Below are 231,141 nucleotides of genomic sequence, written 5' to 3' on the forward strand. Positions count from 1 at the left end.
GCTCTGGTTTTCCCAGTTGCAATGATGGCTGTGAAAGTGGACCATAAGGAAGGCTGAGCGCCAAAGAATGGAGGCCTTTGAACTCTGGTGCTGGAGAAGACTCCTGTGAGTCCCTTGGACTGCACGGCCATCCAACCAGTCAGTCTGAGAGGAGATCAACCCTGGCTGCTCTTTAGAAGGCCAGATCCTGCAGATGAAACTCAAATGCTTTGGCCACCTAATGAGAAGGAAGGACTCCCTGGAGAAGAGCCGAATGCTGGGAAAGATTGAGGGCAAAAGAAGAAGGGGACGACAGAGAATGAGGTGCCTGGATGGAGTCACCAAAGCAGCAGGCATGAGCTTAAATGGTCTCCAGAGGATGGTAGAGGACAGGAAGGCCTGGAGGAACTTTGTCCATGGGGTTGCGATGGGTCGGACACGACTTCGCAACTAACAACACAATTGATTTTGCTGATCAAAAGTTTGCGAAAGGGGATCACATGACCTTGGGACCCAGCAGTGGTCATAAATATGAACCAGTTGCCAAGCATCTGAATGTTGATCACGCAGTCATTGGGCTGCTACAAAGGTCATCGGTGTGAAAAATGGTCATGTGTCACTTTTTTCAGTGTCATAACTTTGAACAGTCACTAAATGAATTGTTGTAACTTGAGGACTACGTCCATAACTTGGGCGACTGACAGAGAATTGCTGGTTCACCTGACATGCTTTGCCTATACAGTAAATCAGCCCTGAAGCTTAGTGAGACTCAGCAACTCTGGAGCAGAATTCATACAATACGCTAATCTCCCAACCTGTTTTAGCAAAGGAGAACTGCAATATTCACATTACCTGCTTTGCCTAGAATAGAATAGAATAGAATAGAATAGAATAGAATAGAATAGAATAGAATAGAATAGAATAGAATAGAATAGAATAGAATAGAATTCTTTATTGGCCAAGTGCGATTGGACACACAAGGAATTTGTCTTTGGTGCAGATGCTCTCAAATACATTCATCAAGAATAAAAAGACACAACACTTAGTGATAGTCACAGTTACTAATAAGCTATCAAATCGTACTAGGAAACAAATAAAAACAAATATAAATGGAAAGAAACAGGCAACATGGTTATAGTCATAAGTGGAAAGAGATAGATACTAGGAAGGAAGAGAAGAATAATAGTAACACAGTCTTACACCCAAAAAGTGCCAAAATAAATCACATATCTAGCATATGTAGTGGGGAAATAAAAATAAAGTATGATTGAAAAAGGAATTACACCTTAAGATTTATCCATGTGGGCTAGGAATTCAAAGTGATTATTGATTATTATGATGAATAAAATGAGATTACAAAAGCCCAGTCTAGCACAATACCAATGCAGAAGAAAAATAACAGCTCCCAAAAGAAACCAGCATGGCTGCATAAAGAACTATCTGACAAACTGAAAGACAAAAAAGTTAAGTATAAAAAGTGTATAAAAAGTGGAAGGAGGGGGACATAACTAAGGCAGAATATCAGCAAATAGCCCAAGCCTGTAAAGATGAAGTGAGGAAAGCTAAGGCTCACAATGAAGAAAGGCTTGCCACAAAAGTAAAAATTAACAAAAAAAGCTTCTTCCAACATGTTAAAAACAAGAAAAAAGTTAAGGAAACAATTGGTCCATTGCTAGGAGAAAGTGGCAAGAAGGTGACAAGCAACAGGGAGAAAGCAGAACTATTTAACTCATGTTTTGCATCTGTCTTTACACAAAGGGATAAAACAGTCCAACCTATCAAAAGCAGCACCACAAAAATCAGATTAGGAACACAAATTGAAATAGGGAAGAAAATAGTAAGTGAGCACCTGTCTACCCTAGACGAGTTCAAATCACCAGGACCGGACGGATTACACCCCAGGGTTCTGAAGGAACTAGCAGACGAGATCTCAGAACCACTGAATTATATCTTTCAGAGATCCTGGAACACCGGGGAACTACCAGAGGACTGGAAAAGAGCTGATGTGGTTCCCATCTTCAAAAAAGGGAAAAAATTAGATCCAGGAAACTACAGACCTATCAGCCTAACCTCAATACCAGGAAAGATTCTGGAAAAAATAATCAAGCAACGAATTTGCGAACACCTAGAAGCAAACAAAGTAATAGCCAAAAGACAACATGGATTTGTCAAAAACAGATCATGCCAGACTAATCTTATTGCATTCTTTGATAATGTGACAAAATTAGTGGACCAGAGGAATGCCGTTGATATAGTTTACTTGGACTTCAGTAAGGCTTTTGATAAGGTAGACCATAACCTACTACTAGATAAAGTAGAAGAATGTGGGTTAGACAGCATCATCACCAGATGGATTCGTAACTGGCTGACCAACCGCACTCAACTTGTAGTTCTCAATGGAACTGCATCTACATGGAGGGAAGTATGCAGTGGAGTACCCCAAGGCTCTGTTTTAGGCCCAGTACTCTTCAACATCTTCATCAATGATTTGGATGAGGGAATAAATGGGGAACTCATCAAATTTGCAGATGATACCAAGCTGGCAGGAATAGCCAACACTCCAGAAGATAGGCTTAAGATACAGAAGGATCTTGACAAACTTGAACATTGGGCACTATCTAATAAAATGAAATTCAATGGTGAAAAGAGTAAGGTTCTACATTTAGGCAACAAAAACGGAATGCACAGGTACAGTATAGGTGATACCTTGCTCAGTAGTAGTAACTGTGAAAGGGATCTTGGAGTCCTAGTGGACAACCATTTAAATATGAGCCAGCAATGTGCAGCAGCTGCCAAAAAAGCCAACACAGTTCTGGGCTGCATCAACAGAGGGATAGAATCAAGATCACGTGAAGGGTTAATACCACTTTATAAGGCCTTGGTAAGGCCACACTTGGAATACTGCATTCAGTTTTGGTCGCCACGATGTAGAAAAGATATGAAGACTCTAGAAAGAGTGCAAAGAAGAGCAACAAAGATGATTAGGGGACTGGAGACTAAAACATATGAAGAACGGTTGCAGGAACTGGGTATGTCTAGTTTAATGACAAAAAGGACTAAGGGAGACATGATAGCAGCGTTCCAATATCTCAGGGGTTGCCACAAAGAAGAGGGAGTCAAACTATTTTCCAAGGCACCTGAGGGTAGAACAAGAAGCAATGGGTGGAAACTAATCAAGGAGAGAAGCAACTTAGAACTGAGGAGAAATTTCCTGACAGTTAGAACAATTAATCGGTGGAACAGAAGTTGCCTCCAGAAGTTGTGAATGCCCCAACACTGGAAGTCTTTAAGAAGATGTTGGATAGCCATTTGTCTGAAACGGTATAGGGTTTCCTGCCTAGGCAGGGGGTTGGACTAGAAGACCTCCAAGGTCCCTTCCAACTCTGCTATTGTATTGTATTGTATTGTATTGTATTGTATTGTATTGTATTGTATTGTATTGTATTGTATTGTATTGTATTGTATTGTATTGTATTGTATTACCTATCTACAGGCATTCAAAAAATGAAGAAAGTCATCCAGAGATACTCAAGGCTGTTTAGCCCTTACAACCCTACAGGTTTTCTATCCATCACAGACCTGGCAAACAAAATATACTTGCAGGTTTCCTATATAGACAAAGCTCAGGCTGCTGGAAAATATCTCACAACCAAAAATGAAGTCAAGACAACAGATTGAACAGATACAGGTAATCCTCGACTTACAACCGTTTAAAGTTACAGCAGCAGTTGGCAGTGGTGCGAAAATTACGGTAGTTGTTTAGCAGAGTGATGGCATTTGGGAAAAAGCTGCCCTCTTGTCTAGTTATTCTGGTGCGCCGTGCCCTATAACGTCGTTTTGAGGGGAGGAGTTGAAACAATTTATGCCGTGAACACAAATGATTACACCTTATTTTACAGATAATCCTCAATTTTTGACCACAATTGAGCCCCGAATTCATGTAGTTAAGGGAAAAATTTGTTAAGTGAGTTTTGCCCCATTTTACGATTTTTCTTGCCACATTTGCTAAGTGAATCATTGCAGTTGTTAAATTACTAACATGGTTGTTAAGTGAATCTGACTTTCTCCATAGACCTTGCTTGTCTGAAGGTCGCAACAGGGGATCATGTGACTCTGGGACGCTGCAACCGTCATAAATGTGAGTCAGTTGCCAAGCATCCAAATGTAAATCACATGACCATGGGGATGCAGCAATGGTCATACGTGTGAACAGTGGTCCTCCTAAGTCACCTTTTTCAGGGCCGTTGTTACTTTGAACGGTCACTAAACGACTATTGTAAGTCGAGGACTGCCTGTAGTCAATCAACTGTGGGAACGCAGCATTTCTATAATTCATCTCCCAGGAGGGGTGGCGAAGATGGTTAAAAGGGAGCTGCCCAGTTATGCCCCTTTTCCTTGCAGGAAGGTCCAGCTGCATTTATTACAGAGCACATATGATCCTAGCAGAAGTAGAAAAAGCTTAAGAGGAAACAAAACAGATCAGAGTAGAGTGGAGTGGAGTGGAGTGGAGTGGAGTGGAGGAGTAGAGTAGAGTAGAGTAGAGTAGAGTAGAGTAGAGTAGAGTAGAGTAGAATAAAATTAGAGCAGAACAGAACCGAAAAGAACAGAATAGAACAGAATAGAATGTAGAATAGAGTAGAGTAGAGTAAATAGAATAGAATAGAATAGAATAGAATAGAATAGAATAGAATAGAATAGAATAGAATAGAATAGAATAGAATAGAATAGAATAGAAAGAAATAGAAATAGAAATAGAAATAGAAATAGAAATAGAAATAGAAATAGAAATAGAAATAGAAATAGAAATAGAAATAGAAATAGAAATAGAAATAGAAATAGAAATAGAAATAGAAATAGAAATAGAAATAGAAATAGAATTCTTTATTGGCCAAGTGTGATTGGGCACACAAGGAATTGGTCTTTGGTGCAGATGCTCTCGGTGTACATAAAAGAAAAGATACGTTCATCACGAATCATAAGGTACAACACTTAATGATAGTCATAGGGTACAAACAAGCAATCAAATACTAAGGAACAATCAATATAAATCCTAAGAACACAAGCAACAAAGTTACAGTCATACAGTCATAAGTGGGAGGAAATGGGTGGTAGGAACGATGAGAAGATTAATAGTAATGCAGACTTAGTGAATAGTTTGACAGTGGTGAGGGATTTATTTGTTTAGCAGAGGGATGGCATTCGGGAAGAAACTGTTCTTGTGTCTAGTTGTTCTAGTGTGCCGTACTCTACAGCGTCGTTTTGAGGGTGGGAGTTGAAACAATTTATGTGCAGGATGTGAGGGGTCTGTAGATATTTTCACGGCCCTCTTTTTAGACTGGTGCAGTATACAGGTCCTCAATGGAAGGCAGGTTGGTAGCCATTGTTTTTTCTGCAGTTCTAATTGTCCCTCGAAGTCTGTGTCTGACTTGTTGGGTTGCAGAACCAAACCAGAGAGTTATAGAGGAGCAGATGACAGACTCAATAATTCCTCTGTAGAACTGAATCAGCAGCTCCTTGGGTAGTTTGCGCTTTCTGAGTTGGTGCAGCAAGAGCATTCTTTGTTGTGCTTTTTTGATGACACCTCCTCACCAATAATCAACACCCAGATAACCAGAGATTAACACCAAGATTAACACTAGCCACAAAATCAATCAGTAAACAATAACCCAATCAAGATGCTTACCAACTCAGACAATCAAATAGTAAACAGCAGCCTAATCAAGGAACCAAGAAGAATATTCCAGCTAACACAGACAGGGCAAGCCATTTGCGTACTAACAGAGAGCAAACCCCACTCCCTTCTAGCACTGATGATGTTACCTAGTTTGGTAATGAAATGTCTGCAGGAAAAACAACCAAGCCCAGAGAGCACCAAGGACACCGCCACGTCCCAGTAGAAGTCTTTTAAAGTTTTTTTTTCCTAAAATGAACATTTTGCTATTTTCACGTCGCCAAGAACTGAAGGATGCTAGCACACTACAAACTGGAAACTTAGTAGAAACTCAGGTGCAATCATGGGCAATTTCAGGAATGAAAGGAGGAGAAAACTGGGTATGTCTAACTTAATGAAAAGATGGACTAGGAGTTATAAGATAGCAGTGTTCCAATATCTCAGGGTTGGCAAAGAAGAGATGGAGAACCTATTCTCCAAAGCACTGAAGGCAAGACAGAAAACAACAGGTGGAAACTAATCAAGAAGAGAAGCAACTTTGAACTGAGGAGAAATTTCCTAACAATTAGAACAATTAATCAGTGGAACAGAAGTTGCCTCCAGAAGTTGTGAATGCCCCAACACTGGAAGTCTTTAAGAAGATGTTGGATAGCCATTTGTCTGAAACAATATAGGGTTTCCTGCCTAGGCAGGGGGTTGGACTAGAAGACCTCTAAGGTCCCTTCTAACTCTGTTATTCTATTATTCTTGGAGGGGGTGTCTCATGTCAGAGAGCAGATGCTGTGACATTACTTTTACTTCCCAGGAAAAACCTCAAACCCCAGCACTGATGATGTTGCCTAGTTGGGCAATGAAAGGCCTGCAAGAAAACAAACAAGCTCAGATCACTCTCCCTCTCCCTCCCTCCCTCCCTCCCTCCTCTCTCTCTCTCCATCTGTCTATTTTTGTCTGTCTGTCTGTCCGTCCGTCCATCCATCCATTCATCTATCACCTATCATGCATCTATCCATCCATACATTCATCTATCCATCTATCCATCTCTCTCTCTATCATATCTTGGAGTGGAGTTCTAGTGGACATCTTGGATCTTGGAGTCCTAGTGGACAACCATTTAAATATGAGCCAGCCGTGTGCAGCAGCTGCCAAAAAAGCCAACACAGTTCTAGGCTGCATCAACAGAGGGAGAGAATCAAGATCACGTGAAGTGTTAATGCCACTTTATAATGCCTTGGTAAGGCCACACTTGGAATACTGCATCCAGTTTTGGTCGCCACGATGTAAAAAAGATGTGGAGACTCTAGAAAGAGTGCAGAGAAGAGCAACAAAGAAGACTAGGGGGCTGGAGACTAAAACATATGAAGAACGGTTGCAGGAACTAGGTATGTCTAGCTTAAGAGAAAGAAGGACTAGGGGAGACATGATAGCAGTCTTCCAATATCTCAGGGGTTGCCACAAAGAAGAGGGAGTCAAGCTATTCTCCAAGGCACCTGAGGACAGAACAAGAAGCAATGGGTGGAAACTAATCAAGGAGAGAAGCAACTTAGAACTGAGGAGAAACTTCCTGACAGTTAGAACAATTAATCAGTGGAACAGCTTGCCTCCAGAAGTTGTGAATGTCCCAACACTGGAAGTCTTTAAGAAGATGTTGGATAGCCATTTGTCTGGAACGGTATAGGGTTTCCTGCCTAGGCAGGGGGTTGGACTAGAAGACCTCCAAGGTCCCTTCCAACTCTGCTATTGTATTGTATATCTATCTATCTATCTATCTATCTATCTATCTATCTATCTATCTATCTATCTATCTATCTATCCATTCATCCATCTATACATATCTATATCTATCTATCTATCTATCTATCTATCTATCTATCTATCTATCTATCTATCTATCTATCTATCTATCTATCCAGCTCTCTCTCTCTCTCTCTCTCTCTCTCTCTCTCTCTCTCTTTCTCTCTCTCTCTCTTTCTCTATCTATCTATCTATCTATCTATCTATCTATCTATCTATCATCTATCCATCCATCTAATATATCCATCTATCCATCTCTATCTATCATCTCTCTCTCTTTATCTTTCTCTCTTTCTCTCTCTCTCTCTCCCTCTCATCTCTCATCTAATATCATCTCTCACACATCTACCATCATGCTTTTATTTTTTTATAAATAACTCAACATATCAAATACCTCTTATTTCCCCCATGCATGCATGCATACATACATACATACATACATACATACATACATACATACATACATACATACATATATAGTGGTTTTTTGGGGGGGAGGGGAAGGGCCGTGGCAATAAATAATTCAACAGAAAGCAGGAGGGTTGTGTTTGTCCCAGAAAGCTGAGTTGTTTCCTTTGGGTCTTAAAAATCTCCTTACGCTACTGAAACAAAGCAAAGAGTCTCCTGTAAAGAAAAATCCGGGTTGGGGGGGGGGGATTCAAAGGAACTCCAGAGGTGCGCTGAGGCTTTAGGGGAAACAGGGGGACAAAGGATTTGCATAGTCATGTAAAAGGAAAAACAGAGAGAGACAGCCTTGCTTCCACGCCACTTTTCTCAGCCCGAAAGAAAACTGTTGAGTAAGTGCTGAGCTGGCAAGTAAGACAGACAAGGCTCTTTTTTCACAAGAAGCCCGGCTTCAAACCAAAGAGATCGGCATCGTCTGTTTCCAGCGGTTCTCAGCCTACAAAACACAAAGAAGAATCAGAAAGCAACCTCCCCCCCCCCCAAATCCCCTTTGAAGAGACCTGAAGCTTCCCAAAGTTTAGATATTATTCCTTGCCTTCCTTAACTCTAAGATTCCCAGCACTGGGATTGCAAATGAGATAAGAATATGTTATCTTCTCCTTCTCCTTCTCCTTCTCCTTCTCCTTCTCCTTCTCCTTCTCCTCCTCCTTCTCCTTCTCCTTCTCCATCTCCATCTCCTTCTCCTTCTCCTTCTCCTTTTCCTTCTCCCGCTCCCGCTCCTTCTCCTTCTCCTCTTTCTGCTTCTCCTTCTTCTACTATAAAGCCCATGTTGTGTGGAGGAAGGAAGGAAGGAAGAATGGAAGAAGGAAGGAAGGAGTTGACCATAAATCATGGCTAGTGTGCCCCTGCAAGTACAATAACGCTACAAGGTCCATGTAGTGTGGGGGAAGGAAGGAAGGAAAGAAGGAAACAAGGAAGGACAGATGGAGGGAGGAGAGAGGGAGGAAAGAGAGGAAGGAAGGAAGGAATAATACTACAAAGTTCATGTTGTGTGGCGAAAGGAAAGAAGGAAGGACAGAAAGAAAGGGAAGACAGAGGGAGGGAGGAAGGAGAGGGAATGGGAGGGAGGAAGGACATGGAAGAGGAAAGGAAGGAAGGAAAGAAGGAAGCACAGAAAGAAAGGGAAGACAGAGGGAGGGAGGGAGGGAGGGAGGGAGGAGAGAGGGAATGGGAGGGAGGAAGGACATGGAAGAGGAAAGGAAGGAAGGAAAGAAGGAAGGAAGGAAGGAAGGAAGGAAGGAAGGAAAAGCTGGACTGTTATGAGCAAAGGATGCTTTGAAAAGGGAATTGACGCTGATGAAAAGAAGAGCAGTGGAACAGTCTTCCTCCTCCCTGACCCCCCCCCCCCCATCCCAGCGAAGCCGATCCTGGAGCTCCTCCTGGAGAGGACAGGAGGTCAAGAAGCAGCAAGGTGTTGTTAGCTGCAAGACGGGAAACAGCCGGGCAAGACAAAAGCTGTGGAGTGGAGGGAGGGGGCATTGAATGCGGGCAGCATGTTTCTTTGCCAAGAAGAGAATGGAAGGGACATCAATACACATTGCAGGCCAAGGACCAGGGGCCGGTAAAGAGATGGGGGACACAGTAGGGGTCAGAGGTCAGCGGGGCAATAATGGAGATGAATTAACAGACTGGTAACAATTGACGGGCGGGGGGGGGGGGAGGAGAGTGAGGGGGGGGGGTTGACCAAAAGCAAGGATGGAGAGAAAGACTGGAGCAATTTTAGTGCCATCCGAAGGAAGAATAATAACAATGCAGAAGGTAAATCTCGTCCTAAGTACATGAACTTTTTTTAAAAAAATAAAATAAGTGAGGACATAATCCAGGAGAAGTAAAACAATATTTGGGGCCCATTGAATGCACTAGACAGGTAATGCTCGACTTACAACCACAATTGATCCCAACATTTCTCTTGCTAAGTGAGACATTGGTGAAGTGCGTTTTGCCCCATTTTGTAACCTTTCTTGCCCCTGTTGCAAAGTGAACCCCTGCAGTTGTTAAGTTAGTCACACAGTTGTTAAGTGAATCTGGCTTCCGCATTGATTTTGCTTGTCAGTAGACCGCAGAAGGAGATCACATGTATAAGTCAAGGACTACCTGTAAATAGAATGGAATGGAATGGAATGGAATAGAATAGAATAGAGTAGAGTAGAGTAGAGTAGAGTAGAGTAGAGTAGAGTAGAGTAGAGTAGAGTAGAGTAGAATAGAATAGAATAGAATAGAATAGAATAGAATGTAGAGTAGAGTAGAGTAGAGTAGAGTAGAGTAGAATAAAATTAGAGAAGAGCAGAACAGAACAGAATAGAACAGAATGTAAAGTAGAGTAGAGTAGAGTAGAGTAGAATAGGAGTAGAATAAAATTAGAGCAGAACAGAACAGAACAGAATAGAATGTAGAGCAGAGTAGAGTAGAGTAGGAGTAGAATAAAATTAGAGCAGAGCAGAACAGAACAGAAGAGAACAGAACAGAATAGAATAAAATACAATGTAGAGTAGAGCAGAATAAAATTAGAGCAGAGCAGAACAGAACAGAACAGAACAGAATAGAATGTAGAGTAGAGTAGAGTAGAATAAAATTAGAGCAGAACAGAGCAGAACAGAATAGAATAGAATGTAGAGTAGAGTAGAGTAGAGTAGAGTAGAGTAGAGTAGAGTAGAGTAGGAGTAGAATAAAATTAGAACAGAACAGAGCAGAGCAGAACAGAAGAGAACAGAAGAGAACAGAGAACAGAACAGAATAGAATAAAATACAATGTAGAGTAGGAGTAGAATAAAATTAGAGCAGAACAGAACAGAACTGAACAGAACAGAATAGAATAAAATACAATGTAGAGTAGAGTAGAATAAAATTAGAGCAGAACAGAACCAAACAGAACATAACAGAACACAATAGAATGTAGAGTAGAGTAGAATAGAGTAGAGCAGAGTAGAGTAGAGTAGGAGTAGAATAAAATTAGAGCAGAGCAGAACAGTATAGAATGTAGAGTAGAGTAGAGTAAGAGTAGAATAAAATTAGAACAGAACAGAACAGATCTGTTTACAAAGAAAACAGTTGGCAACCGATTCATATTTATGACACTTGCAATAGCCGGCAGTCACGTGATCCCCTTCTGCAACCTTCTGACGAGCAAAGTCGATGGGGAAGCCAGATTCACTTAACAACCGTGTTACTAATTTAACAACTGCAGTGATTCACTTCACAACCGTGGCAGGAAAATGGGAGCAAAACTCCCTCAAATAAATAAATAATTGAATAAGTAAGTAAGTTAGCAAACAAACAAACAAACAAACAAACAGAGCCCATTCAATATTGGTCATGACCCTCTGCGTGTGTTTTGCGTTGCAAAAAAAAAAAGGTCCAGAGGAGTAGGAAGCATCCTACATTAGCCCAGAGTTTCTAACAAGAATCTAGCCTAACGGGTTTAGCCAGAAAATAAAACAAAAATTCAAAAAACCAACAGCTTTAAAATGTGTGGAGTTCAACACTCCTCAACACTTTCTCTCCCTCCTCTCTCTCCCTCCCTCCCCCTCCCTCTGTCTGTCTTTCCCTCTCTCCCTCCCCCCCTCTCTCTTTTCCCTCACCCCCCCCCCCACTTCCATTGCCTTCATTCTCATTGTCTCCCCCTGAGAGACTCAGCCACTTTAATGGTTGCACCGGATCATAAAACTGTCCGGAGCGTTTTTATAGTCCAAAATGAGCATTTGTAGCCTTTGTATAATTCCACTGGTGAGTTCATCCCCACCAACTGCCCGGCCTCCTTTTTGTGATTCAGACCGAAGCAAAAGGATGGACAAGCCCACCTTTGCCCCAACAGGGTTTTCAGAGGTGGTAGCACAGCCTGTGCTTACATGACCTGACACGGATGTACTATTCAGAATCCCATCTGTCACGACTGAGTTGAAGAACGGCTCCCTCTACGACTCTGGCTTTTCCATTTTGGCTTTCTCCAGCCAATTTGTGTCCCGTTATTCAAGCAGAGAAGACGTGATACGGGATGAAACACTGAGAAGGAAGACTAAGTTTGGAAACGGATAGTCCTCGATTTACAAGCATTTGTTTAGTGACTGTTTGAAGTTGCAACGGCACTGAAAAAAGCGAAGTATGGCCGTTTTTCATACTGACAACCGTTTGCAGCATCCCCATGGTCACTGTGACGAAAATTCAGAAGCTTGGCAACTGACTCATATTTATGACGGTTGCAGTGTCCTGGGGTCATAGGATCCCCTTCGGAGACCTTCTGACAAGCAAAGTCAATGGGGAAGCCAGCCCAAAATTTCTGCTATCATAAGTAAGTTTTGACCCATTTGACAACATTTTTTTGTGTTAAGAGTTTGTTGCAGAAAAATCAGATCTAGAAAGCACACACAGATAACTGATTCAGATGGATTCATTAACTTCTTGATGTACATAAGTACAGACGAATAAATGTACAATGCCAATAGTTAGATTCTTTCAACGTGGTAGAAGTTACAAGCAGAACACAAGCAGGAGAGAACAGTTTCATTTATCGTTCAGAGCAGACAGAGATCAGTCTTGTTTCAGTTTCAATTCTCAGCACAGACTCAGATCTGTTTAGAGCTCCCATTGGCTGACTTAGTTGCTAGGGCTGACCTTGTCCCCATGTCTTTCCCTGCCATGAATATTCCACCATTTTTGTCAGAGTTGTTAAGCGAATCACAGCAGTTGTTAAGTGAATCTGGCTTGCCCATTGATTTTGTTCGTCGGAAAATCACAAAAGATTATCACATGTCTGCAACATAGTAAAACCATCATAAATATGTAGGTTTCTAAAAATCTGTATTTTGATCACGTGCAATGGTCATAAATGTGAAAAACAGTCATAACTCACTTTTTTTAGAGCTGTTGTAACTTTGAATGGTCACTAAATGAATTGTGGTAAGTCGAGGATTCCTTGTTAGAATAGAATTGTAACTGAGTCCATCCACACTTGCTACTGATCATTTTGTTCTTTTTTCCTTCCACCTTTCCAAGTATTAGAGCAGTGATGGCTAATCTTTTTGTCGTTGCGTGACGAAAGTGTGACAGAGTGCACGTGCTCCCGCACCCATAATGCAATGCATGCATTGCGCCTTGTTTTGGGACTAGTAGGTCTCCCTGCAGCCTCCTGGGAGCAAAAACAGCCAGGGGGGGGCACCACGCTCCCCTGCACTCCCCCACCCACTGCGCATGCTCTGAAGAAGCTGAAGGAGCTTCTTGGATGAGAAGCAAAACATCTTCAAAGAAAAATCCAGAAAGTCCAGTTGCCTCTTGAAAAAAAGCATCTTTGGGACAGCCATGACTTGGATGACTTGAGAGTCTCCATAGACATCTGGGTTGAGTTGTTGATGAAAGTTCTTAGTCAACCAGGAAGAGTGGTCTGGAAGTTGAGTAATGGCAACCAGAGTTCTTTTCCTTTTGGGTTTGAAATGTTTCGCTGCTTATCCGAGTAGCTTGCCCAGTCTGGGTTAAGTTGTTCAATGACCCATTGGTTAGTTTTCTTGTCTGTCCAAGGTATTCTTGGGAATCATGAAAGCAGTCTTCTACTATTTGAGGGCCTGTCACAAAGAAGAGGGGAGGGGGTGAAAAGAGTAAGGTTCTACATTTAGGCAAGAACAACGAAATGCACAGGTACAGTATAGGACCTATTAATGGCGAACCCATGGCACTATAGGTGGTACCTTGCTCAATAGTAGTAATTGTGAGAGAGATCTTGGAGTCCTAGTGGACAACCATTTAAATATGAGCCAGCCGTGTGCAACAGCTTCCAAAAAAGCCAACGCAGTTCTAGGCTGCATCAACAGAGGGATAGAATCAAGATCACGTGAAGTGTTAATACCACTTTATAATGCCTTGGTAAGGCCACACTTGGAATACTGCATTCAGTTTTGGTCGCCACGATGTAAAAAAGATGTGGAGACTCTAGAAAGAGTGCAGAGAAGAGCAACAAAGAGGATTAGGGGACTGGAGACTAAAACATATGAAGAACGGTTGCAGGAACTGGGTATGTTTAGCTTAATAGAAAGAAGGACTAGGGGAGACGTGATAGCAGTGTTCCAATATCTCAGGGGTTGCCACAAAGAAGAGGGAGTCAAACTATTCTCCAAAGCACCTGAGGGTAGAACAAGAAGCAATGGGTGGAAACTAATCAAGGAGAGAAGCAGCTTAGAACTGAGGAGAAACTTCCTGACAGTTAAAACAATCAATCAGTGGAACAGAAGTTGGCTCCAGAAGTTGTGAATGCCCCAACACTGGAAGTCTTTAAGAAGATGTTGGATAGCCATTTGTCTGAAATGGTATCAGGCAGTGATTGCTAACCTTTTTTGGATCGTGTGCCAAAAACGGGGGGAGTGCAAGGGGGTTGCGCGCAGGCATGCCCACATCCAATGCTATGTGTGCAACCCCCCGCTTTTGGTGCACTTTTTTTTCGCCCTCTCCAGGCTCCAGAGGCTTTCTAGGAGCCTGGGGAGAGTGAAAACAGCCTCACCCCCCACACACACCCTGGAGGCCCTCTGGAGGCTTCAGGAACTTCTCTGAAGCCTCCGGAGGGTGAAAAACAATCCTATGGGCAAACCAGAAGTTTGACAGGGCCATTTTTCACCCTCCGGAGCCTTCAGAGAAGCCTGGGCCATTTTTTGTCCTCAGGAGGCTTCTCTGAAGGCTCCGGAGGGTGAAAAATGGCCCAATGTGTAAACCGGAAGTCCATTCCCGACCTTCCGGTTTGCACGTTGCATTGTTTTTCAGGGAAGCCTCCGGAGGGCAAAAAACGGCCTTAAAAGAAGGCCAAAGTCAGCTGACAGGCCAATGCCTCGCGTGCCCTAACAAATGGCTCTGTGTGCCACCTGTGGTACACGTGCCATAGGTTTGCCATCACGGGTATAGGTCTCCTGCTCGAGCAACGGGCTGAATTAAAAGACCTCAAAGCTCTATTCTGATTGATTGATTGATTGATTGATTGATTGACCTATTCTGGGTCTTCGAAGTCCAGTTTTCACTTCCATAGAGTTTCACAGAGAATATGATGGCTTGCACAGTTCTGAACACAGTGGAACTCCTTGCTTCCAGAAGTTGTGAGTACTTCATTACTAGAGGTTTTTAAGGAGAGATTGGGCAACTATTTGCCTGAAATGGTACAGGGTTTCCTGCTTGAGCAGAGGGTTGGCCTAAATGACCTCCAAGATCCCTTCCAACTATTCTTTTATTCGGGGTCCTGGGTGCTCTCTGATCTTGAATGTTTTCTTGCAATTGTTTCAAGAAACATCACAGCACAGAGAGCACCAAAGACTCCTCATTTCAACCCCGATCTTCAAATATTCTCCTGTATTGTTATTCTGCTGTTATTCTGTTATTCTGATCTTTGTCCTGTTATCTGAACATTTTTTCCAAAGTCTTCCTTTGGAACTCTACCAATTCTACCAAGTGCTAGTCTTCCTTGACTTTACTACTGGAAAAGGTTATCCAGTTTACTTTTTAAGCTTTGTGTCTTACCATACACCGGCAGTCCTTGACTTATAACCATTTCTCTAGGGACCAGTCAGAGTTCCAAACAGCACTGGGGAAAAAAGGGAATTACGACCAGTCCTCGCAGTTACTGTATGATCGCTGCAGCATTCCACGTGATCAAAATTCAGGAGCTTTGCAACTGGCATGTATGACACCTGCAGTCTTGAGACCATGTAATTGCCACTGTGACCTTCCCAGATGGATTTTGACAAGCAAAGTCAAGAGGGTAAGCAAATTCTGTTGACTGTTATGGGCTGTGCTTACTTGCAGATTCAAAGGTCTGCAAGTACATGACAAAAAAGCATGTTTATTCCATCTACAATACAATAGTAGAGTTGGAAGGGACCTTGGAGGCCTTCTAGTCCAACCCCCTGCCTAGGCAGGAAACCCTATACCGTTTCAGACAAATGGCTATCCAACATCTTCTTAAAGACTTCCAGTGTTGGGGCATTCACAACTTCTGGAGGCAATCTAACTCTGTTAAAAAAATAATAAAGGGGTCAATTTTAGTTTCTCCAAACTTCTAATTATCCCAATAACCTTTGCCTCATTTGGGGGGGGGGAACCATATTTCTACACAGTACATACACGTCTTCTAAAACAGCAATAGCCCTTAGACTTATATGCCACTTCACAATGCTATACAGCCCTCTCTAAACAGTTTACAAAGTCAGCATATTGCCCCTCAACAATCTGGATTCCCATTTTACCCATCTCAGAAGGATGGAAGGCTGAGTCAGCCTTGAGCACATGGGAATCAAACTGCTGGCAGTGGGCAGAGTGATGCACATTTTTACAAGAGATTTTTCCCAATGTTAGGCTGTGTTTTAAAATCAACTTTCTCATGGTTGATTTTTATTCTTTCCATTGCTTTGTAGGATGGTAGATAGTTTATTAAACTGTTTTCATGAAGATGTTTTAACCAGATTTTGGGCATGTGCTCTGGATTTCTTTGGTTTGGTGTATAAGTTACGATTCCAGGCTGAAAACTAGGAGACGGTGAGTTCTAGTCCCTTCTTAGGCATGAAAATCAGCAGAGTAATTTTGCACCAATCACTAGGAGATGGTGAGTTCTAGTCCCTTCTTAGGTGTGGGTAACTTTGGGCCAATCACTAGGAGATGATGAATTCTAGTCCTGATTTAGGCATAAAAGTCAGCTGGGTGACTTTGGGCCAATCACCAGGAGACTGTGAGTTCTAGTCCCACCTTAGGCATGAAAGCTGGCTGGGTGACTTGGGCCAATCACCAGGAGACTGAGTTCTAGTCCCACCTTAGGCATGAAAGCTGGTTGGGTGATTTTGGGCCAATCATCAGGAGACTGTGAGTTCTACTCCCACCTTAGGCATGAAAGCTATCTGGGTGACTTTGGGTCAATCATTCTCTCTCAGACTAACTGACCTCAGAAGGTTGTTTTTTTGGGGGGGAGGAAGTGAAGTATTGGATATGTTCACTACATTATTTACAAATATAATATAGGAGGAATATATAAATAAATAGGTAAATAAATTTGTGACTAAGATATTATTATAATTTGGCATGCTCATATGTAACTGCAGAACTACAGAAAAAACAATTACTACCAACCTGCTTTCCACTGAGGACCTGTACACTGCACGAGTCAAAAAGAGGGCTGTGAAAATATTTACAGACCCCTCGCATCCTGGACATAAATAGTTTCGACTCCTACCTTCAAAACGAGGCTATAGGGCACTGCACATCAGAACTATTAGAAACAAGGACAGTTTTCCCCCCGAACATCATCACTCTGTTAAACAAATAATACCCTCAACGCTGTCAAACTATTTACTAAGTCTGCATTACTATTACTATTAGTCTTCTCATCGTTCCTATCACCCATCTCCTCCCACTTATGACTGCATGACTGTAACTCTGTTGCTTGTATCTTTACCATTGATATTGATATTGATTGTTTCCTGATTGCTTATTTGTACCCTATGACTATCATTAAGTGTTGTGCCTTATGATTCTTGACGAATGTGTCTTGTCATTTTATGTACACTGAGAGCATCTGCACCAAAGACAAATTCCTTGTGTGTCCAATCACACTTGGCCAATAAAGAATTCTATTCTATTCCATTCCATTCCATTCCTATTCCTATTTCTATTTCTATGTCTAATCTATTCTAAAACATAGTATTTTTATGCCCTATTTTTCCCTCATCTAGGATGTCCACAGAAAAGAGGTTAAACCCCAGGATGATGACATTTATATTAAAAAGGGCCCAGGCTTTTTTGATTGCATGGTTGGGTCACCATCCTGACTTTTTAAAACTCCTGTGGACTCTTCTGGCTCTCATCTGTATATTGTTGTTATTCAGCTGCCATGAGCTGCGTCACAAAACAATGATTAAAATTCAGCTAGCCAAGTCCATTCATGGTTACATAGAAATGCAAACTCCATGCATTCTTTCCCCACCCCTAATCTGTTTAATCGTGGCTTAGTATGTTAGCTGCTTTCTGACCACTGTACCTTTTCAGGAAATGTAATTAAATAGGTGTTGATTGCTTGGATGGGAAGATTTATCACTGCTATCTTTCCTCCTTACCGTGACTCCTTTTAATAACAAGCCACTGGGTGAAAAAATCACATTGCTGCTTCCCTCCCTTTCTGTCTGTGTTTCCCCCCCCCTCCCGAATGAATGGCTGCCTTTTGCTGCCAACCTTTTGACTCTGGGAAAGGAGAAAAAGCGACGTTTTGGGGCTTGGGTGGGTGGGCTTGGGCCAAGGCACCCCAAATCACTTTCGTTTTGGCTCTCTTTCTCTGAAATGGCAACAATTCTTCTCTTCTTCTTTTTATTTTCTTTATGCAGAAAACAAAGAACAGCCTCAACACAAGAGAGAAGTTTTCAAAAACTTCCCATCAGGCTTATTAACTAGGATCCCTTCTTCATTTAGACGGATGATGACTAATGGCCGTGGCAAGGTATGAGAAAGAAGGGGGGGAAGGGTGAAATTTGTGTAACAAAGATCCATAAATCAACTTGGAAACCCAGGGAGAATCCATCACTGGCCGGGAAAATACAGTCAGAGGGCTAAAGGAAGCACGGAGGACTCTTGAATTGTCTCTCAGCATCAGCTGGTTTTGGGGTTGGCCTTCTATTCACCCTTCAGGTTGATCAATTCCCATCTGTAAGAAAGGGAATCTGCATTTAACAGAACAGAATTGGAAGGGATCTTGGAGGTCTTCTAGTCCAACCCCTTGCTCAAGCAGGAAACCCTGTGCCATTTCATATACACCATTACAGCCCTTTATGGTTGTCCAATCTCTTCTTGAAAACCTCTAGTGTTGGAGCACCAACAACTTCTGGTGGCAAGTTGTTCCACTGGTTAATTGTTCTCACTGTTAGGAAATTTCTCTATAATTGTGGGTTGGATGGATCACTCCTTGGTAAGTTTCTATCCGTTACTTCTTGTCTTGCCCTCTGGTGCTTTGAAGAATAGGTCGGCCCCCTCTTCTTTGTGGCAGCCCTTCAAATATTGGAACACCCCTGGCATTGATGGAGTTGCCCCAGTGTGCATTTTAGGTGTGATTCAAGGAGCTGGTCATCCTTTCTAAAATCCTACATGGTGTAGGGCAGGTTATTTGAGGCACTTTTTTTTTTAAGAATGTTTACTTTTTAAAGACAAACTTGCACATACAAAACATAAAACATAAAAACAACGGAGTCAGGTAGAGCATTCCAGGCGTTGATCACTCTGTTGCTGAAGTCATATTTTTTGCAATCGAGTTTGGAGCGGTTTACCTTGAGTTTGTATCGATGTTTTCCTCGCCCGTGTATTATTGTGGTTGAAGCTGAAGAAGTCATTGACAGGCAAGACGTTGTAGCAGACAATTTTGTGTACTATGCTTAGTTCGGACCGTAGGCAGCGCAGTTCCAGATTGCCCAAGCCCAAAATTTCAAGCCTGGTGGCATAAGGGATTCTATTGTGAGTGGTATTTAACCACTGTCTTGCTTAGCAACATAAATTTTGGCCTCGGTTGTGGTCATAAGAGGAGAACTACCAGTAATAGAGTGAAGGTGGTTCCATAGGTAACTTAATCACATGCCAGAGATCTGGTAACTCTGACTGGTGGAGAGAGTCCTATATCCAAGGGGTTGAAGCATGAACAACAGTAGCCCAAGGCATACAGGCGATCTGGGGCTCATAACGCTGTACCATTCCCTGCCATGTCTAAGGCATCTCACGCCTGGGCTGAAAAGACATGAAGTCAGTATCACAGGGACCCTGCAGAAAAATGCACAATTGAAGCCTGGTTTCTTTTCACAGAGTCTGGAGAATAGTACATTTATATATAGTATACTTTATATGTAATATAAACAATGTTTTATAATGAATGTTATATATTTTCAATTACATTTGGAATAATGTTTTACGCAAATCCTGTTTATAACACGGAATGCATAGCTGCTAAATTACAACCCTCTGGTTTCTGATGCTTATTTATCAAACCATAATTCAATGTTTGCTCAGAAAATTGAAAGAGCATTTTGGTCATTAATACGTGCTGATGCATGTTATTAAAAGGGGCTGGAGAAAATCCTGCTTTTTTCAGCAGAGATAAGTTTGTTGTGTGCCTCAAGTGCCCCCTCCTGGTGCTCAGAGGACTAGTATCAATAAATGCCTGGCACTAGTACCAATAAAGGCCCTTGAAAGTAAGAGAAAACAATCCCCCAACTGTAAACCTGATTGTTCTGGATCCCATTTTAAAGTAGCAGATTTGGAAAAGCCAAATAAAAAAAACAGTCTATTGGAGTTGAGTGGGTAATGAATTCGAATAAAATATAAAATGTATATTAAAAAGGGGCAGTGCAACCTAGATGGAGTGGGATAGAAGGGCTTGTTTATTCTTTGTATTGTAGGAAGTTCTCACCCAGCCCTCTCCCAGAAAAATGAAATATCCTAGGAAATATTGAAAAGGCAGAATATTTCTCTGGATGTGAAAAGGAAGAAACGTGTTTTATAAAGAGAGAATAGCTCCCTGTAGCTTCCTGCCCCCACCCACTTTGTCAATGGGCCATTAAGGTGGCCAAGCCAGTCCCTTTACATAAGAAAGAGTTCTCCCCTTCAGCTCCAGGGGGATGGGATTAAGGCATGATAATATTGGCCCTTTACCCAACTCCCCACATGACATCTGAGAACCAAACCTGGATTCAAAACGCAGCCTAGAGAGTTGCCCCTGCATGGCCCCATGGGAGTCTGACAACCCATCAAAATACAAACTCAAGATCAAAGGCCAGAGAGGGCATAAAACCAGGGACTCAGCATCTCAATCCTTCCTTCTCTTCTTCTCCACCAACATTGAAACATGTGATCACCTTTTCTGTTCTGGAGCTCAAGCCATGTGATCCTGTCCACCATTAAAGCCATCTTTCCAAGCAGCCTCCATGTCTCCAGTGTCTTTTTCCCTACTTGGAGCCGAACCCAGAAGGACATTTCTTCCAACAGTATATCTGCTTTCAAGGAGTTAGAAGTTTAAAAAAAAACATTTTCTTAAGATGTTAGGAACATAGGAGTAAGCTCCACTAAATTCAACTGAGACTTTATCTAATGCGGCCTGACTCTCTATCCCTATATTGCATACCAGTGTTTCTCACAACAATAACACAGCAATTGTGTTGTTCAAAATAACACAGCAATTTTAAAATATATGGACTTTTAACTCCTAGAATTCCCTAGCCAGCTTATGGCTGGCTAGGGAATTCTGGTAGTTGAAGTCCACACATTTTAAGGATGCTGAGCTTGAGAAACACTGCTTTATTATACTTTCTTATTGGAAATAAACCCCATTAAATTCCATTCGTAAGTGCGTGTCTGCATAGGATTACAGGGCAAAATATTCCTTTAAGGCCTTAGAATGACAACCGGAAGTCTTTAACCGCTCTTGATTATCTCTACGGCCTAAGAAGGACGGAAGGGTGACTCTCTCCCCCATCGTCTCTATGGCTCTTTTCGCGTCGCATCCTCTTCCCATTGGTCCTGCCAGTTGCCGGTTGCCGGGCAACACGAGTGCGGCCGCGCGGTGCAGGCCGGGAGAGAGAGGCGAGCGGCATGGATGCCCACGAGCTCTTCCGGAAACTGGGCGCTGGAGCCAAATTCGACGTGAGGCGCTTCAGGCGGGACGCGGAGCGTTTCGGGGTGAGGAGCGGAGGCCGCGTCCTCGTCGCTGGGCGGACGTCCACGGCTGGGCGAGGGACGCTGTGGGGGATGGCAAAACCGTGGGAAATTCTCCCTCCATTGATTGGAGTTGAGTCCGAAATGAATGGACGGCAGCCGCTCAGAAAGCGTTTTGTCGCTATGATCATTATTTGAAAACTCTCTTATTCTAAGAGAAAGTTTTTGTATCTCTAACTCTGTGTGTGTGTGTGTGTAGTAGTAGTAGTAGTAGTAGTAGTAGTAGTAGTAGTAATAGTGCACTGTGCAGCCTTTATTGTGCAGCCTTTATTGTCATTGTGCAGCCTTTATTGTCATTGTGCAAAATACATGCAACGAAATTGGTTTTAGCCTCACTGGTGCAATCACATGACAACAAATACATAAATAGTATAAAGAATAATCCCAATGCAAGTAATTAGGGGAAAAGAAAAAAGAAGAAAAACTAGTCACACGTTTCCGTGTGTACGTGGTGATTGTGGCAGTGTTTTAAGAGTCTGACAGCCCAAGGATAGAAATTATTTCTAAACCTATTTGTTCGGCTGGCTATGCTTCCATGTCTTCTGCCTGATGGTAGAAGTGCGAAGAGACACTGACCATGTATATATGTGTATATGTAGGTATGTATGTGTGTGTGTGTGTGTATTTGTATGTGTGTGTATGTATGTATTTGTATGTATGTGTGTGTGTGTACACACACACATTACATATACATATATACATACATGCTGGTTTTGTTGTATTTGGGTCTTTTCCCGTGTAATCTTACACGGGAAAAGACCCGAATACAAGAAAACCAGCATACCTACACCCATGAAAATCTACGAAAACAAATATACATACATATATCTATATAATAATAATAATTCTTTATTGTCCGTGCACATGTACAATGAGATTGGTTGAGCTCCCTCATTGCACCTCCTCCCTGACATAATACAACTCACAGTGAAGACAAAAAAGAAAAAAATTCCCTAACCCAATAAATCATATTAACAAACACCCAATCCCATTACACCAGTGTGAACATCCATTTATCTATCTATCTTTCTTTCTTTCTTTCTTTCTTTCTTTCTTTCTTTCTTTCTTTCTATCTTTCTTTTTTTTTTCTAAAATATTTCCAACACCCCAATTGAGGGAAGTCCCCATCCTAGAAGAATGAAATATTTTCAGAAATATTAAAAAGACAGAATGTTATATTTCCCTAAATGAGAAATAGAGAAACATGCTCTTAAAAGACAGAAAGCAGACTCAACCTCCCTCCTTCCCCTCAAAGAAACTGAGGAGGCCACCTTTTAAAAATGCAGATTTGTTAATCTGTTCAAGACAGGATTAACAACTCCAAGGAAGCCAGCAATTTAGGATTAATTATATTTGTTAAACAAGATTAAAAATCCAAGGAAGACAGCACTTTAGATCTATTGCCAGCCTTCATGAGACAAACTAATTAAAATCAAATAACAAAATACACAAAACAAGCCTCTAAATTACAAAATGTTGTAGAACAAACTATAAAAATGCGAGTGCAAGTTTAAATATGGTGAAAGAAGCCAGCTAGAGCAAGCAGACACATGCAAATGCAAAATATCTCTGTAGAGGGGATAAAGTAGGACAGTGCTAATTGATCAAAAATTGCTACTAATTTTTGTTTTGCTTTGCCTATAGTTGTTATTGGCTCTTAGTTCTCTCTGGGAATATAGCAGCCAAATAGAAACTACAATTAAGTGTTTCTGTTAGCTTTACATTGAAGAAAGTGTGTGGCTCTATTTAATTTCAGGTACTAAGAACTAAAGAAGAAACAACCAAAACATCAGAGATTCTTGGATCTCTTGATTTTTTGGGAAAGAAAAGAAAAGAAAATGAACTTCACGAAGCTCAAACCAAAACATTGGAACTGTCTAATTTGCCCCTTGAAGAGGTAGCACCACCACAGAAAACACAGGCTGCAAAGAAGAGAAAAGGAGATGGACAAAGTACTAAAGAGAGGGGGGAAAAGAAAAAAGGCCAAGGTAATGAAAGGCTGGCTACCCATTAGCTTCAAAAAATACGGAATTATTTTTGGTTTTCGTTCAGTTGCACGAAAGTTGTAGTTGCCCATGGAGATTCTCAGTCATCCAGGTCATGGTTGTCCCAAATGGGCTTTTTCAAGAGGCATCTGGACTTCCTTTGTTTTTCTTTGAAGACGTTTTGCTTCTTCAGCTCTGAAGATTCACTTACTAAAGAAGCATCTTAGATGAGAAGCTAAACGTCTTCAAAGAAAAACAAGGAAGTCCAGTTGCTTCTTGAAAAAACACTTTTGGGAATGTTGTAGTTGTTTCTTGGTATCTTGATACTTTCCACTTTGTTTATTACAGTTTTGACGTATGTGGCTTAGAATTTAGCGATTAGAGTTCTGTTTTATATAAATGTATATGTAAAACTTAACCAGAATATATAGATTACACTTATTCATAGAACCATCACCTAGACCCGGGATGGTAAACTTATGGCATGCAAGGCGTTGCCCTGTCAGCTGGCCAACACACATGCACGCTCTGGCCAGCTGAGTTCTTTTTAAAGCCATTTTTTGCCCTCCCCAGGCTCCAGAGGCTTTATAGGACCCTGGGGAGGGCAAATAGAGCCCCCCCAGCCTCCCCAGAGGCCTTCCGGAGGCTTCAGGAGCTTACCTGAAGCCTCCAGAGCGCAAAGAAACAGCCCTATGGGCAAACCGGAAGTTTGGGAACGGACTTCCGGGTTACTCGTAGGGTCGGTTTAAGCCCTCCAGAGGCTTCAGGGACCTTTTAATCCTCTGGAGGCTTCAGGGAAGCCTGAAGGTCCCTGAAGCCTCTGGAGGGCTTAAACTAATCCTACGAGCAAACCGTAAGTGACTTCCGGTTTGCTCGTAGGGTCATTTTTTGCTCTCAGGAGGCTACCTGGAAGGTCCCTGAAGCTTCCGGAGGGCCTCCGGGGAGGGCAGGGGAGGCTGTTTTCACCCTTCCGAGGCGCCTATAAAGCCTCTGGAGTCTGGGGAGGGCGAAAAAAGCATGCAAAAAATGGGCAGTGCCTCTCATGCGCGCATGCACTCTGGGGGTGACCCCCCCCTGCGCTTCCCCCCCTTATGGCATGCGAGCCAAAAAAGATTTGCCATCTCTGACCTAGACCATCCCAACACTGGCCTTACACATGCATACCCATATCCATTTGATATATGGCATGCCAAATACTTAGGAGGCGAGGACTTGGCATCAAAAGGAAACAACAGCCAACAACTTAATAGCCAGCCATCAACACCTCAATCAACATCTAAAAAGCCACACACAACAGATTAAGAACACACAAAGAATAGCCCAGAACACACACACTGCTAGAGAGAAGTTCTCTGAGGATGGGCTCCAGCACGAGAGCAAAAAGTACAGTAAACCTCTGGTCCTGGTGATCGACTCAGATTGGATCCTATAAAATGTACAACGTGTATAAAATGAAATTCAATTCCCATTACATTTGAAGCAACGTGTGTTGTGGTGCAATGTACCGTATTTTTCGGACTGTAAGATACATATTAACTTCAGAGGAGGGGGGGAAAAAACTGCCACCGCGGCCCGTTCACCGCCACCACCCATTGGCCACAGCCCATTCACTTTTACCCCGCCTCTTCAATGCCGCCGCCAATTCGCCAAGGCCCGTTTACCGTGGCCCGTTCACCGCTGCTGCAGCCCATTTCCTGCAGCCCACTCTCTGCCAGAACAGCTAATTGGCAGCCATCAACCCCATTCTCCCCCGTTGAAATATTCACTCTATAAGATACACAGACATTTCCACCCACTTTCAGGGCCGGGGGACGAAGTGCGCCTTATAGTCCGAAAAATTCTGTGCTTAAAGAAGACCAGGTTGCAAAGTCTGATATAAAATATCTCAAATCATGGCCATTGCAACAGATTACTTTTATTCTTATTAGAGGTTTAGCTCAGTGGGTCTCAACCTTTTTTTTTCATCCCCGACCCCCCTTTAAATTCCTTTTGTGGCTATGGCCCCTCCAAGACTTAAGATTTAAATCAACATTTCTGCAAGCCTTCACGGAGCCCCCGTGACAACATCGTGCCCCCCCCCCAGTAGTCCGCAGACCATAGGTTGAAAAGCACTCGTTTGATGATGTTCTTGTAACTTTCAGAAGCAGTTGCTGTAATTCCTGGTACTGAAAACGATGGTATATTATGGATGTCCACTCTGGAGGCAAAACTGGACATTCCAAGAAGCAAGGGTAAAAAGGGACCGAAATCACAGAAATTAAAACAAGTTAGACAAGAAAAGGTGAGTTGCTTCTCTTTTGGCATGTTCTCTAAAAGTAAATGATCAGTGAACGAGGATAAGACGAATGCTATTTTTTCAAAAATAATATATTTTTTCAAGATAATAATAAGGCGCTCGGTTGAAACGGAGATGGTGTTTTCATCTAAGTTATTGATATTTAATATGAAAGTTACATTTAAATAAAATTTAATCTTTCTCTTGCCTTTTCCCAGATAAATCATTTTAGAAATATGCATAAAATCTACATTCAAGGCACGGATCTCCCAGACCCAGTCACTTCCTTTGAAGAACTTGGGAGAGAATATAAAATCCACTCTAAGATTATGCAGAATGTTGACGCTGCTGGATTCCAGATTCCCACACCAATTCAGATGCAAGCTATTCCCGTCATGCTTCACGTGTGTTCCCCCTCAAATTCCCTCTGAGAGAAAATGGGGATACTGTGGCCATGATATCTTTTAGGCCCACGATGGCAAACCTATGGCACACGTACCACAGGTGGCATGTAGCGCTCAATCTATGGGCACGCGAGCCGTGGCCCCAGTTCAGCGCCTCCCGCTAGACTGCTGGTTGTAGGGTCTCTGTCATGCGTGTGTGTGTTCAGGGTGCATGCAGGGGGGCGGGCACTTGCACGGGGCGCAGGGCCTGGGAGGGTGGGGGAACCGGGGCCTATGAGGAGAGGCTGTGCACACATGCAGGGGGAGCACGGGGGGGGGGGCAAGGGGACGCGCATGCATGTGAGGGAAGCATGTGCAGGGGGATTTCAGCAACAGAGTGGTCAAAGCCTGGAATGCACTACCTGACTCTGTTGTTACATCCTCAAACTCCAGTAACTTTAACCCTAAACTGTCTAATGTGGACCTCACCCCTTTCCTAAGAGGCCTGTAGGGGGCATGCGTAAGTGCGCTAGCGTGCCTAACATCCCTGTCCTACTGTCCCCATTTATTCGTGCCCATTTCCTGCGTTTATACTTATAACTGTTATCTTGTACATATTTGACAAACTAAGTAAAGAAAATAAAGTCAGGAGTGCAGTAGCTGCCTATGAGCAAACGTAACTAATAATAAAGATCTCACTGTTGCCTTTCTAGTGGGAGGATTGATGGGGGGGGGGCTATCACACAGGACTGATGTCAGATTGATTGGCTTAATTATGCCCTCGAGATATTAGAAATGCCAGCCCGTAGCTGGCATTCACCCGCCTGCTATGGCCCCTCCTTTGCCCCTTTTTGAGCACCGTTTATATACTCTGCGTTCAGCTGAGCCTTGTTGCTTTCCTTTTGCATCCCAGGGTCGTGAGCTCCTGGCTTGTGCCCCCACTGGCTCAGGGAAGACGTTAGCGTTCAGCGTTCCCATTTTAACCCACCTGAAGCAGCCCATGAATAAAGGTTTCAGAGCTCTTGTGCTCTCGCCCACGCGGGAACTTGCCAGTCAGGTAAGGTGACTTTTCATCTTCTAAATTTGGCTTAAAGATACATTCAAATGGGATGGGGGGGGAAAATGAAACTGATTTTGGGTTTTATTAGATTGATTTCTTGTTTTAGGAATGGCTAGTTTAAACTATTATGTAAAAGTAAAAAGAGGTTTGATGCAGTGGTGAAATTCAAAATTTTTCCCTACCGGTTCTGTGGGCGTGCCTTGAAGTGTGTGTGTCTTGGGACTGAGTGGGGGTGGCCAACTTAACATTGCCCACACCCACTCAGTCACATGAACCCCCCCAAGCCACGCCCACAGAACCTGGTAGGGGGGAAAATTGAATTTCTATTCTATTTTCTGCCCAGGCCTGCCCTAATCTATCAAAGGCCTCCCGCTCTCCCTTCGCCACATGATGCATCCTTACCTTCTTCCCGCAGTTGGCTCCCCACCAGCCCGCATCTCACCCCCTCTTGTCCCAAGATGCTTGCAGCTGCCTCCTCTTTTTTTCAGTGCACCTGGAGGTGCTTCTTGCGCCAAAAAATGCAGCGGCTGCAAGCTTCTTGCAGCAAAAATTACCGGAGCCGCTCTGCTTCTTGAACCCGCCATCGCCCTGTTCCATGCGCTGGCCACGCACATGCACACCGTTGTCTGCTGCTGCTGCTCTGGAGGGACTTGCCCGGGCATTAAGTTAATCACGTGGTTGCTAAGCAAATCCAGCATATCCAATGTTTTTTTAGGTTTTCTGCCAGAAAGCAGCAGGAAAATAAAATAAAATAAAATAAATAAATCGCAAATTACAGTCATGTAACTGCATCCCACTGCAACTAGTTGTAAATGTGAGCCGGTTGCCAAGTGCCTGAAATGTGAACATGTGACCTTAGGGGGGAGGCAGCAGTCATAACCTTTAGTACAGGTTGTAAGTAGCTTTTTAAAAATTCCATTGTTACTTAAAACAACCAATCATTAAGCAAGGACTACGAGTACCTCCTTAGTGACTATTCTCCAGATAATAGCAATAAATTTATATACTGCTTCACAGTGCTGTTGCAGCCTTCTCTAAGCAGCTTACAGAGTCAGCCTATTGCCCTCAACAATCAGGATCCTCATTTCACCCACCTTGGAAGGATGGAAGGCTGAGTCAACCTTGAGGCAGGTGAGATTCGAACTGCCAAATTGCAGTCAGCCGGCAAGCAGCAGAAGTAGCCTGCAGTACTGCACTCTAACCACTGCGCCACCGGGGGTCAGTGGTTAGACTGCAGCAAATAAACGTAGCAAATCAAGTTGAAAATTATTTAAATAATCTTTAGTCAATATCCCAGTGAACAGCAAAAGGCTTTCACTTCCCGCTATTCCACGCTGATGGTACCCCTTGTGTATTTATTTTCTGTGCTTTGTTTTTCTACTTCTGAATTTAATGGTGACTCTTCGGATATTTAAATATGTATTTCAGCTGTATAAATACGGGCCTGTTTCGTCCCCCTTTTAGACTCACAGAGAGCTACTTAAGTTGTCCGAGGGTATCGGCTTCAGGATACATTTGATTCACAAAGCTGCTGAAACAGCGAAGAAGTTTGGGCCGAAGTCCTCTCAGAAATTTGGTAAGGCAGAAATAAACAGGGATCCATATTCAACTCCCATCTATTTGCTTCTCCTAGCTCTTCTTAACTGTTGCTTTTTCTACAGATATTTTGGTGACTACTCCAAACCGACTTATCTATCTGTTGAAACAAGACCCCCCAGCCATAGATCTGACCAGGTAAAAAGGAATAGGAAACCCCCCTCCTTTTAAAAAAAAAAAAATGTACTCCTGTCTTTGCTAACCCCGTGTTTCCCCAAAAATAAGACCAGGTCTCACTTTCTTTGGGGACACAAAAGGGCTTATTTTTGAGAGGGGGTTCTTGTTTTTCCCCCTGTACGGGAAGGCCCACTTCTGCTTGCTTGTGGCGGGGCAGGAGGCCGCGCAGCACACCAGTGCCAACACTGCAAGCAGAAGAAGTGGGCCTGTGGCATGTGGGCTCCTGCTGCCGATGGCTGCTGGTGCTACTGCTGCGAGGCAGGTATCGGGCCGTGGATGGCCTGGCTGCGGGGGGGGAGGGGCTGAAATAAGCCGATGCGAGGTGCATGGGGCAGCTCAACCACCACACTGCCTCGCCTCATGGGCCCCAGCACCATGAGCAACCAGATGGAATGGGAGGTTGCCCAGGATCTTAAATAGGGCTTATTTTTGGGGTAGGGCTTATAGGTGCATGTGTTAAAAAAACCCATGCTAGGGCTTATTTCTGGAGAGATCTTATTTTCAGGGAAACAGGGTCGTATCTGCTAAAAGGTGGACCTGCAGGTACTGTTTGTAGATTTAATTTTGCCTAAAGATGTTGATCCAAATAAATCCTATGCCAGTTAAAGTTTATAATGTACGCATAACATAAAAGTCCATAAAGGTTGCATGATTTTGCTAGCCGGTGGCAGGGAAGCTCAACAAGTTATGATCTTTCAGGGTGGTTATGAAGAAACATGTAGGAGAAAGAGTGTTTATCACAGAGGAACGTATAAGAAGAGTCGACTATATATAAGCAAATAATTAAACATCTATACCCTTTCTGATATTTGCTCACCAGCCTCAATAAGGCCATCTGGAATGTGGCAGTGAGCAGTGATCTGATGTTACTATGCAAAACATGTATCACCACCTAATTGCAGCCTTATCTTCTGCCCTAGAGTTGAATGGCTGGTAGTCGATGAGTCAGACAAATTGTTTGAAGATGGGAAGACAGGATTCCGAGACCAGCTGGCAACCATCTTCTTGGCGTGTTCCTCCCACGTTGTCAAGAGAGCCATGTTCAGTGCAACATTTGCACATGATGTAGAACAGTGGTGTAAACTCAACCTTGACAATATCATATCTGTATCCATCGGAGCAAGGTGAGTGTTGGGATTAAAGGTTGCCTCCCCCTGATTCATTCTCCTTGCCTGGTCTCTCCCAGAAGGGAAGTCACTTGCCCATTCACTTCCTGTTCTAGAATCAAATTCTTCCCATGGAGTTCCATTGCTCCCCTTCCTTTTCTGGGCACTTTCCATTGCCGTTCCTTGTCCTGCTGAAGAGACGAGCAGTTTTTGAGTTAAGCTGAAGAGGCTGCTTGGCTTTTTGATGTACAAAGTTCTTTGGACTCAAATTTCATTTATTAAGAGTGTTGTCTAGACTGCCATTCTTCCTCCTGTCTCCCAAGGTAATTCCCACATACAGAAGGGGAGCAAGATTGTTCTAAGTGGTGGCTGCTGCTGAGCTGCGTCATCTTCTCTGAACTCTGCTCACTAAACTCTTTTTATTTTGTGAAGTCTTTGGTGTTCTCCTTAATCTCACAACACTTGGACAGACTCAACCATACTTTCAACTAGGAAACCAGGCATCCTAGACCAGGCTAAATCCAAAAATGCTAGAGAATTGCTGGAAGCCTGGCATTCAGACAAATTAACCATCAATAGACACATTGAGATAAAGTGTGTTTTCATGCCATTCAAAAAAGACAATAAACTAGGAAGAAAATAAAAGACCAAATTAGTCATTTTCATTTTGATAGTTGCTCAGCATGAAATCGACCACAATTGAGCCCAAAATATTTTGCACATCCTTTCTAGCAACCAGCACCCAGATAAGCGGGGGTTGACACCAGACAAATTATCAAGCAGAAAATATTATGAATGTATTACAATGGAAAAAATAGAGCTCCCCTAACACTGGTAGGCCAAGCTCGTGTATATAAACGGTGCAAATCCCGCATTCACTGACATTGATGATGCGTGTTATCTAATTGGTAAGGAAACACCTGCAGCCAAGCTCGGAGACCACCAGGAGCTCCATATTTCAATCCTGAGCTACGTATATTCACTTCTCTTTATTTTGTGGATTGTAATTTCCAGGTAGAACAAAGCAGCAGGTTGCAATATACAGTGTTCCTTTCCCAATGTAAAATAGGCTGTGCTTTCAAGGATTTGGCATCTGTAAAATGTAACTAACAGCCATTCTGTTGAGAACAGGGGAAGGTAAGACCCCACCACCACCACCCAAAAAATATGATTCCGTATGCGTTGTTTCTATGTCACTGGTGTCAAACTCGATCATGTCATGTGACATATCACCATGTGGTTTTTTTTCTTTATGGAGCCGGGGTGGGGGTGGCCTGTGTGTGATGCATCTGGCCCCCGGGCTGCCAGTTTGACACCCCTGTTCTATGTTATCAGCTGAAAGAAAAACATTACCCAACTATGATCATTTTTTAGTTGGGGAAGAGGAGGAATAGGAAAACATTTTGATGAAAATCTATGGAGATTCTCAATCATCCAAGTCACGGTTGTCCCAAAGGTGCTTTTCCAAAAGGGAACTGGACTTTCTTGGGGTTTTTTCCTTGAAAAGGTTTTGCTTCTCATCCAAGAAGCTGCTTCAGTTCAGAACGGAAGGATCTTTTTGAATGAGAAGCGAAACATTTTCAAGGAAAAAGCCAAGAAAAGCCCAGTTGCCTTTTGGAAAAGCGCCTTTGGGATATTTTGATGAAAGATGTTTTCTAAACCCCTTGTAATATTTCTTGAATGGCACAAGGCAAATACAGAAGGAGGTTCACCTTAAAAAAATGTCTATTACGCCTGAGCTGTCTTCAGAACTGACACAGGTCTTTGACTTTTTTGCTTCAGAAATGCTGCAGTCGAGACAGTGGATCAAGAGCTCTTATTTGTTGGATCAGAGACAGGAAAGCTGTTAGCTATGAGAGATCTTGTGAAAAAGGTAATTTGTTTTTCATGCTGAGTTTTCTGCGCTGAATCAACCTGATCTATATACTGTATATAAAAACAGCTGTGAGTGTGTATGTTCCAGCATAACTCTGGAACTCCCCAAGCAATTTCAACCAAACTTGGTACACAGATGACTCTCTGGAAACAAATACTATGGGGGTAAGACACCCCTAAAACTCTTTGGGGTGTATGTTCTGTTAAGATACAGTCTGTTGTGCCTTAAAATGGCTTCTATTGTACTGCCGTAAAATGCCTTCTACTATGCAGCACAGTGGAGTTGCCACAGTAATGGCTTCACAATACTCCACAAGGGGGCTCCCCCTGGTAAGGGGGGAATATCCAACATTAGAAATTACGTTTGGTCCGGACATTTCCCCCCTGTAAATAAATACCCAGGCCATGCCGGGTTCTCAGCTAGTGTGTTAATAAAGCAGAATAAATGAATAGAACACCTTGAGAGATGCAGATGTTTTAGAAGAGGAAGAAAGAAACTATTAGAGATATAGAACTCACTCGAAATGCCAAGTGAGAATATGCTTTCTTTAAGATGGAAGAAAGGAAGGAGAGAGAAAAGTGGAGGAAAAACCTAGATAGGCCTCAGATACATAACCAACATTTTCATATCAACAAGTCAAAGATTATTTGTCTCGTGATATAGCAGCCTATGAGCAAATATGAGCTTCATTGTTCTTTGTATCTAATCTTTCTTCTGCTGCTATGTGGTATCAGAATTAGAACATCCAGTTGAGTCTCTGAGATACTTCTCAAATCTGTGCTGGTTCTTGGAGATCACTGGGTAATGTTGGGCCACCCTCTTAAAGCTGAAAGACAAGAGGGAACACTGGAATTTATATTGTTTATTTATTAAACAAATTTATACGGTCACCCAACTTGCAGATGATTTTAAGTGGCTTACAATAAAAAATCCACAGACGTCCGGTTGTACTTCCGGCACTATTGGAGGCGAGGACAGCAAGTTCCGTGACCCCATTACGAGCTCTCCTTCTCAGAGGGCTCCGAAAGGAGCCATAGCCAGCATGTAGGGGTAGTGAAGTAAGGGGTGGCGCCTTGCAGGTCGAGGAGAGCTGCATCTCTCCTCCCTGACGTCCCTGAATCTCCCTCATCCGAACAGCAGCAGTCAACATGGCTGCCATGAAGTTGGGGACAGCCTAAATACCTAAGAGATTGCAGGAGCAAAGAGACGGTGAATGGTGTGTGAAGTGGGTGAGAGAATATTTTGTGTTGAAATTTGATCCCAAGGAAATCTAGGGGGAATATATATTTTGAACTGTGCGTTAAAGTGGTGAAGAAGCATTTTGAAAAATTACTAAACCGGAAGGAGGAGAATTCAAGAGAGAGGAATTTTTTTCTTTAAATATAATACTGCTTTCTTATTGGAATTACAATTCAAAATAATTAAAAATAGACTTGCCAACAATAAAAAATCCACAACATCAAAGCCCATAACCTCCTCTCCCCTCCCCTCTATGACAAAAGAAACTCAATCAAATCAACCATTTGATTGGTTCCATCTCTACTCCGGGTTCCCCAGGTCTGCTGACAAAACCATGTCTTTAGAGCCTTTTGGATAAGCAATAAAGTGTGGGCCAATCATATCTCTGGGGAATGTTTCATATAGAGAGGGCCTCTACAAAGAAGGCCCTTTTGAGGTCCCACCAGATGTACCGTATTTTTCAGAGTATAAGACACACCAAGGTTTTGAAGAGGCAAATTAAAATAAAAGTAGGTAGGTAGATAGTGGGATAAAGAGAGAACTAGAGTAGGTAGGTAGGGAGAGAGAGAGAGAGAGTAGTTAGGTAGGTAGGTAGATAAAGGAATAGAGAGAGAGAGAGAAATAGGGAGAGAGAAATACAGTAGGTAGGTAGGGAGAGAGAGAAAGAGAGAAATGCAGTAGATAGGAAGAGAGAATAGGTAGTTTGGTAGGTGGAGGGATAGAGAGAAATATATATAGAGAGAAATACAGTAGATAGGTAGGGAGAGAGAGTAGGTAGGTAGGTAGGTAGGGGGGGGAGAAATACAGTAGGTAGTTGGGAGAGAGAGAGAGTAGGTAGGTAGGTACGTAGGTAGATAGAGGGGGGAGAGAGATATACAGTAGGTAGTTAGGGAGAGAGAGAGTAGGTAGGTAGATAGAGGGAGAGAGAGAGAAATACAGTAGGGAGGGAGGGAGGGAGAGGGTAGGTAGGTAGATGTTTCCAGGTGTTTTTATCCATGTGCTGGAGAAGAAAATTGCTGACAATCTGCAGCACCTAAGACTTTGTTTCTGCTGACACAGCACTTGATCAATCTAATTCTCATCAATCACTCTAACTAAAGAGCTTTCCAAAAGAAGGGGAAAAAAGTTTTTGCACTCTGCAAACCTCCCCAAAACGGCCTGTTTTTTGCAAAAACGGGTCCTCCCCCCACCTCCGCCAAAGGCATGAATAGCCTTTGGGGGACTTGCAGAGTGCTCCTTGGGGGTGAGGGTGGGGCAAAAACGAGCAAAAAACAGCCCGTTTTTCACAAAAACGAGCCCGTTTTTGGTCAAGGAAACTGCATGCATAGCCTTATGGAGGCTTATAGAGTGCTCCTGGGGGCGGGGGGGCACAATTGAGCAACAAAATGGCCCTCTCCAGCCCCCAGGAGCTCTCTGAAAGCTTCCATAAGGCTATGCACGGCCATTTTGGTGAAGAGGCGGAGCTTCGGGAGGCAAAAAAAATGCTGTATTTGATGTACAAGACGCACCCTGCTTTTCAGCCTCTTTTTTGAGGGAAAAAGGTGCGTCTTATACTCCGAAAAATATGGTACTTCCCTAACAGATGGAACCCTCAACTTTCCCTGCCTTCCCATTCTGATCAGCTGGGCTAATGGAGAGTTGGTCCTTCAAACAGCCTTGGCCTCAAGTCAAGGAAAGCTGGTCTGGTCATCCTGAGAATGAAATAAATGTTCTTAGTAACTCAGTCTGTTGATACGGGTAGCCCTTGACTTGGTTGATACAGGTAGTCCTCCACCACAGCTGAGCCCACAATTTCTGTTGCTAAGTGAAACATTTGTTCCTTTGAGTTTTGCCCCACTTTATGACTTTTCCTTCCCCTAGCTGTTGAGCGAACCACTGCAGTGGTTACGTTAGTAACACGCTTGTTCAATGAATCTGGTTTCCTCATTTGAGTTTGCTTGCAAGAGGACTATAAAAGCTGATCACATGACCCTGGGGCACTGCAACCGTCATAAATATGAGTCATTTGCCAAACATCTGAACTTTGATTACATGAGCATGGGGATGCTGCAACGGACTTAAGTGTGAAAAACGGTCACAAGTCACTTTTTCAGTGCTGTTGTAACTTTGAATGGTCACTAAATGAACTGTTGTAAGTCAAGTACTACCTGTATACGTATACAGTATATTTTCTCTTCCTTTTCCTTCTTTAATTTTTCTCTCTCTTCTTCCCTCCTTCCTTCTCTACCTTCCCTCCCTCCCTTTGCCAGCCCACCCTCTCTCTTTTCTTCCCCTTCCTTTCTGCACCGGATTGGGGAAAGCTTTTGTCTGTTTTGACTGCCAATGTCTCTAACCAGGTTTAGGAACATTCATTTTTCTCAGGCAGATCCCAATCCCATGGGCCCAACTATTTTAAAACTCAGTTGGACTTATTTCAGAATACCCTGAATATGATAGGATTTGTTGTGGCCCTCCAGCAGCGAGCAGAGCTGGCAGCAGATTCGGACAGTGAGGAGGTTGGGGAGAAACATGGGCCTGTCCTGGTGTCTGGGGAAGGCTCTGATGAGGGCTCTGTGTCGGAGGCAGAGATGGAGCCAGGGCCCTCTGACAGTTATCAGCTGCCTTTGGAGTCGGACATCAGTGAGGCAGAAGAACAGCTGGATCCTGTTCCCAGTGTGCGCATGCACAGAGTTGCCAGACAAAGGGAACAGCTAAAGAACAGGCGTCGACTTGGGAGTAAGGCCACAGGTGGACAATGAATGGCCCCTCCCAAAGGAAATAAAAGAGGAGCGAAAGGGGAGGGGAGTTTGCAGAAGACAATTAGTTCACTTAATTAGTTCACTTAATTAGTTCGTGATTCTCAGAGACTCCTTGCCAAGTTTTGCAGATATCGATCTGTCAGCTCTCTAAGCCAGATAAGGTCTGTGACTGTAAATGTTCAAGGGACTTTGTTGGCTGTGAATGAGAAGAATTCACAGGAAATTAATAAAAGGGTTTTTTGTCGGGACAAGGAGTTTGCTTCATGCTCTTGAAAGCCTAGGTCAGAACAGGATTGTGTGGATGTAGAGTTAAGAGTACTTTCTGAATCTGAAGAGGGAATTGACTAGGCTAGCTGGCAGTCACAGCATTACAGCACTTCCTGTCTGGATGGTCACCTCACCCTGTCTCTCTTCTTTTCTTTCCCTTCCATTACAGGGCTTCACACCTCCAGTCTTGGTTTTTGTCCAATCTATTGAACGGGCTAAAGAGCTCTTTCATGAGCTTGTTTACGAAGGCATCAATGTGGACGTCATTCATGCAGACAGGACTCAACAACAGGTGGGGAGCAGGCTTTTTGGGATATGGAAGAACATTTTATAAGCTAGTTAACAGAGTTAGAAGGGACCTTGGAGGTCTTCTAGTCCAACCCCCTGTTCAAGAAGGAGGGCCTATACGAGGGGTGTCAAACTCAATTTCATTGAGGGCCACATCGGGGTTGTGTTTAGCCTCGAAGGCTGGGGTTGGCGTAGCCAGCTCGACGTCACTCATGTTGGGAGCAATTGTGGCGGCCCAAACACCCTGTCAGAGAAAATGGGCTCCTGAGCTCCTGTAATCCTCTGCCAGCGATAACGGAGCTTGAGAGGGCCGCGTGTGGCCTCCCCCGCTCCATTTTTGCTGGCAGAGGCACCGCGGGCCAGTCCTTCGCTACCTCCCAGTCACACCACTCCAGGTGCAGGGCAAGATGTCCTTGACTCTCTGAGAAAGGAGTGTTATTATGACTATATTGTCAGTTTGTTGCATACATTCAAATCCAGAAAGCACACACAGATAACTGATTCAGCTGGATTCATTAACTTCTTTATATACATAAGAATAGATGAATAAATGTACAATACCAACAGGTGATTCTTCCAAGTAAACACAAGGCAGGAGAGTTACAAGCAAACACAAGCAGTTAGTTTCATTTCAGCAGACAAGTGCAGACAGACTGCTAGTTTACTTCTCAGAGCAGCTTAAGTTTCTGTTTCAATTCTCTGCACAGACTCAGATTTGTTTAAGCTCCCATTGGCTGATTTAGGTGCTATGCCTATTCATTGGCTGACCTTGTTCCCATGTCTCTCCCAGTCATGAATATGAAATATATATATATATATGTGTGTGTGTGTGTGTTTGTGTGTTGTATTTGTGCTGATAAATAAATAAAGGGAGAATGGTATAGATCTATTTCAAGCTATTTATCTCTCATCAGCTAGCCATAGTAAGGGTATGGCTAGCTGAGCTAAATAGCTTGAAATAGATCTATACTAGTCTCCCTTTATTTATTTATCAGCACAAATACAACACAAAGAGAAAAAGGCAACATTAAAAATATGGTTTTCTGCCTGGATGGTGTCCTGCAGTGAGCCAATAGACAGAAAGGGGGAGTAGTGAGTTCCCTCCCATATTTGGGCATACCAGGGGTTGTAACACAAATACACACACACACACACACACGTGTGTGTGTGTGTGTGTGTTGTATTTGTGCTGATTAATAAATAAAGGGAGACTTTATGAGCACAAATACAACACAAATATAAAAAGGCAACATTAAAAATAAAAATATGGTTTTCTGCCTGGATGGTCCTCTGTAATGAGCCGAAGGACAGAAAGGGGGAGTAGTGAGCTCCCTCCCATATTTGGGCATACCAGGGCTTGTAACACAAATACATATATACATATACATATACATATACATATACATATACATATACATATACATATACATATACATATATATATATATATATATATATATATATATCCCATGCTCCATATAATCCCCCCTCCCATTTTCCCACAGCATTAAATGTGGCAGGCCTAAAGGCCCAATGCAAAAGATGACTTCCAGGCCTGACACGGGAATTTAATCACGACTTACATGATGATTTTCTCCCCCCTCTCCCTAGAGAGATAATGTAGTGCGCAGTTTCAGAGCTGGGAAGATCTGGGTCCTTATTTGCACTGCTTTGCTGGCTCGGGGGATCGACTTCAAAGGAGTGAACATGGTGATCAATTTTGACTTCCCCAGCAGTGCCGTGGAATATATCCACCGGATAGGTGAGTTAAGGTTCTGCGTTTTAAAGAAGAGCATTTCATCATTCCAGCATTTGACTTGGGGTGCAGGAGAATGCAAGCCAGGCCTTTCACAGCTGAGACTCACCTGGAGGTTTTTAGTCAAGATAGAGAGAATACCAATCAGTGCTTGGAAACTTCTGCCATTGTATCTGATTCTTTCCTTTTTTTAAAAAAATAAACTTTATTGAAGTTTATTTTAACACTAGCTGAAAACCCGGCATGGCCTGGGTATTTATTTATAGGGGGAAAATGTCCGGACCAAATGTAATTTCTAATGTTGGATTTTCCCCCTTACCAAAGGGATCCTCCTTGTGGAGTACTGTGAACCACGGAAACTCCACTGTGTTGTACAGTAGAAGCCATTTTAAGGCACAATGCAGCTATTAAATTAATAATGCAGTTGTTATGCGAATCTGGCTTCCCCATTGACTCTGCTTGTCAGAAGGTCACATGACCCCGGGACACTGCAACCATCATAAATGTGAGTCAGTTGTCAAGCATCCGAATGTAAATTACGTGACCGTGTGGCTGCTGCAACTGTCATAAGTGTGAAAAATGGTCATAACACACTTTTTACAGTGCCATTGTAACATGGAATAGTCACTAAATGAACTGTTGGTAAGGCAAGGACTACCTGTAATAAAACCTTGAGCTGATTGTAGTCGTAAGTTGAGGACTACCTGTAATCAATAACTACCAGCCCTTTCTAGAACAACAAAGTAAACTACTGTAATTTTCGGAGTATAAAACGCAACTGTCAAGTTTCCTAACGATGCCGTAATTGTCAGCAACTTTTTCCCTCAAAAAAAAAGGGTGAAAATCAGGGTGCGTCTTATACAGTGAATACAGCATTTTTGGCCTACCGAAACCCACCCCCTTTGCAAAAATGGACGTCAGAGGGTTTGGGAGGCTTGCAAAGTGCTCCTGAGGGCTGGGGAGGGCAAAAAAAGAGCAAACCCCCCCCCCCAGCCTCCAGGAGCAGTCTACAAGCCTCCCAAAGCTCTGCATGCCCCCCCCCTTTTTTTTTCTTTGCAAAAAATGAGGCGAGCAGAGGGTTTGGGAGGCCTACAGAGTGCAAAAACTTTTAAATTTACCTCTTCAAAATCATAATGTTTTATACTCTGGTGCGTCTTATAGTCCGAAAAATACGGTAATAATCAAAACTCAAAATAGAATTTCATTTTTTTTTCTGTTCCGAGCACAAAGCCTAGCAACGGTCTCCAGGTAGAAACACAACTGGAAATCTTCTTTCCTTTGTTAAGGACAGTTAGCTTTGCCATCTCTGCCAGTTCCATTACTTTATCCATCCATTCGATTTCCCCCAAGGATTGTCATAATGTTTATCAAACTATGATAAGCCTTAAAAAGTTTGGAATTGCTGTGAGAACATCCTAAATCTCTTTGTGATATTTGTATGCCAGAAATGTAGTGCCTGACTTTCTGATATATTGGTCAGAGAAGGAGCTATTGTATCCTAGACATAATAATTACAAGGGAAATTTTGCCTTGGCATTGCAGCCCTTCCAAACTTAGTAGTCAACCTTTTTTCACTGCAACTTGTAATATTGGACTTGACTTCCTTTTAGATGTCAGCCTGTCCCTTGGAGCTTTTCCATTCGTTCCCTCTTTCTCTTTTCCTTTTCTTTTAAGGAACATAAAAGCATGACCTTGACAACTAAGGCTGCAACTGAAGTATGATCTGTTGCTCTTCAAATGTGTAATCCAGTAACTGGGAAGTGCAAAGTGGAGATGACTCATATATTATTATGGGCCATATATTATTATATCATATATTATTATGACTCATATAACCCAGTGTATGTGTGTCTGTGTGTGTGTGTGTGTATGCATGTATATGTGCATGTAAGGCGGTTGTGAGGCCCTTACTCAGGAAGCCTTCTCTGGACCCAACTGAGCTAGCTAATTATTGTCCCGTCTCCAACCTTCCCTTTTTAGCGAAGGTTGTAGAGAGTGTGGTGGCCCAACAGTTCCCACGTCACCTGGAGGAAACTGATTATCTAGACCCGCGCCAGTCCGGCTTCCGACCCGGGCACAGCACAGAGACGGCCTTGGTCGCGTTGGTAGATGATCTCTGGAGGGCCAGGGATAGGGGTTGTTCCTCTATCCTGGTCCTATTAGATCTCTCAGCGGCTTTTGATACCATCGACCATGGTATCCTATTGCACCGGCTGGAGGGGCTGGGGGTAAGGGGCATCGTTTTGCGGTGGTTCTGCTCCTACCTCTCCGACCAGACGCAATGCGTGTTGGCAGGGGAGCAGAGGTCGACCCTGAGGCCGCTCACTTGTGGGGTGCCGCAGGGGTCGGTCCTCTCGCCTCTCCTGTTCAACACATATATGAAGCCGCTGGGTGAGATCATTCGTGGTTTTGGGGTGGGATACCATCTGTACGCTGACGATACGCAGCTGTACGTCTCCACCCCAAACCACCCCAACGAGGCCGTCGAAATGATGTCCCGGTGCTTGGAAGCCGTACGGGTCTGGATGGGAGGCAACAGACTTAAGCTCAACCCCTCCAAGACGGAGTGGCTGTGGCTACCGGCCCCCCGGTTCAACCAGTGTATTCCATCGCTGGCCATTGGGGGCGAGCAACTGGCCCCCGTGGAGCGGGCGCGCAATTTGGGCGTCCTCCTAGATGCCCGGCTGTCTATGGACGACCATGTGGCAGCCGTGGCGAGGGGGGCGTTCCACCAGGTTCGCCTGGTGCGCCAATTGCGCCCCCTATTGGACCGGGACGCCCTTCGCACAGTTACTCATGCGCTGGTGACGTCCCGTCTGGACTACTGCAACGCTCTCTACATGGGGCTCCCCTTGAGATGCACCCGAAGACTACAGCTGGTCCAGAATGCGGCCGCGCGGGCAATTATGGGGAGTACGAGATACTCCCATATAACACCTCTCCTGCGCGAGCTGCACTGGCTCCCTGTGGTCTACCAGGTGCGTTTCAAGGTGTTGATCACCATCTTTAAAGCGCTCCATGGCACAGGACCTAGTTACTTGCGGGATCGCATCCTGCCCCATACATCCCTACGACCAATTCGCTCTCACAGAGAGGGACTCCTCCGGGTGCCGTCCACTAAGCAGTGCCAGAGGGCGGCGCCCAGGAGCAGGGCCTTCTCTGTGACGGGCCCAGCCCTCTGGAATGACCTCCCCCCCCCGACATTAATAATAATAATAATAAATTTGAATTTATTAGCCGCTCCCTTTCCAGGCAGGACTCGGGGCGGCGTACACTAGGACATATAAAACATAACATGTGTGTACAAACACATAAACATACATATATACAAAGACATACATGCACGGAGGAGGTAACAAATTACAACATTTAGACAATTAAAAAACCGTTAACATACCCCAATAGTAAAAACCCAATATACAATAAAAATTTAAAATTTAAAAAAGACAGTCAGGAGGAATACGAAAAATTACGGTTGAGCCAGGCCAGATAATTGAAAGAGGTGGGTCTTCAACTGTACACGGAAGGAGCGGAGATCGGAAATAATCCTGATGTCACGGGGGAGGTCATTCCACAGGGCTGGGCCCATCACAGAGAAGGCTCTGCTCCTGGGTGTCGCCCCCCGACACTGTTTGGCAGACGGCACCCGGAGAAGTCCCTCTCTGTGTGAGCGAATTGGTCGTAGGGATGTGTGGGGCAGGATGCGATCCTGCATGTAACTAGGTCCTGTGCCATGAAGCGCTTTAAAGATCATAATCAAAACCTTGAAACGCACTCGGTAGACCACAGGAAGCCAGTGCAGCTCGCGCAGGAGAGGTGTCACAGGGGAGTATCTAGTCCTCCCCATAATCACCCGCGCGGCCGCGTTCTGGACCAACTGTAGTCTCCGAGTGCATCTCAAGGGAAGCCCCATGTAGAGAGCATTGCAGTAGTCCAGGCGAGACGTCACTAGCGCATGGGTGACTGTGCGTAGGGCATCCCGGTCCAATAAGGGGCGCAATTGGCGCATCAGGCGGACCTGATGGAACGCCCCCCTTGCCACGGCTGTTACATGGTCATCCATGGACAGCCGGGCATCTAGGAGGACGCCCAAATTGCGCACCTGTTCCATGGGGGCTAGTTGCACGCCCCCAATGGCCAGAGATGGAAGCACCTGGTTGAACCAGGGGGCCGGAAGCCACAGCCACTCCGTCTTGGAAGGGTTGAGTTTTAGTCGGTTGCCATCCATCCAGACCCGTACGGCCTCCAAACACCGGGACATCATTTCGACGGCCTCATTGGGGTGGTTCGGGGTGGAAATGTATAGCTGAGTATCATCAGCATGCAGATGAAATCCCACCCCAAAACCATGGATGATCTCGCCCAGCGGTTTCATGTATGTGTTGAACAGGAGAGGCGAGAGCACCGATCCCTGTGGCACTCCACATGTGAGTGGCCTCCGGGTCGAACTCTGCTCCCCTGCCAACACACGTTGCGTCCGGTCAGAGAGGTAGGAGCCAAACCACCGTAAAACGGTGCCCCTGACTCCCAGCCCCTCTAGCCGGTGCAACAAGATACCATGGTCGATGGTATCGAACGCCGCCGAGAGATCTAATAGGACCAGGATAGAGGAACAACCCCTATCTCTGGCCCTCCAGAGATCATCAACCAATGCGACCAAGGCCGTCTCCGTGCTGTGCCCGGGTCGGAAGCCGGACTGGCGCGGGTCTAGACAATCATTAGGACTACTACTGATCTCCGCTCCTTCCGCAAGAAACTCAAGACCCACCTGTTCCAACTAGCCGGCCTGGCTCAACTATAGCTCTATCCTCTAATCCCCCTGGCAATTTTAAATTTTACGGTATTTTAATGTTTTTTAACTTTATTATTATTGTGTTGTTTTATGAATTGTAATAATTGATGTTGTGAGTTTTTTATACCTCCTCCGTGCAACATGTAATATGTATTTTTATTGTACGGCGCCCCGAGTCCCTTCGAGGAGAGGGAGCGGCTTATAAGTCTAATAAAATAAATAAATAAATAAAATATATATGTATATATATATATATATGTATGTGTGTGTGTGTGTGTGTGTGTGTGTGTATGTATATGTATGTATATATGTATATTTGTTTTCGTAGATTTTCACGGGTGTAGGTGTGCTGGTTTTGGAGAGTCGTTGGAGATCCTCCCGTTCCGAATCTGACCGAGCACAGGCACGAGCCTATTTGAGGACGTACCTTGTGGCATTAAGAGCGGCCAAACGTCAACATTGTGCCGCTCTTATTGCGTCCGCAGATAACCGCCCTGCCGCCCTGTTTCGGGTGACTCGCTCCCTCTTGTTTGAGAGACCGCGGGAAGCCCCTTTACAGGGCAGAGCAGAGGAGTTTGGGAAATATCTACAGGACAAAGTCGCTCAAATCCGGATGGGATGGGCCCCTTTCAGTGGTCCAGTAGAGACGCCCGTGGCGAGTCTTGAGGGACCGCTTTGGGAGGAGTTTGACTCGGTTGCCATCGAGGATTTGGACAGGTTGCGTGGACGTCTGCGACCCACCACATGTTTATTGGACCCGTGTCCCTCCTGGCTTGTACTGGCATCCTGGGAGGTTACGCGCGACTGGCTCCTGGGCCTAGTGAACGCCTCGTTGGGTGAGGGGTCTCTACCGGCCGCCTTGAAAGAGGCGGTGGTGAGGCCCCTGCTCAAGAAGCCTTCCCTGGACCCAACGGACCTAGTCAATTATCGTCCTGTCTCCAACCTTCCTTTTTTAGCGAAGGTTGTAGAGAGTGTGGTGGCACAGCAGTTCCCACGTCACCTGGAGGAAAATGATTATCTAGACCCGCGCCAGTCCGGCTTCCGACCCGGGCACAGCACGGAGACGGCCTTGGTCGCATTGGTCGATGATCTCTGGAGGGCCAGAGATAGGGGTTGTTCCTCTATCCTGGTCCTATTAGACCTCTCGGCGGCGTTCGATACCATCGACCATGGTATCCTGTTACACCGGCTAGAGGGGCTGGGAGCCAGGGGCACCGTTTTACGGTGGTTTGGCTCCTACCTCTCTGACCGGACGCAACGTGTGTTGGCAGGGGAGCAGAGTTCGACCCGGAGGTCACTCACATGTGGAGTGCCACAGGGGTCGGTGCTCTCGCCTCTCCTGTTCAACACATACATGAAACCGCTGGGCGAGATCATCCGTGGTTTTGGGGTGGGATATCATCTGTATGCTGATGATACTCAGCTATACATTTCCACCCCGAACCACCCCAATGAGGCGAAATGATGTCCCGGTGTTTGGAGGCCGTACGGGTCTGGATGGATGGCAACCGACTAAAACTCAACCCTTCCAAGACGGAGTAGCTGTGGCTTCCGGCCCCCCGGTTCAACCAGGTGCTTCCATCTCTGGCCATTGGGGGCGTGCAACTAGCCCCCATGGAACGGGTGCGCAATTTGGGCGTCCTCCTAGATGCCCGGCTGTCCATGGATGACCATGTAACAGCCGTGGCAAGGGGGGCGTTCCATCAGGTCCGCCTGATGCGCCAATTGTGCCCCTTATTGGACCGGGATGCCCTATGCACAGTCACCCATGCGCTAGTGACGTCTCGCCTGGACTACTGCAATGCTCTCTACATGGGGCTTCCCTTGAGATGCACTCGGAGACTACAGTTGGTCCAGAACGCGGCCGCGCGGGTGATTATGGGGAGGACTAGATACCTCTAGTCCTGCACTGGCTTCCTGTGGTCTACCGAGTGCGTTTCAAGGTTTTGATTATGATCTTTAAAGCGCTTCATGGCACAGGACCTAGTTACATGCAGGATCGCATCCTGCCCCACACATCCCTACGACCAATTCGCTCACACAGAGAGGGACTTCTCCGGGTGCCGTCCGCCAAACAGTGTCGGGGGGCGACACCCAGGAGCAGAGCCTTCTCTGTGATGGGCCCAGCCCTGTGGAATGACCTCCCCCGTGACATCAGGATTATTTCCGATCTCCGCTCCTTCCGTGTTCAGCTGAAGACCCACCTCTTTCAATTATCTGGCCTGGCTCAACCGTAATTTTTCATATTCCTCCTGACTGTCTTTTTAAATTTTAAATTTTTATTGTATATTGGGTTTTTATTATTGGGGTATGTTACTGGTTTTAATTGTCTAAATGTTGTAATCTATTACCTCCTCCATGCATGTATGCATGTATGTCTTTGTATATATGTATGTTTATATATGTCCTAGTGTACGCCGCCCCGAGTCCTGCTTGGAAAGGGAGCGGCTAATAAATCCAAATTTATTATTATTATTATTATTATTATTATTATTATTATTATTATTATTATTATTATTATTTGTATTCAGGTCTTTTCCCACTTAAGATTGAGAGTAACACTCTCAATCTTACACGGGAAAAGACCCGAATACAATAAAACCTCTGTGTGTGTGTGTATTCGTAGATTTTCACGGGTGTAGGTATGCTGGTCTTGTTGTATTCGGGTCTTTTCCCGTGTAAGATTGAGAATGTCTTGGCAACGTTTCGGCGAGGTCTCACTCGCCATATTCAGGCTGGTGTTTTCGGCTTCGTGTTTGTGTGAGTAAAGCGTGGTCGGAGCTGCCGTCTTTCTATAAATCTTGGTGGGATGTGTTGAGTGCTGGCTTTGTTTCAGTAAGTGGATTGATTGGCTGTGTGATTGTATCATGATTGGTAGATCGGTGCTGGCTGTGTGTCCCTTGTTGTTTTGTGTTGTAACAGCCTGGGTGGTAGGTGGGGCTCGTTTGTTGACTAGGGCTGGTTTCCAGATGTCTGGTAGGCGGGAGGTATCATCACATTTATTCATGTTCTGGGGGAGTTTCTCTATTTCAATAGCTTCCATAATTATTCTCTTGTTGAAGTGTTCAGTTTTTCACTCATTTTTGCCCTCCCCAGTCCCCGGGAGCACTTTGGAAACCTCTTAAAGGCTATGCACAGCCATTTTTGCAAAGGTTTCAAGAGGCCAAAAATGCTGTATTCAGTGTATAAGACACACCCAGATTTTCACCCTTTTTTTTTGAGGGAAATAGGTGCATCTTATAGTCCGAAAAATACGGTAACTTGAATATATGTAACATGTCTTTGCAACCTCCCTGCTTCTCTCTTCAGGAGCTCCCTCTTTATCGTTACCGAGGCTAAATACTGTTCTCTCTTGCAACAGGTCGCACAGGGCGGGCAGGGCATACAGGAAAGGCAATTACCTTCTTTACTGAAGATGACAAGCCATTACTGCGAAGGTACCTCTTCCACTCAGAGCTTTGTTTATCTTGTTCGTGGGCTTGACCATTGTTGAGCAAGTCAAGGCTTCAAGAATGAGTCATGGGCTGGCTTGGCGACATTTCCTCCTCCACCCTCCTGGTCTGCTGGCAAAATGGCACTAGGCCGGGGTGTCCAAACTTGGCAACTTTAAGACTTGTGGACTTCAACTCCCAGAATTCCCCAGCCAGGCTGGGGAATTCTGGGAGTTGAAGTCCACAAGTCTTAAAGTTGCCAAGTTTGGACACCCCTGCACTAGGCCCTTGACCCTCTGGCTGTGAGTTGCAGTTGCAGTTGCAAAATGTCTTGGCTTATGTGTAGAAAGAATCCGGGGGTTATTTTCCCCTTTTTTATTTATTTGTTCCCTGCCCTTTGTTATTTTTTTATAAATAACTCAAGGCAGTAAACACACACAATGCTCCTTCCTTCCCCTATTTTCCCCATAACAAGAACAACCCTTTAAAGTGGGATGTATTGTGGCCTGGCAGCAGATTCGGACAGGGAGGAGGTTGGGGAGGAAGATGGGCCAGTCCTGGAGTCTCTGGGGAAGGCTCTGATGAGGGCTCTGCGTCGGAGGCAGAGATAATAAATAATAATAAATATTTATTTCTTAGCCGCACCCTCTCCCGAAGGACTCGGGGCGGCGTACAACAAAACATATAAAATACATATCTAGACAAGACATACATATAACAAAGACGTATACTAAGACGTGTACAAGGAGGAGGTGGGCTGGTGAATAAAAACAATTAAAATCACAATGTTTAAAAAACCCCTAAATAAATAAATACAATTAAATTACACAAATAAAAAACCCGTCAGGAGCGATATAGTTAGATCATAGTTGAGCCAGGCCAGCTGCTTAGAATAGGTGGGTCTTGAGCTTTACACGGAAGGAGCGGAGGTCAGAGGTATTCCTAATATCCGGAGGGAGGTCATTCCACAGGGCTGGGCCCGCCACAGAGAAGGCTCTACTCCTAGGCGCCGCCCCTCGGCACTGTCTGGTGGACGCCACCTGGAGGAGACCCTCTCTGTGCGAGCGGATTGGTCGCAGGGATGTATGGGGCAGAATGTATGGGGCCAGGGCCATTTGACAGTTATCAGCTGCTTTCAGAGTCAGACATCAGTGAGGCAGACAAACAGCTGGAGCCTGTTCCCAGTGTGCGAATGCGCAGAGTTGCCAGACGAAGGGAACAGCTAAGGAACAAGGGTTGACTTGGGAGTAAGGCCACAGGTGGATGGTGAATGGCCCCTCCCAGAGGAAATAAAAGAGGAGCGAAATGGGAGTGGAGTTTGCAGGAGACGATTAGTTCATTCCTGCATTCATGCCAAGTATTGCGGCGTCTGAAAGCTATCGGCCTGGCCACTCTCCAAGCCTGATAAAGGTTGGTAATTGCGAACTAACTTGAAAGACGGTGGGAGAGGAAAGACTTTGCTGGAGAGGAATTCACTGTCAATGAAATAAAAGGGTTTATTGGGACAGGGGTCTCAGCTTTGTGCTGCTGGGGAAGCCTAGGTCAGAACAGGCTGGCCCAAAGTCACTTAGCCAGTTTTCATGCCTAAAGCCAAACTAGAACTCACAGTCTCCTGATCATTGGTCGAAAGTCATGCATTTGACCTTCATGCCTAAGGCCGGACTAGAATTCACAATCTCCTGGGTTTTAGCATGTCAATGGAGGAATGATTTTTCGAATGGGATGCAGTACTTGAGAAGCTATTGAGATACGTTTGGGCCCAGATTGTCTATCCCTAACCTCTGCATTGGCAAGGGCGCAGATGAGCGTTTGATCCTCAAATTTTAGGCAGTTAGGAATCATCAGCCGTAGGTTTGTTCTCACTATTTTCCTCCTGCCTTTCATCCCCCGTTTTGTTCTCTTTTAGCATAGCCTCCATTATCCAGAGAGCTGGCTGTCCTGTCCCGGATTACATAAGACACTTTCGCAAACTGCAAAGGTATGTTCTTTGAGGTCAAGGTGAATGAAGAAGCTAAGGCGGGAAGGACACTGTGTTCTGGGTGTCCCCAATTGCCTGAAATCATATTAGCGCTCTCTCACTGCTGAAGTTAAGATCAAACAGGTGCCCCGGGCATGCCCATTTTGGCTTTTGAGAGCCAGCAGAGAGAGAGAGAGAGACCTGTCAGCATTAAGAAAAAACATGATATGGCAGCAGGGCTGGGCGTGGCCTAGTCGACCTCCTGCACCAGGGTGTGGGGGGAATCGTTTTATCCTCCTGGGCTCTGGAGGCGAAAACGGCCTCCCCTGGCTTTGGAGGCCCCTCAAACTTCCCGAACTTCCGCTCGTCCCATTTTTCGCTCTCCCTGAGCCTCTGCACGCATCCTGCACTTACCTGCATCCAAAACGGGCCACATGGGGACTCCTGGGAGGGGAGGGGCGGGCGCCAGCCAGAAGTGGGATTTGGGGGCTCTCCGAACTGCCCAGAATCTTAGCTAGAGGTTCTCCTGAACCCCTGCGAAGCCCCAACAGCCCACCCGTGCATAGCAGCCTGATTGCTGCTTTACATATTTATTTGCTGCGTTAGCCCCCTATGGGAGATTCCCAGGGGCATAGTCCAAAAGAATAATGGGGAGAAAAGCCTACCGCTGCATCCTAAGCGCATAGTAGTACCACATCTAAGGCACCGATCAGAGTCCTTACAAACTTTGCTTAATGTCTCCCAGGTTCCTCATTCCTTATGATCCTTTTAATGATTTAGACTAGAATAGAATAACAGAGTTGGAAGGGACCTTGGAGGTCTTCTAGTCCAATCCCCTGCTTAGGCAGGAAAACCTACACCACTTCAGACAAACAGTCATGTTGATTCTTGAAATAAAACAAACTAAATAGGAAGCGGTGCGGTACAAAACCAAGCTCCAGGAGCATCACCATTTTCAGGTAGTCCTCGACTTATGACCACAGTTGAGCCCAGAATTTATGCTGCTAAGTGAGACATTTCTTGCCATGTTTGTTAAGTGAATAACTGCAGTTGCTAAGCGAATCACACAGTCGTTCATTGAATCTGGCTACCCCATTGACTTTGCTTGTCGGAAGGTCGCAAAAGGGGATCACATGACCCCAGAACGCTGCAACGGTCATAAATAAGAATGAGTTCCCAAGCATCCAAATTTTGATCCTGTGACCATGGGGATGCTGCAACGATCGTGTTAAAAAACAGTTATGTCATTTTTTTCAGTGCCATTGTAACTTAGAATGGTCACTAAATGAATGGTTGTAAATCAAGGACTACCTATAGTCAGGAATGAGTCCTACACTAGATCTTTGGGTATGGTAGAGTAATTCTGGTAAATGGGCTCTTTGTGACTAACCAGTCTGATCTTTAGGTTACTTTCTTGCTAATTTATTCTCTTATGTGCCATATGCTTTTTAAACCTTTTAATAAGGATTGTTTTTCATATGTTTTATGATTTTATATTGCCCAGAATAACTTCTTATGAGATGGGCAGCTATATAAATCAATCAACCAATCTTTCCTTCCTTCCATCCATCCATCCATCCATCACATCATATTAAGCAAGTCTTCTAAGGCAGCCTCTTTTTTTTAGCGTGCTCAAGCTGCCTTTTATTTAGTTGTTTTGAGTTCTCCCCAATTTCCTTTCCTTATTAAATAAATATTCTTTTTCTCTTTTTAGTTTCCAGGCTTCTGGAAAATCTGCCACCTTTTAGAAATTGAATGAAGGCTGCTCACAAGTCATACATTTGACTGAATATGTCAAATGTAACTTCGTTAGGAAGCTTATTCTATACACTTATATAAACATTTTCCGTTCTTGCAACTGAATTTTCACACTTAGGTCTACTTCAAGATGACTGAAACATGTCATATGCTTTCACACTTCCTTCTTGACTCCCTTTTTTTTTTTTGGTTCAGGAGTTCCTATAACCACATTATGGTTTCCACTGACTGCCCAGATCAGAAGGAGGAGTTCTGTTCAGATTAGCTCTCTGGTGGATTTGATAGTTTGCTAGCTCAGGTTCACAACAAGGAACGGGAAAAAGAAAGGGAGCAAGGAAGGAAACTGGACTGTAAAACTTTCTAATGAACTGTTTCTATTTTCATTTCTCCTTTCTTTTTCCTCTGCCCTGAATGTCACATTCAGCAAGCAAAAGAAGAAGTTTACAAAGAAGCCCTTGGAAAGGGCACACATCCTTACCTCGCCTAAGTTCTTACAAAAGAAAGCCAAGAAAAACAAGTAAGTAGACACTCCTGGATCCAAATGATTTTTTGAAAAGTGCTGCATATAGATGCAAATGTAGGTGAATACAGAAGCCAATGAAAAAACACCGTACACCAGAGGTGGTATTCAGCCAGTTCTGACTGTTTCTGGTGAACTGGTAGCAGAAATTTTGAGTAGTTCGGAGAACCGGCAAATACCACCTCTGGCTGGCTCCACCCCCATCTATTCGCTGCCTCCCGAGTCCCCAGCTGATCGGAGTCCCAGCTGATCGGCTGGGTCTTCTTCTGTTGCCCTGCACAGGAGAATGGAGCTGGAAAGCAGGTTAGTGGGGTGGGGCAGGAATGGGGATTTTACAGTATCCTTGCCCTGGAGTGGGGTGGAAATGGAGATTTTACAGTATCCTTCCCCCTAGATTGGGGAGGGAATGGAGATTTTGCAGTATCCTTCCTCTGCCACGCCCACCAAGCCACGTCACGCCCACAGAACCGGTAGTAAAAAAAAAACAATCCTACCCCTGCCAAGCACATTTAAGAATATTCCTAGAAAAACCTAATAGTAGGGTGCTTTCAATTTGCTGTTTTGCAAGTTTCCTATTAAGGAATGTAACATTTCCCACTGGATCCTTAACAGAATAATGTAGTTGGAAGGGACCTTGGAGGTCTTCTAGTCCAACTCCCTTTGGTCAATATCATTGTCGGAAACCTTATTATTAACATAGCAATAGATGTAACTTTTTTTTTTTGGTATAAATCTGTCACTGTTTAGGTTGACTTTTTAAAAAGTAGCTCTTAATAGGCTTTTCATGCCATTCCCTTCTTTATTGGCATATAAACACAGGATCTCTGTTCTATTTGTTCTACTTTGTATTAATATTTCACCGGCAAGTTGTGTTACAAGTATATACGTTTAATACGATTAAATTGTGCTATGTTAAATACAGAAAATAGCCCTTGTTTGTTTTTTCTGACTGTGAATTATCATAGTTTTGAATCAAGGTAATCTTTATTTAGTGACTGCCTCGTTTAGTGACTGTTCAGAGTTACAAAGTGGATGAAAAAGTAACTCTGCAGCTGGTCCTTGCATTTACAACCTTTGGAAGCCTGTAAGGTGAAGGAAAATGGAAGTAAGATCATAAGCACAGTCATGCTTAATGACCGAATTGTGTGCCCCAGTTGTGGTCACTAAACAAGCACATTATCTATTTCCAAGGATCCTTTATTCTTTTTGAGAATCAATTTCAAGCCACCTGAACACAAAGTAGTTTGCTACCACTGATTTTGGGTTTTCAGCTCTAAACAAGCCACTCAGAGTCTCTGGAAGTCAGATGGCATACAGGTTTAATTTATTCTTATTCTTATTGAAATGAGTATATATCCTTCTACAAAAAAGTTAAGGGGTAATTAACTTTTGGTTTGGTTTTTAAAGTTTCAGAAAGTTGGCTGTGTTTCTTATAACTTATTTGTTCCTTTTACTTTTTAATAGGACACTTGTCCAGAAAATGAAAAAGAACTCCAAGGAAGTCCAAAGTAACAATTCTCAGAAACGGGCAACTCCAGAAAATTAATTCTGTTGCTTTGTCAAAATAAACAAGGATTTTTTTTTATCTTTGCAAGAAGAATAAACCCGGGGAGGACAAATACTTTGATTTTGCATCTTTGATACAGTATATATGGGTTAATGCTTTTCTACTTTACCTTTAGCTACAGGGTAGCTCATCCCCCAGCCCCTGATTAAGGGGGGACTTGAATCAGATCATCCTTCTTGGTGACATCCCCCAGCCCCTGATTAAGGGAGGACTTGAATCAGATCATCCTTCTTGGTGACAGTGTGATGGTGCCAAAGCAAGTGTCACTCCACAAGAAGATATCCGGATGCAGTCATCACGGGCACAGAAAGGACTCCAGATGCAAAGGATTCCTCTAATGATAAATGACTCAGCTCATAATAAAAGGGAGAACTTCTGCTACTAAACTTTGTCATTGATTATGGAAAACAAATATTGGAATATAGTAACTGGTTCTGTGGTGGCAATATAAGATAACCTTTATTGTCATTTTTTACTGTGAGCACCCTGGCACACATTAGGGATGAAATTGTATTGCCTGCTCTCAAAAGGGTACACATAACACCCATATAGACATGCTAAATACCAGGGATGTCAAACTCGATTTCATTGAGGGCCTCATCAGGGGTTGCATTTGACCTCAGAGGGCCGGAGTGGTGTGGCTGGAATAGGCAAGGCCAGCTTGACGTCAATCGTGTCGGAGGCACCTGTGGTGACCAAGTGCTAAGGCAGGACTTCCCTCAGTCACTCTCATTATATTCTTTCTTTCTTTCCTTCCTTCCCTTCTTTTTCCTTCTCTCTTCATTCTTTCTTCTTCCTTCCCTTTTCCTTATTTTTCCTTCCTGGCTCTCTTCCCACTGTTCCTTTTCTTTCTCCTTTTCCTCTTTCTTTTTCTCCCTTCCTGCCCCTTCTTGCATGCCCAAATGGGGCGCGCATGTGGCCATCCCGGGCCTTGTTTTCAGCCGCGACAGCCTCCTGCAGCCCTCTGCCAACAAAAATGGGCTCTGTTTTCACTGGCAGAGGGCTGCAGGAGGCTGTCTTGGCCAGAAACAGGACCCAGGAGGGCTACATGTGTCGTCCGCCCCCCAAACTCCGTTTTCATTGACAGAGGCACCACAGGCCAGTCTTTTGTTGTTTCCGGGGCAGCCCCACGGGTCAGATCTAAGCATCCCGCAGGCCAGGTCTTGAGTTTGACAACCCTGCTATATACATACATACGTATATACCTACACCTATACATATAAATTCACACAAATGTTAATCATTGTCCATCTTGAATACATAATGGAAAGAGGAAGCTTGAGAGTTCACAAGGTTGATACTGTATGGAACAAAACTGATTGAATCTGGATGTTCTGCATCGGATATCCTGAAGCCCACTTCCAGCAGGTAACAAGGAAAACAGGTTGTGAAGAGGATGTGTAGCATCCCAAATAATCCTGTGGATCCTGCTCAAGCATCCCTTTTATTCTATGTCATGGATAGAAGAGAGTGAACTGCCAATAATTTTTTTCTGCCATCCTCACCAGTCTCTGCATCATATACAGTCAGGTCCAGAAATATTGGGACATCGACACAATTCTAACATCTTTGGCTCTATACACCACCACAATGGAGTTGGAATAAAACAAACACAATGTGCTTTAACTGCAGACTGTCAGCTTTAATTTGAGGGCATGTACATCCAACTCAGGTGAACGGTGTAGGGCTTACAGCAGTTTGCATATGTGCCTCCCACTTGTTAAGGGACCAAAGGTAATGGGACAGAATAATAATCATAAATCAAACTTTCCCTTCTTAATACTTGGTTGCAAATCCTTTGCAGTCAATCACAGCCTGAAGTCTGGAACGCATAGACATCACCAGACACGGTTTCATCCCTGGAGATGCTCTGCCAGGCCTCTACTGCAACTGTCTTCAGTTCCTGCTTGTTCTTGGGGCATTTTCCCTTCAGTTTTGTCTTGAAAATGCATGCTCAGTGGGATTCAGGTCAGGTGATTGACTTGGCCATTGCATAACATTCCACTTCTGTCCCTTCAAAAAACTCTGGTTGCTTTTGCAGTATGCTTTGGGTCAATGTCCATCTGCACTGTGAAGCGCCGTCCAATGAGTTCTGCAGCATTTGGCTGAATGTGAGCAGATAATATTGCCCCAAACACTTCAGAATTCATCCTGCTGCTTTTGTCAGCAGTCACATCATCGATAAATACAAGAGAACCAGTTCCATTGGCAGCCATACATGCCCACGCCATGACACTACCACCACCATGCTTCACTGATGAGGTGGTATGCTTAGGATCATGAGCAGTTCCTTTCCTTCTCCATACTCTTCTCTTCCCATCATTCTGGTACAAGTTGATCTTGGTCTCATCTGTCCATAGGATCTTGTTCCAGAATTGTGAAGGCTTTGTTAGATGTTGTTTGGCAAACTCTAATCTGGCCTTCCTGTTTTTGAGGCTCACCAATGGTTTACATCTTGTGGTGAACCCTCTGTATTCACTCTGGTGAAGTCTTCTCTTGATTGTTGACTTTGACACACATACACCTACATCCTGGAGAGTGTTCTTGATCTGGCCAACTGTTGTGAAGGGTGTTTGCTTCACCAGGGAAAGAATTCTTCGGTCATCCACCACAGTTGTTTTCCGTAGTCTCCCGGGTCTTTTGGTGTTGCTGAGCTCACCGGTGCGTTCCTTCTTTTTGAGAATGTTCCAAACAGTTGTTTTGGCCATGCCTAATGTGCTTGCTATCTCTCTGATGGGTTTGTTTTGGTTCTTCAGCCTAATGATGACTTGCTTCACTGATAGTGACAGCTCTTTGGATCTCATCTTGAGAGTTGACAGCAACAGCTTCCAAATGCAAATAGCACACTTGAAATGAACTCTGGGCCTTTTATCTGCACATTGTAATTGGGGTAATGAGGGAATATCAGACACCTGGCCATGGAACAGCTGAGAAGCCAATTGTCCCATTACTTTTGGTCCCTTAACAAGTGGGAGGCACATATGCAAACTGCTGTAAGTCCTACACTGTTCACCTGAGTTGGATGTACATACCCTCAAAGCTGACAGTCTGCAGTTAAAGCACATTGTGTTTGTTTCATTCCAACTCCATTGTGGTGGTGCATAGAGCCAAAGATGTTAGAATTGTGTCGATGTCCCAATATTTCTGGACCTGACTGTATATACCAGGGGTGTCCAAACTTGGGAACTTTAAGACTTGTGGACTTCAACTCCCAGAATTCCCCAGCCAGCCATGCTGGCTGGGGAATTCTGGGAGTTGAAGTCCACAAGTCTTAAAGTTCCCAAGTTTGGACACCCCTGGTATATAACGATAAGGCATGATTGTAGCAGTCATTTTTTGCATCCTTATTACCTGAGGAGTGGATTAAAATCAATGGAAAGAAGATGGAAAAGACCTCCTTTAAGAATTCAGATAGTTAGCAAAAGTTAGAGGAGTCTGGTAGCATCTTTTCAGATTCATTTTATTAAAGAGCAGAAATTTTCATCCTTTTTGAAAAATTTCTTAGCCTGAAAAGGTACCATCAAACTTGGTTTTTGAATACCACAGTTTAATAGGTAATCCCACTGGTTTGCAAAAAATAAAATAAAAAAATAAAATAAATTCCACAATAATTCACTGACAACTGTTGGATCTTTGAGATTATAAAGCCTAAAACCATATTCTTGTCAATAACCTCGGTCCAAGTGGTTGTGTTGTTAAAATATTAGTTTGCATTTTGGTCTGTGTTTATGTGCAACATTGAGATTAAGTTGTGTAAAACATTGGGATGTTTTATAGTTTCGTCATGGGTTCCCACCATCCTAATTTTCAGCTGGAATTGCCATACATTCTAGTTTTAAGCATAAGATTTGTTACAAGATTAACCTTTCATATCTCTGTCCTTGCTAGATTTCTCTTGTTTTTAAATTTGGGTACTTAAGGAGGGAAGCAGAGATGGGAAATACTGTTCCAAGGTAGATGAATGTCAAAACTACGGGGTCTATTTATATTTTCCCACTTGGATGGAGTCTCCTAAAACGAACTTAACTTGCAGTCAATTCAATCCTATTGATATGTACTTTTATGGTGGTACTCCCTGCAAAAAAGTGGTGTTATTAGTCATCAAACCTCAAAAATACTGTACACTTTTCTGAAAAGATTTCCACAATTTTGGCCACTACTGTAATATGGTGTACGGAAAGCAGCAAATGAGAGGTATTGTGGGTAGTGAGAAGAATGGATATAATAATGGATAACACACAATAGTGTTTATTAAGATGCAATGGTATACTTGTGGATACTTATATGAAAATTAAAAAAAACTTTTCAAAAAAGAGGGAGTCCCTTTCTGTGCCGGGGACGATGGCATGGGGAGTCCTTTTCCATCTGCAATCCTTTTAGCGGCAGGGATGGTTGCCTCAGTCAGCGGTCCTTCCTGCGGCCCGGACCAGAGGTGTGGGCTAGATGACCACGAGGGCTCCTGGAGGCTCTACCCCACCAGCCTCCAGAGATGCAATGCTAGGGATTTGAACTGATGACCTTTCTGATTGACAAGCTCAGCGTCTTAGCCACCGAGCCACCTTACATCTTCGACTTAGGACCCACAATGGAACCCAACATTTATGTTGCTGTGAGGCGTTTGTGAAGTCTTGAGTTCTGCCCCGCTTTACAACCTTCCTTGCCACACTTTATCGCTGCAGTTGATCCATTAATAATCTGGTTGTTACTGATATGAAAATAAAAATAAATAAACAAGCCTTTTTTTTTAAAGTCCCTTTCTGAGCCAGGGACGATGGCATGGGGAGTCCCTTTCCACCTGCAATCCTTTTAGCGCCAGGGATGCTTGCCTGAGTCACAACGGAGCCCCAAACCTACGTCGCTCAGTGAGGCGTTTGTGAAGTCTTGAGTTCTACCCCGTTTTACGACCTTCCTTGCCACACTTGTTAAGTGAATCGCTACAGTTGATCCGTTAATAATCTGGTGTTTACTGATATGAAAATAAATTTTAAAAAGCTTTTTTTTAAAAAAAAGAGTCCCTTTCATGTGACAGGGACGATGGCATGAGGAGTCCTTTTCCACCTGCAACCGTTCTTTTAACGCCAGGGATGGTTGCCTCAGTCAGCGGTCCTTCCTGCCGCCCTGACCAGAGGGGTGGCCTAGATGGCCTCAAGGGCTCCCAGAGGCTCCACCCCGCCGGCCTCCAGAGACCGAAGAGCGGAGTCAAACCCTCCAGCAAACACCCAACTCCAAGCCTGCTCGCCCTTACGACAGAGACAGCCAGCCAGCGCCGGCTCGGCCCCGGAAGTGGCGGAGGCGGCGGCCCAGCTGACAGGAGGCGGAGGCGGCGGCGGCAAGATGGCGCTGCGGCCGGCGGGGCTGGGAGCCGGAGCCGCCCCCGCCGGTGTGTCCAGCGTCGCGGCCGGACCGCCGGGGATGCCCAACGCAGCGTCGGGCGGCGCCGGAGCAGCCACCGCAGCAGCCGCGAGAAGCCCCGGACCCGCCAGGTAGCCATCCCTTCTGGACGGGCAAAGAGAGGGAGGGAGGGGAGGGTCCCTCAAGAGGGTCGTGAGGGGCTCCATGGTGTCCCGTGTGTGCGGCGTGTCTCGTCCGCTTTTGGGATGGGGAGAATGGCAAGCAGGCTGAGAATGCGGGGGTCGGCGGTGACACGCGCGTGGGTGGGTGGGTGGGTGGGGGTCTACACCTGGCGAGGCCCAGGTCCGCCCCTCCCTGTTATTCGAAGTGGGATCCGTTGGGTGGGTGGGTGTCGATCCACTCGTGGCCTTGCTCGCCCGATGGGTTGCAGTGGCTCTCCAGGACACGTCAAGAAATCCGCCTGGTTCCTACAAGGGTTGGAGTTTCTCTTGCAGGTAAAATTCATATATACAATACAATACAATACAATACAATACAATACAATACAATACAATACAATACAATACAATACAATACAATACAATACAATACAATAGTTGGAAGGGATCTTGGAGGTCTTCTAGTCCAACCCCCTGCCTAGGCAGGAAACCCTATACTGTTTCAGACAAATAGCTATCCAACATCTTCTTAAAGACTTCCAGTGTTGGGGCATTCACAACTTCTGGAGGCAAGCTGTTCCACTGATTAATTGTTCTCACTGTCAGGAAATTTCTCCTCAGTTCTAAGTTGCTTCTCTCCTTGATTAGTTTCCACCCATTGCTTCTTGTTCTACCCTCAGGTGCTTTGGAGAATAGTTTGACTCCCTCTTCTTTGTGGCAACCTCTGAGATATTGGAAGACTGCTATCATGTCTCCCCTAGTCCTTCTTTCTCTTAAGCTAAACATACCCAGTTCCTGCAACCGTTCTTCATATGTTTTAGTCTCCAGTCCCCTAATCATCTTTGTTGCTCTTCTCTGCACTCTTTCTAGAGTCTCCACATCTTTTCTACATCGTGGTGACCAGAACTGAATGCAGTATTCCAAGTGTGGCCTTACCAAGGCATTATAAAGTAGTATTAACACTTCACGTGATCTTGATTCTATCCCTCTGTTGATGCAGCCTAGAACTGTGTTGGCTTTTTTGGCAGCTGCTGCACACTGCTGGCTCATATTTAAATGGTTGTCCACTAGGACTCCAAGATCCCTTTCACAGTTACTACTACTGAGCAAGGTATCACCTATACTGTACCTGTCCATATATAGATCTGATTTTGGATCATAAGTCCAGCCAAGTGTGCCAGGGGTCCACATCCACACTGCCCACTTCACTACAGTTCAGTGTTCGACTTAAAGGTAAAGGCTCTCCTGGCACATATGCGCTAGTAGTTCCTGACTCTAGGGGGGCGGTGCTCATCTCTGTCTCAAAGCCGAAGAGCCAGCGCTGTCCGAAGATGTCTCCGTGGTCATGTGGCCAGCATGACTCAATGCCGAAGCCACATGGAACGCTGTTCCCTTCCCACCAAAGGTGGTCCCTATTTTTCTACTTGCATATTTTACGTGCTTTCGAACTACTAGGTTAGCAGAAGCCGGGACAGGTAACAGGATCTCACTCCGTTACGCGGCGCTAGGGATTCGAACTGCCAAACTGCGGACCTTTCTGATCGACAAGCTCAGCGTCTTAGCCACTGAGCCACTGTGTCCGTTACGTCTTCAACTTAGGATCCACAATTGAGGCCAAAATTTAAGTTGCTCAGTGAAGCGTTTGTGAAGTCTTGAGTTCTGCCCCGTTTTACAACCTTCCTTGCTGCACTTGTTAAGTGAATCGCTGCAGCTGACCCGGTAATAATCTGGTTTTTAAATGAATCATGCTGTCCCATTTGACTTTGCTTGTCGGAAGGCTGCAAAAGGGGATCCGGTGACTCTTGGGGTACTGCAATCCGTCATAAATGTGAGTCAGTTGTCAAGCATCCGAATGTAAATCATGTGACTGTAGGGAATGCTGCAGTGGTCGTACATGTGAAAAAAAGTCATAAGTCCTTTTTTTCTGGTGCCCTTGCAACTTTGAAATGAAAAAATGAACTTTTGTAAGTGGAGGATTACCTGTACTGAGTCTGCATACATACATATACAGTATGATGCCATTAAAGTAGAATATTTGTACCTCAGGGTTGAAATGAGGGGTCAATCAATCAGAATAGAACTGGAAGGGACCCTGGAGGTCTTCTAGTCTAACCCACTGCTCACGTACAATTCCCAAACTAGGCCAGATCTCTCAAAAGAGGGGGAAAACATGTAGAGGAAAGGACAATTTTTAGAAAATAAGTTGGACTCCTTTTCTTTGTGGCAGTCCCTTAAATACCGGAATATTGCCAATCCATTTCATAAAAGCTATGAGGGTCCTGGAGTTTGGTTGTTTTCTTGCAGACGTTTCATTACCAAACTAGGTAACATCATCAGTGCTAGCTGATGATGACTAGTTGACCAGCACTGATGACATCACCTAGTTTGGTTAATGAAACATCTGCAAGAAAATAGCCAAGCTCAGAGAGCTGCAAGCACCCCTTATTTCAACCCTGATCTACAAATATTCTCCTTTATTGGTATCCTGTATGTCTGTATCCAGTTGCACTACTATACAGTAGTGGGTGTGTGAACACCTGCACGCTGGGTGGACTTATAAAAATGCAGCAGGGGTTTCATTGTCATATACTGGCTGAGCATTTTTCTGAATGCATTCATGCACAAAATCCATCCCCTCTCCCCCCCAACCACCACAGAGGAATGTGTAGGAGTGTTTATACTGCCAACCATTTCAGGTTCTTGTCTAACTAACAAGAGCAAAAAAAAAACACCTTTAAAACATGTAACCATAAACACAGACAATTTGCACACACACATGGGTAGGTGGGTATTTATGTGATGTATAAATGCATACATGCAGGCACACTAATTGAGCATTTTTTGAACGCACTGAAAACTGGTATATATAAAATCCCATTCCTATGAATGTTTATTGGAGGTGGTTATTTAATTTATAGGTGGTCCTTGGTTTACAACCATTTGTTTAGTGACCTTTGGAAATTACAGCACTGGAAAAAGTGCCTTATAACCATTTTTCACACTTAGGACCCTTGCAGTATGCCAAAATTTGAGGACTACCTGTATATGGCTGCCTGTTCCAAATTCATCCCTCTTGCTGGCTAACATCAATTAAAAATGTCATAAAAATATATAGTATAACCTCCCTCCCTCTCCCACTCACTTTTTCGTAATCTATTGAATCTCCCTCCTTCTCTCTCTACATACATACATACATACAGTATAGGTTTAGATAAATGCATTCAGAATAGGTAGATATTTGCACTTTCAGTTATGGATTGGTATATATTAATAAACACACACATAGAAAGTAGATAACAACCAATAAAATAACTGAAAAATGTAAATAGTTTTCCTTGATCAAATATATATATATATATATATATATACACACACACACACAGAAGTAATAATTGATATTAAATTATGTAAGCAATTTCTTTACACCAATTATATATAAAATTAGAAGTTTGACCAGGTGCCAGTTTTTTATTGTTTTTAATTTTAATTTTTAATCTGTTTAGGTTTTTTTTAGTTTAGATGTCATTTGTATGTTGTTTTAACTTTTGATTGAGAACCACTCAGAGTTTGTTAGAAGATGGGCAATTATAAATGTTTTAAATAAATTAATATAGTGTATATGTGTGTATATAAGATGTACACAGAGAGACTAAATTAAAATACTTCTCTTCATATTTTATACTGTTAGGGAATAGATTAGATTCTTTCCCTCACTTCTAGTATCATTTTTTAATTGGAAGAGTATATTGTAAATGATGGGAAGCTCTCTATTTTACAGTCTCCACTAAATAGTATCAGGACTGAGCCAAGAGTTTGAAATGGTTATGAAACTTCCAATTTGTTGTTGTTAGTTGCGAAGTCGTGTCCGACTCATCGCAACCCCATAGACAATGTTCCTCCAGGCCTTCCTGTCCTCTACCATCCCCGGAGTCCATTTAAACTCACGCCTTCTGCTTCGGTGACTCCATCCAGCCACCTCATTCTCTGTCGTCCCCTTCTTCTTCTTTTGCCCTCCATCTTTCCCAGCATGAGGCTCTTCTCCAGGGAGTCCCTCCTTCTCATTAGGTGGCCAAAGCATTTGAGTTTCCTCTTCAGGATCTGGCCTTCTAAAGAGCAGTCAGGGTGGATCTCCTCTAGGACTGACCGGTTGGATCGTCTTGTTAGTCCAAGGGACTTCTCCAGCACCAGAGTTCAACGGCCTCCATTCTTTGGCGCTCAGCCTTTTTTATGGTCCAACTTTCACAGCTATACATTGCAATACATTAATTTCCAGTTACTGATGCTTAATTAAATATCTGGTTCAAACAGTCGTTTCTCAGTTAATTTCATATGTGTCTTATTAGGGGGGAAATCATTTGTTTACTCCTGTATTTCCTACACCGGGCTGATGTTTCCTGATTTCCTAATAAATTGATATCAGAACTAGAGTTTAAACTCTCAGCCCAGACATAATGCTAAATACATTTTAATGTCCTTTAGCCTCATAGATCGCTTTTCAATAATAGAGATTGTTTTATGATGAAAATGGTATATGTTTCTTCCTTCTTTCTCCAACGTATTTTACAAAGGAAACGAGTATTTCAAATCTTTATAATAATACAGGTAAAGTGACACAGACACAGACACACACACACATACACACCTTGAATTGAGTTCAATTTGTGGTGAGTACAGGAACACATACATACATTGTGTTTTTTGTCAACACAAAGGAAGTGGTTTGCCATTACCTGCCTCCAGGATTGTGTGTGTATGTGTGTTTGTTTATTTCTAGGTCTAGCCCAGTGTTTTTCATATTCTGGCAACTTTAAGAAGTTCGGACTTCAACTCCCAAAATTCCCTAGCCAGCACATTGCCTGAGGAATTCTGAGAACTGGTGAAATCCACATATCTTGAAGTTGCCGAGTTTGAAAAAACAATGATTTCAGCCTTTAACTCTGAGGCTAGTTTGATTGAGTGGTGAAGGCACCAGGCTACAAGCCAGGAGCCTGTGAGTTCTAGTTCCACCTTAGGGATGAAAGCCAGCTGGGTGACTTTAAGCCAGTCACTCACTCTCAACCAGGGGTGAAATTCAATTTTTTTTTACTACCAATTCTGTGGGTGTGACTTGGTGGGCGTGGCAGGGCAAGGATACTGCAAAATCTCCATTCCCACCCCATTCTGGGGCCAGCCTGTGCTGGTATTTGCCGATTCTCTGAATTACTCAAAATTTCTGCTACCAGTTCTCTAGAACCTGTCAGAACCTGCTGAATTTCACCCCTGCTCTCAACCCAATTCATCACACAGGGTTGTTGGGGAAAATAGAAGGAGGAGGGAGTAATATTGTGTGTGTTTGTCACCTTGAGTTACATATGAAAACAATAAAGGCAGGACATAAATAAATAAAAATTTCCTGGTGATTTCCCATTCAAGTACTAATCACGCCCAATGGTCACACACACTCTACCCCCCTCAATAATGTACTATTAAGAGATTGAATGATAAAGAACTGTACAGGTAGTGCTCAAATTATGACTGCACTTGGGACCAAAATTACTGTTACTAAGTCATTGTTAAGTGAGCTGTGCCTGATTTCGCAACCTTTCCCCCCCCCCCAATTGTTAAAGAAATCGTTGCAGCTGTTATTGCAGCGAATCTTGTGGTTGTGAAGTGAATCCAGCTTACCCCCATTGCCTTCCAACAAGTTGGAAGAAAAGCTGGTGATCACGTGACCCTCCGGGACAGTGCAACTGTCATAAGTGCATGCCAGTTTCCAAGCAAATGAATTTTGATCATGTGACCACGAGGAGGCTCCAACAGTCACAAGTGTAAAAAAAAACGGTCATAAGTCACTTTTTTCAACGCTGTTATCACTTTGAACAGTCACTAAACAAATGTTTGTAAGTCAAGGACTACTTGTATAGGGTTGAGACAGTAGTGAAATTCAAAACAAAATTCCCTACCGGTTCTGTGGGGCTTGGTAGTCATGTGACCGGCTGGGTGTGGCTTGGTGGTCATGTGACCGGGTGGGTGTGGATGCACAACTGACTCACAAATAATGTAAAAGCAGCTGGACCACATAAAACGTCCCCTGCAACAAGTAGGAGCCTCACAGAGTCACGGAGAACTCAAAAACCAACTATCACACTTTACACAAAAATAACACAAAAGCTGCACAACTGACTCACACACAATGTAAAAGCAGCTGGACTTCACACAAAATGGCCCCTGCAACAAGCAGGAACTTCACAGTCAATCAGGCACAGCTGATCGTTGCACAGCTGATTGTCGGAACTTTTAAAAAACTTTTTAAAGCATTTTTTTACTATCCGTTCGGGTGAATAGGTAGTAAAAAATGCTTTTAAAAAGTAAAAAAAATAAAAAGTTCCAACAATTGCGCGGCATAGCTTATCGTCAGAACTTTCACCGTTGTTGGTATAAGGAGCTCAAGATTTTTAGCTGGGGAACTGCCTGTATTGGCGAAAGTAACAGTGAACAGTATTTCAAATTGCTAGGATTACTGATCCATTTTCTCCTTAAAAAACAATACTGTAGTCCTGTCCATCGTTAAAATCTTCTGAATTAATTTTTTACTTCTCATCAAAATCCTTTTGAAATTTCAGCCTACTCTACTGATGTGCTAGGATATGAATAAGCTAATAAAAGGTTTTGTGGGCAGATAAGCTTTGGAGCGTTTGATTAATGAATATTCATTTCCTTTTACTACAGTGAAATAGATGACAGGCAGATCCAGGGCTTTTTAAAAGTACCCATTCTTCCTAAAATGACATTGCAGGCGGTTATATCTGTAAAGAGTTATCGGTTTTAATTAAGCATAATACTTGCAGATTGGTGTCTAATTTTTGTAGGACCTTTAGCATCAGAAAAATAATAGTTTGGCATTACAATCAGACCTGCAAGCCATCTTTTCTTTTTAGGTTTCAGGCCTGCCACACTTTCTACTGTCTACTTAATATTGTGGGAAAATGAGAGGGGGGATTATGTGGAGTTGGGTGACGTGTAGCCATAATAACATTCTTCTTAGAAAGTCAAGGTCATCTTTGTCTCTGCACCTGGCCGTAACTGGATGGGTGGAATCTGTCTTCGTGGTAGTGAAAGATGGGAGCATATGATGAACTTGGGGGTGTTTGGGGCAGAATCTTGAACTTTCAACTGGGTGGGAAAACCTGGAAGCTTTCAGATTCGGGTTTTCCCAGATGTGCCAACATGGCTCGCTTAATAAATTGGAACTTTGAGGAATCTCTTGCCTCGGATCCTTATTTTATTTTGGATGCTATTTGGAACCCTGACAATTATCTTTTTTTCTTGAACGTTGCACGTAATTAATAAATGTTCTTCCTTTTTCTCCATAAGCTCTTATAAATAAGTCACCCCTTCTTTAGAAAGACATCTATGTTTAATGATTTTTCCTTTCTTTCCTTCCCTCATTAAATGGCAATGAGTAAGGCCAGGCTGGGTTGTGTGACGCTACCTTTTGTGGATTACTTCTCTCCTTTTCCTTGCTGTGGTCACCATCAGCATCGTAGTCTTATTCAGATATCAATAGGGGGAATTTAACTCTAATATGCAGATATGAACTCTAAAATCAGATGGGTTGGCCTCTGTTGTAGGCTTGGTATGATTAATCAAGCCACCCACCTGCCCAGGTAGCTATTAACTTCTGCTCTTTTGTATTCTGAATTAGATCTGTTGTACGGATAGATCAAATTTACCCAACCTGATGCGCTCCAGAGATATTTGAGCCTTTGCTCCTAGAATGAACAGCTATTAATTGGAGCACTGTAGGTGTATATGTGGGGCGAGATCCATGTTTTTCAGCTCAGCAACATGAAGATGTGAAGACTTCAACTCCCGGAATTCCCCAGCCAGCAGTTGAAGTCTCTACATCTTTAAGCGGCCAAACCACAAGTTTAGTGACTATTTGGAGTTACAACGGCACTGAAAAAAAATGGCTTATGACCAGTTTTCACATTTATAATTGTTTCAGCATCTACTTGGTCACACACCGCATTTTTCGGAGTATAAGACGCACCGGAGTATAAGACGCACCAGAGTATAAGACGCACCAGAGTATAAAACACACCAAGATTTTGAAGATTTTGAAATGAAAAAAAAAGTTTTTGCACTCTGCATACCTCCCCAAAATGTCCCGTTTTTTTGTCCAAAAAAGGTCATGCATAGCCTTTAGGAAGCTTATAGAGTGCTTCTGCGGGCTGGGGGGGGGGCAAAAACGGCCTCTTTTTCGCTCATTTTTGCCCTCCCCAGCCTCCAGGAGTACTCTGTAAGCCTCCTAAAGGCTATGCACATCCATTTTTGCAAAGGGGGTGGGGTTTCAGGAGGCAAAAAATGCTGTATTCAGTATATAAGACGCACCCAGATTTTCAGCCTCGTTTTTGAGGGGGAAATGTGCGTCTTATACTCCGAAAAATACGGTAATCAAAATTTGGCAACTGGCATGTATTTATGACAGTTGAAGTGTCTTGGGGTCATACGATCACAATCTGTAAGCTTCCCAGCTGGCTTCTGACAAGCAAAATCAAATGGGGGAAGCCAGATTTGCTTAATGACTGCATGATTCACTTAACAGTAGCAGTGATTCGCTTAACAACTGTGGCAGCAAAGATTGTAAAATGAGTGTCACTCATTTAATAAGTCTTGCTTAGCAATTAAGTCAGTTCCTAAATGAATCTGGTTTCTCCATTGAGTTTGCTTATCGCAAAGTTGCAAAAGGTGATCGCTGCAACCGTCATAAATACAGGCCAGTTGTCAATCTTCTGAATTTTGGTTACGTGACCACAGGGATGCTGCAATAGTCATAGGTATGAAAAGCAGTCATAAGTCACTTTTTTTCAGTGCTGTTGTAACCTCAGACGATCACTAAACAAATGGTTGTAAGTCAAAGACTACGTTTAAGACTCCACGGTTGAAGACTTTGTAATCCTTTCTGTGGAAAAGAACCAATGGCCACTAAGAAGTGACCACTTGGGGAGCTTCTGTAACGTAAGAAATGTTCTTAGAGTTGTCCAATCCCGCCTTCCCTCAAAGCTCGTAATAAATCACTTACAGCAGTCGTAAATTTTTGTGATGCTGATTATTATGCAGTGTATGGTTGGAATATTATTCAAGATTACTAGCCAGTTGAACAAAGAACGTCCATCTAATCTGGGTTGATCTCCGGGACCAGACGTTCCTTGAAGATGAGCTCTAGCATGAGTCCGAAAGCTGGGAAGACAAAACACCCGGTCCCAGTGACCAACCCAGATTGGATCCTGCAACCTTATCCTGGGACACGCATATTCGCCTTCATTCGTGAAAGAACATCCATGAATATAATTCTGCAATTTGTCCTTGTGAAACTTAAATGGGAAAAGTGACTGGTCGGTTCAAAAAAGACAGGCAGTGACATTTCGCACAATCCAAGAAGGATGTTCCAAAACCCGGAGATGCCATGAAATCTTGGTTTAGGTCTACATTGGTTTAGCGCAGTCTTCCTTGACCTAATAGCAATAATAATAATAATAATAATAATAATAATAATAATAATAATAATAATAATAATAATAATAATAATAATAATAATAATAATAATAATAATTTATTTGATTAGCCGCAACCCTCTCCCGAAGGACTCGGGGCGGCGTACAATCAAAACAAATAAAATACAGATAGAGACAACATACATACATAAAAAACAAAGGCATCTACATGTGCATGGAGGAGGTAGACTAATAAGTGAAGACAATTAAAAAACACAATTTAAAATCCCATTAAATAAAATTACCGAATTAAAAAACCCGTCAGGAGCGTTATGCAGTTATGGTTGAGCCAGGCCAGCTATTTGGAATAGGTGGGTCTTGAGCTTTATACGGAAGGAGCGGAGGTCAGTGGTGGTCCTAATATCCGGAGGGAGGTCATTCCACAGGGCTGGGCCCGCCACAGAGAAGGCTCTGCTCCTAGGCGCCGCCCCCCGGCACTGTCTGGTGGACGGCACCTGGAGAAGTCCCTCTCTGTGCGAGCGGATGGGTCACAGGGATGTATGGGGCAGAATACGATCCCGCAGGTAACTAGGTCCTGAGCCATGGAGCGCTTTAAAGATCGTAATCAAGACCTTGAAACGCACCCGATAGACCACAGGAAGCCAGTGCAGCTCGCGCAGGAGAGGTGTCACATGGGAGTACCTAGTACTCCCCATAATCACCCGCGCGGCCGCATTCTGGACCAACTGCAGAATAGCACTTAGACTTATATACCGCTTCATAGTGCTTTTACAACCCTCTCTAAGCGGTTGACAGAGTCAGCATTTTGCCCCCAACAATCTGGGTCCTCATTTTACCAACCTCAGAAGGATGGAAGGCTGAATCGATCTTTTTTTTAATAAAAAAAAGTTTTTTATTTTTAAACACAGACAGACAAAAACATATCATAAAAACATCTTCCATTACGTACAGTATGTCCGTTGGTTACAAGGTTTTTGTGCATCCTTTCCATAGTCATCACTTAAACTTTATATAAAGTCACATATTGTCAATCAAATATGTTTATGTACATTGTTACAGTACTTCATTTATTTGACTTTCACTATTATTTCCTCATTTTAAACGAAATATTCTAAATATGGGTTCATTTATATTGTCGTGGTTCATTACATCATCTTCAATATATCCAATAATAAAATATTTTTATACCCTATTCTGATTCATTTTTGGTAACGTTCTCTAATAATTTTCAATTCCATGTGTATTTTTTTTAATCTAACCACAGATAAGGTAAATCTCATATCCGATATTAAAATTGTTTATCTTCTTGTTCTCTAATTTCATATGTCAACTTACTCATTTCAGCACATTCCCTTATTCATATCATCAATCAAATTTATAGATATACAATTATTATGATTGTAAAACATTCATTGAGTATAACTATTATTACCTCCTTTTTATGTGAAGCATGCTAAATTCAAAGTAAATTATATATTATGGCATTTCATTACATCAGGGTTCCAAGTAATATATCCATAGCAAGCAAAACTCCGAGGCAGGTAGATTCCTCAAAGAATACTTTTATTGGAATTATGTTATTGTCACAGATCTGGTGAAAACAGACTCGGAAGTCTCCTTCAGTTTTCACCTAATGAAAAGTAAAAGTTTTTCTACTTTCTCAAAACAATCAGTCACATGGTCCAGTCACGGTGCAGACTGGCAGCCGGATAGCATCACTCCTCCTTCCTCCACCCAGGTGTGAGAATGTCCTTGGTTTCCAAGAGAAAATATTTTGTTTTGGCTACAGATTCCCCTCTATCTCAAATCCCCCTTCCCTATCCCTTAGCTCCAATGTGGCAACACTGAAGCGGTCACAAATGGCTTCGGTCAGGTTAGCTTCAGGATTGACACTTGAGTCCTTCAGGATCAAACGGCTGGCTGTGGGCAGAATCAACCTGTAATACTGCACTCTAACCAATGCGCCACCAGTTCTGCCATCTTGTTCTCCTGGATTAAAGACCCATCGTTTCCTGGGCTCTATGGGAATTGTAGTCCACCAAAGTTTGAGAGTCCCAAGCTGAGAGAGGCCGATCTGGAGAGATTGTTGAATTATTACTACAATAATGGGAGCTCCTTTCCTGGCCATGGTCCAGAACAATCATAGAGAACATCTATCTGCCCTTGAACTTAAAAAAAAAAAGAGAAGCTATTTTCGATATTGCATGCTCATCATCTCGTGACAAAGCAATCAATAAGTAGCCTAGATTCAGATGTCTGGTTTCTCCTAACAGTGAATAAACTCGGATCTAGAGAGGAAGCAGTTTATGCCTTTGACTTTCTCGCCTTTCAGTCTTTTTAATTATACTCGACACATTTTCCCCCTCCTATCCAATGACAAAAACGAATTAACCAATCATTCCCCCCCCCCCCCCTGCACGATGTATACCTGGTGTTGACTAACATAACGCTATTTCTTTTTTCAAGAAAGAAAGAAAAATATTTTTGTATGGGTTTTTTCGGTCAATACTTGTCAATGTACAGTATTTTTTGTTAATTAAAAAAATAGAGAGAGAGAGATCAGCAGACCGATCGTCAAAGAGAAACAGCAGACGAGTCTTGTTCCTTGGGGATTTGTGAGGCACTTGTTTTGCTATTGTGGAAAGAAACAAATGGCAGTGTCAGGGTTCCAAGTAACACCCCCAACGAAAGAAGACTCCGAGGCTTGAGGTCCCTCAAAGTTCCATTTTATTAGAGGTGTCATATTGGCACATTTGGGAAAACCCAAATCCGAAAACTTCCAGGTTTTCCCCACCCAAACGAAAGTTCAACCCCTGCCCGGCACCCACATGGCCCAATCAGGCACCGTCCAAAACTGGAGCTACCTCCCAAGTCACATCACTCAAGGTGCAGGGCAAGATGACCTTGACTCTCTGAGAAAGGAATGTTGTTATGGCTACATATCACCCACGCTCTGTATAATGCCGCTTCCCATTTTCCCACAGTAGAAAATGTGGCAGGCCTGAAGGCCAAACGTTAAAAGATGGCTTCCAGGTCTGACAGGCTGTTCCCACCTCAGCAGAAAAGCGTATCTAACAGCCACATTTTGTTCACATCTCCTGTATATTATAAAATACAGGGAATTGGGATAAAACAAATACATTATGATATTAAACCTCTTGGCAAGCGTTAGTCTAGTTTTTAAATCGCAACATTACAGGAGTGAACTTTGCCTTCATTAATATTTCTTTGGCTTGTTCAGTTCATTTGTATGCTTAAAAAGTATTGGACTACTTTTTATTTCTTCCAATATTTTTCTGTCTTTAAAGAGCCAGAATTGAGACTGACAGCATTTTCATTGGGACGTTATTTGCAATTACAGCTGATGAACTGAATGTTTTTCCTGTCTTCTTTAAAAAGCTGCATGTTGTCGTAGAATTTGTTATTATTCATTCAGCTGTTGTGAAATATACTGCTTACTTATTTCGGGGCCAGCAACCATTCATTCTAAGGAGAGATTTAAAAAGGTATTAATTGCCTGGATAACATTGTAATCCTTCCATTCAGATTAACAAAGTTGGAAGGGACCTTGTAGGTCATCTAGTCCAACCCCCGCCCAAGCAGGAGACCTTACACCATTTCTGACAAAAAGTCCAGTCTCTTCTTGACAGCTTCCAGTGATGAAGCTCCCACAATTTCCAAAGGCAACTTCTGTTCCATGGGTTGATTGCTCTCACTGTCAGAAAAATTTTCCTTATTTCTAGGTTGAATCTCTCCTTGATCTGTTTCCATCCATTATTCCTTGTCTGGCCTTTGGGTGCTTTGGAAAATAGCTTGACCCTCTCCTCTCTGTGGCAGCCCCTCAGATATTGGAAGACTGCTTTCATGTCTCCCCTGGTCCTTCTCTTCACTGGACTAGCCATGCCCAGTTCCTGCAACCGTTCTTTGTATGCTTTAGTCTCCAGTCCCCTAATTGTCAGTGGTGTATTAACCATTAAGCACGTCCTTATGGCACCAGGCCCAAAGGGGCCACCACAACATTGAGAAAGAAAGAAAAAAAAACAATGAAGATTTGTACAGTATGTACAAAGGAGGGGGGCACCAAGATTTGTCAGTGCTTAGGGCACCAGTGAGCCTTAATCCGCCACTGCTAATCTGAGAATAATTGCTCTTCTCTGCACTTTTTCTAGAGTCTCAACATCTTTTTTATAGAGTGGTGACCAAAAGTGGATGCAGTATTCTAGGTGTAGTCCTATTGGCTTTGGTTCATCTTGTAAAAACCTGGAAAAACCGTATTAAGAAAACAAATGGGAAAACATGTATGAACGTGCATATGTTTTCCAATATTCCAGGTATCCCCCACCCCACCCTGGGGAAAAATAACAGGTGATTCCAATGAATATGCAGACACAGGCTTGGCTATCTGCCACGACTAATTACAGAGATAAAACCACCCCTTGGCTAGGAGCCTAGAACGCTATCTTCAAGAAACCAAGATTAGACTTAATGCTTTCTCAACGGCTAGTAAAATGGACTGTTGTTTCCTGTAAAGATTCCCCTCCTGTCGCTCCACCTATAAACTCTTTCCGAGGGGCCACAATCGTAGCCAGTTGTCCCTATTTCCTTCTATGATGTCTTCTCCACAGCTGCTCCCTTCTCCTCGCAGCTCTACGTACACAGACATCAGGGACAACCTCCCTCTGTTCCTCCTCACTGCTCCCTGACTCAGATGCCACCCGGTAGCCAACAGGCCTCTCTAGTTCCTGCTCTGACTCCAAACACCCTCCAGAGTCCCCCCTCATCCTCCAGAGCAGCCCCATAATGGTCTGAGCTGTCAGAGTCCACCAACAACTCAGCCGGCCGCTGCTGGGCCACAACAAGAGCAAAAGTTTTTCTTTCCCAACTTTTCCTATTACACTTTCCAGGACTCTGTATATAAAACTATGATAGCTAACCCAATGACTCAGCATTCATTAATATTTGGAACTGATGTTAATGCCCGGTAAACTCCGTAGTTGAATAATGACTTGGATTAGATTGCACACGGTCAGAAATATGGCCTTTAAGGTTTAAAAGGAAGCAGATGGAATTATTTTACATCAATGGACTGAGTCACAGATGGGAAGGATTCATAATGCACTCTGTGCCTTGTTTAAAGCATGTTTTTTTTTTAATTAAGCCATACGACTTGGCAGACTTAGAATAGAATAACAGAGTTGGAAGGTTCCCTGGAGGTCTTCTAGTCCAACCCCCTGCATGAAACCATATACCATTTCAGACAAATTGTTATCTAATCTCTTCTTAAAAACTTCCAGTGGAGCATTCACAACTTCTGGAGGCAAGTTGTTCCACTGATTCATTGTTCTGTCAGGAAATTTCTCCTTACTTCTCTCCTTGATTAGTTTCCACCCATTGCTTCTTGTCCTGCCCTCAGGTGCCTTGGAGAATAGCTTGACTCCCTCTTCTTTGTGGCAACCCCTGAGATATTGGAAGACTGCTATCATGTCTCCCCTAGTCCTTCTTTTCATTAAACTAGACCTACCCAGTTCCTGCAACTGTTCCTCATATTTTTTAGCCTCCAGTCCCCTAATCATCTTGGTTGCTCTTCTCTGCACTCTTTCTAGAGTCTCCACATCTTTTTCACATCATGGTGACCAAAACTGAATGCCGTATTCCAGGTGTGGCCTTTCCAAGGCCTTATAAAGTGGTATTAACACTTCACGTGATCTTGATTCTCTCCCTCTGTTGATGCAGCTTAGAACTGTGTTGGCTTTTTTGGCAGCTGTTTGAAACTTGAAACACTTAAGCCATAAAGTGTAGTTGACCATACATCTAATGCTTGGATTCGCATGTTATGCTAGGTCAGAGTAACACAAGTACTTTAACACAATGTACATCCCTGGTTACTCGTAAAGAAACCATCCTGAACATTGTGCCTTGATCATTGAAGCAATTAAGAGAATATGAAGATTGGGAGAAACCAGGCTTCATAGCAGTGACTGTGAGAGGGACCTTGGAGTCTTAGCAGACAATCTATTAAATATGAGCCAGCAATGTGTGGTAGCAGACAAAAAAGCCAATGCAATCCTAAATTGTATTAACAGGGATTCAATCAAGATCATGTGAGGTACTAATACAACTCTATAAAACCTTAGTAAGACCACACCTAGAATACGGCATCCAGTTTTGGTCACCACGCTATAAAAAAGATGTTGAGACACTAGAAAGAATGCAAAGAAGAGCAGCCAGGGTGATAAGGGGACTGGAGGCTAAAACATACGACGAACGGTTGACATGGCTGGTGTAGTGAAGAGAAGGACCAGGGGAGACATGATTGCAGTTTTCCAGTATTTGAGGGGCTGCCACAGAGAGGAGGGGGTCAAGCTATTCTCCAAAGCACCTGAAGGCCAGACAAGGAATAATGGATGGAAACTGATCAAGGAGAGATTCACCCTAGAAATAAGGTGAAATTTTCTGACAGTGAGAACAATCAACCAATGGAACAGAAGTTGCCTTCAGAAGTTGTGGGAGCTTCATCACTGGAAGCTTTCAAGAAGAGACTGGACTGTCAATTGTCAAAAATGGTGTAGATGACCACAAGGTCCCATTCCACTCTATTATTCTGTTCTGTTCTAAGATTACGGTAATAAAGATGTGGCCTAAATGGGGGGATTTGTAAAGCACTTAAGAGAGAGGAAGGACAATAATACTCCAATTATCTGTTGAAAAGAAGGTCAGAAGTCATATATTTCTTAACTTTACCTTTCTTTTTCTTTCCTTGTATTTTTTTGTACAGGTAGTCCTCAACTTACAACAGTTCATTTAGTGACTGTTCGAAGTTACAACGGCACTGAGAAACATGACTTATAACCAATTTTCATAATGAGTATTGTAACACCCCCGTGATTAGGTGATCAAAATCCAGACACTTTGCAACTGACTCATATTTATGACGGTTGCAATGTCCCAGGGTCACGTGACCCCCTTTTGCGGCCTTCTGACAAGCAGTCAGTGGGGAGAGCCAGGTTCACTTAACAACCCCGTAATTAATTTAACAACTGCAGTGATTCACTTAACAATTGTGGCAAGAGCGGTCATAAAATGGGGCAAAACTCACTTAACATTTGTCCCTCTCTTAAGAACAGAAATTTTGGGCTGAATTGTGGTCATAAGTGGAGGACTACCTGTATTTCTTTCTTTTCCGCCCTTTTATTACAGGGACATTCTTAAGTGTTATAAATGTTTAAAAACAAATTCTATATTGTCTTTTGGTGTTTTTGACCATCTGAAAAAATGCTTAGCATAGTTTTTTTTTTCATTGACCTGGCGCATAGTAACTAATGGAATCTCTCCCCTGCTTTCTGGGGGCACCCATCTATGCTAAGGACTTTTAAATGACATACTGATGTTTTTTTCCCCCCCTTGTCCTCTTCTCGTTTCAGCTTTGTTTTCCCTGGTGGCCTTGGCCCTCAAGGTAGGTAAAACGGGAAAGGGTACTGCACTTGAAACAAGAAAAATGTGGTATCTTAAATTAGGCATCTATAGCAATAGCATTTAGACTTACTGTATTTTTCGGAGTAAAAGAGGCTGAAAATCTGGGTGCGTCTTATACACGGAATGCAGCATTTTGTGCCTCCTGCAAACCTGCCCCCTTCACCAAGATGGCCGTGCAGAGCCTTTAGGAGGCTTCCAGAGTGCTCCTGGGGGCTGGGGAGGGCAGAAATGAGCGAAAAACGGGCTGTTTTTTTGCTCAATTTTACCCCCTCCCAGCCCCCAGGAGCACCCTATAAGCCTCCTAAATGCTATGCATACCCTTTTTTTGACAAAAAACGAGCCCGTTTTCACACAAAAAAAGAGCCGTTTTTTTTCTCACCTCCCCCCCCCCCCCAAGTAGCACTCTATACATGCCCTTTTTTTAAAAGAAAAACAAAAACCCAAACGGGTCCGTTTTCCTTTTTTGGAAGGTTTGCAGAGTACAAAAACATTTTTTTCCCTTTGGGAAAGCTCTTTAGTTAGAGCAGGGGTGTCCAAACTTGGCAACTTTAAGACTTGTGGACTTCAACTTCCAGCTCTGCTGGCTGGGGAATTCTGGGAGTTGAAGTCCACAAGTCTTAAAGTTGCCAAGTTTGGACACTCCTGAGTTAGAGTGATTGATGAGAATTAGATTGATCAAGTGCTGTGTCAGCAGAAACAAAGTCTTAGGTGCTGCAGATTGTCAGGGATTTCCTTCTCCAGCACATGGATAAAAACACCTGGAAACATCTACCTACCTACCTACTCTCTCTCCCTACCTACCTACCTACCTACTGTATTTCTCTCTCTCTCTCTCTCTTTCTCTCTCTCTATCCCTCTATCTACCTACCTACTTTTTTAAAAAATTGCCTCTTCAAAACCTTGATGCGTCTTATACCCCGAAAAATACAGTACATACTGTCCCATAGCACTTTACAGTCTTCTCTGCAGATCTATGGAGATTCTCTGTCAACCAGGTCATGGTTGTCCCAAAGGGACAGAAGCTTCTCGAATGAGAAGCAAAATGTCTTCAAAGAAAAACAAGAAAGTCCAGTTGCCTCTTGAAAAAGCACCAGGACAACCATGACCTGGATGACAGAGAATCTCCATAGACATCTGCAAGAAAGCAGCCAGGCTTAGAGAGCACCAAGGACCCCTCATTAATGCTAACTCTTGTTTCAAAGATTTAAAGTCAGTATTGATAAAATTCCCAGTTGCAATGGGTGGCTGTGAAGGTTGGACCATAAGAAAGGCTGAGCGCCAAAGAATGGAGGCCTTTGAACTCTGGTGCTGGAGAAGACTCCTGCATTGAGTCCCTCGGACTGCAAGGCAATCCAACCGGTCAGTCCTAGAGGAGATCCACCCTGACTGCTCTTTAGAAGGCCAGATCCTGAAGAGGAGACTCAAATACTTTGGCCACCTAATGAGAAGGAAGAAAGACTCCCTGGAGAAGAGCCTCATGCTGGGAAAGACGGAGGGCAAAAGAAGAAGAAGGGGATGACAGAGAATGAGGTGGCTGGATGGAGTCACCGAAGCAGTAGGTGGGAGCTTCAATGGACTCCAGAGGATGGTAGAGGACAGGAAGGCCTGGAGGAACGTTGTCCATGGGGTCGCGATGGGTCGGACACGACTTGGCAACTAACAGCAATAATTGATAAAATCCTTGGAAGCATCCTGAGAGGTCATTTACTTCCAACTCGCTGCTTGATGTAGGGTCGGTTAGTCTTTTGGATTAGGAGGCTTGCTGTCCAGCCAGATCATTATTGCAAATTAAATAATATAAGAATTTGGCGCCGCTTTCAACTCTCCTGCCAAGAAAATATTTTGCCTGAGGAGGAGGGCCAGGAGTTGTGTTTGACCTGGGGGAGAGGTGTGGCTAGGTTGAGCATGGCCAGTTCGACATCATTTGCACCTGTGGTGGCCTGTGCGACACCCCCCCACACACACACCCCATTTTGGGCCTAACAGGCCTCCCTGAAGCGTCCCGGGACCAAAAATGGGCCGTGCCGCATCCCCCTCCCTGCGCCTTGTTTTGGGCCTAGCAGGCCTCCCTGAAGCCGCCTGGAATCAGAAACGGGCTGTGGGGGAGGGCGCGCCCCGCGCATGCACAGCAGAGACCCGAAAATCAGCTGGCCGGTGGGAGGCGCACGTGCAGTGGAGCTGAGCTGAAGCGACGGCTCGTGTGCTCACAGAGAGGGCTCTGCGTGCCACCTGTGGCACATGTGCATAGGTTCTCCATCCCGGCTGTAGCTAATAGGTGTACCTGTTCTTCCCCTCTTGTGTCGAGTGGTGGAGTTGATGGCATAGCAGTCTTAACCGGTTTTTAATGTCTCGGTGTAGGGATGATTCCAATGCAACAGCAGAGCTTCTCCATGATGCCTGTCATGCAGCCTAATATGCAAGGCATGATGGGGATGAATTACGGTTCTCAGATGCCTCCAGGAACGATGACTGTGCAGGTACGTGCTGGGGCGATTTCAATCTGTCTGGTTTCAATCTGTATCAGGGATTATATTCTATTCGTCCAATTTCTACACCCACCTTGTGTGACTCTAGGCGGTTGACAAATAAAAATGAGAAAGTCTCATATAAGCCATAGTGGAAAACAAAACTGAAGCACTGATAAAGGAGAATGCAGGCATCCTCGGCTTGCAACAGCTCATTTAGTGACCTGTTCTGACCCCCCCCCCTCTCCACACCTGTGAATAAACCAGAACACAGGCTTGGCTGTTTGCCACTATTTAATTTGCTGCGATAACAAATCCTTTGGCTGAGGGCCCAGACCACTCACGTTCAAGAAAAACACCCAGATAGTCCCAACGGGCAGACACGACTAGAATACATAGACTTTCTTCACTGCTAATTTGAACGGTTGTTTCCTGCAAATGTCCCCTCCCAACGTCTCACCTATAAGCTCTCTTGGGAGGGGCCAATCCACAACCACCTATGCTAATCATTTTCTGTGAGTCTGCCTACGGAGTTGCTGCTTCCGTTTCTCAGCCCTTCTTAATCTAGCATCAGGGACAAACTGCCTTTGATCCTCCCCACTGCTCCATGCCTCAGGCGCCTCCTGGTGGCCAACCAGCCTCTCTGGTGCCTGCTCTGAGTCTGAACCCTGCACAGGGTCCTCCACATCGTCCAGGACAGACTCAAATGATCCCTCTGTCACTGCGTTTATTTGGTTTGCCAGCTGTGCTTACATTCTGAGTTATACGGTAGAATGAACTGACTCTTATCTCTAAGCTTCACTGCGCATGTCACACATTCCACATTCTTTCTTTGCTTCTTTTGTTCGCCTGCCAAGGTGGTAGGCAGGAACTCTACCAAAATGTAATCATTTAGCTAGTAAGTTTTGTTTTTACTTTCTTTACAATAAAATGTTTTTCTTAGAATATATCTCGGGTTTATTTTGCTTATTTAAGAAGTATGCTTCAAGGAAATGCCACGAATCATACCTCGTTAATTACAGGGCTCAATTTACCCCTGACACCCTTGCTATCCGAGTCCATCAGCAGCTCAACTGGATCCTGCTGGACCCCAACAGTGACCGTTCAAAGTTACAACGGCATGGAAAAAAGTGTCTTAAGACCATTTTTCACACTTATGACCGTTGCAGCGTCCCCCGTGGTCGTGTGATTTACATGCGGATGCCTGGCAACTGGTTCATATTTATGACAGTTGCCGTGTCCTGGAGTCACGCAACTTTCTGGAAAGCAAAGTCAATGGGAAGTCAGATTCACTTAACAACCATGTTACTAACTCAACAACCGCAGTGGTTCTCTTAACAACTATGGCAAGAAAAGTCATCAAACAGGGCAAAGCACACTGAACAAATTTCTCAGCAATGTAAATTTTGGCCTCAATTGTGGTAGTAAATCAAGGACTACTAGTACTTGTACCTCAGGGTTGAAATGAGGGATCCTTGGTGCTCTCTGAGCTTGGCTGTTTTCTTGTAGACCTTTCATTACCCAGCTAGGTAACATCCTCAGTGCATTGATGATGTTACCTAGTTTGGGTAATGAAACATCTAAAAGGAAACAACAAAGCTTAGAGAATACCAAGGTCCCCTCAAAATTGAAACAGTTAAAAAGAACAGATGCAAAGTTAAAACCACCTTCAACCCACCAACCACCTCCAGGGTTGCATGATACGCTTAGATTCCCCCAGACCTGTTGGCAGAGCCAAGTCTTAATCATATGCCTCTTTTAACGACCCCATAATCCCTTGCGGTCTGGGCAACTGAATGGAGCTGAGTGTTTACTGGCCAGATGCCCTTCTTGTTGCCAGTGCGGAGGTTTGTTTTCAGCAGATATATTCTCAGTGTGCCCAGAGAGAGAAATATCTGCCTCTACCTAGGATCGAACTCACAGGCTCCTGATTGTGAAGCGAGAGCTCCACCTCTAGGCCACCACACCACAGAGCCAGGTCTTAATGCTCTTCTGAAAAGCTAGGGCAATGGGGGCATCCCTCACTTCCAAAAGCAAGATGTTGCATAAGATGGAGCAATGGCAGAGAATTCCCCCAGTCAAAATTCTTTAATATGCGTAAGAAAGCCTCCCTGCCTGGTCTGATGGAACCTGTCAGTGAAATAGAGATGAAAGAGTTCCATCCAACGTAAACATACACCTCACAGGGTGGTGTACCATATTTGCAACTTTTTCTGTTTTAATACAGGTAGTCCTTGGCGTACGACCACAATTGAGCCCCAGATTTTTGTTCCTAAGCAAGACAGGTTGCTAAGCGACTTGTGCCTCATTTTACGCCCTGTTCTGCCACAGTTGTTAAGTGGATCACATCACAACTTCAAATGGTCACTAAACGGATAAGCTGTAAGTCCAGGACTGTCCATAATTTATATAATTTTTACGCGTCAAATAACATGGACAAATTGGGGGTTGGACTAGAAGAACTTCAAGGTCCCTTCAAATTCTGCTATTCTATTCTAAATAATGGGCATGTATTTGCAGACGGTGAGATCTCATTATAAGAAAGCTCACATACATTTTGAATCTCTTGAGATCCAGTTTGCTGGGTCATTTACCATGCATTTATCTCCTTGTCTCTCTTCTTTGTTATTTAATATTAGCCGATAACATGTTGTTATCCAGATATTTATTTATAGGGGGGAAATGTCCGGACCAAATGTAATTTCTAATGTTGGATTTCCCCCCATACCAGAGGGAGCCCCCTTGTGGAGTACTGTGAAGCCATTACCATGGCAACTCCACTGAACTGTACAGTAGAAGCCATTTTAAGGCACAACAGGCTGTATCTTAACACAACAACCCCCCCCCCCAAGGGTTGTTAGGGGTATCTTAACTCCACAATATTTGTTTCCAGAGGGTAAGTCATCTGTGTACCAAGTTTGGTTGAAATTGCTCAAGGCGTTCCAGAGTTATGCTGGAACGTACATGCACACACAAAGCTGTTTTTGTATATATAGATTGAACTGCTCATTTGGTTCACAGGGTGGCATGCCTCTTGGTGCGATGCCGACAGCGGGGATGCCATATATGGGACAAAGTCCCTTCCTTGGAATGCGTGCAGCAGCTCCTCAGTACACCCCGGATATGCGGAAGCAGTTTGTTGAAGAACAGCAGTAAGTGAGCCATTCTGTAACAATAGATGTGACTTTATTATTTTTTAAATTAATTAATTTAGATAGCTGCCATGCTCAACGCATGACTCAGGAGGATGACTTCTCTTGACGATGTCTCAAGGTCCTGATTGTCTCTCAGGAAACCTTTTGCATCCCGTTTCCAAATTTACACTGCAGAAATCTGGACCACCACTACGTGAGAGCAGAGAAATGGATTTGTTGCTCTTTGCTGCCATCTAGGAGTTGTCCAGAATTTTGCAACCCAGAACTAAAAGGTCTACATCAAGGGTGTCAAACTCAATTTCAATGAGAGCTGCATCAGGGTTGTGTTTGACCTCGGGGGGAGGGGCAATGGGGGACATGGCCAGCTTGATGTCACTCATGTCAGGGGCGCCTGTGGCGGCCCGATCGCTCTGACAACTGTCAGAGGGTTGCAGGAGGCCATTGCACAGCACTCCCAAGCTCCGTTTTCGCTGGTGGAGGGTTGGAGGAGGCTGTGGCTGCTGAAAACGGAGCTCGGGTGGGCCACACACTGTTTCCAGGGCCACACACTGTTTCCAAGGCGGCCCCGCGGGGCAGATCTAAGCACCCTGTGGGTTGAATTTGGCCCACGGGGCCTTGAGTGTGACATGCCTGGTCTACATGATCTTGAATTGGGATCAGGAATGCTATTCATACCTTCTCCTATTTTACATTACCATCCTAATATTGCCTATCCCACTTATATTTGCTAGCCTTGAGATTTGCACCCAGACCTTAGAGCAGCAATAGCGAACCTTTTTTGGCTCGCGTGCCACAAGTGGGGGGAGCGCGGGGGAGTCGTGTTTGGGCATGCCGCACCCATAATGCAATGTGCGATCCCCCAGTGCGCATGCGCGCACAACGCCCTCCCCCCCATTTTTACATGCTTTTTTTGCCCTCCCCAGGCTCCAGAGGCTTTATAGGAGCCTGGGGAGGGCGAAAAGAGCCTCCCCCGCCCCCCCCCCTCCGGAGGCTTCAGGGACCGTCCGGAGGCTTTCCTGACGCCTTCGGAGCGCTTAAAACAACCCTCCGAGCAAACCGGAAGTGACTTCCGGGTTGCTCGGAGGGTCGTTTTAAGCGTTCCGAAGGCTTCAGGGAAGCCTCCGGATGATCCCTGAAGCCTTCAGAGCACTTAAAACGACCCTCCGAGCAACCCGGAAGCGCTCCGAAGGCGTCAGGGAAGCCTCCGGATGGTCCCTGAAGCCTTTGAAACGCTTAAAACGACCCTCCGAGCAACCCGGAAATCACTTCCGGTTTGCTCGGAGGGTGGTTTTAAGCGTTCCGAAGGCTTCAGCGAAGCCTCCGGATGGTCCCTGAAGCCTCCGGGGGGGGGGAGGCTCTTTTCACCCTCCCCAGGCTCCTATAAAGCCTCTGGAGCCTGGGGAAGGCGAAAAATAGCTTTTAAATAGGTGAACTCAGCTGGCCAGCGCGCGCCTGACACCAAGTTTTTCTCTGCCCCATGTTACAGGTAGTCCTCGACTTAGGGCCGCAATTGAGCCCAAAATTTCTGTTTTTAAATGAGACAGTTGTTAAGGGAGTTTTGCCCTATTTTATAACCTTTCTTGCTACAGTTGTTAAGGGAATCACTGTAGTTGTTAAGTTAATAAAATGGTTGTTAAGTGAATCTGGCTTTCCCATGGACTTTGCTAGTCAGAAGGCCGCAAAAGGCAATCATGTGGCCCCAGGGATGCTGCAATGATTGGATGTACGAACAACGGTCCTGAGTCACATTTTTCAGTGCCGTTGAAGGGTCACTTAAAAAATGCTGGTAAGTCGCGGACTACATGTACACTAAACAAAATCTAGGTAGAGTTAGTTTGAGTTTCCTTCTCACAGTTTCCTGTTTCTCAGGATTGTATCATCGCTGGTCAAAGGTCCCTTAGATCAGCAGTCCCCAATCTTTCCTGCTTGGCCCAGTTGAGGGGGAAGAGGAGATGCTGTCTATAGACCCCTTCCTTGCATCCTGGACATAAATTGTCTCAGCTTCTGCCCTCAAAACAACGCTATAGGGCACTGCACACTAGAACAACTAGATACAAGAACATTTTCCCCCTGAATGCCATCACTCTGCTTAACAACTAATTCCCACAACACTGTCAGATAACTTACTAAGACTGTATTACTATTATTATCGTATTTTTCAGAGTATAAGATGCACCTTTTTCCCCCAAAAAAAGAAAGTGAAAAACTGGGTACATGTTATACACTGAATATAGCATGGGGAGTTTGGGAGGCCTGCAAAGTGCTCCAGGGGGCTGGGGAGGGCAAAAACAAAAAAATGGACAGTTTTTTGCTTGTTTTTTGAGGGGGGCAGCCCCCAGGAGCATTCTACAAGCCTCCTAAAGGCTATGCATGTCCTTTTTTGGCAAAAAACCGGGCCCGTTTTTATGAAAAATGAGTTGTTTTTTCTCGTTTTTGTTCCCCAGCCCCCAAGAGCACTCTGCAAGCCTCCTAAAGGCTTTACATGTCCTTTTTGGCAAAAAATGGACCAATTCTTGCTCGTTTGTGGGGGGGGGGAGCCCTCAAGAGCACTTCGCAGGCCTCTCACTCTCTGCATGCCCCGTTTTTCACAAAAAATGAGGCATGCAGAGGGTTTGGGAGGTCTGCAGAGTGCAAAAACTTTTTTTTTTAATTTACCTCTTCAACATCTTGGTGCATCTTATAACCCAATGAGTCTTATACTCCAACAATATGGTATTCTTCCTTCCTAGTACCTATCTCTTCCCACTTATGACTATAACCATGTGGCTTGTATCTTTCAATTGATATTGTTTTATTTGTTTACTAGTATGATTTGATAGCTTATTAGTAACCTTGAGTATCATCAAGTGTTGTATATTTTTATTCTTGATGAATGTATTTTATTCTCCTTATGTACACTGAGAGCATATGCACCAAAGACAAGTTCCACCCACACCTGGCCAATAAAGAATTCTATTCTATTCTGTGCGAGCGTAGGCATGCACGTAAGCGTGTTCAGCTCCATTTGCACAAGTGGGTGCTTGCCACTACGCAAATGAAGCTGCCTCTGTGCACTTGCCCACTGCTCGCGCAGCCTGGTGGGCTGAGGCCCAGGAGTTGAGATTACCTGACTTAGATTATCTGCTTTAGATTAATAGATCGCCACTTCTTTTCCTGTCTTCCAGGCCAAGTCTATGTTTCTTCAAGTAAGGTAGAGTACGAAAGTAACAGAAATAGCAGTTAAACTACCCATGAGGCCTAAATCACATCTTTAATTATAATTGATTATATCTTGCAGGAAACGGTTTGAACACCAGCAGAAGGTTTTGGAGGAAGAAAGAAAAAGGCGTCAATTTGAAGAACAGAAGCAAAAGCTACGGCTTTTAAGCAGTGTGAAGCCAAAGGTATGTGGTGATAAATTTATTCAGTGGCAAGCCAGCTGGATTTAAATTAATTTCTGTTGAGGAGGGAAATTAAAACAATAAATAGAATTTAAAAAAAAAACTAATACCAGTGTTTCAACAAAACAGTATGGGATAGTTCTTGACTTATAGCCATTCATTTAGCAACTGTTTGAAGTTACAACAGTACTGGAAACAAGTGACTTACAACCAGGCCTCAGACTTATGACCATCACAACATTCCCCACGGTCTTGTGATCAGAATTCAGGCGCTTGGCAACCAGCATGTATTTAAAACGGTTGCAGCGTCTGGGGGAATCATATCATCTCTACTTGCAACTTTCCCAATTGGCTTCCAATGAGCAAAGTCAATCGGGGAAGCCTTAACGTACACATGATTCACTTAACAACTGCAACGGTTAGTCTAATTGGCAAAGAATCTTGTAAAGTTGGTTGTGACTCACTTAACAACCACAACTGAGCCATGATGGTGCAGTGGTTAGAATGCAGTATTGCAAGCTAACTCTGCTCACTGGCAGAAGTTCGATCCTGGCCGGCTCAAGGTTGACTCAACCTTCCATCCTTCCGAGGTGGGTAAAATGAGGACCCAGATTGTTGGGGGCAAGAGGCTGACTCTGTAAACCGCTTAGAGAGGGCTGTAAAGCACTGTGAAGCAGTGTATAAGTATAAACGCTATCGTTATCGCTCTTGCAGTGGAAACTCTGATCCTAATTCTGGTAATAAGTCAGGAACTACCTGTTTACCAAATGCGATGCGGTGGCTCAGTATCTAAGACAGTGAGCTTGTTGATTAGAAAGGTCCCTAGCACCACGTAATGCAGTGAGCTCCTGTGACTTCTCCCAGCTTCTGCCAACCTAGCAGTTCGAAAGCATGAAAAAATGCAAGTAGAAAAAATAGGAACCACCTTTGGTGGGAAGGTAACAGCGTTCTGTGCGCCTTCGGCATTTAGTCATGCCAGCCACATGACCATGGAGACGTCTTCAGACAGCGCTGGTTCTTCAGCTTTGAAATGGAGATGAGTACCGCCACCTAGAGTCGGAAACGACTAGTACATATGTGGGAGGGGAACCTTTGCCTGTTTACCAGAATATAAAATGATCTACTTTGAGATAAAATAGGTTTTGCTCGTCATATTTTCCTTCAGGAATTCCACCCTGAGAAAATAGTGCACTTTGTTTTTGGCAAGTGATAAATGTAATCTGATTTTCTAAAATAGTTGAAAATTCTGTTAGAGCTGTTTCATAATAGGGTATATCAATATGCTTTCAGATGGGTGAAAAAAGCAGAGATGATGCCCTGGAAGCTATTAAAGGAAACCTAGATGGGTTTTCCAGAGATGCTAAACTCCATCCTACACCAACTGCTCATCCCAAAAATGCAGGTATTCATCTTGGAGACAAGATCTTGAAATTCAAAAATGCATGCTGCTTTAAGGTGTCCAGAAACTTTTTGAGAAACCTGCCAAAGAAAAACATTCTATTGCTTTTAGTGATTAAAAAAAAAATCTTAACACCCTTTTGGGTCATGAACAGTAGGACTTTAATGTGCTTAATTCTAATTGGATTAAGATTCCACCCCTATTAAATTATAACCAAATTATGTTCAGTTGATTTTGAGCATGTAATGAAAACTAGCAACCTTTTCAAAAACCTTAAGCTGCATCTGTATAAGTTGCAGTTGCCAATTCTCATCTTCTAAGACCATCGAATTAATGGTTGTGGCTATTAAAAACTAATGTCCTCAAGATTTTTGTTTCTTTTTACAACGCTGTAGTCGGGGCGACTGGCTGGAGCTGAGAGTTTATTGGCTGGATGACTTTCCTGATGCCTACTTGCAGTTCACAGCAGACAGTTTCTTCTCTTTGAGAGAGAAACATCTGCTGCTGCTTAGAATTGAACTATCAACCTTCTGAGTTGGAGGCGAGTGTGTTCGCCACGAGGCCACTGTGCTGCTAATGTCCTCAAGAAAATAAAATGCCCGTAAAAATAAAGCAGGCATAGGAAAATAAATATTTTTATTACCGGTGCATCAGTGAAAGCCAATTTAGCATATAGCAGCTGGGAATCTGCATAAATTCTCAGCTTTCTAAAAGGAGGTGGTGCCACTTTTCTCTCTACAAGGGAGCGGATGTGCCGTTTAATTTATAAAAGTCCTCTGTGCTCTACCCAGTATTTTAAATAACTCCATTGGAACCAAGGCCTTTTTGAGTGATTTTAATGCTTGTTAAAAAGCAGGAATGGGGACCATAGAGAGGAAGGAGTTCCTTCTCCCTTTCACTTCTTGCTGAAAAAGCAAGATATTTTCCCCACTCTACAATGTGAAGCTAAGAAGCCTATTACCGTATTTTTCGGAGTATAAGACACACCTTTTTCCCCCCAAAAAGAGGGAGAAAATCCGGGTGCGTCATACACTGAATTTTAGGCCTCCCGAAATCTCCCCCCCCCCCTGCAAAAATGGATGTAGGGAGAGTTTGGGAGGCCTGCAAAGTGCTCCTGGGGGCTGGGGAGGGCAAAACCAAGCAAGAAATGGGTCATGTTTTGCTCGTTTTTGCTCCCCCCAGCCCCTAGGAACATTCTACAAGCCTCCTAAAGGCTATGCATGCCCTTTTTTGGCAAAAAAACCCAGGCCCTTTTTCATGAAAATATGGGCCATTTTTTGCTTGTTTTTGCCCCAGTCCCAAGGAGCACTTTGCAGGCCTCTCAAACTCTCTGCATGCTCCATTTTTCACAAAAAAATGAGGCATGCAGAAGGTTTTAAGAGGCCCGCAGAGTGCTTTTTTTTTTTAATTTACCTCTTCAAAATCTTGGTGCATCTTATGCTCCGGTGCGTCTTATACTCCCCAAAATACGGTACCTCTTCAGCAGAGCCCCCAGCTCTTGCCCCTAGAAACCGGCACTTCTCTTTTATTTTATTGTATTTTTGAAGCTGGTTGTTCTCCAGAAGTTTCCATCTTGTGTGTATGTACATGTCTGCGTTCATTCCATTTCACAGATCATCCCAAACCATCTCATTCTACCGTGTCTGTCTCCCAAACTACCGCCTTTCTTGACGACGAGGAGTTTAGTGACTTTATTCAGGGACCTGTCGAAACCCCGCCATTCGTGCCTCCAACCTCCTCCCAGTCTTTTCAGTCTTGCCATCCTGCTTCTCAAGCCGGGCAGCGGCTTTCAGAGAAGGCTGCGTCCCACCCTCTCCCTCCAGTCCAGTTTCCTGTCACCTCCGTCCTCCAGGGTACCGTCGGACCGGTACCCTATTTCTCTCCTCCTCCAGCTTCACAAAACACTCAGAAAACAGGTAACTCACCATGTCTTTCGGGAAATAGAATGTACAGGTAGGCCTCGACTTACAACCCATTCGTTTAGGGACCATTTGAAATTAACAACACTGGAAAAAATGTGACATGACCGGTTGTCACACTTAACGACTGTGGCGGCATCCCCGTGGTCACGTGATCAAAATCTGGACGTCTGGCAACTGGTTTATATTTATGACGGTTGCTGTGTTCCGGGGGAGATGTGATGTGGTCCCCTTTTGTGAACTTCCAGCCTGTTTGCCATAAGCAAAATCAGTGGTGGGGGTGGGGGGGTGGGGGTGGATTTGATCGATTGTGTGATTCACTTAACAACAGTAGCGATTCACGTAACAATCAACAAGCAAAAAAAATGATCATAAAATCAAGTGCAACTAACTTAACCACCTTACTTAGTAGTGGAAATTCTTTGACTCTATAACTTTTATTGTTTTATCGGTGTGCAAAATAGAAAGAAATTCTTGCCCCAATTGTGGTCTTAAGTTAAAAACTAGCTTCCAAAAATGTAGGGGCCTCTTGATGTAGCTCTTAATGCAGGAGCAATGAACATGTTTTTTCACACTGAAAATATATACTGAATTTCAGGAGAGAAATAGTACCCCTAATGAATAAATCTGCACCAAAGTTTTGCAGAAAGAACAGTCGTTATAGCCAAGTGTTGTGTGTGTGTATGTGTTTGTGTGTATCAGGGCATTTATATCACCTTGATATAAATATATCTATGCATTTGACAAACCTCTGGCCAGATAACGAGTAAAGAATGTTCAACTCAAAAAAGCCAGAAATTTTATTTTACTTTATTTCTCTGTGGTAGGATGAGCAGCCAATACATTTTATGAATGAAATAAAATACATTGTATTATTTTATTTATCAAATTTGCATGGCTGACCATCTCATGAAAAGCAACTCTGGGCAGTAGATAACCATCAGATAAAATGACAGTGACATATACTGTATGTAAACCAATCATAAAAGTCTAAAAACTCAATGTTAAAAATTAAATATTATTAGAAACAAAAATATATGAACCCCGAAGCAAAGAGAGGATGATTATAATTCCCTACCTCAATGGAGCCATGTGTCTCCGCTTCCTTGGGTCCCCCCAGGCCTTCTTATAATTTAAATTATTCTAGTACATTTAACTTTAATTTTACATTTTAACAATTGACTATTTACAATGTTAAGCATTCTGGTAGATTTAACAACAATCAGGCCAATTTTGCATACTGGAGAGGTTGGATTATTTTCAGTTACCGTCCTTTACCTTTAGAATGTAAAACAATTCTCTTAATATATATTTTTTATGTTGTTTATGTTTATGTTTATTGGATTTATATGCCGCTCTTCTCCCAAAGGACTCAGGGCGGCGTACAACATTAAAAAAACACATATTACAAAAGTGAAAAAGAAATTAGATAGAGTATCCAACAAACCCAATTAGTATGAACAATAACATTTTAAAAATTGGATTAAAATTAACAATTAAATCAAGCATTTATTTTATTTTGTTCAGGCCAGGCCGGCTTGCTGGAAAAGCTAGCGTTTTAGGGCGCGTCGGAAGGACCGGAGGTCGGGGATTATGCGAAGCTCCAGGGGCAGCTCATTCCAGAGGGAAGGCGCTCCCACAGAGAAGGCTCTCCCCCTGGGGGTCGCTAGCCGACACTGGCCGACGGCACCCTGAGGAGGCCAACTCTGTGGGATCGTACTGGACGGTGGGAGGCTACCAGTGGCAGTAGATGGTCTCACAGGTACCCTGGGCCTAAGCCATGGAGCGCTTTAAAGGTCATAATTAGTACCTTGAATCGTACCCGGAAAACAACCGGCAACCAGTGCAGGCTGCCTAAAAGGGGTGTAACATGGGAGCACCTAGGTACCCCCATGATAACCCGCACAGCCGCATACCCTTTTAAAAGGGTAATGCATCTCTTGTCCCTTTTCTTGTCCTGCTGAATTCTGAGTATGCTTAGTACAGTTAGTCCTCAACTTACAACTAGTAGCAACCATTCAGAGTTCAAATAAACCTTCCTGGGGACACCTATAACCTGGTTCCAGAGTTCCAACATGACAATATATTGGACACTCAGCACTGTTTGCAGTGTCCTATTTTACGACATTTTTGTCGAAAACCAGCATCTAGCTCCAGTTTTTGCAGGATGGGCTTATAGTACTGGTAGTTCACTTCATTGACCACTGCCAAAAATGTGGTAAAATTGGTTTCACTTAATTTTTTAAATTTATTTTTATTTGTTTATAATATATAGTACAAAAATACAAAACAGTAGGAAAATAAGGGGAGGAGAAGGGAAGGGAAAAGAGCAGAGATGGGATTCAGCAGTTCTGGAGAACCGGTAGCGGAAATTTTGAGTAGTTCGGAGAACCAGTAAATACTGCCTCTGACTGGCCCCACCCTCATCTATTCTCTGCCTCCCGAGTCCCAGCTGATCAGGAGGGAATGGGGATTTTGCAGTAATTTTCCCCTGGAGGGGGGAGGGAATGGAGATTTTACAGTATTCTTCCCCTGCCATGCCCACCAAGCCACACACCCACCAAGCCATGCCATGCCCACCAAGCCACACCCACAGAACCGGTAGTAAAAAAAATTGAATCCCACCACTGCAAAAGAGTAGGGTAAAGAGAAAAAAAGAAAGAAAAACTTTTTACTTTTACATAGTAGTATAAACTAGCCATTTTTATAACAACAAACCTATCTAATCGGTAAAAACCCAGAATCAAAGTTTCATTTTTCCCCCCTCCTCAAAACACAAAAAGGTCAGAAGTTTCCAAGTAGAAACAAAAGTAATTGTGTGGGTTTCCCCCCCCCTCTTTAATCAAAGCAGTCAATTTAGCCATCTCACTCCGTCACCTTTGTCCCATAAAATTGGTTTCACTTTATGACCATCCCAACTTCCATTCACGGTGGGCGGGCTCCGTTAAGGTCCTAAGTCGAGGACTCTGTATTGGCAGCCTCTGTTGGCAATGCAGAATCTTTAAATAAGGACTGATATGACCCAGGGACAATCGTCCTCTTTGAAGGTTGTTACTGAGTCGCACCAGCCTTTCTTTGTGGGGCTGTGGGTGCGTTTGTGTTTCCCCTTTCGCCTGTGGGATGAAAGAATGGGATAAAGTTATAAAACATGGGTGTCAAACTTGATTTCATTGAGGGCTGCATCCGGGTTGTGTTTGACCATGGGGGCGGGGTGGGTGTGGCCAGCTCAACGTCACTCCTGTCGGGGGTGCCTGTGGCGGCCCGAGCGCTCTGCTAGCGGAAACATGCTCCTGAGCTCCGTTTTCGGCTGCCACAGCTTCCAGCAACCCTCTGCCAGTGAAAATGGAGCTTGGGAGGACCGCATGCGGGAGACCGTGTTAGCCAAAAACGGAGCTCAGGAGCCCGTTTTTGCAGGCAGAAGCACCATGGGCCGGTCCTTTGCTATTTCCAGGGTGGCCCTAAGTACTCTGCGGGTCGGATCCGAACCCCAAGCCTTGAGTTTGACACCCTTGCTCTAAAGTGAAGTGCCATTTAACAAGTACCTCTAATTCCTCCTTTTATTCATCCAGGCCGTTTCTTAGAAGACAAGCCGTTGGTACCTCGCGGGTTGAGTGAATTGGGGCAGGCTCAAATCAAGCAGAAGGCACCTGAGGTTGAGCTCAGCGCTGCCGCTTCAGCTGTAAACAGCCCTGGTCCCCAGTTAGCAGCCAGTGGCAGGAAGTCCCTAGGGGTGCTTCCCAAGGGAGCCCCCTGTCCAGAGGCAAACAAGGTTTCAGAACAAAAGCTGCCAGTTCAAGAGTGCGGTGAGCAAATCTGTTGTTTTCAACCCAGGTGGATGCTTGCTTCACTGTTCTAACCTCTTACGGTGACTGCTGGGTAATTTTGCTCTGAATCCCTGCTTGAATAATAACAACGAAGCACCTTTTATCCTGACTTAACACATAATACAGTGTTGGCCCTTAACCAGCCCTTTGCATATGTCTTGAGCCTGTTCTCTTTTCCAAGCAAAAGATTATTCCTCCTCATCCTCCTTTCTTCTTCTTCTTCTTCTTCTTCTTCTTCTTCTTCTTCTTCTTCTTCTTCTTCTTCTTCTTCTTCTTCTTCTTTTTCTTCTTCTTTTTCTCCTTCTTCTTTTTCTCCTTCTCCTCCTCCTCCTCCCTCCTCCTCCTCCTGCTCTTCCTCCTGCTCTTTCTCTTCTCCTCCTCCATCTTCCTCCTCTTCCTCCTCCTCTTTTCCTTCTCCTTCTCTGTTTCCCCATCTCCTCCTCCTCTTTGCTGCCACTCACTTGCCCAAGGAGAATGTGCCCTTATTTGCTCTAAATGACTTTGTCCAACTTCTCCAACTGTGCTAGGACTACGACTCCCAGAATTCCAGCAGTGGTATTTTTGTTTACTTTAGATAGTGTTTTCTAGAAAGTTACACTCTACACCTCTTGCTTCAGAGCTATGAATGCAGAAATATTTACCGTATTTTTCGGAGTATAAGATGCACTCCCCCACCCCCCACCTAAAAGAGGGTGAAAAGTTGGGTGCGTCTTATACACCAAATGTAGCCCTGCCCACCCGCTGGCCCCCACCCTTCGGCCTCCGCGCGCAACCAGCGAGCCTATTCCTAAAGTTCACCTCTGGGGAACAGCTGATTGGGGGTATTCTGGGAGGCCGATCCACCCGCCAATCAGCTGCTGATGCTGAATCAGGCTAATGTGCTGAGGCTGTTTACTAGCTGTTTGTTAGAAGAGGAGGCTCCGGGGGGTTTTGTGTAAATGTTTTTTAAAGGTTTTAAAGGGATCCAGGGCGGGGGGTGGGTCTAGCCAGACCAGGAATAGGAATAGAGCCAGACGAACAGGTGGGGCTGAGGAGGAAGGGAGCGGAGCGGGGGAGGGGAGGCAGTATAACGTTCCTTTAGAGGGTTCCTATATTCCAACGGTCGCAGGAAGGGGTAGATGCGAGGACAGAAGAAGATCCTGCAGTCGGTTGGGAGACCGGGGGCGTTGGTTACGCCCGGTCGTTTGTACCAACCCCCGCATCCTAGGTGGTCAGGGTTTACAGAGCCGTGGCATGAGACTGATGTTATGTAACGCAAGGTCCGTTGTTAATAAGGCCCCCCTCATCCATGATTTGGTTTCTGAGGGGGAGCCGGATCTTGCAGGGATCACGGAAACCTGGTTGGGCCACGAGGGGGGGGTGCCCCTCGTGGAAATGTGCCCATCAGGATACCGTGTATTCCATCAGCCTCGTGCCCGGGGTAGGGGTGGTGGGGTAGCGGTCATTATACGGGAAGCCTTGTCACCGAGAGAATTCATCGTACCTCAGATATCCGGATGTGAGACTCTAGGTGTGAGATGGGGCCCAGGGAGTCAGTTGGGCCTGCTGATTGCATACTTGGCTCCTCGCTATGCTTCAGCGGCCCTGCCTGAGCTCCTCGAGGTGATTGCGGAGGTGGCAGTTGAGACCCCTAGACTATTAGTCATGGGGGACTTCAACTTGCCATCGACGGGTGAATCATCCGAGGTCGCTCAGGAGTTCATGGCTTCCATGACAGCCTTGGACCTGACCCAAATAATTCAGGGCCCCACACATGAAGGAGGACACATGCTGGACCTTGTTTTTATCTCTGGTCGATGGAAGAGTGATCTGGGAATAGGGGATCAGGTGATCACTCCCCTGTCATGGTCAGATCACTCGCTTCTCCGGCTGGACTTCCCTGACGCCACCCCCCATCGCGGGGAGGCGGAACCAGAGGATCTTAGATGGTTCCGCCCCAGGCGACTGATGGAACCAGACAGCCACCTCCTGTTGCCCTGACCCGCTCCCGGACGGAGGACCTGGCGGCTGCATGGAACAGTGCGGCAGCCGGGGCCTTGGACCGGGTAGCGCCCTTGCGGCCTCTCCGGTGGCAGCGAACCACCCTGGCCCCTTGGTTTTCCGAGGAGCTGAGGGTGATGAAGCGCCACAAGAGACGCCTAGAGAGCAGATGGAGATCCTCTCGGGCCGAATCTGACCGAACACAGGTAAGAGCCCATTTACGGACCTACCTTGTGGCATTAAGGGTGGCTAAACGTCGATATTATGCCACCCTTATTGCGTCTGCAGAAAACCGCCCTGCCGCCCTGTTTCGGGTGACCCGCTCCCTCCTATCACAGAGGTCGCGGGAAGCCCCTTTACAGGGGAGGGCAGAGGAATTTGGGGAATATCTGCAGGACAAAATCGCTCAGATCCGGAGCGAATGGGTCCCCTTCAGTGATCGTGAGGAGACACCGGAGGCGAGTCTTGAGGTACCTATCTGGGAGGAGTTTGACTCTGTTGCCGCCGAGGATATGGACAGGCTACGCGGGCGACTGCGGGCCACCACATGTTTATTGGACCCGTGTCCCTCCTGGCTTGTACTGGCAACCTGGGAGGTTACACGTGACTGGCTCCTGGGTCTGGTGAACGCCTCGCTGGAGGAGGGGCTCCTGCCTGCCTCCTTGAAGGAGGCGGTGGTGAGGCCCCTACTTAAGAGGCCTTCCCTAGACCCAGTTGAGTTAGCCAATTATCGTCCTGTCTCCAACCTTCCCTTTTTAGCGAAGGTTGTTGAGAGTGTGGTGGCGCAGCAGTTCCCTCGACACCTGGAGGAAATTACTTATCTAGATCCGCGCCAGTCCGGTTTCCGGCCGGGCCACAGCACAGAGACGGCTTTGGTCGCGTTGGTGGATGATCTCTGGAGGGCGAAAGATGGGGGCTGTTCCTCCATCTTACTCCTGTTAGACCTCTCAGCGGCTTTCGATACCATCGACCATGGTATCCTGTTGCGTCGGCTGGAGGGGATGGGGGTGAGGGGCACCGTTTTGCGGTGGTTCTCCTCCTTCCTCTCCGGTCGGACGCAATGTGTGTTGGCGGGAGAGCAGAGATCGACCCTGAGGCCGCTCACGTGTGGAGTGCCACAGGGGTCGGTCCTCTCCCCTCTCCTGTTCAACACATACATGAAACCGGTGGGTGAGATCATTCGAGGATTCGGGGTTGAGTGCCATCTGTATGCAGATGACACTCAGTTATACATTTCTACCCCGAACCACCCCAACGAAGCCGTCGAGGTGATGTCCCGGTGTCTGGAAGCCGTGCGGGTCTGGATGGGCGACAACAGACTCAGACTCAACCCTTCCAAGACGGAGTGGCTGTGGCTACCGGCGCCCCGCTTTAGCCAATGTGTTCCATCTCTGGCCATTGGGGGGGGTACAACTGCCCCCGGTGGATAGGGTACGCAATTTGGGCGTCCTCCTAGATTCCCGGCTGTCGCTAGATGATCATGTGACGGCCGTGGCTAGGGGGGCGTTCCATCAGGTTCGCCTGATGCGCCAATTGCGTCCCTTACTGGAGCGGGACGCCCTTTGCACAGTCACTCATGCCCTAGTGACTTCTCGCCTTGATTACTGTAACGCTCTCTACATGGGGCACCCCTTGAGATGCACCCGAAGGCTCCAGCTGGTCCAGAACGCAGCCGCGCGGGTTATTATGGGGAGTACTAAGTACTCCCATGTAACACCTCTCCTGCGCGGGCTGCACTGGCTACCTGTGGCCTTTCGGGTGCGTTTCAAGGTGTTGATTGTCATCTTCAAAGCGCTCCATGGCTCGGGACCTAGTTATTTGCGGGATCGCATTCTACCCCATACATCCCTGCGACCAATCCGCTCTCACAGAGAGGGCCTCCTCCGGGTACCATCTGCTAAACAGTGCGGGCGGGCGGTGCCTAGGAGTAGGGCCTTCTCTGTGATGGGCCCAACCCTCTGGAACGACCTCCCCCCTGATATTAGAACCACCTCTGATCTCCGCTCCTTCCGCAAGAAACTCAAGACCCACCTGTTTCGAGTAGCAGGTCTGGCCTAATTACAACCATAATCGTAACTGCATTTATCAGCTATTTAAACCTTCCTGGATGGCTTTTTAAATTTTATATTGGGGTTTTAATGGGTTTTAAAATTGTTCTTAATATTTAATTGGTTTTGGGATTTTATAACAGACCGTGTGTGTGAGTTGTTTATGTTGCATGTCTTATGTCTTATGTTATTTTATTGTTTTGATTACGAATGGTCTGTACACCGCCCCGAGTCCCTCCGGGGAGAGGGGGCGGTCTATAAATTAAATAAACTATAAACTATAAACTATAGCCAGCTGAATACCGATGGATGCTGGTAGACAGAGGCAGATTTTTTTTTCATTTTTTTCTCCCCAAAAACTAAGGTGTGTCTTATACTCTGGAGCGTCTTATACTCCGAAAAATACAGTACTCGTTTTTCTTGAACCAATCACTTTTCATTTCTTTAACCACCTTTGAAGAGCTGATTCCTTCCTTTGAACTACTCTTGATAGATGTGTCCCAACGGAGTCGTTTGTGTTCACTATTTTCTAAAGATCTTTCTTTTTATATATGTGTCTGTGTCTCTAGGCGTTGGAGTTTTTCCTTCCCAGGATCCAATCCAGCAAATGATGCCTCCATGGATTTACAACAATAATTTAGTTCCAGGTAATAATTAATAAAATGACAAGGATGAATACTGTATTCAGGCAGGAAATGTCATTCTCATGTTATTATGAGCCGCGGTGGTGCAGCGATTAAAGTGCAGTACTGCAGGCTACTTCTGCTGACTGCCGGCTGCCTGCAGTTTGGCAGTTTAAATCTCACCACGCTCAAGGTTGACTCAGCCTTCCATCCTTCCAAGGTGGATAAAATGAGGACCCAGATTGTTGGGGGCAAAATGCCGGCTCTGTAAACCACTTCGAAGGAGCGTAAAAGCACTGTGAAGTGGGATATAAGTGCTATTGCTATTATCAGCTCATTGTTCTTTATACTATTGACAAAGTAGCGTGCTAAATTTTAATCAGGAAACAATGCATTTTAATTTGTTCTTGTTGTCAAGGATATTATTTCCAAGGATTTTGTTTTTTAAAAGCCAAAGTGGTTAAGGTACCAGGGAACAAACCAGGAAACTGGGAGTTCCAGTCCTGTCTTAGGCTCAAAGCCAGCTGGATGACTTTAGGCCAGTCACTTTCTCTCAACCCTAGGAAGATGACAATGGCAAAGTACTCCTGAAAAACCTTGCCAAGAAAACTGCAGGGACGTAGCCAGTTGGTTGTAGGAGTTAAAACTGACTTGAAGGTGTGTGTGCACGCACACGCACACACAAAACACAATTGCAGCTAACCTTTCAGAAGCAGTTAGTGAAATTTAGTAAAAGGCAAATTCCACCCACTTTTAAGGGAAGTGACGTCTTTGGAGCAGTTCAATTTTGATGACTGAATTTATAATCTTTGCCAGTTTGGTCTAGGGCAAGGGTCCCCAATTTGCAGTCCATGGTCTGGCACCGGTCTGCAGCATTCCAGAAACCATGCACACAAGCGAAGCACCATCCACAGGATGTTGGCAGCATGTGAAACCCCACCCTCTCCGGTCTGCGGAAAAATCTCTCTCCGCAGAATCAGTCCCTGGTGCCCAAATGGTTGGGGGGGCCGTCAGCCTAGGGATTAAGGCATGATCTCAAAGCCTGTTTTAGCAATGAAAGGCAGCTGAGTGATTTTGGCCCAGTCACTCTTTCTCAGCCCAACTCACCTCACAGGGTTGTCATTGTGGAGAAAATAGGAAGAAGGAGCACTAGATATGATATCCTCCTTAAGTGTGTGTTTGTGTGTGTATATATATATGTATATGTATATGGAAACAAATACTGTGGGGTAAGACACCGCTAACACCCCTCGGTGTGTGTGTTCTGTTATGATACATCCTGTTGTGCCGTAAAATGGCTTCTACTATGCAGTGCAGTGGAGTTGCCATGGTAACGGCTTCACAGTACTCCACAAGGGGGCTCCCTCTGGTAAGGGGGAAAATCCAACATTAGAAATTACATTTGGTCCAGACATTTTCCCCCCTATAAATAAATATCTGGGCAACGCCAGGTTATCAGCACTACTTGTTTATAAAAACAATAAAGGCGGGATATGAATTAAATAAATAAATCCAGGTTAATGTTTGAGGGTAGAAAAGGCCCAGTCTTTTCAATTTGCTTCAATTTGCAGTTTATTTAATCTCTTGGATCAAATTCTTTCCTTCACAGATCTTTATAAGAAGATTCTGGAAACCACCATGACACCATCCGGGATAGATACCGGAAAACTCTATCCCATTCTGATGTCCTCTGGGCTTCCCAGAGAAACCCTTGGACAAATCTGGGCCTTAGCCAATCGCACCACTCCAGGGAAGCTGACAAAAGAGGAACTCTATACCGTTTTGGCTATGATTGCGCTAACTCAGGTAGGAATCAGGATCAGAGATAAAACTGGAGGGGGGGTACGATGACATCCTTAATGACTTGTCTATCGTGGGGCACTTTTACCTCCAAATACAGGCAGTCCTCAAGTTACAACCATTCATTTAGTGACCATTGAAAGGAACAGCGGCACTGAAAAAAGTGACTTATGACCATTTTCATATTTATAACCATTGCAGCATCCGCATATGATGTGATCAAAATTCATGTGCTTTAACAATTGGCTCATATTGATGACAGTCTCAGTATCCTGGGGTCATGTGTCACCTCGTGTGTCAACTCCTACAGTTGCCATGGTGAGGAAAGTTGCGGGGAGCACATTCCACGCATACTTTCAGCTAAAGTCGGATCTCAGATTACCGCAGCAGACTTGGGAGAGGTGCACCTCATTGGGGAATGTGATTTATGACACAGACTGAGGGGAGGGAAGGAACAGGGGTAAAGTTCAGCTGTAAATCGAATAAGGCTCAGATCTGACTGCAAAAAGGTCTTGCCCAAATAAATGCTCTTAATAAATGACTAATTTTCTTTTGAAATTTGGCTCGAGACTCATGAATCAGTTAGGGCATTTTGGGGGAAACCTGACATTGTGACTTCCTCCTAACAAGCAAATTCAGTGGAGAAGCCCGATTCATTTAAGAACATATGACTAACTTAATGGCTCTGTGATGGGCCCAGCCCTTTGGAATGACCTCCCCCTTGACATTAGGATTACCTCCGATCTCCGCTCCTTCCGTGTAAAGCTCAAGACCCACCTTTTTCAATTATCTGGCCTGGCTCAACCGTAGTTCCATCCTATTCCTCCTGACAGTCTTTTTAAATTCGTAATTTTTAAATTGGGGTATTTTAATTGCTAATTTTATTACTATTATTGTATGTATTTAATGACTGTTACCTCCTCCGTGTATGTGTATGCGTGTATATGTATATATATATGTGCTTTTATTGTACGCCGCCCCGAGTCCCTTGTGGAGAGGGAGCGGCTAACAAATTAAATATATTATTATTATTATTATTATTATTATTATTATTATTATTATTATTATTATTATTATTAACAAGTGCAGTGATTCTTTTAAGAACAGTGGCAAGAAAGGTCATAAAGTGGGGCAAAATTCCCTTAGCAACAGGAATTTGGGGCTCAATTGTGGTTGCAAGTTGAGAACTACCTGTAGCCTAGCCTTTATCTTCAGTTAAGATTGCCAGAACTGCCCTGTGGAACCTGATTGGTAATGGGGATGTAAAGCTTTATAATCTTTTTTTAAAGTTTTTTTTTATTTTTCATACCGTAATTTTCAGAGTATAAGATGCACCAAGATTTTGAAGAGGTAATTTTTTAAAAAAAAGTCTTTATACTCTGCAGGTCTCCCAAACCTTCTACACGCCTCATTTTTTGTGAAAAATGGGGCATACAGTGAGTTTGAGAGGCCTGCAAAGTGTCCCTGGGGGCTGGGGAGGGGGGCAAAAAAGAGCAAAAAAACCCACCCCGTTTTTCATGAAAACAGGCCCGTTTTTTGCAAAAAAAAAGGGCATGCATAGCGTTTAAGAGGCTTCGGGAGGCCAAAAATGCTGTATTCAGTGTATAAGATGCATCCAGATTTTCACCCTCTTTTTGGGGGGGAAAAGGTGCATCTTATACTCTGAAAAATACGGTACATACATTCACAAATATACAATCTCATAACTATTATTAATAATGCATGTTATCTTTCAACATTTATAACAATAACAATATGATCCAGATTGCTTTTCTACCATTCCATACACCCATCTTATTTTACAACAACCCTACTTCTTCTTTCTTCCTTCCTTCCCTCCCTTCTCTCCTTCTCTCCTTTCTTCTTTCCTCCTCTCCTTTCCCTTCTCTACTTCCCCTTCCTCTCCCCCACTCCTCCCCTCTTCTTCCCTTTCCTACCCTCACTCCTACTCTTATTTCCCCTCCATTTCTTCCTCTCCTTTTCCTTTTTTTCTTCCCCGCTCCTTTCTCCTCTCCTCTTCCTATCTTTCCCTCTACTCTTCTCTCCATTCCCTCTTTCCGTTCTTGTGTTTAGATATTTTCCTCTTCAATCCGGTGTATTTTCGTGATGGTATTCTAGCAAAATCGGTACAGTGTTTACATAGCAATCTTAAATTCCCTCTTCCACAATTTATTTTCATTTTAATAGTTACACATACATCATCAAATAAAGCTTTGTAATCTCAGGAGCCATCTCACCCTAATGGGACTAGTCCAGTGATGGCAAATCTTTTTGGCACCGAGTGCCCAAACCAGAACATGTGCGTGTCAGAGTGCTAGAAACCCGAAGACAAGCTGGTTGGTGCGCATGCATGCACCATCCACCTGCTCTTTGGGTTGCCAGCAAACGCATGCGTGCCGGCCAGCTGGTCTTCACACACGCCGGAGTGCCGGCCAGCTAGTCTTGGGGTTTCCGGTGCTCCAGTATGCGCAAAGACCAGGTGGCTGGCACACGTGCCCACAGAGAGGGCTCTGCATGCCACCTCTGGCACGTGTGCCATAGGTTCACCATCACGGGACTAGCCCATCCAACCTGTTTCAGCAAAATGGACTTCAGATCCCATTTGCCAAAGAAGGTTGGCTGGCAGGTCCTTTTCTGCAGTGACCCCCAGCCTCTTGAAGATTCTCCCGCTGGAGCTACGGCCTGCCCTGACTGACTCTCCTGGCTTTCCAGAAGGTCCTAAAAACATGGGTCGGCCACTTGGCCTGGGCTCCGACAGGGTCAGCTATGTTGGTGGTGGTTGACCAGATAAAGAACATCTCCACCCAGGTCTTCCCATTGATTTGGTTTTTAGCTTTTCTATTTAATTTGTTTAACTTTAGTGGTTTTGTGGAACAGAATGTCACGGTAAAAGGGATTTGGTATGCGCTCAGGCATAGTTCTTAGCATGTTCTTGCAAAACACACACACACACACACACTATTTTGTTTGTAAGAACTTTATAGATACACATACACACATCTAGGTTGTAATGTTCTACCATAACTTTGGAGGTTCCACCATAACTCTGAACAGTCGCTAAACAACCAGTCATAACACAAAGACTGTGTCAGGTTTCCGAAAGATGCCCTAACTAATTCATGAGCCTCGAGCCAAATTTCAAAAGAAATCCAGTCATTTATTAGGAACCCCATTTCGAGACTAGCCGATTGCAGTCAGATCTGACCTTATTTTAATCATGGCTGAACTTTGCCCCTGTTTCTTTCCTCCCGGCAGTCTGTGTCATAAATCACATTCTCCAACAAGGTGCCTGCTATATTAATCTGAAATCCGACTTTAGCCAAAGGTATGCGTGGAATGCGCTACTCCCCCTTTCCTCACCATGGCAACTTTATGAGTTGACAGGCTTCTTGTAATTCATTTTCTGGGTTTCACAACACGCTGAAACAACCGAGCCAAACTGGTTTACATGCAACACATTAAGCCAAAACTAACATTAGCACCAATTATGTAGTATATGATGTGCAAATGCTTTAGTTGACTTGGTTGTGCGAACGCTCTGTTTTCTCTGTTTTTTCCCCCTCATACAGAGAGGAGTGCCAGCCATGAGCCCTGAAGGTTTAAACCAGTTTCCTTCTGCCCCAATCCCTACCTTAAGCGGGCTTCAGATGGCCATCCCTGTCACAGTCAGCCAACAGTCTTTGATGTCTCCTGGGCCACCGGTTTCCATGCCTCTTAATATAGGACCAACAGTGGTAGGGATCAGCATGGCAGCAACAGTGGGTGGAGCCACCACCCAGCCTTCCGGCAGTTTCATCCAACATTTCCCTGCAAACCAGGTTAGTGGTGATATACTCCCCGTCGTAAAGCTGGTTTAAGGCAACTTGTTCTTTTAGCTTTTGACTTTCAGCCATGGAATCCAAGCATCTGTCTGAACATATTATCTAGACCAGGCATGGTCAAAGCAATACAATACAATACAATAGCAGAGTTGGAAGGAACCTTGGAGGTCTTCTAGTCCAACCCCCTGCCTAGGCAGGAAACCCTATACCGTTTCAGACAAATGGCTATCCAACATCTTCTTAAAGACTTCCAGTGTTGGAGGATTCACAACTTCTGGAGGCAAGTTGTTCCACTGATTAATTGTTCTAACTGTCAGGAAATTTATTCTTAGTTCTAAGTTGCTTCTCTCCTTGATTAGTTTCCACCCATTGCTTCTTCTATCCTCAGGTGCCTTGGAAAATAGTTTGACTCCCTCTTCTTTGTGGCAGCCCCTGAGATATTGGAAGACTGCTATCATGTCTCCCCTGGTCCTTCTTTCTCTTAAGCTAAACATACCCAGTTCCTGCAACCGTTCTTCCTATGTTTTAGTCTCCAGTCTCCTAATCATCTTTGTTGCTCTTCTCTGCACTCTTTCTAGAGTCTCCACATCTTTTTTACATTGTGGCAACCAAAACTGAATGCAGTATTCCAAGTGTGGCCTTACCAAGGCATTATAAAGTGGTATTAACACAAAGCAAATGAAGACAGGACAAGTTGCAATGGATGGCAAACTAATTAAGGAGAGAAGCAACCTAGAACTAAGGAGAGATTTCCTAACAGATCAATTAATCAGTGAAACAGAAGTTGCCTCCAGAAGTTGTGGGTGCTCCAACCCTGGAAGTTTTTAAGAAGATGTTGGATAGCCATTTGTCTGAAACGGTATAGGGCAGTGATGGCTAACCTTTTCAGCACCGATTCCTCAAATCCACCCCTCCGGAGCCCCGGAAATTGGAAGATCAGGTGGCCGGTGTGCATGCATACGCCAGCTACTTGGTCTTCCTGTTTCAGTCACGTGCATGCACGCCGGCCAACTGGTGTTTGCATGCCCCAGAGCACCGAAAAGCAGAAGACGAGGAGGCCGTTCGCTATCACTGGTATAGAGTTTCCTGCTTAAGCTGGGGGTTGGACTAGAAGACCTCCAGGGTCTCTTACAACTCTGCTATCCTGTATGGCAACTTGTGGACATCATCTCCCAGAATGTCTGAGCTAGCTATGCCTATGATACTGATGTAGAGAAGAGTTATTTATTATTATGCTTTTATAATTTTGTATGCTTCCCATAGAATTCTGGGAGTTGAAGTCCACAGGTCAGAAAGTTGCCATATTTAATGGCTCCTGGCCTAGACCAATTATTTTGAAGCACCTGATTGAAAGAAAGGGAGACAGTTTTGTGCGGAAAACTGATTTCTGCTCTTGACAGATATTCTTTTCTTCTCTGCAATATGACGATGTAGGAGCTTATTAGTTGTATAGATTCATGGATTAAAAATAAAAACATTGATTTGTTTTTAGGTATATATGAACAACAAAGCTTTCAGGTTTTCAATCAATCAATCTATCAGCTGGAAGGGACCTTGGAGGTCTTTTAGTCCAGTCCCCTGTTCAAGCAGGAGACCCTATACCAGGGGTGTCAAACTGGCGGCCTGTGGGCCTGGTGCCTCATGTGAAGGCCACACCCACCCCAGCTCCGCAAAGGGGGAAAACGTTGTGAGTTTGACACCCGTGCTCTATACCATCTCAGGCAGGTGACTGTCCAGTCTCTTCTTAAAAACCTCCCGTGATGTAGCACCCACAACTACTGAATACAAGCTGTCCCACTGGTTAATTGTCCTCACTGTCAGGAAGTTTCTCTCTTTAATTCCAGGTTGCTTCTCTCCTGGATTAGTTTTCCTCCATTGTTTCTTGTCCTGCCCTCAGGTGCTTTGGAAAATAAATTGACCCCCTCCTCTTTGTGGCAGCCTCATATTTGATAGAAATGAAACGCTCCACTTGACAGTTGGGAAAAGTGACTGAATTCAATCCTGTTGGTTTGGTCTATAAAAGCCTAAGCGAGAACAGAGATCATGACCCTCCCCATATCATGGAGTTCCAATGCCCATCAGTCTCAGGCAACGCCCTAAAAAGTTGGCTTCTCCAGCAAGCCGGCCTGGCCTGTTAATTTTAACTCATTTTTAAAATGTATTGTTCCATAAATTCGATTTGGTTTTTTGGGGGGGATATATATTTAATTTCTTTTTAACATTTGGGATGTGTGTTTTTTAATGTTGTACGTCGCCCTGAGTCCTTTGGGAGAAGGGCGGCATATAAATCCAATTTAAAAAAAAAACATGGCTAAAGATCATGGATGAAAGAAGTTAGGGTCCAGCAACATCTGTGGGTTTCAGATCTTCTGCTCTTACAGAACAAATTGAAACTCCAGGGAAAGAGCAAAACTCACTTAACACTGGACAGCCATTTGTCTGAAATGGTCCAGGGTTTCCTGCTCGAGCAGGGGGTTGGACTAGAAGACCTTCAAGGTCCCTTCCAACTCTGTTATTCTAGTCTAGTCTAGTCTAGTCTAGTCTAGTCTAGTCTGGTGTTTCTATCCTATCCTATTCTATCCTATCTCTTATCATCTCTTATCCTATTCTCCTGGAAAAAACCTCTTACGTCTCCTCCAAATATAGGTTGCAAAAACAGATGATGACGACTTCCAGGATTTCCAAGATGCCTCCAAGTCAGGGGGACTTGACGATACTTTTACAGATTTTCAAGGGGAAGCGACTGGATCAAAGAAAACGTCAGCCGCACAGCAGCGGGGCAGGTAGAGAATTTGACACACTCAGTTTTTGCATATCGCTTTTTAATCAAGCTGAGAAGATATAGACCAGGTCAGTATTTCTCAGCCTCGACAAGTTTAGAATATGTGGACTTGAATTCCCAGAATCCCCCAACCAGATGGCACACATCTTAAAAGTTGCTGAGATTGAGAAATCCTGGACCGGGTTACCATTTTCAGTTGCTCTTGTCATCATCATCTTTTTTTAATGATTCCATAATCCCTTGCGGGGCAGAGTCTGGGCAACTGAATGGAGCTAGCAGAATGTTTACTGGCCAGATGCCCTTCCTGTCGCCAATGAGGAGTTTTGTTCAGCAGATATATTCTCATGGTGCCCAGAGAGTGAAATATCTGCCTCTACCCAGGATCGAACCCACAGCCTCCTGATTGTGAGACGAGAGCTCCACTTCTAGGCCTCCGCACCACTCCTTTTCAGTTGCTCTTGTGCCGTGTGCATTATTCTCAGCTAATGATAGGATGGTAGCCATCAGTTTTGGAAAGTGGGCTAGTTCAGGTAGTCCTCAATTTATGACCAGCATTGAGCCTGAAATTTCTGTGATTGATCACCATCTTTAAAGCGCTCCATGGCAGAGGACCTAGTTATCTGCAGGATCGCATCCTACCACATACGTCCCTGCGACCTATCCGCTCACACAGGGAGGGGCTCCTCCTGGTGCCGTCTGCTAGGCAATGCCAGCGGGCGACACCTAGGAGTAGATCCTTCTCTGTGATGGGCCCAACCCTCTGGAATGACCTCCCCCCAGACATTCGAACTACCACCGACCTCCGTTCCTTCCGGCAAAAGTTAAAGACTCACCTATTTCAATCAGCTGGCCTGGCACTTTCTTAGTTTTACCTCCCAGGGATTTATTTTATTTTAGGGTTTGGGGTTTTAATTGTGATGTTTTTAGGTATTTATTTCTTAGTACAGCCTATCTCCCCCTCCAAATGTATTTTAAATGTAGCTTAAATGTATTTAATTATTATGACTGGTTTTATTGTATTGACTGTACACCGCCCCGAGTCCCTTTTTGGGAGAGGGGCGGTCTAAAAATCTAAGAAATAATAATAATAATAATAATAATAATAATAATAATAATAATAATAATAATAATAATAATAATAATAATAATAATAATAATAAAGTGAGACATACGTAGCAGCATAACTCTGGAACGCCTCAAGCAATTTCAACCAAACTTGGTACATAGATGACTTACTCTCTGGAAACAAATACTGGGGGGTAAAACACCCCTAAAACTCCTTGGGGTGTGTGCTCTGTTACGATACAGCCTGTTGTGCCTTTAAATGGCTTCTACTATACTGCCGTAAAATGGCTTCTACTATCTAGCGTGGTGAAGTTGCCATGGTAATGGCTTCACATTACTTCACAAGGATGCTGCCTCTGGTAAGGGGGAAATCCAACATTAGAAATTACGTTTCACCCTATAAATAAATACCAGGACTGTGCCGGGTTATCGGCTAGTAAAGAATAAAGAAACAAAGAATCATGCAATGTTGAGGATGCTCCAACAATCGTGTGAGGTCCAGCCATTAATCACATTTTTCAGTGCCATTGTAACCCTGAACGGTCACTAAAATGGTTGTAAGTCGAGGACTACCTGTACTTCCTTCACTTCCTCTCTCTCCTATCCTGCCTTCCCTCACTTGTCATTCTCAAGGTAGCTCACAAAACTGAGTGAAATGATACGCAGATAAATAATTCAGCAACACAGCAGAATAAGAAAAGCTGTGAAGTTCCCAGAAGACGGCCTAATTAATTTACGAGCTTCCAGCCATATCTCAAAAGGAAATCCAATCATTTATTAGGATCGACATTCTGGCGTGGACTCCGGTGGAGCCAAAACTGCTTCCGCTTAATTGCATTTGAACTTTACCCTTGTAATCCCCTCCCTTCTATCCTGCGTCATAATTCATATTCTCCAACTAGGCTGTAGACATGAGATCCGACTCCAGCCGAAAGCATGCATGGAATTCCCCCCCACACACACACATGCCAGCCTGATAATAGTCATGGCAATGCTTTAGCAGTTGACATCCGGCTCCCCTCACTTCCCGAAAGCGACCTGTGTGACACAAAGACAATTTGAGTACAGATATGTAACTTAAGGATGTGTCCCTCCCCCAGGCTTGCTTGGATTTTCTGCATGGAATTTTTCTATGAGGCGATCAGCCTGGATAATTCTGCTTTTCACCCAAGATGCCCCCGATAATGGGTAGCCCTTCCACTTGATTAAGTATTGGAGTTGTCTCCTGTGCCACCTTGAATCGAGGATTCGTTGAACTTCATAATGGGTTTGGCCCCCTATGACCATAGGGCCCAGGGGCTCCCGGAGTAGTGTTCTCAGAGTGGACCCGATCACAGGTTTTAAGAGGCTACTATGAAACGCTGGGTGTATTTTCCCCAACAATCGAGGTAGTTTCAATGGCATCTAAAGGAGCATTTAAAACAACAGTGATACGCCGGAGGCGCTAAAAGGATTTAAAAGCCCCGAGAAAATTTTAAAAATGGGAAAAATGAAAAATTGTTCTCCTGCTGTCTAACTAATATTTAAAGAAAACGTTAGGTCAGGGGTGTCCAAACTTGGCAACTTTAAGACTTGTGGACTTCAACTCCCAGAATTCCCCAGCCAGCTCTGGGAGTTGAAGTCCACAAGTCTTAAAGTTGCCAAGTTTGGACACCCCTGCGTTAGGTGCTCATCTCTACGTTTAGTAAAAGGGTGATTCTGATGACTTAAAAAGTCTCAATGATATTATTATCTTTATCATAGCTATTAAAGGTAATGTATTGATCTGAATCAGGGGTGACAAACTCAAGGCCCATGGGCCAGACCCGGCCACAGGGTGCCTAGATACGGCTTGCAGGATTGCCCTGAAAACAGTGAAAGTGTCAGGCCTGGAAGCTGGCCACATTTCAGGCCGGCCACATTTATTGCTGTGGGAAACTGGGAGGGGGGGATTGTATGGAGTGGGGTAGATATAGTCAAAATAACATTCCTTTCTCAGAGAGTCAAGGACATCTTGCCCTGCACCCGGAGTGGTGTGACTGGGAGGCATCTCCAATTGGGATGGTGCCTGATTGGGCCATGGGAGGGACAGGTGGGTGCTGGGCATGGGCTTGGGCTTTTATCTAGGTGGGGAAAACCTGGAAGCTTTCAGATTCGGGTTTTCCCCGATGTGCCAATATGACACCTCTCATAAAGTGGAACTTTGAGGAACCTCAGAGTCTTCTTTCGTTGGGAGTGTTAGTTGGAACCCTGACAGAAGGATCGGCCCATGGCGACTCTGCCAGTGAAAACGGAGCTCGGGAAAGCCGTGCGTGGCCCTCCCGACCTCTGTTTTCGACTGTGACGGCCTCCGGTCCGCTACCAGAGAAAACGGAGCTCAGGAGGGCCGCAGCTGGCTCTCCCAAGCTCTGTTTTCGCTGGCAGAGCAATGGGGCCACCACAGGCGCCCCCCGACACGAGGGGCATAGATCTGGCTACGCCCACCCTGGCCACGTCCACTCCAGCTGCCCAAGGTGAAACACAACCCTCAATGAAATCAAGTTTGACACCCCTGATCTGTAATGGAAGCCTAAATCAAATGTCAGAATTGGGGAAGAAGGTGTTTCATCGGGAACTGGCTTTAATCAGTCATTTCCTCAGGATGAATATAATTGTTTTAGCAAGATTAATTGCTTTAAAAAGCCATTTTCTTTGGGAGCGCTCCATGTAGGCTTGATCAATGGTGAACAGGTTGATGCGTGATAAAATAACAAGTTTAGAGAGACCGCATAAAAACTGAGTCACATTTCCATAAATGTCTTCCCAGTGGAGTCATGGCAACTGGATTTCTTTCCTTGTTGGATTCGCTGCTGATCCAAGTACAGGTAGTCCTCGGCTTACAACAGTTCATTTAGTGACCGTTCGACATTACAACAGCACTAAAAAAGGGTCGTTTTTCATGTTTAGGGTTCCAAGTAGCACCCCCAACAAAAGAAGACTCCAAGGCTTGAAGTTCCTCAAAGTTCCATTTTTTTTACTGACGTCATATTGGCACATCTGGGGAAACCCAAATCTGAAAGCTTCCAGGTTTTCCCCACCCAAACGAAAGTCCAAGCCCCTGCCCAGCACTCACCTGTCCCTCACATGATCCAATCAAAGCACCGTCCCAATTGGAGATGCCTCCCAGTCACATCCCTCCAGGTGCAGGGCAAGACGTCCTTGGCTCTCTGAGAAAGGAATGTTGTTATGCCTATATATCTCACCCACAATCTATATAATCCCCCCCTCCCCTTTTCCCACAGTAGGAAATGTGGCAGGCCTGAAGGCCCAAGGCAAAAGATGGCTTCCAGTCCTGACATCCCCCTGGTCACTTGTCCTGAATTCAAACGCTTGGCAACTGACTCATTTATGATGGTTGCAGTGATCACCTTTTGCAACCTTCTGACGAGCAAATTCCATGGGAAAGCCAGACTCACTTAACAATTTTGTTACTAATTTAACTGGGGATTCACTTAACACTTGTGACAACAAAGGTCGTGAAATGGGGCAAAACTCACTTAAGCAAATATCTCGCTTAACAACAGAAATTTTGGTCTCAGTTGTGGTCATAAGTTGAGGACTACCTGTGTTCCACCATTGATCCAACACTGGAGGTTTTTAAGAAGAGATTGGACAGCCACTTGTCTGGAATGGTACAGGTAGAGTTTCCTGCTTGAGCAGGGGGTTGGACTAGAAGACCTCCAAGGTCCCTTCCAACTTTGTTATTCTGTTATTCACTAATTCTGTACCTTCTTGTGCATTGAGATGCAGCAGTCCTATTTTAACTCTTTAAAAGTTAAAATACACCACTTAAGAAAAGGGCTGTTATTTTGTGACAGAATGTTTGTAGGTGGCAAACCGATATTCCATATTCTAAGTAGTTGTTCCCAAAATATTTTCAGAGAATGTTTAACATAAAGATTGGCAGGCTTTGGACATATTTGTTCTTTGTGGCTTCCTTCATTCTGATATATGTCTGAAACATCCCATATTTTATTCCAAGTAAAATTGTTGCATGACCAGAACTGATCTTGATCGTATTTTTTTCTAGATTATTATATCCCATGTCTATCCCAATACAGGCTGTCCTTGACTTACGACCACAATTGAGCCCAAAATGTCTGTTACTAAGCGAGATGATTGTTAAGTGAGTTTTGCTGCATTTTACGACTTCTCTTGCCACAGTTACTTGAATCACTGCCGTTGTTAAGTTGGTTACATAGATGTTAAGTGAATCTGGCTTCCCCACTGTCTTTGCTTGTCAGAAGGTTGCAAAAGGGGATCACAGGACTGCGGGGATGTTCAGTGGTCATAAGTGTGGAAAAGGGTCATACATCTTTTTTTCAGTGTTTTGACTTCAGACAGTTCCTAAATGAACAGTTATAAGTCAAGGACTACCTGGATAATATCCCTCCTTTTCCAATTATTTCTTTTCTTTAGTGCTCCTTCAATGCTGATACCTCTTTCAGGCCCCAAAGTGACACCTGCTGTGGATAAATATGCGGTTTTTAAAGGGATAGCATCTGACAAGCCTGCTGAAGGTATGTGGGCATTTTTTCCAAAAAAAGCTACCTTTGTAAATGTGATAGGATAGGATAGGATAGGATAGGATAGAATAGAATAGAATAGAATAGAATAGAATAGAATAGAATAGAATAGAATAGAATAGAAGAGTTGGAAGGGACCTTGGAGGTCTTCTAGTCCAACTCCCTGCCTAGACAGGAAACCCTACACCACTTCAGACAAATGGATATCCAACATCTTCTTAAAAACGTCCAGTGTTGGAGCATTTACAACTTTGGAGGCAAGTTGTTCCACTGATTCATTGTTCTAACTTTCAGGAAATTTCTTCTTCCTTCTAAGTTGCTTCTGTCCTTGATTAGTTTCCGTCCGTTGCTGCTTGTTCTACCCTCAGGTGCTTTGGAGAATAGTTTGACTCCTTCTTCTTTGTGGCAGCCCCTGAGATATCTTTTCTTACATTCAAAAGGTACAATCAAAAAGTGAAAAGGGAAACAGACCAAAACACCTCTTAATCAGCAATCAACATCCAGATGAGCAGAGGTTAAAACCAATATTAACACTAGACCAACAATCAAGCAGTAAACAATACCACAGTCAAGGCACTACCAATCCAGGCTACAATCAAATAGTAACCAGTTCTAGGCTGCATAAATAGAGAGATAGAGTCAAGACCACGTGAAGTGTTAATACCACTTTATAATGCCTTGATAAGGCCATATTTGGAATCCTGCATCCAGTTTTGGTGGCCACAATGTAAAAAAGATGTGGAGACTCTAGAAAACGTGCAGAGAAGAGCAACAAAGAGGATTAGGGGACTAGAGGCTAAAACATATAAAGAACCGTTGTCTAGTTTAATGAAAAGAAGGACTGAGGGTGACATAATAGCAGTCTTCCAATATCTCAGGGGTTGCCACAAAGAAGAGGGACTCAAGCTATTCTCCAAAGCACCTGAAGGCAGGACAAGAAGCAATGAATGGAAACTGATCAAAGAGAGAAGCAACTTAGAACTGAGGAGAAATTTCCTGACAGTTAGAACAATTGATCAGTGGAACAGAAGTTGCCTCCAGAAGTTATGAATGCTCCAACACTAGAAGTTTTTAAGAAGAAATTGGATAGGCATTTGTCTGAAACGGTATATAGCCGGGATGGCAAACCTATGGCACGTGTGCCATAGGTGGCACCCAGAGCCATTTGTCAGGGCACGCGAAGTCACTTCCAGTTTCCTCGTGGGGTCGTTTTTTGCCCTCCAGAGCCTTCAGGGAAGCCTCTGGAAGGCCCCTGAAGGCTCTGGAGGGCTTAAATCGACCCTACGAGCAAAGGACAAGAAGCAATGAATGGAAACTGATCAAGGAGAGAAGCAACTTAGAACTGAGGAGAAATTTCCTGACAGTTAGAACAATTAATCAGTGGAATTATTTGCCTCCATAAATTGTAAATGGTCCAACACTGGAAGTTTTTAAGAAGAGATTGAACAATCATTTGTCTGACATGGTAAAGATTTCCTGCTAGAGCAGGGGGTTGGACTAGAAGACCTCCAAGGTCCCTTCCAACTCTATTATTCTGTTCTAATCTCATCAGTTCCATTCCAGAAATTGTGAACATCAGAGCTCTAAACTTGGATTTTACCTTTTCTGGAAGATAGGCTCATAGCTTCTCTGTTTTGGGCAGGACTATGTACTATCCATTGTGATAGAGCCAGTTCTGACAAGAGCAGCCTACCTTGATCCAAATTAGTCAGTTATCAAAATGGGTAGTGAATAGTCCTGCCCAAAACAGAAATATTGAAAACTTTCCAATATTATATTATAACTTGTAAGCTGCTCAGAGTCACCTTATACAGGAGATGGGTGGCATAATGAATTAATGAATAAATGAAAGAATGAATGAATGAATTTAAAATAAAATATAGTCCGCATGCTACTACAGAATAGGAACTGTGGCTCTCTATCAGAATTTTAACTACATTCTCTCTCTTTTTTTTTTAAATATACACTGTAGATTATGGAGATAAATATAGTGCTTTTCGAGTACTGGAGCCGCCATCGGAGAGTAAATCTATAGGTAAGTTTTATCCAATGCAGAACCTTCTAAGATCAGCCTTCCTTGGGCTTTCTAGTGCTTTCTGTCACTGGTTAAATTTGGGTCTGGTGGAGATCCTAGAACAGTGATGGCTAACCTTTTTGTCCTCGTGTGCTGAAAGCCCCCCTGCTCCCCGTGCATGTGTGCCTGACACACACACACACACCGGCGCCCCATTTTGGGCCTAGCAGGCCTCCCTAAAGCCTCCTGGGATCAAAAATGGGGCATGTGCGGCAGACACCTGGAAATCAGCTGACCGGTGGGAGGCACGAATGCATGCACCGTGGAGCTGAGCTGGGGCAGCTAGGAAGGTGCAAATGGCAATCACATGACTCTGGGATGCTGCAACCATTGTAAATGCATGAGAGTTGGCAATCACCCGGATTTTGATCGTGTGACAGTGGGGATGCCATGAAAGGTTAATAGCACCTAGCAACAGCACTTAGACTTCTATACCGTTTCACCGTGCTTTACAGCCCTCTCTAAGCGGTTTACAGAGTCAGCCTATGGCCCCCAACAATCTGGGTCCTCGTTTACTGACCTCAGAAGGATGGAAGGCTGGGTCAACCTTGAGCCAGTCACGATCGAACTGCTGAACTGCTGGCAGTTGGCAGAATTAGCCTGCAGTACTGCTTTCGAACCACAGTTAAGGGCAAGGTCCAGTCATAAGACCTTTGTTTTATTGCCATTAGAATTTTTCATGGTTGCTAAGCAAATGACTATAAGTCGAAAAACTACCTGTACGCCTTCAACAAAAGCAGGCATTTCTGAAAGTAACTTTATTTGGTTCTTTAAAGTATTATATATTCATGCAAGCCACCTTGTGCAAGTAGGCGGCAAATTAAATTTTCTAAAATAAGTAAAAATTAGTTGTTTCTGCCTGGAGCAGCGGTCCTCAACCTTTCTGGCTTGGTGGGAGAGGCGAGGGTAGAGGGAACGGTTCCGTGTGAGTTAGGTAAGTGCGCGCACAGCTCCAATTGTGTGAGTGGAGGCGGGTGCCCTCGCCCCTCACCCAAATAAGAGTTTTGCAAACGAGCACCCGCCGCTCACACAAGTGGAGCTGCAGGCCCCTGCGAGCTCACCCACCACTTGCATGGCCCTGTCCCGAATGGGCTGCAGCCTGGTAGTGGGTCATTGGAGACCCCTGGTCTAGGGGAGCTCCCTGAATATCTTCCAGGTCAAAACACTAGCCTTCAAGCCAGAACAACTAGGGTGCCTGCCCTCTTAATTAAGTCAGGAGTATCCAACTTTGGCAACTTTAAAAACCTGTGGATTTCAATTCCCCGAATTCCCCAACCACAAGTCTCTGGTGGGAAGGGATGCTCCAAAATAAGATCTACTGGAAAAACCTGCCTCTCTGTGGATTTAGGACTACCTATCATTAATGCATTAACTAGCGGTCCCCAACTTTTGGGGCACCAGGAACTGGTTTCATGGAGAGAGGTTTTTTCCATGGTCCAAAGGGGGCGTGATTTTGTATGATGCCTGCATCTGTTCTGATCTAGGCCTCCCAAAAGCATGAAGCCAATTCCTCGTCTCGATAAAGCCCCTTTTATTTGGTTTAAAATGAATTCCTCCCCAGCAAAGTCCCGGCCAATGGTCTTTCATGAGATTTCACAGCTACGGACCTTTATCAGGCTTGGGGAGCTGCCAGGCTGATATCTTCCAAATGCCATGCTGTAGCAGCAGTTACTTGGCCAGAAGTCAGGAACAGATCTTCACCCTAATGAATTGAACTAATTGTCTCCTGCAAAGGCCCCTCCCCTTTCACTCCTCTTTATTCCCTATGGAGGGGCCATTCACCATCCACCTGTGGCTTTACTCCTGAGTCAGCCCTGGTTCCTTTTAGTGAATCCCTTCATCTGGTAGCTCTGCGCATGCACACCTCAGGAACAGGCTCCAACTGTTCTTCTGCCCCACTGATATCCGACTCCGAAGGCAGCTGATAACTGTCTGACGGCCCTGGCCCACTCTCTGCCTCCAACACAGAGCCCTCATCAGAGCCTTCCCCAGACTCCAGGACTGGCCCATGTTCCTCCTCAACCTCCTCACTGTTCAAATCTGCTGCCAGATCCGCTAGCCGCTGGTGGGCCACAACAGCATCCCGCCGATGGGGCTAAGCTCGTTTGTGCAGCCCGATTTCTGGTCCGCCATGGCCCAGTGCTGGTCCATAGACCAGGGGTTGGGGACCCCTGTAGTAGACAATGTAAATTGAGATCCAGTATCTCCAATTAAAAATGATTGAGGTACTGGTACTGGGGAAAACCCAGAAAGCTGTTGAAAGCCTTTTTAGTACAGTGATCTGTCAGATTAAAGCTAAAAAAGATTAAGGATCAAATCTAGACTGCACCTGACTTGGAATCTCATTGGATTATCTGAGACTGGTGATTATTTCTCAACCTACGTTGTTAAGTTGTGAGGAAATAGTGGGACATAAAGGTCACCTACATTGCCCTAATCTCCAAGGAGATTGGATGCGATATAGCTGTAGTGTATAAAAATAGAACCGTGCTACATTTTTAAAAAATTGTATACAGAAATTCCCAATTTATTTCTTTCAGTTCCTACTACCTGGATTGGAAAAAGACTATATCTGTTAGGGAAAGATTAATTGATTCCTTGATTTAGAGCCAGTCATCTACCGTCCTTCATGATTTGCGTGAAAAGGACACAAATGAAAAATTATGAAATAGAACAAGAGAAAAATACTATTTCTGATGGATGAAGCAGTTTCCAGAGTCAGTAACATAGAAGAATAGTATCCTGAAGGTCCCAAATCTCAAAACGCGTTATTCTCAATTAAAAGGGGAGGAAACGTCTGTCACATTATGAGATCCTAAGGATCTCCCCCAAGTCAGAACAAACTCCCGTGCAGCTTTATTAAGCAAAGTCACTGAGAGGGAAAAGCTATATTTTTGCAGGGCAGAACATATGGGAAGATGTTTTAGGTCAGGGTCAGTTCTTTGGAATGTGCCCAAAACACTGCAGAATGCTAATCCATCCTCTGACTTAAATAGTTTTCATAAGTACAGGTAGCCCTCGTCTTATGACCGCAACTGAGCCCAACATTTCTGTCGTTAAATGAAACCTCTGTTAAGTGAATTTTGCCCCATTTTGCGACCTTTCTTGCCACAGTTGTTAAGTGAATCACTGCAATCGATAACTTAGTAACCCGGTTGTTACGAGACTCTGGCTTCCCCCTTGACTGCTTGTCGGAAGGTCGCAAAAAGGGGATCCCATGACTTTGGGACACAGCATCGGTCATAAATATGAGTCAGTTGCCAAGCATCCAAATTTTGATCCCATGAACATGGGGAGGCTACAAAGGTCGCAAGTATGAAAAACGTCTGTAAGTCACATTTTGCAGTGCCGTTGTAACTTTGAACAGTCGCTAAATGAACTGTTGTAAGCCGAGGACTACCTGTATAAGCAGCCTCTCTTTAAATGCAAGAGCTGGTGAGAATGCAGCATGGCAGGCAAACTCTGCCCACAGCCAGGCATTCGATCCTGATGAGGCTCAAGGTTGACTCCGTGTTCTATCCATCCGAGGTTGGTAAAAGGGGGACCCAGGTTATTGGGGGCAGTATGCTGACTCTGTCAATTGCTCAGAGAGGGCTATAGAGCCTGCGGTCTTCAAACTTTATGGCTTTGCAGACTGGTGGGGAGGGGAAAGGGGTTGGTTCTACACAAGCAGCAGGTGTGCGCTGTTGCTCACAGCTCCACCCTGCATGCACCTGCCACTTCAACACACGAAGCTGCCCACATGAGTGTGAGCACCCACTGCTCATGCAAATGGAGTTTCACGTGTGCTCGCCCCGGCGTTTATGTGGTCTGGTTTCAAATGGACTGCAACAGAGGTTTGGATGGATAGGTAGTAACTCGGCCAGACACAGTTCCATCCTGGGCGCCGCCTTCTTTATTTTCTGTTCTGCACATGCGCAGAACAATCTTCATTGAAAAAAATGAACATTTCCCCCCCCCCCTTTTTAATGGTGTGCTTATGCCAGTTCCTGAGAGGTCCCAGAGATGGGCCGTTTTTCACAAAAACGGAGGCGTGTTTGCCTTCCCCCATCCTCCAGAAACACTCTGCAGGCTTCAGCAGGGAAAAATGCCCCCGTTTTTGCAAAAAACGGCCCATTTTCCACCCATTTTTCACAAAAATGGGGGCGTTTTTGCCTTCCCCCAGCCTCCAGAAGCACTCTGCAAGCTTCAGCAGGGCTGGGGGAAGGGAAAAATGCTCCCGTTTTTGCAAAAAACGGCCCATTTCCCACCCATTTTTCACAAAAATCGGGGCGTTTTTGCCTTCCCCCAACCCTGCTGAAGCCTTCAGACTGTTCCCGGGGCCCAAGGAGGACAAAAACCTTTTTTTTTCTTACTGGGTGGTTTGCAGGGGCTCCCTTAGCTTTGGCGAGGCCGGAGCCCCCCCTCCGCTCCCCCCTTCCATTAAACTTTTTGCCATTGTTTCGATGGGAATGGCTTGGTGGGGGGGTCATGTGACTGAGTGGGCGTGAGTGATGTCAGGTTGGCCATGCCCACTCAGTCACATGCCCCCCATCTAGTCACGTCCACCAAACCGGTAGTAAAAAAAATTGAAACCCACCCGAGGGTTGGAGACCCCTGCTATAAAGCACTATCGATCAGTATATAAGTCTAATGCTATTGCTATTGTTATGGAGAACTACCAAAGAGAGACATAACTTCATTCATTCATTCATTCATTCTTTCATTCGTTCAATTTATATGCCGCACATCTTACTCTCCAAAGTGCCTCTCCCATCTCCCTTTATTGTTGCTTATGTACCTGCAAGAAATGAGAGGTCCTTTTAAGGCAGATAATTAGAAAGGAAGTCTGCATAAAGTCTATGAGATTAAGTAGCTTGCACAATCTGAGAAAGGTGTAATTTCTGTCATCGAACTCAGATTCTTCTGCATGGCATGGTTTTTCTGTCTGTGTGTGTTTTTACGTGTGTGCGGTTTTAGAAAAAGCTTGGCAGCTATAAACTAACAGACTCTGGGCTGAGATTAGTTTGATGCAACCAGCTTGCTTTATATATTTCCAGATTGGGGGAGATACATTTTTAATCTTGGGTTCACAGCCAGTTCAGCTGTATCACAACCCTGCTTCATTCCTAGCATAATAAGCACAAAATAGTGTAGAAAGTGAGTTTTGGAGGGATGTAAAATAAATTGACAAGCAAGCAGGCAGGCAGGAACGAAGGAAGAGGAAGGAAGGGAAGGAAGGAGAAAGGAAAGAAGAAAGAAAGAGAGAGAGAAAGAAAGAAAGACACCAAATTAGGGCTAAAATAGCTTTAGAAGCCTCTACAGTGGTGGGATTCAAAAACTTTTACTACCCGTTCTGTGGGCATGGCATGGTGGGCATGGCTTGGATGTGGCCGGGCTAAGGTTACCGGAAAATCCCCATTCCCTCCCAATCAGCTGGGATTCGGGAGGCAGAGAATAGATGGGGGCAGGGCCAGCCAGAGGTGATATTTAGCGGTTCTCCGAAGTACTCAAAATTTCCCGCTACCGGTTCTCCAGAACTGGTCAGAGCCTGCTTGAATACCACCTCTGCCCTGTAGATCATGGAGGGGTTTAAAACTATTATTAAAAAGTGAGGACCATCCACCCACTCCCTAAAGATTGCATCCATGTTTGATTTCAACATAATTATAGAATGGTGGTGGGAGTTAAGGAGCAATATCCTTAAAAATAGTGGAAAAGCTCGTTGTCACTGAAAGTACCGTTTTCCTGCTATGAATAACGTTAACAATCTAGGCATGATGGGTTTTGTTGGACATCTACACCCTTCACTCAGTGAGCTCAAAGGTTTTGCAGTCATGTTGAAGCCAATCCAGCGTATGTAGTCCTTGACTTACAACCACAATTGAAGCCCAAATTTTCTTTTCTAAGTGAGACTGTCGTTGAGGGGTTTTTGCCCCATTTTACGACTTTTCTTGCCACATTTGTTAAACGAATCACTGCAGTTGTTAAGTTGGTAACACGGTTGTTAAGTGAATCTGGCTTCCCCATTGACTTTGCTTGTCAGAAGGTCGCCAAAGGGGATCACGTGACCCCGGGACGCTGTGACCGTCATAAATCTGAGTCAGTTGCCAAGCATCCAAATGTAAATCACGTGACCAGGGGGATGCTGCAACGGTCGTAAGCGTGAAAGACAGTCATAAGTCACTTTTTTCAGCCCCGTTGTAACTTCGAATGGTGACTAAACAAATCACCGTCAATCGAGGACTACCTGTATTTCATTTTTGGGCAGAAGAGGCAAGTTGGTTTTGAACTGTGTTTTTTGTCACTTTTAACCCTTTCACCAGCTTACATTTCTAACGGAAAAGCTTGCAACCCATCTGTAAGTCAAATTTTGCTGTGCCCATTTCTTGGTCTGGGGTACTGTCAGTTTCACAAATGACCTTCAGGAAAAGTGATAACCTGTACCACTTTTCTGGAGAGAATCAAGGAATCCCCACTGGTCAGAATTTACGTCTGTCTCAAAAACTGATCTGTCAATTTGCTACTGCAACATTTGGGAAACTGACTCAACTGGGTGTTTGTTTTTTGTTTTTAATTTTTGCTTTGGTGATGGTAATTTGAATAGTTTATTAAAAATGAAGGGTGTGCTTGCCCATGGATGTGGCTGTAGCTGAGTAGATACAGACATAAAGAACAAATCTTGAATTGCGTTGAATTGCATTGAGTTTGAAGTATTTTCTTCGCCATTTTGGTGTTTCTACGTCCTGCTGGTGAATGGGTTAAGCCAAATTTGAAGAAGTTAAGTAAATATTCCATTTTAAATTAACCATTCATATGTGATTAGTTATAATGATGTGCCCTCAAATCAATGTAGACTCTTAGTGACCCCATTTATTTTTATTTATATGTTTGCATCCTGCCTATATATACAGTATATATATATATGCTGGTCTTGTTGTATTAGGATCTTTTCCCATGTAAGATTGTTACATACATACATACATACATACATACATACATACATACATACATACATACATATACAATATATAAATTGTTCTTGTAATAAAATTTTTATTGGTTTTTCAAAATTTATAGGGAAAAGGGTAAATGGACAGGTATACAAATTTTGGCAGTTGCAAAATGTGAGAGGCACCCCTCCCTCCATACCCATAGTATACATTTATATATAATGCATTAGTATATAATTGATTACAATCAGCATATTAGTTCTATTATTAAATTCAATCAAATTAAACAATTCAATATAAAATCCTAATATAATTCCATTTTCACTTTCGGTCAATTTATAATAATATAATTTTCTTATTTATTTCTACAATATATAAATTGTTATATATACAAACTTACACGGGAAAAGACCCAAATACAACAAGACCAGCATACCTACACCCGTGAAAATCTACGAAGAGATGAGAGCTAAATAGCTTGAAATAGATCTATACTAGTCTCCCTTTATTTATTTATCGGCACAAATACAACACAAATATAAAAAAGCAACATTAAAAATATCGTTTTCTGCCTGGATGGTCTCCTGTAGTGAGCCGATAGACAGAAAAGGAGAGTAGTGAGTTCCCTCCCATATTTGGGCATACCAGGGGTTGTAACACACACACACACACACACACACATACATACATACATACATACATACATACATTTGTGTTGTATTTGTGCTGATAAATAAATAAAGGGAGACTAGTATAGATCTATTTCAAGCTATTTAGCTCTCAGCAGCTAGCCTTACTGGGATTCGAACCTGGGCTGTATTACATATTAGGCAGATGTATTAGCCACTAAGCCACAGGCTCTCCTCCTTATCAGCTACATATATATATTTGTTGTATATAGTTGTATCATGATTGGTAGATTGGTGCTGATTGGTGCTGGCTGTGTGTCCGTTGTTGTTTTGTGTTGTAACGGCCTGGACACACAGCCAGCACCAATCAACACCAATCTACCAATCATGATACAACCACACACCCAATCAATCCACTTACTGAAACAAAGCCAGCACTCCACACACACACACACACCAAGATTTATAGAAAGACGGCATGCTTTACTCACACAAACACAAAGACGAAAACACCAGCCTGAAGATGGCGAGTGAGACCTCGCCGAAGCATTGGGCGATGAACATATCCAACACGCTTCCTCCTCCTATTTTCCCCACAACAACCCTGTGAGGTGGTTTGGGCTGAGAGAGAATGATTGGCACAAAGTCACCCAGACATCTTTCAATGCTTAAGGTGGGACTAGAACTGTCAGTCTCCTGGTGATTGGCTGAAAATCACCAGCTGGCTTTCATCCCTCAAGGCAGAACTAGAATTCATCATCTCCTGGTGATTGGCCTAGCCAGTTTTCTTGCCTAAAGTGGGACTAGAACTCACTGGATCTCCCAAAAGGAATGAGTGCCATGAGAAATATTCTAGCCCCCAATAACACAACACACTCATTTCTTTCACAACAATGGTGACAAATGCACACCCTAGCACCATGATGGCGAACGGAGCCACATCTGAGGGCCCGCGAGGCGTTGTCCTATGTCAGCTCCAGTGCGTATGCGCATGGTGGCCAGCTGATTTTCGGCCTTCTGGAGGGCCGGGGGATGTTTTTGCCCTCCCCAGGCTTCAGGAAAGCCTCTGGAGCCTGTGGATGGCAAAAAATGAGCCCAACGGACCTAACTGGAAGTTTGGAAATGAACTTCCGGTAGGCCCGTTGGGCTGTTTTTTGCTCTCCCCAGGCTTCAGGAAACCTAGCGATTGAGCATGCATGCAGGGAGGAGGGCATTGCATTATGGGTGTGGGCTATCACGCACCTGTGCACCCTTTTGGCGCCCGAGCAAAAAAAGGTTCGCCATCACTGCCCCTAGCACTTTGGAAGGTCTCCCAAATTCTCATGTCCCTTAGAAACCCCTTGAGTCCAAAATGTAGTTTTGTGGGTTTCTAAGATGGCAAACAGCCTCAAAAAGTCACCATCACCCAAAACTGTGGCACAGGCAGTTAAGGGCATGTAAAGCTTCCACTTTGTGAAATGTGCGGATTGATAGTAGGCTTCTGTGTGCCTAACTGTGGACTCCTTGCTTCTCGCTAAGCTTGGTGGTTTTCTGGCAGACGTTTCATTACCCAACTCGGTAATAGCATCAGTGCAAGGGTAATGAAATCTCTGCAAGATAACCACCAAGTTCAGAGAGCAGCAAGGACTCCACCGTTCAACCCTGAGCTGGAAATACTCTCTTCTGTTAGAAGGCGCTAGTTATTACATAAAAGGCTCTATGTGACAGAGGGCCTGATTAGTTGTGGGAACGCTTGTCCCGCATAGTTTCTACCCATGCCACACATTCTGACAAAGCTTGGTGTGCTCCCAGTCCCACTGCTTAAACAATATCACCTGGTGAGACCAAGGGAGTGAGGTTCACCTCTCACGGCCCATGCCCCTACGCCATCCACCTCCCGGGGGTTCATATAGCTCCCATTGAGGTCCTGTTGAAACACACCATTAAAATCTGCCTTAATCGCAGGTTTGTGTTAACATCTGGTGTTTTGGTCTTTTGAAGGGACCCTAGTTTTTCCAAGACATTCTCTTTTGGGCAGTATGGTCTTTGTTTTTAATCTTTTACTAGCCGATTACCTGCCCGGGTATTTCTTTATAGGGGGAAAATGTCCGGACCAAACATAATTTCTAATGTTGGACTTTCCCCCTTACCAGAGGGAGCCCCCTTGTGGAGTACTGTGAAGCAGTTACCATGGCAACTCCACTGCGCTGTACAGTAGAATCCATTATATGGCAGTACAGTAGAAGCCATTTTAAGGCACAACAGGCTGTATCTTAACAGAACACACATCCGGAGGGTTGTTAGGGGTGCCTTACCCCCACAGTATTTGTCTCCAGAGAGTAAGTCATCTGTGTACCAAGTTTGGTTGAAATTGTCAAGGTGTTCCAGAATAATGCTCGATCATACGTACGTGTGTGTATACACACACACACACACACACACACACACACACACATATAAAAGGCTGTGTGTGTGTGTGTATTCCTTATTGCTGTATTCTGTATTCAGAATCATGGCAGAAGATTGGAGCAGTGTATATATTCAGAAATAATTTTTAAAAAGATCCACTCATAGCTTGGTCCCCGGTGGACAACAGTAACTTAATGTTAAGGACCCTGCCTGGCTACCAAAAGAAGAGAAGGTGCATAAATACATACATCACAAAAGGTGAGGTCCACACCTGAAGGTCCAATTCAATTGATTTATTGCTATTCAGGCCTATGAGGCGTCCTTGGTGCTCTCTGAGCTTGCTTGTTTTCTTCTTAGCACTGATGATGTTACCTAGTTTGGTAACGAAACGTCTGCAAGAAAACCAGCTCAGAGAGTCCCGAGGACCCCTCCTGTCAACCCTGAGCTACAAGTACATTCCTTTACTTTACTTTTATTTTTATTTAATTTATAAACCGCACCCTCTCTCCAAAGAGACTCGGGGCGGTGTACAGTCATTTTTAAAAACACAATATAAATACATATAAATATAGATGGAGGCAGCGGCATACAAACTGTACAATAACAATTAAAATTTAAAATTAGAAATACATTAAAAACTACCCCTAGAAAACTACCCCAGAATAAAATAATTGCCAGGAGGATAAAGATGGGACTATAGATGGGCTAGGCCAGCCAATTGGAACAGGTGGGTCTTTGTTAGTATTCGTGCCTATGCACAGGAATCTTCTCAGCTACCCTGGTTAGATAAGGGTCAACCGCGCTCAAAGGGGGTTGACCTTGGCTATGTAGGGATTCTAGGCTGATTCCCTTTTTTAACTCCGCCCCGAACATTAACACTCTAAACCCCTACGTTTCCCTTGGAATCAACAGAACATTTCAATCCTTAACTTACCTCATTTTTGTGCTTCTTACATTTTATTTATACTTTTTTTTTGGGGGGGGGAGGGAAACATTAAATGATTATTCATCTGAATCCTTGAGGGAAAGTAAAATGGAAAGTGTATAAAATGAAATTAGTTTAGGCCCATTTTGAACAGGTGTGATGTAGGAAGAGGGAAGGACACAGCCAAGCACTCTAGTGTAGGAAACAGTTTATTATGCATAAGGACCGAACAAAGAGAAAACAGCTTGTCTGGACCCCGAATGATTATCATAAACAGGGTTTTATACCCCACATTACGTATACAGTTGCTGATGGTTACATTTGACATATATGGTATGATAAGGAACTGAAAGCGCTTGGTACATATCTTAATTACCGTAAGGGGACAGAAAGGAAAAAGGGAGGGGGCCATATGTATCCGATGAATTATATCAACTATAATGTTTAAAGGGAGGAAAAGGAGAACAAGCTAGCAAACAGGATACATTTGTCTGGGTCAGCTTGCCTCATTGCAGATAAAAATAATCATTAGTCATGTCAGCAATTCTTACAAGAAAGGAAATAAGGCTTTGGACTTGACCAGACTTTTTCGGGCCTGCAGCCTTCAGCCTGGCTGTTAGACCTGAACCAAAGTTTTAGTCTATCTCAGGTGGGAGCTAGCAAATACACTACTCGGTTGAGCCCCTTCAAATGTTCAGGAAACCCTACGGACTTTGCTGTCTGTTCTCTTGTTTTTCAGGCGAGGGCTTTGCCGATTTCAAGTCCCCGGGAACAGACGACGGTTTCACCGATTTCAAAACCGCCGACAGCATCTCTCCACTAGAACCGCCGACAAAGGACAAAGCATTTCCTTCCTCTTTCTCTTCTCTTTCCATGCAGTCCAAACCGCAACCCCAAGCAAAGCCTTCTCTGAATTTGGCAGACCTGGACCTCTTCTCCTCAGCCTCGACTGGAGAGACCCAACCCGCTCTCTTTCCAGCCGCATACAACTCCCCCAAACCGGCAACTTTTGCTACACTGTCACACACAATATCAGCCACCGCCACTCTGCCCGCACCAGGGAGCAGCTCATCCCTGGCCAATGACTTTGCCGACTTCAACCTTTTTGGAGGGTTGTCAAGTTGTTCTTCGGCTACCACTCAGGATGAGTTTGCAGACTTCATGGCTTTCAACAACAACGCCGTCTCTCTGGAGCAGCAGCTGGATGATAAATACGGGACCCTCAAGCAAGAGGCCAACTCAGTTCCCCCGTCTGGCTCCTTAGCCAGTGCCGTGAAGAACGGGCAGAGTCCCGTTGCTGCTTCCAACAAATACGACATCTTCAAGCAACTGTCTCTGGACAGCCCCGGGTTGGGATTCGAGGAGCTCAAAGACCATACTCCTTCATCGGTGAAAAGCGAAGACGACTTTGCCGATTTCCACTCGAGCAAGTTTTCCTCCAGCTCGGAAAAATCCCTCATCGACAAACTGGCCGCTTTCAAGCATACCAAGGAGGATTCGGCATCTGTCAAGTCCCTTGACCTCCCATCCATTGGGGGCAGTAGCATGGGCAAGGAGGATTCGGAAGACGCCCTCTCTGTCCAGTTTGACATGAAACTGGCGGATGTGGGAGGAGATCTTAAGCATGTCCTGTCTGATAGCTCTCTGGATTTACCAACGGTTAGTGGTCAACATCCACCAGCAGCAGGTGAGGAACTGGTTAGATTGCTCTGGTAACAGAAGCTACGGGAAAGTCCCAAAGTGTTGGTCTCATGAGCTGAATTTCAGTATTTTGCGCTGACCCTGATGTGGGGGAAAAAACCTCCGGAATCTGTACTTTTGGCTATTTCCCATCGCTTAATCGAGCAGTATTAATTGGTTGTCCTTCTATGTAATTTCTAGATCGGTTGGATTTTGAGGTAGATCCTGTCCTGCTCAGTATGTCCTCTTAGCAACCCCAGTTTTAGGCAAAATGCTCTTCTGTTGTGTCACTAATAGTGTAAGACAGAACCAACAAGAGGCTGCTACGGGTTTAGCTAACTCGTTGGAAAGGCATTCGATCCCGTTGCGTGGGTATTCCCTTTTTCCAAAGGACTGGTCTCTCTTTTGAATTTTCCTGCAGCTGCAAGGATTTTTTTTTTTAAATCCCAGTGTTGGAAAGAAATTACCCAGCTCTGGCCTAGGCAGGGATGGGTCTCTCTAAACTATGAAAACAGCCTCTTTTTCCTTAATCCCAATAAAGTGGTACCTTAATCCCAGTTGTTAAATCAATCAGAATGACAGTGTAACTGGGACTTTAAAGGCCAGTTTAATTTACGGTTTCGAATCAATGTTAAATCTAGTCATAGGTATTAAAGTACTGTCTGACCAGATTAAGGCAATGCGTACTTAGGGGGTCAATCCCTAAATTTGGCCCAGTTGAAGATACACCCAGTATTCACTTGAAATCCTGCCTCATGCAATTTCTGCACCAGAATATACTTTGAATAATATAGCTGCTATATCACATTTGCACAGATCATTAGATTGTCATCCTTGTGTATTCTGGAAGAAATTAGCAATAATAATAACAGAAGTCCAGGTCTTAACTATGTTTAATGCTAGAAATTGTGATATTTTCCTCCAACTGTGGATCGATGGCTTTCTTAACATTCCGGATTCACACAGAGACAACTGTGACTGCTTTGTAAAGCCAGAATGGTACTCTTAATGTATTTTATTTTCATTCTGGTATGCAGTCTGCAAAATAGATTCTCAGTATTGGCATTGAAATAGTCATTTGTGGCTTATCTGTCTCAGGGTGCAAATAATAGACTTTGATCTAGGAAAACAGAACACTGAGATCACTCTTCTACTGGATTCTACCAATCCTTTTGCATCAGCTGCTAGTAGGTTGGAAGCCATCCTTCCATAGAAAGGTCCCACAGAATATCATTGTCCTCTGGAATACCTGGGATAGAAAGGTGTGGCCCATTCCTTGGGTTTTCTCATCTGTGCTAAATTATGATAGGTGAGAAGGACATGGTGGATTGGTCTCTCCCATTTCCATCAATTGAAAGGCAAACAATACTAATGCCTCTTTAATTCTCTCTCTCTAATGAAAAAGCAAGGAAATCTTATTTTGCAGTCTTTCTCAATCTTGGGAAACTTAAGATTTGTAGACTACAACTCCCAGAATATCCCAACCAGCTATGCTACCTGAGGAATTGTGGGAGTTGAAGTCCATGCATCTTAAAAGTTGCTAAGGTTGTGAAACAACTGTTGTACTGAATTTTCCTCCTTTTAGTTTTCTTTGGGAAATGAACAAATACCGTACAGAGAATGAATAGGTTATCTCCAGTTTAGTTGTAAATCATTAAACTAAACACCTCATGGATTGGTGATTTTTGGGGAGTACAATTTCTCAGTGGGTGGATCACTGAATTTTGTGGCCTTTAAAAAAACAGGGAAAAAATCACAATATTCCAGCACAAACAAGGATTAATCAGTATCAGTATACGTGGCAACGAAATAGTTGCTTCAGAAACCATTTACATCAGTTGCTGTTTCTTTCTCACTTTCCTCTACCCCACCACAGATCGTAAGTGAAAAGAGGAGAAAAAATAACTGTACTGTAATCTTATAGTCTATTTTTAGGTAGGGAACATAGAAACAAACCCTTCAGTGGTTTTAGAAGAAGGGGATTTCTCTAACAGGGTGTTTGAAATATCAGGAATAAATTTGCTTTGTGAAAAATTAAACATTTTTTTTGGGGGGGGGGAGAATGTTAAAATGTTTGATCTGGTCTAGTTGGTTATCCAGTCGCCTGGTACCTACCATGCTTGTCCTTGAATATTTTTAAAAAATTTTGAGTTTTTCAAAAGCACTTTTTTCCTACTATTTTTCTAATCTTTCTTAGTGATCGTTGGATGAATTAATTGTCCGTAGCAGTTCAAGTGACTGCCATTCAGTTTGCACCGAGGGATACATTCTGGATCCTGAGGTTGATTAAGTCAGTATTATGTTTTGATGCTAAACTTTATAGAGAATGATTCCCCACCCCCACCCCATATTCCTTATTTTCCGAAATCAAGTATTTATCTACTGGTGCCAAGGGCCTCTTCAGGGTTCATATTTCCATTTCCCAATCACGATTAATGGATCAATAGTGGACTTCTCTGTTCTCTTAATCAAAATCCCAGAACCCATATCCAAAGCTTGCCATTCCAGCTGTGCCAAAGAAATGGTTAATGCCAACTAAGATCAACTGCTAACTATTTTAACTATTGTCTAGGAATCAAGCTTAGGTAGCATTTTCCATGGTTCTTTTTGATGCAGACTTAGTGATAAAAAGAAGTTAAGGCGTAAGAAGAATTTAATCCCGAGAAGAAAGGGAATGGCAAGTCCTCAGCTATTTTTTGAACGCTTAGATCAGGATTTCTCAACCTTGGCAACTCCTAAGAGGTGCGGACTTCAGTTCCCAGAATTCCCCAGCCAGCATGGGTGAATAGTGGAGGAATTCTGGGAGTTGAATGCCACACTGCTTAGAATTTCCAAGGGTGTGAAACACCGCCTTAGATGCTGATAGCTAAAATGACAAAGAAGTACTTTTGTCCGCTCCGGCTACAAAATTCCTTCTTATCTAAATTTTCTTGGGGCTTTCTGTCTACTGTTATTTGATAAATCAACTATTTTTCTGTCCTGTTGCCTCTCTTTTCTTCTCTCTGTATATATCTTAGAGCTGTGAAGTGGTCCAGGTTTGATTCCAAAGAGCAACCATACAGGATCTGTGTATGTAGCACCTATCTCCACCTCTTTAAAACAGCTACAACTTTTCTCAGATTCCCACAGCTGCTTTCAAGAGTTAACAGATTGGTACTCTAAAGCGCCTTTTCTGAAATATGTTCACAGCCCTAAGCTGTAATGTACAGTATATATACAGAGAGAGAGAGAGGGAGGGAAAAAAAACTTTTCAAGTTCTGAATTGGTAATGTTTCATAGATACTTTAATTGAAAGCAGATATCTTTTTTTTTTCTTTGCTCATTTCTATTTGGTCTGTAAACTGAATTGTCAGAAAGGGACAGTATTCCCTTTTTCCATTCCTCAAGGGCAGTGGTGAAATTCATTTTTTTTACTAGTGGGTGTGGCAGGGGAAGGATACTGCAAAATCCCCATTCCCACCCCACTCTTGGGGGAAGGATAATGCAAAATCCCCATTCCCTCCTCACTCTTGGGGGAAGGATAATGCAAAATCCCCATTCCCTCCTCACTCTTGGGGGAAGGATAATGCAAAATCCCCATTCCCTCCTCACTCTTGGGGGAAGGATAATGCAAAATCCCCATTCCCTCCCCACTCCAGGGGAAGGATACTGCAAAATCCCCATTCCCTCCTCACTCTTGGGGGAAGGATAATGCAAAATCCCCATTCCCTCCTCACTCTTGGGGGAAGGATAATGCAAAATCCCCATTCCCTCCTCACTCTTGGGGGAAGGATAATGCAAAATCCCCATTCCCTCCTCACTCTTGGGGGAAGGATAATGCAAAATCCCCATTCCCTCCTCACTCTTGGGGGAAGGATAATGCAAAATCCCCATTCCCTCCCCACTCCAGGGGAAGGATACTGCAAAATCCCCATTCCCACCCCACTCTTGGGGGAAGGATAATGCAAAATCCCCATTCCCTCCTCACTCTTGGGGGAAGGATAATGCAAAATCCCCATTCCCTCCTCACTCTTGGGGGAAGGATAATGCAAAATCCCCATTCCCTCCTCACTCTTGGGGGAAGGATAATGCAAAATCCCCATTCCCTCCCCACTCCAGGGGAAGGATACTGCAAAATTCCCATTCCCTCCCCGCTCCAGGAGAAGGATACTGTAAAATCTCCATTCCCACCCCACTCTTAGGGGAAGGATACTGCAAAATCCCCATTCCCTCCCCACCCTTCGGGGAAGGATACTGCAAAATCCCCATTCCCTCTCCACTCCAGGGGAAGGATACTGCGAAATCCCCATTCCCTCTCCACTCCAGGGGAAGGATACTGCGAAATCCCCATTCCCACCGCAATGGAGGAGAAGGATACTGCAAAATCCTCATTCCCTCTCCACTCCAGGGGAAGGATACTGCAAAATCCCTATTCCCACTCCACTCTTGGGGGAAGAATACTGCAAAATCCCCATTCCCTCCCCACTCTTGGGGGAAGGATAGTGCAAAATCCCTGTTCCCACCCCAATGCAGGGGAAGGATACTGCAAAATCTGCATTCCCTCTCCACTCCAGGGGAAGGATACTGCAAAATCCCTATTCCCACGCCACTCTTGGAAGAATACTGCAAAATCCCCATTCCTTCCCCACTCTTGGGGGAAGGATACTGCAAAATCCCTATTCCCACCCCACTTGGGGGAAGGATGCTGCAAATCCCCATTCCCTCCCCACTCCTGGGAGAAGTATACTGCAAAATCTCCATTCCCACCCCACTTGGGGCCAGCCAGAGGTGGCATTTTGCTGGTTCTCCGAACTACTCAAAATTTCCGCTACCGGTTCTCCAGAACCTGCTGAATTTCACCCCTGCTCAAGGGTGCTTTTTTGGTGGTTACATAGGACTTCTTACCATCTGGTAATTCCAGTATTAGCATACGTTGCAAACAAAAATAGCGTTTAACGTTTCCATTCTCAGAGTTTATGTGACCAAAATCCAGCTATGAGAACTCGAAGGAATGTCTGTGATAATAAGTGGAGGGGTAGAGGATATTCAAATAAATTACTCTTCAGTTTAAATGCTCTTAACACCGCAGGAACGAAGGGACTTTTTCTAGCTCTTTCAAGGGGATACTGTCTCTTTAAACTTTGTTCTTTATTTCTGTGAACGGAAGGTAACCCAACACGAAATGCCCTGGAATTAATAATCTTGACCCATGTTTATAACCTCCTAGGCATCTCTGCTTGTTCATTTCAACCTGTTTGTTTACTTTTCTGCCAAATGTTAGAGCCCTTTTCTCGGTTCTGTCTGATTGGATTGAATTGTCTTGGCCTTGGGGATGGCGGTCTTTCCCCCCCACCCCTTCCCCTAATTTGCCTCCATTGACCCTTTCAAAAACGATTGCAATGCGATTAAACGGCTGGAAGATGGGCCAGTTTGTTGAGTTTGCAAAACTGGCAGAAGCTTTGCATCAGAAAAATAAAAACAAAAACAAAATTCCGACTCAGAACCGGGGTTAGAGATTTTCCTTCTGACTGTCTCTTTTCCTCCACTTCTCTCTGATGCCTTTTATTTTCAACTTGACATTTTCCTGTGTGAATGTGCCTTTTGGAAAACCCGGCTTTGATAATCTCTCTTCTGCAAAAAAAGACTGGCCTGCATGCTTTTGACTCTGATGATTTCCTTTGAGCTCCTGTAACACCATTCTCTTTTTTGTGATCTGTAAGTCCTGCTGTGTTTAAATAAATATTTATCTTGGCATAATTTGAAAGTCTGAGCATGTGTGGTTTTTCCTTCCTTCTCTCCCCCCTCCCTTTTTTTTTTGTTGAGTCCAGAAATTTCTGGTCATCAGGAAAAAAAAATAAAGTTTAAAGCAATTGTATCCCCTTCTATATGAAAAGTCTCTCTCTCTCTCTCTCTCTCTCTCTCTCTCTCTCTCTCTCTCTCTCTCTCTCTCTGTGTGTCTCTCTGTCTTTCTGTCTTTGGTGGTTAACAGAGCTAGAATAAAGAAAGGGAGTTATGACTTCAGAAAAAGATTTTTAAAAAATGAGTTTGATGATCATGCAACTAACTGGAACTAACTAAGACGGCTGCTTTACTAGAACTAAGTAGGACATGACATTCTCCAGGGTAAAGCTGTGAAGACATGGAAAGAAATGGAAGATTTCTGGAAAACAACCTTTTAATTTGCAATTCTCTTTTTTTTTATTTTGTTTGTTGAGGCCTTTTTTTTTTCTTTTGCTAATAAATGGGGGAAAGTCCCTTACGGAATCTTTAAACCATACAAAAATGGATAAGTATTTATGTATCAAGAGCCAGTCTCAAAATAATTTCTAACAGCTGCATAACAGGAAGAATTCTACGAAATAAATAGGGTTTATAGTGTCAGGTGATCCTTGACCTACAACCGCAATGGATCTGAAAATTTCTATTGCTCGTTGAGACGCTTGTTAAGTGAGTTTTGCCCCCATTTTACGACCTTCCTTGCCACGGTTGTTAAGTTAATCACTGCAGTTGTTAAGTTAGTAGCACAGTTGTTAAGTGACTCTGGCTTCCCCGTTGACTTTGCTTGTCAGGAGGTCCCAAAAAGTGATCCCATGACCTTGGGATCCCGCAACAGTCATAAATACATGCCAGTTTCCAAGCGTCTGAATTTCGATCACGTGACCACTAGGGAATGCCACAAGGGTCGTGTGAAAACCAGTCACAAGTCACTGATGTCAGTGCTGTTGTAACTTCGAGTGGTCACTAAATGAACTGTTGTAAATCGAGGACTACCTCTACTTATTTTAGTCAAGGATGAGCTATGTAGTGCAATTCCCAAATGTTCAAAGCAAAGAGTGCATTTCTACCTTCAGGGGTATGAATAATTTATACAAAGAGGGGAGAATTTCTTTAATCTAGGACAGCGATGGCGAACCTTTTTTGGCTCGCGTGCCACAAGGGGGGCGAGTGCAGGGGGGTCGTGTGCGGGCGTGCCGCACCCATAATGCAATGCACGACTCCCCCAGTGCGCATGCGTGCACAACGCACAACCACCCTTTTTACATGCTTTTTTCGCCCTCCCCAGGCTCCAGAGGCTTTATAGGAGCCTGGGGAGGGCAAAAAGAGCCTCCCCCGCCCTCCCAGAGGCCCTCCTTCAGGGGGCGGGGGACACTCTTTTCGCCCTCCCCAGGCTCCTATAAAGCCTCTGGAGCCTGGGGAGGGCGAAAAATGGCTTTTAAAAAGGCGAATTCAGCTGGCCAGCGCGTGCATTCGTGCCATAGGTTCGCCATCACTGATCTAGGACCATGATGGTGAACCTGTGGCACACGTGCCAGAGGTGGCATGCAGAGTCCTCTCTGTGGGCATGCGTCATTGCCAGAGGCTCTTTATGCACGCCAGCCAGCTGGTCTTTGCGGCCTGAAAACAGCTCCAAAAATGGCTGTTTTCCAGGCTGTTTTGGGCCTATTTCGGGCTGTTTTGGGGGGCTTTTTAAGGCCGTTTTGGGGCCTGAAAAAGGCTGGAAAACTGCCTGAAAAACAGGCCAAAAAACAAGCATGCGCACACCAGCCAGCTGGTCTTCAGGTTTCGGGCACTCCAGTGCGCACACATACATACATGTTCCAGTTTGTGCACTCGGTGGCGAAAAGATTCACCATCACTGATCTAGGAGATGATTTTCAATTGCTGATTTTATTTAGAGCTTGTTGGGACTTTCTTTGTTTTTGCTACTTAACTTTTGGAGTAGAGTCAATTTTGACAGAAGCATCGATTGATCCCTATTGGTATAGGATGCAGATGATCCTCTCCCTCTCTATACGGGCAGTCCTCGGCTTAGGACCATAATTGAGCTCCTGATTTCCATTGCTAAGCAAGACTGCTGCTAAGTTAATTTATTTGCCCCATTTTATGACCTTTTCCCCACATTAAGTGAATCACTGCAATGATTAAGTTAGCAACACAGTTGTTAAGCAGATCTGGTTCCCCCATTGATTTTATTTGTCAGAAGGTCGCAAAAGTGATCACATGACTCCAGGAGACTGCAACCGTCATAAATATGAGTCGGTTGGCAAGCAGTTGAATTTTGATCACGTGACCCTGAGGATAATGCAACGGTCATCAGTGTGAAAAATGGTCATAAATCATTTTTCTTATTGCCTTTGTAACTTCAAATGGTCACTAAATGAGTGGTTGCAAGTCGAGGACTACCCCTGGCCCTGTCTTCTTGTCCCATCTTTTCTTCCCTTACTAGAAAATAAGCTAATTTAATAAGAAAAAAACACTTGGAGTAGCAGAGGCACTATGAATGATAACAAGAGGAAACTTCAACACTTTTAAGCTTAATCACATAGTCATTTAAATGTCCTCCTTCCCCTTCTTATCCTGTATAAACAAAGGAAATTATCAACTACTACGCTCTTCGATGCTGTAGAAACTCTGGAAGCTCTATTAAAATTTTAGTTTCTATTATACATAGCCCTCAGCGTATGACCACAGTTACAATACAATACAATAGTAGAGTTGGAAGGGACCTTGGAGGCCTTCTAGTCCAACCCCCTGCCTAGGCAGGAAACCCTATACCGTTTCAGACAAATGGCTATCCAACATCTTCTTAAAGACTTAAAGACTAAAGTGTCGGGGCATTCACAACTTCTGGAGGCAAGCTGTTCCACTGATTAATTGTTCTCACTGTCAGGAAGTTTCTCCTCATTTCTAAGTTGCTTCTCTCCTTGATTAGTTTCCACCCATTGCTTCTTGTTCTGTCCACAGGTGCCTTGGAGAATAGTTTGACTCCCTCTTCTTTGTGGCAACCCCTGAGATATTGGAACAAAACTTTCATGTCTCCCCTAGTCCTTCTTTCTCTTAAGCTAGACATACCCAGTTGAGCCCAAAATTTCTGTTGCTAAGTGTGACAGCTGTTCATTGAGTTTTACACCATTTTACAACCTTTGTTGCCACCGTTGTTAAGTGAAGCACGACAATCGATAAGTTAGTAACCCAGTTGCTGCGTGAATCTGGCTTCCCCCGTTGAAATCTGTGAGAGTGTGAATGGGAGAGTAAAGTAGAACAGAACAGAATAGAATACCAGAGTTGGAAGGGACCTTGGAGGTCTTTTAGTTCAACCCCCCTGCCTAGGCAGGAAATCCTATACCGTTTCAGACAAATGGCTCTCCAATCTCTTCTTAAAAGCTTCCAGTGATGACACATTCAGAACTTCAACACAATTTCTCTCTTTTAAAATGCCTGCAGTTTCCTACACACACACACACACACACACACACACACACACACACACACACACACACAGATATTGAGGCTCCCATTTGCAAGCTCAGGAACTGCACACCTTAAATCAGGAGTCAGCAACCTTCGGCTCTGGAGCCGCATGTGGCTCTTTCATCCCTCTGCTAAGGCTCCCTGTCGCCGGTCGGCTCCACAATTGATAGGAGCTTTCGGTTAGGACAGGTAGAGAAAAAAGGATGCCGTGCTAGGAGACTCTATGGTGGGGGAACCGGACTTCCGGTCGGCTCCAGAATTGAACAGGGGGCTTCCGGTTAGGACTTTTGTGGCCTCTTTGAAGGTTGCCGACCCCTGCCTTAAATAGTTGGAAAGAGTGCAGACACAGCCACCTAGTTCATAAACTTAAGGTGATTTTTGCTACCTACAGGCCTAGTCAGCTCACCTGAATCTTGGCAAAGGTAGTTTGACGACATAATAGGACTGAACACCCATAGAGCTGGTCCTTTCAGTTACATGTCTTCTTCATAAATTTATCATCTCCTGATCACCAAACAATTGCTTCTTATTCGTTTAATAACAACGCAGGTTGGAATGTTGGGTTGATCCTGCTGGATGTTGGAAATCATGAAGTTCTGCTTATCAACAATGAAGGAGTCCACACAATGAAATATTGGATGGCATGTTCCAATATCTCAGGGGTTGCCACAAAGAAGAGGGAGTCAAACTATTCTCCAAGGCACCTGAGGGTAGAACAAGAAGCAATGGGTGGAAACTAATCAAAGAGAGAAGCAACTTAGAACTGAGGAGAAATTTCCTGTTAGAACAATTAATCAGTGGAACAGAAGTTGCCTCCAGAAGTTGTGAATGCCCCAACACTGGAAGTCTTTAAGAAGATGTTGGATAGCTATTTGTCTGAAACGGTATAGGGTTTCCTGCCCAGGCTGGGGGTTGGACTAGAAGACCTCCAAGGTCCCTTCCAACTCTGCTATTGTATTGCATTGTATTGTAAATTAATATTCCACATACAATCCCTCAGTCAGTTGCATATTTGGGCCTTGTATGCATTCAGTTTCTCCCAGTGGTGGGTTCCGGATCCCGTCGCAACTGATGTGCTGCGACGGGGCCGGGCGTCCACCTCGGGCACGCACGCTGCACACACATGCACATGCCACCACCCTGCGATGCCCCAGCTGCTCGGCGGAGGTCGCGCAGGCACTGTACGCTGTGCAAAATTGGCCCGTTTCCCTCAAAAAGTACGTGGTCGGGCGGTGGGCCCAACGAGCCACGGTTCTGGTATGGTGGCTGCTGCTCCCAGCTGCCGCCAGTACACCCGTACAGGGCCGTACTGTCCGGAACCCACCACTGCTTTCCCCCACATAGCTGCTGAGGAAATAGGGAAGCTCCCTATTTGAAAGGGACGTATGTTGTTGTGGATATTAACTCAGTGCAATCCCAGTTCTCTTTATTACATAAGGCCAAGGATGTCCAACTGTGGCAACTTTAAGATTGGTGGACTTCAATTCCCACAATTCCCCAGCCAGCATGCTGAAGTCCACCAGTCTTAGAGTTGCCACGGTTGGACACCCCTGAATAAGGCAGCTGATCTGAACTGAGCCAAAAAACACTTGCTCTTAACCAGGGGTGGTATACACTTACCTTCCCTACCAGTTCGCAAATGTGAGCGCGACCTCAATGGTGGTCATAGGTTGAGGACTACCTGTACCCTACTTTCATCACCACAGCCAGCAGATTGAGGTGGTGGTTACAGGTGATGGGAGCTGTGATCCAACAGCTGGAGGAGGAAGGCGGACAGGAACTGTTGCAGTTGAAGCAGAGAAGTCAAAAGTTAGAATCAGGACAACGTCCTTGGCTGGAGATACAATACAATAGTAGAGTTGGAAGGGACCTTGGAGGTCTTCTAGTCCAACCCCCTGCCTAGGCAGGAAACCCTATACCGTTCCAGACAGATGGCTATCCAACATCTTCTTACAGACTTCCAGTGTTGGGGCATTCACAACTTCTGGAGGCAAGCTGTTCCACTGGTTAATTGTTCTCACTGTCAGGAAGTTTCTCCTCAGTTCTAAGTTGCTTCTCTCCTTGATTAGTTTCCACCCATTGCTTCATTTTTTATCCTCAGGTGCCTTAAATGCGTTAAAGAGTATAGGGGAAAAGGTTCCATGATCATCAGCTCTGCTGTGCCATTGTGGGAACCTTTTTTTCACTTTTTAAAGCATTTTTTTACTACCTATTCGCCCAAAGCGGTAGTAAAAAAAAATGCTTTAAAAAGTGGGGGGGAAAGGTTCCCACGATTGCACGCATTTTTTACTACAGGTTCAGGCGAATAGGTAGTAAAAAAAATGCTTTACAAAGTTTTTAAAAGTTGGCCACGCCCACCCAGTCACATGACCCACCACCACCAAGCCACGCCCATAGAACTGAGGGCAAATATTTTTACGTTTCACCACTGCCCAAAGGTGCTTCTTCCAAAAGGCTAGTAGACTTTCCTGGGCATTTTTTTTTCCTTTGAAAACATTTCACTTCTCATCCAAGAAGCTTCTTCTGTTCTCACTACTACTTGAATAAGAAGCAAAACATTTTCAAAGGGGGGAAAAAAACACCAAGAAACTGGTTGCCTTTTGGAAAAGCAGCTTTGGGACAACCATGACCTGGATGTCTCCTTAGACCAGGGGTGTCCAAACTTAGGAACTTTAAGACTTGTGGACTTCAACTCCCAGAATTCCCCAGCCAGCATGGCTGGCTGGGGAATTCTGGGAGTTGAAGTCCACAAGTCTTAAAGTTCCCAAGTTTGGACACCCCTGCCTTAGACACTTGGGTGGATACGTTCTCTCACCTCCTTGCTACAACAGACGAATCGATTTCTTTAGGCTACCCATCCTATTTCTGGCAGGAGAGTGTGGAGGAATGCTAAGGAACTGACCTCTGATATTTGAGTCGAAGGAGCAACTTGAGTTTCTCAACTTGTATATAATGCCTTGGTAAGGCCACACTTGGAATACTGCATCCAGCTTTGGTCGCTACGATGTAGAAAAGATGTGGAGACTGTAGAAAGAGTGCAGAGAAGAGCAGCAAAGAGGATTAGGGGACTGGAGGCTGAAACATATGACAAACGGTTGCAGGAACTGGGTATGTCTAGTTTAATGAAAAGAAGGACTAGGGGAGACAGGATAGCAGTGTTCCAATATCTCAGGGGTTGCCACAAAAAAGAGGGAGTCAAACTATTCTCCAAGGCACCTGAGGGCAGGACAAGAAGCAATGGGTGGAAACTAATCAAGGAGAGAAGCAACTTTGAACTAAGGAGGAATTTCCTGACAGTTAGAACAATTAATCAGTGGAACAGAAGTTGCCTCCAGAAGTTGTGAATGCCCCAACCACTGGAGGCTTTTAAGAAGATGCTGGATAGCCATTTGTCTGAAGTGGTGTAGAGTTTCCTGCCTGAGCAGGGGGTTGGACTAGAAGACCTCCAAGGTCCAACTCTGTTATTCTATTCTATTCTAAATTCACCCACTCCAGATGTTGTCTCCCCCTTTGATTTTGATTTGCAAGAGGTTTGGTGAGAAGATCACCCATCCCTTCCTTAACTCTTTGGATGTTTGTTGCTCTTTTTAGATCTGGATGACTTGAAGTGTGCCCCGTTTGGAACGTATAGCAGTGGCTCCCTTCTGAGTAGCTTCCCGAGCTGTGACTGGTTGGATAAAGAAGATGTCTATCAGAGCAGGAAGTCTACCCCCTCCTCCCTTCCTGCAGGAAACGAAGCCTCCTTAGCTACCTCTGTCCTCCAGAAGAAGGAGACCTTTTTCGGCAGCTCTGAAAACATCACCGTGACCACAGTTTCCAAGGTGACAACCTTTGCGAACGAGGATGCTGTCCAAGGCGTGAAGTTCTCATCTCTTGCAAACTTCCAAGGTTCCAGTCCTCATTCTGTCGACCAAAGCGAGGACGAAGTTGAAGACTTTGGAGAGTTTGCTCGACCCCCGGACAATGGAAGCGAGAGACCAACCACAGGCGGCCCTCAAGAGGCTGACTCGGCCTCCGTCTCCTCAGAAGCTGGAAAAGAAGTTTTTGATGACTTTGGAGAGTTTCAGGGTGAAAAACCAAAGATCAGCAAATTTGACTTTTTATTGGCCACTTCCCAAGGGAAAATGAAATCCAGTGAAGAAATGATCAAAAGCGAGCTGGCAACTTTCGACCTCTCTGTTCAAGGTGAGAATCCCACACTGATATTGTGGCTGCAATTACGACCACGACTTAACTGCTGTTGAGTGAGAAATTCACGTGAATTGTTAATACCACTTTATAATGCCTTGGTAAGGCCACACTTGGAATACTGCATTCAGTTCTGGTCGCCACGACGTAAAAAAGATGTGGAGACTCTAGAAAGAGTGCAGAGAAGAGCAACAAAGAGGATTAAGGGACTGGAGACTAAAACATATGAAGAACGGTTGCAGGAACTGGTTATGTTCAGCTTAAGAGAAAGAAGGACTAGGGGAGACATGATAGCAGTGTTCCAATATCTCAGGGGTTGCCACAAAGAAGAGGGAGTCAAACTATTCTCCAAGGCACCTGAGGGTAGAACAAGAAGCAATGGGTGGAAACTAATCAAGGAGAGAAGCAACTTAGAATTGAGGAGAAACTTCCTGACAGTTAGAACAATTAATCAGTGGAACAGAAGTTTCCTCCAGAAGTTGTGAATGCCCCAACACTGGAAGTCTTTAAGAAGATGTTGGATAGCCATTTGTCTGAAACGGTATAGGGTTTCCTGCCTAGGCAGGGGGTTGGACTAGAAGGCCTCCAAGGTCCCTTCCAGCTCTGCTATTGTATTGTATAAATTTGTTCAGCGAGTTTTGCCCCATTTTACGGACTTTTCTCATCACATTTGCTAAGTGAATCACTGCAGTTCTTAAATTGGGAACACAGCTCTGAAGTGAATCTGGTTCCCGCGTTGACTTTGCTTGTCATAAATGTGGGTCAGTTGTCAAGCATCCCAATGTAAATCACATGACCATGGGGATGCTACAACAGTCATAAGTGTGAAAAACGGTCATAAGTCACTCTTTTCACTGCCGTTGTAACTTTGAATCAGAGGTGGGTTCCTACCGGTTCGGCTGAATAGGTAGTCACTTGGCAGGACATGTGACCATACCGGTTCTATCCTGGGCGCCGCCATCTTTATTTTCTGTTCTGCACATACGCAGAACAATCTTCATTGAAAAAATGTATTTTTCCACCTATTTTAATGGCGTGCGCATGCACAGACCTTTTTAAGCAAAATGTTTCGGGCACCAAACCGATCGTAATGCCGGCAGGAACCCACCCCTGCTTTGAATGAACTGTTGTAAGTCAAGGACTACCTGTATAGTTTGTGGGTGGAAGTCTCCCCTAGTGCTGGGAATTGAAGAAATCCAGCATCTCTCTGGAATTCTTTATGATTTGATTTCTAATTCTGGGCAGACAGCAACCAGATCAGACATTAAAATGAGAGGTTGCAATAAAAGGATGGAGTGACATAGAATCATAGGTGGAAGGGCCCATGGAGGTCTTCTAATCCAACCCACTGCTCAAGGCAGAGGACCATTTTCTTGTGACCACAATCGACCCCAATATTTCTGTTGCCAGGTGAAACAGTTGTTAAGGGAGTTTTGCCCCCTTGTATGACTTCTCTCGACACAGTTGTTAAGTGAGTCCCTGTAAATTATTAAGTTGATAACATGGTTGTTAAGCGAATCTCGCTTCCCCATCAACTTGGCTTGCCAAAATTGTGTGCGCGCATGCTATCACCAATTCACTCATCCCTGCCCACCTGCGCATGTGCGCATGATACCACCCAACCTGCAAATGCACACACAACCTTTCCCCGGGCTCTGGAGGCTTTCCTGAAGCCTGGGGAGGGCAAAAAACGGCCCCAACGAGCCAACCGGAAGTTCGAGAATGAACTTCCGGTTGGCCCATTAGGCCTGTTTTTCATGCTCCCCAGCCTCCAGAGCAGTGTTTCTCAAACTTGGCGACTTTAAGTCCTGTGGACTTCAACTCCCAGAATTCCCCAGCCAGCATAGCTGGCTGGGGAATTCTGGGAGTTGAAGTCCACAGGACTTAAAGTCGCCAAGTTTGAGAAACACTGCTCCAGAGGCTTACCTGAAGCTTGGGCGAAAACGGCTTCCCCCGGCCCTCCAGAAGGCCAAAAATCAGCTGGCTGGCGCATGTATGCACGCCAGAGCTGATGGCTGGCATGCCAGCTAATATGGCTCCGTGTGCCATCTTTGCCACGCATGCCATAGGTTCACCATCATGGCCCTGTGCCATTTCAGACAAATGGCTATCCAACATCTTCTTAAAGACTTCCAGTGTTGGGGCATTCACAACTTCCGGAGGCAACTTCTGTTCCACTGATTAATTGTTCTAACTGTCAGGAAATTTCTTCTCAGTTCTAAGTTGCTTCTCTCCTTGATTCGTTTCCACCCATTGCTTCTTGTCTTACCCTCAGGTGCTTTGGAGAATAGTTTGACTCCCTCTTCTTTGTGGCAACCCCTGAGATATTGGAACACTGCTATCCTGTCTCCCCTAGTCCTTCTTTTCATTAAAATTGACATACCCAGTTCCTGCAACCGTTCTTCATATGTTTTAGTCTCCAGTCCTTTAATCCTCTTTGTTGCTCTTCTCTGCACTCTTTCTAGAGTCTCCACATCTTTTCTACATCGTGGCGACCAATGTCGCCCTTTACCCATTTCACCACATGGCACCTGGGAAGATTACATCACCCAGCAAGGCTCAACCAAGCCTGGAACTCAGGACAGCGTACAGAGTTGCCCCTGCATGGCTTCATGACAGTCTGACAACCAATCAGAATACAAGCTCAAATTCAAAAGCTCAGAGAGGGTGTAAAACTCAGGCACTCTCATCATCTCTTCCCCCTTTTTCCCCCCAGGATCTCAAACCACTCATATCCTCCTGTCCACCATCAATAAACATTCTTTCCAAGCAACTTCCATGAATCCAGTGTCTTTTTCCCCACCTGGAACTGAACCCAGAAGGATATTTCTTCCAACATAAGTCAAGGACTATCTGTGTTCGCCCTAACCTCACCATCCCTTTAATACCTGTATTTCTTTCCAGGTTCTCACAAAAGGACCCTAAGTTTGGGCTCCTCACCTCTGCCGCCAGTGGAGCAGCCCTTTAGGGATCGATCAAACACGCTGAGCGAGAAGCCTTCACTGCCTGTCATCCGAGACAAGTACAAAGACCTTACCGGAGAAGTAGAGGTAAGGGGGGAACCAACAAAAGGGGGTGTGGCTTGGAGCACCTGTGCTGAAAACAATGGCTTGATTAAGCAGGTGCCAAACTGCAAATGCAGGTAAGGCAAAAAATCCTTGTGGGCAGAATTGGGAGCTGCTGAAAGAGAAGCCGAGTTGTAGCTACCATGTTTCCCATCATGATTCTTTCACTTATTGCCTACAGCAGTGTGTTTCTCAGTCTCTCCGACTTTAAGATCTATGGACTTCATTTCCCAGAATTCCCCCAGGCTGGGGAATTCTGGGATTTGAAGTCCACAGATAATAAAACTTCCTGAGTTTGAGATATACTTACAAACGTATCTGTATGCTGCCCAATTCATTCCACATTTTAGGAGGAGTACAAGCAACAAAATGAGTGGTGCGGTGGCCTAGACGTGGAGCTCTGGCCTCACAATCAGGAGGCTGTGAGTTCGATCCCAGGTAGAGGCAGATATTTCTCTCTCTGGGCACATTGAGATTCTATCTGCTGAACAAAACTGCACTGGCGACAGGAAGGGCATCCGGCCAGTAGACACTCAGCTCCATTCGGTTGCCCAGATTCCACCCTGCAAAGGATTATGGGGCCATTCAAAAAGATGATGACAAGGAACAAAATAAAATACAAATGAGAAAAATAATTCAGAGCAACCCATCTCATAAACCAGCCCATGCTCAGCCACATTTTCAAGGGCATTTTCAAGGGGCAACATGCACACCAAAAATTATTTGGAACCAGCCCGTTTAACCTGCTTCCAAAATGACAGTGGGAAGGAACCAGTTTTCCTAGGGGATAGTGATCAAAATGCCCTATTTGATCTTCCCAACTTGGTGGGAAGAGACCCACAACTTTCCTTCCCAAATTGTTATGTTATAGATGAAGGAGAATTTGAAAAGTTTCTAATCGTCCACACCTGGATTTGGCTCTCCCGTACAGAAAAAAAAATCACTCTTAAAACATCATTCCATGTTGGGTTTTTTTGCAAAAATGGTTTCTTTTACTTTCTCCCACTAGGAAAGTGAGAGATATGCCTATGAATGGCAGAGATGTTTGGAAAGTGCGCTGCAGGTAAGTAAGTGGCCACCATCTACCTGAATAGCTTCCTTTCCTTTTATGTCGGTGTTACTTGGTGATTTGAAAAGGGGAAAGTTGGTCACGACATCTATAGAGCGGCGAGAATAGTTTGTACAATCGAATTCAGTTGGTTGTTTAATATTGTCGCCACAATATAAAAAAAGATGGAAAGAGTTCAGAGAAGAGCAACAAAAATGATTAGGGGGCTGGAGGCTAAAACAAAAAGAACATTTGCAGGAATTGTTAGGTCAAGTTTAATGAAGAGAAGGATTAAGAGTAGCATGATAGCAGTCTTCCAATATCTCAGGGGTTGCCACAAAGAAGAGGCAGTCAAACTATTCTCCAAAGCACCTGAGGGTAGAACAAGAAGCAATGGGTGGAAACTAATCAAGGAGAGAAGCAACTTAGAACTAAGGAGAAATTTCCTGACAGTGAGAGCAATTAACCAGTGGAACAGCTTGCCACCAGAAGTTGTGAATTCTCCAACACTGGAAGTTTTGAAGAAGAGATTGGACAGCTATTTGAAATGGTATAGGATCTCCAGCTTGAGCAGGGGGTTGGACTAGAAGACCTCTAAGGTCCATTCCAACTCTGTTATTCTGTTCAACTCTGTTAACTAGAAAACCAAATTTGGTCCTTTCCAACTTTGTGAAAAGGTAAAGGTTCCCCTCACAAATATGTGCTAATCATTCCCGACTCTAGGGGGCAGTGCTCATCTCTGTTTCAAAGCCGAAGAGCCACCACGTCTCCATGGTCATGTGGCCAGCATGACTCAATGCCAAAGGTGCACAGCACGCTGTTACCTTCCCACCAAAGGTCGTTCCTATTTTTCTACTTGCATTTTTACATGTTTTCAAACCGCTAGGTTGGCAGAAGCTGGGACAAGTAACAGGAGCTCACTCCGTTACGTGGTGCTAGGGATTCAAACCGCTGAACTGCCGACCTTTCTGAGTGACAACCTCAGCATCCTAGCTGCTGAGCCACCCTTTGGAGTAGAAAAGTAGAAAAATAGGAACCATCTTTGGTGGGAAAGTAACAGCGTTCCGTGCACCTTCGGCATTTAGTCATACCGGCCACATGATCACAGAGACGTCTTTGGACAGCGCTGACTGTTTGGCTTTGAAACAGAGATGAGCACCGCCCCCTAGAGTCAGGAACAACTAGCACATATGTGTGAAGGGAACCTTTACCGTATGTAAAGCAAGCTGTGTAGGATAAACATGGGATAGAATTCAGCAGCTGAATGTGTAACTTTGACGCACCTGTCCTAAAGTGAACCTCTCCTCTGATAGGTCATCAAGAAAGCGAACGACATCCTGAACGGAATCAGCAGCTCTTCTGTATGTACTGAAGTCATCCAGTCTGTGCAGGGCATGGAATATTTATTAGGTATAATTTTATTTCATTTCATATCTCAGTAACACAATTGCAGGTAGTCCTCGACTTACGACTAGTGGCTTAAGAACCGTTTGGAGTTGCAATTGCCAAACACACATGCTTTGTGGGGCACTTGGCAACTGGCTCACCTTTATGGCCATTTGCAACATCCCACGGTTACCCGACCACAATTTGTGACCTTTTTTTGGCAGTTTTTGGCATTTACTTCGTTTCTAGCAATAGCACTTAGAGTCTAAGTCTTAGACTTCTATACTGCTTCACAATGCTTTACAGCCCCTCTTTAAGTGGTTTACAAAGTCAGCCTCTTGCCCCCAACAATCTGGGTCCTCATTTTACCCACCTCGGAAGGTTGGAAGACTGAGTCAAACAAAAAAACACCCACTGGGAAAATGGATTCTCTTAATCACCATGGTGTTTGCTTAATGGCCATCATGAGAAACAGTCATAACTTCAAATCTGGTCGTGTGGCACTTCAATTTATGACTGCTACGGCTATAATTCTAAGCTCAATTATGGTTGTAAGTCAAGGACAACCTGTAACGTGAATTAAAAGTATCCAGGTGCTTGTGAGGATGGTTGGCTGGGAAGAAGGGAGTTGTCTCCTTAAAGGCAGGGGGTTTCCAACCTAGGTAACTTTATGACTTGTGGACTTCAACTCTGTCAGAGTTCATGACTTGGCAGAGACATGGTAACAAGGTTAGCCAATGAATAGACATGGCAACTGGGTCAGCCAAAGAGGGCTGTTAGGAAACTGAAACAGTATTTGCTGTGTGAGCAACGAGATGTCAGCGTTCCAAATATCATGCAGAATTAAATCAGAGTCCACGCCAGAGCTATCTCTAAAGTTCCAATTTAATAATACAGACATGTTGGCACATCTGTGGGAATCCCAATTCTGGAAGTTACCTGGCATTCCCACCCAGCTGAAAGTTCATGATCTTGTCCCCACACCCACCAATCCATCACAGGGTCCAATCTTCTTCTTCCATACTGGCATCTCCACCCCGCTAGTTCCAGTCAGGTGTCGAGGTGCGGAGACAAAGAATAACCTTGAGCTTCTAGAAAGGAATTTTTTGTTTTGAAAACAACACATTCTACCCCTTGCTATCCCCACCCCCCACCCCTTAATGAAAAGGCATACTAAAGATGAAGCTAGACAGAAAGAGTGTGGCAGGCCAAAGATTCTAAAAGGAACCGCTGCAGGCCTGACACGAGACAGCAAGGAGCCTGGGCGTGGCTTAGCTCAACTGTTCTGTACTAAAGCTCTGAGTCTGTGCTGAGCTCTAAACTAGTCTGTTGCTCTGAACTGAAACTGAAACTGTTCTCTCCTTTGCCTGTGTTTGCTTGTATTTACTACCACATTGGAAAACCTGCTTTTGGTATTGTATATTTAATTCATGTGTTATATAAAGAGAAGTTAATGAATTCTGCTGAATCATTTACCTGTGTGTGTTTTCTGGATGTGATTGCTGCAACACACTCTAACAAACTCCCATGCTGGCTGTGAAATTCTGGGAGTTGAAGTCCACAAGTTGTAAAAGTTGCCAAGGTTGGAGAACCTTGCTGATAGGCATAGATGTATAGAACAGTAACTAAAAATAGAAGGGAAGTAACTAGAAGTAACGATAACTATAAGCTGTCTGCAAGGAGTATAAATCCTTCCATGTCCCACCATCCAATCAGAGCTGAAGAAGCTTCTTGGATGAGAAGTGAAACATCTTCAAAGAATAACAAGAAAGTCCAGTTGCCTCTTGAAAAAATGCACCTTGGGGGCAACCGTGACCTGGATGACGGAGAATCTCCATAGACAACAATTAACAGTAACTGCAAGGAACCTAACATCGGAAGAAACATTCTTCCCATGTTAGTTCCCTTGTAGTTACTGTTAGTTCCCTTCTAGTTGTCTACAGAGGTTTCAAGGGAAAGTAAGCAGAAAGACAAATATTTGTCTATAACTTTGAGATGGGCGAGATTTAAATCTCGCCCATCTCAAAGTTATAGGCAAATACTTGTCTTTCTGTCTACTTTCCCTTGAAATGTTGCTATTTCAAGTAAATTGCCTTTTATAAAGCATGATGTGATTTGGTCAGTGCACAAGTGGGAATCAAAAGTCCTCAACATCCAGCTGATGGCAAAGATTTTCCTCTATCAAAAGGCCCCGAAAACCCGTCTCTGGCCCAAGCAAATATATTTAACTGGGGTTATTGGGGTAGAGAATAGATATCCTGTGTGAACCCTCTGCCCCTGCCAACTCTTCCATGCAAATCAAACCAGAGACTGCCAGGTGAGCAGTTAACCAATGAGTGGGTTGCCTCAAAGGGTTAGTCATAGTTATGACCCTGTCAGTCGCAACCATGACCAGGAGGACTGAGAATCTCCATTGACAATGAGTTGATTGGCTTCTTTCTCTTCCATATGATAGAGACGAAATCCTATAATAGTCCTCCCTGCAAAGATAGTTTCTTCTCTTGGCTATTCGTCTCTGTGTCTCTTTTTCACCGCCATCACCTTGGCCGCCTAGGTTTTAAAGGAGACAGGAAGGATGGGGGAGGGACATCCTCCCAACTCTCTTGGTTCAGAAGCAGTATGAGAAATTAAATGTCTGTGCAAAAATGGTGGACTTAATGCCCAAGTGCAGGCAGCCCTCAACCTAACAACTACAACATATGAAGAATGGTTAGAGAAACTGGGCATGGCTAGTCTAGTGAAGGGAAGGACCAGGGGAGACAGGATAGCAGCAGATTTCAATATTTGAGGGGCTACCACAGAGAGGAGGGGGTCAAGCTATTTTCCAAAGCACATGAAGGCCAGAGAAGGAATAATAGATGGAAGCTGACCAAGGAGAGATTCAACCTAGAAATAAGGAGGAACTTTCTGACTGTGAGAACAATCAATTAATGAAACAGAAGTTGCCTTCGGAGGTTGTCGGGGCTTCATCATGAGATTTTCAAGAAGAGATTGGGCTACCATTTACAATACAATACAATACAATACAATACAATACAATAGTAGAGTTGGAAGGGACCTTGGAGGTCTTCTAGTCCAACCCCCTGCCTAGGCAGGAAACCCTATACCGTTTCAGACAAATAGCTATCCAACATCTTCTTAAAGACTTCCAGTGTTGGGGCATTCACAACTTCTGGAGGCAAGCTGTTCCACTGATTAATTTGTCAAAAATGGTGTAGGGTCTCCTTCTTGAGGGGGGGGGGTTAGACTAGATGACCTATAAGGCCATTCCAACTCTGTTAATCTGTTAGTTCTATTAGTCACAGTGCCTTCTGAGCTAAGACTATATATCTCATATATGATACAGGTAAATCCATCCCCCTTTGCCCGTATGACCTCTTGGTGTATCTCTTGCTCTTTTTTTCAAATGCTTCCTAGGGGTTGTTGAAGTTTATCGAGTCACCAAGCGAGTGGAGCTGGGCATCAAAGCCACCGCCGTCTGCAGTGAGAAGCTCCAGCTGCTCCTGAAGGATATCGACAAAGTGTGGAATAACCTGATTGGATTCATGTCCCTTGCAGCGTTAACGGTAAGGGGCTTTTGAATAATTGCTAGAGGAACATCTGTGGGGCCAGGAGAACGGTTGAGTTGGATTGTATCTGCATATTATTTCATTAAGCCATTATGATCACTGTATACATGTGGGTGGCAGCATATATATTTCTGAGGCTAATTCCAGATAAACATAGAATAAAATATGGAATGGAATAGGAATAGAATAGAATAGTTGGAAGGGACCTTGGAGGTCATCTGGTCTAACCCCCCTGCTCAGGCAGGAAACCCTTTATACTGTTTTAGACAAATAGTTGTCCAGTCTCTTTTTAAAAACTTCCAGTGTTAGAGAATTCCCAATTTCTGGAGGCAAGTTGTTCCACTGGCTAATAGTTCTAACTGCCGGGAAATTTCTCCTTGGTTCTAGGTTGCTTCTCTCCTTGATTAGTTTCCACCTAATGTTTCTTGTCCTGCCCTCAGGTGCTTTGGAGAATAGCTTGACTATTTGAATAGTCCAGAGACCTGATTGACTAGATCTATCTAGACTTACTCCAAAGGTTAAATTCAGACCAACAATCAAGCAAGCCAAGAAACTGCTAAAGAGCCATCAGCAAACAGCCCAACCAAAGAATCCCTAAGACCGCCTCCACCAGTGGTGGGTTCCTGCCCGATCGCACCGGATCGCGTGCTCCCATTCGGCGATGAACCCGGAAGTACGTTCTTGCCCCGCCCCTGGCGAAGGGACGACGCTTGCCTGCGCTCCACCAGCTCGGCTGGGACCGGAGACGTTTCCTCAGCGGAGCGGAGCTCCTGAAAGGGATGCAGGCTCAGCCTGCCAGGCTGCCACCGCTCCACTGAAGACATTTCTGAGCAGAGAAACGTCTCCGGTCCCAGCCGAGCTGGTAGAGCGCAGGCAAGCGTCGTCCCGTCGCCAGGGGCGGGGCAAGAACGTACTTCCGGGTTCGTCGCCGAACGGGAGCGCACGATCGGGTGCAATTGGGCAGGAACCCACCACTGGCCTCCACCCACCCAGACAGAATATAAACTGACAGCAAACAGCACTCCTTACTAGCACTGATGACGTTACCTAGTTAGGGTAATGAAACGTCTGCAGGAAAGCTCAGAGAGCACCAAGGACCCCTCAGTTTTATTATCCTAGTACAGGCAAGTGCCTGAATGATACAAGGCCTTCATTCCAGGAATCCCTGCCCTAAGCTAATTTTCATCAAGTCTGGGGGCATGTTGTGCACGTATAGAAACCAATAATTGACATTTTTGCAACCCTGTGGAATTGTAGCTAGTCCTCAACGTATTGGCAGTTTGTTTAACAATGGTTCAAAGTTACAACAGGGTCAGGAAAAAAAAATGACTTACAACCTGTTCTTGCATTTACAACCGTCGCACCACCCTGTCAGTCATATGGTGGCAATTCAGGCACTTCACTTCGAACAAGGCTTGCATTTGCGGTTGGTCGCAATGTCCTGCAGTCACCTGATTCATCCTTTGCACTCTTCAATTCTGTTTTCCAGCAAAAAAATGCCCACTGGGGAAGCCCAATTTTGCTTAACGGACTGCATGACTCCCTTAACAGCCATGTGATTCACTTAATGGTAATTCATTTCAAAACCACTGTAAAAATTGTTGTAAAGTTAGGTCTGACTTATGATGGAAATGCTGGTCCTAATTGTGGTCAGAAGTCAAGGACTACCTCTTATCACCTCATGAAGGAAGGAAGTTCAAAGGAAGAACATCTGCTTTGTATGCAGGTCTCTCGAGGACAGTGAAGGCTAACCTTTTTGTCCACGCGTACCAAAAGCACCTGTGCGTGTGCCCACACCCATAATGCAATGCACGCGTAACATTCACATACCTTGTTTTGGGCCTAGCAGGCCTCCCTGAAGCCTCCTTGGACCAAAAATGGACCGCCGGGGGGGGGGCACACACCTGTGCTCCATTTTGGGCCTAGCAGGCCTCCCTGAAGCCTCCTTGGACCAAAAACGGACCGCGAGGGGGGGGCACACACACCTGTGCTCCATTTTGGGCCTAGCAGGCCTCCCTGAAGGCTCCTTGGACCAAAAACGGACCGCGAGGGGGGGGCACACACACCTGTGCTCCATTTTGGGCCTAGCAGGCCTCCCTGAAGCCTCCTTGGACCAAAAATGGACCGCGGGGGGGGCACACACACCTGTGCTCCATTTTGGGCCTAGCAGGCCTCCCTGAAGCCTCCTTGGACCAAAAACGGACCGCGAGGGGGGGGGCACACACACCTGTGCTCCATTTTGGGCCTAGCAGGCCTCCCTGAAGGCTCCTTGCACCAAAAACGGACCGCGGGGGGGACACACACCTGTGCCCCATTTTGGGCTTAACAGGCCGCCCCAAAGCCTCCTGGGACCAAAAACGGGCTGGGGGGTGCCACACACACACACCATGCTCCCCCATGCCCCCCTGTGCATGCACACACGTCTCCCGCATACATGGCAGAGACCTGAAAATCAGGTGGCTGGCGGAAGGTACGCCCGTAGGCGCAGTGGAGCTGAGCTGAGCAACGGCTTGCGTTCCCGCAGAGAGAGCTCCGCGTGCCACCTGTGGCATAGGAAACTCAGCCGTTCAAGGTCGAAAGAGCAAGTTATGAGAAAGGCCTCTTCCTACTTGTGTTCATTTATATTTATTTATCTCCCACCTTTACGATTTTTACAAATAACTCAAGGTGGCAAACATATCCACCACACCTTCCTCTTCCTATTTTCCTTACAACGACCACCCTATGAGGTGAATTGGGTTGAGGGTGAGTGATTGACCCAAAGTCACCCAGTTTAGCTTTTATGATTAAGGCAAGACCAGAACGCCAGTTTTCTAGCCTGGCGCCTTAATCACTAAACCAAACTGGGTCTCACAGTTCCAGCACAGATCCTTCCAGACAGAAGAGGCTCTACTAGAATAAAAAGTTTGATTGGCTCGTTTCTTTGCTCCCCAGAGAAATGTTAAGATCTTCCTCTTTTCTCCTTGCAGCCTGATGAAAACTCACTGGATTTCTCCTCCTGCATGCTGCGCCCAGGAATTAAAAACGCTCAGGAACTGGCTTGTGGGGTCTGCCTCTTAAATGTAAACTCAAGGAGCAAGGCAAGTACAGCGGCCATTTTCGTCTCTTCTTCTCCCCACTCTGTAATCTCTCTTTCCATTTTGCTCTCCGGGTTTTATTTTCCCCTCTTTGTTTACTATTCTCATTTTGTAAAGCAGGGAACTCCAAACTTGGTCACTTTGAGGCTTGTGGACTTCAACTCCCAGAATTCTTCAGCCAGCATGTCTGACTAAGGAATTCTGGGAGTTGAAGTCCAGAAGTCTTCAAGTGGCCAAGAATGGAGAGACTCCTGTCATGAGAGATTGAACAGTATGGTCATGGACTGCATTCATACAACTCGCTTATAAATTTAAATAAATAAAAGCAAATTACACTGCTTGTAGAATTAGCTGGTTTTGAAGGTTTGCACAATACCGCAAACTAAATTAACGGAACGGCCAGGCTAAACCACCCAAAATATAAAGCAAATAACCTAGAGAAGCAGCTTGTGTGAATCTTGTGGCCACTAGATTTGTAACCAGCCAATTGTGTAAACTCAGCCAGAGAATCCTAGCGTTGGAAGAGACCCTTGAAGTCATGAAGCCTAAATAAGAATAATACGACCCTATCAAACCTTTAAGGGGACTCAGTGGCTAAGACGCTGAGCTTGTAGATCAGAAAGGTCGACAGTTCAGCGGTTTGAATCCCTAGTGCTGCGTAATGGAGTGAGCTCCCATTACTTGTCCCAGCTTCTGCCAACCTAGCAGTTCGAAAGCACATAAAAATGCAAGGAGAAAAAACCTTTGGTGGGAAGGTAACAGCATTCCATGCGCCTTCGGCATTTAGTCATGCTGGCCAAATGACCACGGAGACGTCTTCGGACAGTGCTGGCTCTTTGGCTTTTAAACGGAGATGAGCACCACCCCCTAGAGTCAGGAACAACTAGCAAATATGTGCGAGAGGAACCTTTACCTTTACACTTTGCCTTTCTGTGACTTAAATCCATTATTCCTTGGCCTTTACTCTGGAAGAGCAGATTGCAGGCTTTTTCCAGATGATCCTTTTGCAAGTCCCACTACCTCGGCCATCATTTCTCAAAACCAAACATATCTATTTCTAGGGATTTAGAAAGCATTCTGTGCCCAAATGGCTGATCCGTGTACAAACCAAAATATGCATGTTTTGAATTTTGGTTTTTGTTACAGGCCAAAATGTGAATTTGGAGCAGAAGTGGTTTTGATAGGGAGGCAAAAAAGCAGGAGTCTCCAATCTTGGCAATTTTAAGACTTGTGGACTTCAACTCCACCTGGCTGAGGAATTGTGGGAGTTGAAGTCCATAAGTCTTAAAGTTGCCAAGATTGGAGACCCCTGCAAAAGAGTGTCAAAAACCCAAGGCTGGCAGAAGAGTGAGGGTAGAGAAGGGAAGAGGCAGTAGAAAGATTGTTGTTTTTACTTAATGTTATTTATTTATTTTAATTGATTCTTACATTCTTATATTTTAATCTTTCCTTTTTATTGTTCGTAGTCCAAAATTTATTGGCATGAAATGAATGGCCCTGTCAACTTGATAAATAAAATACCATTCATTCATTCATTCATTCATTCAAATAAGGGCCACTCATTTCATGAATATTTGAATGAATGAATGAATGAATCCATGAATGTAGAATGGGAAGACAATGGGAAATACCACACCAGAAGCTTGTTTGGCAATTCCTGATGACCAGTAATGGAGAATATTTGTAGCTCAGGATTGAAATGAGGGGTCTTCGGTGCTCTCTGAGCTTGGTGCTCAACCGAGCTCAGACAGCGCCAAGGGCCCCTCAATTCCTGATGAGACCATCACAGTGAGGAGGAGATAACCAGGATGGTGCCAAGATCAAAACAGTGGACAGGCTGGTGAGAATTACTGCAATGGGATATCAGCAGTGGCAAAGAAAGAAGGGAAAGCACCTGAAGGCAGGACAAGAAGCAACGGGTGGAAACTCATCAAGGAGAGAAGCAACTTAGAACTAAGGAGAAATTTCCTGACATTGAGAACAATTAATCAGTGGAACAGCTTGTCTCCAGAAGTTGCAAATGCTCCAACACTGGAAGTCTTTAAGAAGATGTTGGACATCCATTTGTCTGAAACGGTATATAGCTAGGATGGCGAACCTATGGCACACGTGCCACAGGTAGCACGCGCAGCCATTTGTCAGGGCACGCGAAGTCACTTCCAGTTTGCTCGTAGGGTTGTTTTTGCCCTCCAGAGCCTTCAGGGAAGCCTCTGGAAGGCCCCTGAAGGCTCCGGAGGGCTTAAATCGACCCTATGAGCAAACCGGAAGTCTGATCCTGAACTTCCGGTTTGCCCGTAGGGCCAGTTTTTTGCACTCCGGAGGAGCAGGGGAAGCTGTTTTCACCCTCCCCAGACTCCTATAAAGCCTCTGGAGCCTGGGGAGGGCGAAAAAAAGCATGCAAAAAATGGGGGGTCACGCCTGGCATGCTTGCATGCAGGCTGGGTGTGTGTCGCACATTGCATTATGGGTGTGGCACACCCACACATGACCTCCCTGCGCTCCCCCTGCTTATGGCACGCGAGCCAAAAAAAGGTTCGCCATCGCTGGTATATAGGGTTTCCTGCTTGAGCAGGAGGTTGGACTAGAAGACCTCCAAGGTCCCTTCCAACTCTGTAATTCTGCCAGGAGAATGTCCGCGATGAGCGGTCTCGTGGCCAGAGTCTGCCATAGAAAGGGACCTCCATATCAGCCTTGCCCAGAGGTGGGTTGCTGCCGGTTCTGCCCAGATTGGCCAAACCGGTAGTAGCGGCAGCGGGAGGCTCCGCCCACTGCCCAGATTTTTCTGCACATGCGCAGAATTGTTGAGCGTAAAGAAATTGGCAACCCACCTCTGGCTCTGCCCCAGCCTCGTATATAAAAAATAATGTCAGAAACTTCGCAGATTTTGTTGCAACCAATACCAGAACACCCCAAATATGGCTTCTGCCAAACCAGGACAGATCCGAAAGATTTGGCAGAAATTTGGAATATGGTTTCTGTTTGGGTTCAAACCAAAAATACATTCCTGTTTCATGTACATCTCCCTTCACATTTTCTGTTTGCGAGATTGAACTTTCAACCCACCGATTATCCTCCCTGTGCTTGTTTGCCGTGGTTTGAAAGTCTCTTTCAGAATCTGTCTTTGAAATGAAGTTCCCCAAATTGGACACCATTTGCAGAACACAATGGCAAAATATAGCAAAGCAATCATCGTCTGCCATTTGGAAATGACATTGAATCAGACTGAACATTGCATTTGCCATTTTAGCAGTCACAGTAACCCTGCTATCTTATATTAAGTTTGTCCAGTCCTCATAAATCAATGTTTCTCATCGTTGGCAGCTTGAAGATGTGTGGACTTCAATTCCCAGAATTCTGGGAGTTGAAGTCCTCACATCTTCAAGCTGCCAATGATGAGAAATACTGATATAAAACATTACCAAGCCAGGTTTTCCCCATCCTACAGTTTATATATTTAATTTTGTTCCCCTAATTTCTTGAAGAATTACCCATTTGTCTTTATTAGGATTCATTGTTATTTTCAATCCGCTTCTCAGACATCAAACCATTTATTTGTGTTTTCTATCATAATAATTAACCTGCCCAGTTTCTGCATTAGATAAGTATTCCCTCCATCTTTTCTTTCAAGTCATTACTGAACATTTTGTAAAGTAGAAGATCCAGCATTGAGCCTTGTAGCCCAATATCCTTAAATCACTTCTAGTTCCACAAGGAACAGTTGAAAATCCTTTTGGACCATGATTTTTAAGACCACTATGGAATCACTTAATACAATGGTCCCCAATCTTTCTGGCTCCATAGACCGGCAGCAATGATGGGGTTGGGCGGGGATGGTTTTGCACACACAAGCTAGATCCCATGCACATGCAAATGTGTTGTGGCCTGCCAGCAGAGCTGGCAGCAGATTCAGACAGCGAGGAGGTTGGGGAGGAACATGGGCCAGTCTGGAGTCTGGGGAAGGCTCTGATTAGGGCTCTACATTAGAGACAAGAGATGGCCCATTTTTTGGCCCATTCCTGCCCTCCCCAACCCCCAGGAGCACTCTGAAAGCCTCCTAAAGGCTCTGCACAGCCATTTTTGCAAAGGAGGCAGAGTTTCGGGAGGCCAAAAAAGCTGTATTCAATGTATAAGACACACCCAGATTTTCACCCTCTTTTTTGAGGGAAAAAGGTGCGTCTTATACTTCGAAAAATACAGTATTTTGAAAGACTGTGGGAGAGGAAAGACTTTGCTGGAGAGGAATTCACTGTAAATTAAATAAAAGGGGTTCATCGGGACGAGGACTCGGCTTCGTGCTGATGGGGAAGCCTAGGTCAGAACAAAATGAAGCTTCATGAGCTTGCTCCCTCACTTCCATGCCCCGGTTCCCAACAGGCGGTCCACAGGATGGGGATTGGGGACCCCTGACTTGCCTTCTAATCCATACTTAAATATCTTGCTAATGTGAAGTGTCTTAGAGTTCGTTGTCAAATGAATTGCTAAGTCAAGCTATATTATGTTCACAGCATTCCCACCGTCTATTTTAGGACATTATCTGACTAAACCATGAAATGAGGTTACTCTGACAAGCCTTGTCAAATTAGTCCTTTGAGACATCAGGCATTTCTTTCAAACTAGCCAAGTTATAGCAACCTTCTTACCGGCTTAGATGATCTTAGAAGTGTTTAGATGATCTTAGAAGAGTAAGGTTCTACATTTAGGCAACAAAAATGAAATGCACAGGTACAGTATAGGTGGTACCTTGCTCAACAGTAGTAACTGTGAAAGGGATCTCGGAGTCCTAGTTGACAACCATTTAAATATGAGCCAGCTGTGTGCAGCAGCTGCCAAAAAAGCCAACACAGTTTTAGGCTGAATCAACAGAGGGATAGAATCAAGATCACATGAAGGGTTAATGCCACTTTATAAGGCCTTGGGAAGGTCACACTTGGAATACTGCATTCAGTTTTGGTCGCCACAATGTAGAAAAGATGTGGAGACTCTGGAAAGAGTGCAGAGGAGAATAAGAAAGATGATTAGGGGACTGGAGGCTAAAACATATGAAGAACGGTTGCAGGAACTGGGTATGTTTAGCTTAAGAGAAAGAAGGACTAGGGGAGACATGATAGCATTGTTCCAATATCTCAGGGGTTGCCACAAAGAAGAGGGAGTCAAACTATTCTCCAAGGCACCTGAGGGCAGAACAAGAAGCAATGGGTGGAAACTAATCAAGGAGAGAAGCAACTTAGAACTGAGGAGAAACTTCCTGACAGTGAGAACAATTAACCAGTGGAACAGAATTGCCTCCAGAAGTTGTGAATGCCCCAACACTGGAAGTCTTTAAGAAGATGTTGAATAGCCATTTGTCTGAAACGGTATAGGGTTTCCTGCCTAGGCAGGGGTTGGACTAGAAGACCTCCAAGGTCCCTTCCAACTCTACTATTGTATTGTATTGTTGTAGAATGGGAAGGATTTTTTTTTATTTATTTAGAAAAATTCCACCTAGGGAGGACTTCCCTAGAAATGGAGACTGTGCAGTTTCCCCAGTGATTGTAGGATAAAGCTGAGAAGAGCTAAGGTGGCACAGTGGTTAGAGTGCAGTACTGCAGGCTACTTCGGCTGACTGCGAGCTGCAATTGGGCAGTTCAAATCTCACTAGCTCAAGCTTGATTCAGCCTTCCATTCTTCCGAGGTGGGTAAAATGAAGACCCAGATTGTTGGGGACAAGAGGCTGACTATTAAACCGCTTAGAGAGGGCTGTAAAAGCACTATGAAGCTGTATATAAGTCTACCGCATTTTTTGCAGCATAAGATGCACCGGAGTATAAGATGCACCAAGAAGGATCTTGACAAACTTGAACATTGGGCACTATCTAATAAAATGAAATTCAATGGTGAAAAGAGTAAGGTTCTACATTTAGGCAACAAAAACGGAATGCACAGGTACAGTATAGGTGATACCTTACTCAGTAGTAGTAACTGTGAAAGGGATCTTGGAGTCCTAGTGGACAACCATTTAAATATGAGCCAGCAGTGTGCAGCAGCTGCCAAAAAAGCCAACACAGTTCTAGGCTGCATCAACAGAGGGAGAGAATCAAGATCACGTGAAGTGTTAATACCACTTTATAAGGCCTTGGTAAGGCCACACTTGGAATACTGCATTCAGTTCTGGTCGCCACGATGTAAAAAAGATGTGGAGACTCTAGAAAGAGTGCAGAGAAGAGCAACAAAGAGGATTAGGGGACTGGAGACTAAAACATATGAAGAACGGTTGCAGGAACTGGGTATGTTTAGCTTAAGAGAAAGAAGGACCAGGGGAGACATGATAGCAGTCTTCCAATATCTCAGGGGTTGCCACAAAGAAGAGGGAGTCAAGCTATTCTCCAAAGCAACTGAGGGTAGAACAAGAAGCAATGGGTGGAAACTAATCAAGGAGAGAAGCAACGTAGAACTGAGGAGAAACTTCCTGACAGTTAGAACAATTAATCAGTGGAACAGAAGTTGCCTCCAGAAGTTGTGAATGCCCCAACACTGGAAGTCTTTAAGAAGATGTTGGATAGCCATTTGTCTGAAACGGTATAGGGTTTCCTGCCTAGGCAGGGGGTTGGACTAGAAGACCTCCAAGGTCCCTTCCAACTCTGCTATGGTATTTGTATTTATTTTGAAGAGGCAAATTTTTTTTAAAGTTCTTGCACTCTGCAGTCCTCCCAAAAATGGCTCGTTTTTTGTGAAAATGGGCCCGTTTTTTTGTCAAAAAAGGGGCATGCATAGCCGTTAGGAGGCTTGTAGAGTGCTGCTTGGGGGGGGCAAAAACAAGCAAAAAAAGGCCCATTTTTCGCTCTTTTCTGCCCTCCCCAGCCCCCAGGAGCACTCTGAAAGCCTCCTAAAAGCTATGCATGGCCATTTTGGTGAAGGAGGCGGAGTTTCGGGAGGCCAAAAATGCTGTATTCAGTGTATAAGACGCACCCAGATTTCCACCCTCTTTTTTGAGGGAAAAAGGTTCGTCTTACATTCCAAAAAACACGGTAATTGCTATCCATGGCGATTAGAATAGGCTGGATTCGGCTTAGCATGGCAAGACGAAAGGGGGTATAGGTTGGCAATCTCCAAATCCTGACCATCGGTGGGATGAAGGATCATGACATGGAGCACAGAACGCAGCTCTTGTGTTTTGGCTATGGTGTTGCTGACAATTTCTTTTGGTTTCAACATTGTTTTCAGAAAGAAGAAATGCCTCTGGAAGAACATCCTAGAGAAGTACGAATTCACAAACCTTGTCTGGCTCTTTACTTGTTTTTGAACTGTGTGTCCCAAGAGTAGCTTTGGGCCATTGTTCTCCAGCCACAATCTCTGTCGACCCCCCCTTTTCTCTTAACCTGTTGATCTTAATCGACTAACCCAGCACTTCCCAAGTCAAAGGACCTCCTGCTTCTTCTTAGTCTTGTCAGCATGCTGGTTGCTTTGTGAGTCGCTTGCTTTGTGCTGGTGCCCCTCGTGTGGTGACTGTTGAGTTGTCACTTTTGTAGTCCGTATTATTGGTGTCTTATGTGTGTCTATGGCAAAGAATTTCTGAACTCCATGGTGGCTCCTTATAACAGAAGGGTGGATAGAACTTCTTATTCTTCTTCGTTTCCTCTTTAAGAATAAATTCTCAGTACCTTGTTCTTGAAGGGACACGGTGGCTCAGTGGCTAAGACGCTGAGCTTGTCGATCAGAAAGGTCGGCAGTTTGACTTTCCCACGCCGCGTAACGGAGTGAGCTCCCATTACTTGTCCCAGCTTCTGCGAACCTAGCAGTTCGAAAACATGTAAAAATACAAGTAGAAAAAATAGGGATCACCTTTGGTGGGAAGGGAACAGCATTCCGTGCGCCCTCAGAACTTAGTCAAACTGGCCACATGACCACGGAGACGTCTTCGGACAGCGCTGGCTCTTCGGTTTTGGAATGGAGATGAGCACCACCCCCTAGAATCAGGAACAACTAGCACATATGTGCGACGGGAACCTTTACCTTTACCTTTACCTTGTTCTTGCATTGTTTCTGTTTCCCTTTATATGTAGTCCTCAACTTATGACTGGTCACTTAGCAACCGTTTGAAGTTATGACAGATTTAACTTTGGTCTACAGGAAGTCCTTGACCTACAGCCATTCATTTAGTGACTGTTCAAAGTTACAGTGGCATTGAAAAAAGGAACTTCTGACCGCTTTTCACATTTATAACCATTGCAGCATCTCCATGGTCACAGGAGCAAACTTGAAACATTTGGCAACTGACTTATATTTATGACGGTTGCAACTCCCCGGGGGTCACGTAATGCCCTTTTGCGACCTTCTCACAAGCAAATTCAATGAGTGAGCCAGATTCATTTCACAATCATGTTACCAACTTATCACCTGCACCTGATTCACTTAAGAACTGTGACAAGAAAGGTTGTAAAACAGGGCAAACCTCATTTAACGACTGCTCCCATCGCTTAGCAGTGGAAATTTTGGTCATAAGCAGAGGACTACCTGTCCCTAGAAGCCAGATTCAAAGTTCCAGTACCTGAACATGCTTATTCACCCCATTCTGACACATTCCACCCATTTTTCACCAGTGTAGATAACTGGCTAATCAATAATGATATCCTGCTCTTGTCAGGATTATGAAAGAATGCCTTGCATGGTGGACTAGTCAGCAAGATTAAAATTGTGTGTAGAAAACTATAGAAATGGAAAGAACTTTGCCTGACACCAAGAAACTGAAAGAATTGCAGGGCAATGATGAGAGTTTAGAGCAGGGGCGTCAAACTCAAGGCCTGGGGGCCGTATCCAGCCTGCGGGGTGCTTAGATATGGCCTGCGGGGCCATCCTGGGAACAGTGAAGGACCAGCCCGCAGTACCTCTGCCTAGTGAAAATGATGCTCGGGAGGGCTGCGAGCGGCCTTTGCGAGCTCCGTTTTCACTGGCAGAGGGTTGCAGGAGGCAGTCGCAGCCGGAAACGGAGCTTAGGAGCCCATTTTCACTGGCAGAGGGTTGCAAGAGACCGTCGCAGCCGGAAACGGAGCTTAGGAGCCCATTTTCACTGGCAGAGAGTTGCAGGAGACCGTCGCAGCCAGAAACGGAGCTTAGGAGCCAATTTTCACTGGCAGAGGGTTGCAGGAGACCGTCGCAGCCAGAAACGGAGTTTAGGAGCCCATTTTCACTGGCAGAGGGTTGCAGGAGGCCATCGCAGCCAGAAAAGGAGCTTAGGAGCCAATTTTCACTGGCAGAGGGTTGCAGGAGGCCATCGCAGCCGGAAACGGAGCTTAGGAGCCCATTTTCACTGGCAGAGGGTTGCAGGAGGCCATCGCAGCCGGAAACGGAGCTTAGGAGCCCATTTTCACTGGCAGAGGGTTGCAGGAGGCCATCGCAGCCGGAAACGGAGCTTAGGAGCCCATTTTCACTGGCAGAGGGTTGCAGGAGACCGCCGCAGCCGGAAATGGAGCTTAGGAGCCAATTTTCACTGGCAGAGGGTTGCAGGAGGCCGTCGCAGCCGGAAACGGAGTTTAGGAGCCCATTTTCACTGGCAGAGGGTTGCAGGAGACCGTCGCAGTCGGAAACGGAGCTTAGGAGCCCATTTTCACTGGCAGAGGGTTGCAAGAGACCGTCGCAGTCGGAAACGGAGCTTAGGAGCCCATTTTCACTGGCAGAGGGTTGCAAGAGACCGTCGCAGTCGGAAACGGAGCTTAGGAGCCCATTTTCACTGGCAGAGGGTTGCAAGAGACCGTCGCAGTCGGAAACGGAGCTTAGGAGCCCATTTTCACTGGCAGAGGGTTGCAAGAGACCGTCGCAGGCGGAAACGGAGCTTAGGAGCCCATTTTCACTGGCAGAGGGTTGTAAGAGACCGTCGCAGCTGGAAACGGAGCTTAGGAGCCCATTTTCACTGGCAGAGGGTTGCAAGAGACCGTCGCAGCCGGAAACGGAGCTTAGGAGCCCATTTTCACTGGCAGAGATTTGCAGGAGACCGTCGCAGTCGGAAACGAAGCTTAGGAACCAATTTTCACTGGCAGAGATTTGCAGGAGGCCGTCGCAGCTGGAAAGGGAGCTTAGGAGCCGGTTTTCACTGGCAGAGATTTGCAGGAGGCCGTCGCAGCTGGAAAGGGAGCTTAGGAGCCGGTTTTCACTGGCAAAGCGCTAGGTCCACCACAAGCACCCCAGACACAAATGACGTCTAGCTGGCCATGGCCCCCCAGGTCAAACACAACCCTGATGCAGCCCTCAATGAAATCGAGTTTGTGTCCCCCCCCCCTGGTTTAGCATCACCAAGAAGACATTCCTGTCCGGTAGCTTATTTCACCTCACCAGGCAAGGAATACCTTCAAACCCGCACTACACTTCTTTGTCTTCTCAGTCTTACAAACAGTCCTCCATTTATGACCACAACTGGGAACCAAAATTTCCAGCACCAAGCAGGACAGTTGTGAAGTGAGTTGTGGCGGATTTTGCAACCTTTTGGCCATGTTTGTTAAGCAAATCGCAGCCACCGTTAAGCAAATCACGCGGTCATTACGCAAATCCATCTTTTCCCATTGACTTGCTTGTTGGAAACTACCTTGGAAGGTCGCAAATGATGATCACATGACAAACCCCACCCCCACCCCGGGGACTACCACCACTGTAAGTACATGTTGGTTGCCAAGCACCCGAATTTTGATCACGTGACTGTAGAGAGGCTGCCACAGTCGTTATGCATGAGAACTGGGTTGTAAGTCACCTTTTCTGGTACCGTTGTCACTTTCGAATGGTTGATAAATTGTCGTAAATCGAGGACAACCTGCCTTTGATAAGAGCATTTCTAGATTCAACTGGGATTACGCGCCACTGCAATTTGGAAAGAGATTAGATCAGCATTTTCCAAATCCTTGCCCACTTTGAAGACGTGTGGCCTTCAACTCCCATCATTCTCACCAATGGGTACCCTAGATGTGGAATTCTGGGATTTATACTTACTTTATTGTCATTGTACGTATATATACAGTATACACATACAACGAAATTCACATAACACCCAGAGACCAGGGCCAACACACATAACAATCCCCAAACACACACACACACACACACACACACCAAAAGAATTCCCTGCCCCTAAACCACCCAAGCATCCACACAACAGCCCAAGTAGTGCTGTCCAACAACTCACTGATGGTGGCCCTTTAGTTCATTGTTGAGTGCAATTATAGCTCTGGGATAAAAGCTATTCAGAAGACATGTGGTCATGTAGTTTTAATTGTTCTGTATCTTCTGCCAATTTGGAAGTTTTACACATCTGGAAGGGGCCCCGGTTAGGAAAAACTAGGTTAGACCCTTTCTCCAGAGCGCCTAGAGCGCCAGGTGTGCCCCAAAGCAGTCAACCCTTCCTTCCTTCGAGGAGACTGAGCACCAACACGCCACAAGGTGTTTCTCACGTCGTCTTCTTGCTTTCCTTCTGCTCTAGGCCTTCAACTCCGAGACGGACAGCTTCAAGCTTGCTTACGGAGGGCACCAGTACCACGCCAGCTGTGCCAACTTCTGGATCAATTGCGTGGAGCCCAAACCTCCAGGCCTTCTCTTGCCCGACCTCCTTTAAGCAGACTGTTCTCGGCCAGCCTTTGGTCTTAACAAGGGAGCAATTCCTAGAGGAAGCCGGGGGGGGGGGGGAGTTGGGGGGGGGGAAACTAGGTGCTCGAGAAGACCAATGTGAAACGGTGCTGGTGCTTTAGGGCTCTTCGAAAACATTCGTCCTAGACTAGCTGTTCTCATGGGAAGGGTAAATGCCACTGGTACATTTTTAATCTGCAAGAGCCTCACCTTGGCAAGGATTTGGAGATACACCCTGATTATTTTTGGGGGGGGATGGGTGGATTTTGCACTAAGGCGTAAATGCCTTCTGGAGCAGAACTGGACTCATGCCGCCTCTCAGATGTGGCAAAAGCGCTGATGATTTTTTTTTTGTCGAAGCGCGTGATAGTTTCCTCAAAGAAGTAACTCGGGTTTCAAACATTTGCAAGGCCCAAAAGAGTGAGGCTTCGTTTGCTTTTTAGCATGCACACCCTTTTTAAAAAAAACCTACCCCACCCCGGGCTTTTCCTTAATTCTCTCCCTAAAAGGAACTTTCTACTTTGTAGGTTTCCTAAAAATGTATCGCTGCTCGATCTAAATAATCCCATTTAAAGAAATCCCCCCCCCCCTCCAAATGGACATAAACACCTCTGCTGACACACCTTTGCGTTCCCATCTGTCCCCGTCTCTCCCCACCCAATCAAGACCCCAAGTTAGGTGAAGAGATCCGGTGATATTTGACTGAATGCAAATTGTCCTTCCAACCTTAAACTCTTTTTCAGAACTGTTGTTTTTTGGGGCACAGGCCATAGAAGAGTCCTGGCCCTTTAAAACTAATTTATTACAATGCAATATTTTCGGTTTGGCCTCACAGTTTTACAGTAGGAAAAGTGCAAATAGGAATAGTGGATAGTGAAAGCAGAGAATTTTCTACTTCAGGAGTGTGAAGCCTTCCTTGTCAACTTGAAGACTTCCGGACTTCAACTCCCAGAATTCCCCAGCTGGCTGGGGAATTCTGGGAGTTGAGGTTCGGAAGTCTTCAAGTTGACAAGGTTGGTCCCCTCTGTTTTTACTTCTACGTTTCCTTTTTAATGGCATTAACACTGTACAGGTTGCTTAGTGGCCAAACAGGATTGGCAGAGAGCACTCATCCTGCAAACCTATTTGTGATGGAAACTCTTTTGGAGCATCATCAGATTGTGGAGGTCTCTTTGCTCCACTTCTAAGCAGAAGCTGGTTTTTTGATGGCCACTGAGACGGAACCGTGATGGGGGTGTGTGTGGGCTGTTGCAAAACAAAACACACAGCCTCTTTTTTTTCTGCCTTCCCTATTTTCAGCTTGCGAGCCACCATGCACAGTTTGAACAGAGCCTTTTTTTTTTAAAACGTCAGGTTTAATGATGGTAATTATAGCCCTGGACCATGACTCATGCTCCCTGATTAGAAATGAGCTTACAGGTTGAAAATGCTTTGATCCGAGCTGTTGGTCAGAGATAAAGTCTGCATCTTTCTTCTTCTCTAATTCGACGTGAAGTCATAGCTGGCAAACTAGACGGTGTTCTCTGTTGACCCAACACATGCCTCGGCCAAGCTCAACGAGTTAATCTTGTCACTGCAGTTTGCCACTATGATGATTTTCCTATCGTCTGCTTGGTGGGAGTTTTCTCTGCAGGTGGCTTTAAAAGAGCCCTCCCGCAATGTCCCAGGACTGTTTTTCTCCCAACTTGAGAATAGAATTTGCAGAAACAGCCTCTGTGTTGGTGGCAGCCAGACCTCTCAGGGTGCAGGAGTCTTTTAGGAGGCTCCTGAAACGGTTGACTAGTTGTACAGGTGTAGGTGTCCCCCGGTGCAGTGCTTCACAGCAAAGGCCTGGCAATCAAAGATATGTCCCCCAATCCACACACACACACACACACAAACACACAGGTTATAACAACAGGAAAAGTCAAATGAGTCAGTAGGAAGGCAGGAAGAGATTGCAGGATGTGATTGCATTCATCCCTACAATACTGTCTTTCCTTCTCCCTCCCTGCTCTTTCTTCCTTCCTTCCTTCTCTTTCTTTTTCGTTCTTTCCTTCCCATTTTTCCCTTCCTTTCTTCCTGCTTCTTTTCCTTTATTTCTTTCTTTCCCTCCTTCCGTCCCTTTCTTTTTCCTTCCTTCCCCTTCTTCCTTTCTTTCCTTCCTGTTCTTTTCCTTTCCTTCTTTCTTGCCTTCATTTCCTCTTTTCCTTCCTCCCTTCCTTCCTTCCTATACTCACCATAAGCCAATCAAGAATCTCTCTCTCCAGTTCATTTCCATGTGGTTGGATATTTACCAGGCTTGGTTGAAGATATTGGTTCTCTAAGTCCCTTTGGAGTTTGCATTCAGGCTACAGACTTCTCACCTGGCATCTGGAATCCTCCTCCCAATGTGGTGGCCATGGCCACATTTCCCATAGCAAAAGGACGCCATCTTTTATGTAATAAAAAAAGGTCACATCATTGAGTTTTGCTTCACTTTGATAAATCTCTGCAGAGTACAGTCAATTTCTCTGTAGGAAGACCAGTGTTCATCAACCATGGCAGCTTGAAGATGGGCGGACTTCAAGCAAGGCTGGCTGAGGAATTCTGGGAGTTGAAGTCCACCCATCTTTAAGCCCCCAAGATGGAGAGACATTGATGTAGGCCCAAATGATGTAGATGAGCTTTCTGCAAAATCTCAAAGCAAATCTCTCCTGCCTCCCATCACCCAAAATTTCAACCCTTGGCCCCCATCCCCACTCAGTGATGAAACCACGTCCCCGCCACACCCCATAGCCACCCTTGGAGACTGAAAATAACAAAGCACTCCCTCGCTGGAATTGATCATCCATCTTTCTAATCTAATTTGTTGACTCAGAACCTTGCTTGGCTCTGTAGGACAAACAGTCCTCCGAAACTTCTCGCTGCTGAGGCAACATCCACCCCACCCCTTCAAGGCATTCACTACATCCTGACAGGTTCACTCAGGTGAAAAAAGTCGGGTCTTCAACGCTGAGGGAAACGGTGGAGTCTCTTTGAGTTCAGGGGTCTAACCAGCTTAATATTCCAGCCAGGGAGGGGAAAAAATAGCTCCAGGTTTACAAAAATGTACCAATTTGCAGCTAACGGAGAAAGGAGGAATGGCAATAAATGCATTTTCCTCTAGGTTGGTGGGTTGTTGTTGTTGTTTTCAAATGTGGCCACTTTAAGATGGGTGGACTTCAATTCCCAGAATTCCCTAGCCAGCATAGCTTTTTTTTTTTTTTCAAACTGAGGCAATTTAAGATGGGTGAACTTCAACTCCCAGAATTCCCCCAGCCAGCTATGGGGAATCCTGGGAGTTGAAATCCACCCATCTTAAAATGTCTCAGTTTGAAAAGCATTAACCCAAGTTATGGTCTGTATGAACAAAAAAGACAACAACACGTCTCAGGATGTTGCAATTGAATTCACAGCAACATTTATTTGAACTGTGGTTGTGTGAAAAGTCCCACACAGGTACCAGGCGATGAAACTTGCTTCCATGATTCATAGCTAAGCATCTCCCAAAGAAAAACAAGAATGTGGTTTCGTTTTGTTTTTAAATGATGAATGTAATAGAACAAAACACCTTCCTTTGGGGGAGATTGCAAAACCCCTCATCTTCCATTTTTTCCCTTCAAACTGTCGCACTGGACCAGGCCTCAGTCTATTAACCCAGCTTCCCTCATTCCCTTGCTAGCCAAGTCCCCCCCCCCCATTCCTTCCACCCCTGTGTCCTTGGAAACTGTATCCAAGGTTACGGTGTTTCCGCAGATTTCATTATGTTCGGCTCTTTTCTTTTCTTTTGCCTTGCTTCAAATCCAGGTTTGCGGCTGGTTTGGTTTCTTTTCTTTGTTTCTTAAGCCCAGCATCAGTTGTTCTTGCACTTTTTACAAAACCTGTTTTGCTTAAATAAGCACCTCTTTGGGGGGTGAAGGAAGCGAAAGAGACCATTGAGTGCTTTCTCCCCCTCCACCAGTGATGTGTTTCCTGCCCTGTCTGTATCAGTTTACAATCCGTGTTTCAGCTCCCATCAATCCTTTCCATCCATCCATTTTCCTGCACCGCTGTTCCCCAATGTCCTTGACTTGATCCAAACCCCAACCTAATTCCTTAAGTCTGTACCTTGACACAACACGAGTCAGGTGTATTTGTTGTTATCCTAATTTGGGGGTGGCGGGGGGTGGGAGGAAAAACAAGCCAGTTTTACGCCTCAGATCCATTCCTGGGTTTAAGGACAAGCATCCTATTGGATCACTAGGCATCCTTCATCCGGACTTTGAAGGCTAGTAAAAGGGTACCGAATCCCGATAGCCTGCAGGCCAGCTGCTTGGAAACTCAAACATTTAGCCGTGTGAGTAGAAGTGACAGAAGGCAGCTTTACTGACTACTAGAAAAACAGCTGAGTTTTTCTGCATTGAAATTCATGCCATTCAGAGCAAGGCGAGACGCTATAATTCACGGACTCCTTGTTCATCTTAAAGTTGGCTTACATCGGGTCGATCCCCCTATTTCAGGGGTGTCCAAACTTGGGAACTTTAAGACTTGTGGACTTCAACTCCCAGAATTCCCCAGCCAGCCATGGCTGGCTGGGGAATTCTGGGAGTTGAAGTCCACAAGTCTTAAAGTTCCCAAGTTTGGACACCCCTGCCCTATTTTCTCACATGTTTCGGGATGTCCAACCCATTGGGTAAATACTGAGCTAGAAGAGAGAAATAAATGCTTCCCTAGCCAGTCTTGTAGCAAATACAGAATGGCAAAAAAAAGAGAGAGAGAGAGAGAGAGAGAGAGAAAGAGAGAGAGAGAGAGAAGAAACGTCAAACTCCCTGTACATCCAGTTCTATCCACTGCGTGCAAATAGCATCACTGGAGAATTTATGAATCTCTCTTCCCCACCTTCCCTAAAGTAAATTGAAATAAAGCTGCTATTTGTGTTTGATCTGTAGAGATCACAGTTCCCTGCTTTGTTGTTCTTTTTGGTGACACTTTTTTTTTAAAAAAACTTGCCTGAAAAGAAAGGCTGCATCTCAACTCTTTTAACGCGTTCCTTCGATGGCCGTCACGGATGGCCTCCAGAATGGTGTTTGTGATTGGCATGCTTGTGATATGATGTCTCCCCTTGACTTTGCTATGCGGTGGTGTTGATACTTTTAAAAACCTGAGAATGATTGTTTTATTTATAACTTATTTATATATACATACACAGACACACATCAGTAAAATAAAATAAAATATAAAATAGACACACGCAGAGGAACCTACCCTCTCCTTCATAATCTAATATGCTGTATTGATTCCTGTTAAATTTTCTGACCCTTAATAAAATGCCGTTTCCTCTCTCAATGTGTGTCTGTGTGTGTGTCTTCTCCTTCGTCTCCTTCACGGTTGGTGAGCTGCTGGAAGAGAAGTCGATGGTGGCACTTAGCCAAACATAACCTCCTTGGATGGTGGCAAATCTGCATCTTGAATACCAGGTGCTGGAATCGAAGAAGAAAAAGTGTGTTCTTTTAACTCTCTCAAAAGCAGAATGTCCCTGCATTGGGTCTCCAACTTGAGTTTTTGTGGCCTGCAACCAAGTCAGTTGATGTAGGTGGCTCAATGGCTAAGACGCTCAGCTTGTCGATCAGAAAGGTTGGCAGTTTAGTGGTTCAAATTCCTAGCACCGCATAACGGAGTGAGCTGTTACTTGTCCAGCTTCTGCCAACCTACCTTATCTCCCTGAAAATAAGACAGGGTCTTATTTTCTTTTTGCCCACAAAATATGGCTTGGGCCTTATTATGAGGGGAGGGTTTATTGTTTTGGGGTTGCCGGGCAGCTGCTCTCTTCAGAGCGGGCTCCCAAAAAGCCGGGCACAGCCTCATGGGCGAATGGCTGTGTTGCGCTGTTGCAGCAGCGCAACACAGCAGCCATGAAGCGAACACGCTTACGAGCAGCCACCCGGCAAACCCCCTTTCCATCCGGACACAGCGTCATTCACTGACCTAGGGGTATCGCCAAGCCATGTGAGTGCCTGTTCGCCGCCGCCCGGCTCCCATGGCTTGGGGCCTTCCAAATGCCAATGAATGGCGCTCTGCACGGCTGGAGAGGCAGGTTACGCGAGCAGCTGTTCCACTCTTGCTCACGTGCCTCCCAGCCTCACGATGTCCTGGCCCAGCTCTCTCTGCAGAGGAAGAGCACCTCCGCCGCCACCGCATGGCTTTTTCTGCGGCTTCCAAACCAAATCTTCTGCCAGTGGCTGCTCTGGGCATACGCTCTATGGTTGTACGCTCTGATGGCAACTGGCCCACAACCATAGAGCGTACGCCCAGAGCGGCCACTGCCGGAAGATTCAGTTTGGAAGCCGCCGAAAAAGCCATGCGGCAGCAGTGGCAGCAGAGGTGCCCTGGCTCTGTGGGGAGAGTTGGGCCAGGGCATCGTGAGGCTTGGAGGCGCGTGAGCGAGAGCCAAACAGCCGCTCACGTAACCCACTTCCAGCTATGCAGAGCGCCATTCACTGGCATTTCGAAGGTGCCAAGCCACTGGAGCCGGGCAGCAGTGAACAGGCGCTCACGCGGCTTGGGGATACCCCTAGGTGAGTGAATGGCGCTGTGCCCGGCTGGAAAGGAGGTTTGCCAGATGGCTGCTCGTGAGCGTGGTCGCTTCATGGCTGCTGTGTTGCGCTGCTGCGACAGCACAACACAGCCATTTGCCCATGAGGCTGTGCCTGGCTCTTTGGGAGCCCACTCGGAAGAGAGCAGCCGCCCAGCAACTCCCCTCTTCAGCTAGGCACAGCGCTGCTCACCAACCTAGCGGTATCCCAAACGCAACAAGTAACGCGATCACCTTTGCCTCCCCCCGGTTCCCACAGCTTGGCAACTTCGGGATACCGCTAGGTTGGTGAGTGCCACTCTGCCTGGCCGGAGGTGGGGGGGGGTTGCCCAGGGGGCTTATTTGTGGGGGAGGGCTTATATTTTTGCCCACCAGAAAAATGTGGCATGGTCTTATTATCAGGACATGTCATATTTTCGGGGAAACACGGTAGCAGTTCGAAAGCATGTAAAAATGCAAGTAGAAAAATGGGAACCACCTTTGGTGGGAAGGTAACAGCGTTCCGGGTGCCTTAAGTGTTTAGTCATACTGACCACATGACCACAGAGACATCTTCGGACAGCGCCGGCTCTTCAGCTTTGAAATGGAGATGAGCACCACCCCCTCGAGTCGGGAATGACTAGCATACGTGCAAGGGGAAACTTTACCTTTAGCCAAGTCAGTTGATGTAGTGGCGAAAGTTCAAGTCAGAAACCAGAAAAAGATGAGTTTTAGTCTTGCCTTGTGTCAGCATTCCAAGCAACCACACCCATCGAAAGCAGAACTCTGAGGCTAGTAGATTTTCCAAAGAACATGTTTATTGGATGCATCAAATCGGCACAGGTAGGGAAAACCAACTCTATAATAGTTTTCTGCGGTTTTAGCCTAGTTAAAAGTGCAAAAGTTTCCCTCCCCGGATGTCACTGGTCACATTGTCCACTGTCTGGGGAATTCTGGGAGTTGAGGTCCACCCATCTTCAAGCTGCCAAGGCTGAGAAACAGTGCTCTAAGCAAAATAAATGCTGTTTTGAACCTTTCATCAACTCTTATTCAGTTCAGCCTGCAGGCTTTGATACGCGATATTAAGCGATAAAAACAGATTGGCAGGCTATAATACAGACTCCAAAGAGCTTCACAGCTTCACAGCTTGCACAGGCCAAGTGTTGACAGCAGCAGGCAGCTATAGAGAGGAACAAGAATTTGCAAGGCAACACAATCATTTGGGCGTACAATGCCCTTGCTCAGTAGGTGGTTTTGCTCACCTAGAATTACCAAGAACAGGGCAAATCTAGCAGCTGCGTCCATTCATGCTTAACTGGGTTAAGCGTTCACCTTGGGTACTTGTTTTGTCACTTAGTTGTGTGAATGCAGCTTGTTTGGTCTGTTTATTGTTCGATCTCTTGCATAAGCCCCTCCAAAACAAGTTTATTTCGTTCCCAGTTTAGGTGTTTTGAAAGAACCTGGCCAACCTATGGGGCACAATGTACATAATGTTAATCCTCTCAAGTGAGGTGTTTTGTTTTGTTTTCAATTGAGCAAGGATAGTTTTATATGAATACACACTCCTTCCTGGGCATCCTGTTCCATCTGACCATTTTTTAACATCTGTTTTTTAACTACCGTATTTTTCGGAGTATAAGACGTACCCTTTTCCCGCAAAAAAGAGGGTGAAAATCTGGGTGTGTCTCATACACTGAACACAGCATTTTTGGCCTCCCGAAACCCACCCCCTTTGCAAAAATAGCTGTGCAGAGCACTCTATAAGCCTCCTAAAGGCTATGCATGCCCTTTTTTGACAAAAAAATGGACTCGTTTTTACAAAAATGGGCCATTTTGGGGAGGTTTGCAGAGTGTAAAAACTTTTTTTTAATTTGACTCTTCAAAACCTTGCTGTGTCTTATACTCTGGTTCATCTTATTCTCCGAATAATACGGTAAGTACTAGCTGATAACCCGGCATTGTCCGGGTATTTATTTATAGGGGGGGAAATCTCCGGACCAAAGGTAATTTCTAATTTTCCCTTACGAGAGGAAGCCCCCTTGGGGAGTACTGCAAAGCTGTTACCATGGCAACAACACTGCTCTGTACAGTAGAAGCCATTTTACAGCAGTACAGTAGAAGCCATTTTAAGGCACAACAGTCTGTATCTTAACAGAACACACACCCTGAGGGATGTTAGGGATGTCTTATCCCCACAGCATTTTTTTCCAGAGAGTAAGTCATCTGTGTCCCAGGTTTGGTTGAAATTGTTCGAGGCGTTCCAGAGTTATGCTGGAATGAACACACACACACACACCCACATTTGTATATATATAGATATATTAGAATATAGAACATAAAATCATAGGGCTGGAAGGGACCTCAGAGGTCTTCTAATCCACCCCCCTGCTTAAGGCAGGACATCTTATACTGTCAGTCAGATGGTTGTCCAGTCTGTTTTTGAAACCCACCCACAACTCTGGGAGATAAGCTATTCCACTGATTAATTGTTCTATCAGGAAATTTCTCCTTATTTTTAGGCTGGATCTCTCTTTAACAAGCTTCCGCCCTTTACTTCTTGTCATGCCCTCAGGTGCTTTGGAGAATAGCTTAACTCCCTCTTCTTTGTGGCAGCCTCTGAAGTACTGAAAGACAGTTATCCCGTCCCCACAATTTTTCTCTTCGACAGGCTAGACCAGTGGTGGGCAACCTTTTTTTTCAACTGAGCCAAATCTCGCCAAAACCACGATTGAAATTTACTTTGAGAGCCACATTTTTAAAACCGAAAATACATAGGATGGTACACTGTTTTTAGTTTCAATAAGTTTTTATTGAGAATATTCTGCATGCAAGTATCCACATAGGTCGGGAGGATACAAATAACACAACTAATAAAACAAAAACTTTAGAACGATATTATTTATCGATAACGTTAAATTCCGTAAAATTTGCCTTACAATGTAGAGAAAATTACATCCTGACATTGACTGACAAAGTCACAACCACTAATGTGAACATTGGCCTTGCATTTCCTTGGATAGTTTGAGTAAGTCAGGTTTGTATGTTGTTGTTTTTAATTTCATCTCTCTCTCCCACTTTCTTTCTTTTGTTTCTTTTTCTTTCTCTCTCTCTCTCTGTCTCTTTGTCTCTCTCTCCCTCCCTCCCCCATCACTGTCACTCTGTGTGTGTGTGTGTCTGTCTGTCTCTCACTCACTCTGTGTGTGTGTGTGTCTGTCTCTGTCTCTCCCTCTGTCTCTCTCCCCTCCCTTCCTCTCTCTCTGTCACTCTGTGTATGTGGGTGTGTCTGTCTCTCACTCATTCACTTAATCACTCACTCTGTGTGTGTCTCTCTGTCTGTCTATCTTTCTCTCCCTCCCTCCCCCTCTCTGTCTCTCTCTGTCTGTGTGTGTGTGTGTGTCTGTCTGTCAGTCTCTCTCTGATTCCCTCCCTCACTCCCTCTCTCTGTTCCTCTCTCTGTCTGTCTTTCTCACTCACACACACACACACTGTGGTCACCTTGTTGAGTGTTCCAATCACATTTGAAACACTCAACAACTGGCCTGCATTTATGGTATTTTGCAGCATTCTGCAGTCATAGGACCAAAATTGGTTGTCACTCGCCCGGGCTTTTGCAGAAGCTTCCCTCCGAAGCCCGAGAGGAGGGAGGGGAGCGGGCACCCGGCACACAGAAGAGCCGCATTAAAGGGTGTAAAGAGCCGCATGTGGCTCCCGAGCCGCGGGTTGCCCACCACTGGGCTAGACCAGTGATGGCGAATGTTTTTCTGCTTGGGTGCCAAAAAGGCGTGCGTGCGTGATAGTGTGCCCACACCCATAATGCAATGCCCTCCCCCCATGCTCATCCCCCACGCATGCGCGCAGGCCTCACAGAAAGCCTCCTGAAGCCTGGGGAGGGCAAAAAAATAGTCCAAAGGGCCTACCGGAAGTTCATATCCGAACTTCCGGTAGTTCTGTGGGGCCTGTTTTTTGCCATCCACAGGCTCCGGAGACTTTCCTGAAGCCTGGGAAGGGCAAAAACAGCCTCCTCCCACTCTCCGGAAGGCCAGAAAATTAGCTGGCCAGTGCCCACTGGAGCTGACAGGGCAACACCTCGCGTACCCTCAGATATGTCTCCGTGTGCCACCTGTGGCACGCGTGCCATAGGTTCGCCATCACGGGCTAGACATACCTAGTTCCCACTACCGCTAAGCTAATTAGTTCCCACTACCACTAATTAAGCCATACTCTTGACCAGGATTCCAGGCTATCACCCACTCTCCTCTGTCATATTCCATTCCCCCTTTTTTTGTCCTTTTTTCACTCAATATGACTAAACATACCAGTGACTGGAAAAGTTCACCTTTGACCTGCTCTATTCTATTTTGGGCACCAGAAAATAGGCTTTTTAAATAATAATGATGATGATGATGATGATGATGATGATGATGATGATGATGACGATGCAAAAAGCTACACTGCTTGGATCCGCATGTATATTATGAAAATACGTTACGACGTCCTAGGCCCCTGGGTGGGGCCCGACTAGTAATCAATGCCAAATCCGGCAAAACAACTGGCCGCTGTGATACAATCGTATAATAATTGGCCAGGCTTTTCTGTACATTGAAAAGATCGTTTTAATTATTCTCCCCATTCTTTGAATGAACATCATCATTTCCTTCTCTCAGATTTTACTTAGGTGTTTGGTTGAATTAGGGACGCGGTGGCTCAGTGGCTTGCTCAGTGACACTGAGCTTGTCGATCAGAAAGGTCAGCAGTTCGGCGGTTTGAATCCCTAGCGCCGCGTAACAGAGTGAGCTCCCGTTACTTGTCCCAGCGTCTGCCAACCTAGCAGTTCGAAAGCACATTAAAAATGCAAGTAGAAAAATAGGAACCACCTTTAGTGGGAAGGTAACAGTGTTCCATGCGCCTTTGGCGTTGAGTCATGCAGCCACATGACCACGGAGATGTCTTCGGACAGCGCTGGCTCTTCGGCTTTGAAACTGAGATGAGAACCGCCCCCTAGAGTCGGGAACGACTAGCACATATGTGCAAGGGGAACCTTTACCTTTACCTTTTGGTTGAATTATTTTATTTGTTTCATTAATTACAGGTAGTTCTTGACTTACAACAGTTTGTTTAGTGACTGTTTGATGTTACAACAGCACTGGAAAAATTGACATGATTGTTTTTCAGTCTTATGACTGTTATAGCATCCTTATGGTCATGTGATCAAAACTCAGATATTTGGTTCGTCTTTATGACGGTTGCAGTGTCCCAGGGTCATATGATCACCTTTTGCAACCTTCTGACAAGCCAAGTCAATGGGAAAGCCAGATTCACTTAACAACTACATTACTAACTTAACAACTGCAGTGATTCCCTTGTGTCAAAAAGGTCATAAAAGGGGGTAAAACTCACTTAACAAGTGTCTTGATTAGCAACAGAAATTGTGGCATCAATTTTGGTCATAAGTTGAAGACTACCTGTATATCCTGATAGTTTGCACCTGAGCAGTTCACAAATGTGTTAGACAAAATAAGGCAATCGGTTTTTTTAAAAATCCCTAAGGTAATTGCAAATGCAAGAATGGCTAAGAAAGAAAGAAAAATACGACGCAGTCTTTGAAGTCTCTAAATTATTTTATTTGTGGCAGATTCCCCCACCCTGATTTCACCCCCCAAAATGAAATTCCAAAGCTGAGCTATACATTAACAGAAAGGAATGGAAGACCTTTCTGACTAAATACTTATATTTAATAATTTCCTCTCTATTTGGAGATGGACCATTACTTTTGTTGTTGTTGTTGTTTAATCTCACATGGTACAGAGTTATGGTCCCTCCTTCTGAGATGGTTTGCCAAGAAAACATTTATTACAAGTGAGAAAAATAATAATAATAATAATTAATCCTCAATGATCCCAATAGCTATCAGGTACGTTGTCCCTTCCCCATGTTAAGTGACTTGAAGTCGTGAATTCTTCTTTTCCTTGAAATGAACTTGCAGAGTCCACTTTACAGATACAAAAGGCAATTTTCCTTGCAAAAGTGATTCCACAGGATGTAGCTTTAAGGCCCCCTTGATGAAGAGGTTGCTGGTTTAGTGCTTTGAAGATGCTTCTGAGGTGCAGCTGACCCAAAAGGAGCTGGAGCCAAGAAGTGGGATGCTTTCCAAAGAGAGGTGGAAGGTCTTCACGGATCTGGCCAGTTTAGGGTGCCTCACCACTGCCTGCTCCAACTTCCTCTCTTCAGATCCCCCAGTAAGGCATAAAGACCCTCCCTCCCCTTGCATAAACATCTGGCATCGTCCCGTATGCAGTTTGCACCATTTTCACGCTGTTACGGCCGTACAGCTCCCATTCGTACTCTATCAGCTGCCTCCAGAAGCCCACATTTGGCCGTATGACCGGGCGCCTCGATTTGACCCAGTTGTAGGCCTCGTACAGGGTGACGTTTTGGTACTTCATCAGGTAGGCGATGCACAGCGTGGCCGATCGGCTCACCCCGGCCGCGCAGTGGACCAAAGTAACGCCGTTCTTCCGAGCCACGCTCTGGATCTTGTCTGCCACGCTGTCGAAGTAAAGAGAAATCGGGGCGCTGGGTATATCAGCCACGGGCACCCGGACGTACTCAAAGTCGGGGAAGTTGAGGTTTGGGAGTTCGACGGTGGCGTTGATGATGCAGGTGATCCCGCGGGATAAGAGCAGCTGGCGGTTGGTGGCGACGCTGCCTTTGCTGAGGTACAGGAAGGGAGTGATTTGGGCAATGCCAGCCATCGTCCCTTCGGAGTAAAAGCGAGGTGTTAAGGGAGTTCGTGGGAGCGTGTAGTGTCTTCGTGCTGTCATAGAAAGGAAGCCCGGCTGCTCAGATTTTCATGCCAGATGGATTCTCTGGGATCCGTATTTTCTTTTCTTGATAATGTATCACGTTGTGTTTTCTTTCACCTGCCAAATGCAGAGGAAGATCGATTTTAAAACATGTCTACACATGGAGGGAAAACAATTGTTGCCTGTTTATTAATTATTATTATTAATTATTATTAAAATAATTATGATTATTTATTTGCTTGTATCCCACCAGCGGCGAGCCAACACACTTTCCTCTTCCTATTTTCTCCACAACAACAATCCTGTGAGGTGGGCTTTTGCTGAAAGAGAACAACTGGCCCAAAGTCATCCAGTCAGTTTTCATGGCTAAGGGGTGGGGGGTGGAGATTAGAACTCATCGTCTCCTGGTGATTGGACTGAAGTCACCTAACCTACTTTCATGCCTAGGGCAGGGCTAGAACTCCCAGTCTCTTGGTGATTCATCCAAAATCACCCAGCTGGCTTTCATGGCAGGACTTGAACTCACAATCTCCTACTTTCTAGCCCGGTGCCTTAACCACTAGACCAAACTGGCTCTCTAACGGAAACTATCCAGCAAAATAAGCAAGGCCCTGTTGAAACTGGAAATCAGTTCTATTGCTGGACTGCACCTGATGTGGGATAGTACAGCTAGTGCTGTACTAATAGAGAGAGATCAAAATAAGGCAGGGGTGTCAAACTCGATTTCATTGAGGGCCGCATCAGGGTTGTGTTTGAGCTCCAGGGGCCGGGGTGGGTGTGACCATGATGGGCGTGAACAGCTCATGTCAGGGACCCCTGTGGAGGCCCGAGCACTCTGCCAGCAAAACCAGGATCCCCAGCTCTGTTTTCGGCTGCCACGGCCTCCCACAACGCTCCTGCAACCTCCCGAGCTTTGTTTTCGCTGGCAGAAGCACCGCGGGCCGGTCCTTTGCTGTTTCCAGGGTGGCCCCGCAGGCAAGATCTACCCTCTTTCCCCGAAAATAAGACGCCCCCCCCCCCGGATAATAAGCCCAATTGGGCTTTTGAGCGCATGCGCCAAAATAAGCCGTCCTCTGAAAATATTGCAACACACAGCAGCCATGAAGTGACCACGTTCGCCGCCTCCTGCACCTCAAAAATAATAAGACCTCCCCGAAAACAAGGCCAAGCGCTTATTTCGGGGGTCAAAACAGGGTTTTATTTTCAGGGAAACACGGTAAATACCCAGCGGACCGGATTCGGCCCCTGGGCCTTGAATTTGACACCCTTGAAATAAGGAAATATCTATTTTGGAATAAACAACGATAGAGTGGGCTCCGATTTGGGCTAATAATTTGATGTCCTCTTTCCCAGCCCTCTTCCCACTGTTCTCATTCATTGTCTTCATGTACAGCTTTTCTCAAAGAAAAACAAGATGCTATTTTTATCCAGAACACATCATCAGCCACGGCTACCTGCCTGCTGTGCTTTGCCACCAGACTGACCCGCCTGTCCCTGCTCAATTCGTTTAATTTCTTCTCTCTGAACACGTCTGTTCTTTTAACTTAAAGGAGACACCAGGACAAAGATTAATTGTAAGCCAGGGGTGACCTACCTTGGCAACTTCAAGACTTGTGGACTTCAACTCCCCGAATTCCCCAGCCGAGCAGGATTGAATTGTGGGTGTTGAAATCCACAGGCCAGGTCGAACGTCTTTGGAGTAAGCCAAAGGGTTGACACTACTGAAAATATCTTAATATGTCTTAAAATATCTTAAAATATCTTAAGTGATTATCCTATTAACAAAGCATTCACTGAAAAGCAAAAGGATTACAGAATGTCAAGGTGACTTGAAATGTTTTCTTTCAGGTAATTTCAGCTGTGATGCTCTTTAGCTCATCTACCAAAGAAACACCTAAACCAGGTGATTTTGGTACCTCAATATTGCACCTGTTGGATTTCTATCTTCTATTGTTCTGTTCTGTTCCATTCCGTTCCGTTCCATATTTCTATTATTATTCCATTCCATATCTTCTATTTTATTCCATTCCAATCCAATCCAATCTCCTATTCTATTCTATTCTATTCCATTCCATCCCAATCTCTATTCTATTCTATTCCAATCCAATCCATTCCATTCCAATCCAATCTTCTATTCTATTCTATTCCATTCCATCCCAATCTCTATTCTATTCTATTCCATTCCAATCCAATCTCCTATTCTATTCTATTCTATTCCATTCCAATCCAATCAATTCCATTCCAATCCAATCTTCTATTCTATTCTATTCCATTCATCCCAATCTCTATTCTATTCTATTCCATTCCAATCCAATCTCCTATTCTATTCTATTCTATTCCATTCCATTCCAATCCAATCTCCTATTCTATTCCATTCCATTTCAATCTCCTATTCTATTCTATTCTATTCTACTCTACTCTACTCTACTCTACTCTACTCTACTCTACTCTACTCTACTCTACTCTACTCCACTCCACTCCACTCCACTCCATTCCAATATCTACTCTACTCTACTCTGTTCTATTCTATTCTATTCTATTCTATTCTATTATTATTTTTATTATCGGCTCAAATGTTTGAGCTGAGCCAGGGACAAGAAGCTGCTTCAAATTTTTGTTACCCTTCCAAATCTTGATCGTTAATTAAATCAATTTCATACGGACAATAATTCAAACCGTGATTGGGAGGATCCAGAGTAAACCATGATTTTATGAATGGCCCTTTCTCCCTTGGGCTTTAATTTTATTTCCAGTTTTTGCTTTGCACACTGCCTACATAACCAGCTGGCTAAGAAGAACCTGAAATAAACCTTCATTTCCAAAGCTAGGAGCCCTCCAGGGTCTCCATGTGGCCCAGATGGCAGCTTTACTTATGCTTCTGTGGCCGCCAACTTGACTTTTTTGACCACTCTCCCAGACACCTGAGAGAAACCCCTTTGCTTATACTTCTAAATCAGTGTTTGGCAAGTCAGGTGAACTTCAATGCCCAGAATTCCTCAGGCTGGCTGGGGAATTCTGCAAGTCCACATATTTGAAAGCTGCCAAAATGGAGAAACGCTGCTCTCCAGAATTATAACTGATCTGTTTGAGCCTCTTGTGTGAACAGAACCCAAATGTGGAGGGTTTAGTGTTCGTTCAGGATTTCAGGCCACACACGGAGGCCACCAGCAGTGCTTGCAGGGAGGTTAAATGATGAAAGCAGCTTCACACGGCCACCTCAGCATCCATCCCTTCTCCTAGGTCCAGATGAGCCCGCACGCAAAGTGTGCTTGCGCATGTGCTTCCTTTTTGGCCCTCCAAGGTTTGCGTGCGGGCTCATCTGGGCCACAACCTGGAAGAGGAGCTGCCCAGGAGGTATGCGTGCACTGGAAAATGAACTTCTGGTTTACAGCAAGTGCATGTGCTCCGGCCAGCTAGTCTTCAGTTTACTGGCACGCATGAACACACAACAATCAGCTGAGCAGTGTACATGCTCAAGCCGGAAAACCAGGCTCTTCCAGTTTCCGGCACCGCCCCACACACCAAGGCCAGGTGATCATCGCGTGCGCATGCGCTCCAGGAACCCGGAAGAGGAATGGGCGAAGCCACACATGCCAGGCGACATGGCTCCGTGTGCCACTTCAGGCATGCATCACGGTCCTGGGTACAAATTAGAAAATGACTTAAGACCACAACTGAACCCATTTTTGGGGGTTGCTAAGTGAGACAGTGGTTAAGTGACTTTTGCCCCATTTTTTGATCTTTCTTGCCACGGTTGTTAAGTGAATCATTGCAAGTTGTTAAGTTAATAATTTACGTTTTGGTCACCACATTACAAAAAAGATGTTGAGACTTTGGCAAAAGTGCAGAGAAGAGCAACTAAGATGATTAAAGGCCTAGAGACTGAAACATATGAAGAACAGGTTGCAGGATTTGGGTTTGGCTAGTTTAGATAAAAGGACAAGGCGTGACATGATAGAGAGCATTCTAGTATTTGAGAGGCTGCCGCAAAGAAGAGGGGGTCAACGTATTTTCCAAAGCACCAGAAGGCAGGACAAGAAACAATGGTTGGAAACTAATCAAACAGAGAAGCGACCTGGAATTAAGGAGAAACTTTCTAACCATGAGAACAATTAACCAGTGGAACAGCTTGCTGAATGTTGGGCTATGAGATGACGACTTCAAACAGTTTTAACAAATGAGTAGAGTCCATGATGACAAAATAATACAGGGTGTCTGTGTAGAGAAAGAGATTTGAACATCAGATAAATAGGATTCCCACTTATCCTTCATCAACAGATGGCAAAGTCACCACCTGTAAGGTGGAACTAGAACTCAGAGTCTCCTGGTGATAGGCTCAAAGTCATCCACTAATTTTCATGCCTAACACGGGACTAGAACTCGTATTCTCCTGGTGATTGGCTCAATCACCCAACTGGCTTTCATGCCTAAGGTGGGACTAGAACTCACAGTCTCCTGGTGATTGGCTCAAAGTCACCCAACTGGCTTTCATGCCTAAGGTGGGACTAGAACTCACAGTCTCCTGGTGATTGGCTCAAAGTCACCCAACTGGCTTTCATGCCTAAGGTGGGACTAGAACTCACAGTCTCCTGGTGATTGACCCAAAGTCATCCACTAATTTTCATGCCTAACACGGGACTAGAATTCGTATTCTCCTGGTGATTGGCTCAGTCACCCAACTGGCTTTCATGCCTAAGGTGGGACTAGAACTCACAGTCTCCTGGTGATTGACCCAGCTAATTGTCATGCCTAACATAGGACTAGAACTCGTATTCTCCTGGTGATTGGCTCAAAGTCACCCAACTGGCTTTCATGCCTAAAGTGGGACTAGAACTCACAGTCTCCTGGTGATTGACCCAGCTAATTGTCATGCCTAACATAGGACTAGAACTCGTATTCTCCTGGTGATTGGCTCAAAGTCACCCAACTGGCTTTCATGTCTAATGCAGAACTAGAACTCAGTCTCCTAGTAATTGGCTTAAAGTCACCCAACTGGCTTTCATGACTAAAGGGGGATTAGAACTCACAGTCTCCTGGTTTCCAACAGAACCTTCACCACTTGACCCAACTGTCTCCCACCTGCAGCTCTTTGATTTGTCATTTACAAAAACGCGCAATGCTTTTGACTGCTTGAAGCAATGCCCACTCCCCAAATGCCTTGTGTGGTTTAGGCTGTGTGTCTCCTTTGTTTGATGCAATTTGATCCGGAGAGCATCATCTGACAGCTTTGCCTCTGAGGAGAAACATTTTAGCCGGAGAATATGAGACTTGGGATCTATGCCAAACCGAGAACCAAATGCTACCCCTGGGATTAGCAGAGATAGAGAATAAACCCAAAGCAATCGAATGAGCATCTTTCATTATATTTATCTTTCAGATGCTTGCAACAACAACAACACGAAGTGAGAAAAATCTGCAGACTTTTAAAATAGCAAGTGGATAAAAATGACGTTGTGTGGTTAGTTTCTTAGGCTGGCAATTATCCTTAGAACAGTATTTTTTTAAACTTGGCAACTTTAAGTTGGGTGGACTTCAACTCCCAGAATTCCTCTAGCCAAGGTGCTAGCTAGAGAATTGTAGGAGTCGAAGTACACATATTTTTTAAGATTTACTAAGTTTGAAACATACTGTCCTAGAAAATGGAGGTCATGGTGCACTGATGATGTTACCTAGTTGGGTAATGAAATGTCTGCAAGAAAACAATTAATCAGTGGAACAAGTTGCCTCCAGAAGTTGTGAATGCTCCAACACTGGAAGATTTTAAGAAGAGATTGGATTACAATTTGTCTGAAATGATAACGGGTGTCTTGCTTGAGCAAGGGGTTGGACTAGAAGACCTCCATGGTCCCTTCCAACTGTGTAAGTCTGTTATTCTGCTTGACAACTCTGCCTTATGTCACCTATACTTTAAATTACTTATCCCAGAGAAAATCGATCTAATGTGACCACTAAGAGTTGACACCAACTTCCAGGCACATAATTCATCAATCAGTCAATCAATCAATCAATCAATCAATCAATCAATCAACTTTATTACCCCTTGATTCCTCAAGGATATGTCCATGAAATTTAATGAAGTCTAGCTTGATATGAAGAAGATTTTACTAATTTACCTGGAATGTTTCAAGATGTTGAAGGACCTAGTAAGGCACACAAAGAAAAAACTTAGAAGACAATGGCAAATCATTTCTATGCTACAGGTAATCCTTGACTTATGATTATAATTGAACCCAAAATCTCTGTTGCTAAGCAAGGGAGTTGTTAAGTGAGTTTTGCTCCATTTTACAGCCCAAAGGTGCTTTTTTTTCAAGAGGCAACTGGACTTTCCGGTTTTTCTTTGAAGACGTTTTGCTTCTCATCCAAGAAGCTTCTTCAGCTCTGACTGGATGGTTGGGAATGGAATATAAATATAAGTGGCCTATAAATCCTTCCATTCCCCACCATCCAGTCAGAGCTGAAGAAGCTTCTTGGAGGAGAAGCGAAACATCTTCAAAGAAAAACCAGAAAGTCCAGTTGCCTCTTGAAAAAAGAACCTTTGGGACAACCATGACCTGGATGACTGAGAATCTCCACAGACATTTTACGGCCTTTTTGTCACAGATGTTAAGTGAATCATTGCAGTTGTTAAATGAAGCATGCGGTTGTTGAGAAAATCCAGTTTCCCCCATTAACTTTGCTTGTCAGAAGCCGGCTAGGGAAGGTTACTAATGGTGACCACATGACCCCGGGACATAAATGCATACGTTAAATAAACATGAGCCAGTTGCCAAGCGCCCAAATTTTAATCACATGATCATAGGGCTGCTGCAATGGTCGTAAGTGTAAAAAACAGTCATAAGTCTCTTTTTTTCAGCCCCGTTGTAACTTCAATCACTAAATAAATGGTTGTAAGTTGAGGACTAGCTATATTCCCAAAAGCTCCTGTAGGAAAGTATCCACCAACTCTTTAGAACTCAAGATTTTTTCCTCTTGCTTTGCTGGGTAGTACCACTTAATCAAGCTTTTGATCTGAAAAATACTAAGCAGAGATGGACTAGTTAGGAGGCACCCGGAAATGTCGGCACCGTAGGCTAGACGGATAGATAAATAAAAATCTGGAAGAAGTCACTGACGAATCATAATATTGTTGCCAAAACAGAGGATGCTTTCAAGAAAAGTCACGAGCTGACTAAATGGGCCTCTTTAACCTTCACCCTGTAATCAAAGTCAGTTCCTCTGTAAGGAAACTAAAGCTATCCTTTAAAAAAAATAGACAAGAGAGACGATGACACTTTTTCGAGATGCCTCTAGGCTCCAGGTCAACAGCTTTCCTGCACCTGCAGCCTCCAGATATTTTGGAGAAGAAGTCACAACTTCTCCTCTTCTGGGAGATCTGAATTGCCCAATTGGGGAGTAGCTCTACCTACATCTTCCCCTTTATGGCCTGTCTCTCTTTCCCAACTTAGTCTCTCTCCTAATTTATTGGTCTCTCTCCCCAATAAAATGGAAATATTGATTTATGTCCACTTATTTTTTTTAAAAAAAACCCTGTTTCTGGCTTCTGGGGGATGTATGTCCAAAGCAGAGTTGGTATTCAGCCAGTTTGGACCGGTTCAGCCGAACCGGTAGTAGAAATTGTGGGCGAATCTGTCTGAACTGGCTGAATACCATCTCTGAGTTGGATATACAGTATATCCTCCTGATCACCCGCTACAGCTCTATGCTGTCCTATTTAGACACATTTTTGAGGCCGGGCACATGCGTGTAAGGTGCATGTGCTAACAAAGCGCATGCACGGAAAGCTGGGTGCATACACGGAAGGGGCGTGTGTTGTGAACCGGGCAGGTGTACACGCAGCGAAGCGGTGGTAACAAAATGTGAAACCCACCACTGGTCCAACTCTGTGGACCATGGCAAAGACCAAGAAACTGATGAGTAGACCGGTTCCTTGAAGCCTCTCTGGATAAGGGGAAGACAGGAGATTACCCACATGTGCTCCGGGTGGCTGTTCCTTGCAATTAGACCACAAGACAGTTTCCTGCAGGGTTTGAGCATCAAGAGGTGATAGGATTAACCATTTCAATTGGAACCTCTGTGGAGGTTTATAACGGACACTAGGTTCACTAACCTCACTTTCTAATCACTTTTGGAAATTGCCCATTAACTATTCTAAAGCTATTAGAGAGCTTTGGAACAATAGATTGAAATGTGAGTTCACCCACCTAACCATAAGTCACCTATTTTCTGCATTTCTCTACTGGTTGTCTGGAGTTTTGCAGACAAGATCATCTTAGAAGGGAAATGGTTATTTGATTAAAAAAAAGGAATCAGATCTTTCTGAGATGAAATAGCATTTAAATATGAATTTATTTAAGGACAGAACATTTGCAATTAAATGTGGAATATCTCAGCTACAACACAGGGGTCTGATTAGATGAAGGATGAATATTGCTATGGCCCAATTTAAGTCTCCCAGCACAATCCCTTCCTGGTCTGTTAAACAAATGGGCAAAATCTGTGAACCAGGGGTGTTCAAACTTGACAGCTTTAAGACTTGTGGACTTCAACTCCCAGAATTCCTCCTCCAGTCATGTTGGCTCAGGAACTCTGGCATTAAAGCTGTCAAGTTACAAGACCCTCGCACCCCTAACCCTTTAGAAAAAAAACCCCAGGGGTGTTCAAACTTGACAGCTTTAAGACTTGTGGACTTCAACTCCCAGAATTCCTCCTCTCGCTCTTCATCTTGATGATGTGCGGACGGGCGGCGGGAGGAAGCTGGAACCGGTTCTAAACGGCACAGTAGATTTGTGGAACCTCTTCCATAGAAGAGGTTAGAACTGGCAGGAACCCACCCCTGACCTAACCATAAATTCAGACTTTATCCAATTTTGTTGGGCAGTTTTTCTGGAATCCAGAATAAAACATTACCTTCTACTAATTAAAAGCACATGCAGGATCTTTTTCAGAAAGCAATAATTTGCACGGACTTAAGTATGTGCCCAGAATATTATTACACCCTGATAGTCCTGGAGGCAGAATATTACTACTAATTAATATTAATAGTATATCTTCCCCTCCCTGCACACAATTTTCTTCTCACGGCACTACCTGTTGTGATGCAAAGATTTTTCTCAATTTCCCTTGGTCCGTTGAAATCAATGACCCAGTAACTAAGAGTGGGCGGAAAAAACCACAATACTGAATATTGCACTTGGATTTCACCTCACATTAATTCCACCTGCTTTGCACGAAAAGAATAGATGCAGGTGTCAGGGTATTTTGTTTTGGCTACAGAATCTCAGCTATCTCAAATCCTCCCTCCCTATCCCTCATCTCCCGTGTGTCAACTACTGGAGCTGTCAACATGGCTTCCGTCAGGTCGGATTCAGGAGGCCTCTTTTGAAATAATGAAACTGATTTTGAGACCCTAGAAAGAGTGCAGAGAAGAGCAACAAAGATGATTAGGGGACTGGAGACTAAAACATATGAAGAACGGTTGCAGGAACTGGGTATGTCTAGTTTAATGAAAAGAAGGACTAGGGGAGACATGATAGCAGTCTTCCAATATCTCAGGGGTTGCCACAAAGAAGAGGGAGTCAAACTATTCTCCAAAGCACCAGAGGGCAGGACAAGAAGCAATGGGTGGAAACTAATCAAGGAGAGAAGCAACTTAGAACTGAGGAGAAATTTCCTGACAGTTAGAACAATTAATGAGTGGAACAACCTGCCTCCAGAAGTTGTAAAAGCTCCAAACTAGAAGTTTTCAAGAAGAGATTGGATAGCAATTTGTCTGAAGTGTTGTAGGGTTCTCTGCTCTAGGGGGGTTGGACTAGAAGACCTCCAAGGTCCCTTCCAACTTCCAATTCTAACAGCATAACATTCTATCAACAGATCTAAGCCGTAATCATCACTCCAATTAAGATAAAGTGGCCCGTGAGTCAAGTGCAGTTCCTGCTACATGCAGAAAGTATTCAAACCCCCTTCACTTATGTGAATTTTGTTGTGCTTCAGTCTGGTTGAAATTCATTTTTTTCCTCATTAATCTACATTCAGTACCTCATAATGACAAATTTCGGACAACCATTTGTCTGAAACGGTATAGATTTTCCTGCCTGAGCAGGGGGTTGGACTAGACGATCTTCAAGGTCCCATATTCTGTTCTATTCTATTCTATTCTATTCTATTCTATTCCATTCCATTCCATTCCACTCCACTCCATTCTATTCCGTCCTATTCCGTGAAAACAAACAGTATTTAGTGTGCACACACTATACAATAATCCTGGATTATTTTAGGCCTGAAAGCCAAAATTCTGAAGCTGCTTCAGGATTGGATATTAAATTCCAGTTTATCCCAAAGATGTTTTTTTCAAAAGGCAACTGGACTTCCTTTGTTTTTTCCTTGAAGACATTTCACTTCTCATCCAAGAAGCTTCTTCAGTTCTGACTGAACAGTGGAGGATGGAAGGATTTATATTCAGTGGTGGGATTCAAATAATTTAACAACCGGTTCTGAGAATCTCCATAGACAAAGTTTAATTCACGCTAACACACCTACATCAGTTTCCAGTTTGCCGCACGACAAGCGCCAAAATAAGATTAAGATTATAACATGTATTACGTGTCAGCACATAAAAGTTCTTTATTAGGCAGCAGTATATTAAATTTATTTAATGTATATACTGATTTGTTTTTCTAAGCAAAACCTTCCTATAATTCACAGGGAACCTCCAGACTAAGCTGCACTGAAACTAATTAACGAGATTTAAGTTCATTATTGTAAGTAATTGCCTCTTGTGGTGTTTCTCATGAGTAACTCACTTAATAAACCAAATAGTGATTTTGTAATAGCATTAAAAAAACAAACAAACCTTGATTTCAACAGCATTTCAAATAATTCAAAATCTGAATTCAAGTGGATTCAATTCAATTTAATTAAAGTTTGAATTAAAGTTCCTTTCTGCAACTAGAGTTCCTCTCCAACCAGACCTAAAATAATACGGAGCAGGAGGATAAGATATTAAGCTTCCAAGGAGCACTACATTTTAATCTCAAATAAGGATCAGTTATTTAATAATACAAAACGTATCTATTCTTACGATCTCAATGAGTTATTAGCAGAACTATGGCAATTCTCCAGTGGTGGGTTCTGGATCCCGTTCCAACTGTACCGGTTGGAACGGGCCCGGCGGCGTCCACATGGATGTGCGTAGCGCATTCGCATGCATCGTATTGTCCAGCGACGCCTCCGCGAACCTCCGTGATACTCCAGCTGCTCAGCGGAGCATCGCGCAGGCGCTGTACATGCCGTGCACGGAAGCGCCAAAGACTTTAAAGACAGGTAAGCGCAGGCGGGCGGGCGAGCCCTCCGGAGCACTGTACCGGAACGGTACCCAGTGCTCCGGGCAGGCTCTGGTACACCCGTACCAGGGCATACCTCCTGCAACCCACCACTGCAATTCTCCATGGATTCAAGCAACCCACTGACCCCTAAATTTTGATTTTAAGTGGACAGTGGCCCTGGTTCTGATGACATTGGTTTAATCCAGGGGTGTCAAACTCAAGGCCTGGGGGCCGGATCTGGCATATATGGTGCTGAGACCAGGAACGCAGGGCTGCCTTGAAAACATTGATGGACTGTCCTGTGGTGATTCTACCTGAACATGTTTATTCACCCCATCCTGACACATTCCACCCGTTTTTCGGGCCTTGTTCCATTTTGGCAAAGGATAGATAACTGGCTAATCAATAATGATATCCTGCTCTTGTCAGGATTATGAAAGAATGCCTTGCATGGTGGGCTAGTCAGCAAGATTAAAATTGTATGTACAAAACTATAGAAATGAAAAGAACTTTGCCTGACACTAAGAAACTGAAAAAAAATGCAGGGCAATGATGAGAGTTTAGAACAGGGGTGTCAAACGCAAGGCTTGGGGGCCGTATCCGGCCCGCGGGGTGCTTAAATCTGGGCCATCCTGCGGGGCCAAACTGGAAACAGCGAAGGACCGGCCCGCAGTGCCTCTGCCTAGTGAAAACGATGCTCGGGAAGGCTGCTCCGTTTTCACTGGCAGAGGGTTGCAGGAGGCCGTTGCAGCCAAAAACGGAGCTCGGGAGCCTGTTTTCGGTGGCAGAGTGCTCGGGCCACCACCTGCGCCCCCGACATGAGTGACGTTGAGCTGGCCACGCCCACCCTGGCCATGCTTACCCCAGCTCCCTGAGGTCAAACACACCCCTCATGCGGCCCTCAATGAAATCAAATTTGACGCCCTTGCTTTAATCCAATGGTCAAGTTCATTCAAGAGAGAATGCTTGTTCAGCTTGTCCTAGACCCCTGATGGTGAACCTATGGCCCGCTTGCCACAGGTGGCACGCAGAGCCCTCTCTGCAGGCACGCCAGCCGTCGCCCCAGCCCAGTTTCACAGTCCATGCGCGGCCATCTCCTGCTGGTCAGCTGGTCTTCGGGTCGCTGCTAGGCATGCGTGGGAGGTGGGGCGCATGTGGGGGACACATGTGCACATGCATGGGGGGAAGGGCACATGTGCGGGAGGGCGCTTGCATTGTATTTTGGAGCCTTGCGCAGCAACCCTGCGCCCCATTTTGGCTTCCAGGTTGGTGCAGGAGGCCTTCCGGGCCCAAAATGGAGTGCGGGGTGGGGGGGAGCAAATGCACGGGGAGGCACACAAGGGGCGTGTGTCATGCACACATTGCATTATGGGTGTGGGCGCTTTTGGCATACGACAACAAAAAGGTAAGCCATCACTGTCCTAGAGTTATGACCGCAATTGGGAACTTCCATCACTAAATGAGGCAGTTGTTGTTGTTAAATTTGGAACCAATTTTTGCCGCCGTCATTAAGCAACTAGCTGTGGTTGTTATATGAATCATGCAGTTGTTAAGCGAATGCGGCTTCCCCCCCCCCCCCCCAGTTACTTTGCTTGTTAGAAGCCAGCTGGGAAAGTCACTAATGGTGACCCCGTGATTCCCCAGGGCTCTGCAAACCATTGTAAATACATGTCGCTTGCCCAAATACTCAAATTTCGATCAAGTGACCGCAAGGACATTGCAACAGCTGTAAATAGGTAGCCCTCAACTTACGACCACAATTGAGCCCAAAATCTTTGATGCTAAAGACAGTTGTTAAGCGGATATTGTCCCATTTTGTGACCTTTCTTGCCAATAAATCGCTGCAGTTATTAAGTTAGCAACACAGTTGTTAAGTGAATCTGGCTTGACCCACTGACTTTGCTTGTCAGAAGATCGCAAAAGGGATCACATGATCCAGGGGTAGTGCCATGGTCATAAATACGAGCCTGTTGCCAAACATCTGAATTTTGGTCACATCACCATGAAGACGTTGTAATGGTCGTAAGTGTGAAAAACGGTCGTCAGCCGATTTTTCTGTGCCGTGGTAACCTCAAACAGTCACTACACAAATGGTTGTAGGTCAAGGACTATCTCTATACACATTTCACCTTTTCTATAAAGCAGGGGACGCTTGGCTGAATTGCTAATTTCTCTTTTATCTAAACCAGCATTTCTTACTTGTGGCAATTTGAAAATGTGTGGACTTCAACTCCCAGAATTCCCCAGCCTGCAGGTTGAGAAACACTGAATTAAACTGAAGGAATCTTAGAATGGGGGGGGGGAACCCTCTCATTTGGGGGCGGCAATGAAAGAGATATCGGTGGGCTCGGTAATTCCCATGGCGCATCCATGTTTCTGCTTTCAACAGGGAAAGGAGAGAGGAAGGAAAAAAGTAGAGAAGGAAGGGAGGGAGAAAAGAAAGAGAAAATAAGATGGTGTCACAACAGACCAGGGATGGTAAACAAAGCAACCCAAACAGCATCTTATAACCCTGTAAATGACAATACAATACAATACAATAGCAGAGTTGGAAGGGACCTTGGAGGTCTTCTAGTCCAACCCCCTGCCTAGGCAGGAAACCCTATACCGTTTCAGACAAATGGCTATCCAACATCTTCTTAAAGACTTCCAGTGTTGGGGCATTCACAACTTCTGGAGGCATTTTCTGTTCCACTGATTAATTGTTCTCACTGTCAGGGAGTTTCTCCTCAGTTCTAAGTTGCTTCTCTCCTTGATTAGTTTCCCCCGTTGCTTCCTGTTCTACCCTCAGGTGCCTTGGAGAATAGTTTGACTCCCTCTTCTTTGTGGCAACCTCTGAGATATCGGAAGACTGCTATCATGTCTCCCCTAGTCCTTCTTTCTCTTAAGCTAAACATACCCAGTTCCTGCAACCGTTCTTCATATGTTTTAGTCTCCAGTCCCCTAATCATCTTTGTTGCTCTTCTCTGCACTCTTTCTAGAGTCTCCACATCTTTTTTACATCAAATGTAAAAAAAAACAAATGTATAAGAACGACGGATGTAAAAAAGAATAATAACTATGTGAATGTATATAGAGAATGTATAATTGTATATAGAGAACAAAAAATTTAAAAAAAACTTTTCAAAAAAATATTGTAATATCTGATAAAGTTGATTGTGGTGAGATGCCTAAAATTGTGAATTGGGTGGCATACAAATTTAACTATCCTTGGCATTAACCAAATCACCCTTAGTCAATTGCAGAAGGCAGCTTGACTCAGACCTTTAAGCCATAAAACATCTGCTTAACTTCCCATGTCCTTGAGAAGCACTCATCAGACGGATGAAAATGCCAAATCCAGGCTAAACATCTGGCTGACTGTGTGACAAACCATAATAACAACAACTGGAGCACCACTTCAACAGCCTTAGCATTGACAAAATCCCCAACAGTCAATTGCAGAAGGCAGCTTTACTCAGAACAGCTGACATTCTGTGACAAGACATCCAACACCATAAAATATCAACCATGTCCCAGGTTTTTGGGAAGGGCTCAACAAGTGGATAAAAATGCCAAATTCAGTCTGAACATCTGGCTAACTATGCAATGAACCAATAATAACGGCAACAATGAAAAGTGTAGCTCACAACAGCTGCAGACTGAACCAATACGGATTTAGTTTCAAAACAACTTTTGGCCGTGACCTGTTTCCGTCGATGAAGAGTGTTCTTATCAAGTAGTCGAAGACATTCGTAAACCAAGCACTACAACTGGACTAAAAATGGATAAAGCAGAAGCAAAATAAAAAAAATCTCCCAAACCATCTATATTTTATTGTTTAAAAGGATTTAAATTACACTGCGGAAAAGGAAAACCACTGAAGTTGTGGGCATAAGAGCAGAATGTCATCTTCAATGGTCGTCAAGTACCAGTAAGTTGAAGCAATGTTTCTCCCAGAAGTCCATCCATCATCTTAAAGCATGCCGGCTGGGGGATTCTGGGAATTGAAGTCCATCTTCTTAAAGCATGCTGGCTTGGGGATTCTTGGAGTTGAAATCCACCCATCTTAAAGCATGCTGGCTGGGGGGTTCTGGGAGTTGAAGTCCACCCATCTTAAAGCATGCTGGCTTGGGGATTCTGGGAGTTGAAGTCCACCCATCTTAAAGCATGCTGGTGACTGGGGGATTCTGGGAGCTGAAGTCCACTCATCTTAAAGCATGCTGGCTTGGGGATTCTGGGAGTTGAAGTCCACCCATCTTAAAGCATGCTGGTAGCTGGGGGATTCTGGGAGCTGAAGTCCACTCATCTTAAAGCATGCCGGCTTGGGGATTCTGGGAGTTGAAGTCCATCCATCTTAAAGCATGCTGGCTGGGGGGTTCTGGGAGTTGAAGTCCACCCATCTTAAAGCATGCTGGTAGCTGGGGGATTCTGAGAGTTGAAGTCCACCCATCTTAAAGCATGCTGGCTGGGGTATTCTAGGAGCCGAAGTCCACCTATCTTAAAGCATGCTGGTGGCTGGGGGATTCTGGGAGTTGAAGTCCACCCATTTTAAAGCATGCTGGCTGGGGGATTCTGGAAGCTGAAGTCCACGCATCTTAAAGCATGCCAGCTTGGGGATTCTGGGAGTTGAAGTCCACCCATCTTAAAGCATGCTGGCGTGAGGATTCTGTGAGTTGAAGTCCACCCATTTTACAGCATGCTGGCTGGGGGATTCTGGGAATTGAAGTCCACCCATCTTACAACATGCTGCCTGGGGGATTCTGGAAGTTGAAGTCCACCTGTCTTAAAACATGCTGGCTTTGGGATTCTGGGAATTGATGTCCACCCATCTTACAGCATGCCAGCTGGGGGATTCTGGGAGTTGAAGTTCACCCATTATCTTAAATCATGTTGGCTGGGGGATTCTGGGAGTTGAAATCCACAAAGCATGGATTGACCAGGGATTCCTGGGATGGAAGTTCACACATCTTAAAGCCTGCGGGGTTTAAAAGGAGTTCCAAGATTGAAAAACATTAAGATGGAACATCCATCTTTTGAATGGTGCTGTGATGTCTAATTACATCATTATTCATTAAACGCCGACTAGGATATTATACAGTAGCTGAAAAATACACCTTTTTTCTTCCACTGTCATTAAAAGGGGGGAAAGTGTACTTTGACTCAGCTCCTGATGACTTCATAGCTGCATCCTTTTCTAAACAATAATAGGGAAATGTTTTTGTCTTCTTCCAGGATGTTTTTACACTTCCCATTCTAGCCTAAAGGATTTCCTGGGTACACTAATTCACACTCTACAAGGAAAATTCTCACTGGAGAAGAGCCTAATGCTGGGAAAGATGGAGGGCAAAAGAAGAAGAAGGGGACTGGATGGAGTCACCGAAGCAGTCACCGTGAGCTTCAATGGACTCCAGAGGATGGAAGAGGACAGGAAGGCCTGGAGGAACGTTGTCCACGGGGTTGCGATGGGCCGGACATAACCTCGCAACTAACAACAACAAGGAAAATGCCACCTAAGTTCAAAAGCTTCACCACGAAGCTTTCTCTGCCTTCTGCCATTAGAGTGAGCAAAATCCATCAAGTCTGTTTTCTACTCAATTCCCCATTTTTCAAATCTTCAATTCCATCCCTTGCGATGAATAAATAAGATGTTTAAATTTTTTTTTGCTCAGACCGATAGAGTTGTCAGTGGAACATCTTGCCTTCAGAAGTTATGGGTGTTGTAACACTGGAGGTTTTTTTTTTCAATTAAAAAGAGACTTGACAACCATTTGTCCGGAATGGTACAGCTAGTCCTCGACTTACAGCCACAACTGAGCATAAAATTTCAATTCCCAAGGAACCCACTTGTTAAAGAGAGTTTTTGGCCCATTTGGATAAAAATGCCAAATCCAGTCTAAATACCAGGCTGACTGTGTGACAAACCATAATAAACAACTGGAGCACCACATGAATACCACTGGCATTGACAACATCCCCATTGGTCAATTGCAACAGGCAGCTTTACTCAGAACAGCTGACAGCCAATGCCATAAAACATCAACATCTGTCTATCCCAAGAACTTGGGGAGGACTCAACAGGTGGATAAAAATGCCGACCTTTCTTGCCACAGGTGTTGAGTGAATCACTGCAGTTGTTGAGTTAGTAACATGGTTATAAAGAAAAACTGGCTTCCCCTTTGACTTTGCTTGCCAGAAGGTTGCAAAAGGGGGACCACGCGATGCCAGGGACACTGCAACCGTCATAAATATGAGTCAGTTGCCTAGTGTATGAATTTTGATCACGTGACCATGGGGAGGCTGCAATGGTCATAAGTGTGAAAAACAGTTGCAAGACGCTTTTTCAGCGCTCTTGCAACTTTGAACGGTCCCTTAACAAACTGTTCAGCAGGGGGTTGGACTACAAGACCTCCAAGGCCCCGTCCAACTCTGTTATTCTATTATTCTGTTACATCCTCATTCCAAGGATCTGCACTTTGGCTCCAACAGCCACATCTTTCTCAAGCCACATCTTTTCCGAACACTCCACCATAAGATTGCAGCATGGAAAAATATTTGCACTGATGCAATCCTCAGACGCAGTGGCTCAGTGGCTAAGACGCTGAGCTTGTCGATCAGAAAGGTCGGCGGTTCGAATCCCTAGCGCCGTGTAATGGATGAGCTCCCGTTACTTGTCTCAGCTTCTGCCAACCTAGCAGTTCGAAAGCAGGTAAAAAATGCAAGTAGAAAAATAGGAACCACCTTTGGTGGGAAGGTAACAGCGTTCCGTGCGGCTTTGGTGTTGAGTCATGCCGGCCACATGACCATGGAGACGTCTTCGAACAGTACTGGCTCTTTGGCTTTGAAACGGAGATGAGCACCGCCCACTAGAGTCAGGAACGACTAGCACATATGTGTGAGGGGAACCTTTACCTTTTAGTCCTCAACTTAAGACCGCAATCGGGGCCAGAATTTCCATTCTAAGCAAGGAGGGTACCTTTTTTTTTTTGGCAGGTTGTTAAACAAATCGTTGCAATTGTTAAGTGAATCATGTGGTCGTTATGCGAACCCAGGACGCTGTGACTGTCATGAATACAAGCTGGTTGTCAATCATCTGAATTTTAAACACCTGACTGTGGGGATGCTTACAACGGTAGTATGTGTGAAACGGGTCTCAAGTCAGTTTTTTCACTGCTGTTGTTAACTTCAAAACATTGTTAAACCAATGCTTGTAAGTCAAGAGCCACTTCGGTTAAAGCTGATTTGATTGTCAGCCTAAGGACAGAGCCCTCTTTTTAAAAACTGAATCAGTTTTGGAAACAACAATGGAATTCAAAAAGCAGGGTAGCAATACACTAAATCAGTGTTTCTCCAGCCTGGCCATTTTAAGATGTATGGACTTTAACTCCTAGAATTCATGCAGTCTGGGGAATTCTGGGAGTTGAAGTCCACACATCCCAAAAAAACTAGAACTACGTCAAAAAACCTAGAACACAGAACTCAAAAAACCTAGATCTATGCCGCCTACGGTCTGACCTAAGAGTAGTACACACAAAATTATCTGCTACAACGTCCTACCGGTCAATGACTACTTCAGCTTCAACCGCAATAATACGCAATAGATACACAATAGATGCAAACTCAAGGTAAACCGCTCCAAACTCGATTGCAGAAAATACGACTTCAGCAACAGAGTGGTCAATGCAGGAATAATACAATACAATACAATAGTAGAGTTGGAAGGGACCTTGGAGGTCTTCTAGTCCAACCCCCTGCCTAGGCAGGAAACCCTATACCGTTCCAGACAAATGGCTATCCAACATCTTCTTAAAGACTTCCAGTGTTGGGGTATTCACAACTTCTGGAGGCAACTTCTGTTCCACTGATTAATTGTTCTAACTGTCAGGAAGTTTCTCCTCAGTTCTAAGTTGCTTCTCTCCTTGATTAGTTTCCACCCATTGCTTCTTGTTCTACCCTCAGGTGCCTTGGAGAATAGTTTGACTCCCTCTTCTTTGTGGCAACCCCTGAGATATTGGAACAATGCTATCATGTCTACCCTAGTCCTTCTTTCTCTTAAGCTAAAAGTACCCAGAATGCACTACCTGACTCTGTTGTTACATCCTCAACCCCCCCCCCCAGCTTCAACCTTAAACTGTCTACGGTGGACCTCACCCCATTCCTAAGAAGTCCATAAAGGGGGCATACATAAGCGCACCAGCGTGCCTACAGTCCCTGTCCTTCTGTCCCCATTTATTGGTACCCAATTCCTGTGTTCTTATTCATGTTTATTCTTATTCCTGTTATCAACAAAATAATGAAATAAATAAAGTGGTCAAAATTCAGAAAACACTGCATAAAATGATGTGTGTCCATTGAAAGGAGTCTTCAGGCCACAAGCCTTACAGTTTCCATCCCTGTTATCCAGATGCTGGGGCCAGCTGGGGACTGTCCAGATGTTGTGGACTCCACATCCCATCAGCCCCAGCCACAAAGTCAGAAGCCAGGGATTGTAATCCTAATCAGCCCCCAAAGAAGTGAGTTGAATGTCTCTAATCAAAGTAACTCAGAACATGCCAAAAAGTCAGTGGGGTGTGGTATTGGGCCAGGAGTGAGAAGCCCTGGGTTCAAATCTAGCCACAACCATGGAGATGCTTGCAATGGCTTTGAGCCTACCTTGTTGTGTTGTTTTGAAGCAAGAAAAAAACTGAGAAGGGAGCCCTGCACACACTGCCTCAAGCTACCGAATGAAAGACAGGATATAAAATCTAGGGACTAAATAATATTTGACCGTGTTCCATGGTCCTTTGTGATCCTAAACGTCTTTAATTTCCTGATCTGGGCTTGTTTCCTTCTTTGCTCTGGGTTCTCACATTGAAACAAGCCACAGTGAGTCTGGCCTGGCTTAAGGAACCTCGCCTTCCTAGCTTACAAACCGTTGTTTGTGGCTTAGCGAGAGGATTGATCTCATCATGGTTTAACAGCTCCTTTCCCCCCCCCTCCCCAAACACAAAATGGTTTTTAACACAATGCATCCATATTCCACCTTCGACTCTTGATGAAATGTTTTTCTCACCTCTCTCTCTCTCTCCATCTCTCCTCTTCCTCCCTCTCTCTCCTCTCCCTCTCCATCTCTCCTCTTCCTCCCTCCCTCTCTCCTCTCCCTTTCCCTCCCCCCTCTCCATCTCTCCTCTTCCTCCCCCCCTCCCTCTCTCTCCATCTCTCCTCTTCCTCCCTCTCTCTCTAGTCCCTCCCTCCCCCCTTTATTACATGATATTTCTGAAAATCAGCAAATCGTTATGAAATCCCCCCCCCCTAAAAAACAGCCCATTTTGGTCGAGGGGCTTCCCTTCGTCAGGATGAAAATGTGGGCTGTTGAAAAAACAATAACCGCAAAACCTTGGAAAGTTTGTCAGAGGCTGAGGAGCAGGGCAGGGGGAGGAAAAAAACACACACAAACACACCGTTCCGCAACTACCCAAACCAGTCACAAACAACCCAATCTTCTGCGTTGTCTCGACTGAGGCGAAAATAATAATAATAATCCAGGGTGGATTGGAAAACCGGAGCGGCGGGGGGCGGGGGGGATAACAACAACAACGAACCAGCATCTCCAAAATGCCATGCTCCGTTTCTTAATTTTTTGTTTGCAAAGGTCATCTATCTATCTGTCTATTATCTATCTATCTATCTATCTATCTATCTATCTATCTATCTATCTATCTATCTATCTATCTATCTATCTATCTATCTATCTATCTATCATCATCATCTATCTATCTATCATCTTATCTAATTTAATTGGAAACCGGACAGGCTGAGAAATCCGACCGGGCTTTTAAAAAGCTTTTCCCCTTCGCCTTTTTCCTCCTCCCCAAAAATAAAGTCCTCCCGAGGTAACGAATTGCATCTCCCGAGCTTCCAGCGACTTTATTCGGCGCTTAAAAAGACTCTTTGGGGAGGGGGGGGCGGATGACCCGCTGCCCCAACGCAGGCTCCAAAGAGTCCCCCTTATGATCGCCCCGCACAGGGAGCCGCAGCCCCCCCCAAAAAAAAATCCCTCCTGGCTGCCCCCTCCCCAAATAAAACTCACGCCAAAGAAACGGGAATGAAAACAGCAGAGCGGATGCTTCCTTCTCCCCTCCCCCCAAAAATAACACCTTAATTCTTTAATCCCGTGTTTCCCATCAAGTCCTATTACTTTATTTTTTTTCTCCCCCTTCCAAACCCAACTTCAAACCCCAATTGCCTCTCATTTTATGCAGCAAACGATGAAGAGGAGAGGCCAGGAAGGTCACCCAACAGCTGGATGGTGTTTACACCTGAGAAGCCCCCTCCCTAAACCCCCACCCACCGTCCTCCTCTTCCTCCCTCTACACCAGGGGTCACCAACTTTTCGGACCTCAGGGACCACTCAATTTATTGTTTTAAATCCAGCGGACCACAAATATGATTTAAAAAAAAAGATAAATAGTATTTATTTAGTGCCATATTTTTAAAAAATGCAAATGATTTTTCTGCAGACCCCCCCATTTTTCTCGCCAACCAGCGGTCCAAAGGGCCACTGCTCTACACTCCTTCGGCTCCCACCCTCACTTTCCCAAAGCAAGGTGCTTCGGGAGCAAATACACACCACTTGTCAACAACCGCACACAGTTTTTGTCTTGCCTCTTTCTCTTCCTTGGAAAGAGAGGGACTTTGTTCTGCCTTTGCCTGGTTTGGGGTCCCCCCCCTTTCACAGGACGAGCCCCCACCCTCCTCCATCTCCAATCCCTGGCCACCCCATGCCTTACCTGGAGATGCGCTGGGCTCAAAGGTGCTTCTGCCTTCTGGCTCCCTGCAAGGGCTTATGAATGGCTGGACGCCTCTGGTCTTAGCGAGCACTTGGGAATGTGCTTTGGGTTGGCCCTGGCAGCTGACAGCTCACCTCCCAGGCTCCGCCTCCTCTCGCCTGCCGCCCCGCTCTGAATGTGTGTGTGTGAGTGTGTGGGTATGTGCCTGAACTACCCGGGGGTTACTAAGAGACGGCTGTTTGCGCTGAACCTGGCAAACCGCAGCGGCAGCAGCAACAGCCGCGTGGAAACACGAGTAAGATGACTCAAAGGGAGTTGAGGGATGTTTTTGACCAATCTAGGCAAGCTTGGCGCTGCCCATCTCGGCAGGCCTCCATCGGAAGCCACCAGGGCCAGGTGTGGCCTGAGAAACAAACTCTCCCCCCCCTCTTCCCCAGTAGTGAAGTCATCCAGGTCCCCTGAGTTTTGACAGAATGCCAGCCAGGTGAGGCCTTGGTCTTCTCTAGAGAGAAAGGCCTAACACCAAAGGTGTAGGGTCATCCTTTGCTTGCTTGATTTGTGGTGGAGGTATGAGTTGGCCCCCTCTTCCTTCCTTCAATATTTGAAGGGCTGCCACAAGGAGGAGCCCCCCCCAAACCTATTTACCAGAAACACCTGTAGGCAGGACAAGAAACAATGGATGGAAACTAACCAAGGAGAGAAGCAACCTAGAACTATACAATAATACAATACAATACAATAGTAGAGTTGGAAGGGACCTTGGAGGTCTTCTAGTCCAACCCCCTGCCTAGGCAGGAAACCCTATACCGTTTCAGACAAATGGCTATCCAACATCTTATTAAAGACTTCCAGTGTTGGGGCATTCACAACTTCTGGAGGCAACTTCTGTTCTACTGATTCATTGTTCTAACTGTCAGGAAATTTCCCCTCAGTTCTAAGTTGCTTCTCTCCTTGATTAGTTTCCACCTATTGCTTCTTGTTCTACCCTCAGAGGCCTTGGAGAATAGTTTGACTCCCTCTTCTTTGTGGCAACTAAGGAGAGAATGTCTGACGGTGAGAACAATTAACCAGTGGAACAAAATTGGAAATTGTAGGTGCACCAACATTGTGGAGGCTTTTAAAAAGAGACTGGAGCGGACAGCCATCTGTCAGAAATAATAGGTCTCCTGTGAGAGCAGGGGGTTGGACTAGATGACCTCCAAGGTCCCTCCCTACTCTATTACTGTTACTGAGGTGATGGAGTTGTGCTACTGAGTACAGAGGAGCAACAGGCAGGAGCTCCCCCCACCCCACCCCACTCCCGAAAATCCAGGCACACACTCCTAGGCTAAAGTCACTTTTGTCTTACAGGATAAGAGATGGAAGAGACACTGAAATATATCTCCCCAGTTAGGAAGGGCATCAAGATGATGGAGTGACCACTCATTCAGGATCCTAGATTGTCCTTTCAACCTTGCTTCCTCCTCTTCCCCCCCCCCCCCGGTTGCCACCCCCCCCCACCGCCCAAAAGACACCCCAAGTCATTCAGTACAGGTAATCCTCGACTGACAACCAAAATTATTGAACCCCCAAACGTCTGTTGGGCTCAATTCTTACAGATAATTCAATTGTTACAGACAGCTATGAGGGGAGTTTTGCCCCATTTAGAACCTTCACTGCCATGGTTGTTAAGTGAATCACTCCAGTAATGTTGCTAAGTGAATCTTGGCTTCCACATTGACTTCAGTTATCAAAAGGTGGCAAAAGGCGATCACATGTGAGTCAGTTGTCAAGGAGCTGAATGTTGATCACGTGACCAGGGGGATGTTGCGACGGTCATAAGTGTGAAAAACGGTCCTGAGTCTTTTTTTAAATGACATTGTAACTTCAAACGGTCACTAAATGAACTGCTGTAAGTCGAGGACCTCCTGTATTTGTGGCACTGTGGGCATGCTGAGACCTTTGGGTATATTTTAAGGTTCTCTCTGTTGTTGTTTTTTGGTCCATTCACATTTTGGGGGCCTTCTCCCTGCTTCCTGTTAAATTCTCCTGAATGGAGGGTGCTGTGTCTGACAGCTTCAAAGAGAACAAATTCACTGTAATTACATAAGATGGAGTGAAACTCATATCTACTTGCTGTAATCCAGGGGTGTCAAACTCAAGGGCAGGGGTGGGGGCAGATCCGGCCTGTGGGGTGCTGAGACCTGACCCGCAAGGCCCCCCCTGGAAACAGTGAAGGACTGTCCTGCGGTTGCTTCTGCCGGCAAAAACTTTTGATTTTTTACTCTTGGTTGGCCCTCTTGTGGACCAAAGGAACTCAACGGAGCATTTAAGCCCAGGATGGCGAACTTATGGCACGCGTGCCACCGGTGGCACATGGAGCCCTTTGTGAGGCTGTGCGAGCCGTCGCCCAGATCAGCTCCATCGCGCATTCGCGCGCACCACCCACCGGCTAGCTGATTTCCGGGTCTCTGCCAGGAGAGTGTTATGTGCGGGGGAAACATAGGGAGGGGCAGCCTCCCCCCCCGCCCCATGCTCCATTTTTGGTGCCAGGAGGGTTTAGGGAGGGCCTCTGGAACCCGGGGGAGGCTGTTTTTGCTCTCCTGGAGGCTCGAGAAAGTCTCTGGAGGCTGGGGAGGGTAACCCCCCCCCCCCGATGTGATGCAAGAGGCTGAGTAGGCTGCACAGGGGGCGGGGGTTCACACGTGCATGTGCAAGGGGAAGGGCGCAATCCATTGTGGGCACGCGTGCAGTAGTGCGGGCGTACGATTTTGGCCCGCGAGCACAAAAAGGTTAGCCATCAGTTTGAGTTTGAGTTTTATTGGATTTATATGCCGCCCTTCTCCCAAAAGACTCAGGACTCAGCCATCACTGGTTTAAGCTATTCAATTAATAATGCACCTTGGAAACTTTGGATTTCATAATTCCAGGAGGGCTGAAAGGAGGTGGAGAATGACTGAATTGAGTGAGAAAGAAAAATTCCCACAGAAACAAGAAAATGTTGCACAGACACCTGGTGGGAAGACTAAACCCTTCGAGGCCTAGTGGCTGGAGTCAGGGAGAGGCTTCCAAGCCAGGGAGAAAATGTGAAATCTGAAAAATGGATACCAAGATCACCTCTGCTTCCCCCCTCCCCAAATCTTGGCATTTAAAAAGCCAGGCTGTTGCTTCGTACTGTAGTCCTCATTTAGCAACTGCTTCCTTTACCGACCATTTGCCTGAGAGTAATGAAATATTAATTTTGGGGACCAATCCTTGAATTTGCCACCTTCACAACTCTGTAATCCAAAGGAAAGCTGAAGCAAAATTGTAGTCATAGGGGTGGTTTCACTTAGCAACATGTTCACCTTGCGATAGTGGCAAACTTCTTCATTTAATGACCGAGTTGCTGGTCGTAACTGTGGTGCTAAACGTGGACTCCCTATATACACCTGCAAATATGTTTCAGGAAGAGCTTAGCATAATGTTGAGGTACACCAGTCATTTTGCAATCAGGATAGAATGTCCCCACCTAATGGCCCAGGGGAATTGCACAAGTCTCATTTCTCAAAAGTTGTATAGAAAAGAGATATGGCTTGAAAAAAATCTGTCCTTGTTTTTAGTGGTGGTTTGCAGCTGGAATCAGAAAGGAAAAAAAAGTATTTTCTTGGCTGTTTCTCTCTGTGACTTTTGCTTAATAAAAATACATTTGTCCATTTCTTAAATATGCTTTCAGGTAAGTTAGAGAGGCAAAACAGAATAACAGAGTTGGAAGGGACCTTGGGAGGTCTTCTAGTCCAACCCCCTGCTCAAGGCAGGAAACTTTATAATATTTCAGACAAATGGTTGTCCAGTCTCTTCTTAAAAGTCTTCAGTAATGGAGCACTCATAACTTCTGGAGGCAAGCTGCTCCACTGATCAATTGTTTTCAGTGTCAGGAAATTTCTCCTTAGTTTTAGGTTGCTTTGCTCCCTGATTATAAACCTTCCTATCCTCTTAAATCTATTGTTCTGTCTTTTACCTTCTACAACAAACAAAACCACACCTTCTGTGCAAATATACAATACAATACAATACAATAGCAGAGTTGGAAGGGACCTTGGAGGTCTTCTAGTCCAACCCCCTGCCTAGGCAGGAAACCCTATACGTTTCAGACAAATGACTATCCAACATCTTCTTAAAGACTTCCAGTGTTGGGGCATTCACAAGTTCTGGAGGCAAGCTGTTCCACTGATTAATTGTTCTAATTGTCAGGAAGTTTCTCCTCAGTTCTAAGTTGCTTCTCTCCTTGATTAGTTTCCACTCATTGCTTCTTGTTCTACACTCAGGTGCCTTGGAAAATAGTTTGACTCCCTCTTCTTTGTGGCAATATCTTTTCAGGGATTTGATGAGGGCGGTTGTGTCTGGTGAACTGTCTCTTCTAAGGCTAAACATAAATCAGTTCCTTCAATTGCATTATGTATGACTATAATTTCTAACCTCTTGATCATAATGCCTTTATAATGCCTTGGTAAGGCCACACTTGGAATCCTGCATCCAGTTTTGGTCCCCACGATGTAGAAAAGATGTGGAGACTCTAGAAAGAGTGCAGAGAAGAGCAACAAAGATGATTAGGGGACTGGAGACTAAAACATATGAAGAACGGTTGCAGGAACTGGGTGTGTCTAGTTTAATGAAAAGAAGGGCTGGGGGAGACATGATAGCAGTCTTCCAATATCTCAGGGGTTGCCACAAAGAAGAGGGAGTCAAACTATTCTCCAAAGCACCGAGGGCAGGACAAAAAGCAATGGATGGAAACTAATCAAGGAGAGACGCAACCTACAACTAAAGAGAAATTTCCTGAGAGTGAGAACAATGAATCAGTTGAACAACTTGCCTCCAGAAGTTGTGAATGGTCCAATACTGGAAGTTTAAAAGAAGAGGTTGGATAACCATTTGTGTGAAGTGGTGTAGGGTTTCCTGCCTAAGCAGGGGGTTGGACTAGAAGACCTCCAAGGTCCCTTCCAACTCTGTTACTCTATTCTATTATTTGTGTTGCTGTTCTTTCAACCTGTTCCAGTTTCTCTTCATTCTTTTTCGAGCCTGGTACCAGAATTTGTGGTCTGCTGTGACGAAAGCTGGATTTGTAATACGAAACAATTATTTCCCTTAATTTGAAAATTATTCTGCTATTGATGTGGCCTAAAATTGTATTTGCCTTTTCTGCAGCCATGTCACACTTGTGGCTTATAATCCCTTTGACTTCAAATATATTTGAAATTCTTCTGGAGGTATGCTCCTTCGGGAAACAATCATTATTAGAAACTAGCCAGAAACTAGCCATGTTAAGTTAGTGACGTGGTTGTTAAATGAATCTGGCTTCTCCATTGACTTTGCTTGTCGGAAAGTTGCAAAATGTGATCACATGACCCTGGGACATTGCAATTGTCATAAAAACATGCCAGTTTCCAAGCATCCAATTTCTGATCATCTGGTCATGGAGATGCTGCAGAGGTGGTAAATGTGAAAAATGATAATTTGTCCCATTTTTTCAGTGCCATTGAAACTTTGAATGGTTACTAAATGAATGGTTGTAAGTTGAGGACTACCTGTACAATATCCTTGTCGTAGTTTCATGCATTTCAGGATGAGAATAACATAATAACAGAGTTGGAAGGGACCTTGGAGGTCTTCTAGTCCAACCCCCTGCTCAATTTCAGACAAATGATTATTCAATCTCTTCCTCAAAACTTCCAGTGTTGGAGCATTCACAACTTCTGGAGGCAAGCTGTTCCACTGATTAATTGTTCTAACTGTCAGGAAATTTCTTCTTAGTTCTAGGTGGCGCCTTTGCGGCCTCTCTTGCGGCGACGAACCACCCTGGCACCTTGGTTTACCGAGGAGCTAAGGGTGATGAAACGCCACAAGAGACGCCTAGAGAGTCGTTGGAGATCCTCCCGTTCCGAATTTGACCGAGCACAGGTACGAGCATATTTGAAGACGTACCTTGTGGCATTAAGAGCGGCCAAACGTCAACATTGTGCCGCTCTTATTGCGTCTGCAGATAACCGCCCTGCTGCCCTGTTTCGGGTGACCCGTTCCCTCTTGTTTGAGAGACCACGGGAAGCCCCATTACAGGGCAGAGCAGAGGAGTTTGGGAATTATCTACAGGATAAAGTCGCTCAAATCCGGATGGGATGGACCCCTTTCAGTGATTCAGTAGAGACGCCCGTTGCGAGTCTTGAGGGACCGCTTTGGGAGGAGTTCGACTCGGTTACCATCGAGGATTTGGACAGGTTGCGTGGACGTCTGCGACCTACCACATGTTTATTGGACCCGTGTCCCTCCTGGCTTGTACTGGCATCCTGGGAGGTTACGCGCGACTGGCTCCTGGGCCTGGTGAACGCCTCGCTGGGTGAGGGTTCTCTACCGGCCGCCTTGAAAGAGGCGGTGGTGAGGCCCCTGCTCAAGAAGCCTTCCCTGGACCCAACGGACCTAGTCAATTATCGTCCAGTCTCCAACCTTCCTTTTTTAGCGAAGGTTGTAGAGAGTGTGGTAGCACAGCAGTTCCCACGTCACCTGGAGGAAAATGATTATCTAGACCCGCGCCAGTCCGGCTTCCGACCCGGGCACAGCACAGAGACGGCCTTGGTCGCATTGGTTGATGATCTCTGGAGGGCCAGAGATAGGGGTTGTTCCTCTATCCTGGTCCTATTAGATCTCTCGGCGGCGTTCGATACCATCGACCATGGTATCCTGTTGCACCGGCTAGAGGGGCTGGGAGTCAGGGGCACCGTCTTACGGTGGTTTGGCTCCTACCTCTCTGATCGGACGCAACGTGTGTTGACAGGGGAGCAGAGTTCGACCCGGAGGCCACTCACATGTGGAGTGCCACAGGGATCGGTACTCTCGCCTCTCCTGTTCAACACATATATGAAACCGCTGGGCGAGATCATCCGTGGTTTTGGGGTGGGATATCATCTGTATGCTGATGATACTCAGCTATACATTTCCACCCCGAACCACCCCAATGAGGCCGTCGAAATGATGTCCCGGTGTCTGGAGGCCGTACGGGTCTGGATGGATGGCAACCGACTAAAACTCAACCCTTCCAAGACGGAGTGGCTGTGGCTTCCGGCCTCCCGGTTCAACCAGGTGTTTCCATCTCTGGCCATCGGGGGCGTCCAACTAGCCCCCATGGAACAGGTGCGCAATTTGGGCGTCCTCCTGGATGCCCGGCTGTCCATGGATAACCATGTAACAGCCGTGGCAAGGGGGGCGTTCCATCAGGTCCGCCTGATGCGCCAATTGCGCCCCTTATTGGACCGGGATGCCCTACGCACAGTCACCCATGCGCTAGTGACGTCTCGCCTGGATTACTGCAATGCTCTCTACATGGGGCTTCCCTTGAGATGCACTCGGAGACTACAGTTGGTCCAGAACGCGGCCGCGCGGGTGATTATGGGGAGGACTAGGTACTCCCCTGTAACACCTCTCCTGCGCGAGCTGCACTGGCTTCCTGTGGTCTACCGAGTGCGTTTCAAGGTTTTGATTATGATCTTCAAAGCGCTTCATGGCACAGGGCCTAGTTATATGCAGGATCGCATCCTGCCCCACACATCCCTACGACCAATTCGCTCACACAGAGAGGGACTTCTCCGGGTGCCGTCCGCCAAACAGTGCCGGGGGGCGACACCCAGGAGCAGAGCCTTCTCTGTGGTGGGCCCAGCCCTGTGGAATGACCTCCCCCGTGACATCAGGATTACTTCCGATCTCCGCTCCTTCCGTGTACAGCTGAAGACCCACCTCTTTCAATTATCTGGCCTGGCTCAATCGTAATTATTCTTATTCCTCCTAACTGTTTTTAAATTGTATTTTAAACGTTAAATCTTAATTTTATATCGGGTTTTTACAATTGGGGTATTTTAATGCGGGTCTTTTAACTGTCTATATGATGTAAATTGTTTACCTCCTCCGAGTCCGTGTTTGTGTATCTGTATGTATGTTCTGTATGTACGCCTATGTGTTTTATATATTTTCTGTGTTTTATATGCCCCATTGTACGCCGCCCCGAGTCCTACTTGGAAAGGGAGCGGCTAATAAATTCAAACTTATTATTATTATTATTAGGTTGCTTCTCTCCTTGATTAGTGTCCACCCATTGCTTCTTGTCCTGCCCTCAGGTGCTTTGGAGGATAGCTTGACTCCCTCTTCTTTGTGGCAACCCCTGAGGAATCGGAACACTGCTATCATGTCTCCCCTAGTCCTTTTTGTTAAATTACTAGACATCCACGAGACCGTTTCCCAGCTGATCATATCAGCTAAGAACTGGGCTTTAGGAGTTCTAATGAATCTCAGAACTGCTTGTTAGGAAAGTTCTACTATTCTTCCTTATATTCTTCTTTTAGAAGTGTATTGATCACTTTTAAATAAGGGAAGGTTAGAGTCCCATCCTCAGTCGGAGATCTTGGACCTCTGTGTTGCTTTGATTGCATCATTGCAATCATGAAACAATAGAAGGGGTTTTAGGGTGGCCTAGAGTGGACTTGTAGACTTCAACTCCTAGAATTTCACAGCCAGCCAGTTGAAGTCCACAGGTCTTGGAGACCCCTGGCGTAGAGCAATAGATTGACTCAATAGTTTGAGCCAATCTCAGTAAGTTTAAGATATGTGGACCTCAACTCCCAGAATTGAAGTCCATGTATCTTAAGGTTCCTGAGTTTGCAAAACACAACTTTTGGCAAGACATGGCACAGAGGATGCCTTATTCGATTCCATGGTTCATGTGATTAAAATTGGCAACTGACTCATATTGCTGACGGTTGCAATGCCCCAGGATGGCCACCCTAAAACCCCCTTTTGCAACCTTCTGACAAGCAAGATCAATGGGGAAACCAGCTTCTCTTAAAAATCATGTTACTGCAGTGATTCACTTAACACCTGTTGCAAGAAAGGTCAAAATGGGGCAAAAGGTCAAAATGGGGCAAAACTCACTTAACCACTGTCTCACTTAGCAAAATAAATTTTTGGCTCAATTGTAGTCGTAAAATTCTATTCTATTCTATTCTATTCTATTCTATTCCGTTCCATTCCATTCCCATTCTTATTCTTATTCTTATTCCTATTCCTAATATATATGGCCATCCATCCCATTAAATGTGACTATTAGCAGAATACAACCAACAACAATTAACAGCAATAGTGTAGTGACTATTAAAACAATTAAAACCAACATAAATAAAAGTAAGTTTGCGGTAGAGTAAACTCCAGCCAGGTATAATACCATAATCTCGCAGCTTCTTCATATTTGATTATAATCCTGCCTTAAACTTGGATCAACTCAAGATGACATTATATATTTAATGTTCTCACTCTTCTTTTCCTCACCAGAAACCCTTTCCGGTGGGCTGGGATATAAGAGAGAGGGACGGGATTGGCCCAATATCACCCAGCAGTTAACCATTACACCAAACTGGCTCTCAAGCTTGGATTTTACTTTGTGGGTGGTGTTGCTTTTGTCTGTTTTTGTGATCTTGACAACTCTGCTGCTCCGTTTCTTGCTGTGCACCAGGGGTCTCTAACCTTGGCAACTTTAAGCCTGGTGGACTTCAACCCCCAGAATTCCCCAGCCAGCTGGGGAATTCTGGTAGTTGAAGTTCTCCAGGCTTAAAGTTGCCCAGGTTGGAGAGCCCTCCTGTAGACTACCTACAATAGAGTCTTCCAGAATTTGGACTGGGTACAAGTAGCATCCATTTTAAAAAGCAAAACCTTTCTTTTTTTCTACAATTCTTTATTTTTTTACAACTAACCTAAAAGAAGTGGGAGTTTATTGGTTGATTTATAAATTAGGTTAATTCTGTGTATTCAAAGAACTGAACACACAACCTTTTGAGAACAGATCCTGCAATCTGTTAGCCGAGACATAAAATCATAGTAGTTAAACTATTGGATGTGTGAGTCAGAGAGTAAGGATCTCTACGAAGAGAGATTTTCGTACGAAGTATGAAGTTTCTCAGTCATCAGCTTCATGGTCTCTGCTTTTTCAAAAGGCAACTGGACTTTGTTTCTCCCTGAAGACATTTCACTACTCATCCAAGAAGCTTCCAAAGTTCTGACTTTTGAACAAAGAAGTGTTTCTTCAGCCTGGCGACTTGAAGATGGGTGGACTTCAACTCCCACAATTCCCCAGCCAGCATGCTGGGAGTTGAAGTCCACCCATCTTCAAATTGCCAAGGTTGAAAGAGAATAAGATAAAAGGAGTTGAATTGAATTCAGCTAAGTTTGAGTCGAGTTCAACAGCTGAATGCAATTCAAGTCAGTCCCACCCCTCCTGACCTCAGGGACAGATTGACCCTAATTTTCTTATCAACAGTGTTAATTTGCCTTTGTTTTCTTCTTCTGGCATGTTTTATTTGGCTTCCTGTCTAGGACAGCCTGGGGATTTCCTGGTGTTTTCCCAGCCTTGTTAAATTAGGGTTAACCCTCTTTATCTTTTTAAAAAAACCAGCCAAGGTCAGCCCTCTGCATCTCCTGACCTGCGATGACTTCCTAACAGGGAGAGAGATAATTTTAGATCTTCTCTTGGTTTTGGAAACCAGCTGGATAACTCTTCCCCAACCTAACCTACTTCGCCGGGTGATGGTGGAGATACAATTTGGTGAGCACCTTGTGTAAATAACCTTCAGTTGCCCAAGAGTAATCAAAGCAGTTAATTAAGAAAAATTCCTCTAAGGTTGGTCTGCATCTTAGGGATGCAAATGGTTTTTACCTCAAGTCATTTTTGGGACGTCAGGCCTGTGGCTAAGCCTGGACACTGGGTTTCCTGTTGGGCTGGCTTCAAAGCAACCCTCCTCCCTCGCTTTGACGGTTAAATACATGTTGGTTTGTGCAGAAGAATGGCACTGAGGCTTTTTTTAATTCAGCCGATAATGCTTGGAATGACGGACCGTCAACTCACTCCGCTTCTCCCGCCTGCAAGCTCATGTTCCCACATGTGCCAAAACACAGCTCGCTCCCCCCCACACACACTTTTTTCCCCTCAGTTGCCTTGGATACCAAAACAATGTACTTTTCCCACATCCTCATTGGATGGAGGCTGGCAGAGCTGAATCAGCCGCCGTCTGACGTGAAACGCGCACCGACCCGAGCGGGCGGAAGGGCTGAAGGAGACCTCTTACCTAAGGAGGTTTTGCATCAGCTGCAGATGTTTGTCTCTGCAGCTGATCAAAGGAAAATAGCAGGTTGGCTATGCGGCTGACCATCCGGCGTGTTGATTCCGGGTCTGGGGGACAAAAGGGCAATGCTGGTTGACAGATCCCCAGAGGTGAAAATTTAAAAAAACTGGACTACGTTATGATTACACTAAGGAGCAAAACCCAATTGCATTTCAGCGTCACAAAATACCATCATGATCCTACATTGTTCATTAGATTTGTAAGGTTGCCGAAGCAGGTGAGGCCTGCATCACTGCCATGATATTTATAGAATATAGAATAAGAGAGTTGGAAGGGACCTTGGAGGTCTTCTAGTCCAACCCCCTGCCTAGGCAGGAAACTCTACACCTCTTCAGGCAAAGGGTCATCCAACATCTTCTTAAATACTTCCAATGTTGGAGCATTCACAACCTCTGGAGGCAAGTTGTTCCACTAGCTAATTGTTCTAATTGTCAGGAAATGTCTCCTTAGTTCTAAGTTGCTTCTCTCCTTGATTAGTTTCCACCCATTGCTTCTTGTTCTACACTCAGGTGCCTTGGAGAATAGTTTGACTCCCTCTTCTTTGTGGCAACCCCTGAGATATCAGAACACTGCTATCATGTCTCCCCTAGTCCTTCCTTTCATTAAACTAGACATACCCAGTTCTTGATATTTTTAACCTCCAGTCCCCTAATCCTCTTTCTTGCTCTTCTCTGCACGCTTTCTAAACTCTCCACATCTTTTCCACATCGTGGAGACCAAAACTGAATGCAGGATTCCAAGTGTGGCCTTACCAAGGCCTTATAAAGTGGTATTAACACACTTGACGTGATCTTGATTCTATCCCTCTGTTTATGCAGCCTAGAACTGTGTTAACTTTTTGGGCAGCTGCAGCATACGGCTGGCTGATATTTAAATGGTTGTCCACTAGGATTTGAACACAGTCCCTGGGTTAGGAAAAAGTATGAGTACAGGTACTTCTTGACTGGCAACCATTTGTTTAGTGACCAAAGTTACAACAACACTGAAAAAAATGGCATTTAGGACCAGGGGAGGTGAAGGGCTGATTCGGGGGCTTGCATGGGTTGCAGAGGTGGGTTCCTACTGGTTCGCACCAGTTCAGCTGAACCGGTAGGAATGTGGTGGTCTGGATCACTGGAAACGGTAGCGACCCAGGCCTGCCACTCCCCCCCAAACCAGTTCTCCTATGGGGCCGCCATCTTGTTTTTTGCTTCTGCGCATGCGCAGAACAATTTTCAGTGCAAATTTTTTTTTCATTTTTACGTTTTTGCGCATGCACAGACATTTTCATGCCTGCGAGCGAATCGAGTGCACATGTGTGCAAAAAAAAAATCTTAAAGTTTTTTATTTTTTCATTTTCATAACACATGACCACATTTATAATGTCAGTGTTCCAAATAGCATCCGAAATTAAATCAGAGTCCAAGGCAAAGTATTGCTCAAAGTCCCAATTTATTAAGAGAGCCGTGTTGGCACATCTGGGAAAACCCGAATCTGAAAGCTTCCTGGTTTTCTCTACCTAGTTGAAAGTTCAAGATCTTGTCCCCACACCCACAAGTCCATCACATGGTCCAATCTTCCACTACCATGCTGGTATTTCCACCCATCTAGTTTGGTCAGTTGCAGAGGTGCGGAGACAAAGGATGATCTTGGGCTTCTAGAAAGGAATGTTATATTTTGGCAACAACACATTCTACAATTCTACTCCTTACTATTCCCCCTCCCAATTACCCCACTAATGAAACAGCATAGTAAAATGAGAAAGAGTGTGGCAGGCCAAAGATCCTAAAAGGAATATGACTGGAGGCCTGACATATACTGTGACATAACCAACATTATTTTATATTATTAAATATTAACATCAATTCGTTTTACCATCAATGCCCAAAAGCAATTATTGGCTCCTCTGCTCTCCATACACACGTGCAAAAAAATTTTTAAGGCACTGAACCCGCATTAATGCCAACAGCAGCCCACCACTGGTAGGTTGCTTGAGAGTCGGTGCCATCTCTAGTTAGCTCTGTGGTTGATTTGGATTTTGAGGGGCTCGTAGGCTGGTTGTGTCAGATGATGGTTGTTATACTCTTTTTTTTTAGTGCCGTTGTAACTTCAAACAGTCACTAAACTAATATTTTTAAGCCGAGGATTCCCTGTGTAAGACCAAATAAAACATCCCCAATATAACAGCCATAAAAAAACATAAAAACACCACCACCAAACTTAAACCTGCAAAGAATAAAAAGGTGGATAAAGTTAGGAAACGGTTCCTTGGAGGGAAAATGCTCTTAAAAACAGAATTACCTCCTAAGAAGGGAGAGAGATTGATCTCCACCAACGACTATTCAATGGTGTCACATGCTGGAACACAACTTGCTAACTTGCTTACTCTTTCCCTCTGCTCCCATCACAACCTGTCTGCCTGGGTATCACTTGTTGGTCTCCTTTTATTGGGAAACAGAACAGAATAGAAGAGTTAACAGAACCGATTAACAGAGTAACAGGAAGGGACCTTGTAGGTCACGGGTGTCAAACACAAGGCCTGCGGACTAGATCCTGGCCGTGATGTGTTCGGATCTGGCTCACCGGGCCATTCTAGAAAATGTAAGGGGCCGGCCCATGTTGCTTCGGCCCAGTCTATCCAGTGTGAAGAGGAAACATGCCAACAGCTTGGGGAATGGCATCAAGCTGGCAACACCCACTGTGTCAGCCACGCCCACTGAGTGGCATCAAGCTGGCCATGCCTACCCAGTCAGCCACTCCCCACCTCCCCAAGGCCAACCACAGCCCTGATGCGTCCCTCAATGAAATTGAGTTTGACACTCCTATAGCAAGCTATAGCAGACCCTACGCCATTTTTGACAGATGGCAGTCCAGTCTCTTCTTGAAAGCCTACAGTGATGAAGCTCACACAACGTCCGAAGGCAACTTCTGTTCCATTGTTCCCACTGTCAGAAAAAAATATCCTTATTTCTAGGTTGAACCTCTCCTTGATCAGTTTCCACCCATTATTCCTTGTCTGGCCTTCTGGTACTCTGAATAATAGGTTGACACTCCCCCCCCCCCCCCCCGTTCTTTATGACAGCCCTTCAAGTACTGGAAGCCTGCTATCATGTCACCCCTGGTCCTTCTGTTTGTTAGACTAGACATAACTAGTTCCCTCAATTGTTCATCGCGCAGTTTAGCCTCCAGACCCCTAATCATTTTGGTTGCTCTTCTCTGCACACGTTCTAGAGTCTCCAGATCTTTTTTTGAGTGCGGTGACTAGAACACAATATTTCAATTGTGGTCTTACCAAAGCAGGATAAAGTCACCCTATTACTTCCTGTGATCTTGATTCTATCCCTCTGTTGATGCAACCTGGGATTGTAATGGATGTTTTGGCAGCTTCAGCACATTGCTGGCTCATATATAAGTGGTTCAGTGGTAGGATTCAAATTTTTTGCTACCAGTTCTGTGGGCATGGCTTGGTGGACGTGACGTGGCTTGGTGGGCGTGGCTTGGTGGGCATGGCAGGGGAATGATACTGTAAAATCCCCATTCCCTCCCCACTCCAGGGGAAGGTTACTGCAAAATCTCCATTCCCTCCCGATCAGCTGGGACTCGGGAGGCAGAGAACAGATGAGGGCGGGGCCAGCCAGAGGTGGTATTTACCGGCTCTCCGAACTACTAAAGATTTCCGCTACCAGTTCTCCACAAAGATCCCTCCCACAGTTGTGATTGTGCCACCTATATTAATGACCTGACCTACTTCATTATGTGGGCTAAATCCTAGCCACTGCATTTATTTGACATGCTATACATTGATTTATAGCTGTAGGCGTGAGCTGAAATGGACCTCAGAGGATGGTAGAGGACAGAAAGGCCTGGAGGAACGTTGTCCATGGGGTTGCAATGGGTCAAACACGATTTCGCAACTAACAACAACAACATTTGATTACTTTTTCCTCCCTTGGCCTGTTGAACAAACCAGGAGCATCCAGTTACTTCATGATTCAACATATTGCGTTAAGTTTGAAAAGGGGTTAATTTAATTAGTCTAAACGTTTTTTTGGATGCAGCCACAACAAACTGAAACTTTACCTATGTCTTCTGGAAAGTTATATGTGGTGTATTAATAACATGTCCTCTTTGCTGAAGCAGATGTGCGTATTACTCAGCTGTTCAGTCTGGTCCTTTTAAGTGGCATATACAGCTCTTCTACAATTTTGTATTATTATTACTATCATTATGCTTCTTCGCAGTCAGCCAGTTCTTAGACTGGATTTGCCATTTTTATCCACCTATCGAGCCCTGGGACTGCAATAGCACATAGACTTATATACCGCTTCACAGGGCTTTACAGCCCCCTCTAAGTGGTTTACAGAGTCAGCCTCCTGCCCCCAACAATCTGGGTCCTCATTTGACCCACCTCAGAAGGATGGAAAGTTGAGTCAACCTTGACCTAGTGAGAACTGAACTGCTGAACTGCTGGCCGCCAGCAGAATTAACCTGCAGCACTGCATTCTAATCATTGCGCCACCACGGCTCTCCCATGGGATAGGCAGATGTTGATGTTTTGTGGTGTTAGGCAGAGGTATCAAACTGGCAGCCCACGGGCGGGATGCGTCACGCACAGGCCACACCCGCCCCGGCTCCCAAAGGCAAAAGGCGTTGCAATACGGTATGTGACGTCATGTGACGCGATCGAGTTTGAAACTGTGTGTTAGAGGTATCATTGCAGGATGTAAGCTGTTCCTAAGAAAACGTGCCTTTTGCAATTGGTTGATGGTATTCAAGCGATGCTCCAGTTGTTTTGCCATTGCACCCAAGGCGCCTATTATTATTGGGACCCCCTTTTGTTCTCTCAATTTCTATTTGCAGTTCTTTTTATTTTGCTATCTTCCATAGTTTTTTCTCTTCTCTTCAGTCAATCAGAATGGAGCTGGAAGGGACCTTGGAAGTCTTCTAGTCCAACCCTGTGCTCAAGCAAGAAACCCTATACCATTTCAGACAGGTGGCTGTTCAGTCTTTTCTTAAAATCCTCCAGTGATGAAGCACCCACGAGTTCAGCTGTTCCACTGGTTGATTTTTTTCACTGTTAGGACATTTCTCCTTAATTCCAGGTTGCTTCTCTCCCCGATTAGTTTCCCTCCATTGTTTCTTGCCCTGCCCTCCTGTGCTTTGGAGAATAATTTAACCCCCTCTTCTTTGTGGCAGCCCCTCAAATACTGGAATACCGCTATCATGTCACTCTTAGTCTTTTTTTTCTCTACCACATACCCAGTTCCTGCAACCATTCTTCATAGGTCTTTAGTCAATACAATACAATACAATACAATGCAATGCAATGCAATGCAATGCAATGCAATACAATACAATACAATACAATACAATACAATACAATACAATACAATACAATACAATACAATACAATACAATAGCAGACTTGGAAGGGACCTAGTCCAACCCCCTGCCTAGGCAGGAAACCCTATACCGTTTCAGACAAATGGCCATCCAACATCTTCTTAAAGACTTCTTAAAGACTTCTAAGTTGTTGTTCTCTGCACTGTTTCCAAAGTTTCAACATCTTTTTTGTAATGCGGTGACCAAAACTGGATGCAATATTCCAAGTGTGGCCTGACTAAGGATTTATAAAGTAGCATTAATGTGATTTTTCAGTGCTGTTGTAACTTTAAACTGTCCCTAAATTACCTGTAATGGAGAAGAAACCCATAATATAGGATGGATCAAAAGCTCTGCAAAAAAAATGCAAGCACATTTGGGAACAATGCACTCAGAAAATCCTTTTAAAGATTGTCTGCTATCAAAAAACTGGATTTAAGTGAGATTTATCAAAGAAGAGCTGGTTTTACTGGGCAGGACTGAAACTGAGGTTCTTTCAAATGTGGGTTTTAAACTGAAATTACAAGAATGACATGAAAAAAAGAAGATGTTGCACTGGATTTACAGATGAAACTGGCTGATGGCTAATGAAAAGGGATATACAAACAACAAACCAGAAGAGTGACTCGGATAAATTTCTCATTTTGGATTTACAAAAGGGACGTGTTAACATTTTGAAGGAGTTCCTGATTTGCTCAGTGATTGATCCCAGTTGGTACAGACAGAAGAAGAGAGATTACACCTGGGGGCCCTTAAGGCATCATGCACTCGTCCTTCCGGTTTAACATCTGCATGGAACTTCTGGGTGAGGTCACCTGTCGGTCTTGGTCCGGTGTCATGGGTAGGTTGATGATATCCAGTTGGACAGCACAGCCCGAGGCTGCGCAGGTGAAGCTGCCAATGTGCTGACTCAGTATCTGGACCAATGTTCCTCATACGTAGCAGCTTGAAGATGCGTGGATTTCATGTCCCAGCAGGCTGGCTGGGAAGTGCTGGGAGTTGAAATCCATGCATCTTCAAACTGTAGGGATCCCCAGGGGTCCCCAGTTCCAAAAGATGTTGAGACTCTGGAAAGTGTGCAGAGAAGAGCATCCAGGAAGATTAGGGGACTGGAGGCTAAAACATACACTGAACCATTGCAGGAACTGGGCATGACTAGTCTAGAGAAGAGGAGGACCAGGGGAGACAGGATAGCAGTCTTCATGTTATCTATGTTAAGGTTGATGGTGGGTTGCAGGCGGTACGCCCGGTACGGGTGTACCGGAGCCTGCTTGGAGCACCGGGTACCGTTCCGGTACAGTGCTCTGGAGGGCCCAACCACCTGCCCGAGCTCCTTACCTGTCCTTTAAAGCCTTCAGTGCTTCCACGCGCGTACAGCACCTGTGCGATGCTCTGCCAAGCAGCTGGAGCATCGCGGAGGCTTGCGGAGGCGTTGCTGGAAGGTACGACGCATGCGGGCACTGCGCGTGTGTGAGTGCGCGCTGCACACATTCATGTGGAGGACGCCCGGCCCTTACCAGTTGCAACAGGATCCGGAACCCACCACTGGTTAAGGTTGAACAGCCCTCTCTCAACAGAGGGGGTGGGATATGACATCACCTCTCTCCTGTTTACAACACAGTCCTTTCAGCAGTTCCAAGAAGGCGCCACACCTGTTTGTGCTATTCAGTTGACCCTGAGGGCACAGATAAACCACCAAATGTCCGCAATAACGCTCAGAAAGAGCGCTAACGACCAGAGGACTGCAAGGAATATCAATCCTTCCAATCTCCACCATTCCGTTGTTGTCCCCCAAAACTGGGCTCTTGCTTGGTGTCGAAGCAGATAAGTCACTGGACACAAGGTGTGCTATAGAATTATACTTTTATTTTGGTACCAAGATATAAGGACCCCCGGTTTTGAAAAGCTAACCAAGGGCCAAGATTAGAATCTTACCGCAGTTTTTATAGTCAAGGGATGGACGCGTTCAACCCTTTGCCCTTCCCCGAACGCATGCATAACAGGTAATATTAATTGGTTATTTGGATTTCAGAACCCCCCCTAAACCTTTACGCTTGTTATGTTAAATAGCTGAATGTCACGTCACCTGTTTTTCACCCCAGGTCACGGGTATCTTGCAAAGTGTGCCTGTTATATGGGTTTTGCAGTTTTTCTTATAAGCGAGCTATTCTTGTTCCTAATATCCTGGCTAGTGGTTTTAAGGTGCTAACTTCTGTCTCGCTGTTAATGTGCAGCCCCCCCCTCCTATTGCAGAGCAGAATAAAAGAACAAACAGTTTTTTCTGATGCAGCCCCCCCACCCCTCCACGCGACCTCCCTCTCCTTCCCCAGGGAAAGAGAGAGGAAAGGAGCAAAGCTCTTAATTGTCAAGGCAAAGAAATGAAGACAAGAGCAAATGTTTTATCAGAATTCATGTTCCTCACGCTCATGTCCATTCCATCCACACCCGGGCCCTATCTCCTCTGATCCCCAGGGCCTCCTCTGTGCATACATTCCATCATCTGACCCTTCACAGTCAGAACTGAAGACGCTTCTTGGACGAGAAGCAAAACGTCTTCAAGGGAAAAACAAAGTCCAGTTGCCTTTGAGACAGCCATGACCTGAATGACTGAGCGTCTCCATAGACAGCTGCTCCAGATGTTTGGGGTTGGCACCCAAGGCACCTATGACAATTGGCACTACTACCTTTGCTTTATTATTATTATTATTATTATTATTATTATTATTATTATTATTATTATTATTATTATCCATTTATTTGCTGCCCATCTCGCGGTTCAAGGAAACTCTGAGCAGCAAAACAAAAGAGAAATATTTTAGGTAGCCTAGGTAGTATGATTATGCCCTATTCAGAAACTTTCCTGCTTTCCTGGCGAATTCTTCCTTGGTCAGTTGAGGACAAGCAATTTTCGCAGCTTCAAAGAATGGCCTGTATCATGCAGCTCCAGATAATGAGGGTGGCCTAAAAAGCAAGCAACCCATTTTTCTTAACAGATGCGGCAAACCATCGCCTATTATTTTGGTCTCCTTACAAATGTCTGTTTGTTTATGTGTTGTTTATTGTCTAGACGTTTCAACCTCTAATTATGATTTAATCGCTGGTTTAATAATAGGTTGGCTGTAATAAAGCGTTCCTTCATTTCTGCACTTGTTCGTTCATTCGTTTTTTGCATTTGTTCATTCATTCATTTTGTATTTATTGATTCATTTTTGCACTTGTTCATTTGTTTTTGCATTCATTCATTCATTCATTCATTCATTCATAGACCCCATTGGCTTTTAGAAGTTCTTAAAAATGGGCTCTTTAGACCTGTATGTCTTTATATTTTGGTCTTTTTATTTTTTCCCCTTTCACTTCTTATTGCTTTCAGCTTTTTCGGGTCTCCCCCCCTCCCACCTGTAATATAACAGAATGACAGAGTTTGAAGGGACCTTTGAGGTCTTCTAGTCTAACCTCCTGTTTGAGCTGGAGACACTATTCCATTCCAGACAAATGGTTGTCCAGTCTTTTCTTAAAAGCCTCCAATGATTCACAACTTCTGGAGGCAAGTTGTTCCACTGGTTAATTTGTTCTGACTGTCAGGAAATTTCTCCTTAGATCTAGGTTGCTTCTCTCCCTGATTAGTTTCCACCCATTGCTTCTTGTCTTGCCTTCAGGTACTTTGGAGAATAGCTTGACCTCCTCTTCTTTGTGGCAGCCCCTGAGATACAATACAATGCAATACAATAGCAGAGTTGGAAGGGACCTTGGAGGTCTTCTAGTCCAACCCCCTGCCTAGGCAGGAAACCCTATACCGTTTCAGACAAATGGCCATTCCAACATCTTCTTAAAGACTTCCAGTGTTGGAGCATTCACAACTTCGGGAGGCAACTTCTGTTCCGCTGGTTAATTGTTCTCACTCTCAGGAAATTTCTCCTTAGTTCTAAGTTGCTTCTCTCCTTGATTAGTTTCCACCCATTGCTTCTTGTTTTGCCCTCAGATGTCTCAGGAGATCTTGGAAGACTGTTAGCATTGTCTAGTTTGTAGTGACTATTATTCTTAAAACTTTTAATATTATAGTAAAATCTGGAGTCTTCCCTTAGGCTTTAGGGCTAGGATGTCAATGGAACCTGGTTTGCAATTTTGCCTTGTGCTGATTGAGCTGTTGATTATATTTACCTGGCATCTTTTATAATGTTTTCTATTATTTATTTGTATTACAGTATGTATATTTCTGTCTTTATGTTTTATTAGATTACTAGAGTTATTTCAAGCAGTGGTGGGATCCAGCCGGTTCGTGCCGGTTCAGGTGAACCGGTGGTTAAATTGCTGGCTGGCCCTGCCCCTTCCTGCCCCACCCAGTCACATGACTGCCAAGCTACTCCCACCCGGTCACATGACTGCCAAGCTACTCCCACCCAGTCACATGACCGCCAAGCCACTCCCACCCAGTCACATGACCACCAAGCCACTCCCACAAAACAGGCCACACCTACAGAATAGGTTCTATAAAATTTTGAAACCCACCACTGTTTGCAGCATATATCTACGTAGCTTATTTAGCTAGCTGGAAGGAGCATTTTATGTTTAGCTAGCATTAGTTCAGGTCATTTCGACCTTTATCAAAAATAACCCAGATGGGTGGCTGGAAATCCCCTGGCTAGGGATGTGATGTTGGATGTGTTTTCAAGAAGTTTGGTAATTATCTTGTTATTGTCATGTACGGGAAATCCATGGTCAGATGTTTTACAATTGGATGCTTGACAAATGGTTCACATTTATGATGAATGCGATGTCCAGGGGCCATGTGATCACTTTTTGTGACCTTCAAACAAGCAAAGCCAATGGGGAAACCAGATCCACTTAACAACCTTAGACTTAGAATTACTTTATGGTCACTTTGAATGTACACTAATCAACGTACATTAAAATAGAATTTTGTTGCGTACAGCTCTCAAAGGGTGATCACCTCCAATATACACTAGTTCAGGGGCCAGCAACTAATGGCTCTCGAGCTGCATGTGGCTGTTCCATCCCTCTACTGCGGCTCCGTCACCAGTCGGCACCACAATTTTGAGAGGAGCTTCCGGTTTGGAGGTTGGGGGGGGAGCAAAGCAGGGCGCAACAGGAGGAGACTCTATGGCAAGGGGCGGATTTCCTGGTCAGCTGTACAATTGATAGGGCTTTCGGTGAGGACAGGTGGAAGAAAAAGGACGCTGCGCTAGGAAGGGACTCTAAGGTGGGGGAACCGGACTTCTAGTCGGCTCCAGAATTGAACGGACCTTGGTGGCTTTTTGAGTGTTTAAGGTTGCTGACCCTTGCACTAGATAAACATGACAAATAAATAAACACAAAATTATGCATCTACTCACAAAATTACAACGGAGAAACAACTGCTAGTAATTTAACAAGGGCAGTGATTCACCTAAAACAAATGTGGCAAGAAAAGTCGCAAGAGGGGACGAAACTCACTTAACGCATTTCTCACTCAACAACCTCAACGTTGCGCTCAAATTGGAGTCGTACGTTGAGGACTACCTGTATTTTAACCCTGGCAGCTCAACTGGTGTTTGTAGGCCAGTATCCATTGCAAAAGCTCTTTGCTGCAGTCACATAGCTGGCTGCACCTTGGTGCGATCAGAGCGAAGATAACCGGGGAATGAAGAATGGTAGCTTGACAAGTGAGGGGCTGGTGCTAATTCCTAAGCTTCATTGGCTTCGGGATACCTGCCTATATCCCGAATGTTGCTAAACCGGTCGTATGGCAAGCTTGAAGCTTTACGGACCTCAAAAACAGCCAGTTATTCTCAGTCTTTTAGCCTAAAAAAATATCTTACCAAGCACTCTTCCTCCAGGGTGTTTGACATCAAGGGTTTAGAAAATTATTTGCTCCACATCAAGAGACCCCTTTCCCATTTTTATCCAAGGTATTTCTAAGAGTAGGTTAATATGGTAAGAACTGGTCCACGAAGGAAGAAAATACAACCAGGATGCTAAACTCTAGTTCTGGTTCTTATTAGAGCCTCACATATGCTGACAATCTATCCTGGGGGTGTCAAACTCAAGGCCTGCAGGCTGGATATGGCCCGTGGGGTGCTGAAATCCGGCCAATGGGACTGGCCTGGAAATATGAAGGGTGCTGGAAATATATAGTGCCTCTGGCAGCTAAAATGGGCTGTGTGCCTCATTTTCACCCTCCATGGCCTGCAGCACTCTGCCGGGTGAAACGGGATGGAAAATGGGCTGAAAACGACCTGAAAAACAACCCCAAAAGGGCCCCAAAAATGGCCAGCAGAGTGCTGCAGGAGGCCATGAAAGGTGAAAACGGTCTGCAGGGGGCCACACACAGATCCCCCGTCAGTGGTGAAATTCAATTTTTTTTTACTACCGGTTCTGTGGCTTGGTGGGGAAGGATACTGCAAAATCTCCATTCCCACTCCATTCTGGAGTCAACCAGAGGTGGTATTTGCCGGTTCTCCGAACTACTCAAAATTTCCGCTACTGGTTCTTCAGAACCTGTCAGAACCTGCTGGATTTCACCCCTGTCCTCCATGCCCCGTTTTGACTGGCAGGGTGTTTCAGGAAGCATCCGTCCCACTCCCCACCCTCCCACCATCTGCAGAGGAGAACTACAACGTTGATCCGGCCCTCGAAGAAATCCAGTTTGACACCCCCCCCCCCCCGATCTATCCTCTTTTGAAAGCTGAACATGTACTAAACAAGGATTTATTTTATTTTATTTAATGCTGTTCTAAGCTGGTGAAGTAGACGAAAGTAGCAGCTTTGTGACTCTTTTTCAAAAAAGGAGAGTTGTGGGCCATTCATTGATCAGAACCGGACAATAAGTAACCTTGCAACTTTAACATGTGTGGACGTCAACTCCCATAATTCCCCAGCCATGTGTGATGATCCTTTACTTCAGGCCTAATGTATCCCATTCAATCATCTTCAGGGATCTTCTCGCTAACAGTGTGCATGTGTGTGTGTGTGTGTGTGTGTGTGTGTGTGCCTGTTGTATGTGGCTTTTTAGATGTTGATTGGGGTGTTGATGGCTATTCAGTGGTTGGCCGTTTTTTGCTTGTGTTGCCAAGCCTTTTACCTCTTAAGTACTGGATAAGCTGGTGGTAAATCAGTACTCTAGTGGACGGGTAAGGGCTCCGTTTCCTAGGCTTCAATCACTTCCCCGGCTGTTTTTGTTCCTGCTCGTCTAACAATCTTAATAGCTGCTGAAGGAAGCATATTTTCACCTTCATTCATGTTAAGTTTGGTTTGCATTTAGTTTAGCTAGACTGACTGAGACTTTGAGTCCTGCACAAGATTAGTCCATCCGGCCTCAATTGCACAAATAAATAATTTTTAAAAAGAAACCCCCCTGTTGTAGGCTTTCCAAACCTGGCACCTTTAAGACTTTTGAACTTCAATTCCCAGAGTTCCTCAGCCAGCCATGAAGTCCACAAATCTTAAAGTGGCTAAGTTTGGAGACCATTGAGCTCGGTTAAACATTTTGCACCCATGCAGCGTGGTGTTTTCCACTTTTGAGCAATTTCCCACACCCCAGTGGTCCTTGTTCAGTGGTTGCTTCATTTTGCGACCATTCATAGTTATGATGATGAAAAAGCAATTTTGCCACCAACCCTCTCACTGATGATCCTTTGTAGGTCTGCAAAGCCAAGGAAAGCTGAAGTCCAAATATTAAGCACAATCACAGTTTCACTTAGTGACCGTTCTGCTTAGTGACCAAGTTGCCTATCTCAATGGTGGTCACTTAATGAGGACTTCCTGTACTCAACTGACTCATGGTGAACTTGTATGAAAGTTTTTAGCTGCAGGGGGAGCTTTTGTATGTAAATGTGAGCCTTCCTGGCCATAAAAATCTCACCTGAACAATGATTAGTGAACCGAGTTTTGTAACTGTTAAGGATATAATTTAAACCTTTGTAATTAATAATGATGGATCGTGGCCTTTCCTGGCAGTATACCTCTGAATAAGCAGAAATAAACCCGAAGCAAGATCTAACAAAAACATTTTTAATATAAAAGAAAGTAAAAATACAAACTTGCTAACTGAATTAATTACATCTTGGCAAGAGCTATGTGCCTGCCTCTCTCAGCAGGCGAACAGAAGATCAGAAGAGAAAGTTAAGGAGGAATGTGTGACCTGCGCAGTAAATCATTTGCAGATAAGAAACAGTTCATGCGCAATAAATCTTGACACAGCTAGCAAACCAAAATAAATGCAGTGACAGTAACCATATAAAACAAAAGAGATTTATTTAGCAAACTAGCTGATAACCTGGCATTGCCCGGGTATTTATTTATAGGGGGAAAATGTCCAGACCAAACGTAATTTCTAACGTTGGATTTTCCCCCTTACCAGAGGGAGCCCCCTTGTGGAGCACTATGAAGACGTTGTCATGGCAACTCCACTGCCCGGCACAGTAGAAGCCATTTTACAGCAGTACGATAGAAACCATTTAAAGGCACAACAGGCTGTATCTTAACAGAACACACATACCGAGGAGCTTTAGAGGTGTCTTACCCCCACAGTATTTTTCTCCAGAGAGTAAGTCATCTGTGTGCCAAGTCTGGTTGAAATTGCTGAAGGCATTCTAGAGTTATGCCGAAAGACACGCACATACACACACACACACACATGTTTTTAGAGAGAGAGATTACAGTCAAGACATTGGAAAAGTCTAACAACTTCAGCAGTGTTTATTCAGATTATTGTAAGACGCGGTCATAGAAAACAAGAGTGGCATCACCTAGTGTGAGAACCTCACCTGGATCTCAAGCTAAATCTCATAATTGTGAGGGGGAAATTACTACAGGTGCCTGACTGAGATTGTTACATAGCAAGCATCAATAGCCAGAGAGAGAGAGAGAGAGAATCATTCTTTCCTTGTTTTTCCATCTCATATTATTTTTTTGGCTGGGTTAACAGTGAGCTCCTACTTCGGCTACAGCTCCGAATGTAAAAATAGTGCTAGGCACAGCCAACATGACAAGGCGTTTGAAGGACCAGGGACAAAAACAGACCCCTTCCTTGGTTTCCAGACTGAAAGCTCGGGATAAACGAGAAAGATGCTAGCTTGTTCCAACGAAAGCGTTCCATTTTGCCCAGCTGCTCTCTCTGCGTTGTTTCAATTCAGCAGATCTAACAGTTGTCGTGTTTCCTATTTTGGTGGAAAGCTTTTGACGGTCATGGTTGCATCCTGCGGACGTCTCTCTTTTTATAACACTGCTGGGTGCTCATCGGCTCATTTTGTGCTTAGGAATAAAACTCTGCTGAAATCATAGCCGTGTGTGTGTGTGTGTGTGTGTGTGTCTGTGTCTGTGTGTGTGTGTGTGTGAGAGAGAGAGAGAGAGAGAGACAGACAGACAGACAGACAGAAAGAGAGAGAGACAGAGAGAGAGAGAGAATGAAACTTCTGGATTAGGAGACATCAGATTTATTTGGAGAAGATATATTTTTGTTTGCTAATTAAAATAGTACCCTGCCAACTGTTGGGCAGAGCCACTTTCGGGCTGTTTACAATGTCCCAGGCATTAATACTATATATAGAATAGAATAGAACAGAATAGAATAAGGAACGGAATGGAATGGAATGGAATAGAATGGAATAAGGAATGGAATAGAATGGAACGGAACGGAACAGAATAGAACGGAAGAGAATAGAATGGAATAGAATAGAATAGAATACAATAGAATGGAATCGAATGGAATAGAATAGAATGGAATAAGGAATGGAATAAAATGGAACGGAATAGAATGGAATAGAATAGAATGGAATAAGGAATGGAATAAAATGGAACGGAATAGAATAGAATAGAATAGAATAGAATAGAATAGAATGGCATGGCATGGAATGGAATAGAATAAGGAATGGAATAGAATAGAACAGAACAGAACGGAACGGAACGGATTGGAATGGAATAGAATAGAATAGAATATGGAATAGAATAGAATAAGGAATGGAATAGAATAAGGAATGGAATAGAATATGGAATGGAATGGAATAGAATAGAATAAGGAATGGAATAGAATAAGGAATGGAATGGAATAGAATAGAATATGGAATGGAATAGAATAGAATAGAATAAGGAATGGAATAGAATAAGGAATGGAATAGAATAGAACATGGAATGGAATAGAATAAGGAATGGAATGGAATGGAATAAGAAATGGAATAGAATAGAATATGGAATGGAATAGAATAGAATATGGAATGGAGCGGAATAGAATAACAGAGCTGGAAGGGATCTTGGAGGTCTTCTAGTCCAACCCCCTGCTTAGGCAGGATAAAAGGGTGAACTGCAAATGGGACATTGGGGGAAACATGCAAACCTTTGGAATAAGAAACATTTCTTTTTTTTTTTAAACAAAGTTTTATTGGTTTTTTAATATTTTACAAAGGGAAAAGGTATGGGAAAGATTACAAATTTTGGCAGCCGCGAAATGCGGTAGGTGCACCCTCCCCTCCAAACTCATAGTGTACATTTGCATAGAATTCAAATATTACATAATAGCATATAGTCAGTGTGGTAAATTCAATTGGTAATTTCGGTCAGTTTATATCACGTGGATTTTCTTACTTATTTGTGTGATCTGAGCTTTCTTGATGTCGCCCCATCTCCCCCAGTTGGCAGTGCTCCGGCCCCTCCCGTGTCTTGTACATCTACTAAAGTGTCTTCTGGTTTTTCTAGGAGTACGTTAATTTTTTTCCATAAAGGCCTGCGCCTCTATGGGTGTATTAATTCTAACTCTTGTCTCCTCCCAGAATATTAGCATACCTTCAGGCAGTAACCATCGAAACCACACACCCTTCTGGTATAGTTTATTCGCCAATTGTGAATAAAATTTTCTTTTCTCCCTCACTTTCTTGGGGATCTGTTTCAGAATGGTTATCTCCTTATCTTTGTATGTCAAGGCTTGCCCCCTTTGTGCATTCAGGATTTCATCTCTTGTGCTTTTCCTAAGAAATTTAATGTGTACCTCCCTGGGGACATTGTGTGTTCTATCATACGCTGAGTTCACTCTATAGGCCAGGTCTATTTCCCACCCCATCTGTTGTTTTTCCTTCTGAATATACTCAGCCAAAATAGTTGTCATGATGTCCCTTATGTTTTCATCATCTGTCTCCATCACGTTCTGAAATCTAAGATAAAAAGACATTCTCTCAAACTCTATTTTCATTTGTTGGGTGTCAAGTTCTTTGTTTCCCCTCTGCACACCCTCTATCCCCCCCCTTCATCTCAGCCGCCCCATCTTCCAAAAGATCCAGTCTCTGTGAGTTCTTATTAATTTTATCCTGGTTCTCTTTAATTTCTTCTTTCATCTCCTTCAATTGTCTCTTTATTTCCTCTTGTCCCTGTAGAAGTTGTTGAAGCATTTGATGAAGCTCCAGGTCCGTAGATTTAGGTTGCTTAAAGGCTGTTAATGTTGATTGTGTACTAGGACTGGAGGTTGCAGATGTTGGGGCAGAGGCAGCAAAGCCTGACTTTCCAGGAGGTGGTCTTTTAGATGCCATTGTTTATAAAGTAAAGAGTCCAGTCAGTATAAAGAAGGATCAGTCAGAGAGATAGAACAGCCAAGAGAGTCCAGGAGACAGAGAGTCCAGTCACAGGGGAGTTTTCTAATCACCCTGGCAAAAGAGCAGTCGTTTTTCACTCCAGGGGGTTCAGAAGCAAACAATCCACAAGAGAATTATCCAGGTAGCACGGAGACAAAGACCGGAAGCCTGAAGCTAAAAGGTGGAGTCAAGTTTCACATTTCATGAAGACAACGGAAGTGTGCCATCTTGCCCTGCCAGCTTCGGATATTGAGGCAACAAATAAAGTTTTCAAAGTTCAAAGTTCCCAGGGCTTCCAGATCTCATTGTCTTAAACCTTAAAAGTTTAAATCTGAAAATCCATTTAGTAGGGGTGTGACATCTTTGGTTTGGCTCTCCCCCTCCTCCTTCCCTTGGGGCTGAGAGCTCATTTGTTTCCAGCCGCTTGTCCAAGGGGGGGGGAAATCCCCCTCCCCTCCAGCCGCACCTCTCCAAATCAAGCCAAAAGTTCAAGTATGCACAGCTGACAGATTTTAAAGTTTGTAATAGGAATGAAGGGAGTCTACACCTCACCGCTCCGCCGCCGCATCCTTCAGCTTTCTTTTTTCACTCCAAACAGCCTGTCAGCGAAGACGCGCCCACGCGCCCTCCGATCTGCTCCCCAGTGCCTTGAGCGCGCAGGGGACCTCCCGCCACCCGCCACCGATGCAGGGATCCCCCGCGATGCCGCCCCTCCGGCAGGACGCCTCTACGGGGCGTCCTGTGCCCCCCAAGAAGTGGGGAAGCCCACCGGGGAGCCGGAGCGAGCAACAAGTTGCCCGTCGCCGTCAGCCGCCGGAACCGGAGGTCGCAATAAGAAACATTTCAAGCTCTGTTCTGAATTCAAAATGAGTTATTCAGACCATGCAGGAAAGTACAGGTAGTCCTTGACTTATAACAGTTCACTTAGTGACCGTTCAAAGTTACAACAGCACTGAAAAAAAGTGACTTACCACCGTTTTTCAGTTATGACCTGTAAGCATCCCCATGATCATACTGATCAAACTTTGGATGCTAGGCAACTGACTCATACTTATGACCGGTGCTATGTCCCAAGGTCATGTGATCCCCTTGTGTGAACTTCTAACAAGCAAAGTCAAAGGGGAAGCTATTAATTTAAGGACTGCAGTGATTCACTTAAGAACTCTGCCAAAAAAAGTTTGTAACAAATTTCTCAGCAATTTTCTGCTCAAAATAAGTTGAGGGCTACCTGTACTCTACATTGCTGCTTTTAAATAATAGGAATATTTAAATAAAAAAAGTAAAACCATAACATTATATTATTGCAATATATCATATTTTTCTGTAGCGTTCTTGGTGCTTTTTGAGCAGAGTTGTTAGCTTGCAGATTTCACTACCCAACTATATAATGTCATCATCACTGCAGGGTCAGCTTGCCCTGCCAGTTTTGGTGATGTAGTTTTTCCCTCTTGGTGATTCCTTAATTACTGATTTCTGCCTGATTGTTTGTCTGGTATTGATCCCTGCTTATCTGAATGTTGGCTGCTGGAGTGGATTTTGTTCCTTTCCTAGGTTTTCTTATTGACTTTTTTGAACGGTATGTAAATGTTGTTTACCGCTTTGTGTCTAACGATGGTTGATTTATTGGACACCATGCTCCCAGGAATTCCTTATCATGTTTGGATTTGGCTTGGTCTAAAGTGCTAATAGTTTCCCAGTTGAAACTGTGGCTGAGTCTGTCCATGTGCAGTGAGATTAAGGAGTTTTTATGGTGTCTTCTGACTGGTAGCCGTCTGCCTATTTATTATCCCACCTTTATTACTTTTATAAATAACTCAAGTTGGTAAACATACCTAAAACTCCTTCCTCCTCCTATTTTCCCCACAACTGCCCACAACCAGTGACTGGCCTAAAATCATCCAGCCAGAACTCCCACTCTCCTAGTGATTGGCCCAAAGTCCTCCAGATAGCTTTCATGCTTAAAACAGAACTAGAACTCGCAATCTCCTAGCAATTGGCCCAGTCGCTCAGCTGGTTTTTATGCTTAAAACAGAACTAGAACTCACAATCTCCTAGCAATTGGCCCAGTCGCTCAGCTGGTTTCTATGCTTAAAACAGAACTAGAACTCACAATCTCCTAGCGATGGGCCCAATCACCCAGCTGGTTTTCATGCTTAAAACAGAACTAGAATTCACAATCTCCTGGCGATTGGCCCAGTCACCCAGCTGGTTTTTATGCTTAAAACAGAACTAGAACTCATAATCTCCTAGCGATGGGCCAAAGTCATCCCGCTAATTTTTATGCCTAAAATGGGACTAGAACTCACAGTCTCCTGGTGATTGGCTCAAAGTCATCCATTTGGCTTTCATGTCTAATGCGGAACTAGAACTCACAGTCTTCTGGTTTCTAAGCCGGTGTGTTAACTGAACTGGCTCTCTTTATTTTTATGATTATCTTTACGGTTCACTGTTGCCTGAACCCAGCCATTATCTGCCAGGAGGCATACTTTAGTGCAGAGGTTTCCAATCTAGGCAACTTTAAGACCTGTGGACTTCAACTTCCAGAATCCTTGGCGTTGAAGTTCACAGGTCTTAAAATTACCTAGGTTGGAGACCCTTGCTTTAGTGAGTCTGGCTCTGCCTTTTAAGAGGTACATAAAGAGCAGTGTTTCTCAAACTTGGCGACTTTAAGTCCTGTGGACTTCAACTCCCAGAATTCCCTAGGCAACTTTAAGACCTGTGGACTTCAACTTCCAGAATCCTTGGCGTTAAAGTCCACAGGTCTTAAAATTACCTAGGTTGGAGACCCTTGCTTTAGTGAGTCTGGCTCTGCCTTTTAAGAGGTACATAAAGAGCAGTGTTTCTCAAACTTGGCGACTTTAAGTCCTGTGGACTTCAACTCCCAGAATTCCCCAGCCAGCTATGCTGGCTGGGGGATTCTGGGAGTTGAAGTCCACAGGACTTAAAGTCGCCAAGTTTGAGAAACACTGATAAAGAGGATAACATAGAGCAGGTGTTCCTTTCTCACCATGCCTTTGAAAACGTACAATGGGTGAATTTATACCCATTGCATGGATTTGAGTGGCACAGGGATATATTTAGACTGGTGCCGACTTTCTTTGGGAGCCTGTGTTTGCACCAATCGTGATGTCATAGAGAAACCTTTGATGTCGAAAAACATCTTAATGTAACAAGGTAAAGGGGAAGACTCCCTTAACTTATCCTGGACTGATTTGTTGTTAGTTTTCTGATCAAAATACCATGTCTTCTGCTGCCATTTAAAAAAACCTTGCCAGTCCATCTTACAATATTGGGATTTTAATACAATTCAACCGTGAATTTTAAAACTCACAGTGCTGTCAATCTAAAAAGAGACTTTTCCAGTAAGTCCTGTGCTTTACAGGTAGTCCTCGACTTACAGTTGTTCATTTATTGACTCTTCTTGGCGACCAACATGTGTTTTACAGCTGTTGCTATGTCCTGGGGTCGCGTGATCGCCATTGGCAACCTTCCCAGGCAGCTTCCACAGCCAAAGTCAACGGGGAAAAGCTGGATTCATTTAATGACTACACATGGTTCACTTACCAACCACCAGTCATAATATTGGGTGTAACTCACTTAACAACCATCTTGCTTAGCAAGATATATTCTGGTCCCAATTGTGGATTGGCATTACCTGTATTTTGTTCTGGAGGGATTTTAATGCTTAATCCCAAGTGCAGCATAACAATAGGTGGAATTGTTGCTCTGCCATGTTCCTTTTTAGAAGTTTCACCAGCCGGACTGCTGATTGTTACTTTTTGGAAAGTAGGACATACTTCCTGATGACAAGGCTCCCTTATTACTCCCTGAATTTGACAGGTTTTTACTTTTCGTTGCCCAAAATACACACATCCATTCTGAGATCTAAGACTCTTCAATATGCCCATCACAAAACAATCGCTGATATGAACTTAAACATTGGACGCTGTCTAACAAAATGAAATTCAATGGTGAAAAAAGTAAGGTTCTACATTTAGGCAAGAAAAACGAAATGCACAGGTACAGTATAGGTGGTCCCTTGCCCAATAGTAGTAACTGTGAGAGGGATCTTGGAGTCCTAGTGGACAACCATTTAAATAGGAGCCATCCCTGTGCAGCAGCTGCCAAAAAAGCCAACACAGTTCTAGGCTGCATAAACAGAGGGATAGAATCAAGATCACGTGAAGGGTTAATACCACTTTATAATGCCTTGGTAAGGCCACAGTTGGAATACTGCATTCAGTTTTGGTCGCCACGATGTAAAAAAGATGTGGAGACTCTAGAAAGAGTGCAGAGAAGAGCAACAAAGAGGATTAGGGGACTGGAGACTAAAACATATGAAGAACGGCTACAGGAACTGGGTATGTCTGGTTTAATGAAAAGAAGGACTAGGGGAGACATGATAGCAGGGTCCCAATATCTCAGGGGTTGCCACAAAAAAGGAGGAGTCAAACTATTCTCCAAGGCACCTGAGGGTAGAACAAGAAGCAATGGGTGGAAACTAATCAAGGAGAGAAGCAACTTAGAACTGAGGAGAAATTTCCTGACAGTGAGAACAATTAATCAGTGGAACAGAAGTTGCCTCCAGGAGTTGTGAATGCCCCAACACTGGAAGTCTTTAAGAAGATGTTGGATAGCCATTTGTCTGAAACGGTGTAGGGTTTCCTGCCTAGGCAGGTGGTTGGACTAGAAGACCTCCAAGGTCCCTTCCAACTCTGTTATTCTATTCTAACAAATTACATCATTTGTAGCTCAGGACTGAACTGTGGGGCCCTTGAAGCTCTCCGAGTTTGGTTGCTTCCTTGCAAGTCAGAGCTTCATGGTTTTCTTCATACACCCTAAGACATTTTGTTCCCTGGTGGCGCTGTGGTTAGAATGCTACAGTGCAGGCTAACTCTGCCCACAGGCTGGAGTTTGAACTTGACAGGGCTCAAGGTTGACTTAGCCTTCCATCCTTCTGAGGTCAGTAAAATGAGGACATGCTCTTTAAACTGCTTAGAGAGGGCTGTAAAGTGCTCTGGGGTGGTATATTATATATCTGAGGCACCGTCTCTTGCCGACCCATCAGAGCAGGGAGGCAGGGAATATTGCGGGTTCCATCCCTGAGGGAGATTCACCTGGTGGGGCCCAGAAGGGCCTTCTCCGTGGTGGCTCCTTCTCTCTGGAACATCATTTCCCAGAGATTAGCATGGCCCCCTCTCTAATACTCTTCCAGAAGGTGCTGAAGACCTGGTTTTGCCAGCAGAACCCAGAGCGGGATGGAGCCCATTAAATGGCTTGTGTTATTTGCTGTTGCCAGGGCGGGAGGTGATTTTGTTATATTGCACTATATTAATTTACTAGCTGGATACTCGTGCTTCGTGATGAAACTATGTGATCGGGCAATGCAGGAGAAATCCTGTTCACTCCGGTTCAATCCGTTGGCTCAGTGGTGGTCGGTGATTGAAACACATAAGGGAATATTGCTCCCGCCGCCTTGATTCTGGAAGCAGTTCCATAGGTGGAAGGTGTAGACATTTTGGTGAGGTACCGATGTTTAGTACTGTGAAGAGCTACAGACTTCTCCTGAGCAAAGGAGTGGAACATCTGCCAGTTTGAACTGAGGTAACAGAATGTGAGGCAACTGGCAGTTGGAACAGAGTTCTTTTCAGGGGGGGAGGGGGAGTAGAACTCCTTAGCATCAGAGTGTGTTAATTACTGTATAAGAAATACTAATGATCTGATACTCATTTTGAAAAATTCTTTCGTAGCAAGCACCTAGAAGCCAAGAGGAACATAAGTGCCAAATTTCAAGTTTGTAGGCTTTACGGTTCTGGAGATTTCGTGATCATGCATGAGTGGCATTTGGCTTTTATATATATAGGATTCTTTTTGTTAGTTTTTATTGCTTTAAATGTGGTTTTATATTCTGTAAGCCGCCTTGAATCACCATGGGTGAATAGGCAGCAATATAAATCCAATAAATAAATAAATAAAAATAGCCAAAAAGCTTCTTCTGTAAGTCAATCCCTTTGTCAAAACTCGTGCTCTCAATTTCCTAAACATCATGGACACTCCCAGTTCAGCTCCTCCAAATACACCCTACATGCACCTAATATTTGAAGATGCAGAATTTAGATACATGAAAGAGAAGTGATTGATAATTATTCCATCCATCCTGAGCTGAAAATCCCTCCCTCCCTCCCTCCTTCTGAATGTTGTAATTTTAG

General features: G+C 44.6%; 3 protein-coding genes across 13 annotated transcripts; 2 read left to right on the forward strand and 1 right to left on the reverse strand.

Moving 5' to 3' along the window:
- The first annotated feature begins 18,242 nt into the window (after nucleotides 1-18,242).
- On the forward strand, nucleotides 18,243-220,099 carry DDX52 (DExD-box helicase 52). 3 transcript variants are annotated; one of them, XM_081945425.1, is made up of 16 exons: nucleotides 21,379-21,562; nucleotides 23,355-23,586; nucleotides 25,725-25,864; nucleotides 26,077-26,262; nucleotides 27,155-27,298; nucleotides 28,766-28,877; nucleotides 28,963-29,035; nucleotides 29,995-30,198; nucleotides 31,963-32,053; nucleotides 36,470-36,592; nucleotides 38,200-38,350; nucleotides 46,498-46,573; nucleotides 48,474-48,545; nucleotides 50,707-50,799; nucleotides 52,267-52,367; nucleotides 220,075-220,099. In XM_081945425.1, exons 1-15 carry the CDS (start codon nucleotides 21,476-21,478, stop codon nucleotides 52,346-52,348), a joined length of 1,866 nt encoding a protein of 621 aa, XP_081801551.1. In that variant the 5' UTR covers nucleotides 21,379-21,475; the 3' UTR covers nucleotides 52,349-52,367; nucleotides 220,075-220,099. The 3 variants fall into 3 exon arrangements, with proteins under 3 accessions (XP_081801552.1, XP_081801551.1, XP_081801550.1); XM_081945426.1 differs by lacking the exons at nucleotides 21,379-21,562; nucleotides 220,075-220,099 and adding an exon at nucleotides 18,243-18,347 and having other exon boundaries at nucleotides 52,267-52,746; XM_081945424.1 differs by lacking the exon at nucleotides 220,075-220,099 and having other exon boundaries at nucleotides 21,380-21,562; nucleotides 52,267-52,746.
- On the forward strand, nucleotides 57,604-161,466 carry SYNRG (synergin gamma). 6 transcript variants are annotated; one of them, XM_081945373.1, is made up of 24 exons: nucleotides 57,605-57,852; nucleotides 74,798-74,829; nucleotides 77,208-77,326; nucleotides 80,336-80,466; nucleotides 83,747-83,852; nucleotides 85,140-85,251; nucleotides 86,862-87,164; nucleotides 90,737-90,970; nucleotides 95,589-95,666; nucleotides 97,252-97,448; nucleotides 101,012-101,260; nucleotides 103,910-104,046; nucleotides 109,548-109,648; nucleotides 111,627-111,689; nucleotides 123,342-124,289; nucleotides 137,105-137,698; nucleotides 140,606-140,751; nucleotides 141,776-141,829; nucleotides 143,128-143,224; nucleotides 146,618-146,766; nucleotides 148,259-148,339; nucleotides 149,739-149,853; nucleotides 157,051-157,082; nucleotides 161,284-161,466. In XM_081945373.1, exons 1-24 carry the CDS (start codon nucleotides 57,704-57,706, stop codon nucleotides 161,413-161,415), a joined length of 4,359 nt encoding a protein of 1,452 aa, XP_081801499.1. In that variant the 5' UTR covers nucleotides 57,605-57,703; the 3' UTR covers nucleotides 161,416-161,466. The 6 variants fall into 6 exon arrangements, with proteins under 6 accessions (XP_081801500.1, XP_081801503.1, XP_081801499.1 ...); XM_081945374.1 differs by lacking the exon at nucleotides 157,051-157,082 and having other exon boundaries at nucleotides 57,604-57,852; nucleotides 149,739-149,849; XM_081945377.1 differs by lacking the exon at nucleotides 90,737-90,970 and having other exon boundaries at nucleotides 57,604-57,852.
- Nucleotides 173,576-207,719, reverse strand: DUSP14 (dual specificity phosphatase 14). Of its 4 annotated transcripts, none has more exons than XM_081945507.1 (2): nucleotides 207,554-207,719; nucleotides 173,576-174,896 (listed from the first exon to the last, which is right to left on the reverse strand). In XM_081945507.1, exon 2 carries the CDS (start codon nucleotides 174,795-174,797, stop codon nucleotides 174,201-174,203), a length of 597 nt encoding a protein of 198 aa, XP_081801633.1. In that variant the 5' UTR covers nucleotides 174,798-174,896; nucleotides 207,554-207,719; the 3' UTR covers nucleotides 173,576-174,200. The 4 variants fall into 4 exon arrangements, with proteins under 4 accessions (XP_081801633.1, XP_081801634.1, XP_081801635.1 ...); XM_081945508.1 differs by lacking the exon at nucleotides 207,554-207,719 and adding an exon at nucleotides 196,849-197,225; XM_081945509.1 differs by lacking the exon at nucleotides 207,554-207,719 and adding an exon at nucleotides 196,149-196,172.
- Nucleotides 220,100-231,141: the final 11,042 nt, after the last annotated feature.

The sequence above is a fragment of the Natrix helvetica genome, assembly GCF_964273705.1.
Source record: "Natrix helvetica genome assembly, chromosome: 2".
Lineage (NCBI taxonomy): Eukaryota > Metazoa > Chordata > Lepidosauria > Squamata > Natricidae > Natrix > Natrix helvetica.

Bases quoted from the DNA above. Each gene is read 5' to 3' on its own strand.
- DDX52 (XM_081945425.1), top strand. From the start codon at position 21,476: ATGGATGCCCACGAGCTCTTCCGGAAACTGGGCGCTGGAGCCAAATTC. The intron at 28,878-28,962 runs GTAAGGCAGAAA...CTTTTTCTACAG, and splicing joins GAAGTCCTCTCAGAAATTTG to ATATTTTGGTGACTACTCCA. The intron at 36,593-38,199 runs GTGGGGAGCAGG...CCCTCTCCCTAG, and splicing joins CAGACAGGACTCAACAACAG to AGAGATAATGTAGTGCGCAG.
- SYNRG (XM_081945373.1), top strand. From the start codon at position 57,704: ATGGCGCTGCGGCCGGCGGGGCTGGGAGCCGGAGCCGCCCCCGCCGGT. The intron at 74,830-77,207 runs GTAGGTAAAACG...GTCTCGGTGTAG, and splicing joins TGGTGGCCTTGGCCCTCAAG to GGATGATTCCAATGCAACAG. The intron at 77,327-80,335 runs GTACGTGCTGGG...TTTGGTTCACAG, and splicing joins CAGGAACGATGACTGTGCAG to GGTGGCATGCCTCTTGGTGC.
- DUSP14 (XM_081945507.1), bottom strand. From the start codon at position 174,797: ATGACAGCACGAAGACACTACACGCTCCCACGAACTCCCTTAACACCT.